At 45.2% G+C, this 288358-nt stretch overlaps 3 protein-coding genes and 3 pseudogenes across 8 annotated transcripts; 1 reads left to right on the top strand and 5 right to left on the bottom strand.

The window, feature by feature from the left end:
• The first annotated feature begins 54723 nt into the window (after positions 1-54723).
• On the top strand, positions 54724-119130 carry UNC5A (unc-5 netrin receptor A). 2 transcript variants are annotated; one of them, XM_027546900.1, is made up of 16 exons: positions 54724-55001; positions 103209-103442; positions 109133-109276; positions 109526-109629; positions 109808-109988; positions 110638-110805; positions 111387-111551; positions 112623-112811; positions 112933-113235; positions 115534-115621; positions 115860-116028; positions 116210-116443; positions 116553-116702; positions 116788-116952; positions 117544-117722; positions 117962-119130. In XM_027546900.1, exons 1-16 carry the CDS (start codon positions 54932-54934, stop codon positions 118125-118127), a joined length of 2709 nt encoding a protein of 902 aa, XP_027402701.1. In that variant the 5' UTR covers positions 54724-54931; the 3' UTR covers positions 118128-119130. The 2 variants fall into 2 exon arrangements, with proteins under 2 accessions (XP_027402701.1, XP_027402702.1); XM_027546901.1 differs by lacking the exon at positions 110638-110805 and having other exon boundaries at positions 54726-55001.
• HK3 (hexokinase 3) lies at positions 119101-140557 on the bottom strand. The gene is made up of 19 exons (XM_027546899.1): positions 138195-140557; positions 134858-134982; positions 131101-131263; positions 130733-130887; positions 130527-130646; positions 130344-130439; positions 129030-129129; positions 128764-128947; positions 128142-128297; positions 127753-127986; positions 127105-127400; positions 126854-126993; positions 126655-126774; positions 122594-122689; positions 122326-122425; positions 120177-120360; positions 119901-120056; positions 119514-119747; positions 119101-119425 (listed from the first exon to the last, which is right to left on the bottom strand). Exons 2-19 carry the CDS (start codon positions 134951-134953, stop codon positions 119281-119283), a joined length of 2775 nt encoding a protein of 924 aa, XP_027402700.1. The 5' UTR covers positions 134954-134982; positions 138195-140557; the 3' UTR covers positions 119101-119280.
• A 3995-nt stretch (positions 140558-144552) lies between these two features.
• UIMC1 (ubiquitin interaction motif containing 1) lies at positions 144553-282419 on the bottom strand. 5 transcript variants are annotated; one of them, XM_027546893.1, is made up of 15 exons: positions 282287-282419; positions 254123-254277; positions 246496-246580; positions 215496-215620; positions 214666-214771; positions 213618-214354; positions 207462-207526; positions 203374-203450; positions 195144-195244; positions 186574-186736; positions 151344-151422; positions 149074-149245; positions 146599-146662; positions 145544-145586; positions 144553-145026 (listed from the first exon to the last, which is right to left on the bottom strand). In XM_027546893.1, the coding sequence occupies exons 2-15, from the start codon at positions 254267-254269 to the stop codon at positions 144816-144818; spliced, it is 2175 nt and encodes a 724-aa protein (XP_027402694.1). In that variant the 5' UTR covers positions 254270-254277; positions 282287-282419; the 3' UTR covers positions 144553-144815. The 5 variants fall into 5 exon arrangements, with proteins under 5 accessions (XP_027402694.1, XP_027402695.1, XP_027402696.1 ...); XM_027546894.1 differs by lacking the exon at positions 282287-282419 and adding an exon at positions 282133-282277; XM_027546895.1 differs by lacking the exon at positions 282287-282419 and adding an exon at positions 254474-254494.
• On the bottom strand, positions 191298-195137 carry LOC113895552 (annotated as a pseudogene).
• LOC113895554 lies at positions 234450-238607 on the bottom strand (annotated as a pseudogene).
• Positions 259207-260896, bottom strand: LOC113895553 (annotated as a pseudogene).
• Positions 282420-288358: the final 5939 nt, after the last annotated feature.

Genomic DNA, 288358 nt, shown 5'->3' with positions numbered 1-288358 from the left:
TGGTGGTCCAATGGTTAAGAATCCGCCTGTCAATGCAGGGGACACGGGTTCAATCCCTAGTCCGGGAAGATTCCACCTGCCACGAGGCAACTTAGCCTGTGTACCACACCTACTGAGCCTGCACACACTAGAGCTGTGTTCTGCAACAAGAGAAGCCACCTCAATGAGATGCCTGTGCGCTGCAACTAGAGAGAGCCCTCATGCAGCAACAAGGGCCTAGTGCGGCCAAAAATAACAATAAATAAACTAAAAAACAGGTGAATCGATTTACTGGAAACATATATGCAAATAATAGTGCATATAGTACATGGATATAGCAAAAATGAGAATGACTAGATAGGAATGGAGAAGGCAATTGCACCCCATTCCAGTACTCTTGCCTGGAAAATCCCATGGATGGAGGAGCCTGGTAGGCTACAGTCTGTGGGGGCGCGAAGAGTCAGACACAACTGAGTGACTTCACTTTCACGTTTCACTTTCATGCATTGGAGAAGGAAATGGAAACCCACTCCAGTGTTCTTGCCTGGAGAATCCCAGGGACAGGGGAACCTGGTGGGCTGCCGTCTATGGGGTCGCAAAGAGTCGGACATGACTGAAGTGACTTAGCAGCAGCAGCAGCAGCAGAGTTAGGAAAGTGTGGCTTTGTGCTTCATTTCCGTGGTCTTAGGTATAAAAGCATGAACATTCCCACCTCTTGTTACAGTAATGGGTGTTTCTGAAACCACAGAGTAGCATACCATACACACTTACAGTAGAATGAGGAGTTAGGATGCAGGAAGGACTTTTTTGTCTTAATACCTACCCCTCCCACTCAGTTTTTGTCTCATCTACACAGAAGGAGGTAATCAAGCCAGGGATGCTGGATCAAAAGGAAACAGAGACCATATGGTGGAAGTCCAGCCTTCTCACCCATTTCACATATGAAGAAGCTAAACACCAGAGGAGAAAGTGACTTGATGACACATAAGTTAGAACTGGCCTTAGAAAACTCTGGCTCAAAGGCATAAGCCCAAATTCTCTGACACGTAACAAATGCCTATAAATCAACGAGGAGAAACACCAGTAGGAAGATGTGAAAGGATTTCAAGGAAAACATGAACAACATTTAAATATTAGAGAAGATGCTCAACCTCATGCATAATAAGAGAGATGTAAATTAAAAGTATATTGACACATCTGCTTCTGGCTATGATGGACTAGCTTGTACTGGGAATAATTAGGAAAACTGGATGGAATTTTACAAAAACAACTGTTTGAAGATACTGGAGAGCTACCAAGGCTCCAAGATTTCAGAGAGAAGGGAGGTTCAGAGTGGAGCCTGACATCTCTCTGTCTGTGCCCTACCTCTGGAAGCATATTCTAGTTCTAAAACAGGGACAGAGAGGCTGAGAAGAGTGTTTGGCAATTTCATGAGGCTGAGGAGGAAAAAAATTGGAGTTCAGGGTCTCTTGAAAACTATGGATCCTATTTGCACACCCATGTTCAGAGCAGCATTATTCACAGTAGCTCAAAGGTGGAACCAACCCAAGTGTCCATCAACAGATGAATGGATAAAGGAAATGTGGTGTAGACATACAATGGAATATCACTCAGACTTAAAAAGAAAGGATGTTTTGACACATGGCTGAACCTTGAGGACTTTATGCTAAGTGAAATAAGTCAGTCACAAAAGATGAATACTCTATGATTCCACTTACACGAGGTACCTGTTGCTGTTCAGTGGCCAAGTCGTGTCCAACTCCTCGCCACCCCATGGACTGCAGTACGCCAGGCTTCCTCGTCCCTCACCATCTCCTGGAGTTTGTCCAATTTCATGTTCACTGAATCAGTGATGCCATCTCATCCTCTGTCATCGTCTTCTTCTGCCCTCAATCTTTCCCAGGATCAGGGTCGTTTTCAATGAGTCAGTTCTTCGCATTAGGCCAATGTTTGCCAAAGTATCGGAGCTTCAGGTTCAACATCAGTCCTTCCAATGAATATTCAGAGTTGATTTCCTTTAAGATCGACTGGTTTAATCTCCTTGCTATCCAATGGACTCTCAAGAGTCTTCTCCAGCACCACAGTTCGAAAGCATCAATTCTTCAGTGCTCTGCCTAGGTGCCCAGAGTAAGCAAATTCATAGAGACAGAAAGTGGAATGGTGGTTGCCACAGGCTGGGAGTGGGGGAAATGGGGGAGTTATTGTTTAATAGGGACAGAGTTTCAGTTTTGCAAATTGGAAATTCTGGAGATGGATGGAGGATATGACTATATAACAAAGTGAATGAGCTTAATGCCACTGAACTGTACATGTAAAAATAATTAAGATGGTAAGATGGTAATTAAGATGGTAAATTATGTTATGTGTATTTCGCCACAATTTTTTTTTTAAAGGAGTAAGGTTGCTGGTAAGCAACCTAGACTTTCACTTGAGACCCCAGAGGGCTATACGATAGGAGTAAGTGACCCAGAACTAAATTCTCTTGGGGGTGGCAGGTCTGTTTCAAATCTGATTGGATAAATGCAAACTGAGATGGCTGGTGCTCCTAGCTTAGATAGAAGTAAAAGCAAATTCTCCTTGGAGGAAGATAATAACATCCAGATCTTCAAATTATGTTTTCCATGTTCCTCTGCTACATCTGATATTCAGTGAAAAACAGAAATGGAGAAATACAAGAAGGAGATAAAAATCAAGAAAAAATAACATGTTTAGAAACATATCCACAGAGACCCAGGTATTTGAGGTATCAAAGATGGAATATTTTAAAAGTGTAATATAGTCCAGAAATTAGATGATAGGAAGGAAAATTTCAGTAAAGAACTGGAAACTATCCAAAGTAATCAAATAAAAATTCTAAAAATGAAAAAAGAGGATAATAAATTTGACAAAAGATGCACAAGATCAGCACATGTAAAACTCAAGACATTGCTGAGAGACATAAACAAACAGAGAAATACATTGTGTTCATGGATCAGAAGACACAGTGTAGTTAAGATGTCAGTTCTTCCCAAAGTGATCTATAAATTTAATGCAAGGGTTTGGGGATTGTTTTTTTTTTTTTTTTTTGGTAGAACTTGAAAAGTTGATTCTAAAATTCGTATGGAAACACAAGGAATCTAGAACAGCCAAACATTTGAGAAAGAAAAGTAAGTTGGACAATCTATACGTCCTTATTTTAAGACTTATTAGAGGACTTGCCTCGTGGTACAGTGGATAAGAATCCACCTGCCAATGCAGGAGACTTGAGTTGGATCCCTGGTCTGGGAAGATTCCACATGCTACGGAGCAACTAAGCCAGCGAGCCAGAGCTCCTGAGCCCGTGTGCTGCAACTACCGAAGCCTGTGCCCCTGGAGCCCGCGCTCAGAGAAGCCACCGCAAGAAGAAGCCCATGCGCTGCAACAAAGAGTAGCCCCCACTCGCCGCAACCAGAGAAAGCCTGTGCGCAGCAACAGAGACCCAGTGCAATCAAAAACAAATTAGTAAATACAAGACATTATAAAGCCACAGTAGTTAAAACAGCTTGCCACAATAGTACTGGTGTAAAGATAGACCAATGGTGCAAAATGTGAGTCCAGAGGTAGAACATTCCAGTTAATTTTGACAAAGATACCAACTCAGTTAATGAAGAAAGAATATTATTTTCAACAAATGGTGCTGGAGCACTTATCATATGCAAAAAAAAAAAAAAGAACCTTGACCCTTACCTCATACCATATTTTAAAATTAACTTGAAATGGATCATAGGTGTAAATGTAAAATCTAAAACTATAAAGATTCTAGAGAAAAATATTAGTGATCTGGGTTTGGTGATGATTTCTTAAATATGTCCCCCAAATCATGAACTATTAAAAAAAATCAATAAATTGGATTTCTTAAGATTAAATATGTTTAGTCTTCAAAAGACACTATTCTTTTGGCAACATCTCAAAAAGTTAAATATACACTTGCCACACGACACAGCAACTCTACTCTTAAAGAAGAAGACATATGTCTGCATGAAGATTTTCATTTTGAACAATCATAGCAACATTATTCATAATAGCAAAAAGCTGGAAACAACCCAAGTGTCCGTCAAAGGATGAATTCATATAATGGAATACTACTCAGCAATAAAAAGAAATGAGCTACTAATAAATGCAATAGAATAGATGAATCTCAAAAACATTTTACCAAGTAAAAGAAGCCTGACAGAGAAGACTATATATTGGGTGATTTTATTTATATGAAATTTATAGAAAAGTCAAAACTGTGGATGTAGTAAACATTTCAGGGACTGACAGAGGCCCATGTTGGGAGTGAGGAAAGACCACAAACAGGCACAAGGGAACTTGCAGGGCTGATGGAAGTGTTCTAAAACTGGATTGTGGTGATAGCGTAGCAACTGTACTACTTACCAAAAAGCATTGGCCTGTGCACCTTTAATGGGTGAATTGTATGATATGTAGTTTACATTTTAATAAAGTTGTTAAAAGTGGAAGGAAAGGCTTCTGTTAAGAATATTAAAGGGCAATCCACAGATCAGGAGAAAATATTTCCAAAATACTTATCTCTCAAAAGACTTGTAGCTAGAGTATATTAAAATCTATTACCACTCAATAATAACAACCCAATTTGTAAAATAAGCAAAATATTTATTCAGACAGTTCATCATAGAAGATACATGGTTGTCCAATAAGCACATGAAAAGATGCTCAACAATATTAGTCATTAGGGAAATGCAAATTAAAACCACAATGAAATTCCACCTCAGACCCACTAGAATGACTAAAATTAAAAACACTGACCATACCAAGTGTTGGTGAGGATTAGAATAACTGGGACTTTGAGACACTGTTGGTGGATATATTGTATATATAAGTGTATATATTGGTACACTTATTTTTGGATAATTATCTGTCAGTTTCTTCTTAAAAACTTTAAACACATGACTACCATAAAATTCAGCCATTCTACTACAAAGTATTTCTTGAGAAAAATGAAAACAAGCATCTGCCCAAAGACATGTATTGTGAATTTTCATAATAAATTTATTTGTATAAATAAATATTTATTATAGCCAGAAACTGTAAAAATCAAAGCCCCATAAGGAGTCAATGGACTAATATACTATAGCAAATCCATACGATAGGATATTTCTCAGTTTTAAAAAAGAATGAACTATTGATACAATGTGGTTGATACATGTTGATGCAACAATATGGATGAATCTCAAAATAATTGTGTTGAGTTAAAAACAACCTGTACCAAAAATAAATTCACACTGTATGATTCTACTTATATAAAATTCTACAAAATACAAATAAATCCATAGTGATGGGGAGCAGATCATCTAATGCTTAGGGAAAAAGGCTGTAGAAGAACAGATTTGGGGCATGAGGAAACTTTTGGGATGATGGATATGCTCGCTATATCCATTATGGTGATGGTTTCACAGGTGCATACATATGTCAAACTTGATCAGGTACATACTTTAAACATGTGCAATTCTTTATACATCAATTGGGATACAGTAAAGCTCTAAAAATTGAAAAAAGAATTTTTAAAAAACAATAAGTAAAAGTAAGAACTAAATAATTGAATTTAGATACTGCTGAAGGAAGATTGTGGGACTGTAAGATAGATTATTGTTGTTCAGTCACTCACTTGTGTCTGACTCTTTGTGACTCCACAGACTACGGCACGCCAGGCTTCCCTGTCCTTCACCATCTTCCGGAGCTTGCTCAAACTCATGTCTGTTGAGTTGGTGGTGCCATCCAGTCATCTCATTCTCTATCGCCTGAACAACAACAAAGATAGATTAGAATGAAATATCCCAAACTGAAGCATGAAAAAAAAAACACCACAGAATTGAAAATACATAAAAGAACATAGGAGACATATAGATCATGGTGAAAGAGCCAATGTAATAAGTATTTGAAATCCAAGAAGAAGAATCCAGGAAGAAGAAAGAAAAGAAAAGAAGGAGAGGCAGAAGCAATTTTTGAAAGGCATTTTTTGAAAAAAACATTGAAAGACAATATGTCATAGGTTCAAGCAGAGCTAGGAAAATCACACCTAGGTACATCACTGTAAAACTGAAAATCAAAGGCAAAGAGAAAATCCCAAAAGCAGCCAGAGATAAAAGCCAATTACTCTCAAGGGACAGCAATAAGACTGATACCTGACTTCTCAACCGAAATAACGAAATCCAGAAGACATTGGACTGATAACTTAAAAGTGCTGGGAGCAAATAACTGCCAACCTCAATCCCCACTGAAAATATTCTTTAAATAATAAAAAGACATTTTCAGCAGACAAAACCTGAGATAATTCAATACCAGCAGGTGCACGCTAAAGCAAAACTTGAAGGAGTTTTTTAGGTAGAAGAAAACAATCCCAGGTGAAAGCATTGAGATACCATAAGGAGAGAAGAATAACAGAAGATGGAAATATGAAGGCAAATTCATTTATTATTGACTACATTAAAAAAAATGTATTTTTAGGATTTAACATAGAAAATTAAAAGAGGAACATGACAACCTAAAAGATGAGAGAGGAGTAAATTGAATGAAGTGTTCTGTTGTTCATAATTCTGAGAAATGATACAATTATTTATTTATACTAGATTTTAATAAGTAAGGGTCCCTGGTGGCTCAGATGGTTTCCTGCACTGCAGGAGACCCAAGTTCGATCCCTGGGTCATAAAGATTCCCTGGAGAAGTAAATGACAACCCACTCTAGTATTCTGGCCTGGGAAATCCCATGGACAGAGGGGACTGGCAGGCTACAGTCCATGGGGCCACAAAGAGTCAGACACGACTTAATAACTAAACCACCACCAAATAAGGAATTGCATTAAAAACAAATGAACTAAATATTTCAATTAAAACATGACAAATATTGTTGGATTCAATTTTTTATGTGTTATTTACGAGAGATAAACTTTAAATATAAAAACATTAAAAGGTGAAGAGTGGAAGTATATACCAGGAAAGTTCTGACAGCAACAAAATGTTCAGGTGGTTACATTAGTGTCAGAAAAAATAGACTTTGAAGAAGGTACTTAACTATAAGGAGAGATATTTCTTTATGATAAATGTTAAATCCAATAGAGAAATACAGTAACTCCCTATATTTTCATGCACATTATTATATAGCCTTCAAATATATAAAACAAAAATGAGTAGAACTAAATAGGGAAATAGCTGAATCCACAGTCATCATTAAGCCATTTCAGCGTTTTGATATACCCCTTCTTAAGGTTTAAAACAAGCAGACCAAAAAAATCAGTGAGGACATAGAGTATTTGAATAATGCATTTAACATATTTGACTTAACTAACATATACAACATACTGAACCTTACAACTTCAGAATACATGTTTTTTATGTGCACATGGAACATTCATCAAAATGAACCATATGTCGTGCCTTAAAGCAAATCTCAACAAATTTCATAAGACTGAAATTTCGACCATATTGGAATTAAGCTGAAAACCAATAAAAAAAAAACTAGAAAATTCCCAAGTGTTTGAAAGAAGTATTATTACAACATAAAATATTCTTCTAAACAGCCTCAGCTTAAAATTTTAAAAATGATGAAAATTTAAAACATCTACATAGAATGATAAAGAAGACACAATATATCAAAACTTTTGTGGGTACAGCTATAGCCATAATTAGAGGAAACAGTCTTAACTGAGGAAAAGTTAAGAAGCAAGAAAGATTGAATATATTAATTGAAGATTAAAAAGAACAGCATCATCATATTTTAAAAGATATTTAAAAGTAAATAAATAGCAGAATCAATGAAAATGGAAAAGAATTTAGAAACAACCAATAAAGTCAATTTTTTAAAGGACTAATAAAAATGATGTGAATGGGTGAATTTAACTCAGATGACCATTATATCTACTACTGTGGGCAGGAACCCCTAAGAAGAAATGGAGTAGCCATTATAGTCAACAAAAGAGTCGAAAATGCAGTACTTGGATGCAATCTCAAAAACGACAGAATGATCCCTGTTCATTTCCAAAGGCAAACCATTCAATTTCATGGTAATTCAAGTCCATGCCCAGACCAGTAACGCTGAAGAAGCTGAAGTTGAACAGCTCTATGAAGAACTATAAGACCTTCTAGAACTAACACCCCAAAAAATGTCCTTTTCATTATAGGGAACTGGAATGCAAAAGTAGGAAGTCAAGAAACACCTGGAGTAACAGGCAAATGTGGCCTTGGAGTACAGAATGAAGCAGAGCAAAGGCTAACAGAGTTCTGCCAAGAGAACACACTGGTCATAGCAAACACCATCATCCAACAACAAGAGAAGACTCTGCACATGGACATCACCAGATGGTCAACACCGAAATCAGACTGATTATATTCTTTGCAGCCAAAGATGGAGAAGCTCTATACAGTCAGCAAAAACAAGACTGGGAGCTGACTGTGGCTTGGATCATGAACTCCTTATTGCCAAATTCAGACTGAAATTGAAGAAAGTGGAGAAAACCACTATACCATTCAGGTATGACCCAAATCAAATCCCTTATGACTATACAGTGAAAGTAAAAAATAGATTTAAGGGACTAGATCTGATAGACAGAGTGCCTGATGAACTATGGAATGAGGTTCATGACATTGTACAGGAGACAGGAATCAAGACCATCCCCAAGAAAAAGAAATGCAGAAAAGCAAAATGGCTGTCTGAGGATGCCTTACAAATAGCTATGAAAAGAAGGGAAGCGAAAAGTAAAGGAAAAAAGGAAAGATATACCCATTTGAATGCAGAGTCCCAAAGAATAGCAAGGAGAGATAAGAAAGTCTTCCTCAGTGATCAATACAAAGAAATAGAGGAAAACAATAGAATGGGAAAGACTAGAGTTCTTTTCAAGAAAATTAGAGATACCAAGGGAACATTTCATGCAAAGATGGGCTCGATAAAGGACAGAAATGGTATGAACCTAACAGAAGCAGAAGATATTAAGAAGAGGTGGCAAGTGTACACAGAAGAACTGTACAAAAAAGATCTTCACGACCCAGATAATCATGATGGTGTGATCACTGACCTAGAGCCAGACATCCTGGAATGGGAAGTCAAGTGGGCCTTAGGAAGCATCACTACGAACAAAGCTAGTGGAGGTGATGGAATTCCAGCTGAGCTATTTCAAATCCTGAAAGATGATGCTGTGAAAGTGCTGCACTCAACATGGCAGCAAATATGGAAAAGTCAGCAGTGGCCACAGGACTGGAAAAGGTCAGTTTTCATCCCAATCCCAAAGAAAGCCAATGCCAAAGAACGCTCAAACCTACCGCACAATTGCACTCATCTCACATGCTAGTAAAGTAATGCTTAAAATTCTCCAAGCCAGGCTTCAGCAATACGTGAACCGTGAACTTCCAGATGTTCAAGCTGGTTTTAGAAAAGGCAGAGGAACCAGAGGTCAAGTTGACAACATCTGCTAGATCATCAAAAAAGCAAGAGAGTTCCAGAAAAACATGTATTTCTGCTTTATTGACTATGCCAAAGCCTTTGACTATGTGGATCACAATAAACTGTGGAAAATTCTGAAAGAGATGGGCATACCAGACCACCTGACCTGCCTCTTGAGAAATCTGTTTGCAGGTCAGGAAGCAACAGTTAGAACTGGACATGGAACAACAGACTGGTTCCAAATAGGAAAAGAAGTACGTCAAGGCTGTATATTGTCACCCTGCTTATTTAACTTATACGCAGAGTACATCATGAGAAACGCTGGGCTGGAAGAAGCACAAGCTGGAATCAAGATTGCCGGGAGAAATATCAATAACCTCAGATGTGCAGATGACACCACCCTTATGGCAGAATGAAGAGTAACTAAGGGGCCTCTTGATGAAAGTGAAAGAGGAGAGTGAAAAAAGTTGGCTTAAAGCTCAACATTCAGAAAACTAAGATCATGGCATTCAGTCCCATCACTTCAGGGCAGATAGATGGGGAAACAGTGGAAACAGTGGCTGACTTTATTTTTCTGGGCTCCAAAATCACTGCAGATGGTGACTGCAGCCATGATATTAAAAGATGCTTACTCCTTGGAAGAAAAGTTATGACCAACCTAGACAGCATATTCAAAAGCAGAGACATTACTTTGCCAAAAAAGGTCCGTCTAGTCAAGGCTATGGTTTTTCTAGTAGTCATGTATGGATGTGAGAGTTGGACTATAAAGAAAGCTGAGTGCCGAAGAATTGATGCTTTTGAACTGTGGTGTTGGAGAAGACTCTTGAGAGTCCCTTGGACTGCAAGGAGATCCAACCAGTCCATCCTAAGGGAGATCCTAAGGGAGTCCTGGGCGTTCATTGGAAGGACTGATGTTGAAGCTGAAACTCCAATACTTTGGCCACCTGATGCGAAGAGCTGACTCATTTGAAAAGACCCTGATGCTGGGAAAGATTGAGGGCAGGAGGAGAAGGGGAAGACAGAGGATGAGATGGTTGGATGGCATCATCAACTTAATGGACATGGGTTTGGGTGGACTCCAGGAGTTGGTGATGGACAGGGAGGCCTGGCGTGCTGCAGTTCATGGGGTCACAAAGAGTCAGAGACGACTGAGCAGCTGAACTGAACTGAACTGAACTAACATCAGAAGTGAAAAGGGGAGTCATCATTACAGATTCTATAGATGTTAAAAGATAAGAGGATATTATATACAACTAAATATGATAGATTTGAAAATTTAGATGAATTGGAATAGTTACTAGATAAAACAACTTATTCAATAGTGTGGCTTACATGACACCCCACTCCAGTATTCTTGCCTGGAAAATCCCATGGACAGTGGAACCTGGTAGGCTACAGTCCATGGGGTCGCAAAGAGTCGGACACAACTGAGCAACTTCACTTTCACTAAGACACAAGAAGAGATAGAAAATCTAAAACTTCCCATATTCAATAAAGAAACTGCATCCATAACTAATACATTTCCCACAAAGAAAACTCCTGGCCAGTATGTCTTCACTGAAAAATTCTTCTTCCCAAAGGATTCTTATATTGACCCATGTAATAAGACAGAAGTATCACCAATCTTGCATAAAGGCTATTAGAGAATAAAAGAAAGGAAAACAATCCTCAATTTGTTTTTATAAAGCCAACATAAACTTCATACAAAAACCTGATTAGGAAAGCATAAGAAAGGAAAATGTTTCTTATGAACATGTCAGACTCTTTCATGGACATATACCTCCAAGTAAATTATTAACTGATCAAATCCAGAAATACAGAATGATTTATCACCACCAAGTTGGATTTATTCAAGGAAGGAAAGGTTGGCTTAAAAAAAAAAAAGAAACCAATGCAATTTCCTCCACTAATAGAAAAGAGGACAAAAATCATATGATTATTTCAAGAAATGCTGAAGAAACAACTGATGAAACAACTATTTATAATTTTAAAAAGCTCTTAGAAAACCAGGAATAGACGGAAATGTCCTTGATGTGATAAAAGGCATATGCAATAAACACTGAAAACATCATGCTGCTGCTGCTGCTAAGTTGCTTCAGTCGTGTCCGACTCTGTGCAACCCCACAGACGGCAGCCCACCAGGCTCTGCTATCCCTGGGATTCTCCAGGCAAGAACACCGGAGTGGGTTGCCATTTCCTTCTCCAACGTATGAAAGTGAAAAGTGAAAGTGAAGGCGCTCAGTCGTGTCTGACTCTTAGCAACCTCATGGACTGCAGCCTACCAGGCTCCTCCATTATACTTGATCAATATTTTTAAAGTTTTTTGCCTTAGATTATAGATGAGACAAGGATATCCATCATCTCTATTTCTTTTCAACATTATCCTGGAGGTCTACTTAGTACAGCAAGGGCGGAAATGAAATAAAAAGTATAAAGATTGGAAAGGATGAAATAAATCTGTCATTATTCATGGCTAACATGATTGTGTATGTAGAAAATCCACAAGAATCTACAGATAAACCATAGAAATGAATAATTGAATTTAGCAAGGCATTTGATGCAAGGTCAACATTTTCATATACCACTAAGAATTTTTAAATAAATCAAAGTTTAAAAAATGACATTTATAAAACCATAAATAGTAAGTGTCTAAGGATAAATTTAACAATAGGTGAATAAAACTTCTATGATGAAATCTATTAATATTATTGAAATTAAAGACCTAAGTAAATGGAGAGATACCATGCTTACAGAGCTAAAGACTCAGTATTATAAAGGTATCAATTTCCCCAGAGTTGACCTATAGATTCATTGAAATCTCTATTAAATCTCAGTAGGTTTTTTTGTGGAAATTGATAAGCTAGATCTACATATAGGAATACAAAGGTGAAAAACAGTCAATACAATCTTGCAGAAGAAAAACAAAGTGGAAAGACTTACACTGTCAGATGTTAAAACTGAATATAAAGCTACAGCCATTAAGAAAATGTAACACAGGCACACAGGTATACAAATAGGACAGTGGGACAGAATAAAGCCAAGAAACAGATATACACATGTGCATTGGGATTTGATTTTTTTTTTAAGTTGACATTACAGAGCAGTGAGATATAGCGTTTTCTGTAAATGGTGCAGTAGCAATCAGATACCTATATGGAAAAAATTGATCTTACTTTTTACCTCACACCATATGAAAAGTAAAATAAAGCTTCCAGAAGACAACATTAGAGAATATCTTTGTGCCTTTGAGTGAGTGAGTGAGTGAGTGAACATTGCTCAGTCGTGTCCAATTCTTTATGACCCTATGGACTACACAGTCCATGGAATTCTCCAGGCAGAATACTGGAGTGGGTAGCCTTTCCCTTCTCCAGGGGACTTTCCAAACCCAGGGATTGAACCCAGGTCTCCCACATTGCAGGTGGATTCTTTACCAGCTGAACCACAAGGGAAGCCCTTGTGCTTTGGGGAAGGCAAATTTTGCTGAACAGGACATGGCACTAACATTAAGGAAAATATTGAAAATCAGAGTATACTAAAGTCAAGTACTTCTTTGAATGAAAAGACACTGGTAAAACTGTGGAAAGTCAAGTTACAGAGGGGAAGAAGATATTTTCTGACATATTACTGCAAAAGACTTCTGCCTAGTACATAGGAAGAATTCCAAAAAATCCAAAATGTATTGTCTAAAGAAGACAATACAAGAATGGGCAGAAGACTTGAACAGGCATGTCACAAAAGGGGCCATCTGACTGGTCTACAAACACATGAAAGCATGTTCACCTTCTTTAGTCATCTTGGAAATACAAATTAAAACCATGAGATAACTATTACAAGAATTTAAAGGACTGACATTACCAAGGGTTCATAAGAATAAGGATCTGCTGGAATCCAGAGTGTAAATTAGAAAATTCACTTTGGAAGACTGTATGGTGTTATCTACTAAAACTGAAATATTCATATCCTATGACCCAGAAATTCCACTTCTAGGCATATGCCCAACAGTCATGAATGCATTTTGGACCAAGTGATGTGTAAAAGAATGTTCACTGCATCACTATTTATCAGTTCAGTTCAGTCGCTCTGCTGCTGCTGCTAAGTCACTTCAGTCGTGTCCGATTCTGTGTGACCCCATAGATGGCAACCCACCAGGCTCCCCCGTCCCTGGGATTCTCCAGGCAAGAACACTGGAGTGGGTTGCCATTTCCTTCTCCAATGCATGAAAGTGAAAAGTGAGAGGGAAGTCGCTCAGTCCTGTCCCACTCTCTGCGACCCCATGGACTGCAGCCTACCAGGCTCCTCCATCCATGGGATTTTCCAGGCAAGAGTACTGGAGTGGAGTGCCATTGCCTTCTCTGTTCAGTCGCTCAGTCATGTCCAACTCTTTGTGACCCCATGGACTGTATCACACCAGGCTCCCCTGTCCATCACCAACTCCTGTAGCTTGCTCAAACTCATGTCCATCGAGTCAGTGATGCCATCCAACCCTCTCATCCTCTGTCGTCCCCTTCTCCTCCTGCCTTCAATCTATTCATAATAGCTCCAAATAGGAAACAGTGCAAATGACCTTCAATAGTAGAATGGAGAAGTAAGTTGCAGTAGAGCCATTAAGTGGAATGTTACACAGGAATGAAAATGATTGAACTACAGCTCCACACAGCATGGATGAATCTCAGAGATGCTGAGTGAAAGAAGCCTGACATAGGAGTATATTCTGTAAGATTTTCTTCATATAAATGGCAATAATAGGCAAACTAATCTATGGTGACAGCAGTCAAGTCAAGTGTTACCATGGTGAAGGGGAGACAGTGGCTGGGACAGGACACGGAGGAGGGCTTCTGGACTGATAATGTCTATATCTTGATCTTGAGTTGTTAGTACTATGTTTCACTTTCTGAAAACTCATCAGACTTTAGACTTATGATATGTGCTTTTTTCTGTAGGTATGTCAGACTAAAACAAAAAAATTCATTCCTAAAAAATTATACCTAGACACCAAAAACTGGCAGAGTCCCAAGAGTCTGATGGTACACTCTGCTGGTGAATGTAAACAGGCACTCTCCTACACGGCAGGTGTGTATAACTCCTATGGAGGATGATCTGACAATGTATCTAGTTTACATTTGCACATATATTTTTAAAAATAGACTTTAATTTTCAGAGCAGTTTTAGGTTTACAGCAATATGTAGCAGAAAGTACAAAGGGTTCCTACATACCCCGCCCCTCACACTCCCCCACCAGCAACAGTCCTCGTTAGTGGGTACATTGGTCAATGAATCCAGCATCACCATCATCCAAAGTCCATAGTTTACCTGAGAGTCCACTCTCGTCTTGTTCATTCAGTGGATTTTGACAAATGTGTAATGATACATATCCACCATTATAGTATCATACAGAATAGTTTCCCAGCTCTAAAAACTGTGTGCACTCCATCTATTCATCCCTCCCTGGCCCTGGGAACTCTGGCAACCACTGATCTTTTTTTTTTAAGTTGTGGCAAAATACACAAACAACATAAAATTTACCATCTTAACCATTTGTAAATGTACAGGTCAGTGGCATTAAGTACATTCATATTGTTGTGCAACCACCATCATCACCATTCTCCAGAATCCATTTCATCTTGCAAAACCGACGGTCTAGCCAATGAAGAATAACTCCCCATTCCCCACTCTCTAGCCCCTGGCATCCACCACTCTACTTTCTGTCTCTGTGAATCTGGCTATTCTAGGGACCTCTTTTAAATGGAATCATACAGTATTTAACCTTTTGTGATTGGCTTATTTCACTTAACATTATGTCCTCAAGGTTCATCCGCGTTGTATCATGTGTCAAATTTTCCTTCCCTTTTAAGACTGAATAATATGGCATCACCAGTAAATTCTACATTTTGTGTCTATCAAGGAACATTTTGGTTGCTTTTATTTTTGGGCTATTGTGAATAATGCTGCTATGAACATCGGTGTACAAATATCTCTTTGAGTCCCCGATTTTCAATTTTATTGAGAATATATCTACATACTGTTCTGAAAGTGAAAGTCACTCAGTCGTGCCCGACTCTTTGTGACTCCATGGACTCTACAGGCCAGAATACTGTAGTGGGTAGCCTTTCCCTTCTCCAGGGGATCTTCCCAACCCAGGGATTGAACATATTGCTCTGTCATATGATAATTCTATTTTTAATTGTTTGAGGAACTACCATTCTGTTTTCTATTTTATGTTTCCACCAACAGTGCACAAGGGTTCCGATTTCTCCACATCCTCACCAAGAATTGTTATTTTCTGTTTCTTTTTTTAATAGTAGTCATCTTTATGGATATAAGGTGATATCTCATTGTGGCTTTGATTTGCATTTCATTAATGGTAAGTAATGTTGAGCATGTATTTATGGATATTTTTATATCTTCTTTGGAGAAATGTCTATTCAAGTCCAAATGAAAACTGTTTCTCTGTTCACAATATTTCTGACACCAAATGTGTGGGTGTTTTTCCCCCACATCAACCAATTTCTCAGTTCTCAGGACACAGACTGGGTGTCACGTCAAAAAATCATTTAACTATATATGTGATGGTTTATTTCTGGTCTCTCTTTTCATTTCATTGGTCCATATGCCTGTCTTTATGCCATGACTACACTATTTTGGTTATTGTAGCTTTGTAGTAATTTTTGAAATCAGAAAGTTTGAGTTCCAATTTGTTTCTCTGCTCTCTTAGCATATCAATTAGCATTTCTCTATTTTCTCTCCACTCTTAGCATATCAATTATACTTTTTGGCTTTATTTTTTAACTTTTTTTTTTTTTTTACTTTTTTCAGTAGTTGCCCTAGAGTTTGCAATACACATTTACAACTAATCCAAGTCTGCTTTCAAATAACATTATACCATTTGACAGGTAGTGCAAATACCAAATTCTTTTTTCCCATCCTTCCTCACGTTTCTGTCCTTCATTTCATTTATCCACAAGCAATAATCATCAAATACATTGTCACTATTATTATTTTGAAAAACTTATCTGTTAGATCAATTATAAATTTCAAAAATATTTTTCATTTTACCTCCATTTATCCCTTCTCTAAAACAGTTCCCCCCACCCCCCCTTTTTTTTTTTTGATGTAGTTTTAAGTTTCTGACCTATATCATTTTCCTGCTCTCTGAAGAGCTCTTTTAACATTTCTTACTAAGGTATTGTAGGTTTAATGATGGCAATTTTCTTCAATTTTTGTTTGTCTCAAAAATCCTTATTTCCCCTTCACTTCTGAAGGATAATTTCACATGATACATAATTTTAAGTTGGTGTTTGTTTTTTTTTTTTCTCTCTCTCTCATCACTGGAATTATTTCACTCTCTTCTTGCTTGAAAGATTTCTGAGAAGTTAGATGTACTTCATATCTTTGCCCCGATATAGGTAAGATGCTTTTTACCTCTGGCTTCCTTCAATATTTATCTTTAATGTAATATGTCTACTTGTCATTTTAGGGATATTTTGGTTTATTTGTTTTTGGCATTTATCCTGCTTGTTGTTCTCTGGATCTGTGGCTTGGTGTCTGACATTAATTTGAGGACATTCTCAGTCATTATTGCTTCAAATATTTCTTCTGCTCCTCTCTCTCTCGTTCTCCTCCTTCTGGAATTCACATTACATATTACATCTTTTATCCCCAAATTCTTAGTTATTCTGTTCTGGGTTTTTTGGTCTTTTTTTCTCTTTTCATTTCAGTTTTTCTAAGTTTCTGTAGATAAATCTTCACTGATAAGTAGTTCACTGATTCTTTCCTTAGCTGTGTCCAGTCTGGTGAAAAACCCATCATCAAAGGCATCCTTCATTTTTGTTATAGAATTTTACATTTCTTTTTGATTATTTCTTAGAATTTCCATCTCTCTGCTTACATTACTGACTCGTTCTTGAATGTTGTCTACTTTTCCCGCTAGAGCCTTTAGCCAATTAATCATAGTTATTTTATATTCTCAGTGTGATTATTCCAACAACTCTGCTCCATCTGAGTCTGGTCTGATGCTTGCTCTGTCTCTTCAGATGTGTTCTTCGACTTTTAATATGCCTCGCATGATGTACCGAATAAAAGGAACCATATCCCTAGGCTTTTAGTGATCTGGTGGTGAGGTATGGGGTGAGGGGAAGTGTTTTAGTTCTACAATTAGTTCTCTCTTTTTGTGAGCCTTTGCTCCTGGCCTGAGACCCTCATGAGTTTTTCTTAGTCCTCTGCTACCCTTTCCATCCCACTTTAGATGGGACAAAAAAGGCTAGATGGGATTGCAATTGAATATTTCTCTCCCCCAACACGGAAAGCTAAATGCAACTGGAGTTGGATATTTCTCTTCTACCAGATCAGTTAAGAAACTGGTTAAACAGTTTCTCCTGAAGGCAGACAGGTCCTTGTTAGGAGGAACAGAATGCTCTGATCTATTTCAAAATGCCTTCTTCCCCACTCCTTCTGCTGGAGACAAGAGGGAAATTTCTTCTGATGTTCTCTCTGAGATTCTAGTGAAGCTCATGGAGGTAATATGTCATCCCTTGGTATACCCAGGGGTTAAAGGACCCCCTGCAGAAACCAAAATCCACAGATGCTCAAGTCCCAGAGTTGGTTCTGCATCCCTGGACTCAACCAACCTTGGATCCCAAACATAGTACACATGGTATTGAAAAAAATCCGCATATGTAAGTGGACCTGTGTTCTTGCCTGGAGAATCCCAGGGACGGGGGGAGCCTGGTGGGCTGCCATCTATGAGGTCACACAGAGTCGGACACAACTGAAGCGACTTAGCAGCAGCAGCAGTGGGCTTCCCTTGTGGCTCAGCTGGTAAAGAATCTGCCTGCAATGAGGGAGACCTGGATTCAATCCCTGGGTTGGGAAGATCCCTGGAGAAGGGAAAGGCTACCTACTCCAGTATTCTGGCCTGGAGAATTCCATGGACTCTATAGTCCTTGGGGTCGCAAAGAGTCAGATACGACTGAGTGACTTTCACACACACACAAGTGGACCTGCACAATTCAGAAATGCACTCACAACTGTGGAGAGCTCGCTGACACTGCGCCCTCCCTGGAGCTTTGTTTTATTTGTATTTTATTTATTTATTTTTGCCTGTGCTGGGCTTTTCTCTAGTTGCAGTGAGTGGGGACTACTCTAGTTGCGGTGCACCAGCTTCTTATTGCGGCGGCTTCCCTTGTTGTGGAGCACGGGCTCTAGGGTGCATGGACTTCAGCAGCTGTGGTTCCTGGGCTCTAAAGCACAGGCTCAGTACTTGTGGCACACAAGCTTAGTTGCTCTGCAGCATCTAGAATCTTCCTGGACCAGGGATCGAACCTATGTCTCCTGCATTGGCAGGTGGATTTTTTACTGCTGAGACACCAGGGAAACCCCCTGGAGTTCTTAACTCTGAAATTTGTCTGCAGTCAGCAATTCATCAATTACAGTCTGGGTTTCCCTACCTCAGGCTGGTTCTCCCAGCAGTTTCTTCCCATAGGTTTCTGCTCTGGTAAGTTGCAATCCTCTGTATATGCCTGTTTGTCTCTCGTTTGGGGAACAGAAATTTGCCCTGTGACCTCAGTTAAGAAGAGTTGTTATTTTCAGTTCGTTCAGCTCTTTTATTGTGTGAATGGGAGACATGACTTCCAAGCTCCTTACTTGAAGCTATGGGGCTTCAGTCCATATCTACAGTCTATTTATTTACAGAGTTTTATTATGGACATATTCAAGCGTGCATAAGAGTAGAAAGAACCGCATGATGAACTCCTATGCACTCATAAGCTTCAACTTTTACATTCTGCAGTTTCTGTTTCATCCATTCCATCTTCCAAATGTTTTTTTTTTTTCCTCTAACAAAAATAGTTTGTTTCCTCTGACCAGCAATATCACTTCTAGAAATTTGTTTTAGAGATATATTGTGGGTCAGCTGGTAAAGAATCTGCCTGCAATGAGGGAGACCTGGTTCAATCCCTAGGTTGGGAAAATTCCCTGGAGAAAGGAAAGGCTACCCACTCTAGTATTCTGGCCTGGAGAATTCCATGGACTCTATAGTCCTTGGGGTTGCAAAGAGTTGGACACAACTGAGCAACTTTCACTTTCACTTCATTTTCATGCATTTGGGCAAAATTTGACTTATCCAAAGTTATTTATTACAGACTTGTTTGGACAGGAAGAGGCAGAAACAATGCAAATGTCCATCAAAAGGGGACTGGTTAAATCCACCATGGAACATCACACAATGGAGGGCTAGCCAGATGTAGAAATAGGCCTTGGAACCATAATATGCATCAATACAGAATATTCTCCAAAGTATATTGCTAAGTGAGGAAAAAAAATAAAACGTAACAATTGGCAAAATGATGCATCTAGTATACTGCCACCGTGTAACGAAAAGGGGCGGAGTGATGTGACCATATTTTCTTGTGTGGTGCATAAAATATCTCTAGAAGGTTAATTAAGACGCAGACGACACTGGTTGCCCTTGCAGAGAGGAGCTGGTACCCTGGGAACAGTGGGAACAGTGATATGAGGGGGATTTTCACTGTATACCCTTTTCTACCTTCTGATTTGTAAATCATGGGCATGTATTGAAGGCAGGAGGAGAAGGGGATGACAGAGGATGAGATGGTTGGGTGGCATCACTGACTCAATGGACATGAGTTTAAGCAAGCTCTGGGAGATGGTGAAGGACAGGGAAGACTGGCGTGCTGCTGTCCGTGGGATCACAAAAAGTCAGACACGACTGAGCAGCAGCAGCATCCTGGTGAATGAATGAATGAACAAAATTTAAAAGAAAGGAAGGAAACTCCTTCTCCTGTACTCTAGAGGATGGGGAGGTGATGGACGGGGAGACCGACACATTTATTGAATATTTAGGCCATGGGGCTGTGCTCCTTATCCTATAAAGCTCCCTACACCCTGGGAGGCAGGTGGTTTATACCCATTTCTCAGATGAGGAAGCTGGACTCAGCTCTCTGAAGGAGCTTACCCAAGATGAATCATGACCTAAGTTAACCAGCAGAGCCAGCCGGGAGCCCAGGTCTAACTCTGTCTAATCCAGCTCACTCCCCCATGGGGAGTGTACAAGGAGCTTGACTTCCTGCGCTACTGGCACAAGAGCAGATCAGAATCTCTGGGTCTCCAGCATGGACTCAAATTCTCCCCAGGGAGCAGCTGCACTTTCAAATTCATCCACTCCCAAGGCAGAATTACCTGATTCCTTCCCCAGGGATTCTTTTCAGCTGCTGGATTAATCACAGCATCTCACTTCCCCCACCTCTGAAAACAAGATCCAATTTAATTTAGGGAGAAAAAGCACAAAAGCCATAAGACTCAGTTTATCCCTTGAAATACAGTCAGACTGAAGGAAAGAATTAATTTTTAATTCCATCTTAATTACTCAGAGAAATAATCTATTGGCACAGCCTGGCCCTGGGGTGCCCCTGGCTGATCTCTGCCTGCCACAGCCAGCACCTGAGGCTCACTCCAGGCACTGACCAGAATGGGGAGAGGAGGGGCCTGGGCTCTCACACAGGTACCCTTGCTGAGGAGAATCAGAAACTGTAGAAAGTAATCCCTAATCTTTCCTTTAGCCCAATCTCAGATTTCTTTAATAAAGTGAGATTTATTCCTCGGTGATGCATAGTGTGTGTGTGTGTGTGTGTGTGTGTGTGTGCTGTGGGTGTGGGTGTGTGTGTATAGTGGTGGGGGGGGTGTTGGTCCACAGGACATGCCAGATCACTTGTGACCCTAGGCTGAGGGGACAGGGACCATGTCTTCCTCATCATTTACCACTTGTTAAGCAACCCTCACTGAGCACCTACTATGTGCCAGGCATCTTGTGGGAACCAGGGACCCAGCAGAGCCTGTCCTCCCCCACAACACAGATGACATTCTAGGAGGAGGTGGGGGACATAGACAATAAACCGTCAGCAAATAAATATAAGTTCATGTCGTGATAAGTGCTATGTGGTAAATAAAATAGGGCAATGGGCTGGAGAGTGATGGGCGAAGGTTTTCAAGAGTAAATAGGGAGGCTCTCTCCAGAAAAGGGTGATGTGGGGCTGAGGTTTGGGAAGAGTACATCAAGCAGGGGGCAAGGCAGGTGAAAAGGCCCTGAGGCAGGGACTGGACAACTTGTCTGCAGAGGAGAAAGGTGGGTGTAGCTGGAGTGGCTAAGCCAGGCACAGGGTGGGAGTTGATGACTTTGCATTGCATTTGGTGCCGAGGAAGGCACTGTGTGTACGTGAGGACACACAGTAGGTGCTCAATAAGGGCTGGCTGCACAAACTGCACCCTCTGAACTGCTAGCATCTGGGAATCTGTTTGCTGCCATTTTGTCCCTTCCCTGCTGCCAGGGAAATTCAGACAACTGCTAATGTCCAGGAAACCGCCCTCTGCCAGCCCTCACCAACACTGTTTTGATGTGCTAACAACTCTTAATGAGGATCCTAATGAGTCACTAAAAATGGCATCATTAGGTTGAGAACAGAACAGTCTACACAAGCGAATGTCCAAAACAACCAGGCGATTAGCCAGGGAGCAGACACTGCCCCTCCTTCCAGCCTCTGCCGGGCAGACCGCTCCTTTCACCCAAATGCAGGGGCCAGTGTGTCTGCCTGTATCTCCTTGGGCTGTGATTCCCCATCCCAGCACACTATCAGACTGGGTTCTTACTACCACATAAAGCTGTTAGTCTAAGAACTGAGAAAAATGAAATGTATATGCTGTGCTTAGTTGCTCCGTCATGTACGACTCTGTGACCCCCTGGACTGTAGCCCACCAGGCTCCTCTGTCCATTGAATTCTCCAGGCAAGAATACTGGAGTGGCTTGCCATGCCCTCCTCCAGGGGATCTTCCTAACCCAGGATCAAACCCAGGTCTCCCACATTACAGGTAGATTCTTTACCATTTGCGCCACCAGGGAAGCTCAAGAGTGCTAGAGTGGGTAGCCTATCCATTCTCCAGGGGATCTTCTGGACCCAGGAATCGAACCAAGGTCTCCCGCATTGTAGGTAGATTCTTTACCAGCTGAGCTACCAGTGAAGCTCAAATATATCTATATATATATGAATTTGCTTAAATGTAAAAGTGGAAGTGAAGACATAGCTCGAGGCTGGTCAGAACTTAAAGTGAGAATGCATTAGGACAGAGTTCTGAAGGGAGGATGTTTTATTCGGCCTATTCAGAAGTTACAAAAAACAAATGTTTCCCGCATTAAATAACAGCAAGACTTTACGTAAAAACGTGGGTGAAAAGCCAGAAGCCTGGCCTCCCTGGCCCCGCACCCCACTCTGTCCTCTTTGTTACAGCCCCCACCACGCCCCAAGTTCTCCCCCACCCCCGAGACCAGTGTTAGTTGCCATTTATCATCCTGTTTGCCCAGTTGATTTTCTCTTTGGGGATTTAAAGGAAAAAGGCACATATTTCTCAAAGTCCCTTGATCAAAAGTACACAAACAAAACACAGATCAAGAGAGAGGAATGGTGGGGGAGAGACTAATTTCTTGAGGACGTGGAGACAATTCCTACATGTTCAATGTGCAAGTAAAGTGTGTATGCTTCCAGAGAATCCACTAAAATGCCATGGAAAGCAATCCCCTTCTCATCCCACTGTCGCACAGCCTGGGCCCCACGGCGTTGAAGCGGCCTTTGCCCCTGCTTGAGGGACTGTCATTTCTGCACTGGGATTATTGCTATGGCAGGGGCAGCCCTGGAAGCGAAGTGTTCACTGTTGGGAATCTGAGTGTGTGACTTGCTTTGAGCATGCTGCAATATTATGAGTATCTTGAGTTATATTCTTGGTGAACCTGAGCATTACCGTGTTTTCATTTCAAATCCCATAAGCTGATCTCACCTGATTGACTTCTGTGAGTCCAGCCATGGAACCCAGCAAAGATGAGTAGGGCCAACCCCTGCCCTGGGGAGCTGGCTACTCTGGGCACGGGCATGCATAAGGGCAGTCAGCATCCTGATGATGGTGTGTGAAAAAGACCATTTTAAAGTGCTGAAAATGTTGACTAACTGTATTACTCCTTACTGTTTGAAGTTTGTAAAAATATGGTCATGGGAAAGAAGTCAAACCCTTCAAGAAGTTGTCATGAAAAGCAAGTCTCTGCTCACCCAGACCCCCGGTCTATGGGTTTCCCTTCTTCCACTTTCCCATAGAGCTGAATCAGATGGTGGTCCCCAGAGAGGTATGCCCATGCCTAATCCCTAGTATCTATGAGTATGACCTTATTTAGGAGAAAAGGGACCTTTGTAGATGTAATAAAGTAAGAATCTGGAGGTAAAAAAGTTATCCAGGATTGTCTACTTGGCCTTAAATCCAATGAAAGTGTCCTTAAAAATAGACACAGCACAGAGGAGGAGCCAGTGCCAACTCAGAGGCAGAAACTGAAGGGATGCAGCCATGAGCCGAGGGATACAACAGCTGCTGGAGCACGGCGGGGAGGCCTTGGGAGGGAGCACGGCCCTGCTGACACGTAGATTTCAGACACATGGTGACTGAATTAATTTCTTTTGTTTTAAGCCACAGTGTTTGTGATAATTTGTCATGGCGGCCACAGGGAACTAGAATTCCTCTCTTTCTTTCTCTAGCCTTCCTCCCCCTCATTTTCTAAATACAAGGAGAATATCATAATCAGTGTATTTCTTGCCTTTTTCATTTAAGCATTGCTTGAAAATCTCTCTCACAGACAGCTGCCAATGGTCTTATTTATGCTTGTATGGTATTCCATCGTATGGATGGATACACTGTTGATTGGCCTACCCCATCTCTTACTAATGAACTGAGATTGTTCCTCATCTTTTACTCACACACACAACACTGCAAAGATGGCTTTTCCTGCACAGGTGGGTATGCGAGGGAAACACCTGCAAGATCAATTCCCACAAGTAGAATTGCCATATCCAAGAGTGTGAGCGTTTCCCATTTTCCTCGGTATTGCCAAATTGCCCTCCAAGGAGGTTATACAACAGATTCCTTTTTAAAAGTACATTTTTTTCTCATTACAAAAGTAATCTTTTAGTAGAATTCTTAAGGGTGATTTGATTACACCTTGTAACCAAAATCTTTTCTAGCAGAACATAGTCAATAGGAAAAATAACATCAATTACCTGAAATTTTCTTGCCAGCCTGGCTCGATTGGCCCTCATCTGCTAAACAGGAGTTCCCGTGTTACATGTCTGTTTTTCCTCCAAGTGGCCTCTGTTGGGGGCTCTGAGGCAGAGCGCCAGGATGAGGCTCTTTGAGCCTGGAAGGCCATCAGAAAGGCCCCCTCTTCTGCCATCAGTGAATAATTCCAAACTTCCCTATCTCCCAACCCAGGTTCCTTTTATGAGACAAGGAGAAAGGGAAACAAGAGAGTCACGCTCCCATCTGGACAGTCCTGTACAAAGCTAAATGTCCAGTTTGTCCTTGTTCTTCATGTTCCTGGACCAGACTTTGGCTCAGAGGAAATTCCCCTGCTCCTCACCAAGGTGGAGAAGGAGGTACTGGTTCCCTGAGGTGTTACCCAAGCTCCATTCTGCAGGCAAAGGGAGCCTTCTCTCCTCTACTTCTGGCCTGGATCAGCTGCCAGGATGGGTGGTCTCTGCTGTAGCGTGCCCACTCCCCATCAGTCCCCCACAATGGTTTTGGATTTAAAGAGATCCCCAAAGACCATCTTGCCATGTTCTTCATTTTAGGGATGGACAAACCCAGGCCAAGGGAATGAGTCAATTGATCCAAGACCACACCCGCAGGGGCCCCCCATCACCTGCTCGTGAAGGTTTGAGCTCCTTCCATGGGATACAGGGCCTGGCTGGATGTGGACCCTACCTTCATTTCCAAACCCATCTCCTGCCACTCTCTGCCTCACCTGAAGTGGTTTGAATAGCCAAAGGAATTTGCAGTTCACCTGCTGCAGCCGTCTACCACCACCCCTACCTGCCAGCCCCAGTCTATATCTCACCTCCAGCCCACGCTCATCCAAACCCTTTCTTTCATCGTCTTTGCCTCATCAATTCCTTCTAATTTTTATGACTCAGCTCAGACACACCCCTTTCTCCAGGAAGCCTGCCCTGATTGTTTCCTAGTCAGGTTGGGTACCTCTTCCTGTCTCCTGAGCACATTTCTATGACCCCACTCACTCTGGTTATCATGATCTGTCTGGGGTCTTTCTCCTTACTGCCACCACATAGAGCTCTTGGAGGACTAAGAAAAAACCCAAGTCATCTATGTTGGCTCACATCACCCAAGTAAACATGTTTATTGAATGAGCAAATGAACAAACCAGAAGATAGGTGACAGTCACTGCAATAGATTAGAAAGAAGGAATCTTGGGCAAGGTATCAGGAGACCTTTGCTATTTATTATTTGCACACCACTGGGCAAGTTTCTAACCTTCTCGAGGCCTCAGTTTCTTCCCCTGTAAAATGGTGTGATCTGACTATACACCAGTCAGCTGCTGCTACATAACAAACAGCCATAGGCTGTGAGTGACTTAACGGCAATAAGCACCATGCAGTTCATGCAGTCATGGTTGTCCAGGTGTTGGCTGATTCAGCCTGGGCCCCCTGAGGTGGCTTGCCAGGTCTGGCCCTGCTCAGCGAATCTCTTGTCTTCTGTGGGACGGTGGGGTAGCTGGATCATATCCTCAAATGGTGATGACAGAGGCACAAGAGAACCCATGCAAGTGTGGAGAGGCTCAGAATGGATACTCTGTCCATTCCATTGACCAAAGCTTGTCATATGGCTGAACCCAAAGGTAATGAGGGAGGGGACACACTCAACTCTGGGGGCGGAGAGAGGAACTGCTAACTCACATGGGAAAAGGATACAGAGAGGGTGAACAAAACCAGGGCCCACAAACCAGCCTGCTGCAAGTTATGCCGTGAGTGCAGATCCCGCGGGGCTGTCAGGCTTCCACCCTCTGAGATCATCCACCCGATTCCTCCTCTGCTCTGGGTCCCTTCTTGTCCTCCCATTTGGTGAACTCCCCCTGTTTCTTTCTGCCAACTGGGCCCAGGTCGCTTCTGGTGGAAATGCTGTGTGAACAATTCTTTCTTCTCCCCATTTCTCACCCTGTACAGAACCTCAGCCCAAATCATCTGCTCCCTCCTTCAGCAAGAGCACAACTGATCATGTGGTCTCTTGAACCTGGAACCTGACATTGGCCTCCCTCTCTGCCCCTCCAGGGTCTCACCAAGCCCATGAATTTCACCTCTCAGCTCCCTACTGACCCTGCCACCTGCTCCTAGGACCACCTGCTCAACCCTGTCCCAGGTGGCCTCATATTCCCTAAACTGAGTCCACGCCTCCTCCAAAAACATGCTCCATGCTGTCACCTATGAGATCTTTGTAACAGGCAGATCTGCTTGGGTCTTCACTGCTAACAGCAGGGGCAGCCAGGCAGAATACATAATTAAGGCCATGAGGGGACAGGGTGGACGCTACGGGTAGAGTTGTGTCTCCTCCCCACAAATATGTTGGGGTCCTAATCCCCAGTGCCTCGTGATGTTAGCTTATTTGAAAGCAGGGTTATTACAGAGGTAATCATGTTGCGATGAGGTCATTAGGGTGGGCCCCAATCCGACTGTGTCCTTATGAAAAGCAGAAATTTGGACACAGACACCCATGCAGGGCAGACAATGTGAAGACACAGGTAGAACACCATCTACAAGAATACCGGAGGCCTCCAGAAGCCAGGGGAGGGGCGTGAAACAGAGGGTCTCCATAGCCCTCAGAAGGAACCAGCCGTGCTACACCTTGATCTTGGACGTGCAGCCTCTGGACTGTGAGACCATAAATTCCTGTTGTTTAAGTCACCTGGTTTGACATACTTTGCTACTGAGCAGCCCTAGGAAACTAACACAGTGCGGGGGAGTAGGGACAAATATATTAGCACACTTGAAAGGAAATGGTAACTGAGAAGCACACTGGGTTCCTGTGGGGGAGAGACAGGCAGAGAGTCAGCCAGAGAGATGGCCACGTGAAGCTGGACAGGCTGTTTCCGGCTCTGAAAATGCAGGAAGGGACCACTAGCCAAAGAGTGCAGACAGCTTCCGGAAGCTGGAAAAAGCAGAGAAAGAGATTTTCCCTTACAGCCCAGAAAGGAATGCAATGCTGCTGACATCGAGATTTTAGCAGGTGAGACTTATCTTCACCTCTGACCTTCAGAACTGTAAGGGAGAAAGGTGTGTTGCTCTGAGACACAAAGTTGGTGGTGATTTCTTAACAGCAGCAATCAGAAACCAATACGGGACCCTCCCACCCATCCCCCAGCCCTCTGCTCCTCCCCGTACCCATCTCTCTCAGCTTTGAGCCTGGGAGGCTGACCCACGAATGACCACACAGTCAGGCTCCCTAGTTCTCTGGCTAACAGGTGGGTGCAGCCAATGAGCCGCCCCCATGGCAGACAGGAGGGTGGGCAGAGAGAGAGGCCAGGGTATTTCTTCCTTCTCCCTGCCTGCCTGGGAGGTGGTCCTGTCAGTGGCTGCATCCTGGGCTCCTGTGGACGGCCCTTCCAGCTCTGGTCACACTGTTCTCTCCCGTGTCTGGCGCTGCCACTCCCACTGTGGCTTCTCTCATCACCCCACCTGCATAGACCCTCACTAAAGTCTCCTCAGAGTTCCAGCCTTTAGTCCTATATGACTGAAGTGGCCTTCTGTCTCCTGCCAGAAACCTGCCCAAAGTCAAGGGGTGTGACCCTCAAAGATGATCCCGCCCATTTCCTCAGGACGCTCGGAGGGGCACTTCCCGAAGGAGAGTATTTAGTGTGACCCTTACAGTGATTCCACAAGTGGGATCAGGAACAGGGATCCCAGAACTGGGAAAGGGGTCCAGGATTGGATTCTCCACCCTTTTCCCATAAATCTGTGGGCTTAGACGGATCTTCTGGACTCTCAGAAAGCTTGTTTGCTGTTGCAGAACAGATGGAGGTGTGTCCACTTCCCAGGCTGACCAGGGAGTGAAGTGGCCTCATGTGTAGGAGCACAGTCAAGCCGATGGGGGCATTCCAGGAGCAGAGCAGCGTGAGCTCAACAAGCAATCATGGCCATGCCTGGTGGGCAGCGAGCAGCCAGAGTGCCTGGAAGAGTAAGACCTATTTCTGAAAAGGTGTGTGGGGAGCAGGGCCCAGAAGGCATTTAGAATCAGCGCAAAAACCTGGATTCAATTCAGTTGGCAGTGGGCTGCTGGGTGGGTTTTTGAGTAGGGGAGTGACACATGGTCCGAATGATTCAGGACCGAGAGAGAGAGAATGGGAACTTAGGAGGTTAAAGATCTTTGGCAACTTCCTTCAGAGAATTTTGCAAAGCCATCTGTGTCTTGTTTTCTTTGTGTGAAAAGGGGAAATAGAGGTAAATAGAATTCCAGAAGCAACTTATTGACAGTGAGTCCCTGAGAGCAATTCTTTTCCTGGGTAACATGTCTTCCGGCTTGAAGTGTTTGCCAAGCTTGTGTTCAGGAGCCGCCAGGAACAGGAGGGCCTCCACGTGAAGGGCTCTTGTGGGGTGGAGGGTGGGAGTACACTCTCATCATGGTCTACGGGCTGGTTGTACGTTCCTGGTCATACGTAGGAAAGGGAGGAAAAACTGAGTCACTGAACAAAGTTATACAGAGCCACCAGGTAAATGAGGTTGGTGGAAGCCATCCCGTCCCTGAAGAGTCACACGTATACCAAAAGGCACAAGATAAAAGCACTCACCTGGCTACACAGAGCCTGGTTGGCACAGAGGGGCCAATCTGCTCTCATAGTGCATCACTCCTGTTGTTAATAGTCTCTACTGTAACAGTCATATACGACTTTGGCATCTTGTAAAATGTCATTGTTATTTCCTTAAAATGACTTGTTTGGAACACTTCTCTGTATTAGTCAGTACTTTTTGGCTTGCAAAAGTCAGAAACCCAGCTCAAACTGGCTCAAGAAAATAAGCCAACTGAGAAGTCCAAGGGTATGAGCTGCAGCACCAGGCATGGCTGGATCCAGGTATAAAAACACTGTCGTCAGGACTCTGCTCCCTCTTCCCCACCCAGGTCTGCTTCTTCTGCACTGGCTTCATTCTTTGGCAGCTTCTTTCTCCACGGTGGTCCCAGCAGCTCCAGACTTTTATTCTACAGGCCAAGTACCCCAGAGGAAAGAGAGGACTTTATTCTTCATGGAATGGAACCCTCTTGGCTTGTGCAGGGTGGTGTGTTCACTCTGACATTGCTGTGTCAGGGATGGCAGGCTCTGGGTGTCTGTCCTAAGTGTCCACTCCCTGAGAGGGGTGGGTGGTTCCAGAGGGCACGTATCTGGGCGCAGAGAGTGAGGTGAGGGGTGGATGCTGGACTCATCAGTAGAGCAGGGGCCACCATGTGTTCATTCCTTATTTTCTCCTTCACTCTCAATAACCCAGTGTACATTCTAATCCAAAAATGTGTTTGCTAACAAATCTACATGTATGATAATCCATCACAGAAAATATAAAACTCTAGACCTGGCTTGATTCTTGCTCACCTTCTTGGGAGCCAGGTTCCGGGAAGAAGTGATGTCATGGGCCTTCAGAAGTCTGGATGGGAACAGCTGGACCCCTCTGCTTAATGCAGATATCCCCAGAGTGATGAACAGCAGAGACTTTCCCTGAAGAAGGAGTAAAATAATGCAGCCTAGAGCTCAGGCTCAGGCAGGTCCTGAGGTTACTCTATGGGAAGGACCTGAGAAGAGACCATTAACACTGTTAGCTGGGTCCCTAAACAGGGGTCTTTCCACATTACTTAGAATTTTTGGGTTGCAAGTAACAGAAACTAAATTCAGACTGACTAAGGCAAAATAGTAATTATAAAATTATTATTCACAATATAAAAATCATCACAATAAGCATTATTAACATATATTTATGTGATTAATCACATAAATGTAAAATTGGATATAATAGAATAATTATGAGTATTATAATAAATATTATTTCCTGACTCATATAACTTCAAGCATGGCTGGATCCAGGTGCTCAACAAGTCATCAGGAAGCTGTAAGTCCTTATCTCGGGTGTCTCTTCTCTGCATTGGCTTTATTCTCAAGTCCTCTGCAGCATTGGGCTTATACTCTCAGCTCAGAAGTCCCAGCAGAAAGAGAGAACCCCTTCCCACCATCCCAGGATTCACCTGGATTAGATTTCAGATTCCCTGTCCATCTCCAAACTACCCTCAGTAACCAGGGTGATGAGATACGATGATGGGCCAGGCCTGTGGAATGCACCACCCTAACTCCCACCCCTCCCGAGTGATCAGATCCTTTCAAACTGAATGAGGGGGAGGGGTGGTCCCACAGAGGGGGGCCGCTGCCTGCAGGAAAAAAACAACAGCTGTCCCTCACTCGGGGAGGGGGCTGGTGGGGGAGTGCTAAAGTACAGAAGGCAGCCACATGCCAAGCAGGAGAGAAAGGCTGTTCCTGGCGGAGAAGTCTGAGTGAGGACTGGGCAATGAGGTGGGGGAGGGGAGTGCTGGGGAGCAGGTGTAGGGTCACATATGGCGGGAGTCTTCCGCAGCATGGCCGATGGGCAGCCCTGAAGGCAGAGCAGAGGAGAGAGAAGCTGGGGTCAAAGGCCCACGGAGCAGTTTGGTGCAGCTGGGAAGTAAAGCCTGTCCTCTTGTCTCAGTTATGAGTCTGATGCCTGCCGCCCCCCACACCCCCACTGTTGGCAGTCGTGCCCTGGCTCCAGGGCTCTTTGCTGCTGAAAAGCTTCTAGCTGGCTGCCCGTCTTCCTGGAGTTGCCCAGATGGCCAGGGCACGAGGAAGATGCTTGTCTTCCTGCAGGGGCTCAGGGCTGCCGCTCTGAAGTCCCACTAGAGGGATTCCTGTGAGTCTGGCCTTGCTCTGGGGGGCCGGGACACATGCGAAGGGACCAGACGTAGCCCTGGTGTGCAGAGCTCACTTTCTGATTGGAGCCAGGACAGCCCCTGGGCTTTTCCCTGGGCTCTAGCACAGAGTATGGCTCACCAATGGGCTTCGGGAAATGTTTGTAGAATGAAGGGCAGTGATTGGTGGAAATGGCTTACTGCCCATCGGGGAGAGGAACTGCTTTTAGTCTGTTCCACCTTTAACTGGCTGGGTGACCTTCACTTAGTCACAAAACCTCTCTGGGTGTCCAGGTTCCTCGTCTGTCAAATGTGGGGGTTGGAATAGCCGGTCCCAGGGCACTGGGTCAGCTCTAACACTCGCTAGCTCTCTGGCTGATCCTCCTGCTGTGGGGCCCCTGGCCCTGGCAGCCACGCTGGCTTCCAGCCTTTTCCCCTTGGTACCCTGCGCAGAGCCGGCCCGGGCCAGCCGGGGCAGGGGAAAGAGGCATTCAAGGCGCTGTAATTATTGTAAAGAGGAGAGTTTAAGTGTTTAGTTTTATGAGGTAGCCGGCCCTCTCTGTCAGCAGAAAGCCGCGTGGTTCCCTGGGTGCGAGTTAATTTCCTCCGTGGCTCGTTTCCTCGCCCGCTGTCATTTTTTCTCAGCTGCTTTATGGCTTTCGGAGCCGTTCGGAGCAGTGTGTGGTGGTGGCGGTGGCTTTGCGCACTGGAGCAGAAAGCCCCAAACCCCCCACCCGCGTGCCGGAGCCCACCGTGGCCGGGTCCTGTGGAGGGCAGCAGGGCCGGTGACCTCTGTGCTGGATGAGACAGGTAGGCTGGAAGGGCGGGAGGAGAAATAAGGCTGGGCCAGGCTGTCTCCAACCAGGCCATGGCCCCTGGCACCTCCCTGACAACTTGTAAGGAGCAAATCTAAATTAAGTGATGGTCAGGCCAGCCTTGCAGCTGTCCCAAGTCCCTCAGTGAAACAGTGGAAGTTTTTGCTCTCTTGTTTACAGTGAACAAGGCGGGAGAGAAGGCACCAGTTAGCTCTAGCTTCAGACAGACCTGGGTTCAATTCCCAGCCCCATCACCGCTGTGTCACTTGGGCCAAGAGACCTCACCCCCTGGGCTACCATTTCCTTGCCTGTGGAGTGGGAAGGTCAGTGGTGCCTGCCAAGTGGCGCTAAAGGGACAGAGAGTAGGGACAGAGTCTGTAGGAAAAGCACCTAGAAGAGAGACTCTGCTCCCCAAATGTTAGCTTGGTTCCTCTGCTTCCTCTGTGGGGAAGTCATTGCCACCCAGGGGAGAGCAGGAGTCCTGGGAGCCAGCAGATGACCTCTAAAAGACACTGCAGGTCCACCAAGCCCGCACGCCTCAGGCCTGGCCGTGCATGTAGCATTGTCACGAGGGGGACCTGTGGGGATTTGATGAACCCACTTGAACCTACTATGTGTAACTGTGAGCACATCATGGGTTCTCTTACTCACACGATGTGACAGCAACTACTTCTAAGGACACATATAGAGGATTACATTAAATGAGATGAGGCATGTGGACCGACACAGTGAAAATTTCACAGTGATACCCAACCCAGGCATGTGGAGGCAGGGAGCTGGGGGACGCAGATTCTCTTCTGGATTGTGCCTCCAGCTCTTGTTCAAACTTGAACATAGCCGCCCCTCTTAGGGAAGCTCGTTCAGGCTACAGGCCCCTCTGAGACTCATTAAGTTGTGACTCCTCTGCCCAGAAAAGTGAACACACAGGGCCCCACGGATCGGGCAAGTGACTTCAGAAGTTTCTGAACCTCCTGAAATCTGGCTGCAGATACCATGTTAAGGACTCTGAGCCAGGCTTCCTTAGTGGTCTTGCGGTTAAGAATCCACCTTACAATACAAGCAACACCGGTTTGACCCCTGGTTTGGGAAGATTCCCCATGCCACAGAGCAACTAAGCCCATGCTCCACGGCCACTGAGCCCACACTCTAGAGCCTGTGCTCTGCAGCAAGGGAAGCCACAGCAATGAGAAGCCTTTGCCCTGCAAGGAAGAATGTCTGCACTGGCCACAACTAGAGAAAGCCTGTGTGTAGCAACAAAGATCCAGTGTAGCTAAAAATAAATATTAAAAAAAAAAAAAAGAACTCTGAGCCAGTGGTTGCTCCGTGTGCTCACTGTCTGTGTCTTTGTGAGGGGACTGGAGGTAGGTTCCACATGGTTTATTTGTGTCCTTCTCAGACCCAACAGCACCTGGATTCAGGGATTGGTCCCAGCCAACAGTCCCCTGTCCTGCAGAGGAAGAAGCCCTACAGTGGCTGGCTCCCTCGGCTCACCTCCCCTACAGCTCAGTACATCCATGGTTTAACCCAAGTATCCATCCCTTCCTCCTTCAAGAATCAGTCCTCCAATATTCCCCTTGGGAGTATGTAGGCCATGTCTCAGCCTGTGATTGGTGAGCTGACTCCACACCCACCTTCAGGAACAGACCCTGATTGGCTGCTCAGCATATCCCTTCTTCCTGGCTATGTCTATTGATTCAGAGATGGTCAGGTCACCCAATCAGAGCCAATGAGACATGAGAATAGACCTAGACCTTCTGGGAAAGAAAGGTCTGCCTTGTTTTACATGGAAGCCTGGGAGAGGTCTTCATTGTTCCCCTGAAGGATGTGGTATAAGACTGGGATGACTGCAGCTATTTTGCTACTAGGAAGGGATAGCCAGGAGCTGCCCAAGATAGGGTGTGGGGAGGAGCTCCATGCAGAGCCTCAGGGTGAAACAAGGAAGTCAGACAAGAGAGATGGAGAGGAATGAGGTCTCTGTGAACATCTTTGGAGCTGCTGGACCAAGCCTCACCTGATACTAACCCTACCTCCAGACTTTAAAACTCTCTAGTTCAATAAACTCCTCCCTGATACAACCATTAATGTGAGTTTTTCCTGTCACTTGCAACATAAAGCATCTTAGCTGAACCTCCCTGCCAGCTGGGCCAGGCAGATCAGGAAGAAGAGCTCAGGGATCAGGAAAACAAATTTCTTCCAAAGGATACAGGAGATCGGAATCTCCATCTACCCACCTGGTCCTGGGGAAACTTCAGAAAAAAAGCCAGGGCTGAGAGCGTAGATGAATCTTTGATACTATCTGACTGGACAGGAAGAAATATTGGCTCTTTGGCGTTTGATTAATCACCAATTCCATTCAAGTCCACAAATGTTTCCGGAAAGCCAGTCATATGCAGGACACTCTGCCAAGTGATGGAAGAGGCGCACACGAACCGGGCAGTCCCCGCGGCGGGGAGCTCCCAGTCAGGTGAGGAAGACAGGCTCAGACAAAGCTCATCTGATACAAGCAGGACTGGGATAAGTGCTAAGATAGAGATACGGACTGACTGGCCCTGGGAATCCAGTAGAACAAGGCTGCGGGGAAGGCAGAGCCAGGGAATAGGGTGATGTTCCCTGCCCACCGGGTTTCCCAGGTGGTGCTAGTGGTAAAGAACCCGCCTGTCAATGTAGGAGACTCAAGAGACACGGGTTCGATCCCTGGGTCGGGTAGATCCCCTGGAGGAGGTAATAGCAACCCACTCAGTATTATTGCCTGGAAAATCCCACAGACAGAAGAGCCTGGAGGGCTACAGACCATGGGGTCACAAAGAGTCGGACACGACTGAAACATCTTAGCATGCACGCACACACCCTGCCCACCAGGACATGCCATCCCCTCTACCCCAAGAGAACGCCTCTCCCCACCCCCATGGAGACACTTCAGGGGCTAGAATGGGCCCAAATGCCAGGTGCATTTGTGGAGCAGTCCCTCGATCCCTAACCTTACCGAGGGGTCCAGATTCTGTGCTCCCCAAAGTGTGGGATGAGGACCATGGCCAGGGTTGGCTTTTAGGAGGTACTGAGAGTGAAATCAAGTCACACTGTCTTGCTCAGATGGTGAGAAAGCTGCTCCCTGTGTAGTTCTCTCTAAAACCTTCCATCAAGGACAAAATCGGGTTGGCGCTAGCCCATCTCTAACACCTCTCCAGCACTCCCTGAGTCCTCCCTCTAGCAGAGAGAGGGAGAGAGAAAGAGAGAGCAGACCTCTGCCTATTGCCTTCTGCAGGCAACAGGCTTTTGCTCAAATTTCTTCACACTATTTTGTTTTTGTGGCATTTATTTTAACAGTTGTCTTCTATTTATGGCAAGTGATATTGGCTTTCCATTTATGGCAGTGATAAAAAAGTTTCCTTACATTTCATTTCTTTAAGTTTTTTTTTTTTTTTACGGGGGGCTTTTGGAAGGAAAAATATGAGATAATACAAGGGGGACACAGATACGATCAAAAGTGTGAAGGTGGGGTGTGAGTGACGAAAGTTGGGGGAATATTCATTACACAAACACGGGCTACCTGCCTACTGTGTGCCAGGTGCTGGGAACACAGAAGGGAACCAAGGCAGCAAAACCCTGTCCTCACTGAGCTTATAGTCTCATAGGGGAGAAGTAGGTAAAATGCAGCCGTGTTAGATGATGCTGGGTGATCTGGCATGAATCCTAAGCAGGGAACAGGGTGGCCGTGCCTGCAAACCCACCAGGTCCAGCTTCACTGAAAACCTGGCCATGGGGGCAGACTTGGAGGAGGTAAGTGGAACCTTCGCAGATGCCCTGGGAAAGGGACACAGCAGGAAGGAGAAACAGAAGCACCAATCGTGTTGCTGTCCCCTCCTCACTGAGGCTAGGCTTGGAGACTCCCGCTGGTTGCTATGACACCCTGAAGAAAAGTCCACATCAGTGCACTGTTCTCTTCCTTTTGTATAAACAAGCAAAGGGTGACCTGCAGACCTGAGACAGTGTAGCCTGCAAAGCAGCCCCCGGGGTCCCTGCAGCTGTACCTGGCCCACACTGCGCACAGGTGCGGCGCCACATGTGAGATGGGGACCCTGCAGGACAGGGCGCCCCTGGGGCTTTGAAATCATCCCCTTCTGAGCCATCCAAGTGCCATTGACTTACGATCGATAATTGTAGGGGTACTGAGTGCACTTTACTACTCCCTTTATTGAAAATTTGCCATCTATCTGTGGTCCATCTGCAGCATGGTAGGTAGGAAAGCTGAGATTCCCAGCTGTGGCTCCCCTGCTTATGAGCGGATTCTTTCATTCCTTTGATCTTTCATTTTCTTGTGTATAGGAGAGGGTAACATATTGAATAAGGTCACTTGCACTGGTCTTGGTATGTGTGACCAGTCAGTCATGTTGTCCTGTCCTCCATATACCTAAGTCCATGTTGTCTGGGACACCCCATCTTTCTTCCACAAATGGGAGCTGGCAGAAGCAGGAGATGGCAGGAAACCCATTCATTCATTCAATAAGTACTTGTGACTCCACTCCAGGCACTGCTCCAGTCACTAGAGGCACAGCAGCAAACCAAAGATGGATAAAATCTTGCTCCCATGGGATCATGTCATCAAAACAACACATGAGATTTCAGCATGAGTCTCAAGGACTGTTCACAGGCACCAACTCAGATGGAGTGTCCAGAGGAGGCTTTGCCAGAAGATGGGACATTGGTGTAAGAAGGGGTGAGTTTTGCAAAGGTTTGGGGGGACAGCAGTCCAAGCAGACAGAAAAGCAAAGTCCCTGGGAGCTGTCTGAGCCATAAAAAAGCCCAAGTGCTGGAGGAAGTGAGCAATGGGGAATTTAGTATAAGAGGAAGGGAGATGTCACTCCCTGTGGCCTTGGGAAAGGGAGAAGCCTTGGGGGAAGACTGTGTGGATTGGGCAGTATGAAGAAGGCTGCAGTTCTCATCCCCTGCCAGGATCCCTTTGACAGCTTCTCTAGAAACTCCCAGCATGAGGGAGACCCTGGATTCCTACCCACCTGGCCAGCCCCACACACACAGCCTCTGGGGTCAGTTCCATCTTTGACCAGACGCATGGGGCATCCACATGCTGGCTAAATTTCCCTTCCTGAAGCCTCTGCAGGTTGGAAGAAATCTCTGTGGTTTGGATGAAGGCAGGGATGAGGTGGAGGGGGAGAGAGCAAAGTGTGTTTGTTGGCGCCAGAATTATAGCAGAAGCCAATGCTGGAAACCGTCCCAAGTATTTAGAAATTAAAATAATAAAAGAAAACTGAGCATATGGAGTTTGTAAAGTGCCGTCCATCTTTAAGAAGGGACACGACTTGCTCAGGATGCACGAGAGATCTGGGGTCCGGGGGACCTATCCGTGGGGTAAGGACAGACACTCGCCTGGTAGGTGGGGACCAGCGACAGGGGCACGTACTGCCCCAGGCCATGCAGAGCGCGGGAATCCCCTTTGGGTTCCACTTTTAGAAGAGGAGAAAGAATTCCCCTATGTCCCCTCCCTAATCCTGTAGGAGTCCCCAGTCCTCCCCTACCCTGGGAATGTCCCCTTCCCCTAACTCAACTCCAAACCTGTCTTTAATTCTTCTATATCCAACTCCAGAGTGGTCCTATAGGCTCAGCTTCAAAAACACACCCCAATCCAGCTGCTTCTTTCCTCCTCCCCACCTCCACTCCAGTTTGTCCGCCCCACTCCCCATCTCTACAGCAACTGCCTCTGCCTGCTCTCCCAGTGCCTTTCTCCTCACCTCAACCTGGTCCAATCTGTCCTCCCCACAGCAAATAGGTGGATCTTTTCTGCATCAGCTCACTTAGGACAAAAGCTGAGTTCCTGCCCATGGCCTTCAGGTCCTGTATGATCCAGGTCCTAACTGTTCCCTCCATCACTGGTCTTCCTTCTATTCCTCAACTTGTCAAGGTTGTTTTGCCTCAGGGCCTTTGCACACAGAGCTCCCTCTGCCAGGAACACTTCCTCAGCCCCTTCTATGATTGACTCCTCATTCAGGTCTCAGCTCAAATGCCACCCCCTCAGAGAAGCCCTTCCTGGCTACCCCGTCTAGAAGGCCACTTCTCCAGTTCCTTTTGACACTGATATATTGCTACATATACCTGACACTATCTGAAATTGCCATGTTTGCTGGTTTGACTTATCCCTCCATCATGCAAGTGCCATGAGCCCTGGACTTTGTCTGCCTTGTTCCCTGCTGTGTCCAGCACACCTGGAATAGCACTTGACCCAGAGGAGAGCCTTCACAGCCATCTCCTGAATGGGGCCAACTGAATGCAGGACCACCTGGTTTATTTGGGCATCAGTCAAGTGTGTCGGTAGCAGCACACACAGTCTTGCAACTGCTGAGAGGCAAGCATGGCCTTGCTAAGGCAGAGTTCATGAGATGTTGGTGGAGCTCTGGGGTCAGGAGTTAGGGCACCACAGGGCAGAGCGCATTCCCAGCCAACTCACCAGATGCTTCTGCATATGTTGGGCCGCCCACCCCATCCTGACAGAGCAGAAACCAAGCAAAAAAGCTTGACTTGCAGCTCCTGGAGTTGGGAGCCCACCTGGGAGGCCCAGGTGCCTCTTTCCTCAGCAGGTGCTCAGGTGTCCCCAGTGCCAGACAACCCAACTGGCAAACATCTACTCCCACAGCTGCCTGGGAGGTGTGGGCAGTGGCGTGAAAGGGGAAGGTAGATGCCCTATGTGAGCCTTTGAGGAGGAGACCTGGTCAGCCTGTGAGCCCTCAGGGTCCGTGAGGGCTCTTGAGTGCCTTGGCCTGGGTGTGCAGAGGTGGCTGCATGGGGACATGTGGACACCTGGGGGGCAGGGGGGCAGAGAGGATCTGCCCCCCGGGGGGGGGGGGGCTTGTGGAAGGGAGTAGAGGGTCTCCTCCCCACAGCCCCTCCCCCCCCTCCCCCGCGTCTGGCTGCTCCTCTCCCGCTCTGCTGCACGCTGGCCTCCGCAAGATGGATTTTCCTGGCTCTGCCAATCTTGCTGCCACCTGTTCGCGCTGTGCTGGAGCCAGCAAAGTGGCTCAGCTTCAAACCCAGAGCAGCTGGGGGAGCGGTTGCCAAGGCTCATCGTCCCCCCTCGCGCCCCTCCTTTGATGCAGCGGCAGCAGCTTGGGCTCTGAGTCATCCTGTCACCTGCTGTCATCCGGGCAGCCCCTTCTTCCCCTGTGCCCCTGCCAGACCCCTCCAGACCCCTCCAGCCCTCCCCAGGCCTCAGGCCCTCTTGACCAGGCTGCAGAGTCGGGAGAGGCAGGGGCGTTCACCACCCCTTGCTGCCCCCACCCTCAGCCCAGAGTCTCAATCTCCATCTCCCTTTCCATGGGATTTCCCACTTTACTGCTCCCCAGGGCTCCAGACAGAAGGACTGAGGCTTGTACTAGGGCCCGGACAAGCCAGGAGCACCTGGCTTTACCCACTGAACCTGTGACAGAGCAGGTGGCCAGTAACACCCCTGGGCAGTGCAAGCTCCAAACCTCCAGGAAAAGGAGGCCTCTGGAAACTTCCTGCAAGAGCAATCCAACCCAAGCTCTAGGCTCAGGTCCCCACTCTGGCCTGAGCGCTCGCTCCATGACCTTGACGAAACTTGACAAGCCCCTCTGAACCTCTGTGTCCTTGCCTACCTCGCCCATGCCACTGCGAAGAACAGAGGACTATCGCCTTGAACTCCTTTGGGAACAAGGCAAGGATATAATTAAACATACGCGTGGGACAGAGACATGCAAACTGTAAAGTACTGCGCAGCCTGAGGAGCTGTTTTTACTCTTTCTCACGGGGCGTGGACCAGCTCCCCGTGGCCAGAACGCGTGCGTGCCCGGCCCCCAGGGGGAAAGGCGCGGGCTGTGCCTGACTTCAGAAACACTGACTCCAGCTGAGGGGCCTCTGAAGACTGAGAGACAGACACATCAGAAGATAGAGCAAGACACAGGCAGACAGACAAATAAACACAGATGAAATAGCCGGCAAGGCTGATGGCTCTCCTGATGGGAACAGACAAGCGATGGTGGCTGGGTTCCCATAGCCTGGGGCCTTGCTCCTCTCCACCAGGATCCTTGCCTGCCTCCTGCCCTCAGTCATCAGCTCTCACACACGTGGTCCCGAGGGCACACCCTGCTGCTCACGTGGCTGCCTCCTGCAGCCACAGATGCCAGGGTGAGGGGTGGGGATGGGGAAGGGGGTTGGCCCCTCCAAATCCTGAGATGCTAGTGAGAAGGGAAATAGTCTCTGGCATTAGAAGGAAGGGATCTTCCTTTGGCACAAATTACCTGGGAGGAAGTGTGTCTTTATCAGTGATGCTGCTGCTGCTTAGTCGCTTCAGTTGTGTCCAACTCTGTAGGCTGCCAGGCTCCTCTGTCCATGGAGATTCTGCAGGCAAGAATACTGGAGTGGGTTGCCATGCCCTGCTCCAGGGGATCTTCCCAATCCAGGGTTCAAACCCAGGTCTCCAACATTACAAGAGGCTTCTTTAGTAATAGGAAACTCCTGACCATTTCCCACATGAGGGCAGGTGGAGGTGGGGCTGGGGTGGTGGTGCTAATCCCTGGGGATGAGTCATCAAAGAGAAGCTGAGGACATTAGTGGAGAAACCATAGTGTCTGCTTGAGTTTATCAAAGTGCATCTTTCTCTGGGTGCCCAGCACTAGCCACAAGGATCTGCAGGTGAGCAGAGAGCACTAGGGGCTCCCAACACCATCTGCTTGGTGGGGGTGGGCTGGACATGTGGGCTGAGCTCCAAAAGGGTCTGGATGAGACAGGGGCTCAAGACAGGGCTCAGCCCTGCTTGCTCTTTGCCCCTGCCAAGCAACCCCTTAGACCTGCCATATCACTCCACCTAGAATGAGTGTAGGATCCGTCCCTCACCTGCCTATATCCCCTACATGGCTTCCCATCGCACATGTAATAAAGCTCCAATCCTGTTCATAGTTTACAAAGGCCCCAGAGTCTACCCTATCTACCTCTCCAACTTCATGGGCCACCTTTTCCTCACTCAGTTCTCCATCCACGCCAGCCTACTGTTCCTCCAATTGGGCCTACCTCAGGGCCTTTGCACTTGCTGTGCTCTCTGCCTGGGATGCTCAAACCATCAGTTCTTGTTTTCTTTATTTTTTTTATTTTTATTATTATTTTTATTTTTTTGTTGTTGTTGTATATTTTCAAACTATCGGTTCTTGCCTTGGTTGCTTTCTTCTCATCATTTAGGTCTCAGTGGCCAAGTCTCCTCACCCCGCTTAGTGCCCACCTCCTTCCTCTGAGCATGGTAGCATCTCCTTGGGTTTTGCTTATTTGTTTTCTGTGGAGCACCTATATGAAGCTATTTCCCTTATGTGGTTGTAGTCAGTCCCTGTTCTATAGAATACAAGCTCTTGTCTTGTTCCCTGCTGTTTCCCACCTTTGGGAGCAGAGCCTGGAATGCAATAGGCATTGAATAAATAAATAGGCCCTCAGTGAAGGAGTGGATCCTGGAGGAGGAGACCAAGTGTCCCCAGAAAGGGAAGCCCACATCCCGGAAACTGCACAGGGCAGAGGGGAATGCAGCTGAAGAAATGGGCGTGACTTTGTTTATCACCTGAAACTGGTATATTACTAGGTCCACTCACAGACGAGGCAGTTGAGAGCTTAAATCACATGTGTAAAGTCACACTGCTTATGAGAAGAGTAGGACTGGGACTCTACATCCCACTTCTCCTCTGTGGCTTGTGGCTTCCCAGCAGGTTGGAGAAAGGTCTTAGAGGCCTTGTCTGTCTCCCTAGAGTCACTCACATTCCTAAAAGGGCTTTGCTTGCTTAAAATGTCAGTGGAGGTGAGCCACAGGCACCAGGCTTACAAGGACTGCAGGCTGGTGGGGACAGTGACCAGGAAAGAGAAGCCAGGAAAGTGGGGCCTACTACTGGGTAGGCAAAGGGTGAACAGAGGGCTTACTTGTGATCAAACAGGGATGCTTGGAGGAGAGCTGTACAAAGAGATTGCACTCATCCTCCAAGATGAGAATAACTAAAGTCTTGGATCTGAGCCCCAGCCCTGCGCCTGGAAACACATCTTAACTTTTGGCCGAGCTGGCCTCCTCTGTGGAATGGAGATAATAATGCCTACCTCCCAGAGCTGCTGTAAGAATGAACCCAGCTTTGTGTATGACTGTGCTTTTATAAATCTTCAAGGGTTGTGCAAGTGTGCATTGGTGAGGACCCATTTGGCTTGAAGGGTCAGAAATCATATCTCAAAGTTGCTCAAGCACAAAAGGGAATTCATGGGTTCTTGTAATTGAAAAATTAGGAAGAGGATGTTGCCTTCAGGTATGGCTGGATCAGGGCACTTTAATAGAATGAGTCTCTCTCCTTGTCTCTTTGTTAGCTCTCTGTGGGAGCAGGATCTTGCCAATAAATGGCCATCACCCACTCATGTCAGGTATGCTGACAGATGAACAACCCCATCTGAAAGGAAACATCTCCCATTAAGCTTAAGTCCTGGTTTAAGTCCCAGGATTGATTCTCACTGGCACAAACTGGGAGCCTAACCTGAACCAACCACCAGGATAATGGGAAGCCAGGATAGTAGGATCTCTGACTGATCACTCCTGGAGCCAGGGAGAGGTAGTGGCTCTACCTGAACCACAAAGACTGTGAGTGGTGGTGGAGGAGGTTCTCCAAAAGGACAAGGTACTGCTGCTACCAGAAGAGAGTGTTTGGGGGCCCAGCCATAAATAACAGACGTTCACAGCAAGACCAACAGCGGCATTCCCATCCTTCCAGCAGGCATTGTAGAGCAGCGCTCTTTAGGGCTTCAGGTTGGGAGGCTCCAATCTGGGGCTGCACTGCAGGCACTCGGAGGAGGTCACTTCCTTGATACTGAACGGAGCTACTGTGAGAGTTACACAGAATCGTTCCACAAATGTGAATTGTAAATGGTGACAACACCCTTCAGATGTTAGAGATCATCTTTCACGTTGTTTTAGAATTGAAGAGAAGTGAGGAACTGCAGGATTTTGAGATGGAAAGGGACTTAGGAATCACTGGCCACCACCCTCCTCCCCGCCTTGTTTTATAGCCATCACTTTAAGGCATCAAGAAGATTGAGTTTCAGAAGCAGATCACATCATATCACCCCTCTTTCTAAACTCTCCACCGGCTTCCCTTTGTTCTTGGATGAGTCCAGTTCCTCTTCCTTCCCCCTCAAGTGTCCTTGGGATCTGGGTCCCTGCCACCTCTCAGACCCAACCCCCTGTCTGCCAGCCCCTTGCGCCCCAGGCACACCGCTTTTCCTGTGGTGGCACAAGTACGCCAAGTTAATTTCCTTCTCAGATGTTTTGTGCTTGCTGTTCCCTCTGCTGGAAACACTCTTCCCCCAGATCTTCAAGCAGCTGTCACTTTCTCCTCACTCAGGTCTCAGCTGAAACATCACCTTCTCAGAGTTTCCTTGCCTTCCATGCCTTCTCCCCTCCACTCTCTCTCACTTTACCATTTTATATTTTTTCATCTTGTTGGTTTATTTATTGCCAGTCTCTGTCCTGCCTGACAGCCCCCTCTGGAATAATGAGATCCAAGAAAACAAGATCCATACGCAGTGCAGGGCTTGGCATAAAGTTAGGGGTCAAAAAATGCTTGCTAAATGAATGAGTTCATGGTTGGAGAGATGGTTCGTGGATGGTGGATGGGTAGTGGGAAGATGAGTGAGTAGGTGGGTGAGTAGATGGAATGGGTGGGTTTGTGGATGGGTGGGTGTATGGGTTTGTGGGTAGATGAGTGGATGGGTGGATAGGTCACTGAGGAAATGGGTAAGTACGTAGCTGGATAGATGGGTGGATGGGTGAGTAGATGAGTTTGTGGATGAGTAGATAGATGGGTAGGTTGGTAAATGGGTGAGTAGATGAGTTAGTGGATGAGTAGACAGGTGGGTAGGTTGGTAGATGGGTGGATGGGTAGATCAGTGAGTGGATGGGTGGGTGGATGAGTAGATGCGTGGCTGGATGGTGGATGAATGGGTAGGCTGAGCCCATGCCCTGTCTAGCCCTACCTTCACTCTCTAACCTGTTTCTTGCCCTTTAAAAAGTGTCCTGTTAACCCCTTTAGATTAGAAGCTGACTTGGGGCTCTAGTAGCTAAAGCCCCTTCAGACCCCCTACTTTACATCAGCTCAGGCACTACAGCCTCAGTGCCACCTGCTCCAGTTGTTGAATTCACCTGACTTCAACAACTATTAAACCGATCACTAGGAGGTTAATAAAGCCCCTTACCCTGCAGTAAGTACACTGCAGGGACCCACTTCCTCCCTTGCCTGCTGCCTTCTGCCGATCAGTTGGGCCTGCCTATCACTGTTGCCAGGAGCTGGCAGAGAGCTCAGCGGCTCCTCTCCCTGGCAATACATACAGGTGAGCTGAGCTCTTTTGTCCTCAAGGAAACCCCCAGGGAGGGCATCACTCAGTCCCCCAGGGTGGTTCTTGGAGGTGGGAAGCAGGAGGCAGCCGGTTGCTTTGAGAACCCCCCGCCTGAGCTAGGGGGCCTGTGAGGTTGATGGGGGTGGCTGCTGCAGTGGGGCCATGGCAGCCTCATACACACACAGCCTAGTGTGAGCAGCCCCGGTGTCTCAGTGACAGAGGCTGGAGGAGGGAGGGGGCACTGTTGTGACCCCAATTCACTCAAATCACTGAAGAGTAACAGGGTCCAGGGGAGCACTCAGGCAGATGGGATTGGGCTAGGAGTCTGGGGAGCACGGGGTTGGACCCACTGGGCTGAGAGTCCATAGTCAGAGAATGCCCTGATGCAGGTCCCAGACCATTCTTAGCATGAGGTCCTGAGGGTGAGGAAGACTCCTCTCCTTACCTGGAAACTTCCATCTTTGTGAAATCTGGTTGAAGAAAACATCAATTCTGCACATTGAATGGGAAAAACACACACACAGCTGGATGAGAGATACAGTAAGACGCTATGTTACCAAAAAAATCTAACATCAAGCAAAACTTCACCTCCTTATCTCAACATGTTATACCCGCGTACAAGCAGAGAAAGGCCCCGAAGGTGACCCACCAGACTTTCATCAGTGGTCCCTTCCCTGGCAAAACCTGAGATTTGGGAGGAGGGATGGCATTTGTAGTCTTTTTTTTTTTTTTTAAGAAAAATAAGGTATTCATGTTTTATACATGAAATTACAATTTAATTGTTATAGATATTCACCAAGGATGTTATTTAGAGTAGAATGGTCAGACTTATCCCCAGAAGGGAGTGACATGAAGAGTCACAGGAAGGCACGAGGGTCCCAGTTGGCACTGGAGCCTCCCCCCAACCCATGACAGGCTGGGCTGGTGGCTGGCAAATGCGTGAGTGCTGCCTTTCCACCTTGGGGCAGCCCCAGGACAGGGTACCCTGGCTGCCTCCCTACACCTGACCTTCCTCACAGCTCCCTCCAAGATCCCACCCCAAGGTGACAGAGGCAGACCCAGGAGTTGGTTCTAGGACTCGGGGAGCAGAGAGGGCGGGAGGACAGTGCCCAGGGGAGCAGGGAGCATTCCACTCCACTGATCCCATAACACCAGGGCTGCAGCCTCTCCGCTTCCGCCCAGCCAAGCAACTGCATGCACGTGCTTGTACAAGGGGGTTATTTTATTAACCGGGTAGATTAAGCATCTCTCCTTCTAATTACCAGTTTAATTAACCTTGGCACACAGTATGTACCAACCCCCGAGGGACTGAGTCAGAATTGCCTCGCTGGGTGAGCATCGCCCATCTGCTCTGCCTAGTTTCAGCTGGCCCTCCAGGGACTGGGACCGCAGGCTGTGAGGGCCAGGGGTCTGGTGGTACCAGGGAGGAGCAGAGGGAAAAGTGGAGGGGGGTTGTCAGGAACCTCTCAGGAAGATGTTGGGTTCCAACACGGCCACCTCTTCAGCAGCCCTTTTGGAAGTGATTCTGGGCCAGCCTACTTGGATGTCCCTAGGGCCTGTAGGGTAGCAATGGGCACTGAGTAAAGCCTGGGAAGCAGAAGACTTGTAATAAACTACCACTTACTTAACAGTGATGGTGCAGCATGCTGCCTTCAATGCCCCGGCCTCAGTTTTCTCATCTGTAAAATGGGCATGGTGAGACCGAGGACATGGGGCAACTTATGAAGTTTAATTCAGAGGCCAGAGCTCAAGATGCTTTGTAATTACATTCATTTATTCACTCACTTATTCAGCACATGGTTATGGAGCGCACACTGTGCATTGACAAAAGTAAGCAAAACAATGATGAACAGAGAGAATTTGGAGCCCAGGCTCCAAGAAAATTGGCCAGTGTCTGGCTAAGAACCCCAGAGTCACCCCCAAGTGTACACACACACACTCCTTTCTAACCTGTTGCTCACAACACTCTGCCCCAGCACACACCTCACAAACACCTGTACACAACACCCAGTCACAGGCAAGCTCCTTCACAGCCATGCGCAGAACACACAGCACCTCAGAAACACGCCCACACATGGAGACAACTCTGTTCTCAAGAAGCGTGAGGCCAAGGATGTCACATTAATAAGAAGCACAGAGGCCCCGGTAAAGGGGGTTTATATATTTATTTATTTAAGGGCTTATTAAAATCCTAACCTAGTCTCCTCTTCACTAATGCAGTGTTATTGGAGCTCCTGGTGTCTGTGTGGGAGGGTGAGGATGCGAGCGTGTGTATCTGCATATGTGTGAGCAGAAGCCTCTGGATGCGTTCTGTGCAGAGTGTGCTGACGTACGCAAATCTGAGTGTGTGTGTGTATGTGCAACCAGCTGTGTGTATGCTTGTGTCCCCGTATGGAGGGTCAGTTTTGTGTCATGCTCTCATGCTTCTTAGGACCTTTCAGTAGTAAACAGTGTTTCTCAACCTATTTTTCACTCTCACCCCCATAAGGAGCCTCTACATTTTTTTTCCTAATCGCCCCCTCTCTGAAATTGTAATACCATGATACCCTGTCTATCTGTTGATGTACTGTATATAGATCTGTGCTTTATATAGAGAAAGAGTCAGATTTTTTCACCCACCTCCACCCCCAAAGAACCAATTCTTTGAGTATCACCCCTGGAGTGATACTGCCCCTGATGAGAATCCATGATCTAGAGCGAGAGTTTCTGGCTCCAGAGGCCTACAACCCCTGACATCACGTGCCATGGTTCTCAGTCTAGTGGGCCCAGATGGAAATCTCTTAAAATGCAGATCCCTGGCCCCTCCCCCTCACTGAGAACCCATAGTAAGCCACGGAGGGAGTCCAGAAATCTGGGTTTTAGCAAGCTCCCAGGGTGCCTCCCGATGCCCTGACAAAGGGAGGGCTCTGAGGTGGAAGGGAAATAGAACTACCAGAGATCACCTGAGCTGAGAGGACAGGATCTGTCTGGAGCCCCTACCTAGTCCTAGAGAACTTGGAATCTTAACTCACAAAGGCCGGGCCCTGGCTGGCAGGGCCTCACTATGGCAGAGCTGCCCCAAGGAACTTCAAAGAGACTCAGGGGAGTCTGGTCACTGAACCAGGACCCCTCCAACTGACCAGGACTTGGAGAAGTCACAATGAGGAGTGTGATCCCAACACAAGAAGTGTGTAATTGGAGGCTGAAACAAACACTAACCTAAGTGTCTGGAGCCCCCTTTTCCATCTGTGCACTAGAGCCACACTGACCTGGGTCTCTCTCCAAGGACCCCCCAACCTCCTCCCAGTCCCAAGGAGGAGGCAGAAAGTTACTCCAGCCCTGCACACCCATCAGCCCCGGGATTGTAATGGGAGCTCCAAGTTGTCATTGATGTAACCTCCTCTGGGGATTGCCAAAGAGCTGGTAGCAAAATCAGTAGGAAAAAAAAAAAACAAAGACTTTCTACCTGACCCTGCCTTTTGTGGGTGCCAAAGGAAAGCTCTTTGCAAGACTGGAAAAGTGCCAAGCATCAGCCCTCGGTGTCTGAGTGATCAGAACACAGGGGACCAATTGATGCTCTGTGGGCAGTGGTCCAACGTGGGGCTGCCAAGGGGCAGATGGGAGCCTAGAAGAGGGAGGGAAGGGCCATCGTGGTGGCTGAGGAGCAGGGAGGGGTGGTGGGGAGTATAAGTGATTCCGTGATGGCAGGAGAGGGGAAGGTGGAGTGAGAGTGGATGGGAGATGAAGATGGAGATGGAGGGAGCCACAGAGAAAATATGGGGAGGGAGGGACACTGCGGTCAGATGGGGAAGCCAGAAAGGCATCCTTCTCCCTCTCTTAAGCTTTTAAAGGCATCAGAGCATCTTGCTAATTGTTCATCTCCCAGAGACGCTAATGAAATTAACTCTGCAAAATGCTCATCAGGTCATCTGCAGAGGGCATGGTGCCAGGTTTCCACTTGGTCCAATCCCGTCCTCCTCCTCCTCAGCTCCCCCTGCCCCTTCCTGATGATTCCCCCATCCCCTCCTTTTCACCCTGGCCCCTCATCAGGGAACACCTCACCTTCAAACCTGCCTGAGAGCGCCCAGTGGGGAACATTAGAGATGGGGGCCATGTAGCCAGGGAAATGTCTGAGTTGCAGATGCCATAGAGTTCGTGGAGCTGGAAAGGTTATCTCTGGTTGTGTGTTTCTGATTGTGGGTGTGTGTGTGTGTGTGTGTGTGGTAGCACATATATCATAGGAGCATGTGTCTAATAAAACCGTTTGTTAGACTGAACATTCTTTCAGTCACTCAACAAACATTTTTAGAGCAGAGTCTGAGTTTAAATCATTGTCCCATCCCTTACAAGCTGAGTGGCTTTAGGCAAGTACATCCCTTCTCTGTGCCTTAGTTTTTGTGTCCACACAGTGGGGGTTATAACACCATCTGTGTCCTAAGGGGCTGTGAGAATCCATAAGGTTAATCAGGTAAGGAGCTTAGTCCTGTGCTGGGCAAAGGGTATCTCAAGAAATGTCAGGCGCTGGCCTTGGTCCTGAAGACTTCATGGTGATAAGGCCTCACTTCTTGAGCAGAGGCATAGGAGGGGCCCAGGCACAAAATTCTTAGTAGCATGGGACTGCATGGAGCCTGGACACAAAAAATAGTCTGTGCATGAAAGAAGTGGAGATATCTGGCAGTATTTTTACATATGTAAATACACAGAGATAATATGTGTTTTTTATTGATTGTTCTCAATATTGATTCAGTATTGATTGATTATATTATTGATTGTGTGCATCTGTGTGGGTAGCATGTGGAAAGTCCATTTGTGTTAGAAGCAGAGATTGAGTGGATATTGTATGGTGTTTTGTTATATGCTGTGCTGTGCTAAGTCACTTCAGTCATGTCTGACTCTGTGCGACCCTATGGATGCAGCCCACCAGGCTCCTCTGTCCATGGGATTCTCCAGGTAAGAATACTGGGGTGGGTTGCCATGCCCTCCTCCAGGGGATCTTCCCAACCCAGGGATCAAACTCAGGTCTCCTGAATTGCAGGCAGATTCTTTACTATCTGAGCCACCAAGGATAATGATGTTATAATGACCTGAGAGAATTAAGACAGAATTCTAAAAGAAAATCTGCTTAGTGAAGAACCAGGAAGATACCTTTGTTAAATTGCACAGTGCTCTGTACCAATGAGCAGGAAAGTGCAGGGATGAATTGGTTTACTTGAGCAGATATAAACTGAAACACTCTAAAAGGGTATGCTGTGTGTGTGTGTGTGTGTGTGTGTGTGTGTGTTCTGGGCTCAGGGAATGGGTGGATGTTGGGATTCTATGTGCAGAAGGGACTGGTCCAGTTATTGCTGGGGGTCCTGTGAAGAGGTTTGTTTCTAGTCTCTCTACACTCTTAACCCCAACACATTCATTTGTCTTATAGCTGAGCTCTCACTACAGCCTAATGCTATGTCTTCTCCCACAGGCTGCAGTTTCCCCCAATGGGTAACACTGAGCCATGCAAACACTAGGCACTAATAAATACTTTCCCTATCCTAGGCAAGGCTCTAGAACAGATTTTTATAAAGGATGATTCTGTGTCATTCTTCCAAATAAAAAAATGATAGAAACCCAAGTGGGCTTTAGCAACAACAACAACAACAACAAAACCCGGAAAAACAAGTGTGTGTCTGGTAGCTTCAGGAGCAGCTGGGTCTGGGGGATTTGAATGAAGAACCAGGCTTCAGCCCTTCTCTCTTCTCCAGGTTCTGCTCTTCTTTGCCCAAGCTTTAGTCTCGGGCACGTGCTCCTCACAGGATGGAAGCCCTAAGATCACCTCTTTCCTTCTTCAAGTCCAGCAAGAAGAAATTCTTTCTCTCCTTAGTCCCAACAAAAGTCCTAGAAATGAGCCTTAGAGGCTTGACTTGGGTCACATGTTCATCCTCGAATGAATCACATAGTTTAGGGAATAGTGGATGCTGTGCATCCTGAAACATGTGCCATCCTCTGGAAATGGGGTAGGGTACCCCCACATGAATCTCATGCACTGACGGTAGGGAGGCGTGCTCCCTCAAAGGAAAGAGAGGAAGATACTGCTTCCAGAAGACAGAAACTAAATGCTGAGCAGTGGGCAGATATGAATGCTGGAATCATGGCAGGGACCATCAAGAGCCAATCTGGGGCCACCAAGAACAAGTCCTTCCTGCCAAACTAATTTCCTGTTTGATTGGGTTATTGGCCTAGTAGATCAGAGCAAAGCAGGGGGCTCACGAGTCTTTGGCTATGCAGGGTATTTCCATTTATTCTGTGGCTGTGGCAGTTATATGTGAGCTAAAGGATGCAGTGATCAGAAGTTTCCCAAGTGGATGAAAAAGAAGCTAACTTATTGTCCCACTGCAACTTGTAGGCAGCATATAGAGAGCCACTGAGCTGTCCTTGGTCCTGCTCTGAGCCACCTGTTTAGTTACAACTTGATTGAAAGCATATACAACTTCCCAGACTCATCTGGTGATGACAGGAAGCTGAAGAAAACAGCAGGCCCCCTGCCCTACATCCTCCATATCCTGAGAGGGCTCCATGTGGGAGAGAGGGATTAGATGTAATACAGTGGAATAGGACTGGGATGAATTGAAGTTTCTGAATTTAAATTCAGAAAACCAGCAACCCAGGGTAGATGGGTAACAACCTGTTGTTGGCAGCACCCATGGCAAAGACCTAGGGCAGTGTTCCTCAAAGACAGGTTTTCAGACCACTGGCACCAGTAAGAAAAAAAAAAACTGGTAGGGGATGGTGGGGGCTTGGTAAAAGTGTGGATTCCTAGACATCTCCCCTGAGTCAGGATGGGGAAGGAGCAGGGATTGGAGATTTCCATTTTAATCCCCATCACAGGAGCTTCTGGCACATCTTCAAGTCAGCAATGGTCTCGCCATGAACTCTGAGGTCCCTCAGTCTGGTGGGCATTAACAGTAGGATGTCACTGATCAAAGCTGACTGGGACCCTACTCATGCATGCACAAGGCCATGTGGCCAGGAGATATGCCATCTCACTTCAGGAGATGGCTTCAGAGAAGTGTTCCCACTGGAGAACTCCAGCAAGGGGCGGGGTAGGGGGGCAATGTGTTAAGGGTGCCTGTAACAGCAGAACTGGAGAGAGAGAATCCAGGGTAGACCCAGACTTTGTGCTCCAAAGTCAAAGAAGTAAGTCTTCTGAAGAAAAGAAGTGGCAGACATGCTTGACATGGCCCCAGAAGATGAACCCAATGAGGGGCAGATTCCTGCTCCCTTGAGAAGAGACATTTCTGTCTAGCAGAGCAGTTGCCCTGTCAGTGGGATATTGCAAGGGGCTACAGACACTTGCAGGAGGGTCCCCCCAGGAAGGATCTAGCTCCTCCTTCTCTTGGAGTCTGATGCTCAAGAGTAAATCAGGTTGGAGGTATCAGGTGCCCTCTTATCTGGCCATCAAGCTTTGGGTCTGAGATGAGCCCTTCCTGGCAGCCCTCCAAACTAGATTCTTACATAGAATTCAGGTGAGATGTCTACTCGCCCGTCTCCACAAGGGTATTCCTACTCCTTTTCCTGACATGGCCCTGAGTACCACTTGGAAGAGGACAGCTGACCTGAGTGACTAAAAGGAACTATGCATGTGAAGATCTGGGCACAGGAAAGCAAACAGGAAGGGATGGAGGTGGTATGAGCCTGGATGCTGGAGAAACAGAAGGGAGGCCACCATGGCCAGGGCCCACACAGAGTTGCAGAGTAGGCAAGGGGAGGGTTATGCTGGGGCTGGAGGCTGTGGCCATCGCCACTGCTGCTGTGCATGTATTTCAGTAACTGCCTTCCAGGCGTGTGGTAGGTATGCACTTTCTTATCCTCTTGAGTGGGGCCATAGTTCTGGCCATTGAATATTGAGTGGAAGTGACGTCCTTTCTAGACTGAGCCACTGATTGGGAGAAGGGTGTACCTCCAGAGCTCTCATTTCCTCTTCCTCATGGGAGAGTGGCTGCTTTTTCAGCCCCAGTCCTTGAGTGAAGAAGATCTGGAGCAATGGACCCATGAGAAATAAATCTTTGTTGACTTAAGCCACAGAAACTTGGGGATGGTTACTACAACACAACCTAGTCTACACAGTCTACCTAGACTGCTACACACACCATCTTATTCCAGCTGAAGAGAGGGGGCCAGAGAAATGACCAGAACAACTAAACTGAATAGAGAAAGAGACCCTTTCCTAAGTTCTCATCCCAAAGCAAAAACTGCAGGATGAAATTTAAGGGGCATGGACATTGAAATCAAACCTTGCACAGAGTCATCTCAGCTAACCTCACAATCATTGAATAAGATTGGCCCTGGGCATAGGGTTCTTTCCTCCCCCAAGCCTCAATGGCCTCATCTATAAAATAGGTATAATAATGTTTATTTAATAGGATTCCTTGTGAGGATCAAACCAAATGTAATAGACATAGCAGTCTAGCACACACCATTAGAACATCATCTTAAAAAAAAAAAAAAAAAAAGAACATCATCTTATACCCTAGCCCCAATCCCAGTCTTTCATCCTCAACTACTTCCCTCCAGTACCCAAATCCTAGTCCCCAATTATCTTCCCATAATGGGGGCTGAAAATGAAGATTCTGCTATTGTTTCACCTCTCTCACCCATTTCTTCCCTGAAAGTGGGATGAGGTATAGTGTCAGAGGGAGCAGCCTGGGCACACTGCTCCCCACAACTCACACACACAGTCCTGTTGGGTAGATCAGGGCCACCTGACACAGTCTATGCACAAGCAAACCCCAAAGCAGAGTTCAAAACCCAGAGCTGGTGGATATTTGTGGACATTTTCATCTGGGGTCACATGAAATCAAATTTTTTTAATTTTTAGTTAAAATTTTTTAATAAAAAAAACTTCATATACAATGGCTTGTACTGAAAATTTGGAAGATGTGGCCCCTTTGGGCCCCACCCTCTCAACCTGGCACCTGGAAAAGAACCAGCTGTGCCTGGAGATGGGACCCTGTGCCCAGTCCCCAGCGCTGCCCTGGCCTCCTTGGCACTGAAGCCCAGCATCTACAGATACCTAACTGGACACTGTCTGTGTTTTTCACAGCAGAGGTAAGAGGAAAGCAAAACATTTCTCACAACCCTTCTCTCTCAAAAGTGGGAAACAAAAGACAGACCGAGAGAGGGCCTCGTGTTTCAAGAAATATAGGAGAGCTCGTATCTCTTTGTGGAAGCGAAGACCATTCTTATGTCGCCCAGCGTGCAGCATCAATCGAGTATGTATCATCGACTAGCCTTTTAGAATGCCCATCGACTATAGGCATTTTAGTTTGCGACCCTGCCCTTACCCTTCTCATTCTCCTCCCGACACAGAGTAGGATCTTCTTTTTCTAACCACTCTCCTTGTGCACATGGTGCGCGTCCGTCATTTCCTTTCTCCTTCAAGGCAACCCTCTGTTTATTTAAACCCGATTAGGGTATGGGGGTGGGGAACAGGAGGCTCCAGCGGCGGTCGTTGCTGGAGGCTCCGGGAGACACCGTGACTTGCCCAAGGTCACAGAGCTAGAAGACGGAGGCCCCTAGACTCTACCCCAGATCTCTCTAGCTCCCAAAACCCAGTGGTTCCTTCACGCCCACGTCTCCTGCGAGGTGCGCGCTGCGGGCGCAAACACTGCACGTCTTGTTGATTGCGCTGCGTCCTAGCGTTGTTTTCTTTAGGTAAACGGTGCCGTGGGGTTAGAGAAACCTAGGATCACTCTGAGGCCCACCTGGTTCTGTGGCTGGGACTGCGGGTGGCCCCTAGTCTGTCCTACCCGTGTACCTCTGCGCACGGGCCAGGGTCCGGGAGCTTCCCGCAGTTCCCTGTCCGAGCCGCGGGCTGGGTGGCGTACAGCAACACGCTGAAAGCCTCGGAGCGCGACCGGGAGGTGCGGAGTAGGGTGAGGTGGGGGTAGAGGGCTGCGCGGAACCGCCGCCGGGCACCGCTGTCCCTGGCCGCTGTCTGCAGCCTGGCGCCGCGCCGGGATCGCTGCAGCCTTGGGCCCCTCCCGGGCCACCTGTGCGCTGGCTGGTGGGCCCGGGAGAACCCGGATCCGGAGAATCGATCCACTCCGGGTTTCAGACTTTTGGCCGGTCCCTGGAGATCGCACAGGGAGGTGGGAGGCCTCCCGCCCACCACCCCAGCCCCTCCCTGGGGGAGCCTCGGGCAACGCCGAGAGGGATCCCCAGAGCTGGGGGTGGCCCGTTCGCGCGGCGCGGGGCTTCTGGGCCCCTCCTTCCTTCCCCCGCCCCGCCCTGACGCCGCCCAGTTCCGTTGCTCCAGTCCGGGTTTTGCGGCGCCCGCCGGCCCGCTCCCCGGCTGCGGGCTCCGCGCGGCGGCTGGCTCTGTGCGCGGCGCGGCTGGCGCTGCGCTCCGCCCCGGCTGCATTGCTGCGCTCCCGGTGCCCAAGGGAGGCACGCGCCGCGTGCGCCCCGCAGCCGGCCGCCGGGAGGCAGCGCAGTCCGCTGGCATGGGCCCCGGGGGTGCCCGGGGCCGGGGCTCTGGGCTGAGGCGCTGAAAGGCGTCCTCCTGTCCGCGGGGCCCCGCGCCCGGCCCGCCCGCCTGACCGCGGCCATGGCCGTCCTGTCCGGCCTGTGGCCAGCGCTCCTGGGCATAGTCCTCGCCGCCTGGCTCCGCGGTTCGGGTGAGTCACGCGCGCGCTCTGGGGAGGTTTGCGGGGGACCGTGCGCGCGAATGCTCATTGCTCTAGGGGTCCCTAACCCGCGCTGCCGGACCGGTTTGGGAGCCCCCCGAGGCCAAACTTTGCGAGGCGGGACGCGGGGGCCGCCTGTCGCTGCTGCGCAGCTTCCCCGCGCGCTTCCCCGGAAGCCTGGGTTCTGCCAAGTCCAGGAGCAGCTGTCAGCGCGTGGGGCTGGCGAGTGTAGACGCCCCACGCCTCTAGGCGGGGGAAGTTTGCTGGTTGCCCGGCCCCAGCGCAGGGCTGGGGGTTTAGGTCAAAGCCCCGGGGAGTCTGGCTTGGCCGGTTAGCCGGTGAGAGGGTTTTGACCACATCCCAAGTGCCCAGGAAATTGAGGACGGGGTTTAAGATACCGTTTCCCGGCAGCGTCTGCCCCAAACAGCTACTCACAATTCCCAGCTTGGCACCTGGCCGCTGCCCACGTCCGGAACACAGTGTCCTCCTCTGTCCCCGCCACACACTCTCGCACACGCGCACACTCAGGCGTGGAGGCGCATACACCAGCCCCCGAGCCCTTGCAGTCCCGCACAGTGGAAGCACCAGGGCCCCGGGCCCCGGGCCCCGGCACTGTGGCTCCTGGCCCTCCTGGTGCATAGGGTCCAGAGTTGTGTGCGTGGAAGCTCTACCGCTCTCCCCACTCTGTTTCTCTGGCACAAGCCTTCTCCCTCCCCTCGTGTCCCTTTGGCCACCCTCACCTGCCCCATAACTCAGCCCTCAGCCCACTCCTGAGGGTGGGAGGAGTTCCCCTGCATCCTTTGTCTGCTCTCCCCAAGCTTCCTTCCACCTAGGCTGAGTTGTTGGGGCCTCCTGATGGCTGCCTGCCCCCCTGCACTTAGCAGAGCTGAGCACCTATGTGGACGGGAGGGGGTCATTTGTGTGATCAGGGGGGCATGGAGCTTGCCATAGCAAATCTTGATTCTTGCAGCCCTGAGACCCTGGGGGCTGCCTCTGAGCCTGGCCAGGCCATTGTCAATCCCAGGGGTGTCAGAAGGGAACACTGGGGTTCCTGAGAAAGGAAGCCAGACTGACTGAAGAGGAATGAGTGAAAGCTCGGAAAGCAGCCTGATGATTGAGGCCGATGTCCGTTTCCTTCAAGGGTCTCTGTGTAGTGCATCCTGCATCCACTGGCTAGCCGCCCTCCCCACCCTGCCCCCACAGTCTTCCCTCCCTCACCCATCCACTCTCCTTTTCCATCCCCCCAGCATCCCCCCACTGAATCCTCACTTTAACAAACCCCTCTGCCCATGACCTCCCCTCCGCATCTGGGAGATTGCACTGCCACTGGGTGTGTGTTCCTGTTGCACACACGTGCGTGTTAGGCGTATGTGTGCATCGCTCAGGGGGCACGGGTTGAGCCACTGACCGTGGTGAGCTGGGGGGTGTTCATGCCCCGCGCATGGGGGAGGTGTTGCTAGATACCCAGTAGGGGCCCAGGGCTTGTTTACTGAGTCTGATGCATGCGGGAAGGTTGCGTGGTCATATCTGCATGTCGCCCCCGTGAGCACGTGTGAGGGCTCTGGGCTGGCATGTGTGGCCTGGCGATGACGGGGGCTGGCGATGTGTGCAGCCCGGGTATGTGTGTGGCCAGATGAGCGTGTGTGGTGGCAGGCCCGCTGCACGTGTGTGACGGTTGTGAGCAGTGGCACAGGTGAGCATATGTAGACGAGAGGGTGATGGGTACTGGTGAGTCCGGGTGCCGCAGCCCCAGGGGGTGCTGCGTGGATCCCTCAGGACACAGAGTCCAGGTACCGCATCCCAGGGCCGTGGGGCACCTGTTGGGACCTCATGCAAGGTTGCCCAGGGCGCTGGCGGGTGGGCACCAGTGCCGCAGGGCTGCCCTGGAGCAGAGCCTGCCTCCGGCATCAGCCCTCAGGCCTGTGTGAGGGGCTGCTGAAGGGCATGGGGTCCTTCTTGTCATTTGGGGCCCCTTTACTGCTGGCCCCCGCAGGTTCTGGGCACATGTGCCCAGCAGGCTGGCCCTGCGCTGACCCTGGCTCCTCCCGCATCGCCCATTCAGCTCCTTGGCAACAGCAGCCAGTGAAAAATGGGTCTGAGGGAGGGACAGCCAGCCAGGCTGCAGGGGGCGCCGGGGGGCCAGCAGGATCGGAGCCTCCTGCTCCCCAGGCCAGGTGCCCACCCTCTGTCTAAAGCCTGTCCCTTGGCACTCACCCAGGCAGGTCCTCTCTGTGCCCCCACATGCAGAAACCACCTGTCTCACAGGCTTTTCCCATTCATACCCGCTCACACAGCTGGTACCTGCCTCCCCGCCCCTGTGGGCTGCACACACCTGCCGGCCTTCTGGTCTCAGATCTCTGAACTCCTGAGGGGAGGGGCCCACAGGGAACTGGACCTCCTGAAAGGGGGGGCTGGGGGCATCCCAGAGCCGTGGTCACCTCCTCAGCCCCTCTCCCACCTACAGGGTTGATCCGGACCCACTTTCCACCCCCCATCAGCTGGGGTCATTGGTTGCTGGGAGGGGGTCTTCATTCTTCAGGGCTAAGAGATACCCTGCTGTCACTCACCATGCCTTGGGAGGGGGGGGTCTGCTCTTTGGCAGCCCACCAGGCACCCATAGGAGAGGGCTGGTCCTCTGGCCCTCCTGCTTTTCCTGCCCTGTGCTGGGAGGAACTTCCTTTAGGAGCCTGGGGACTGGCACTGATACAGGTACCAGACCCCCAACCTAGAGGCACTGACGGACCTGGTTCCTAGGAGCAGCCAACTTTGGCCTCAGCCAGGGGCCAGGGGACTTCCCAGGTAGCGCTAGTGGTAAAGAACTCACCTGCCAGTGCAGGAGATATGAGAAACACAGGTTTGATTCCTGGGTGGGGAAGATCCCCTGGAGAAGGGCATGGCAACCCACTCCAGTATTCTTGCCTGGAGAATACCCATGGACAGAGGAGCCTGGTGGGCTACAGTCCATGGGATCACAAAGAGTTGGATGTGACTGAAGTGACTTAGCATGCATGCACAGGGGCCCGGACTCCCCTGTCTTACAACCCTTTCTCTTGTCTTGCGCTGCTCTGGGCCCCAGACCTGCAGACTGAAGCCATGAAGTCTGAGGCAGAAGCTGCCCTGAGCCAGGTATGAGGGATTTCTCCAGGCAAGGGCCCTAGTGCTGGGCTTGGCTGCCTCCTGAGAACAAGTGTACAGGCACACACACACACACGTGCACACGCACACGCATGCATGCACACACATGCACATGCATGTGCGCACACATGCGCACGCGCGCACACACACACACACACACACATATTGTTTCGTGCACATGCCAGACCTGCTCTTTCCAGGCCAGCCCTCTCCTGCAGTCCGTCCTCCCAGGCCCCCTCCCCCTTTCCCCCAGCCTGGGGCAGGAAACCTTCGAGTCTCTCTTGGCTCTAACCTTCTCCTTCATGCTTCATGTCTAATCTATCACCAGGTCCTCCAGCTCAGCCCTACTTGTGACTTTGCTCATGTCCCTCTCCTCCTTTGTCCCTCCCCACCCAGCCCTTCCCCCTCACCTTTCTCACCTGGGCTGGTGCCGTGGCCACCCCTCACTCCCTCCCTCTTCTGCATCCTCCACCTAGACTGATGCGGCTGGTGCCCAGGCTCGAATGCACGAGAACGCCTTCTGTGGCACCCCAGTGGCAGCAGGGAAAGTCTGAACCCCGAGCCCAGGAGCCCTTAGGGAAACACCTGCAGCACACACATCCCTGGGCGGACATGTTGGCAGGTTAGGTGTCCTCCCTGACTCTGGCCATCCACACTCCCAGACAAGCTCTGGCTTCCACCCACTGTACTTCCCATGCCTTGCAAAACGTGGTGCCCCCTCCCCCAGCCAGCCAGCCATGATCCCCATCCTATACCCCAACATCCTCAAATTCTGGTCAGGGCCAGGCCAAGCCTTCGCTGCTGCTGCCAGTCCCCACTGTGCTGTGATCATCTCAGCCTCCAGGTTCAATCCAGCCCTGCCTCCTCATACCCATGAGGGGGCCACGGCCCACTGGTAAGCTCCAAGTGGGCTCCAGGACAGAGGTTCTGACTCTTCAGCCCTGGAGTGGCCTGGGGCAGCATCTGGGGCAGGGGGGCACCTCCTCACTCGTGCCAGGGCTTCCCACAAGTATTGCCGTTGCCAATGGCGCTATGACCCTGTTCTCAGCCCCCAACATGCTCCGAGTCACAGCCAGTCAAATGCTTATTTCTCTTTTTATTTCCTCTGCTTGAGTTTGAGTTCTCTGGCTAGACAAGGGGACGGTGGGGTGGGCGCTGTGGCTGGGGAGTGGGGAGAAGTTTGCTCTGTCCCTTCGCAGCTCTCCTCATCCGCCCCGCCCCCCACATCAATCCTTGTGCCTAAACACAGACTGCCCTGCTCCAGGGAGGCCGGCAATGGCTCCTGTCCAGGGCCAGGACCAGCTAGCTGACGCCCCCACACAGATGGCAAACCAGCTCCCTGGAGCCTCTGTGTTGTGGGTCCCTCACACAGGTGCACCAGTGTCTGTGGAACAGGAACCTTGCCTGCCCCAGCCCTCCCAGGCACAGATGTTCCCAGGTGGGTGTCTTCTCTTGCGAATAATGTAATTCTGGACCCCAGACCTGCAGACTCTAGCCCCTGGAAGGTGGGGCTGAGGGGCACCCCCCTCTGATAGTACCCATCCTGACCCTGACCATCTGTCTGAGTGGCCTCTTCCTCAGGCCCCACTCCGATGCTCAGGGCTGGCGTTGACACCAAGACTGGAGGTTCATTGAGCACCAAGCAGGGCTCCCAATTCCCAGACCCAGCAGAGCCCAACCCCTGGGCCCCAACCCTCCTCACCACCCAGATGGGCACCCAGCTTCCTGCAGTCAATTCTGCTGACCCAGCTCTCCATTCCCTTTGTCTGCTCCCAAGAGAGTGGCATTGAAGGGTCCTCCTGTGATTCCATGGTGGCTCAGATGGTAAAGAGTCTGCCTGCAATGTGGGAGACCCGAGTTCCATCCCTGGGTCAGGAAGATCCCCTGGAGAAGGAAATGGCAACCCACTCAGTATTCTTGCCTGGAAAATCCCATGGATGGAGGAGCCTGACATGCTACAGTCCATAGGTTTGCAAAGAGTCACACACGGCTGAACGACTTTACTTTTACTTCCTTTCCTGCCTCTGGGGAGCCTGTAAGGTAGAATGGAAAAGGCAGGGCTTTGGAGGCAGACAGGACAGGCCAGGTTTCAGTCTAAGCCACCTGACCTTGGATGAGAAAAAAATTTTTCCCCAGCCTGTTCCCACCTTTGGAGAATAGGGTCACCTCTGCTCTCTGGGGTTAGAGTAACGAGTTGATGGGCGACACTGAGTGCCCAGGTGGACCCCAACATGGAGCAGGTACCTGTGTGCCTCCTTCCTCCATTTTCCCTGGCATTTGAAGGGAAGTGAGTTAGGACAGGGTGGGGTCTTAAGCTGTGTCAGGCTCCAACATCATATATAAGGGAGAAGACCATCTCTATAAACTGTTTCACTTCTTGCTGCCCCTAGGAGAAGTCATTGCTTCTAGTTGGAAGAAGCCTCCTACCCACCCCACCTCATCTATACTCATACCACCCCTCGCAGGGCACCTGCTTCAGACACTTGATTCAAACACCAGTCCCCCCAGGGTGAAAAGAACTTTGGAGATTCTGTGAAGATGATCATTTGGGCCCAGTTTGTCCTGGATCTGTGGTGACCAGCTCTGACACACAGAACATGGCAGCAAAGCAGGGGTGGGCACCCGAGATGCAATTCAATTCTGGTTCAGACTCTGCCATTGGATTACTGTGTGACCCTGAACAAACCACTTAACCTCTCTGGGCTGTCTTCCTCTGTATGCTAATGGGCTGGGCTGGATAACTACTGGGGGCTATGCCCAGAGAGGCTGCCTCGTGAGCCTGAGATAGACTGTACACTCAGCAGCAGGTTCCCCCAGGAACTGTTCACATCTGCCCAGCACCTGCCAAAGCCACCAACCACGCTGGCAGCAGCTGCCTCTGTTGCCTTGGAACCAGGTGGCTGTTGCAGCAGGGCCGAAGGTGACTGTGACATAGAGGTGGGAGCTGGGAGTTCCAGTGCCCTGGCAAGGAAGCCAGGTCCTGTTTGGCTGGTTGAACACCCCCCAGTGGCAAAAACAGGCCTTCGCAGGATCCCCAGAAGGTCAGCGTGCCAGCGCCTGAGGCCTACCCACTTCCTGGGGACTGATAGAAGATGCTGCAGACAGCCTTTGACCCCCTGGGAGCCAGAACCCCAGGCATGCGTAGGAGGTGGTAGGGTGGTTGAGTTGGCAGGCTCTGGGGTCTGGGTTTGGACCAGGGCTCCAACGAGGGTGAGGCAAGGGAGGGGCCTAGGGTGCAAGATTTATGTCATGCAAGTGCAGGGCTGATCCTGAGAGCAAAGACTTCCTTACATCTGTTCTCTCGACACCCTCTGCCTCACCCTAGTCCTGGCCGTGGATGTAGCTCCTCCCTGTACTCCTTCATTTCATGTCTCTAAAATATCATGTGTGCATGCGTGCTAAGCTGCTTCAGTCGTGGTCCAACTCTGTGTGACCTCGAGGACTGCAGCCCGCCAGGCTCCTCTGTCCATGAGATTCTCCAGGCTGAGTGGGCTGCCATTTCCTCCTCCAGGGGATCTTCCCCATCCAGGGATCGAACCCGCGTCTCTTATGTCTCTTGCATTAGCAGGCGGGTTCTTCACCACTAGCGCCACCTGGGAATCAGCCAAAATATTATAAAAGGACCTAATTCACAGGGTCCTTGTGTGGATTAGGCAGATCGATGCATGTCCATCCTGGCATACAGGAGGTGCTCAAAAAATGTGAGCAATCGAGGTGACGGATATGGCAAAGGGCACTGTTCCTTCCTCTCCTCTCCTACAGAGTGGGGGAGCCCTCCCACTTTGTGGGAGAGGATGCAGCTAGGGGTCCAGAAAGAGGTCAAAGGCCTGGGGATGGGGGGCTGGCCTGGTGTCTTTTCTCTGCCCCCTTTGAGGGATGACAGGGGTAGGTCGGTGATCAGAAGTCCCCTGCCTCTCCCTCTCTCCAGAGGGAGACTGGTCATTGGCTGGGCCATCCCAGCCCTGTTTGAGATGGAGGAGACAGGGAGATTCATGGCCATCAGGAGAGGCCTAAGTGGCAGCTGCTCCCCAGAGTAGGCCACAAAGGGCATATTTGAGGTCCCACTTAGATGGGGGAGGGGACTCAACTCCCTGCCTGTCCACAGTGAGAGCACCAAGGGCCAGTGTCCTGATGGGTGAGTCCCCCAGATTCAGGCCCCTCCCCACGCCAAGATGTCAGAGCTGTGTCCCTCTGGAAGGCTCGGGGTCACCTTGAGCTCCAGGCGAATGCCTGGCTGAGGTCTGGGGAGGGGCAGTCATTCTAGACTGATCCTTGGAGAGGGAGCTCTGGCCCCTGTAACCCACCCCTACCGTAGACCTCTCCAGCCAGGATGGCAGATGTGACTCTCCGTGCCCCACCCCAGCAGATCCAGCCCAGAGCCTGCAGGGAGATACACCCCGATTTAGACCCTACCCCCTCCTTACTGGAGCACAGACCAGATGGAGTTGAGGGGCTGTTGGTTTTTCCCATATCCGCATCTTTCCAGCCCTTCTCTCCCCTTCCCCCACCAAAATAAAAAAGGGAGATGACGGGCACTGTCAGGTAGGAATGATTCCGTATCGTCCCAGCGTGACCGGAGCCTTCCCCTCTTTCCAAACAACCCCCACCACGTTGTCCGGGATAGCTCGGCGGGCGGGGGTCCGGGACTAGCGGCAAGCCTCCGGCTGGGCGGGCGAGCTGCGGGGCACGTGAGCGGCCGGGGGCGGCAGGTGCCCGAGCCAATGGGAACCCGAGCCCAGGGATTAGCAATTAGCCGCGGCGCCGGCCCGGGCCCTGGGGAGGGGCGCGCCCCCGGGCCATTCTGGGAGAAGGGGCACCACGCGTTCAGCTCCACCGCCTGGACCCCGGTCGCCGCCTCCGCCCGGCGCGGGGTAATGAGTGCGCGGTAAACTCGGCGGCCGCGCGGGGAAGGGGCGGGATCCCTCCGCCCGCCAGCCCGCCCGCGGCCGCCCGCTGGATTAGCGGCTCTTTGTTCGGGGCCTGTTAACAAGTTCCTGGCTGAGCGCTCGGCTGCCGCCCGGGGAGCAGGCGTCCAGCCTCCGGGCACGGCAGCAAGGCGGCCTCTGCGGCTCCTCGGTTCACGCGCTCGCCCGGCTGTAGCTCTCACCCCCGCCGCCTGCCCCCGGATCCCCGGAGACGTGGCCGGGCGGTGGGCCCCTCTGACGGTCTGGTGCGGGTAGCGCTTCCAGAGCCCCCTCGGCTGACCTCGCGGCGGAGAGGAGGAGATTGTTGGAGCACCTCCCGTAGGCGTGCGCCGCTGGGGTTCGTCTCATTTTCCAGATGTGGGAGGGCACGGCTTCCCGAGGTCCCGCGTTGCCTTACTAGACAGGCCTGGGGTTTCAGGATGGGGTTGGGATACCTCCTCCTTCTGCTAAGAGGATTTGAAGCCTGGGGCGGGAATAGGAGGAGGCTTCGGTACCTGAAACTGTCACATCTATGGTCATAATTACCTTGGTGATGGTGGGAACCGTGTCCAGTGTTGGACTCTACCGGCATCTTGTGATCAGAACCGCAGGACAACCCAGGAGGTAGGTGAGGTTAGTCCCATTTGTTAGATGAGAACATTGAGCCTTAGAGAAATGGCAGAGCTGGGACTTTGTTACTGCTTGGCCGCACCTCCCCCACCCACACCAGCAGGGAACAGAACAGAATCCCATATGTCCATTTACTGTCAGGGCCTTGTCTGGTGTCCCATGGACTTAAAAGCCCACTGGAGAGTCACAGGACCTTGCTTCTTTGCATGATCTTGGGCTAATCTGAAGTCTGCGTGTGTGCTATGTCTCTTCAGTCCTGTCTGACTTTTTGTGATCCTATAAACTGTAGCCAGCCAGGCTCCTCTGTCCATGGTATTCTCCAGGCCAAGAATACTTACGTGGATAGCCACGCCCTCCTCCAGGGGATCTTCCCAGCCCAAGGATCAAACCTGCCTCTCTTAGGTCTCCTGTATTGGCAGGCAGGTTCTTTACCACTTGCTCCACCTGGGAAGCCCTAATCCCCTGTCTCCCAGAGCCCATTTTCCCCCTACATCCTGCCTCTTCATACCACCCTGCCACCAGGGTACAGGCTCTTTCTAAACCTGGGCTGGGATGTCCAGGCCACAGGATTTTAATTATAAAAATCCCTGAGGGTCAGCTTTCCAACTTAGCCGGGGCCACACACACACAGGGTGGCTGGGACTGTTCAAAACAACTTTCTTACATAAGATGGAATCTTTTGTGGGAAGCTCCCCCACATAGTTCTTGACTTTTTCTTCTGGGGCCACAGTGGGTGGATTCTCCCTTTTCATTTACTTAATACAAGGCCCCATCTGCCCTTTCTCAGGTCAGGCACCTCCTTTCCACTCAGCTGTTCCTCATGTAGCAGGTTCCAAGTCCCCTTCTCTATCCCCAACGTCTTTGTTAGCTTCTCTGGATATCAGTCCCAGGAGGGCATCGCACTGTGACACAATGCCCTAGCACAGACTGTCATAGGATACTAAGTGTGTCTGTTGCAAATACTGGAAAATCCAACCGAAATGGCTTAAGAAAAAAAGGGAGCAGGGAAGGATTTTTTTGCCACGTGTAACTGAAAGGCCAGGGGTAGTTCTGGCTTCAGGCATGGTTGGATCCAGGGAAAATGTGTGACCAGGATTCACCCCTCATCTCTGCTCTGGCAGGAGAGGGAAGTGTTGCTGCCACTCTCCAAAAACCTTTCCTCTCACAGTCCCAAGGTAGCTGCCAGGAATTACCAGAGCTACATCCTTGCAGGCCTAATCCAGGAAAAAATAGGGAATCTCTCTTCCCTTAGCCATCCAACAAACGTCCTGGTCTCTCATTGTTCCAACTCAAATGCTCTCAGAATGAGCCAGTCCCCACAGCCAGTGGTTATGGTCGTGCAGGTTAGCTTGGGCCCAAGCCACCTATGTCGCTGTCCTCTTACCAAGGCTGTTTGCCACCACTCGCAGCTTCTTGTTCAGGGAGAAGGGATGGGCACACAATCCTCAGATATGCTATCAGTGCCTTTTATCCAAGTATTTAATAGAAATCCTGACTAGCTCAAAGGGCACAGCCTGAGGCTCAAAGGTAAAGACCCAACTGTGGAGCAACATTAGTCATTTAATCGGCTGTGTTAGAAAACAATGCTGGCCATTCCAAAGATTCTGCGTTCCCTTTAATGTGTGGCTCAGATGGTAAAGCATCTGCCTGCAATGCAGGAGACCCAGGTTTGATTCCTGGGTCGGGAAGATCCCCTGGAGAAGGAAATGGCAATCTGCTCCAACACTCTTGCCTGGAAAATCCCATGGACGGAGGAGCCTGATAGGCTACAGTCCATGGGGTCGCAAAGAGTTGGACACGACTGAGCGATGTCACTTTCACTTAATGTGTTATTACCTGGTTTGTGCATCTACATTTGCTGATCTTGAGATATTTTATCAGGTACCTGACTGAAGTCCGGGCACACTGTCTCCAGTCTGAGCCTAACCTATCAGAGTAGTAACTCTATGATAAGGGAAGCTGGTCTGGTGTGACAGGTCTTTGGGGGTCCCACCTTGTTTCCCAGTGTCCTTGGTCATGTGAAGCTGGCTCAGATGCACTACCAGAACCGTGCCTGGGGTCTGCATCGGGTCCACCAGGATGGGGCCATTGCAGTGGACAATTGTTGTTGGGTTTGTATCTGTCCAGCTTCCATTCCTAGCCCCATCGGGACCCTCTGACCTCTCCCTTGGTACACGCATGGTCAGTATTCAACAGGCCCCTTCATCTTGAAAGCAGGGCCCAGGTAAGGCAGGTTGGTAATTTCCCTATCCTGGTTCCTTTCCTGCTTCAGAGCCTTCTTTTTTAAGCCTCTTTCCCCTTCTCTCAGCAACCTAGTTTTTCACTAGAACTTCCCCCTTTTTGCTTAAATTTGTAAGAAGCGATTTCTGTTGCTTGCAGTCAAAGAACATAACTGACGGATCCACCAAATACAGCTTTCTTGTTTCTTCGGCCACAGTCAACTCATCTGCCCCATGACTGCCCCAGGCCTGTGCCTGGACCTGGGGTGTGGTTTATTAGGACCTAGAGACCTGAGCTCCTTCACAGCAGTCACTAAGCCTGTCCTGATCTCACCTCTTGCCTTCAGTGCTTTCTTACTAGTGTTTATCCTGCCTCTCCACTTCAGTGTCCTCAGATGGGGTGGAGAGGCAGGCCTTCCAGCACCTCCCAACCAGTCAGAAGGCCCACCCTTTCTTGGGCCTCCTCCTCCAAGCCCCTCCTGCCCCAAGTTGTGTTGGCACTTCCCACAAACCTCTGAGGGACCTGAGCTTAGGCTTCCCAGCTTGGTTCTCCATTCCATGCCTCTCATCCGAGTGGCACTGTCCTTAGTTGGTGGCCAGCTTTCCATGTTGGGCATGTTTGGTTAGAATATACCACTTTCTGAGAGTGCTTTCCTTCAGATCTTTTGGGATAACACAGCCAGAGGCCCATCTTTGAGACCCACCCAGTCCTCTCAAGACCCCATGCTTTTAAGACTCCTGGCTCCACTGAGGGGGCTTGTCTTTGGGGTGAGTTGCCTGAAGCCTGGCACCCATAGGCTAGGATGCCCTTCGGAGGGTGGTCAGCCTCCCCTCCCCAGCAGTAATGTGCCGATGAATGTTTAACAGTTGGCTCTCTGGGAAAGTGCAGGACAGAGCTGCCAATTTCTATGGTGTAAATACTCCCACGATGGCCTATTTCAAGCTACCAATGTGATGTTGACCAGCTTGCAAAATTCCAGAAATTTTAACAACAGGCTCTCCTAAGCCAGGATGAGCTGGCTTCAGCACAGTGCTTTCCCCTGGTCACCCCAGCCCTCTGAAGAAGTGGTCACAAAAAGAGAGTGACAGTGGCTCTTTGGGCCCCTCCCTGCTGGATCCATTGACCTCCCCAGCTCTTCAGTGGACTGTGGGATGGGATGTCAGGCACTAGACGGTTAAGAGTCAGGGCTCTGAAACAGAATCCTAAACTGGGTGACCTTAGATAGGTGATTTCAGCTCTCTGTGCCTCGATTTTCTCATCTAGAAACTCTGGATAATGAAAGGCTTCTACTTCGTAAGGTTGTGAGGATTAAATGAGTTATTCTGTTTGAAACACTTAGCCCAATGCCAGACCCAGGCTAAATGCTCTACAAATGGGAGCTGCTGCCGATGCTCTGTGGACAGCGATGGGGATACTCACTCTTGGCCCCCTCTGTGACACCCACTTAAGTGGTGGGGGGAGCAGGTTCTTGGTTGACAACAGTGACAGGGAGCATCAGGGCAGGACCCTGCAGATCTAGAATCTTGGAAAGGTGCTCATTGAGGGGTGATGGGCATTCATGAGGGGGCCTGAGAAGGAAGGTTGATGTAGTGAGAGATGTCTCATCCAGAGGGCTTGACCAGGTATGACTCCTGAACAGCCTGGAAGCCAGGGTGGGTTCCCAGGACATGCAGAGCAGAGAGGTGGTGGGGGTTACAGCAACATTCAAGAGCCCAGCCAGGCCAGGCAAGGACAACCCATCTGCTGACCTGCAGACTAGATTGTGGCTTCAGGGCTGGCCCTGGCCACACCACTTCCTCTGTTCCCAACTGTGGGTGTCCCAAGGCCAGAGGAGGAGAGGGACTCTGCCTGAGACCTTAGTGTTGGTAGCGCTGGCCAGACAGGGAAGGGAGGGGAAAGAGCACACAGGCGTTCCCTGGTGACAGCGTGTGTACAGGGGAGCCAGGAGGCGCAGCCTGGCTGAAGCAGACGGTGCCTGTGGGGGACCAGTGAGCGACAGGGCCGGCTACATCGTTGAGCTGGGGAGTGACAGGCAGTGAGCAGTGTTTAAGGAAGATTAATCTGGCAGCACATGGAGGATGGATGAGAGCAGAGAGAGGCTGGAGGCAAGGAGACCAGCCAGGAGGCTGCAGCGGTCATCCAGGCAAGAAATGACGAGGCCTCCCTTCTCAGGGATCAGGCAGTGGGGATGGAGTCAGAGAGATGGATGTGGGAGACATTTGAAGGGAGGAGCCTCTGGATGTTGCATGTAGGGGGTGAGGGATGGGAATGAGGCAAACATGATTCAGAGCTTTCAAGCCTGGGAAAGTGATGTCAGAAGCAGAACCAGGACGGGGAGCCTCAACAGGGGAGAAGCTGCAAGAGGCTTTACAGAGCTATGAGCTTCACCCTGCCAGGCCCTGCCTAGAGCGTGGACATCACTCAGGGACTTTGGCCACAAGTAACAGAAACTGGTTCTAGTCAGGTGAAGCAAAGAAAGTGTAACCGGGGTGGTCAGGGCTGGCAGATCCAATGGATAACCGAGGGACAGACAAAATCATGTCCTGGGAGAGAGGTCTTCAAAAGGTCAGGGCAATGATGGGGCGGTCCTGTGTAATTCAAGGCACTGAAGGCAGGAGGGGAAAGTGGATTTGCTTTGTTCTGTATAGCCTTAGAGGGTAGGGTCAAGACCCGCAGGTCAGACATGAGAGGCTGAGAAAGACCTTCCTAATGAGCAGTGACAACTGTGGCCTTGGCAGGCAGGGGGCTCCCCATTGGTGGGGCTATTGAAACAGACTCTGTTGGAACTGTCAGGGAGACTGTGGAATGGTTGCAGGTGGCCCTGGTGAGGTCCCATGGTAAAGGGGAAAGGGTGGACTTTGGAACTGACTTGGCCTCCACCCTCAGCCCCACTCTTACTGGTTGGCCTTGAGAAGTGCCTTACCTTTGGGAACTGGGCTCTCTGGAGGGATGACCTCACCTCGTGGAATTTTGTTGTTTCTTTGGTGCTCATTGTTTTGACTATTCAACACACGTCACTGGCATAGCACTCTTCTCTAGGTGACCTCCAACACCTTGGAGGGGTCCTGGTGGGACTGTCAATCAGGGGGGCCCACCCTCCTCCTAGAAAACACCTGACCAGGCTGGCAAATCCTAGTGGAGATCTTAGGCACGGTGATTGGTCCATAGCGGCCCTGGGACCTGGCCTAAGCCAATCAGGTTCTTTCCCGTGGTTTTTCCTACCTGGCAGTGGAGGAGCCCTCCTTTTTCCCTCTGGGATCAGCAGCTGTGAAGATGCAGACAGAGATGTTGGACCAGTGGCAGCCATTTCCCCCTTATAGGGAGAGAGTCTGGCTGCAGAGGGAACTATGGCCAACACAGAGAGACAGGCAGGAGAGGGAGCTGTCTGGTGGCCCCAGAGACTCAGGAGCCCACACCTTTTCCCTCAGTCCTGTAAGCTCCCCACCTCAGCCTTCCCAGCACTTGAGCCAAAAGCTTCCTGCTTTAGGCTTATGCCAGCTTGGCTGGATTTCAATGCCCTGTACCTGAAAGGGACCCTAGCACCAGGTCTCGGGAGGAAGATATGACAATTGGGGACAAAGTACCCACCCAAAGATGGCTGGGTGGCAGTGTGCAGGGCATGGCAACCTCACATGGCAGACAGAACATTCTAGACAATAGTAAGTTCATATACAAGTCCAGATTTGGGGATCCCCTTGAAAAGTTGGATCTGGGCACTGAGCCCATTTTCCTGGGTGGGCAGGGGCTGGGACCTGGCTACCTCCTTGACTGGTGTACACCCCTGTCTTATGCAGCCCCACTTGCAGGCACCCTGAGACTGCATTCTCACCCCAGCACAACACCAAGAAGATGTGCGGAAGCCTTCCTCCTCTCCCTTCCGACTCTAGAGCCTGTTTTGGGGGCTTAGATTTCACCTGTTCAATAGAGGTGGCAGCAGCTAGTCAGGTGGAAGAGGCTAAAAGCTTATGGAAAACCTGGGATGGGCGCTTTGAGGGGCATGGATGGCAGGAAGTGGAGATGCAAGGCCCATTCAGAAGGAGCTGGTCACTATGAGCTTGAGTCCTGTTGTAAGGGGTGATTGGGGAATGGCTGCAGCTGAGATGGAAATGGAGGATTGGCAGAGTGATTCTGAGAAAGCCGAAGGAGGCCACTAAGAGAGCCCAGGAGTCCAGGGAGGAGTTTTGAGGACAGGGTGGCAGCCGCGAGGAGGGCTGCAGGGAAAGCCCCTGTAGACGAGGCCTGGAAGGCGTGCATGCGCATGCTCATGAGCAAGTGGCACCAGAAATTGGTGCCTGAGTTCCTGTGCCCAGAAGCATGAACCAGCCTTAGAGAAAGGGACAAGTCTGGTGGGCAGGGAATAATGGCCACTTGGAATCTGAAGAGCTTCAAGAGAAGGACATTAGAAGCCAGAAAGGGATCCTTGAGGGCTTCAGTGCAGGAGCCTGGGCACAGGGAGCAGGGGCTGGCTGGATGGTTGAGATTGCTCAATGCTTGCAAGGTTCTTGCACACAGCTTTCTGCAGGCAGCCTCAGAGGGGAAGTGACTGCCTGAGTCACACGCAGCCACCGCAGGCCAGGTCCCAGCACCAGCCCCTCTGAGCACAGATCTGTGCCAGGGGTTGGGCAGAAGGCTGAGGGCCCCAGGGAGCTTTTGAGGAAAGCTGAGAGGATGGACTGGGGACAGGGCTGAGTGAAGATGCGAACACATCAGTCCTTAAGGAAGCAGTGATGTGGACCTACTGCGGACCTACAGATACCGACTGAGCAAGGCGAGTTCCATCACCACGCTCATAAAAAGTAGACAGACTCAGATAATGCGGAATGCTTTCCAGGATTCGGAAGGCAGGCAGAGAGGGCCATGTGACCCATGACCCTGGGTGAGCTAGATGCAGGTGTGTTGGCTGGCATATTAGCCTGGATGGTCAGGCCTCTCCAAGGAGGTGATCTGTGAGCTGAGACCCTAATGACAAGAAAGAGCCAGCCATGTGGGCAGCGCCCCAAAGCTGGGAAGAGCATGATTTGTGGAGGTGCACTGTGGTCCAGGCACAGGGAAGTGTGGAGCTGGGTGGAGAGGAAGTGGGACTTGTCTCTGTGCTCATTTATGCCATGTGCCCCCTCAGCTTCCCAAAAGGTGCAGTCAGAGGAACTGAGTGATTAAAGTCCCTCTGAAGGCAGATCAAGAGAGCCCAGGCCTGGGCTGATTGCACATCACCCTGGACTGGGAGTCAGGAGACCTGAGTCCCAGGCTGCTCTTAGTTCAGAGGGCCCACCCTCTGCCTCATTTGAGAAATAGGGAAGATGACCTGGGCCTGGGCTGCATTGGTGCTAGACCCAAGGCCTTAGAATAGAGAGCAGGAGCCGGGTGAGGGTGGGGAGGACGGAGGATGTGGGGAGAAAGTAGGACAGGTCCCTTCACAGCGCCTTGCTGTCTCAAGGCCTGCAGTCCCCACTGCCGCCCAGTATCAGATATGACTCTCTAAAATGAGCTAGGGAAGTCCAATGCGGTCGAGAATCACACCCTTCTTGAGTACTTTATTATATAGAGAATCGAGGTAAAATTCATATAACGTAAAATTAGGCATTTTAAAGTGCACAATTTAGTACGTTCACAATGTTATGCAGCCGTCACTTCTATCTAATTCCAAAACATTTGTGTCAGCCCCAGGGGAGACCCCATTAGCTGTCACTCCCCGTTCCCCCCCTCCCCAGCCCCTAGCGAACCCCAGCTTGCTTTCTGTCACTACAGATTAGTCTATTCTGGGTATTTCATGAGAATGGAATCATACGACATGTGTCCTTTACTATCTGGCTTCTCTGACTTAGCATGATTTTGAGGTTCATGCAGGTTGTAGCATGTATTAGTGCTTCATTTCTTTTTATGACTAATTGATGTTCCATTGTATGGAGAGATGGCATTTCGTTTATCCATTATCATTGGCTGATGGACATTTGGGTTGTTTCCAGTGTTGGGGCTCTTGTGAATAATGCTGCTCTGAACATTTGTGTGCAAGTATTTGTTTAAACACCCGCTTTTAGTTCTCTTGGGTATATACCCAGGAGTGGAATTTGCTGGGTCATATGGTAATTCTAAGTCTAATTTCTTGAGGAATCACCAGACTGTTTTCTCAGCAACTGCACCATTTTGTGTTTCTACCAGCAGTGCATGAGGGTTCCAGTTTTCCACATACTTATGCTTATTTTTGAAATCATTAAATTCTTGCAAAAATTGTTTTTCTCCTCTCCTGGTGCCCAGCTTTGCCAGTAGCCTGAATTCATGTTTATGTTCATCAGGCTGCCTCCAGGCCAGCCAACCCTGCCTGGTGTGGGTTACATGGCCCAGGACTGGCCTCAAAGGGCAAGGCGGGGGTTGGGACAGCTGGGGGGGGGGGGGGCACTTGGCCCTGCAGCGGGTCAGGCGGGCTGCCGGGGAAGGGCCAGGCCTCTCACTGCCCTCCCGTGCTCCATCTCCCCCCACCCCTCCCTTCTTCCTCTACACACGCCCCCAGTGGGGAGCTGCCCTTGCCGCCCTGTGCTCCGTTTTGTGTGTGTGTCTCGTCACGGGGATAAATGTAGCTACAAACAATGCGGCGGGCTGGGTGCTAATTTGTCAGACGCAGTGCGTGGCTGTGATTCCGAATACATTAACATTTTCACATGAAATCATTTCAATTTTTAGTGATTAAGAAGTATTTGTTTTAAAGCATTAGGGTGTTGACTGCAGGCCTAGGGGGCTGTTGTGGGGGGAGGGTGGGGGAGCCCCCAGGTGTGATGTCATTCATAGATACAAGCAGAGATCACACCAGTCATGTCCCACACCCACCCACACCCACCTTGGGTTTCCTGGGTATGAGGCTGGTGGTGGCAAGGAAGGGGCAAGTCTCAGGACCTAACCTCAAGTAGCAGCCTGCCACCGGCTTAGCTTTTTGCGGCACTTATCCGCATTGGAGGACCCTCTTTATTGGCTTGTGTACTTCTTTTCTACTTCCACCCTTATGTTAGGACATAAGATTTTCCAGGGACTGTGGCCCGCCTGCTGCTCACTGTGTCCCGTAAGCCTGGAGTGATGCTGGCACTAAGTAGAAGGTCAGTATGTGTCAGATGGACAGACAGACAGGCAGGAGAGAGGACAGATGGGTGGACAAATGAAGGGCTGGGTAAATGGGTGGGTGGACGGATGGAAGGATGGGAAGGTGGAGGATAGAGAGTTCAGGGGGCACAAAAGACCCCTCACTGTACTGTGCATCCTGTTACCCTTGAGTCAAGCTCTCTATGGGACTTGAAAGACACCAGCCCTCTCAGGCAAGTCACCTCTGCTGTGCCGGGCTTCCAGGCAACTGGGAGGTACAAGTTCATCAGCACTAGGGCTGGTACCCATGAGCCTCTGACCCCCGACTTCCTCATCATCCCCACTCTTGAGAGCCTGTCCGTGCCTCCCTCTCTGAGGGAATGGGAGCCACTGAGGGTTCCCTAGGGCTATGGACAGACCAGCTCCTCCAGGGACCCAGCTTCTGCCTGTCTTCTTGACCAGGGATGCTTTCCTTCCCTCCCAGGGGCTTCCAAGCAGGGTGGCATTCTCCAGAGCAACTCCCGGGGCAGCTGGGTCTGGGCATGAACACTGGCCTGTGTGTGTGACAGGACATGCTCAGAGCCTGGCCAAGTGGAAATCAGACTCCTGCAGGCTTCACTCCGGGGGTCACACAGGGGACCCTTCATCCCCCTTGTGCACCTCCCAAACTTCTGTGGCCCTGCACCCCACCTCCATACCCCTAGATCAGCAGACCCCTCCCCCACCCACCCCAGTGAAAGGAAAATAACTGGAAGCTTTTATCGTTCAGCAGAAGCAACATCAGAAAACAATTATTGTTTTAATTACCTGCTGTCGCCGTACAAGACAGGGAGGTTGTAAAATGCGATAAAATCTTTCATGTTAATGGACTGCCAGCCTGGGCCAGGGTGCGATTTATGGGACTGCAGCTGGCAACTCCAGTCAGCTGGTATGGAGTCCCCCTGAGGCCCCTTCTCCCCATCCCTGGGGCTGGGTCTCCAATGCCAGGGTGTTGTCCATCACCTTCTACTGAGACACAGCAGGGGTCCTTGCATCAAAGCCCAGGAGTGCTCAAGAGTGTCCTGGGGGCTGCATCCCCTGGAGGGCGAACCTTGGGTCGGCCTCTCTTTCCACTTCCTGGAAGCCATGCCAGTGATGGGCCAGGGTGGGCACATGGGCCTGTCTCCCTAAAATATCTTCCAGCCACGTGAGATCAGTGCCCTGGGTACCATCTTGGACTCCTGTGCTGCCCAGAACTAGCCCTCCCCACAACCCTGAAATCTTGCACCTTTTCCTCCTCCGCCCCCCAAGACCCCCAGAGGCTGACTGCCACCGCCTGGCAGAGGTCCTCCCCGATCCTGCCCTCACCCAGCCCAGCCCCACTGCTGTGCCTGCATCTTCCCAAAGCACGCTGTGGCACAGCACTGCTCAGAAACCAGCCTGTTTTGTGCTAAACATCTTCACATATTGTCTCATCGAAGCTTCACAACAGACCTCTGAGGGGGTACTGTCATGATGCTCCCCATTTCACAGCCGTGGAAACCGAGGCATGGACAAGTCAAGTGTTGGCTGGCAGTCTGATTTCAGAGGGCTGGTCTGAAAACTATGTGGAGTAGCAGTTGTGGAATGCTTGGAACAGCGCCAGGAATAGAGTTCAGGCTCCAGACATTTTAGCTCTAATAATAATTCTTGTTGTAACATTGCCATTCAACCTGGAGCAAGTCACTTGGCTGCTTTCGTTACACCTCACTTTCCCATCTGTACAATGGGGACAGCAATCGCCTATCCTATATGATGCTATCGTGAGAGGGTCAAATGCCATGTGTGCAGCTCAGGGCAGAGTGTGTGATGAGAGCTTGGACCTGTTAGCTGCTGGCCTTGCTGTTGCCATGGTGATAGTGGCAGAAGTTGAGGTTGTGAAGAGGAGTTGAGTCCACATTATGCAAGGCCCCCCATGCTACACTGAGGAGTCTCCTCCAGCCATCCCAGAGATAGTGGGGAAGCTGCTGGAGACTTTAAATCCAGGAAACCACGTGATCAGGCTTTAGAAGGATCATGGTGGCCCGGTGGCAGATCAGTGGGTGAGGGAGCAAAGCCCAGTACCAAGACAGTCCAGATGAGGGCTGACCAGCCCTGCACCCCAGACTCAGCAGAGAGTTCCAGCCACAGTGAAGGTAGACGGGCAGGGCTTGTCACTGCCTGGACAGAGGAGGGGTGAGAGGAGCAGTAAGGAGCAGCAAAGTCTCTCTGCGGAGACTCATGCTTCTGTAGATCTTCTCTTCTCTGCCTGGCGCCAAGCACGGGATGGCACAAGCGGTGACCACTCCCGCCTGGAGGACACGTAGTTGGTTAAGGCCCAGGGAGCAGCAGGGACAGCTGAGTAGGAGGGAGCCCAACTCGAGAGAGTTTTCAGGTCTTTCCCGTGGACTTGAGTGGGGCTTACTCTGGGCAATCAGGGGCCTGGCTTCGTCTCCAGATAGGTTCAGGTGCAGGCTGAGTGCAAATCTGCCCTGGGTGAATTTGCTCATTGATTCGTCCACTCACCCACTCATTTGTTCATTTCTCAACTCATGTCTTCAATGAATGATTGTTGAGCATCACCTCCACTAGGGGGTGGGGGCAGGTCTGATCCAGACCCCGGAGATGCTGGGAAGTAGGGTGGAGCCGTACCCACACCCTCCCAGAGCCGATGTTCTGGTGGAGGGGATGGGCCACGAGCCAGTGAACAAATGAAGAAATGAAATAATTGCACGTTGTTGGGAGTGCAGAGGAGAACAAAGAAGGAGCTGGGATAATGGGTACCCCCCCTCCTTCTCTCAGGCCCTGTCCTGACTGCCTGTGAGAAGTGACCCACAGCTCCCCAGCCCTGCCGAGATGCATGGCTGGCACTAGCAGGCCATCCTGCCCGATATGTCTCCCTGTCTTCCCTGGATTACTTCCCCCGTTTTGGCCATCTCTTCAGAACTCTAATATATTCCCCAGAGCCCAGGAGGGGCCATTCATTTAAAGATCTTTCTATGGAGCCTTCTCCTCAGAGGACCCTGAGGGGAAGAAAAATGCCAGGAAAGGACGAAAAAGAGAGCAAGAGGGATTTGACTTCAGAACTCCCAAGCAGCAGCATAGAGGCAGAGGGGAACAGGGCTCTGCCCACTTAGAGACATATCTATCCCGGCATGTGAGTGCCTCCCAGCCTCTTGCCCTCTGCCTACACCCCTGCAGGAGTCTGAGCTCCCGCACCCTCCCCTCCGCAGGAGAAGCTGTCCCCAGGTGCTGGGAGATGGTTCTCTAAATATAATTCAATTTGCCAGTGTCCCTCCCAGTTCTCTGAGGAGCCACATGGGCACTATGAGGGCCCCAGCGGGGACCACCTCGGTGTGCTCCATTCCTGTAGTGGGGCCAGAGTGGCTGGCAGGCTGGGCCCACCCTGTGACAGGCTACAGTTCCAAGACAGTGCAGTGTGGGAGGTCGATGGAGGTGCTCTGGGCCCTGGTTGGTGCTCACATGACTCTCTAGGCTGGGAATTATCACCCGTTGGGGATTTCAAGTGGCAGCCACTTCTCATGGAAACATTGAGTAGTTCCAAGTCCCCGCCTGGTACTGTGGGCTACGCTTGCACTCTTCAGGCACTGTGACCAGGGAGAGAGGTGATCTCAGGGTGGCTTGGTTAGAGTGACAGATGTTCTTGTGCCTCATGTGAGCCTGGGAATGGTGCCTGTGGCCAGGGTTGGTTTGCATACCTGGACATCAGCATTGATGTGATTGAACAAGTGTGTACCCATGGGTGAAGGTGCCTTCATGCATGCTTGGAATGCAGGGAGGCCTGTTCCACAAGGCCAATTCAGGGGCTGCCTGCTCTTCTCAGTGTGAACGGTGGCTGCCTGCCTGGTCCACTGCATGCTCAGTGTATGAGACTCACAAGACCGCTCCCAGGTGGAGGCAGCTGGGTGCCCTGCCTGTGGCTGAAAGAGGTCTTCATCCAGGATTCTCTAAGCACCCTGGTCCAAATTTCAGGAAATTCCCTGATCCCCTCCCAACATTTCCAGATGCTCCAGGGCCTCTGATCCATTTCTCTTCTGTGCTGGCATTTCCCTGCCTGGCTCCATCCCCTTCCCTCCTGTCAAACATATGAAATCACTGGGTTTCTCAAAGAGCAGCGCCAAGTTCCTCCTCAATGTGCAGGTGTGCTCGTGAGTGTGCAGGGAAGTATGTGGGGGCAGGGTAGATACTTTTGAGCCTGAGCCTAGGTGTAGAGGCACCAGCATCAGTGTAAATAGGTGCCATGATAAACAGTGTGTGTGTGTGTGTGTGTGTGTTCTCCAGTTGCATGTATCCTAAGTGTTCTGGAGTGTGAGATCCACAATAAGTGTGTCTAAAAACCGGATTCATCTGGAATTTGAAGCAACTGTTTTATCACTGATAAAAAGCTGACAAAGAAGGGAAACAAAAGGTCCGAATGAAAAAACAGTCTTCTGGATAGAAAAGTGTAACATGCAGCTCGGCCAAGAATTGGAGCTAATCCTTTTTTTTAACATTTAAATAAAAGATCTGGAAGAGAATGTGTACAGTGAAATCACCAAGTTTGCAGTTAAATCTAAACTCTCCTGGGTAGAAGTAACATGCCAGGCTGATGAGGGATAAGCTTTAGGAAACTCATCTTGACAGGCAACAGGCTGGGCAGAGAATGGCCAGCAAATTTCTGTTTGGGGAAAATGATGTGGATGGTGTCTAGTGGAGGGTATTTGAAGCATCTTTCCTAAAGAGGGACCCAAAAGGGCAATAGAAGCCTGGATATGGTTGGGAAGGGAATTTGAAGTGAGCCAAAAATATTCTCTACTCCCAACACATGAGTGAGGTATATGTGCATCCAGCACTCTGTGTACTTGTGGTCCTGTCTTCTTAGGGGAGCACCAGCCCAAGACTGAGGTTTTAGTACAGACTCACATAGTCTGGGAAATTTATTTCTTTCCTTGACCCTCAGTTTGTACACCTGTGAAATGCAGGTAATGACCCCTGGGGGCCTCCTTCACAGAGTGGGAGAGACTGAGATCTCACCCAGTTGATGATGTGTAGGTAACTGTAAGTTCAGTGCAACTGTGAGTGGTTGTTATTGAGAGAGTTGTGATGAGAAGGAAACTGTCATATAAAATCATTCTAGCCCACCCGGGACACCTTCAGTGTACAGAGAGAGGCTAAGAGGGAATATGGTCGAAATCTATAAAATCAGAAAGGGCATAGAGGAGGGAATACAGCTCCTTCAGTAAATCCCAGCCTGAAAGAATGAACCCCTCTCCATTCCTCACCCCCCACCAAAACGCAAGAGAGGGAAGTTTAAAACTGATAACAGGAAATCCTGCTGCACTCAGCAGGGAATAAACTTTGAAAATCATTTTCCCTAGAGGTGATACAGGCTGGAAATACAAATTGCTTCCAGAAGGGTTTAGATAGGTTCATGGATAGCAGAATCAGTGTAGTTCTTGGGCAAAATTAGAATGTTAGGAGGTCTCTGCACTGTGGGGATGATGTCAGAGAGAAAGTCCCCAGCAGAGCCAAATGCCTGGGCCAGATCTAACAATACTGTCCCTGTATGTATGAGAGAGAAGGAGGGAGAGAGTCTGTGTTTAGGACTAGCTTGTTCCTCTCTCACCAGTCCACCTCTGTTCTGAAACTCCCTTTACTTCCTCCTCAGTCCAACACCCCCATTACTGTTCCACACCCCCTATAAACTCCATCCCATGAGTTCCTTAGCCCCACTCTCAGAATTTCATTCTCAGTGCTGACCTGTGTCTCTAGCTTGTCCCTGCCATCTCACCTGTCATCACACAGTACCCACCATCCTCCTCTGTGTACTGTCTCCTAGCACAGGTGCCTTGCCTGGCAGTGCCCATGAGCCAGTGAGGACTAGAGCCTCCTGCCAGACCTTCCAGTTAATGCTGTTGGCATTGCAGCTTCTCTCCCCGGCTGCCTTCCCAGAGTCCGTCTCTGCCTGGCTTCCTCTCCCTGGGTCCCCAGCAGAGGCTGGCTGAATAGAGGCTGATGTTCAAACCCTTCAGGGACCCACATCCCTGGAGAGCTTGGGCACATTAGGATGGACTGATATCTGCACTGTGGACAGGGTCACCATCAAGGAACAGGCCTTCTTGGGTCTGTGCCAGGTTATCTATCTTGTGCAGAAGGTCTTGGGGGACTATGATTAGCATGGGGAGGCAAGATTATGGAGTCTTCTTCCTCACTGTGGTTCCTAAGATTCTTTGAGCTCTTTCCAAGTCACTATGGATGGACCAAGTAAGCTAGCTGTGAGCTCTGTTTTAGCACCACGGATAGCGGTCCTGGGTGCAGCAAGGATTTCAGCACCATGGACAGTCCCGTGCGGTTTCTTGGCTGGCTTTCGGAGCCTGCCTCTCCAGCCTCTGCTACCCTCCTCTGCCATCTCCAAAGAAATCATTGATCCATTTGCCAAGATTCATTGGGCACCTACCTACTGTGTGCCAGTTTTATATGCTGGCAACACATTAGAGGATGAAGCAAACATTTTCCCTGTGGATCCTCCATTCTCCCAGGTGAGGACTCCCCACACCATAGGCTTCCACTGACGTCCCCAGAGCTTGTTCCAGGAAAGGTGGCTGTGGAGGATGGACAGATTATGCTTCTTACAAACCTGATTCTGCGGCTTAACTATGGTGGAAGGGGGCTGGAGAGGTAGGAAATAGGGATTTGTGAGGCCAATTCAGAGGGTACTTTAGGATCTGGGAACCCAGTGTGATCTACTTGGGCCCCATGAGTCTCCAGTGCCTATGGAAATAAACCTGTCATTCAATCCATTGGTAAAATGTTCCTGATCCATCTTGCCAGTTCTATCGTTTACTCTCTTTTTATGCTTCCTATACTCCAACCAAACTGGAGTCTCAGTTAAGAATCTTTTGATTATAACATGACAGAAAACTCAACTCAAGACCTAAACAGTCAGTGGATGTTACTGACTCTTGTAACTGGAAAACCCAGAAGTATGGCTGACCTCTGGCAAGGTTTGGTCCGTTGACTCAAGCAATGTCACTTTGGAACTACTCTCTCTGTTTCTCTGCTCTGCCTTCTCTGGTGTTGGCGACATCCTTGGCCTCCTCAGGGCAGTCCCCAACAACTCCATACTCTCCCTATCTGGTAACAGAATGGGTGCAGCAGCCCAGCCCCTGCATCCTTGCCCCACACCATTTAGGAAAAAACTTCATTGACCAGCTCCCATGCCTCTCCCAAATCATTCCCCAGCCAGGGAAGAAAAGACAATCGGTTTAAGCCAATCAAGGCCTACTTCCACAACTGTGAAGGGGGAGTCATCTCCCCAAAAACCACATGACTGAATATGGGTCAGCAGGAGATCCTCAAAGAAATGGAGCTGCTATTGGGGAAACGGGGAAGATGGAAGCTGGAAGGGCAGGTAATAGGTGTCCAGTTATTGAGCATGCTATTTTTTCTGCTTTTGTGATTTTGCACCTATTTAATCCATCTACCGATAGATACTCTGTGCCACCTTCAAGGACCTTCTCAAGTGCCCCTGCCTTCCCAACACCACTCCTGTCTCTTCCTTTGGGGAGTCACGTCTACCTCTTCTGATCCCTCCCAGCACTGTGCTTACCTCTCCCTTCTATCTGCTCACCATTCCCTGATCTGCAGGTACTGAGGGGAATGGACATGCTTCCTAGGGCACGTCTGCTGGAGCTGGGTGATGGATGGCTGCTGTCACATTGGCTCAGTGGGGTGAGATAACAGCATTGCTGAGCTTCCAGCTGGCTGGGGAGGGCCGGCTGGTTGGACAGCATGGGCTGTCCCAGGTGCCACAGCTTGGGCTGTCCCATGTCTTCACCCCCAGCAAAAATTTGGACTTGCCCAGTCTGCAAGTAGTCTACTCTTAGCCCCTGAACTGCCCTGGCAGGGCCAGTCCAAATGTGACAAGAAAGCAGGGGACATGCATGAGGAAGGCAGACTTGCCTGAGAGTAGTGGCACTTGGGGGATGGCCAGTGGGGTCCCAAGAGAGCAGACACTAGGAGGCAGGCAGCACCCTGGGTTCCTTTTCCCATGATGGCTTCACTGCCTCCTCTTTGAAGTGTTAACCTTCTTTAGGTGTCTCTGGCCTTGCGGGGGTGAGAGAGTTGTTGAGGGAGAGGAAGCGCTTGTAAAGAGCTTGCTGGTTTAAAACAGAGGAGACCAGAGCTGAGTGTCAGAGAGGGAAGACACTCAGAGGCATAGGGTGGGATGGGTAAGTGTGAGCGGGTGTAGTGACAAGGGCTGGGCTGTGAGTCTGGAGAGGGGACAGAGCCATTATTCATTCACCACTGAGCCTTGCAGCTTCCCTCAGTGGGGTAACACATCAGCAGTTTTCCCTTCCGTGTTCCTGTTTTAATGAAAAGTTGGGCTCAGCAGGGGGGTAGCCACATCTCCTGATCTCTTTCTCTGTTTGACAGGGATCCTCACCCTGCCCAGAAGCTGATGGTCTGGAGCAGAGCTCAGGGTGGCTGAGGGCTCATGTGAGGGACTAGTGGGGATTCTCTGTCCCCTGTGAGCATTCCCTAGAGACAGCTAGTGGGCAGAACAAGAGGGAGGCTTCGTGTCCCAGGCCTGCCTGATGATCATCTTCTAAATCACTGACCCTGGGAATATACTAGGGCTTTCTTGGTGTCTCCGATGGTAAAGAATCTACCTGCAATGCAGGAGACCCCAGTTTGATCCCCTGGGTCGGGAAGATCCCCTGGAGAAGGAAAGGGCAGCCCACTCCAGTATTCTTGCCTGGAGAATCCCATGGACAGAAGAGCCTAGTGGGCTACCATCTTTGGGATTGCAAAGAGACACAACTGAGTGACTAATGCTTTCAGGGGATGCATTACATCCAAGCCAACTTCAGAGAAATCTCATTCTTCAGTGAGACAAATGGAACCAGATGATGGAGAGACCTGCCCAGGTGACCCCACAGTGACAACTTTGCAAGGCAGGTGGGGGTGGGACTGGGGAGAGCTTCCTGTGTCTCCATTTTTGCCCTCTTCTTGGGTGCCCCCACTGCCCTTGAGGACTGAGGAAGGGATAGCTGCTGCCCTCTGGTTTCCTCACTCTGGCTTTGGTTTCCTCACTGGAAATCTCTGTCCGCCAGACAGAGGGCATCTCAGTCCGTTTGGGCTGCTGTAACAAAATACCAAACCATGGATGGCTTGTCAACAGAAGTTTATTTCTCACAGTTCTGGAGGCTGGGCCGTCCAAGATCAAGGCACTGGCAGATTTGGTGCCTGGTAGCTTCCCTGGTGGCTCGGCTGGTAAAGAATCTGCCTGCAATGCAGGAGACCTGGCTTCGATCCCTGGGCTGGGAAGATTCCCTGAAGGAAGGCGTGGCAACCCACTCCAGTATTCTTGCCTGGAGAATCCCCATGGATGGAGGAGCCTGGCGAGCTACATTCCATGGGGTCACAAAGAGTCAGACACGACTGAGTGAGCACAGCACAACACAAGAGCTTGTTTCCTGGTTCACAGACAGCATCTTCTTTCTGTGTCCTCACATGGTGGAAGGGGCTAGGGAATAATATTCTGAAGTCTCTTTTATAAGGACATTAATCCCATTCATGAGGCCTCCACCCTCATGACCTAATCACCTCAAAAGGCCCACCTACTAATATCATCACACTGGGGGTTAGGATTTCAACACATAAATTTTGAGAGATCACTTTCAGTCTATAGCAGAGGAAGATGAACAACTAGGCATTGGATGGACGCAGTGTGACTTGGTCACGTGTTGAAGTCATGGCAGGCAGTGGGTATATCAGGAACCATTCTTGTCCCTTCTGCTAAACTTGGAATGTTCTGGGGTCAGGACAGCATGGTCATTATCACAGACCTGGAGCTGTAGGGGGCGCCAAATGTCTGCTCCAGCTTATTTCCTTCGAACCACAGAGCTCTCAGTGACGCAGGCAACCGTGGGTGCCATTTGTAGACATGGATCAGCCAGGGTCAGAGCGACTTGTGTGGGCACTCTACTAGCCAGAGAGGGAGCTGGGACTCAGATTCTGGCCTTCAGTTCCCAGGTCAGAGATCTGCCCACCATCCCAGACCTTGCCCAGGGCTGAGCCCAGGAAAGCTCTGAGCGGCAGTATAGCCAGTGCCTTAGGGCACAGACTCTAGAGCCAGACTTCTGGTTCTGCCATCAACGTTGTCATCTGAATCGGTGGTTGGTTCCCTTTGATTGCCGAGCACTATTCCATGGTACAGATGGACTGCAACTTGTTTATCCGTTCACCAGAGCTGTTTCTAGATTTCGGGAATGACAAAGCTGCCTTTGATGGACACATCTTCACTTCTCATGGGAGTGGGACTGCAAAGGCAAATGGAAAGCATGCCCTTGGCAAGTTACTTCACCTCTCTGAGCTTCAGGTTTTCACCTCTGAAATGAGTATAATGATAATACCTAACTCAAAAGTTGTTGAGAAAATTGAGATGTTATATCTAAACATGTAGAATGTATGTAACAAAAAGAATTTCTTATCAAGTTAAACACACACTTTCCATTTGCCTTTGTAATCCCACTCCTGTGAGAAGTGAAGACGTGTCTGCCAAAGGCAGCTTTGTCATCCCTGAAATCTAGAAACAGCTCCAGTGAATGGATAAACAAGCCACAGTCCATTCATACAATGGAATACTGCTCAGCAATCAAAAGGAACCAACCCGTGATTCAGATAACAATGTCGATGAACCTCAAAGGCATTATTCTAAGGGAAAGAAACCGACACAAAAGCCTACATACTGTATGATTCCATTTCTATGAGATTCTAGAAAAGGCAGAACTCTTGCGACAGAAAGCAGATCAGTGGTTACTGAGGTTGGTAGAGGGATTGATAGCAGAGGGGCTCGGGGGACGTTTGGGGGATGACGCTGTTCTCTCTTGATTGTGGTGTTGGATACATTTGTCAGAAGCCACCAGACTGTAGATTTAAAGGGGGTGCATTTTACTTTGTGTGTCAAAATAAAAAGACATCACTGCTCTTTAAAAGCAGAGCCGGGGGCATAATAAACACTATACAACTGTGAGCTGCTATTATTATGATTACTGTTACAATTAGGATCACCCAGGGGAGAGTGTCCGGATCGGTCATCCATGTTCCGGATCCACCCTGGCCGTGCCCCGGCACCCACCTGCCTGCTTAGGTTGGCAGAGGATGAGCCAGGTCTTTCCTGCAGACCTGGCTCCTGTGGGTGTGGACAGCCAAGCGGGGAGCTCGGAGCCGGCACTCAGCTGTTTCCTGAGTCTGGTTTCCCTCCTGCTGATCCTGCGAGGTACTCAGTGACACGTTAGCAAGAAAGATGCCACAAGAAATAAAGTTTGTTATGAATTATTCTACTTGGGGCTAATTATAGGCACAGAGGAGAGGATTATTTACAGAGGCAGGAGACAGCGGGGAGGGAGAGGGGCCCGGAGGCGTGGAAACAAGGTGGAGAGCTGGAGAGCGAAGCCAGTGGGGAGGTGTTTGGGGGAGTAAAAGCACCTTTTAAATAAAGGTGTAACTAAATGAAGGTCCAAGCTGAAGGCAGTGTCTCAGCAGAGAGATCAGAGCCCTCAGGCCTTATTATGTCCTGGAGACACATTGGGGTCCCTCAGGCCACCGGGCTTTGCTGGGTGAGGTGTGTGTGAGGGGTAGCAGTGTCCAGACTGAGCTAGGCGGGAGGCTGGGGATGACCTGAGCCAAACGTGGACACCCCCTAGTTCTAGCAGGCCAGGGTAGTGCGTGGATGGGCCCACAGGGGGCTGTGGTGAGCTGTGCCATGCTTGAAGAGTGTTGCCAGTGGTGGCTCCTGGACACGAAGGCCTTGTGTGGCCCTGGCTTCCGATCAATGGGGATAGATACCTGTGTTGGTGTGAAAATCCCTAATCTCCAAAAGTTGATTTCAACCTATAGGACACACCTAGCGGCCCGCGGACCTGCGGTCTGCAGCCTCAGAAAGCCAGCCTGGCCTCCTGTTGTTCCATTTGGGAGACAGAGGCCCAGCAGCCCAGCCCCAGGCGGCCCTGCTCACGGGGAGTCACAGGGCCAGCTCAGTCCAGCCATGGACCCCCACCCCAGGGCCCCAGCAGCCAGCCGTCATCACACACTTGTGTCTGCACAGGGTGGGCCTGTGGCTCTCTCAGCTTGTGGGAGGAGCCCCACCTTTCCAGAGGGCACCGATCTTGCCTCCCCCCCAACCCCACCCCCAAGTGTGAGTAGCAGGCCAAGGCTTCTCTAGTTGTGTATGCCTGGCTGCATCACCATCTACCCACTCAACCAGGCAGGAAATGACAGACTCGTCTCTGCTTCCCACCCGCCTCCCTCCCAGCCAGGATGGTGACTCTTCTTACCCTGGTCCCCCACCCCCCAGAGGCTTTTCACATCCACTGCTGCGCTCCAGCAACCTGTTCCAAGGCAGACAGCTCCCTGCCCCCTGGTGACGGCCTTCACTCCCCTCCCTCTCCCCAACAGAGCCATCTCTCTCCTCGTCTCTGATCCCATCAGCCCTGCTCCAGAACCTTCCTGGCTTTCCCAAGTTCAGGGTCCTGGTGTAGATTCACACCCTTTCTCATCCCATCCATGCTGTCACCAGATACGTCCTGCCTCAAACTCCTTACTCCTGTTGCTCCCCCAGCCAGGTGCCCAGCCAGGGCAGTGACAGTGCTGTTTGTGAGGGGAGCGGGCCGTTGGTGAGGCCACACAGGATGGCTGGGAGGAAGCATCCTGCAGAGACAAGCCTGAAGGTCCTGCCATGGGATTTCAGAGTCTTCTGCTCCGACATCCTTGTTGAAGCCTGCTGTTCTCCAGGAACAAGGAGCACACAGATGAGAGGAACAGGAGGGAGGGAGGAGCCTGGGCCGAGCCCTCAAGGTGGAGGCCAAGAGGAGCTCTTGACTCAGAGGGGTTCCTTGGCAGAGGGGAGAAGTGAGGTGAGAGCCCGACTGTAGGGCTGAGTTAGGAATAAGCAGGAGGGAGAGCAGAATGAGGGCCCCAAGGAGGGGGAAAGTGAAGGGACCTAGGCTGCAAGGGGGCAGAAGAGTTAAACAAATGGTTTTCTTGGCTTTGATAGAGAGGAGCAAGCATCCTTGGCCACCCTCGGGTCTTCAAGGCATTTTACATAGCTCAGTGACACCACCTCTGGGAAGTCCTCTTGGACACCTCGGATCAGCACTCCCCCACCAAGTTATGTGCTCTCTTGCCACCAGTGTTTCTCTGACTACTGGTTGTAACCTTGGACTTGTGCCCCTGATATCAGGCCAGCGCCTGTCTCCCATGGGTAAGCTTATGAGAGAGGGACCTGGGTTTTGCCCTTCGTGGAAAATTCAGGTTGCTACTCAGGGCCTGGCAGGAGAGGCTGAGGATGGGCAGCGAGAGCAGCACAGCCCTGGAGGGAAGTCCTGGAGGGAGCCAAGGCTGCTGGGTGGTGAACTGGCCCAGAAAGAGGTTGCACTGACCTTGAAGTGAGCTGGCGTATCAAAAGGGGGCGGATGTGTTCCGGAGCAGGGTGGACACAGATGCTACCCAAATGCCCTGCCTGCCGAGCTTCCACGAGGCACCCGCAGCCCCACCCAGACTCGCATTCCCTCTTGGCCTCCCAGCCCCTCACCATCCGTTTGTGGTGCTCTGACGGCGATGCCTGCCTTCTGGTTTGGGCGGAGATGAAGGTCGGCCTCATCCACGGCTCGCTGAAGTCAGGCCCCATCTGAATCTCCACATCCAACAGCCAGGATCAGGCCCTGGAGGGGTCTTGTTGGAAGAAAGGCTGCCCGGGTGAAACTACCCCATCGCCAGCCTCAGAGACTGACCGGCTGTCCCCGCTGGTCCCGGCAGGAAAGCAAGTGTCTGTGACCTGGCCTGCTAACCCAAGAGCCCTCCCTCCAGGGCTTCCCTTGTGGGGAGGACCCCCTGCCCAAAAACAGGCCAGTGGGGGTCCCAGAGAGAGCACTGCGTGGGGGCGGAAATGTGGGGGCCCTTGGCACCCACTCGTTTCCTTCAATTCATTAAGACCTGTAAATTTTCTCATTAATATACTTAAAGTTCGTTTTAAGGGGAACGAGCGCAGAGATAATTGATAATAAACCCTCAGTTAATGCCCTCGGTTTACTGTATGTAATTTATATCCGCTGATAGCGTCTCTCACTCCCAATTACCCGTTTAGCTGTGGCGATAACAGCAGTTCAGTCAGACCAATACCAACTTTTATATATTCCAGGCTGATAGCAATAAATACCCACACAGGGAAACTCACTGGGCCTACTGTATTTTTTTTTTAAGATTTAAATATTCATGCAATTATTAGTGATTTATTAAGAGCTAATGACCCCTTCAAGAGGCTCTAAATATTCACCCAAAGAAGCCCTGGCCCTCCTCTCCCCCTTCACCCTCATCTCTCCTTGCTGTCCGCCCCCCACATCAGAGAAATGAGTGGTTCTTTCACAGCCCGGATGACATCAGAGCATCACCCATGTTGCCATGACAGTGGCAGGTAGGTGAGGCAGAGGCCAAGGATGGAGGTTAGGGCCCGGAGGGGCTGGATTTCTTGAAGGTAGACGCCCCTGTTCCCCCCGCCATCAGAGCTGGGGGACGCAGGGGTAAGGAGGCCACACACCAGCCCCTCTGCTCCCCCACCGGCCAGTGGCCCTCCACACGGCAGCCTCCTCCAGGCTGGTCTCCAGGAGTACCCACTGCCCACTTCGTTCTGTCTGTAGTGTCCCCTCACTGCCCCCTCCCTTGTCCGTGCCCCTCCAAGCCTCCGGCTTGTCTGAGTCTCTGCCCATCCTGTAGGGCTCCCTTGGGAGGAAGTACACTTGCTTCTCTCCTGCTGCCCTCTCCCTCCTTTCTTTCATTTTCAAATGTTCCACCCTGGTTACATCAAGGAGAGGAGGGCGTGCAGGGGTCTGTGATTCTGGGACTCAAGGCCCAGAGAGGGCAGTAGCTCACGTCAGGCTGCACAGCAAGGCCCAGGGCACCTCTTCTTCCTCCACCCCACTTCCTCCAGCCCCCTCTCCTCCAGTGGCAAGACTTCCAAGCCCATTAAAGGGGCAGGAAAGATAATGAACAAACCAGGAAAACATGAAATCAATATCAGGAGAAAAAAAGTCCGGCTGCCATTAAGTGAAATAAACAAGCTGGTAATTATTTGGACAGCGGGTAATTAAAATGGGGTGAGGGCTCATTACTGTCTTGTTGGGGTTTGATGGGTGCGATCTAAACCCTCTTCCTAGTTCTAAGGCCATAACCGGGCCTGAGTTCCTGCCAGCCTAGATCTGGGGGATCGTAGCAGAGATTTTCTCTATGGAGTGCCCACCCCTGACCTGCCTGTGACCTCATCTCCAGCAAACTTCTCTCAGTTCCTCTCTCAGGATCTGAGGCCCAGAGCAAAGGCAGGCAAGGTGGGGTAGCCCCTAACCCACCATCATCCCTACCAGGAAGCAGCTTCCTGCTGGTTCTCAGACCCCCAGGCTCTGGGAGAGAGCAGAGCCTTCAGGCCTTAGCTGAGGGTGACCCTTGTGATAACCCTAGGGTGATAAATGAATGACCCCTCCAGCCTCTACCAGGCCCCAGAGAAACCTCCTTCGGGAGACCTTGATGAAGAGGGGTCCCAAGGCGAAGACAGAATGATAGGATGGGTGCTGGCAAAGGTGGGAAGAGCAGGAGAGGGAAGGAAGCCAGGCAGGCAGAGTGGGGACAGAGAGGGGGCTCCCCCTGACCCTGCTGTGACCCCAGTTCTTAGCTCTGTACAGTCAAAGGAGACCTTGGGCATTGTCCAATCTGGCTTTGGCCTGCCAACTTGTTTGGCCCACACAGTGTCTAAATGTTTAAATTAGTTGTCAACATTTTAAAACAGGAAATTTCACATAAAAATGATTTCTAGCTTCTCTTGAAAGAAAAAAAAAAAAACCTGCAGCACCTCCTGGGCTGGTCTACCATGTGGCAGCGGTTGGCTGAGCTGAGCTGGCCCCTGGGACAGGCATCTTCACTTTCCACTTCTCCTGGGCTTCATCAGCCCCTGAAGCACTGAGTTTGCCACCCCTGATGCCGTCCCATTCCTTCTGAGGCCCAGAGAGGGCAGTGACTTACCCAGCGCCACACAGCCAGGTAAAGGCAGAGTGGGGACTGGCCCTGCTCCTGCCCTCAGGGAGCCCATACCCTGGGCCCATCGCTGGTAGATACACTCCTGAGCTTGCAAGTGACAAGGGAGGTAGGCTGTGGGTTGGTGCCAGAGTTGAGGCTGCTACACTGGGTGTGCAGGGGGAATGGGGGGCTGTTTGGGGAACCCACCTTTACCCTGTGATCAGTGGGAGCTGTTGCAGGGGCTTGAAGGGCAGGATCAGATTTTCTTTCTAGAAATAGCGCTGTGTTGGCATTGTTGACAAAGCCAGGAGATGGTCACCTAAAGACAGGTTTCAGGGGCTGGGGGTGGGGGTAGCCCCAAAGTGCAAGAAAGGAGGGAGTGGGTAGTAGAGAGGTTGGGGGAAGCTAGAATGGTGGACTGTGAAGGCACAAGAAGGCCTGGCAGCCCCGCTGTGTCCCTGCCAGCTGAGCACAGTCTCTGCGAGCAGGTTTGGGGGACCCACCAAACCCAGCTAGGGACATGCCCAGTGTGAGGTTGAGGGGGCATCCAGAGGCAGGGGAGATGTCAGCATGCAGCTCGGCTGTGAGGGGGAGTGAGGGGCCCCATTGGAGAGCAGGAGGTTGTGGGGGTGGGGAGCTATGGAGAAAGGGGGCCCCGGGAGAGGGCAGAGCACAGCCAAGCGGCTGCATGGACAAGGGTCAAAGGAGGAGCTGGGCTTGCGTCCACCTACCACCCCTGCCAATAGGAGCTGGATCTGGCACGGGTTTTCGGGTCCCTGCTGAGAATGGGGTCACAGGATGGCCTGGCCACTGGGTCACCATCCTAGCGAGGGCATCAGCCACCTGGCTAGATTTAGGCCAGAGGACAGTGGGCAGTGCTGGTGTGCTCTATGCCCAGGACTTCCCAGGCGGGGCTGTGGCTGCTGGCTGCCCCACAGGGCAGGAGCAGGAGTCTGCCTGGGGCACTGCTGTGAGGCTCGAGTCCGATGCACTTGCTGAATCAGTGTGGCCTGGTCGAAGGCGTGGGGCACTGTATGGGAATCCATCACTCAGCGTGTGCTTCCCTTGTCCCTGCCTCAGTTTTCTCGCCTGGAAATTAGAGCTTTAGAATAGTTTGGCTCCTAGAATTGTCATGAGAACTAAATAAGAAAATCCATGTGAAGTTCACCACTGCTACTACGGTGTGACCATGTAAGGTGTGTGTGAGAGTGAACGTGTGTGCACGTGTGTGTGTATGTGTAAGAGCCTGCGTGCATGTGCTGGTGCTGGCTGTGGTTGTGGGCGGTGTGTCCCACCAGCCTAGGGCAGATCACTGGGTGGTGCCCTGTCTCATCTCTGAGCTCCATCTGGGGGTGCACTGTCCCACCCTGGGCACCCTGAGCTGAGCCCTGGATGCCCTCCTGGCCCCCGCTCAGGCGGGGCTCGCATTAAACCAGTGAGATATGAAACCCCACCATATCCAGGACAGGGTCTTTAATTAAATTAATTGCCGGCAACATTGTAAAAATGCTGATAGGGTCATAAACGGAGGCTCGGCGATGCCGTTCATCATCTCCTCGGATTTGAGGGGGCTATTCCTGGGCTGGGGGCAGAGGTAGCAGTGTCCCACTGAGTACCCGGGGAGCTCGGGTGGGCAGGCCAGCCACAGGAGAGGGAAATGGGAGCAGGGGGCACAGTTTGTCTTAAGGGTGCACTTGAGACGCAGTCACATCCTCTTTACTTAGCCCGTGTGTTTCCTTGGTGAAGGACACGGATGGAGGTGGGGTGCCTAGGGAGCCGGTAGGGGCTGCAGGGAGAGGGGAGCACCTTCCAGCCTCCTGGCCAGTCGGAATCACTCTTGATCCAACCTGAGAATCTGGTCCAGCTCAGCTGCTGATGGCTGTGTGACCTTGAGCAAGTTCTTGCCCTATCTGAGCCCCAGTTTTCTCACTAGGAAGACAGGCAGACCCTCTCCCCACCTGCCTGCCTCCCTCATGTTCCCTGTGCCCTCCTGGCCACCCTCCCATGGCCTCCCACCTCGCAGGAAACACTTGCCAGGGAGCCTTTTATGTCTCTTCCAGCTGGAGCTGCAACAGGCCCTGACGGGGCTCAGATGACTATCTCCCGCCGCCAAGCACTGGTGAGGGCCTGGGCATGCACCCACCTGCCCACCTCTGCCAGGTGAAAGGTAGAGGAGGCCTGCCTTGCACACTTACACCCCGCCACAATCACCATCGCCAGAAGCACACCCACAGCCACACACATGGCACTGGCAGAAGATTCCAAAGCAGAGAAAAGCCTTCCTTCCCTGGTTCTCTCTGGGCTGTGCGACCACATAATTACCCTGGATTCCATTCTATTTAATTGCAGCTTATTAAATTCTAACCAGCCAATTATCAGCCACAATTACAGCTTAATTCAGGGACACAATAGCTATTTTATCGTTTGTTAATCAAATGCTTATTTAGGCCTCAGCTTTATTAACTATTTCTCTGGTCCAAAGCAAGACCCTGCGGCCAGAAGGGGCCCTGGGAGGGGCTCCCTGGAGGTCTATCCCCCCTTCAAGCACTCTCTCCCCAGGCACCTGATAGTTTCTAAGTCCCCTCATGGGTGGGTTTAGGGGCTCTTAGCAATGCTCTGGACCAAAGTTGGAAGACAGAGTTTTTTCATTCGTGCATTCAGCATGTGTTTATCAAACGCCACCTGTGTGCCAGGCCTGGGACCGTAGCTGTGAACAAGACAAGTGTGGTCTCCGTTGTCATGACACCTTTCAGGGGAAGGAGACCTAGACAAAAAGCAGCAAGCAAGTACACTATTTCAGATAGTGGTGGGTGCTATGAGGAAAATAGACCGGGGAAGGGCCGAGGGGCTGGTCTAGAGGGCCTACCTGAAGGACTTCCCTGGCGATCCAGTGGTTAATACGCCACACTTCCATTACAGGAGGTGTGGGTTCAATCCCTGATCAGGGAACTAAGAGTCTTCAAGCTGCATGGTGCAGCCAAAAATAACAAAGGGCCTACCACAGACATGAAATTAAAAGACGCTTGTCCCTTGGAAGGAAAGCTGTGACAAACCTATACAGCATATTTAAAAGCAGAAACATCACTTTGCCGACAAAGGTCTGTCTAGTCAAAGCTCTGTTTTTCCAGCAGTCATGTTTGGATGTGAAAGTTGGACCATAAAGAAGGCTTAATGCCAAAGGAATTGATGCTTTTGAGTTGTGGTGCTGGATAAGACTCTTGAGAGTCCCTTGGACTACAAGGAGATCAAACTAGTGAATCCTAAAAGAAACCAACCCTGAATATTCATTGGAAGGATTGATGCTGAAGCTGAAGCTCCAATACTTTGGCCACCTGATGCAAAGAGCCAACTCATTAGAAAAGACCCAGATGCTGGGAAAGATTGAAGGCAGAAAGAGAAGGGAATGACAGAGGATGAAATAGTTGGATAGCATCACCAACTCAATGGACATCAGTTTGAGTAAATTCTGGATGTTGGTGATGGACGGGGAAGCCTGGTATGCTGCAGTCCATGGGGTTGCAAAGAGTCGGACGCGACTGAGTGGCTGAAAAACAACCACCTCAGATGCAGCAGTCAAGGATGGCCTCCTAGAGGAAGTAAAGTTGAAGATGAGACCTGAGGGATTAGAGGAGGCCCTGTGGTAGAGCAGGGGGCAGCGTGTTGCAGGCAGAGGAAAGAGCTATGCAAAGGCCCTGGGGAGGGGTGAGCTTGGAGGGTTTAGGAAGCAGAGAAGGGTCAGTGTGTCAGCCAACTGAGCAAGGGGTGGTGTGATGGGGGGGCCAGGTCTGGCTCCAAGAAAGGTCCATAACTCTTTCCCTAGGCCTGGCCTGGGTCAGTGGGTGTGAAGAGCAGGCCCTCCTTCTGTGGCTATGTGACCTTAGACAAGTCCTGAGCTTCACGTTTCTTGTCTATGAAACAAGGAGGGGCTGGAAGGCACCTGAGGGCAGCTGCCAGAGGTTCAAGCCTGGTCCGCGACAGCTGGTGGGCAGAATGATCCAGTCACCCACCCCACGTGGGGTGACTGTCCTCTGAGCCATGACATGGCACCATGCCTAGCCCCAACTGCCTTGTTCTTTGCAGTTCAGCCTGTCTGCCTGTCCTCCCCATGATGCTTGTGTCAGTCCTTGTGACCAGGCCCCTGGAGCCCGCTGGGAAGCTGAGTGACTTTCCTCCAGTCTTGGCAAGGTGGCTGCTGTCTCTGTGACACTTTCACACATGCATTACCATAGAAACCACAGTGCCACTCACACATATGTGAGAGCAAGGGTTAGGGGATCAGCCCTTCCTTCTGAGGGACACGGCGAGGGGCTGTCGCTCCAGTCTGCCACCTCCGGCATGCTCTCTGACAAGAGGGCCTGCAGTCGTGCGTCCCCTCGTTCACTGACCACACGCCGGGGCAGAAGAGCCTGAGCTCAGGACCGTCCCTGCCATCCGGGAAGTCCTGTGATGTTTGGAGCCACAGCCAGGGAGACAGAAGATTGAAGGAAAGACCACAGGGCCGGGAAGGGAAAGAAGAACAGCCCTGGGGCACGCCCGGAGGCCCCAGGGGTGGTGTTCCTGACCCACCTTGTCCTGGGGCCAGGTCAGCACTATTTGCCCCAAATGAGGAAACCGAAGCTCAAGAAGCAGGGGACGGCACAGGGGTCTGCAGCAGGCAGTGAGCCCTGGAAGCAGCTGGTGTACAGAGCAAGGTTTTTGCATGTTGGATTTAAAAAAATACCAGGGCGTGGCCCCACCTTGCTTGGCCTCATGGCACTCCATCGTCACCTCCAGGCAGGTCCAAGGCTCTGAGTTGCCACCTGGAAGCTCAGAGTCCTTCATGAAGCCCCCAGATCTGTCTCTTCATGGCCTCCCACCCACCATCCCTCCACCCCGCCGCTGTGTGTGTTTCTTCAACAGCAAATGCTAACTTCACCCCTGCTTATCAGAGCCTCTGAGTGAAGCTCCCTCATCATAAAATTGCCCACATTTAAAAAAATAATAACTCGCCAGGGCGTCCCTGGCTGCAGGGGTGCAGATGGGCAGGAGAGCACAAATCCCTGTTCCCGTGTGTGTCTGCACCCCCTCCGCACGCTCCCCACCACTGTGGCCATGGCTCCCGCCCCTCTGTCTCCTCTGGACCCTGAACTACAGCTTCTCCGCTGTCCCCTGGCCCACCTCCCCACAGTTCACCACAGGGGGGTTCTAGAATTGACTGTTTGGAAAGTAAGCAGAGCTAGCTTCCAGACAAAGCTGAGTGCGTGTCCCCCTCTTTCAGCCCTCCTTTCTGGGCTGTGCTCCCTGTCAAGGGAATCATAGTCAACATTCATTTAACAAGCGCTCACTGGACACTTGGTGTGTGCCGGTCCCTGGCCAGGCTCTGGGGGATGCTTAAGGGTTAGGGCAATGTCACCATTCAGTCCCTGCCCTCAAGGCACCTACAGTCTGAGTAGGGAGACAGATTCATAAAGGGTGACCACATGGTGTGGGAGGTACCAAGGTGAGTTCAACCAGGGCCTGTGGGAGCCCGGGGGAGGTGCGGCCAGCTCTGTCTAGGGGTCAGGGAAGGCTTCCTGGAGGAGGGGGTATTTGAGCAGATCTAGAAGGACAAGTAGAAGTCACCCAGGCAGAGAGCAGGTGGGGACTGGATCAAAGCAATGAAAGGATCCTCACTCCAACTGGCCTCAGGCAGAGAAAGGAATCCAGGCTCTGCCTTCCGGCTTCTTGAGACCCCAGGCTTCCCACAGAGTGAGGAGTCGATCTCCTTTCTTCCCTCCATTCTCCAAGCCTCTGCTTCAGACCCATGGACGGCCTCCCATTCACTTGGCCTCCTATGGCCGGCAGGACAAGCGGGACTGGTCCAGCAGAGAGATTCTCTCTTCCCAGCATCCCAAACCAAATCCCAAAGTCCCAGCTTTTGCAGTGGGGTGACCTGCCCATCTGGGCACCAGTTGGTGCCACATACCTACCTCTGGGACCAGAGGTGATGTCAGCCCACCCAGACCGAATGGCCATATGGATGGAGTTGGGGGAGAGCCAGGCATTCCCTGCAGAAAATCAGACACTATCAGCCGGACAGGGGAGGGAGACAAGGCCCCAGCCAGGATATGCGCCTGCATTGGGAAGATTCCCCTGGAGATGGGAACAGCTCCCCACTCTAGTATTCTTGCCTGGAGAATTCCATGGACAGAGAAGCCTGGCAGGCTACAGTCCATGCGGTTCCAAAGAGTCAGACATGACTGAGCAACTAACACTTTGCACAACTGCAAAGGGTCAAGATGCCAACCTACACACTTGAAGAGAGGCCCTGGAGGCGAGGCCAGGTGGCAGCTCAGGCCCTGGGCCAGTAGAGCCTTGAATGCCAGGCAAAGTGTGTGGCGCACCATCCTGTGGACTCTCCTCTCCCCACCCGGGCCTGTGGAGCAGGACAGCCAGGCCCCCAGCGGACCTACCAAATGCATATCTCCAGGCTAGAGAGACTGGGAGCACAGTTGGGGTGGGGGAGGCGGGTACAGTGCTGGGTGGACAGCCAGGAAGAGAAAGACAGAGGCTGCCAGGCCCCTAGCCCCCTCTCCTTCCTCCACCCATCTCCACACCCAGGACATTTCTCAGGGAAGTGGCAAAAGCAGGGGCTTGCTGCCCCTCCCCCTCACCATTGACGCAGGCCTGGCTGTTGGGAGGTTAAACAGGAGCAAGTTGTGGACCAAGACTGGACCATCCACAGCTCCCAGCTGAGTGAGGCCAGATGACACCCTGCCCCCAGCCCTCCCACCCTGCTCCGTGGGACTGAGTCCTTGCTCAGTAAATACGAGTTCATTAATAGCTTGATTAATCACACCTCATAGTTTCGTGGTGCTTTTAAAAATAAAACACTTGAAAGCACTTTCACACACACCCTGGGCCTCAGAGTTACACGAGTAGGTCTTATCATCCCAGGCTGCTGGTGAGAAAAGGGAGGCTCAGCGTCAGAGCAGCAGGATGTTGGGGTGTGGCGGGGGCAGGTTGGAGTGCAGAGCCATCTCCCTACCCACATCTCTGCCTGTGGGCCACTCTGAGCTCTCTCTGGGTCTCCCTGCAGAACAAGAGTTAAGGGGGCCATCCTTAGGCAAATCTGAAGTTCAAGGGGGAAAAGGGGGGCAGTCATTCAGTCACTCAACAAACACTCCAGAAATAAAGGATTCTGTAAGTTGCTGAGGGTTCTGAAGCAGGTAATTGTTCAATCTCTTAAGTCAATGTCTGACTCTGCAACCCCATGGACTACAGCATGCAAGGCTCCTCTGTCCTTCACTATCTCCAAGTTTGCTCAAGTTTATGTCCACTGAGTCAGTTCAGTCACTCAGTCGTGTCTGACTCTTTGCGACCCCATGGTCTGCAGCACACCAGGCCTCCCTGTCCATCACCAACTCCTGGAGTTCACTCAAACTCATGTCCATTGAGTCGGTGATGCCATCCAGCCATCTCATCCTCTGTCGTCCCCTTCTCCTTCTGCTTTCAATCTTTCCTGGCATCAGGGTCTTTTTCAATGAGTCGGCTCTTTGTATCAGGTAGCCAAAGTACTGGAGCTTCAACTTCAGCATCAGTCCTTCCAATGAATATTCAGGGTTGATTTCTTTTAGGATTCACTAGTTTGATCTCCTTGCAGTCCAAGGGACTCTCAAGAGTCTTCTCCAGAACCACATTTCGAAAGCGTCAATTCCTTGGCAGTCAGCCTTCTTTATGGTCCAACTCTCACATTCATACATGACTACTGAAAAACCATAGCTTTGACTAGATGGCTCTTTGTCAGCAAAGTGTTGTCTCTTATTAATACACTATTTAGGTTTGTCACAGCATTCCAAGGAGCAAGCATCTTTTAATTTCATGGCTGCAGTCACCATCCCCAGTGATTTTGGAGCCCAAGAAAATAAAGTCTGTCACTGTTTCCATTCTTTCCCCATCTATCTGTCATAAAGTGATGGGACCAGATGCCATGATCTTAGTTTTTTGAATGTTGAGTTTCAAGCCACCTTTTTCACTCTCCTCTTTCACCCTCATCAACAGACTTTAGTTCCTCTTCTCTTTCTGCCATTAGGTGGTGTGATCTACATATCTGAGGTTATTCATATTTCTCCCAGCAATCTTGATTTCAGCTTGTGATTCATCCAGCCTGGCATTTTGCATGATGTACCATGCACGAACTCTGCATATAAGTTAAATAATCAGGGTGACAGTACACAGCCTTGTCATACTCCTTTCCCAATTTGGAACCAGTCCCTTGTTCTATGTCCAGTTCTAACAGTTACTTCTTGACCTGCATACAGGTTTCTTGGGAGACAGGTAAGGTGGTCTGGTCCTCCCATCTGTTTCAGAATTTTCCACAGTTTGTTGGGATTCACATAGTCAAAGGCTCTAACATAGTCAATGAAGCAGAAATAGATGTTTTTCTGGAATTTCCATCCTTTCTCCATGATCCAATGAATGTTGACAATTTGATCTCTGGTTCCTCTGCCTTTTCTAAGTCCGAGAACATCTGGAAGTTCTCGGTTCATATACTGTTGAAGCCTAAATTGAAGGATTTTGAGCATAACCTTGTTAGTATGTGAAATGAGCATAACCGTGTGGTAGTTCGAACAGTTTTGGGATTGCCCTTCTTTGGGATTGTCATGAAAACTGACCTCAGTCCTGTGGCCACTGCTGAGTTTTCCAAATTTACTGACATATGTAGTGCAGCACTTTAACAGCATCATCTTTTAGGAGCTTAAGTAGCTCAACTGGAGTTCCATCAGCTCCACTAGCTTTGTTCATAGTGATGCTTCCTAAGGCCTACTTGACTTCACACTCCAGGATGTCTGGCTCTGGGTGAATGACCACACCACTGTGGTTATGAGGTCTTTAAGACCTTTTCCTGATATAGTTCTTCTGTGTATTCTTGTCACCTCTTGTTAATCTCTTCTGCTTTTTTTAGGTCTTCACTGTTTTTGTCCTTTATCATGCCCATCTTTGCGTGAAATGTTCCCTTGATATCTCCAATTTTCTTAAAGAGATCTCTAGTCTTTCCCATTCTATTGTTTTCCTCTATTTCTTTGCATTGTTCATGTGAAAGGCCTTCTTATCTCTCCTTGCTATTCTTTGCAACTCTGCATTCAGATGGGTACATCTTTGCCTTTCTCCCTTGCCTTTCACTTCTCTTCTTTCCTCACCTATTTATAAAACTTCCTGAGACACCACTTTACCTTCTTGCATTTTGTTTTCTTTGGGATGTTTTTGGTCACTGCCTCCTATACAACGTTAAAAGAACACATTGGTCATAGCAAACACTCTTTTCCAAAACCCAAGAAATGGCTCTACACATGGACATCACCAGATGGTCAGTACCAAAATCAGACTGACTATGTTCTTTGCAGCCAAAGATGGAGAAATTCTATACAGTCAACAAAAACAAGACCTGGGGCTGACTGTGGCTCAGATCATGAGCATCTTTTTGTAAAATTCAGACTTAAATTGAAGAAAGTAGAGATATCCACTTGGCCATTCAGGTACAACTTAAATCCCTTATGATTATGCAGTGGAGGTGATGAATAGATTAACGGGATTAGATCTGGTAGACAGAGCGCCTGAAAAACTATGGATGGAAGTTTGTAACACTGTACAGGAGGCAGTGATCAAGACAATCCCAAAGAAGCAGGTTATAGGGGTGCTAATTCAGAAAGTGTGGGTGTAAGGGCACCGAGGGAAGAGCACTTGGGGCAGTTCCTCTGTGAAGGTCTGAGCAGAGCCCAGAGTGCCCGGGCCAGGAGGAGAAGGATTTTAGGAGAAGGAGACAGCAGAAACTGTCAGGCAAGACACAGCTGGGCTTGTGTGAGGACCGGGAGCCCGGCAGCATGGCCAGAGCAGAGGGAGTGCAGGGAAGACTAGTAGGAGGTGAGTCAGAGAGGGGACAGGCGTATGTCCTTGGAGTTTGTTGGGAGGGCAGTGGGAAGCCTCTGGGGTGCTGTGTGCAGGGCAATGCAGAGATCTCCCCCCTGAGGAATGTGTGGTGGGAGGCAGGATGGCTGTAGAGGGTTGGATGGGGAGGCCTTCAGTGGAATGGGCCATAGTGGGCCGGCCCTATGAGGTCCATCTGGGAACTCCCCCACCCAGACATCAAGTCACAGCCAAAAAGCCACCTCCTCCAGGATGCCTTCTTGGCTCCATACTCTTCATCGACTTGCTCCTGTGACCACACTGTCCCCTGAGCCTCACACCAGGGTATGTGCCACATTCAGGACTGGGCATGCTGCCTCCTCCACTGGACCGTGAACCCGCTCAGACAGGAGCCCAGGTCTTGCCTGGGCCAATGACAGGTAGCCCTCCTGAGGTGCGTGGGGGCCAGCCGGCCAGCCCCAGGGCTCACTGGAAGCCGGGTTCCTACTTCAAGGCCTGATCATCGGTAAAGCCCCATTTGCAGTTCTCAGCAACCAAGAGCCCATCAGGAATCCACTAGTAAAAGAAGTCTTCCAACTGAACTCTGAGAGGGTGGTTGGGCAAATAGGAGAGGCCTGGCCAGGGTGTGGCAGGTGGAGTTCCTGGAGAGCTGCAGGGTGAGGCTGGCGGGCCCTGCCCCTGCCTGCTGTCCCACAGCCCCAGCATCTGCATTGGGAAAGCCTTCCTCCCATGCTCACAGCCAGAAGGGAGCAGGAGTGGGTACCCAAATCCTAATCCCCACTCGCCCTCCCTGGCAGTAGGCAGGCTGAGCTGGGCGGCAGGGACCAGAGAAGGACAGGCTGGGAGTGGGGACAGAGGCCTCGGCCACACACTTGCTTCTCCTGGGATAACAGCTCCAGTGAGGATGGGTCCTAGAGGCGAAGCAGGGAAGTCGGCCAGGTCGGGGAGTCCTCTTTCAGAAGAAGTGAATTGAATTGGCCCTGAGGAAAAGGTAGGAGAGTGCCAGCAAAGGAGGAAGGCTGCAGTAGGGAGTGGAGTCATGTCTTTTTTTGTTTATTTTTTAACACCAAAACATACATTTTATTCTGGGGTATAGCCGGTTAACAATGTTGTGATGGTTTCAGGTGAACAGTGAAGGGACTCAGCCGCACATATACATGTAGCCATTCTCCCCCAAACTCTGCTCCCATCCAGGCTGGCACGTGAAGCCATGCCCTTTTGAAGGCATCATATAGCATATGACCCTGAGCAAATACAGGGTTTCATGTCAAAGGCAAAGATCACTCATGCTGGTGGCCTGCAATGTGGAGAGGGAGAGACCCAAGGCTCTTACCCGGCTTTAGTCCAGGAGAGAGACCTAACTGGGACGGTGAGGGGGGAAGGCAGATCACAAGTGCTGACCACAAGGGTGGAGGTCACGTAGTGCACTCTGGGGCCACACAGAGGGGAAACCAGCTCTGACCACCCAGGAAGCTTCCAGCAGCCCCAAGAGGGCTGAATTTAACCCCACCCATGGCCTTACAGTGTCCTTGCCAGAGGGCATAATGCAGCCTAGAGGGGGCCCCTGGGTCCACCTAATAAATGCCCCACCAGGGGGTGGGGAGGGGAGACCGTGCCCACATGGCGTGGCAGAGGCCCGGGAGAAGTGAGCTATGTCCCTTATTGGTCACAGTACATTTATTTTTCATTAGCAGTTAAATGCAGACATGAGGGATTGTGCTGGGTTCAGCGGGCGGCTGACGTGAGTAGTGCTTGGTGCAGTGATCGATAGGGAAGCTGGGGGGCCATGCGCCTTCCCCAGCCAGGACCCTTGCCCACCCAGCTCTGAGCCAGTAGGCAGACCTGGGCCATCACATCGAGCCTGTGCAAGGCGGGGCATGGGCAGGCCCAGAAGCTGCTGCTCAGGTCTCTTCTGGAGCCTGTGGTTCCTGCCCCCCACCTCCATGGGCTCTGCTCTGTGTGGCCTGGGGGTCTGCAGAGATACTCTGGCTTCCCCAGTAGGCATCTAGAGAGGCTCCTGACCCACAGCACCCCTCCTCGGGGTCCCTCGTCCTATTCACCCTCCAGACCTTGGGAAACCAGAGCGCAACTCAGCCTCACCCTGGCTGAGCCTGCCGCCTGGGTCAGGGCTGCTGAGTGACAAATGAATGTTACATCAAAGGGTCAGGATGTGGCCCCCCAGAGCCCAAGGCTGAACCTGGGGGACAGGGTAAGTGACTTCTCCCTCAGGCCTCAGACTCCACATCTGTAAAGTATCTGGAGGGCTCCTCCCATTTGCCAGCATCCCCCACCTCCCTCACCCTAAAACACACCTGCAGACTGGCCAAGCCCCATGGAGGTTTTTCAGGAGTGGGTGGGGGCAGGACCAAAGGAGCGTGTCTTCCCAGCTGCAACTGTGGTTTCAGGCGGCTTAGCCTTCACTGCAGTGTAGCACAAAGTGCACGAAGGCATGGGGACAGGCTGGGGATAGAGGTGGATGAGCCCACTGCTGCAGACACTGGGGGCAAGCTCTGTGCCTCAGTTTCCTCGTCAGCCCTCATCCCTGAAGAGATTGCTGGGAGGGAGCTGGAGCCCTTTGCCACTGTCGTGTAAAAGCTCTGGGTGCGGATAGCAACTGACATCGACCAAGCACTGTGCCTTTGTCCTTTTCCCCCTCACGAGCCCAAAGAACTGGGTACCGTACCCTGCTTTGCTGGTGGCTCCGACAGTAAACAATCAGTCTGCAGTGCAGGAGATCCAGGTTCGATCCCTGGGTCAGGAAGATCCCCCAGAGGAAGGTATGGCAACCCACTCTAGTGTTCTTGCCTGAAGAATCCCATGGACAAAGGAGTCTGGTAGGCTATAGTCCATGGGGTTGCAGAGTCGGACATGACTGAGTGACTAACACACACACAAACCCCAGTTTGCAGGCAGAGAAACAGCCTGGGGTTGGGGGAGTGGGGGTTACCTGCAGTCACAGCAGGTTTCTCAGCCTCTGCAGACTTTCCCAGCTCACCCCCTTGACGCCTACAGACCAGGCACAGATCCCCTCCCCAAAATCACAGTCTTGAGTGGAGGGGATCCCTCCTCGGAAAGAGAGGGTCCCTGTTCCAGCAAGAAAGAAAAAGCAGTGTGGATGCCCCCTGGGCCCAAAGAGCCAGGCCACCCATTAGAAGCCCTCCACGGGTTTTGGGCTGCAGGTGAGGAGGGTAGTGGAGCTGGGAAGCCACTGCAGGAGGCACCTCCCGACCTGCGTTGGGCAGTCAGGACCTCCACAGAAGGGGTAACTCACCCAAGGTCACCCTAGCAGGGTCTCTGAAGCATTTCCTTCCATATGCCCAGAGGCCCCTGTTGGTTGGGAGTGTATGTTGGGGGAAGTGACTGCAACCCCGAGAGAGAGGCCCGGCCGTCAGGGGGCTTGTCTGGTGGGTGTGGAGGCCGAGGCTACTCTGCCCCCGACCCCTCCCCACCCTCCCCGGGTCCTGTTGTGGGAGCAGACTGCTGAGGGTTTTACTTCCACCAAAGCCTCAGAGCCAATTACCTGTGTAATTAGCAACAAATGACTTGTGGGATAGCTGTGGTTTTCAGTTAAAATTAGAAGGAAACCCATGTTCAGTTCTCCTTAAAGAGTGAGACTTTAGGCTCAGGCTCCCAGACACGCCTTCCTGGCTCCCACCCTGCCTGAGACCCACCCACCCAGCAGCCCAGGCTCACCCAGATTCGCCCCTCCCCACTACAGGGGCCTCACCTGTCGCACAGCCACCAGCGCCCCTTCACATCCAAACCTGCCACAGCCTCTCCCCGCTTCATTCACGTGCTATTTTCTCAGCTCCTACTAAGTGCAGGGGCCAGGAATGGGGAGCAAGCCAGAAGCAGCCCCCCAGGCAGCCCGGCACCAGAGGAAGGGACTCCTGACCCCTAAGCCCTGGCTGCCGGGGCCCTCTGCCTCCTCCAGCTCTACCCTGGCACCTCCCCAGATCCCTGAACTTCTACCAGAGGAGTAATGAGCCCTGACAATCGCCACAGGCTGGCATTTTTGCCTTTGTCTCGTTTCAGGTCTCCACAGGTCTTCATAAGTCGGGGGTGGGTGTGGGTTGGAGAGGTGGGGAGGGCTGCTGCTCCTCCCGTTTTACACTGAGGGTTGGTGAGGGGCCCATTTAAGCAGCCCAGGTCACTGGACTGGAAGCGGCAGAGCCTGGCCCCACAGGTGTCTCCTCGTGGCCTGGCCCTGGCCCCTGAGCAGGCAGGTGGCACCAGGAGGGCCCCCAAGTCCAGCAGACCCCACCCCCCGACTCACCGGCCCTGTTTGCTCCTACCACAGGTGCCCAGCAGAGTGCCACGGTGGCCAACCCGGTGCCCAACCCGGTGCCCGGCTCCAACCCAGACCTGCTTCCCCACTTCCTGGTGGAGCCTGAGGATGTGTACATAGTCAAGAACAAGCCGGTGCTGCTGGTGTGCAAGGCCACGCCCGCCACGCAGATCTTCTTCAAGTGCAACGGGGAGTGGGTACGCCAGGTGGACCACGTGATTGAGCGCAGCACGGATGGGAGCAGCGGTAAGGCCAGGAAGGGGCAAGGGAAGAGGGACGTGGTGGGGGAGGGGGCTTGCGGGGGGCATCTCAGCCCCCGAGGCAGTGGAGGCTCAGAGATGGGGCCCTGCTGCCCACCAAAGAGCAGAGGCCAGGGTGAAACTAACCAGCTCTGTGTGGGCAGGACCCCTGTGTACACACCAAGGCCTTCTCTGGGAGGCCTACCTTCACCAGACTTCATCACTTGGTGGGTAAAAGGGAGGCCTCACCACCAAAATATCCCAGGGAGCTGTGGATGGTAGGGCAGGTCCTGGCCGCTCCACCTGAGGGGTTGGTTGCCTGGTGAGTGGTGCCAGCAGAGAAAGGCTTGGAAAGAGTGGGTCCCAGATGACAGAAGAGCTCACAGACCTCAATTCCATGATGGTTTGTTGGTGCACTCATTCCCTAAGCAACCACTCCCCAGCTGGAGATACAACCCCGCAGAGAGGGTGGGTGGCACAGTGACCTCTCTATGAGTCCTGGGAGCTAGGGCTGCCCGGGGTGGGCTCTTCGGGGCAGAGACGTGTAACCCTGGTCAGGGCAAGAAGAGGGAAAGGGTGTCCCAGGCGACCTAGGAAAGGATACAGCGCCAACAAAGGCCTGGAGGCAGATAGGCATGTCAGGGCTCAGCGGGAAGGGGATGGAGTGGGCGCCGGGGGCACTGGGGCCACCCAGGAGCCTCCCCCATTCAGCTCTGAAGTGAGGTCACAGTGCTGTGGGATTTCAAGCTACCGAGTGACATGACCAGTGCTGTGGGTGACGCTCGGGGCCCATGTGGAAGGCTGACAGGAGAGGCAGACCCAAGAAGTGCTCCTTCTGTGGGCCCCTTCATTTCCCTCCTCCAGCCCTGGGGATGGGGCCAGAAAGCCATTGTTTGGGAACCTGTGCTCCGAGAACAGGCCCAGTGAAGCTGACAACAGCCTCTCCTCCTCACTAACTGGACTCCAGTTAAGCTCATTTCTGGCCCCCTTCCCTGGTGGCTCAGACAGTAAAGAATCTGTCTGCAATGCGGGAGACCTGGGTTCGATCTCTGGGTCCGGAAGATCCCCTGGAGAAGGGAACAGCTACCCACTCCAGTATTCTTGCCTGGAGAATTCCATGGACAGAGGAGCCTGGCGGGCTATAGTCCATGGAGTTGCAAAGAGTTGGACACAACTGAGTGACTTCACTTCGCCTTGATGCTCCATGGAGCCGCCCACACATGCTGAGTCCTCAGGTTAAGCCCGGAGCCCCTTCCCACCTAGGCTCAGCCAGCCTGAGACACACAGCACACGGACCCTGTGCTGGATTTGGCTACTTGAGTGAGGTCTGAGTCATAGGGCCAGCAGAGGGCACCCAGAACAACTCACAGTGATGCCAAGAGTAGGCAGGAGACCAAGGCCCAGGGCGGTGGCCCATGCTCCAGGCAGAAGAAACCAGGCAGCCCAGGACGGACTTCTGGAGTGAGGGCTGCCATCCATCCCCAGTCTTAAAACCACCTGGAATGCCTAGCAGGTCAAAGGACAAATGCAGGGCACAGCAGGCTGGCCAGAAGCCCAGGCCTGGGGCAGCAGAAGTGGGGGTGGAGGGGGTGGTCAGCGGGACAAGGAAGCTGCAGCCACATTGCACTGTGGGAGGTAGGGTTGGGCAGAGGGAGGCCAGGGGATGGGGCCCTGCCCTGGTGAACACGGAAGCTTGCACAAGAATGCAGGTGTGAGCAGACAAGCCCTGAGTCTAGGCAGCGTGTGATTTAGTCCTCAGAGCCAGTCTGTCGTGTTACAGATGCTCTGACTCATCCAGGACTCCAAACAGGTCTTTTGGTCCATAGAGGTCACATGCCATCCTACCCTAGCAGGGTCAGCGGGGCTGGTCTTCAGCATGAGCCCCTAGCCAAGTCCCTGAGCCTACCTTGTCCTGGCCTTACACACACCTGCTGCTGGCAGCAGCCTTCTTGCAGTCCTCAGGTGTCAACGGAGTACCTGCCATGTGCCAGGTCTGGGTGAGGGGCTAAGAATTTAGCCCGCAAGTCTCTTGGTGCCAGTGATCCAGATCTGCTTCCCACCCTCGGGAAGGGAATGGATAGGGTACATGGCCTCTTTGGCAGGTCGGTCCCCTTCCCCCATGGGCCTCAGTTTCCGTTGCTGGGGGCAGCTGTGAGATTTCTCATACCCAATTAGAGCCCAGCTCCAGGTCTTCCCTATCTTCCTGCCCCATGCCCAGGGCCCAGCCTCACTTTGCAGCATCAAGAGTCCTCCTGCTGCTGAGGTAGGTCCCCCAGGGAAGGAACAGGCGAGGAAGAGGAAATCACCATAGCCTGTCTCCCTGCAGCCTTGAGGGCCTGTCCTGGAACCTCTTGGGATGTCTCCAGGCCAGCCCCCAACTGCTCACAACCTGCCCTTCCAGGCTTCCCACATATACCCCTCCTTGTCTCCTGCCATCATGAGGTCTGGTATCCACAGCTTGGGCGAGACCCAGGCTCTTGCCTGCAAAGCAGTGAGGCTCTGCTGGCCTTGCTCCCTTCAAGCCAGGCGGAGAGCAGAGCTCACAGAGATACATCCCATCCATGGCCACCAGGGTCCCCTCCTGCTCTGAGCCTCCAACCTCAGGCCTCCCATGGCCAGCCCACTTGAATTTTCTTTGATCTTATTGACTTCTTAACCCAAAGCCGCTGAGTGCTCTGAGGCAAAGAGATAGGTTTCCCTCACCCACAAATGGATGCCCAGGCAGTGGGTGGCACCCATGGTACACACAAACCCAATACCCTGACCCAGGCATGCTGTGGTCAGGCAGACATGACAGAGGCAGAGATCAGCCCAAATCTGGAGCCCTGCATGGGGGTGGGGATGGCTGAGTGGACACCCCAGGAGAGAGTATCTGGTCTCCCCTTTGCTTGCCCCATTCCCCATCCAGGGACCAGGGAGAAGGGACCAAAGCCTGAAAACTCTTAAACCCAAACCCACTGATAGTGTAAAAGTTGGAAATTTACCCAGTACTGGACTCTGGTCTGGGAGTATAATATAATTTATTGTGTGTTAAACAAACCAACTGATTATGAAAAGCAGTTTGGTAAGAAGGTATCCTACGCACTCGCTTGGCCTCAGAGGCCCCCACCCCCACCCCTCCACCTTCCAGAAACACTCAGCATGCACATACCAGGGCCTCCCCACATACCCAAGCCCTCACATGCCTGCACGTACCCGACATGATCCCGGGCCTGAGCCAGCAGGGACCCCCACCTTCCTGCTGCCCTCCCCCAGGCTGGCATCTGTTCCCATTTACCAGGCAGGTGCAGACACAGCCGTGCCCAGAAACTGCTCCTGGGAGCCCGGCTGCTCGGCAACCTGCAGCTGGGAGGGCACAGCCCCTCACTTCAAGGCCCAGCCAGCTCGGGTCTCCCCCACCCCCAGAGCTTGTGGGGCTCAAGGGCGCTGCCTGGATCTAGAGCTCGTGGACAAACTTGGCCCTCATTTGTGGCAGCAAGAAGGAGAGGAGGAGGTGGCAGGACAGAAGAGGGAGGAGACAGGGAGGAAGAAATAGGAGCACTTTAAATTTAGTGCTGTTCTCCCTGAGCTAAGCTGCCTGGGTGGCGCGTGAGCTCCCCCCACCTCCCTGGGAGACTGAGCAGTGCTTCCATAGACCTGTCCACCCAAGAGAGGAAAAGCACCCGGTTCAGAATGTTCTGCAAGTCTCCCACCACTAACCCGAGGCTGAGAGGGAGGACCCTGTCTCTGCCCCCAAGTAGGTGCACAGCTCCTTCTCAGATGCTTGACAGATAGCTGGTGCCCAGGGCCCCTGTCCTATACACAGACCCTGTGAGGGACCCTTTCTCAGTTCAGCCCTCACCCCACCCCTAAGGACGTTCACATCCATCGCCTTAGTGTGGGGCAGGCGGTGCCCAGAATGGAGGGATCTCCAATGATAGTGACCTCAGCCAGAGGTGACCCACCCATCTCCTGTGAGAATTCACGGTGTAAGGGGACAAAGGTGACTGATAGAAAAATCTGGGACCTGTATGGGAGCTGGAGAGACTCATGAGGAGGGGTCTGGGCAAGGGTCAGGGAAAGACACGTTAGAGAAATTAAGACAGAAAACAGCCTCCTGGCTTGCCTGCTCAGCTGGGCTGCTGCTCCTCCTGCAAGGCAGCCCTAATTGAATTTCTCTGTTAACAATGGAAGCACCAGCCTCTCTCCCTCTTTCTGGTAAGCCAGTGACCCGAGGGAAATTGGGGTCAGGAGGAGGAGGAATTGGAAACAAACAGTCTTTTCTCACTCCTGGGGACACTAGTTTCAGCTAAGGGCCAGGGGACTGGAGGAAGGCTGGGGTCCCCCCTCCCTTCTGGGTCCTCAGAGGCCTGGACACTCCCAAGACATCCCACAGCTGGTTCTGGGTGTGGCAGGTGTGTGGAGGCTGGGTACTGTGTCCACCCTTGAGAAGGGATCCTTCGGGCCCAGTCCATACAGGATAAAGAAGGTCCCAGACACCCATCACAGGCCAGCTTCCCCTCTGTGGGCTGTCTCTCCCCATCACCAGCGTTTGTCCCGGTACGAGGGGCACCCCTAGCACCCCACCCCCCCACTCCCATGAACCCTGAACACATTCTGGACTCACACAGCAGGCAGCCCTGGGCACCTCTGGCAAGTCACTGCCTCTATGAGCCTCTGTTTCCTCATCCACAGAATGGGAGCAAATACCTCCAAGGGAGCAGACTGGAGAAGATAAGCCAGCACTCTGGAAACAGTCTAAGCCCCAGGGGTCTATTATCATACTACATAATCACTGTCATTATCTTGTTAATAGCTGTTATTATATCATCACACATCAGAATCTACCTACTAACCCCAGGAGGCCAGCCAGATAACTCCGTGAAAGTGAAAGTGTTAGTCACTCAGTCGTGTCCGACTCTCTGTGACTCCATGAATTGGAGAAGGCAATGGCACCCCACTCCAGTACTCTTGCCTAGAATATCCCTTGGACGGAGGAGCCTGGTAGGCTGCAGTCCATGGGGTCTCGAAGAGTCGGACACGACTGAGCGACTTCTTTTACTTTTCACTTTCATGCATTGGAGAAGGAAATGGCAACCTACTCCTGGACAGGGAAGCCTAGTGGGCTGCCGTCTATGGGGTCACCCAGAGTCGCACGACTGAAGAGACTTAGCAGCAGCAGGCTCCTCTGCCCATTCTCCAGGCAAGAAAACTGGAGTGGGTAGCCATTTCCTTCTCCAGAGGATCTTCCTGACCCAGGAATCGAACCCAGATCTCCAGCATTGCTTGCAGATCCTTTACCATCTGAGTCACCAGAGAAACCCTAGATCCCTCCTTACCTTTTGTTTTTACCCACAAAGGCCCCCAGGGCTGGACTGTGTGCCTCACCCCTTCTGCCTGGTGTCCTTTAGAGGTCACCCTCCATTGCCCCAGGTTCCTCTGTGACTTTGTCTCTGAAATAGCAGGAAACCCCCTTCCTGACTTTTTTGACTCCAGGGAGATAGGCCTTGGGTGACCAAGTACCCACTCCTGACTTTCAGGAGATACAAAGGGACTTCCCCGGGAGCCCCTTCTTCAGGCAGAGGACTGCCCGCAGTGTCTGCCAGCTCCCCTGCTCAGCAGAGGGAGTGTCTGTGGTGGCGCTGGGACCCTGCAGGGGACTGGACCATGAGGACGATGCGCGAGACACGCCCTTGCTCCCCACCCCTCCCCTCTCAGGACTGCCCTCCATGGAGGTCCGCATCAATGTGTCGAGGCAGCAGGTGGAGAAGGTGTTCGGGCTGGAGGAGTTCTGGTGCCAGTGCGTGGCGTGGAGCTCCTCGGGCACCACCAAGAGTCAGAAGGCCTATATCCGCATTGCCTGTGAGTCCGGGGCGGAGGGGCCTCAGGGTGTCACCCGGGAGGAGGTCCCATAAGAAATCCTCAGGTCCTGCCTTGACAGCTGGAGGGAGTGCTTACAGATGCCGCCCAGCCACCCACTACGTTCCCCTCGGGCACTGGACGCTTCTTCCTGGCCTGTGCCATGGTCTCTGCAGGACCAGCGGATAGGGTCAGCCAGGCTGACCCAGTGTGAGGCACTCAGCCAGGGAGACGCTTCTGTTCTGCCCCCAGATTTGCGGAAGAACTTTGAGCAGGAACCATTGGCCAAGGAGGTGTCGCTGGAGCAGGGCATCGTGCTGCCCTGCCGCCCACCAGAGGGCATCCCCCCAGCCGAGGTGAGCGGGGCTGCAGTGCCACTCCAGGTGGGCAGTACCACTCCAGGTGGGCAGTGCTCCCAGGTCTCAGCCTGCCCTGCCCAGCCCTCCAGGCTGATCCCCCCCACCCAGGGGCCACGCTCGCTCCAGGCAGGGCCAGCACAGTCAGGCGGTGCAGTGGCATGGCTCCCTCCCCCAGGTGGAGTGGCTCCGGAACGAGGACCTTGTGGACCCATCCATGGACCCCAATGTGTACATCACGCGGGAGCACAGTCTGGTGGTGCGACAGGCCCGCCTGGCTGACACGGCCAACTACACCTGCGTGGCCAAGAACATCGTGGCTCGTCGCCGCAGCGCCTCCGCTGCTGTCATCGTCTATGGTGGGCCCCGGTGCTGGCAGGGTGGAAGGGCTCCGGGCATAGGCAAGGCGCTGGGGTGCCTTTGTGGCAACCACACGTGGCTGGCTCCCTGAAGAGCCAGGACCGGGCCGACCGAGCTGTGGCCTGATGGGGAAGGATGGGGAAAGGGCTGGCTGTGGCTGTTCAGGAGTGGAAGGGCCTGTCTGGACAGAGGTGTTATTGGTGGCCGGACCATCCCTTGGCTTACCTGTGGTCAGGGGACATGGTGCAGGAGGAGATGAAGGGACAAGATGGAAGTCTAAAAATGCGACAGACCCCAGGGTGGAAGCAGAGTGACCCGGGCACCCCCAGGAGGAGACAGAAGGAAGGGTGCGGGAGTCAGCCCATAAAAGGCTGGGGTTTGGGTTGGAGGAGCATGTGGGAGCTGCAGCTAGGGTTGGCTCTCCTGAGTGCCTGCAGTGCCCACCGGGAAAGGGGCTGTGGAGCAAGCGCTGCCAGGCCCCAGGGGGCAGAAGGGCAGAAGCGTGGCCTCCCCTCCAGGGCTTTTCTCTCAGCCCAGCTGCAGCCTGCCCACTTCCAGCTCACAGCCCCTCTGTCCTGCTCTGGCCCCTGGGCCAGCATGTCCAAGGAAGCCCCCGCTCCCTGACCCAGTCCTTCTCTGTCCGGCCAGTGAACGGTGGGTGGTCGACGTGGACTGAGTGGTCTGTCTGCAGCGCCAGCTGTGGGCGCGGCTGGCAGAAAAGGAGCCGGAGCTGCACCAACCCGGCGCCTCTCAACGGGGGTGCCTTCTGTGAGGGGCAGAATGTCCAGAAAACAGCCTGCGCCACCCTGTGCCCAGGTACCAGCGGCCGCCACCTCCCGCATCGCTCTTCACCACGCCATCTCCGTGCCCTGGCTCCATCGTGCCCACCAGCCTGCTCCCCATTGGCTCCATCCCACCCACCCACACGCAGGGCCAGGTTCAGTCCAAGGCCAGGATGGGGTTCAGTGTGATCAGAGGCAGGGCTCAGTCTGTGTGCAGACTCAGCCTCAGTGGAGGGGCTGAGTCACAGAGTCCGAGGTACTGTCGGGACAGGGACAGTCCATGTGGGGCAGGGCCCAGCCTGGTACTGTAGAGCCACCCGCGCCTGGGATCAAGGGGTCATCGTGCGACCGAGGGCCCTCACTGCCCCAGGGCCAGGACGGCCCCTGGTGTGGGAGAGCCAAGCAGGCCCAGCGTCATTGTGCCTCCTGTCATTAGCATGCGTCATCCAGGCCCGCTGGACACCAGAGGGCTTGCAGACTGGCAGGCTTGGCCCTGGCCCTGGCGTTGCACCAGGTCTGGCTGCCCAGCAGGGCCACGCTGGCAGACAGCCTGGGCTATAGCTCCCTGGGCTGACCGTGCCATCTCCTCTCTGTCCGTGTCTGTCTCATATCTAGTGGATGGCAGCTGGAGCCCATGGAGCAAATGGTCGGCCTGTGGGCTCGACTGTACCCACTGGCGGAGCCGTGAGTGCTCAGACCCCGCGCCCCGCAATGGAGGCGAGGAGTGCCAAGGCACTGACCTGGATACCCGCAATTGTACCAGCGACCTCTGTGTGCACAGTGAGTCCTTTCCACCCAGGAGCCCTCTTGAGTTTGCCAGGATTGGCCCTGCCCGCCCTGGGGCAGTGATGGCTCAGGGAGTCAGTCCCCTGCCACAGGCTGCACCTCCTATTCAAAGCTCAGGACCTCTGGGGGACACCCCCATCCCTAACACACCCAACATGTGCCCACATACACCCCAATACTTCCCACACCTGCCCTGAAACTTGCATACGTCGGTGGTTTTACCATGCACACCGAGCCTCTGGGATTGTCTCCCAAACCCCTTCCCATCCTCTCCTACAGTTTTACCTCTGCCCCGTCCCCCAAGTGCACATACAAGTCCTGTGGGGACACAAGGCTTGTGAGGCCTGTTAATTACAAGGCCATAACTAACAATTAAAGATCTCTGTTGGATTTTTTTTCTCTAGAACACACCCTCCCCCATTCTTTCAATTAAAAACCTAATTATCTGTGTCAATTCCTTTCTGATGGACATTTCTTTCATTATGCAAAACCCTTCTAAAATCAATATCGCCTCCTCCGGGCAGTCAATCACTCTCTCCTTAGCCCTGCCCCAGGCCGGGGTGGCGGGGTGGAGGGTGGGGAGGGGATGGGGGAGGTGGGGAGCAGGCAGAAGAGAAGAGCCCAGCATCCCTGCTCCAGGTCCAGGGGTTGGCCAGGAATCAGATTGGCAGAATCCCCCACCCCCACCCCCTGCCCCAGAAAGCAGATTCCCTGCTTGAGGGATCCTAGGCGCTCACCCTCAGTCTCAGCTGCCCCTGGCCCCATGGCCCCAGAAGAACCGGTTTAGCCGGGAAAGTGGCTCTTCCCCACCTCCATTCTCTGTCAGCAGCAGCTTCACTATGAATTGAGCCGGTGAGGCATGCCGCCTGCCCAGAGTGACACAGTGAGGTGGTGGCAGATGCAGGACTGGAATGCATGCGCGCTGATATTTCATGCCGCTTGCTGCCACCCCCGGCGCTGATGCCCAAGGAGCGGAGGCCCCATCCCCCTGCAGTGTAGACTGCTCGCCTCTCCTTTCTGGCCTCCTGCCCTCTACCCCTCTCAAGGCTGCACTCTCTCCCACAGCTGCTTCCGGCCCAGAGGACGTGGCCCTCTATGTGGGCCTCATAGCTGTGGCGGTATGCCTCCTCTTGCTGCTGCTCGTCCTCATTCTTGTGTACTGCCGCAAGAAGGAGGGATTGGACTCGGACGTGGCCGACTCGTCCATCCTCACCTCAGGCTTCCAGCCCGTCAGCATCAAGCCCAGCAAAGCAGGTGGGGTGCCCCCGCCCCCCGCACTCATGCCGGGGCCTCCACGCCAAGAGTCGCCCACACTGGGCTGCCCCCACCACCCCCCAGCCCCTGTGCCACTCTGAGTCCACCTTGATCCTTGCAGACAGTCCCCATCTGCTCACCATCCAGCCAGACCTCAGCACCACCACCACCACCTACCAGGGCAGTCTGTGTCCCCGGCAAGATGGGCCCAGCCCCAAGTTCCAGCTCACCAACGGGCACCTGCTCAGCCCACTGGGCAGCGGCCGCCACACGCTGCACCACAGCTCGCCCACCTCGGAGGCGGAGGACTTCGTCTCCCGCCTCTCCACCCAGAACTACTTCCGCTCCCTGCCCCGCGGCACCAGCAACATGGCCTATGGGACCTTCAACTTCCTCGGGGGCCGGCTGATGATCCCTAATACAGGTGGGTAACACCCCTGGGTTGCCCCCAGGGAGCTCTAGGAGGCAAGACTAACATGAGTCCCTCCTGGAGGAGGGTGGGACAGCCTTGACGTTCCTCCAGTGCCTCTCAGCCTCACCGTGAGAGCTGGGCCAGCCCAGCAAGGAAAGAGGACAGAGTACTGGTAAGGATCCAGTCTCTGGGATTGGCACTGAGACGGAGGCCAGGGCTGTCTCCCGTCTGTTGCCCAAGGACACAGTATTACTGTCCATTCATCTGCATAGCCAGCCAGCCTGTGTGTGCTGGGCCCTAGGCCCCAGGGAGCTGGGGGAACTAGTGGAGAGAGAGCAGAGGAAAAACATCCGGACAGGGGCTTTTCCACCCAGCACCTCACAGAAACCCCTAGGACATCTGAGAAAGAGCCACGGTGCCTGGTGTGACTGCCCGCTCCCACCCTGACATCTTTTATTTCCTCAGTTTCAGTGACCCTGCATGGCCCAGACCTCCTCGTCCCCCTGCAGCTGCTTCTGGAGCCTGCTCCCTAAATGCAGGTGTTTCCCAGCGCCCCCTCCCGGGGCCCTCTCCGCAGATCTCACCCTCTCCACGGCCTCAGTCGCCGTGTCTGTGTAGATCACTCCCACTCCCCCATCCCCAGCCGCGGTTCTCCTGGGTGACGGAACCGCACACCCAGCTGCCTCCTGGGCAGCTCCATCTGTATGTCTCACAGCACCTCAGGTTCCTCGTGCCTAAAACAGCACCGTCTCCCACCCTCCCCCAGAACCTCCTCCCTCCCCGTGTTCCCTACCTCAGGGACAGCGCAGTCGAGTTGCTCAAGACAGAAACTGGGAGTCACCTTGACCTCCTGCTCTTCCTCACTTTTCCCCCTTCATCTCCACCCCAGCTTCATTCATGTACTGATCGCATCCTTCTTTCTTCTCCACTGTGCCTGCCTCCTTCTGCCTGTCTTTCCTGCGGCCTCTCCTGGCCTAGGCCACCACACCTGCCTCTCGTCTGGTTCACAGCTGCAAGCATTTACTCATAGGAGCCAGACTTGATCATGTCCCTTTCTGGAGTTTCCACTCAAAGCCCGAATGACAGAAGCACAAGGACTCGTCCCTTGGGGCCTCCCCTCCCCTACACGCTTCTCCTGCACTTGGTAGCCTCGTTGTCCTTTCATGAACCCAAATACACTGGGCTGCCCTTCGCACACACGGCCTCTCTGCCCCCATCCACTGGCCTAACTGCTACTTCCCCTTCTGGTCTGGCAGCTCTCCCTCTCTCTCTCTGCTTCATGGTCTCCTTCAGCGGGGCTGCTAGGGGATGGTCCTTGTCAAGATCTTAGAAAAGGGCAGGCACCCAGTGGGTGCTCAGTGACCATCTGCCCCTCACTTCCCAGCAGGGTGGTGGCCGGGGGGCTCTGCGCCTCTCTGCTCTCACCCAATACCCAGCACCCTTTGCTGCCATCCACTTACCTGTTTCCCTGTGGGCTGAGTGCTCCGTGAGAGCAGGGCTCATGGTTTTCCCTCAGCGTTTGCATTCGCTGAATAAGTACCTGCCTGAGCATACCCTGCCACAGAGCACTCACACGTGGGTCACTCAGACTGTCTGTCACCACCCTGGCAGCTGCACCAGGAGGCAGCACAGGAGCATGAAGTGGGCAGGAGCCACAAATCCACCACTTCTGGCTTCACTCTCCCTCCTGGGCCCCAGCAGATGCTTTCAGATGCTGCCCCTTTAGACACTGGGACAAAGGTGAATCAGCCAGACAGGACGCATGTGCAATGGGATCCAAACTAGGGAGGGCTGCCAAAGCAGGCAGGGTTGTTAAAGGGCCCAGCCCCACCCACAGGGGGCCACTGCCCAGCACAGACCAACAGAGCTGAGGTACCTGCCCAGAAGTGGTCGAGCTGAGGGGGAGGAGAGGAGCTCGGGGAGACCAGGAGGATGGAGCGCCCAGAGGCACAGCTATGGGGGTGGCTTCAGAACAGCAAGTGTGCAGGGCAGGCTAGGCCCAGGGCCAAGGGCCTTAACTATCAGGAGCTGGGCTTATCCTGGAGGCAGGGCAGGTTTTAAGTGGGTGATGAGGGTGGGAGGTACAGCATCCAGAAGTTTCTGTACCCAGGCTAACTAGGCATGCATTGCCCACATGAGTTCCCTCAGCTTTGTGCCCACTGGCCAGCCTGGCAGTCCCAGTGGCACCTCTGTTCCCAGGCCAGGCTGGCACCAGTCAGTCCTCAGAGGGAGGCTTAGGGCGGGGCTGGCAGAGTGGGGCGTTTGGTGGCTCTGCAGCCCTAATAAGCTCTGGCCCCTCCTCTGTCACAGGCATCAGCCTCCTCATCCCCCCGGACGCCATACCCCGAGGAAAGATCTACGAGATCTACCTCACACTGCACAAGCCAGAAGACGTGAGGTGTGGGCATGGGCCCTGCTGATGGGGCTGGGTGGGTCCAAGCCCTGCCTGCTGTCACCCTGGTGCCCCTGCCCTCTCCCCCACCTAAGGTGGGGTCTGCTCTGGCCTGGCCCAAGGGAGGGCAGGGTAAGGGGTGGGGGCGTCCCTAAGTGCCACTCAATTCCACAGCCCTCTCCTCAGGCTCCCAAGATTGTCCCCCTGACGCCTTTCCCTTCCCACCCATATTTCCCCACTTGAGGTTGCCCCTAGCTGGCTGTCAGACCCTGCTGAGTCCCATCGTTAGCTGTGGGCCCCCTGGAGTCCTGCTCACGCGGCCCGTCATCCTCACCATGGACCACTGTGGGGAGCCCAGCCCCGAGAGCTGGAGCCTGCGCCTCAAAAAGCAGTCCTGCGAAGGCAGCTGGGAGGTGAGCCGGAAGCCTCCCCCATCCCCCCAGGCTCGGTGGAGTCCACCTTCCTGCCTGGCCCCTGGGCCCTGCGCCCTCCCCAGTCTCTGGCCACTCCTTAGAGGCAGCTGGCCGGGAGGTTACCCACCGGGTCCTCAGGCTGCAGCTGGCCACGACCTGACCCGTCGGGCCCTGCCCACAGGACGTGCTGCACCTGGGTGAGGAGGCACCCTGTCACCTCTACTACTGCCAGCTAGAGGCCGGCGCCTGCTACGTCTTCACGGAGCAGCTGGGCCGCTTCGCCCTGGTGGGAGAGGCCCTCAGCGTGGCTGCCGCCAAGCGCCTCAAGCTGCTTCTGTTCGCCCCAGTGGCCTGCACCTCACTCGAGTACAACATCCGAGTCTACTGCCTACACGACACCCACGACGCACTCAAGGTACCTGCCACACAGAGGCTGGGCCGGAGGGCTGACCGCCCCTGGCCCTGGGAGGGGGGCAGTAGAGAGGGTGCCCCTGTGGGCTTGGCTGACACCTGGGGCACTGCAGGAGGTGGTACAGCTGGAGAAACAACTGGGAGGACAGCTGATCCAGGAGCCCCGCGTCCTGCACTTCAAGGATAGCTACCACAACCTGCGCTTGTCCATCCACGATGTGCCCAGCTCCCTGTGGAAGAGCAAGCTCCTCGTCAGCTACCAGGTGAGGACGCTCGGGGTGCTGGGAGCCGGGCTTAGGCAAGCCCGGCTCCCCTGACACCACCTCTCTGTAACCCCCCTGCCCCCAGGAGATCCCCTTTTATCACATCTGGAATGGCACACAGCAGTACCTGCACTGCACTTTCACCCTGGAGCGTGTCAGCCCCAGCACCAGCGACCTGGCCTGCAAGGTGTGGGTGTGGCAGGTGGAGGGCGATGGGCAGAGCTTCAATGTCAACTTCAACATCACCAAGGTGGGCTGCACTGCATAATCTGCTCCCCACTCTGGGCCTACCCGGCCCCCCAAGCCCACCTCCTAGAAACCACGTGGCACTTCCTCCAAGTGTCCCGAGGAGGGAGGTGTAGATGCACATGTAGTCAGAGGTAGACAGAGACTGTGGGGCTTGGGGAGGGGGTGGAAGAGGGTAGGGAGCCACAGGACGGGAGGGGGAGGCAGAGCTGGTCTGGGGGCCCTGGAGGACTTCCGTGAGAGGAGGGGCTTGTTTGGGGCTCAGAAGGATGAGTGCGAGGTGGATGAGGCAACAGTGAGGAAGCAGAGTGGTGGGTAGAGACAAAGCGAGGAGAGCAGAGTTCAGTGGTCAGCAGAGGCTGGCAGGGGTGACTAGGGAGGGGTGGAGGGGGAAGGAGAATGGGGTCAGAGGCTCCTCCCCTCACTGGCTGTGTGACTGTGAGCAGATCGCTGCACCTCCACACTCCAGGGAGCAGGAACCTGGCCCATGGTAGGTACCCATGTGTGCCCTGGGATGGTCCAAGCGTCTCCCACCCAGCACGTGGGCTGGGCTGGGCAAGTTCTAACAGGTACCTCCATCCTTCCCCATCTCCAGGACACGAGATTCTCTGAGCTGCTGGTCCTGGAGAGTGAAGGGGGGGTCCCAGCCCTAGTGGGCCCCAGTGCCTTCAAGATCCCCTTCCTCATTCGGCAGAAGATCATTACCAGCCTGGACCCGCCCTGCAGTCGGGGTGCCGACTGGCGGACTCTGGCCCAGAAACTCCACCTGGACAGGTGGGTGGGAGGTGGGCAGGGAGGGGATATGAAGGCCACCTGCAGCCCAGCTTGGGCGGGGATGAGGAGCAGCGGGGTGGGTGGACAAGACACATGGTGGGGCCTGTGGTCCAGCCCCAGCAGCTGGGGCTTCCCCTTGGCTGACCGAAGGGAGGCCCTGTCCTCAGGTGGTCTAGGAGGGTGGAGGCGGCAGCCCCTGGTGAGGCCAGGCTGCTGAAGCACTCCCCTCCCTTCTGCAGCCATCTCAGCTTCTTTGCCTCCAAGCCCAGCCCCACAGCCATGATCCTCAACCTGTGGGAGGCACGGCACTTCCCCAACGGCAACCTCAGCCAGCTGGCAGCAGCAGTGGCCGGACTGGGCCAGCCAGATGCCGGTCTCTTCACAGTGTCAGAGGCCGAGTGCTGAGGCCGGCGAGGCCCACAATGCCTACACTCTCACCAGCTTTGGCGCCCGCCAGGAACAGGCAGAAGCCAAGACAAGGCCCTTCCCCACCACCGGGGAGAGCTGCGCGGACAGGCCCCCTCCTGGCGGACGCTGTCCCCTATCACTGGCCCTTTCAGACCCTGCCCGCACTCCCTCCCCTCCATGGCCTGCCCGGCCAGGCTGGCACTGCCACCTGCTCTCACTCTGCCCAGGCCCCCAGGTCCCAGGGTGGATGGCGCCTGGAGCCCAGGCTGGGCCCAGCCCACTGGTGTGTGTGTCTGTGCGTGTGATGTTACCTCTCCTCCTGCCCCGGCCAGGGGGCCGCATACACACGGGCAGGCACGCATGCCATGGGCTCGGGACGTGGTCCCAGAGCTCCTGCCTGAGCTGGATCTTATGCAAACATTTCCGTGCCTGCTGGGTAGGGGCACATCTGAGGGGCTCGGCTCCAAGCCTTCGGGACTGAAGGCCACAGCTGAACAGGGGGCGGCCCCTGCATTCAGGCACACAACCACCACACGGCCATGTGCCCACGCATGTCCTGTGTGCTATCACCTGTGTCCCCCTGACACGCATCTCATGCCGTACACCCAGAGGCTGCTCACGTCTCTCATGCCCGGTGTCAATCCACACCTGCCTCTCACATGCTGCCCTTCTCCCACCTACCCAGGGACACCCAACGGCTCCTCCCTGTTCTCCCTCTCCTGCCCCCAGCCACGAGGAGCCCTGCCCAACAGGGCATGTGAATATGCAATGGGAGTCCCGGGCTGGACAATGGCAAGTGTGTGTGCCGTGGCGTGCCCTTTCCTGGGGCTGGCAGGTGCCCCATGTGGGGCCTGTGGTGTGAAGTTTGTGCCCTGACTCTGTTTTAAGTGCATTCGTGCACTTACACTTGGCCTTATGTACACAGCCTTGCCCGGCCGCCAGGGCACGTAGGGATTTTAGCGGACGTGAATGTAAATAAATTATATATATATATTGCTAACCCAAGTGCTACTTCTCTCGGGGAAAGCTAAGGGTCTCCCCAGCAGGGGTCACACATGACTATTCCGGAAAGTCCTGGGTGTCTGGGCCTGGCTTGGGGACAGACAGGGTCCCAGCCCTGGACCAACAGAGCTGGTTGCTGGAGACTTCTTCAGATACGGGTCCTCTGGGCAAGGCGGCAGGCAACAGCAGTGACCAGGGCTGCACCTTTGCCAGACCCATCCTCTGACTGCAGGAAGGTGACCACACAGCGAGGGGCCAGCTCCCGCACCGTGGCTGCCACCAGGCTGGAGAAGCTGTGAGGGGGAGAGGCCAACGTGAGCCTAGGTCAGTCCAGTCCCACTTGGCCGTGGCTCCCGTGCCCAGCCCACCACCCAGACTCACTGAGGGTGCAGCTTGTAGAGGGTCCCATCCACCCCCACGGATATGGTCAGCTCTTCCAGGCCCCGGTTCTCACGAATCTTCTCCACCACGGCAGCCACGCCTGCCCCACAAAGCTGGGCAGCCCTCTGGGACACAGCCTGGCACACCTCCAGGACCATCAGAGCATCGTCTGAGGTCAGAGGCAGCCCCAGATCCTCCAGGATGGCTCGGACCTGCCTCAGGGCCAGGCTATCACTGGGAACAGGAGAGAACAGAGGGGCAGGGTCCTGCATGAGTACCCCCTCTCATGACTTTTCCGTCCTCTGGGATGGACCTCCCTCCAACCAGCATTCCACCTCAGGAAAGAGTCCTTTGGGAGGTGGAGGGACATAATATAGGCCTCAGCACCTTTCAATCTCAGAGAGAAACTTGGTCTTGAAGATGTCCCTGGTCTGAAGGCGCTGGGTCTGCTGGCCCCGGAAGAGAACTCCAAGGCTAGTCAGATGCAAGAGGATGTGGCGGACGATCTCTCCCAGGTACATGCCACTGATCATCTTCTCAAACCTGCATGAACATGTGTGTGTGCCCACAGGGCTAAGGCCCCAGCCCCAGCCACCACCAGCCACCAGCCATATCAACCAGTGCCGGCCACCACCAGTCACACCTGCCTGGCCCAACCCATACCTCTGCTTGCCGGGATTGATGGATGCCTGGTCCACACTGGCATCAAAACGGGTGCTGAGCATGCTGAGAGAGCCGTCATCCCCAAAGGCGCCCCACTCCGTGTTGATGCACATCTGGCCTGAGTCCCCATCCACACTTGCCACATTCCGGAGCTCCTCCATGTAGCAGACATTGGTTCCTGTTCCTGCAGAGGAGCCAGATGGGGTGTCTGCATTGACTGATGCCCACAGGATCCCTCTGAGCCCCTCCCACTGAGATGGCAACATTTGCACTCATTTCCTACCTCTCCATCTCCACATGCTCATTGGCCTGTTCCAGGGCCAGGTCAGTCCTCTTTCCTCCCTTTCTCACATCCCTTCTGCAGACCCTGCCACCACCAAGCCCCCTGGGCCTCCACTACTTCCCCTACCAGCACCACCATCAGTCCATCTCCCATGCTGCCTCAGGGTGCTCCCCAAATGCCTGTCATGTCATCTCCTGGGAGATGTGTGACAGCCCCGCAGTCACACAGGTGAGAGGCCCACACCGTCTTGGACTGGCCTTCCAGGTCTTTAGTCAAATAGCAGGTGCTGGGCCAGGAGCCAGGGACATAAAAATGAGATATGAGGAGGAGCCCCATAGTGGCCAGAGCCTGGGCAATGAGCAGCCAGCTGTGATGCTGCCCAAACAGAGGTGCAAAGAACAGCATCGTGGGATGCCCAAGCACAGGTGAGTCTTCCTGTCTCAAAAGTTAGGAAAAACCACAGAGGGAACATGACATTTAGATGTGAACTTGACGCCAAGAAGCTTACAGAGAGAGGGCATACGCTGGGTAAAGGTATTTCCTTCCTCTCCCCAACACACGGTCAACTCTAAGCAGGTATGTTGGCCCCTGGAACTCCTCCATCCAGTTACTTATCCACACAGCAATCTGGGCCACCTCTCTCTGGCACCTCCCAGTGCCAGGCACTATGATCAAGAAGCTCCCAGTCTCCTGCGAGGCTGCCACATACCCCCCGCGCTAAGACGGATGTCCAAGGAACTATGAGAGCCCTCCTCCTCCATCTAGTCAATCCCTTTTTTCAAGGCTTTCTTTTCAAGTCTCGCTCATGTTGGGACCGCTTCTTTTCTGATCTTGGCTTCATTGCCCTGGCACTTAGAGTTGGGTTCAGCTCTCTCTGATGTCCAGGTGCTCTTCTGGACTCAATCTCCACTAAACAGTCAGTTCTGAGAAAGCAGATATTTTCCCCTTCTTAATGTCTTTCTGTCCCTATATCCAGCTTCCAACTGGCCAGAGGAGAGGAGCTTAATAAAGATTTAGAATCTTGGACTTCTCAAAGGACCATCTCAACTCATTCTCTGTACACCCCCACCCCTGGGGTCCACTGCATTCCAAATACCGTGTGTGTCTTGCTACACTTTGTCCCCTCTCATTTCATCCTCATCATGCCTTCAGACAGGCATTGTTACGTTATCATCTCCACCTTAGAGATCCAACTGAGGCTTTGGCGATTTGCCCAAAGTCATACAGGGGTAAGTGACAGAGCTAGTATGCTGTGCTGTGCTTAGTCGCTCAGTCATGTCTGACTTTGTGACACCATGGACTATAGTCAGCCAGGCTCCTCTGCCCATGGGGATTCTCCAGGCAAGAATACTGGAGTAGGTTGCCATGCCCTCCTCCAGGGGATCTTCCCAACCCAGGGATCGAACCCTTGTCTCCTGTATTGCAGGTGGATTCTTTACCGTCTGAGCCACCAGGGAAGCCCAAGAATACTGGAGTGGGTAGCCTATCCCTTCTCCAGGGGAACTTCCTGACCTAGGAATCAAACTGGGGTCTCCTGCATTGCAGAAGGATTCTTTACCAGCTGAGCTACCCAGGAAGCCTGACAGAGCTAGTGTTTCTACTCAAATCTGTAACATTCCAAAGCTCACATTCATTTAACAGATAAACAAACTGAGATTCAGAGAGCTTAAATGACTATGAGTCAGCAGTTGAGCTGGACTAGACACCCAAGCTCCAGTCTCTCAACCCAATAGTGTTCCAGGGTCCCATGGGCTCAGGTCCCATGCCACATCCCCAAGGTGAGGGGAACGTCCGACCTGAGGAATCAACAGGAGGCAGTAAATTAGCATCAGGCAGTAGAGGCACAAAAGGCAGGGCCCTCCTCACCGACGATGAGGCCGACCTCGCAGTGGGGGTCCTCGTAGCCACAGGACATCATGGTCCCCACCGTGTCATTGACAATGGCAACCACATTCAGCTCCACTGCCTGCACAAAAAAAGGATGCCTCTAGTTGCTGGGCAACGCGGTTGTCACAGCAACCAGCACCAGACCCAGAGGTCTCTACTGCAGAGGGCCCCCCAGCAGGCAGACGGAGACCCCTCGCTCCCTTCAAGGCCTGTTGCACCAAAGCAGCCCTGGAGACAGACTCCTTACCTGTCGGCGCCTGATGGCTTCCCGCAGCAGACACACAACGTCTTGGCCCTCGCAGTCAGATGCATTGAAACCCTTTGTCCAGTTCAGGAGGATGCCCTGGGATGGAACCAAGGGGAGGCAGGAAGCTGGAGGCCCCTTGGAATCTCACTTTGCCTCCCCAAAGCCTGTATCCCATCAGAATACAGTGTATAGCATTCCCTCCCCAGTGGGAGGCTGTCCTACTCTACCCATATGGCTAAGGGCCTTGCCCTCTGCCCCCTCTCAACTCTCCAGTGTGAAGAAGCCTATTAATAACCATCCAACCTACACCTTCTATTTTTAGTGCCAGAATGCTGAGATGGTCTGAAGGTCTGGCCATTTTAAGACATCTGCTCAGAAGGAATGGTCCTTTGTAATCGGGTTAGGAATGAACAGAATGAGTGCTATGTGTTGAGAAAGGGAAGGACAGAGAGAGGTCTAAATGACAGCAGAGTCTGCTCCTACAGAAACAACTAGCAAGAGCCACCTGAGAGGGAGAAATTCTGAGCTGGGACAGAGCTGAGTCAATGGGAGGTTCACACGCATGTTTCAGCTACAAATGAGGGGTGAATGGAAGAGCCAGAAACAGACACCTGAGCAGGACAGGAGGGGACACAGCAATTCCCCGTGAGAAACTGGCCTTAAACTGTGGACTTAGTAATGGTGGCCTGGCTGTACTTGGAACTGTTCTTTTCCTATTGTGCTTCCTCTGGGTGGGATGGGGACGGGGGAACTATTCTAACACCATTAGGAGAAATGACTGCTCTGCCCAAGTAGAAGCATGAAGAGCAGATCTGGGAATCTTTGGGGCAGGAGATTTTAGAAATATTAACTGACATTTCTCCCAGTAGTTTCCTTTTATTCCTTTTCCTATAGAACCACAGCTAGAGTGGTCTGGGCTCATTGTCTCAAAAACAGAAACCAGAAAGAAAGAGTAGGTGAGAGGGAGAGCCAGCTGGTGAGTAACAGCAAAGTTTCCCTGCTCCCAGATATAAGGAAGACCCCCTGGTCTGGGGAAGGTGAGGTGGGCAGGAGTCAGAGCCAGGTTCCGGATGGCTTTCTGAGAAAGATGTCCTAAGCCCTCCACCCTGGGCCTGCCGCTGTAGGGGAGGGGAGGAAACAGAAGGGATTTGGATAATGGCCTCTGACCTCCTTCCATGGAGAGGAAGGTAAGGTGTCAAGGGAGATGTCAAGACCCAAGACAGCAAGAGGGGGAGTCCAAATAGCTGGCACCTAGATGTCTCCCCAAACTCCCAGCTTGTTTTCACATTCTATACAGCAAAGGAGGGGCCCCTGCCTGGATAAGGGGGTCCCTGAATTGATTAAGTTTTCACTCCTGAAAAGAATGTTGGCTTAACATAGAAATTGAGTTCTGTTATAGAAAACTAATAGGACCGCGTTTCCTGCATGCCTGACTTTGCACACAGAGTCCACCTGCTTCTCACACCTTTTGTTATTGTTGTTGTTAAGTTGTGTCCGACTGTTTTGAGACCCCATGGACTATAGCCCAGGCTCCTCTCCAGGCAAGAATGGGATTCTCTAGGCAAGAATACTGGAGTGGCTGCTATTTCCTTCTCCAGGGGATCTTCCCAACCCAGGGATCAAACCCTTGTCTCTGGCATTGTAGGCAGATTGTTTACCACTAGGCCACCTGGAAAGCCGTTCTCTCTCACCTTACAAGGAATAATAAAAAGGTGCCAGGATGCTCAGACTGGAGGGAGACACTGCAGAGAGACAGACAGACCAGTAGAGAGACACTGCCTGCTGCACGATCCAAAGGAAATTGGAGTACAGAGGTCCATGTCTGAGAGGTCAGAGCAGGAGCAGAGAGCAAGTGAAAACCACAGGAAGGCTGGTTGGAGTAGAGGAGGCAGAACTTTCCAGAGAGCACAGGTGTGGAAGAACCTGGTGGGCACCTTCAGGGCCAGCAAGCTCCTCATCAGAGGAGCTTTTTCGCAGAAGTTGGGGGTGTTGAGAAGAAGACTCCTAGGAACTTGGATCAGAGGTCTGGGAGGAGCTGTCTCCATGGCAGCCCTTAGGGTATGCATGAGAAGCCTAGCATTCCTGATGAAGGATGTGGAGGTATTGCGTCTAAACCTGTGCCTGCCCCTCTGCCAACCCCAACCAGGCACCTCACCCTGAGCCAGGCTAACATCAGCAAGGCTGGGAATGGGATCAGTTCAGTTTAGTCACTCAGTCATGTCCGACTCTTTGTGACCCCATGAGTCACAGCACGCCAGGCCTCCCTGTCTATCACCAACTCCAGGAGTTTGCTCAAACTCATGTCCATCGAGTCGGTGATGCCATCCAGCCATCTCATCTCCTGTCGTCCCCTTCTCCTCCTGCCCCCAATCCCTCCCAGCGTCAGGGTCTTTTCCAATGAGTCAACTCTTCGCATGAGGTAGCCAAAGTACTGGAGTTTCAGCTTTAGCATCAGTCCTTCCAATGAACACCCAGGACTGATTTCCTTTAGAATGGTCTGGTTGGATCTCCTTGCAGTCCAAGGGACTCTCAAGAGTCTTCTCCAACACCACAGTTCAAAACCATCAATTCTTCAGAGCTCAGCTTTCTTTATAGTCCAACTCTCACATCCATACATGACCACTGGAAAAACCATAGCCTTGACTAGATGGACCTTGTTGGCAAAGTAATGTCTCTGCTTTTCAATATGCTCTCTAGGTTGGTCATAACTTTCCTTTCAAGGAGTAAGCGTCTTTTAATTTCATGGCTGCAATCACCATCTGCAGTGATTTTGGAGCCCAAAAAAATAAAGTCTGACACTGTTTCCCCATCTATTTCCCATGAAGTGATGGGACCAGATACCATGATCTTCGTTTTCTGAATGTTGAGCTTTAAGTCAACTTTTTCACTCTCCTCTTTCACTTTCATCAAGAGGCTCTTTAGTTCCTCTTCACTTTCTGCCATAAGGGTGGTGTCATCTGCATATCTGAGGTTATTGATATTCCTCCCGGCAATCTTGATTCCAGCTTGTGCTTCTTCCAGCCCAGCGTTTCTCATGATGTACTCTGCATAGAAGTTAAATAAGCAGGGTGACAATATACAGCCTTGACATACTCCTTTTCCTATTTGGAACCAGTCTGTTATTCCATGTCCAGTTCTAACTATTGCTTCCTGACCTGCATACAGGTTTCTCAAGAGGCAGGTCAGGTGGCCTGGTATTCCCATCTCTTTCAGAATTTTCCACAGTTTATTGTGATCCACACAGTCAAAGGCTTTGGCATAGTCAATAAAGCAGAAATAGATGTTTTTCTGGAACTCTCTTGCTTTTTCCATGATCCAGTGGATGTTGGAAATTTTATCTCTGGTTCCTCTGCCTTTTCTAAAACCAGCTTGAACATCTGGAAGTTCACAGTTCATGTATTGCTGAAGCCTGGCTTGGAGAATTTTGAGCATTACTTTACTAGTATGTGAGATGAGTGCAATTATGCAGTAGTTTGAGCATTCTTTGGCATTGGCTTTCTTTGGGATTGGGATGAAAACTGACCTTTTCCAGTCCTGTGGCCACTGCTGAGTTTTCCAAATTTGCTGGCATATTGAGTGCAGCACTTTCACAGCATCATTTTTCAGGATTTGAAATAGCTCATTTTTCAGGATTTGAAATAGCTCAACTGGAATTCCATCACCTCCACTAGCTTTGTTTGTATAAACCATGCAACCACAAGCCACTTTGAGAGACAGAACAAACTCTGCCTTCAGCCTGGGGGCCTACACTGCTCCCAGGTGCCCAGACCTAACACTGACTCCACTCTCCTGCCCACTAGCAGCCTCTAGGATAACTATGTCCTTCTCCATCCCATGTCTTTCCATGGCCCTGTATTCCAGGCCATTTTACCATATCCCTTCCACCTGAGCATGCCACATCTGGGAAAACTGAGGCTAGGTTCAAGGCACAGCCCTGCAGTGCCTCCAGCTGGTCCTCTCCCCAGCCCAGAAAGCCCCCTCTGGACCTCCTGCCCACTCCATGAAAAGCATGTTAGCGGAAAGCCCCTGAGGATGGCTTCCTCAGACCCCACCTTTCTCACCTGGTCCAGGCCCATCTGCCTGCACGGGAAGGAGAAGGTGAAACCCAGGGGGAGACTCTGCCCACTCAGGCCCTGCTTCTGCTGGAAGTCCACAATGCAGTCCACAATATGGTCAAAGAGCTGCGGGGTAGGAGCAAGTCAGGGAGCAGGCCACTAGGCCCATCCCTGGCCCCTGACATCAGCTCCAGGCTGTAGGTACCTGCTGTCCAGAGCCCTGGGCCACGCACTCCGGGATGGAATAGATCTGGCTGGAGATCTGCACACCTCCCGTGGTCACACGCACCAGGAGGACTCGAAAGTTGGTGCCCCCCAGGTCCAGGGCCAGGAAGTCCCCACGCTCTGTGAGGCAGAGACCCTCAGCACTAGGATGGAGCTGGAGGCTCCAGCCCCACACATGTTGTGACCCCCGGGAGCCCGTGTCCCTGCTCCACATTCAGGCTGGGTCCTTACCGCTGCCATCAGGCGTGGCCCGCACATAAGTGGGCAGCATGCGGAGGGAGGAGGCTTCCCCTTGGAGCCCCTTGGCCATGGCCTCTCGCATCTGTGCCTGCACTTCTGCCAGCTGCTCCCGGGTCAACCGGAATGGTGCCAAGGTCTCCTCCAACAGGCGCCGGTGGGCAGCCAGGCGGGCAGCCACAGCAGTCACCATTGCCACGCCCCGGCCACCCCCGTCCACAGAGGGGATGAAGGAGACATCGCAGTTGGGGGCCAGAAGCATCACTGTCTCCCGTAGGACACTGAGAAACCTACAGAGACACACAGCAGGTGCGCCCTGGCTTGGCACCTGGCCCTGACCCCCACAGCATGCTGAAGCCCTGGGCTCCCTCATTTCAAATCAGTTCAGTTCTAAACCCATCTATGCACCAGCCATGCACCCAGTGCACCTGCGATCCCCTCCCTTGCACACCCAAGAGAACCCTCTTTCTCTCCTTTGACCTCTTCTGGCCTCCCTTAACCCTCCGTCCATCTTTATTCTGCTAGGGAGCCATTCACACCCACTGCCTTGCACCTGTGGTACCAGAGTGCCCTCTGGTATCACACACACACACGCATGCTCTGGTGACCTGTTCACACAGGTTCATGCTGTATTCCAAGTACCTGGGGTGTCGCTCAAACACTCGGCCTCCGGTGGCCACAGCAATCTGAAGAGCCTGCTGCTCCCGGCTGTACTGGAGGCGGGAGAGGACAGCGGCCAGAGCAGCAGCGCAGAGCTGGGCGGCCCGCATGCACACAGCCATGCACACACACTGCACCCACTCAGCATCTGAGGCCTTCGGGTTCAGGCCCAAGTCCTGCAGGACAGCGTGCACACGGGCTGCCCCAGCAGAGGGACTAGCGGGGACAGGGTGTTGCTTTGGGGCTCAAGGAGGCCAGAAACTCCCTGCCCCCACCAAAGCTCCATGCACGGCTCCCTCAGGGGAAAACCACCCCCGCAACTCCCAAGCCAGGAGTCCCTTTGTCACAGCCCCCTTGCCTGCTGCACTTACTCCTCCATCTCAGCCACGTGTTCCAGGAGGATGCTGCCTTGGCTTCGCAGGACGGGGGAGGTGTGGCCACCAAAGAGGACCCCACGCTGGGCCAGGTGAACCAGCACCAGCCGCACCAGCTCACCCAGGTACAGCCCCCCAATCATCTTCTCAAACCTATAGGCAGGAAGGATGGCTGGCCAGAGCCTTTCCTAAGCCCTCAGCCCTCCTACCCCCACCTCCAAGAACTCCCAAAGAGAGCTCATTTTCTTTGGGGTCCTTGACTGAAGGGTCCAGAAGCAAATGGCCTCCTCAGAGATAGTTGGGTGTTTACCCAGACCACACTACCCCGTCTGGCTTAGATGAAGTTCAAGGGGGCTCCTGGAAGGACCCAAGGAAGGTAGGAGTCCCTTTGCTTGACTACTCCCAACCCCTAACCCCTGTCGGAGCTGGCCAGAGTCAGGAATAAGAGTTGAAAACTCTGCATTGTAGAACCTTGAGCCATTCCTTCGTTGAGACTGGCCAAGGCCCCCTAGGATGCAAGTGGGGAATGGGAGGCGCGGGCCTAAAGACTAGAGTACAGGAACAGCAGAGCGGGAGTGGAGCAAAGCAGTTGTAGGACCGAGAGAGAAGGTTAGGCCACCTCTGGGCACCCGGGTTCAGTGACTCATGGTCCAGGGTGTGGTCGAAGATGGTCTGCACTGGCCCCAGGGCCCCCTCGTCACTGAAGGAGCCCCACTCGATGCTGATGCAGACGCGGCCCCGGTCTTCGTCCAGCACTGCCACGTGCCTTGCCTCCTCCATGTAACACGCATTGGTGCCGGTGTCTGGCAGGGACAGCCCCATCAGGACCTGCCCACCAGGCATCCAGGCCCTCCATCCACTATCACAAACGCCCGCGTGACTTACCTACGACTAGCCCAACTTCACACGGCCCGACCCCTGGCTCACAGCCCATCATGGTGCCCACGGTGTCATTCACCACAGCAACAACATCAATGCTGTAGGCCTGGGCAACACAGAGGACAGAGGTTGGGGAGCCCGGGGGATGTGTGGGGCTGGGGCCCCGGATTTGATGGAGACATGCAGGGTCCCCCAAAGGTGTGTCTACCTGCCCCACCCGTTTGTGCCATGTATGCTGGAGACCCTCCCACCCTATAAAGGATTTTCTTCCCTCTTACCCCTGCTGCTTGGCTCCTCTGCCCCTGTCTCAGGCCCTGGAGGCCCCAGAGGCTATCAGCCTCAGCCACTACTTCTGGAACCCCAGTGCTCCTCACAAGACCAGGACAAGGGTAAGCAAGTATGTCACCTTGAAGGCTGTGCTGTACACACCTCACTTGCTCGCCCTGGTCCCAGCCTATCTTCCCAAGCCTGCTCCTCTCAGTCCTGACTAGCTACTTACATAGCACCCATGGTGGCGAGTCCAGTGGATCCAGAACAGCCTTTCTTAGCCACTCAGACTTCTGAAAATGCCCTTCACTGAAATTAGAGCTTCCTCCCCAGCCACAGCTTATGCACCTGGCAAACTTCTCCTTCAGGCCTCTGCTCAGGCCACAGTGCGCCCTTCCCCATGCTCCCAAAGTCATCAGAACCACCTTCTCAACAGGGACAATTGTTTATTGGGATGCTGTCCCCACTAGGCTTGCAAGGTCCTTGAGGACAGGGTCAAGTCTTTTCATCTGTTTCTCCTATAGTCCTCAATGTTTATTTGACCCTTCTTAGTCTCAGTCTCCTCACCTATAAAATGAGAATGTGTTGTGTGCTTAGTCACTCAGTTGTGTCGACTCTTTGCAACCCCATGGACTGTAGCTCACCAGCCAGCTTCCTCTGTCCATGGGGATTCTCCAGGCAAGAATACTGGAGTGGGTTATTGTACCCTCCTTCAGGGGATCTTCCCAACCCAGGGATCGAACCCTGGTCTCCCACATTGCAGCAGATTCTTTACCATCTGAGCCATCAGAGAAGCCCAAGAATACTGGAGTAGGTAGCCTATCCCTTCTCCAGCAGATCTTCCCCACCCAGGAATCGAACTGGGGTCTCCTGGATTCTCCTGGGTTTAGAATCCCAGCTGAGCTACCAGGGAAGCCCATAAAATAAGAATGGTAGCAGTATTTACCCCAGGGTTAAGTGGATAAAGGATACCAACAGGATATCCTTTTAACAGAAAGCAGGCCCCCCCAGAACCCAAGACACAGCCCTATTTGCTCCCCTGCCTCTACTCACTCCCTGCCTCTGGATGGCGTCTCGTAGTAACTGGACCACATCCTGGCCTTCCACATCACTGCACTTAAAACCTTTGGTCCAGGAAATGAGGGTGCTCTGGAGGCAGGAAAGTCAGGTCAATCCAATGACCTTCACGGCCCTGCAGCCCCTCCACCCACTGTCCCTGTAGCCACTCTGCCTCACCTTGTCCAGGCCTGTCTGGTGACAAGGGAAGGAGAAGCTGAACCCAAGCTGCAGACCCTGATTGTCCACGGGCAGCACATCCAGGAACTCAGACAGGCAGCGGGCGGCAAAGTCAAAGAGCTGTGGGATGGGGTTGGGGGCTTAACTCTGCCCACTAGAGCCCCAGCTGCCCAGCCAGGCCCGGAGCCTATGCACTGAGTGCTCACCTGCTGACCAGGACCCAGCATCACTTCCTGGGGGATCACAAACTCCTGGCTCCGGGGCTCCACCTTGTGCCCCTCGATGCCCGTTAGGGTCACCCATAGAACACGCAGTGAGGCCCCTGTGGCCCCCAGCTCCAGCACCACGAAGTCCCCTTTCTCTGTGGGCAAGCAGGTCACAGAAAGGCATGCAGCTGGTGAGACCAAGCCCTCCACCTCCCAGAAACATTCCTAAGGCCTGTGTAGGCTCATCAAGGGACCTTAGAGATGGAGCAAGGGGTAAGGAAAACACCCCACCTCCCTCCACCCACCTCTCTCCCAGATCAGAACCCTCTCTGCAGTCCTGGCCACCCATCTTAGTCTGTGCCACCCACCAGTGCCATGTGGGGTAGACCCCACATATGTGGGCAGCATCCGGACAGCAGGGGCAGGGCCTACTTGCCCCCTCAGTGCCTGCTCCATGGAGCCCAGGAGGCTGGTTTGAATCTGTCGCAGCTGCGCCCCTGTCACCTTGAACTGCTGTAGGCACTCCTGTACCTGAGGAGAAACATGCAGACATCTGGACAGGTGGCCTGTTGGCCTAGCCATATCCCCCAACTCCAACCAAGACAGAGGCCAGCCTGGCCCAGCTCACACCTCCCTTCCCTAACTCAGACCAGCTTTCCTAGGGGCTGACCTGAGCCCTGCTTGAGCCCCGTGAGCCTTGCTGCTCTCCCAGCAACTGTCCAGTCCCCCTCCTCACCTCTTCACACACCTGTGGCTTTCCCACTGTTCACAGCCTGCACCAGCTCCTACACTCTCGGCTCCTCTCTGGAGGGAAGACCCACACACTTCCTCCTGCTCTATTCCCACATGGCTCCTTGTCAGCTCTCTCTCCACTTCTTTGAATTCAGGGATGGTGAGGCTTCTCCCCTATCACCCCACTACTGATTGGCTCTGGTTCCCCAGTACCCAGAGCCAAGCTGCTCAGTGCATTGTTGTTGGATGAACAAATGTGTGAGTGCACTTCAGGTTCAGGGGCTTCCCTCTTCTGATACACTCCATTGTGGCACCTGGGCAAGACCGGCCCAGGAGAGTTTGGGGGCCACACCGTGGAGGACAGTCCGCCCACAGTTTGGCCATCCTTCCCACAGACATTGACTGAGCCCCTAATACGTACCCAGCACTATTCTAAGCACCATATATTGCACAACCGGCTGAGCCTGCTCTTGTGGAACTCAGATTCGTGTAGGGGGCAGAAAATAAGCACAGAAACACATAACACAGTTCTGGTAGTAATGGTAGAAAAGAAAGGCAGAAACAGAAGTTCAGGGGGTGACCAGGGGAGGAAGAGGTATTTTTGGATATTGGTCAGGAAAGGTTTCCCTGTGGAAGTGACCTAAATGAAGGAAAGGAATGAGCCATTTGAAGATTTGGAGGAAGAACACAAAGGGATTTTCTTTAGAGTAAAGGGGATGGATGTGGGGGAAGCCTGGGCCAGGAGTAGATCAGAGTGAAGGGAGGGGCAGGCAGGCAGGGAAAGCAGAGGATGGGACACCAGGTTCTTCTCCACAGAAGCTCAGTGGAGCTTAAGAAAAGCTCCAGTACCTCAAGTCTGTGTGGGAACCTCCCCTGGATAACCCTCTGGACTGTCATTCCAAGAGGCCTCAGCAGTCTCCTTGAGTTTTTCGGAGGGCCCCAGGCCCTGATTCCACTCTCCTAGACCCCCACCACCCATCTCATAGGAATAGAATTCTTATGACCTGCTGCCCCACACTGGGCCTATATCTGAAAAGTACCACTCAGGCACCTGGATAAGAAGGCAGGGAGAGCCAGGGAGGGGGAGGCTGCCCAATGAGGGAGATAGAAGCAACTCAGTCCCACCCCTGCTTTAGGAAGAGAATGGGAAACAGACCCCTACAGAAGCAAAGGATTCTAACTGGAGTGCCAGATGTTCAGTTTCGTATTCATGTTATTGCTTCCAGCAGCCAGGCGTGCTAGGAGAGTCTATTACTATGTCACAAATGAGGAAACTGAGGTTCAGAGAAGGCCAGTCATCTGCCTAATCCAAGTAGTAAGGGAAAGAGTGGGACTTGAATCCAGACCTCTCTGACTACAGAGATGTTTCCAAATAAATGTGAAGCCTTGTAAAAAACACTGAAAAGAACCCAAAGCTGATGAAGAAACTCCATCATCAAGAACTTGGGGTGAGAAAGCTTACATCTGAGTCCTTGCCCTGCCACTTCCTAGCAATGTGAAAGTGTTAGTCACTCAGTCATGTCCAACTCTTTGAGACCCCATGGGGTTGCAGTGTAGCACACCAGGCTGCTCTGCCCATGGAATTCTCCAAGCAAGGATAATAGAGTGGGTAGCTATTTCCTTCTCTAGGGGATCTTCCCAACCCAGGGATCAAACCCGGTTCTCCCGCAATGCAGGCAGATTCTTTAACTTCTGAGCTACCAGGCAAGTCCTGGCAATGTGGCCCTGGGGAAGTCAAACTTCTCTCTGACATAATTAGACTTACCTCTTATGCAACATCAGGAGAATAATAATACTCCCTGGCCAGTGCTGGTGGGCATGCAGCAGCCAGGAGAAGCTACTGGAGTCTCCCCCCTCAACCTCCCCCAAGAAGAGTGGGGAGAGCCTCAGCCAGAAGAGTGAAGGTGGATTTTATGTGACTTCAATGCTGGACTCTTTGACCAACTTGCTGTGTTGGTCAGTCTGGGTCCATCACCTCACCTCTCCTCTGTCAAGCAGGAATAAAAATAGCACCCCCTTCTCAGTAATGTGAGAGAACTGAGAAGACAGTAGATGTGAAGAGGTGAGACAGTAGCTGGTCTACAGGACATGCTCAACGTGGTTCCCTTTTCTCAGAGTACAAGTTACAACCAGCCTGAGGAGCCTGACTCCATGTCCCTTCTGGAGACAGAGTCCTGAGGGAACGGACACGGAAGGGACACAGGTGGCGCTGGGCTCCAACACCATATGGTTCTTAGATCACTATGGGAAGGGGAGCTGAGACTGAGGCCTATGGTGCTGAGTGGGGACCCAAGGCCACAGGATGTTTGGCTGCATGTGAAGTTCCCCCAAAGCCAAAGAGAACTGTCTTTAAACTGCAGGTGTGCTCAGTTGAGCAGGATTGGTGTAGGACCAGTGTACAAGTCTCAAGAGAGTGGTGTGAAGTAAGAGAGGAAGCGGTGGTAGGCCCTAGAGCAAGCCCAGCAGGGCAGACTCTGCAGCAGAGTCCCTGCTCCCTTCTAGGGTCCAGTTACGGGCTGTGCATAGAGGAACTGTTAACAGCAGGGTCTGGGGCAGAGGTTGGACAAGGGTGAAGTGGGGGCATGAAATGCAGTGTGTTACCCTCACAGTGTGGGCAATAAGCCAAATCCAGCAGATGTCAGAATGGGCTGGGAAACTAAAGGAACTGCAGGGAACAATTCAAGAACCCCTTCATGAATGTCTCCTCTGTGCAGTTCCTTTATCTCCAACAGCTCACTGAATCCACCAGGGTTGGGGGATTAGACTTTATTTTCCTCCATTGCACTGATGAAGAAACAAAGATGAAGAGATATGAAATGACTTACCCAAGTGTTTCCTGCTCAAGGGTGTGGTAGGGAAGGGCTTCTAAATCTTGGTCAAGATAACAGGAAAAAGAGAAACTCACTCTGAGCTAACCTAAGGTATATGGACCACAATAACCTCCAAATTGAGTTCAGCACTGAAATCATCTCTGTGTGCCTGACTGCAGTGGCCATGTTGAGGGGAAAGAGATGTACAGAAATGACTAGAGAAGTGAGGAAAGAAAGGGCCTTAAGCTTTCTACCAGAAAAACCCTGGAGGGTCCTTTCTAGACTGAGACAACCCAAGGTGCCAAAAGTGATATATTTGGAGCTGAAACACCTCAGCTCAAGCTCCTGTCATGCCTTAAACTCAAAAGCACGTCACCTCTCTAAGCCCCTTCATCCTTATCTGTTAGAGGAAAAGATAACCCCCACCTCTCAATGGTGAGGGGTCTTGAAAGAGGAAGTTACTAGATCAGATATGAAAGGCTCAGTACACTGGAAAGGGCTGCATGGGTGTGAGCGCATGGCTCCGTGGTGGGGCCGCTCCTGTTTGAAGAGGCATGAGACAGGGACCTAGTGTTGAACTTACCATCTCAGAGCTGTTTGAGGGGCAAGGCAAGCCTTCTTGGGGGCAGCTGGGGGCTCCTTCCCCTTGCTGCAACCCTAGAGACCCAATGGAGTCCATGTGGTTCCACAATGGTGAGGGGTGGCCTCCTATGGGAGAAAAGGGATAGCCCAGATGAACCACATACTCCACCGTCTGTGATGAGCCTCAGAGGCTGTGATGAAGACCCTTAACTTTCTTCCTTTTGAAAGGGACCAGGAAGGAAGATGTGGGCAGAGCTCAGAATCTCTGACCATCAAAGATCCTTTAGTAAATCAACCAGAAGGCCCTCATTTTCCAGAGCATGTACAGCGAGAGAGCACTGGCAAGGCTGATTCTCATCCCAATGCCATTAATTCATTCTGTCATTTATTCACATTTACCAGTCCCTAATGTCTACCGTGGCTTCCCTGGTGGCTTAGTGGTGAAGAATCTGCCTGCAAATGCAGGAGACACAAGTTTGATCCCTGGGTTGGAAAGATCCCCTGGAGAAGGAAAAGGCAACCCATTCTAGTATTCTTGCCTGGGAAATCCCATGGACACAGGAGCCTGGTGGGCTACAGTCCATGGAGCACAGAGTCAGATACAACTTAGTGACTAAACAACAACAATGTCTACTGTGCCACATGCTGATGTACAGATGAAGCAGACCTAGGCCACACCCTCAGGGACTTCACAGCTTTACCAATAATCACAGTATGATCGACACAGGCAGTGACAGAGGTGGACTTGCTGCTGCATTGGGGAGTTCAGGGATGTGCTAGAGGTTTGGAACAAAGGGTGTGAGTTAAGTGGGGAGCGGGTTAAGATCTGCTGCAGAAGCAAGCAGGCTGGCTTGGCATCTTCATGCCAAGTTGAGTGAATTTCATGCCGTAGAGAGATGGGGACAGGGACGGATCTACACTTCAGAAAAGGGTTCCACTAGTGCTATGACTTTGGGCATGTATGACTTTGCATTTCAGTTTCTTTATGTGTAAAAACAGGAGACGATAGTATCACCTTTGCAAGGTTGTCACCAGAGTTAAATAGAGTGACAACAGGGAAAATGCTTTGGGAACTGTGATGTACAACACAAACAACATGGTGGGCTTCAGAAGGTGGGATGATGCTGACCTGAAAGAGCCCTGTGCTCAAAGTTGAGGACACAGCTCTCCACAGAGCAGCCGCACCAGGTCTCTCCATCTCATGCGTGCATGCTAAGTTGCCTCAGTCGTGTCTGACTCTAGCCTGCCAGGCTCCTCTGTCCATGGGATTCTCCTGGCAAGAAAACTGGAGTGGGTTGCCACACCCTCCTCCAGGGGATCTTCTTGACCCAGGGATTAATATCTCTTGCACTGACAGGGGTGTTCTTTACCACTAGCGCCACCTGGGAAGACCCTCTCCATCTCAAGGCCCTTTTTTTTTTCATCTGGATATGAATTAAAAGGGGACCAGGAAGTTTCCAAAGAAGACTTCAATGATTCAAGTGCCATTTGGGGTGGTGCAGTGGAGGGCCCGAGATGGGCAGAAGGCATCTGGCCCTCTCCTATAACAGGTAAACTTTGGGAAAGTTGCCTTCCCACCATCGCAACCTCTACCCACCTGCCACTCCCAACACATCCATGAATTTGCCCTTCCTATTGTCACCCATGATCTCCTGACTGCCCAATTCCAGCCTTTTCCTCAGTTCCCACCCTTTTGTCCTCTCAGGCACGCAAAGCCATGAGAATTCTCTTCACTGCAAAGTTCTCTTCTCCCTTGGCTGTGCCCATCAGTCTTTCCTGGCCTCCTTCCTGAGTCTCTCAAAGTCTTCATCAGTAACTCCTCTTAAACAATGGAGCTCTCAAGTTTTTGGCCATAGCCTGCTTCTCCAATGCTTCCTCTTTTTCTCACTCATCCCCAAGGTTTGATTAAAACCTCTGTGTGAAGGTTCTCACATCTACCCCTGTTCTGAGCCAAATTCCAATGGTCTGTTAGCATCTCTGGATGCTGGAGAAGGCTCCTCAAACTCAATGGTCAAAGTCACATTAATTTTCTTCTTCACTTTTCCCCATGAAATTCTTCTCCTGTCCTTCACCTTGGCTAGAGGCATGCATGTTGCCTCTATACATCCCTGACCTTCAATTCCTCCATGCAATCATTTCTCAGGCTGAAAAAGCTGAGAGTGGAAAGAGCTCTCTTGTGTGTCCCCATCTCCCAGTTCCCACACTGTCCTAGACCTACTCATCTGACTATTCCAAGTCTCCTAATTGATAACTCTTGCTCCTGTGTGTCTTCCTCCCCACCCTACCCACAACAAACATGTCACCCAGAGTGACTGCAAAAAGACTTTATCATGTGATCCCCCAGTTCCATCACCCCTAAGAAAGGAAGATGACCTTTACACTGTGGTTTCTACTGCAGAAAAAACAAGTCCCCAACGCTTTATTGTGGCATTGCAGGCCCCTGACATTGTCCTCAACCCAAGCTTCCTCTCTTGCTCCTCCCCTTCATATTCCAGACACACTATGAGCTTTGTCCTATCTCTGGCTGTTCAGCTTTTGTTCACAGCCTTCCCTGGAATTGCTGTGTCTGAGTCATTATTTCTTCAGTGCCCAGCACAGAGCTTGGCCTAAGCAGCTGCCAGTAAAACTTGCATGGCAGCTAGAAAAATTGAGAGATGGGGAGTTTTTTCTTATTCACAGAACCAAGAAATCAGTTTCCAACAAATCTCCCCAAAGTTACATATACCTATACTCTCTCAAATCTGTCAAACATATGTTCCACATATGTTAGAGGTCTCTTTTGAGGATAAAATGGGGTAAATAAGGCAATTATCTTTGGGAGAGGAAGGCCTAGGGATACAGACATGGTGAGATTTCACTCTCCTTTTGAGGCCCAGCTAGATCATTCATTCATTCATTCATTCACTCTCTTATTCATTCCTTCTTCTATTCAATATTTATTCAGCACTTCTACACGTCAGAGACTATAAAGCTTCCCTCAAGTAACCCGTGTTTACACTTCTGGTAAATGCATTCATTTGTGTCCCTTCTAGCTGAGAGTCCCTATGGTGAGGGACATGCCTCTCACATCACTAGATCCCTGAACCCAGCCTAGGGTCTCATGTTTGAATAACTAGGGGCCTGTTGGCATTATTCAGCTGAATCAGCTACATCAAACGGGCCTTCCTTCTGAAAGGTATGCCAAGGACCTCTACCGAGGATGGGAACCACCACTGGTTCCCATCAAAGAAGAGCCAACTTAGTCTTTCCAGCCTCCACTCATCCAGGATGGCCTAAGTAGGAGAGATGAGGGCAAGGGGCTGGAACTGAGGTTGGCAGTAATTACAGGAGAATCTTACCTGGGAGAAGCAGCAGTTGGTCACTCTCCTTAGATCTGAGCTCTTCTTTCTCATTGACATCCACTGGCCTGGTTTGCACTCCAAAGTGAAACTCACCAGTGATATGAGTTAGTTACCAAGCCCCACCCTCTCATTAAACACCAGCTAATTTAGGAAGGTGCACTTCCCTCTGAATCTGTCTTAAGCGGAGGCTGGGTTAGGCAGGACCATGGTGCAAATTTAAGCAAGATCACCACAGGAAGTTGAGAGTTCTGAACTGAGTCAAGAGCCCTAGGATATCCCCTCTGCAATGCTGGGAAGCTCCATCCATTTTACAGGCACTCCAAGTCTGAGTTCTGAGGTGGTGGCTCACCCCTGGAAAGGAACTAGAGGAAACTAGCCTGGGAAATACGCAATTCAATGGACAATTTTCCAAAACATGGAAGGACGTACTAAATGAACACGAGGCAATGTGGGAGTACAAGAGGAAGAGACTAACCCTGCCCCAGAGTGGGCAGAGGTTGAGGAAGCTGAGCCCTGAAGGAAGAGTGGGAGTGTGTCCTTGACAAAGAGAACATGTACAAAATCACGGAGCACAAGGCAACTTCATGGAATTGGGGTGCAGCTCCAAGGACCTCAAGATGACACATGTAGGTGAGGATATATGGTGGGATGAGAGGCAGCCAGACTGGAGTTTAGCCTTTAGTCTATAGGCCAAGAGGTTAACAGTAGGTTCACACTGTAGGGCTTCTCTACCAGAAGGGGAAGAGGAATCTCAAGCTGCAGTGGAGCTGTGGGCCAGCCAGCTGGTTTTCCCTGAACTAGTCTTCTGGAATGTGCAGAAAGCTGGGATATCACTGTGCCCAGTGTTGTGGTCTAAATAGTTTTGTCCCCCACCCCCACCAACCTAATGCTTATGTTGAAAGCCTCATGCTGAAGGTGATGGTATTAGGAAGTGGGGTCTTTGGGCAGTGATTAGGTCCTAAGGGTGAAACCCTAATGAATGGGACCAGTCTTCTCATCATAAGTCACTGAGAGCTCCCTTGCCTCTTCTGCCATGTGAGGATACAAGAAGTGGGTGGTCTGCAACCTGGAAGAGGGCCTTCATCTGACCATGTAGGCACATTGATCTTAGACGTCTAGCTGCCAGAACTGTGAGAAATACATTTCCATTGTTTATAAGCCACTCAGTCTGTGGTACTATTTAATAGCAAGCCAAATGGACTGAGATACCCACCATGGTTAACTAGACGTATTGCACCAATTTCCCTCAAAATTGGTGAGCAGATACTTTAAAACTTCCAGCTACCTCATCAGCAGTAACCTTAATATTAACCATAAACAGTACTCGGCCTACACATGACACCAGGATGGAGACCATGGATGATACCTGTTCTATCAGTCTGGGGCATGACTGGACCTGGAAACATGCCAGACATCAGCCCCTCTGCACAGTTCAGTGGGCAGCAATCAGGCAGATAAGCTCTAAAGGCAGGAAAATTGGGAATGGGGGTGGGGAGGACAGAGTGGTCATCATTCACAACATAGCAGCCTGCCTAGCCTGGGGCTCGTCTCTCTCAACTTTGTTTAGTTAGGAGAGAACATAGAACTGAATGCCAAAGGCCCAGCTGTGATTCATGCTGACAGTTTGCTGTCTCCTGAACCTGAGTGATACACCCCTGACAAGCAATGCCAGGGCTCTTTGTCTATGTTTCTGGAAGTCCCATGTCTATTTCCCCAGCAGCAGGGGTCCCAGTACCCTAGGCAGAGTGTCAAAGAAGGCCTATGTCAGAGCCTATGCAGGGAGGAAGCAGCCTGGGCTTGGGGTCTATGAACTACTATGACAGCCCTGACTGTAGCAGAGGCATAGCAGGGATCAGCAGTTCTCTTCAGACACCAGATGACCATTGAACAACGAGGGGAAGGACAAGTCCTGACAAGACTCCTCACAGACCCTAAGCGCCAATCTCCAGCTGTTCAGGAGGAACTAAGGAAAGAGGAGAGGCAGTTAGCTGGGGTAAAGGTGGGCTGTTGCCCAGGTACCATAGCTGGGATGAGAGCCAGGCCATCCCTGTTCTGAGCTGCTCCCAGGCTTGCTTCTCACAGCTGACAGTGCGCCATGGCCAGGCACACAGGCCCTCAGGCCCAAACAAGCTTCCTGCCTTTCCCCCCATGCCCTTTTACTCCAGCTCTCCTATACCCATCAAGCTGCTCTTTACTGTTAAGTGTTTTGTTCATGCTGATCTGTCTGGATTGACTCCCTCTTTGCCCCATCCAGCTTTCCCACTTAACTTTTCCTCATTCTTTAAATTACACCTTCAGTTCAGTTTAGATCAGTTCAGTCGCTCAGTCATGTCGAACTCTGCGACCCCATGAATCGCAGCATGCCAGGCCTCCCTGTCCATCACCAACTCCCAGGGTTCACTCAGACTCAACGTCCATTGAGTCAGTGATGCCATCCAGCCGTCTCATCCTCTGTCGTCCCCTTCTCCTCCTGCCCCCAATCCCTCCAGCATCAGTGTCTTTTCCAATGAGTCAACTCTCCGCATGAGGTGGCCAAAGTACTGGAGTTTCAGCTTTAGCATCATTCCTTCCAAAGAAATCCCAGGGCTGATCTCCTTTAGAATGGACTGGTTGGATCTCCTTGCAGTCCAAGGGACTCTCAAGAGTCTTCTCCAACACCATAGTTCAAAAGCATCAATTCTTCGGTGCTCAGCCTTCACAGTCCAACTCTCACATCCATACATGACAACAACAATGCTGGGAGCCTTCCTAGAAAAGCTCCTCCTGGCCCTGATCCCAGCTGAGTAGCAGCCTATTGATCCCATAGTGTCTTGATCTCCCTGTATCATTGCATTGACTACAATCTATCAATAGAATCTGTTTGCCTTCCCCCACTGCACTGTGGACTCACAAAGAATAATTCTTATCTTTGGAGCCCCTGTTCTAGATCTAACATGAGATGAAAACTGAAGGTGAAGTTGCCCAATTGTATCTGACTCTTTGCAACCTCATGGACTGTAGCCCACCAGGCTCCTCTGCCCATGGGATTTCCAAGGCAAGAACACTAGAGTGGGTTGCCATTTCCTTCTCCAGGGGATCTTCCCAACCCAGGGATTGAACCTGGGTCTCCTGCATTGCAGGTGAATTCTTTACCATCTGAGCCACCAGGGAAGAGGTATCAGTTAATTTTTCTTAAATTGAAGAACTCTCCCACAACCTCAATAGTACAGGGCTTTTGAAACTGAGAGGAAATAAGTAACCTCTTCTTGCCTTCCAGGTACAGATGGCTTCAGCAGCCTTCCCACTCAGGGTTTATACATTCTTCCATCTTCCCACTGGTACTACCATCTACTTACTACCTGCCTTTCCCTCACCCCAATTCCCATCTTCTAGATCAACTTAGGGCCAAAGCTGCTCTGCCTCACAGGTGAGAATGGGCCCATCCAAGCTTAAAATTCCCATTGGATTTTGTGACTCAAGTGGGGTTAGGAAGTAGTATGGAATAGTAGAGAGAATCAGCACTGGTGTCAGACAGACCTGGGTTTGAATCCCATCTCATTTACCAGTTGTATAACAAAGTGAGTTTTTGCACTTCGCTGAGCCTGTTTTCTATGTATAAAACATAAAGACTAATAATAATGCCTTAGGATAGGTTCCTCCAGAAGTGGACCTAATTTGAGTGTAGTTTAATTGGGAAGCAATCCAGGCCAGGGTTAGGATTAGGGCAATGCATGTGAAGTGCCTAGCTACAAAATGTGGAGAAACCCTTTCAAGTTCATACTAGTGTCAACTCTTCCTTTACATGAACTAAAGAGTGCAGGTCCCTCACCTTAGTCCCAGCCCTGATCCAGGAAGCACTGACAGGGGAGCTGGAAATGAGATAGGAAGGGAAGGAAGTCAACAGAGCATACATAATTAAGCTACTGCTGAGCTGAGAGCTCCTGAGGTTCAAGCCCTGAGGGAACTCTGGGAGACGTGTAGAATGAACCTAAGTGAGGTGAGGAAGCTGGGGAATTTATCCTCCAAATTCCATTTTCACTGGTTGAGGGCTGCCTCAGAGGCCCTCACTTTCTGGCACTCCCAGCTCTGCCGCACACTTGTCTAGAGAAGTGCTAAGGCAGAGAGTTGCAGGTCCTTGCAATAGGACCCTGTGGGTATGCAGTAGAACAATGAGTGCCCAGGGATAATGGGCAAGGCACAGCCTCGGCTAGAGGGCTGTTATAAGGATGAAGTGAAATAACACAACCACCGTGCCTAATAGAAAAGTTACCTTCTCCTTCCCCATTCATCACAATGCCTTGTGAAGTTCATGGAGTTTCCCAGCTCCTAGAGTTGGCAACACTAGCAGAACAGCTGCTTCCCATCTTTAAGAAGTAAAAGAAAAACAAGAAACAAAACCCCAAAACCTGATGGCCTGAGGCAAGCTCTAGACACCTGAGTTTGCTGTGGAAGGCTGGTACTTGATGGAACTAAGGTCATCAAACTGTATCCTCTCACATCTGCACATCACCTCTCTGGCTTTTCCACCTCTCACCATGACACTACTTAAGACATACAAAACTAGCATCACATTGAAATAACAACTACTGCCATTCACTCACCTTCTAAGAGATAGATACTGTGCTTTTATATACATTATCTTACTCTTTAGAACCCTGTAAGCTTTCCCCCAATTTATAGAAAAGGAAACTAGGTCTCATAGATGTTAACTTGTATCAGAAGCAGAGGTTCAGATTCAGTTCAGTTCAGTTGCTCAGTGGTGTTCGACTCTTTGTGACCCCATGAACTGCACCATGCCAGGCTTCCCTGTCTATCACCAACTCCCAGACTACTCAAACTCATGTCCATTGAGTCAGTGATGGCATCCACCCATCTCATCTTCTGTTGTCCCCTTCTCCTCCCACCTTCAATCTTTCCCAGCATCAGGGTCTTTTCAAATAAGTCAGTTCTTCGCATCAGGTGGCCAAAGTTTCAAGTTGATGTCATACTCTTTCCACTGACTTTGTCTCTTCACTAAGGTCCCTCACACAGGACCACCAGTATTGGGAGAATAAGACAAATGAGCAAGCAGCCTTTACCAAAGATAGAGGTGGGAGGGCCTAGGGAGATGGTTGTTTTCTCCTGATTCCACATTAGTTAACAAATAAGCCTATCAGTAGTAGTCCTGCTGATCTATACCCTCCTCCAACAATTTGCCACTGATCCATGTTCTAGGGAGACTGCTCAACTATAAGTTAAATAATTCCCTTTCCAGAATCAGCCCTTTCCCTATTCTTATCTCCAGGCAGAGAGATAAACATATTACCCCATTTATAGAACTTTACCTCCAATAAACTGCCATTTACTGAGAAAGAAAACTAGTGAAAGTTAAAGTGATGGGACGTAACTGATAAACTACTTCTCATTAGAAGGCAAATGGGAAAATAATCAATACTAGCATTTTTGTTAGGACTGAAGAGGCAGAGCACTGTAGTCTCACTGCCAAGGACAAAAAGTATTTTTTGATTTTTTAATATAAGCCTTTGTTTCCTCATCCAAAAATTGGGGGGGATAATACCTACCTTATAATGTTGCTGTGAGGATTAAACGAAGGCACACACGTTGCCTGAACCATAGCAAATGTCAAAAAATAACAGCAATTATGTGACGCTGGCCACAATGTCAGTGCCATCCAACACCACGGCATGGAAGAAACAGAGTGAGCCTGCCATCCTGCCTTCTTCTAACTCTAAGAGCTTATATGCAAACGCAGCTAGGCAGGAAACAGTGCATTAAAAGCCTGTGCACTGAGGACAGACCACAGCTCTGTTCTTCACTGGAAGATCCTGAGCAACGAGGTTGAGAACATGCATTCCTCTACTGATGTACTGAAATAGAAGTTACTTCCTGTTGCTGCTATGACCTCTGATGGCAACAGAAGCAATCTCAGCTTTAGCAGATGAATATGCACAGCATCCCCACGGGTTAATCCAGGAAAAAAAAATAATTGTATAGAAATTAATAACTTGAGAGTTCATTTACAAATTCCTGGAAAGAATGACTGGACATATTCCTTCAAAGGTGCTATGCTCTGGCTGAGAATTCTTAACTGGGTGAGGCAGCAAGATGAAGTGACAAGTCACTGAACAGTAAGGACAGCAGAACAAAAGTGCATTCAATCCCTTGGCATCTTCCAGAATGATGTCAGAGAAGGTCCAAACAGTAAAACTTTACACTACATATTCAGTGAATATAGGCAGTATGTCAGAGACCAGTAATGGAATTCCAAAACATGCAATTTATGAGTCTGAGAACTAGCTCCATAATTAAAACACCCCTCCCCAAGCCCTGCAACACAGAGACAAAAAGGAAACTCTCCATCTTATTGAAATAAGACTTCATACAAACATAGATAAATATATTTAAGTTTTCTTTTTAACTATACTTGAATTCAAACAGATTGTTATAAAACAAAACACTACACACACAGTTGTCTGTATAGCTCATAGAAAACATAAAAACCAGAATGCTGAGTAGATGCTGGTAGTAGAAACTGTAGGGGCAAAACTTCCTTAACAATGAACTGCAGGCCACTAAGGCTTAATAAACATGGCAGACTTCTATTGCTAATGATTTGATCAACCTTCAGACCCTAGAAATTCAGGATTTCCTCCTTCTTCCTCTACCTGCTTTGGTTTGTGTCTGGCTATGTGGCCGGACAGTAAGCTGCTTTTTAAAGTCCACTAAGCAATCTGTGGCTTCTGAAACAGAAACAAAAGACTTGATGGGAGACTCATTTGAATCGAGATGTGTAAGGGAACTCTGCATCTCTCTGCTGCAGCCTGCTTCTTCTAGCCCTGGTGAAGACACCCTAAAGAGGAGAAAAAAACGTCAGAATTCACGATACACCTACTAATAAGCAATAAGTATGTGTTTCAGGGGTATTTACATATACTACTAGCTCACATAATCTTTGGAATACTTCAATCAGATAAGTACTGTCATTTCGCTTTCACAGACAAGGACACTGGGTAAATCATACACCCAAAGCCACACAGTCGGGCAGTGAGGAAATCAGGATTCAGACCCAAATTCCCAAATTGTTTGACTTCTAAGTCAAAAGATGAGGGCTGGGTGGGGATAGACAGGCAAAAAAGAGTAAGACGGCTTTTGCTGTGCTTATATTAACACCATGAATGAACGGAGATAGTCATCCAATTCTTAGCCTAGACATATGAGGGTCACAGAGTTATATCAAGAATGGTCACACAGCTCCACAGCTCTCTACTTCAACTGTTTGAATACCACATTATACACAGAATACAGGACCAGGCCTATACTCTTCTAGAACTGCTGACAGCCACACTTCAATGCACACCCCAATTCACCTGAAGGCTCCTGTTTCTGAAAACTTGGTCTTTATCTCTGCATCTGTGATAGGAGAGAAAAAGTAATAATTTTTTTAGCAGTGTTACAATCATAATACTTTTCACTGTTCCTGTGCTTCATATGTTCTGGGCACTGTTCTTCATCAGGTTTATCCAGGTAGCTAGATCTCCAATACCCAGACCAATGGAATGTGAGCATTAGCATCCAATAGGCTTAGCTGCAGAAGTACAGAGGTGAACACTTTTGAATGAATAACCACTGACCAAACCTACTTCAAATCTGGACTTGAGGAACAACGAGTTGCCAATGAAAATATGCTACCTGCAGATCTATAATCTGCTAACCTAAAGGCAGTAGGCTATGGGGCTCAGAGAGGCAGTCTTTTTATAGTCATCAGAAGACACAACAGATTTACTTGGTAGGAATGAACTATCAGAACTAGATGGCAAGCAAATCTCATCAGACCTAAGCAAAAGTTCCTCTTTCATCTACGTCTAGTAAATTTTAACAAAAGCAACTATCAACAACAAGAACAATAATAATAATAGCAGCTAACATTTATCAAGAGCCTATTTACACCAGGGAATATATGTGGACCTTTACTAGATATAATCCTTTCAATCTATGAAGTTGGTATTACTAACTCTATGCAATGCTACAGACTCTCAGGAGGATAGGTTGAGACACTAGGCTAAGGGTAACATGAATAATGCACAAAACATTAGGAGAAGACAGTAATGTCTGGTTTTCAGTGTAAAAGGTGTTTAGGGCTTGTGCCATTGCCCTATGATTTGGAAATGTTTTTTCCCCAGTTCAACAGGCAGTAGGAAGCTCAAGCTTTATAAAAGCTGAAATAAAACACATGATAAATAAGACAGAGTATTTAATCTTCCTTAGGGAGAGATGATCTAGATCAAGTCTCAAAGGCCAGCTGATTAGGTCAAATGTGCACCCTCATAACTCTAGTAAAAACTGTAGTAAAAGAGTTGGTAGTGGCTATGTTTACTGGAAGGCCATAGGCAGAAGCTCACAAAACTGGTCCTGAGGGCCTCACCTGTAGTCTTGTACTCAGACTGTTCCAAGAGACGGAGGAGACGGCCTTCATTTTGGCCTTTATCCTGTGTCAGAGAAAAAGAGATGAAAAGGTTACACAGAGAGCCTAAAATACAACTTCCTTAGCCTAGATCATAGATATCTCCAGGAGAGAAGAGGTGTGGGGACACAGCTGAATGGAAGTCTTTTGCTTTCTAATAAAGGAGGGTACACAATTAAAAAAAAAAACAAAAGGGCTTCCCTGCTGGCTCAGGTGGTAAAGAATCTGCCTGAATGCAGGAGACCTGGGTTCGAACTCTGGGTCAGGAAGATCCCCTGGAGAAAGAAATGGCAACCCACGCCAGAATTCTTGCCTGGAGGATTTCATGGACAGAGCAGCCTGGCAGGCTACAGTCCATGCTGTCTCAAAGAGTCCAACACGACTGAGTGACTTATCACTTTTACACAGTAAAAAAGCAAACATGATTAATAGATGCATCTTTATGCCAAGAATATCCAGGAATGGATACCAGACTCAGGGCAAATTATTCTCAGTTCAGTTTAGTTCAGTCACTCAGTTGTGTTTGACTCTTTGTGACCCCATGGACTGTAGCCTGCCAGGCTTCCCTGTCCATCACCAACTCCTGGAGCTTGCTCAAACTCATGTCCATTGAATTGGTGATATCATCCAACCATCTCATCCTCTGTCAACCCCTTCTCCTGCCTTCAATCTTTCCCAGCATCAGGGTCTTTTCCAATGAGTCAGTTCTTCACATCAGGTAGCCAAAGTATTGAAGTTTCAGCTTCAGCATCAGTCGTTCCAATGAATATTCAGGACTGATTTCCTTTAGGATTGACTGGCTTGATCTCCTTGCAGTCAAGGGACTCTCAAGAGTCTTTTCCAACATCACAGTTCAAAAGTATCAATTCTTTGGCACTCAGCTTTCTTTATAGTCCAACTCTCACATCTATACATGACTACTGGAAAAACCACAGCTTTGACTAGATGGACTTTTGTTGGCAAAATGTCTCTGCTTTTTAATATGCTGTCTAAGTCGATCATGGCTTTTCTTCCAAGGAGAGTGCTCTTTACAGCATTGGACTTTACTTCCATCACCAGTAACATCCACAACTGAGCGTTTTCACTTTGGCTCCATCTCTTCACTCTTTCTGGAGTTATTTCTCCACTCTTCTCCAGTAGCATATGGGGTACCTACCAACCTGGGGAGTGCATATTTCAGTGTCATACCTTTTTGCCTTTTCATACTGTTCATGGCAAAAATACTGAAGTGGTTTGCCATTCCCCTCTCCAGTGGACCACATTTTCTCAGAACTCTCCACCATGACCCATCCATCTTGGGTGGCCCTACATGGCATGGCTCATAGTTTCATTGAGTTAGACATGGCTGTGGTCCATGTGATGAGTTTGATTAGTTTTCTGTGATTGTGGTTTATTCTATAGTAACCTTTGACCTATGATAGATTTGGAGAGATTTAAAACAGAAAATAACAAGTTTCAAGTTAGCTTTTAGAGACAGTGATGCCAGAGAAAACACATACCCATAAGCCTCAATTCCAAATTACAACCTCAAAAATCACCCCATTCATACAGGGGTCCCTTTTTCCCTTCATGACATATGGCTTCTCCATCTTGGTGTGCAATGATTGCTATGTCAGTAAGTCTAGAATATGGAGCTGCTGCTTTATCTTTAATTTCAAAGCCAAGACTTGTTCTTCCAGTTTTCTAATCAAAGGCCAGAAAGCACATCTTCCCAGTGACCAGGGCCAGATTCCACAACTTCCTAATAAGGCTAGGTACAATGAGGCGTTCAGCAGAGTTGATCGTGAATATGTTCCTGGCAGTGGGGGTATGACTAGAATATACTTTCTGGAAAGTCATTTGGCAATACGTTTCAACAGATTTTAAAATGTTTAGATTCATTGCCCTAAAAGCTCCACTTCAGGAAATCTATACTAAGGAAATAATGCAAAGACTAATTAATGCTTTAAACATAGCGTATAATACAAAAGAACTGGAAACAATTTGAATGTCCAATAATATGAGAATGGTTAACTGACTGTGTGATACAAACATTAAGAGTAATTTCAGAAACAGTTTAAAAATATACTTAGGAAGTTTGTTATGCTACAATAACTGTGTATGTACATATACAATTAATTAAAAATGCATAGGAAAAAAAAGACTGGAAAAAAAATAGGCCAAAATACTAAAAGATGTCATCTTTGAGTAACTAAATTATGGGTGATAATTCCCCCTGATTCTTCGTATTTTTTTAACTTCCTGTATTTTCTATATTAAGTGTATACTACTTGAGTATATATTACTTTTTAATTAAAAGAAAAAATAATTTTAAAAAGCACAAATCTAGTTTCAAGATAAACAGAAGAAAAGGAAAGAGGGAGGAAGGGGAGAAAGAAAGCCCCAAACAGTAATGTGAAGAACTAGGGAACCTTTCCTAAAACACTCTATACATACCTTTAGGTTCCTCAGCCACTGTGGACGCTTCCTCCCCACAGCTGTGCATACTCTCTCACTCTCTTCAGGCTCATCTCCTTGGTCACCTCTTGCAAGCTGGAGACAGGACTCTACATGACACTGGTACTCTCTGAGTGGAACAAGGGATTTACAGAGGTAACACTTCTCATCCCTAGCCAATCAGAAAAAAATGGAGAAAAAGTGGTTAAAAAAAAAAAAAAAAAGATTTGCTTTTGCCTCTATGCTCCTAGATACATCTTAAATTGTGTTTTTACATCTTAAAGTTATTCTATGGAGGAGAAATGTCAACCAAAGCAGAATCGCTGCTCTCAGCAGGATCATCAATAAAATGAACCCAATGCCAATCCAAAGGACTGAGTGATTAGTGGTTTTCCCTGGCTGTTTCTTTGTATCCTGCTGTTGCAGTAGTAGGATGATAATGAAATAAGCTCTTCTAACTAACTCAAACAATGCTGATTGCTCTCCAGACATAAAATATTCTGTCAAACTCTTCTCAAATTAAGTGTAATAGTTTTTTCAAAGGGAAGTTAAAAATTTAGACAGAAAAGGGAACACCAAGAGCATTAAATCAAAAATGACATTTCTACCAGGGAGGGTGAACTTGTCTGATTAGTAAATCAAGTCTGTCTATATGCTGCCTTCCTCAATTCTAGAGCTAGGAAGTTACTAAAACCATGTGGCTCTGCCAGAGGCTTTTGCATAACTTCATATATATAGCTATTTTTATCTTTTTATAACGACTTTGTGTAAAGAGAGGAAATTATGTCTTGAGGTAAAGTTTATTGGGCATCAGTGAAAATGGAATCACTGGAGACAAAGGAAGAAAATGAACATTCATGAAGTATTTTCTCTGTGGTGAGAACTGGTGCATGGTCCTTTAAACACAATTTCTCAATTAATTCCTTGGCCTGGTTAGGAAGGTACTAATCTCCCCAATGTCCTATAGCTAGTAATTGTCAGAAGCCAGGTCTGCCTGACTCATAAGATCATCTTAGTTTTACGAAGCTAAAGAAAACCTTCCAAAACTTCTTGCTGTTGCTACTCAGTTACTATAGAAAGATTTAGACTGCCTTTAAGAAAAGTTTCTCTGAGAGGTCTTTAAAATAAGAGGAATAAGTCTCTCAAGTAATTAATCATCAGAGAGACTACAAGTGAAACTCTGCTTTATGAGAAAAGTTAGACTAGTGTACCTTTCAAGGTTTATCCATTAATGTAAAAAGCATTATTAATACCCTACGTTCATGAGAGAAGCAGCACTGTAAAAGCAGCGTAAGTTTTTGAGTCAGGTAGACTTTGCCAGTTCTGGCCACATAATCTTAACCAGTTACCTATAATTTCCCTTCAGTTTCTATATCTATTTAAAAAAAATACTGCCATATCAACAACTGTGATAGTTATAAAGTAAATAAAGCACTCAGCACAGTGGCCGGCACATAATATTAAAAGCTCAACAAAGAGGTATTACTGTTATTGCTGTCTCACACACATTCTATTAGATGCTGGGGATATAAACATGAATGAAGGCAAGTATCTGTCTTCAAATATTATAACACACAGCCTAGCCAGGGAGACAGAAATGTCAAAAATCAAAGAAAAAAAATTAGTGCAATAGTGTGATGAATACAGTCCTAGAATATCTGCATGATGGTAGGATTCTAAAAAAAGGAAGTGGATCAGCTCTGCTCAATTGGATTAAGGAAGGCAGCTATGAAATTTACAGTCTAAGACAGGATCTGTGTTTCAAAGAAAAATGTTTCTAATTACTAACTGCTCTAATGTATTGTTGGTGATATTTTTACTTTTAGGAGGTAGCACTTATACCTGACCTCCCCTTGCCTCTGCCTCCACTGGGAACAAATGTGCATTCTTAGTCAAGCTGCAACCCACAACCCAAGGAAGTCTTCAATATTGCCCAACTTCTTGCAACTCAACTTCTGCACCATTACATTGCAAAATAGCTCACTGCTTCCCCAAAGCACCAAACACCAAAACGCAAATTCAAAGAAAACAGAAAGCTCAGAGCAATGTGGAAGTGGAGTGGGTGGCAGGGTCTTTTCAGAGTAACAAAAAGGGTCACAAGAGGCCACCAATACTGACACAAACTGAGAATACTAAGAAATTCAGGCGTTAGAGCAACGATTTGATTGCCTGGTCAAAGAAACCCAGGGTAAGAGAGGAACTGGTCTCTCATTTGGTCTAAGCAATGGTTTGTTAAGCAAGAGCTCTGTAAACACAATGCACCTACTTACTTGTCAATGTCTAGGGAAGTCTGAGCAGTTGTCACACTGTCACGTCTGTTCAAGGCCTCTCTTTGACTCCGAGTCAACACTTTCAACAAAAAAAGAAAGACAAGAAATAAAACAACAACAAAAAAAAGAAGAAAATCTGTTAGCTGGCAGTAGACTGTAAATATAAAATGTATTGGAAGTAGAAAAGTTTAAAATTCTGTTCCAAATGGGAGAGGTGACTAGGAAACCTCTGCCTTTCTTCTATAGAGAATATTACCTACATAACATGGACTGAAACTGCCAGCTGCAAGGTATTACCATCTTTGCAATGAGATCTATTTTCCCTCTATTTGCCATTAGAAAAGTTTCTGTGTACTACCCCAACTTGCAGCACTCAGGGGAAGGATTTATACTTTCCCAATGAAAATTCTGTCTGGTGTGATATATGCTCCAATAAGATGCTTTTTGATACATAGCAATGACAGCTACATCTGAGTACCCACATTAGCTCCAATCTTTATCAAACACTGGAAAGGGTTCCATTTACCAGTGAGAAAAGCAGAGCTCAGGACAGTTAACACAAGTCTTTTCCACTACACTAGGACCACCACATCCTCCTAATTCTAGTGAATATAAACAGCTTTAGCCCAGGTGGCATACAAATTCTTTTCTCATACCAAAAGGTATGTTTACAAAAGCACATTCTCTTAAAGGGTTTTGGAAGTTAATTAACCAACTGTTTTTCAGTCTTCATTCCTTGCAGTTAACAAGAATTATGAACATCTCACTCCAAACCTTGCCTTTGTCCCTCTTGACACCTGAAATTCCCATGACAGAAGATTTAGAAAGGTTATCAGTTCACAAAATAATTTAGGTTGTGGAAGCATTTACCTAAACCAGAGGTTAGCAAATTTTTTCTGTACAGGATCAGACAGTAAGTAGTTTAGGTTTGGAAGGCCATATGGTCTCTGTTACAACTACTCAACTGGGCATGAGCGTTCCTATAGTAGGAAGGCAGCCATAGACAACATTATAATGGGGTGTGGTGTGTGCTAAGTAACTGCAGTCATGTCCGACTCTTTTGGAACGCTATGGACTATAGGCTTCCCATCAGGCTTCTCTGTCCATGGGATTCTCCAGGCAAGAATACTGGACTGGGTTGCCATGTCCTTCTCCAGGGGATCTTCCCAACTCAGAATCAAACCCAGGTCTCTGGCATTGCAGTCAGATTCTTCACCATTTTAAAACTTCATTTACAAAAACAGATGTCTGACTGTATTTGGCTCGGGCTGGCCATAGTTTACCTACCCTTCTAGTCCAACCTACCACTCATAAAAATGCCTCTAAAAGTATCCCTGACAAGTGATTATACAGTCTCAACCTGACTATGTCCAATTACTGAGGAGAATTCACTTCCTCCTAGAGAAACCCATTCTACTGCTACACAACATTTCTAGCTCAATCTGCATTTACAGGCTGTATGGATACGTTTACCCCCTTTTCCACAAGTCAGTTCTTTGAACACGGAACAAGCTGCATTACTTGTAACCTTTAAAACAGGTACTATATCTAGTCATTAAGCCAATCTGTAATAAGACTTGGAATACAGATCCTTTTGAGGGCCTAGGGTAGCTCTAATCCTTTTAATGATCCTCCAGACGGGTATTATTATTCTGTCCTATTTTAAAGGTACAAAAATAAACTCAGAGGAATTGACTTTGCCAAGCTATCACAACTAGGAAGAACAACCCAGGACATAGTCTAGATCTGTCTGATTCTTATAGCCATGTTTTATCTTTCGAGTTAACCTCTACATATACCCCAATCTGTTAAGTCTTCCATATGTGTGGCACCCCAAAACAGATCCAATATTCCAACAAGCAATCTGACCAGTAAAGAGAACACAAGAACCACAAGCTACCTCATCCAGACTAATTCAGCCAAGGCTGTGACAATCCTGATATTCTACTGGCTTAAACTGAACATAAAGGCAATTAAGATATATCCCCCTTCCTCCCAAGTCATCTTCAAAATGCCATCAAGACAGGTCTCCTAATTCTATGTTTGGGTAACTAAACTGTTGGGTATTTTTCCCCTTCAACAGGGCTTTATATTTATCCCTGTTCTTTTCAGTTGCACATTGCAGTCTGTTGAGATCATCTGAAGTCTTGATTCTGTCATCTGATGTTATACTAGCTCTCTGTTCCAGCTCTGCTTCATCTGCATATATGACAAGCATGCTTTCTACATCTTCATCCAAGTCACTGGGGGAAAATGGTTGTAAATGATTAGGCCAAGGACACGGAAAACTGTGGCATGTTACCAGAGGAGCCTATCTTCTCCTAGTCCAAATTTCCTTTAAATACTTAATCAAGCAAATATTTATTGAGAATCTTTAATGTGTGAGTTACTTGGGGAGATAACAGGGAATTATGAGGCATGGTCCTTTCTCTTAAGGAGCTCACAATTTACTAAGGGAGACAGCACATACACTAAAATCACTGTAATACGTTAAAGAGATATGTATAATAAAACATGATCATATACAGAAGCAACTATTAATAATATCTTGTCTCTGGGGAGGATGACAGGGAGACCAGGGGACTAGAATAGGCAGTAGGCATATTTTTCACTATACAGTTTTCTATACTACTGAATTAAAAATTTTAAAAAGTATGCATTTACCTGAAAAAAATGAAAACTCTAATTCAAAAATATATGTATCCCTATGGTCACTGCAGCATTATTTACAATAACCAAGATATGGAAGCAACGTAAGTGTAACAGATGAATGGATAGAGAAGAGGTGATATGTGTGTCAACAGAATATTATTCAGACATTTAAAAAAAAAAAAAGCCCTTGCCATTTGCAACAACATGGATGGACCTAGAGTGTATTATGCTAAGTGACGTAAGTCAGACAGAGAAAGACAAGCACTACATGATTTCACCTATATGTAGAATCTAAAAAGTAAAACAAACAAATACAACAAAACAGAAACTGAGTCACGGAAACAAAGAACAAATAGGGAGTTGCCAGGGGTGGGCAGCAGGGGGCAGGGGGCATGGACGGGGGAATTAGGCGAGGGTGATTAAGAAGTACAAACTTCCAGTTAGAAAATTAAAAGAAATTTTTTTAAGTTTCTCCCTTTTCTCTTCAAAGGGAGAAAAAGAGACCATCTTATAGTGAGGACTTAGGCACAAATTAGACTAGATGATCTATTTCTAAGTTCCCTCCAACTCAGAGATTTTATAAGTAAAAATAAAGTACTGCAGGAGAAAAACATCCTAGACATAGTTGTATAACCACCTACAAAACCCACCTCCTATTCTATCAGCTAACCCACATTTCTCCAACTTATGTACAAGGACTTTGAGAGATTTTATCAAGTGCCTTGCTGAAATCAATTCTTAGAAGATTGGCATTTCAGACTACATAAACCTATAAGTGTTTGCCATCCCTTCTCTATTTGTTCCCCATCTTGACTGTCAAGTATTTTTCCAAAAGAAATACTTAGAAATCACTTCAAAAACATGGCTAGGAAAGAAACTAATTGTCTACAGAACTTTATATTAATATGAAGGTGAAGGTGTTAAGTCACTCAGTCATGTCCGACTCTTTGCAAACCCATGGACTGTAATCCGCCAGGCTCCTCTGTCCATGGAATTCTCCAAGGAAGAACACTGGAGTGGGTTGCAATTCCCTTCTCCAGGGGATTTTCCCAATGCAGGGATTGAACTCAGGTTTTATGCGTTGCAGGCATATTCTTTACTGCCTGAGCCACCAGAGAAGCTCTCTGTATATTAATTTATACCTCTGTAAATAGCATGTTTCTGTTATTTGTCAGTCGTTTTTCTATATCACAAGAACTTCTGAATCCAGAGATTCCAGATTTTGATTTGATCTCTTTACCATCTGCAACACAGTCTAGCAAAAATTACATGCTAATAAATATTAGTCAATTTAAGTCATAGCAAGGGATTCATGGGGAAAAAGGACTCTTATTTTATGAGAACCTTTTCTGTACCAGGGACTTAATAAACATAATTGTTAATCTTTACAACAGTCCTGCAAGGCACATATCACTATTTGTATTTTATATATGATGAAATAAACTGACCAAGATCACAAAGCTAAAAACAACAAAGAAACATGGCACCAAGAATAAAATATGAGTCTGACTTTAAAGAAATATATGTTTTTCTCTAAGAGCAGGCTGCCTCTCCTGGGAAATAAGATGGCAAAGGATGGGAAGACAAAAAATGATAAATGGGCAGGTGGAAAAGAGATTTGGCAGATGGCTGAGAATTATATGCTAATTCTATATTAAATGTTACGATCAGAGAAGACTTGGACCGGGCCTTGCAGCTACATTTTTCCTTTGAAAACTACCACCCCTACAAAGGAGCAGAAAGGTGGTAAGTTGCTCTAAAATAATCTCCTACTCTGGTTTATGAGTGCTGAGAGAGCCATTTCAACTAGCTGCAGGATGAGAATTCAATATGAAACTTAAATCCAAAAACTCAGTTGCTGGTGACAATAGCCAAAAATTTCAAAAGGGAACAATGGAGTCTGAGGACAACTCCAGGAGAACAACTACCTAGGCAAGGTAAGCAAAACAGAAAGGAGGAATATCACTGAGAGCTGAGAGAGCCACCCATAAACCTACAACCATTAACTCAGGTCTTTATAAACCACTGGATGGAAAACACCCTAGAAAACTGTACTTGGGACTTGACTTGGCACTGTCAAGGTACAAAGAAGCAGTGACACACAATGAAATAACATGCATCAACTTTATAGTTGGATAAATCCATCCCCAAGTTTGGATTCTACTAGTTGTGTTGCCTTCCGTAAGTTACCTAAGCTCTCCGAGTATCAGCTGACTTACCCACAAAGTGACATGATAATAAGCATCTATCCCCTTGGGTTTTGGTAAGGCTCACATCAAATAATCCAAATAAGTTTAAGAGTGTTTGCGCACAGAAAGCACTCAGGTGATGTTCAGTTCAGTTCAGTCACTCAGTTGTGTCCGACTCTTTGCGACCCCATGAATTGCAGCACACCAGGCCTCCCTGTCCATCACCAACTCCCGGAGTTCACTCAGACTCACGTCCATCAAGTCAGTGATGCCATCCAGCCATCTCATCCTCTGTCGTCCCCTTCTCCTCCTGCCCCCAATCCCTCCCAGCATCAGAGTCTTTTCCAATGAGTCAACTCTTTGCATGAGGTGGCCAAAGTACTGGAGTTTCAGCTTTAGAATCAGTCCTTCCAAAGAAATCCCAGGGCTGATCTCCTTCAGAATGGACTGGTTGGATCTCCTTGCAGTCCAAGGGACTCTTAAGAGTCTTCTCCAACACCACAGTTCAAAACCATCAATTCTTCAGCGCTCAGCTTTCTTCAGAGTCCAACTCTCACATCCATACATGACCACTGGAAAAACCATAGCTTTGACTAGACGAACCTTTGTTGGCAAAGTAATGTCTCTGCTTTTCAACATGCTATCTAGGTTGGTCATAACTTTCCTTCCAAGAAGTAAGCGTCTTTTAATTTTATGGCTGTAATCACCATCTGCAGTGACTTTGGAGCCCAAAAAAATAAAGTCTGACACTGTTTCCACTGTTTCCCCATCTATTTCCCATGAAGTGATGGGACCAGATGCCATGATCTTAGTTTTCTGAATGTTGAGCTTTAAGCCAACTTTTTCACTCTCCTCTTTCACTTTCATCAAGAGGCTTTTTAGTTCCTCTTTACTTTCTGCCAATGTGGTGTCATCTGCATATCTGAGGTTATTAATATTTCTCCCGGCAATCTTGATTCCAGCTTGTGCTTCTTCTAGCCCAGTGTTTCTCATGATCTACTCTGCATATAGTTGTTTATTACTATGTAATTCTTGTTATTAGTCTTCCATATTTATTTCTTAGTTGTATCCAAAGATGTAAGCCCATCTTTAAATCAACACCTACCAGCCTACTGGATTAGGTTTTACTCTTAAGTGTTTCCCATTCTAATTTGTACAAATAAAATGAAATAACCAAAGCATCACAGAACAATTACCAATACTATGTAAGCATCAGATCAGATCAGATCAGTCGCTCAGTCGTGTCCGACTCTTTGCGACCATGAATTGCAGCACGCCAGGCCTCCCTGTCCATCACCAATTCCCGGAGTTCACTCAGACTCACGTCCATCGAGTCAGTGATGCCATCCAGCCATCTCATCCTCTGTCGTCATCTTCTCCTCTTGCCCCCAATCCCTCCCAGCATCAGAGTCTTTTCCAATGAGTCAACTCTTCGCATGAGGTGGCCAAAGTACTGGAATTTCAGGTTTAGCATCAGTCCTTCCAAAGAAATCCCAGGACTGATCTCCTTCAGAATGGACTGGTTGGATCTCCTTGCAGTCCAAGGGACTCTAAGAGTCTTCTCCAACACCACAGTTCAAAACCATCAGTTCTTCGGCGCTCAGCCTTCTTCACAGTCCAACTCTCACATCCATACATGACCACAGGAAAAACCATAGCCTTGACTAGACGAACCTTTGTTGGCAAAGTAATGTCTCTGCTTTTCAATATGCTATCTAGGTTGGTCATAACTTTCCTTCCAAGGAGTAAGCGTCTTTTAATTTCATGGCTGCAGTCACCATCTGCAGTGATTTTGGAGCCCAAAAAAATAAAAACTATTTCCACTGTTTCCCCATCTATTTCCCATGAAGTGATGGGACCGGATGCCATGATCTTCGTTTTCTGAATGTTGAGCTTTAAGCCAACTTTTTCACTCTCCACTTTCACTTTCATCAAGAGGCTTTTGAGTTCCTCTTCACTTTCTGCCATAAGGGTGCTGTCATCTGCATATCTGAGGTTATTGATATATGTAAGCATCAGCACATTTATTTTCAAAATCCAAAGCAGACAAGCAATCAAAAATAAAAACATAAGACCTTGAACTGTAAACAATGAAGACAATGGCTCCTTGAGTTAAACGTATATACGTACAAAGAAGAGAGATTTGACAGAATGACAGAAGTTAGTCTCAGTTTATCTCCCTCAGCCTCAAAACCACATCAGCAGAAAATAATGGGAGGCCACAGAATTGTTTATGTTCCTGTTACGGCTAACTGTCCTCCAACTTAGCACTTTCTTAGTGAAATGTTAGAGGAAAAAGGAAAGGCCTGTTCCACTTGCATGTTGCCTGCTTCACTGCCGGCAGCCTTTCCTAAGAGACTAGACCCAACACAAAGGCTATCAAAAGAACTGACCATTATCTACCATTTTGAGACATGTGGCTATTTAAATTTAAATCTCAATTAGAATTAAATGTAATTTAAAATTTAGCTAATCAATCACATGAGTTAAATTTCAAGTGTTCAATAACCACATGCGACTTATGGCTACCGTGTTTGGTCCTACTGTTACAGAACATTTCTGTCACTATAGACAGTTCCACTGGCTAGCACTTCTCCTTTAAGAGATAACCAGGACTAACCCTTTATTGCCTCAAACTTGCTTACCTTGGACACCCTGAGAAATTCAAGCTTCCCGTGGCTTCTCTCATCACTTAGATTCTCATTCCCACATGACTCTAATCTGTCATCTGGGCACACTTTTCTAATATGACTCAGTCTCCCACTACTGCTCTCACAATAACTGCCCTCTGGAATTTGGGTCAGTAATCAAAAAAAAATTCCTTGATGTTCTTAACCTTCTTTGTGAAAGTACTCTTCATCTTCTTGCTGTAACTAAAAGATGGCTGTCCTCTGAAGGTACTGTTTCTCCCTGTACCCTCTAAAGTACTGGCTGTTTCTTCTTCCTTACAACTCAGTACCACTGACCCGGAGGTGGAGTAGATACCCTCTTACTCCTCACTGTTGCTTCCAGACTACTGGAAAAACCTCTTTTGAAGCACAAACCATTCTGCTGCCCTTGCTACTCCACCTTGAAGAAGTCATCTACTATCTCCCTCATCACCCACCCCACCCACTTTCCTGGCCATTCACTGAACATTTTAACAGATGACTTACTTTGTTTTTGCCCCTCTTGCCATCATTCTTGATGATTTTAATGCCTATATATTAGCTGAAGAATATGCAAGTTGCAGTTTTTTGTAGTTCAACCTTAGGTTAGCTATGGTTCAATTCAGTATCTGTCCTCTCACTTCCTTAACCTTTTTGCTATCAGCTCCCATGGATGAGATTTTAGCTTTGCTCAAGTGGGACTGGGAGAGAGAAGTAAGCATAATGCCTTCAGGCATCCATTGCATGTAATGCATTAACCTCTGTCCTCTGCATTTAGAATAGTACCAATCAGTTATGTACCATCCTTGGGAGAAGTAAGGAAAACATTCCATTCATTTTCTGTATTCTGTGGTTCCAGTGAGGAACTCTGATTGAGCCTGTCAATAATGATCACGCCAGTTTCAAGACCACCACCACCTATCTTTTCCAGCTCACTCCTTCTAATACTCTAATTCTAATAATCCTTCAGCCCCACTAGAACATCTAATTCCAGGCTATCACCTTTTCGTTGTCCATCATCCTGTCACATCCTCACTTTCCTTCTTACCTAACTTAGATCTCATGGTGATCATACCAACTATCCCTCTGAATATTTTCTCAACTTATTTCTACTGTACTGCCTCGCAAAACCCAATTCTGGTTAATTCTAATTCACCACCTATTATGTGTCCCTACCTAAGCAGCACAACTGTGCTGACTATGCTTATGTTATATTTAAGACCCAAAACCTCAAGCAGCACCTCATTGTGGCTAGCACCTCAGTGTGGTTCTACATATTCTACATGTTCTACTGTCAGAAATTATTTCACAACTTCTATGCTATCCTCAAACTTTCAATATTCATCCTGACTCTGCTGTCACTATTCTATTCTGTTTCAATGTTGTTGTCATTGTTGTTCAATAGATATGTTACGTCCAACTCTTTGCAACCCCATGGACTACAGTATGCCAGGCTTCCCTGTCCTTCACTATCTCCCAGAGTTTGCTCAACTTCATGTCCATTGAGTAGCTGATGCTAACCATCTCATCATCTGCTACCCTCTTCTCCTTTTGCCTTCAATCTTTCCCAGCATCAGGGTCTCTTCTAGTGGGTTGGTTCTTCACATCAGGTGGCCAAAGTATTAGAGTTTCAGCTTCAGCATCAGTCCTTCCAATGAATATTCAGGATTGATTTCTTTTAGGATTGACTGGTTGGATCTCCTTGCAGTCCAAGGGACTCTCAAGAGTCTTCTCCAGCAATTACATAAATATGAAACAATTATATTTGTTTCAACATAACACCTTTATTGGGATAAAATTACATAGTATATTCTGAGTATATTCACAGAGTTGTATAATTATCATCACTACCTATTTTAATATTTTCATTAACTAAAAAAGAAACTAGCTCCCATTAGCAGCCATTCTCCTTTCCCCCCAAACTCCCAGCCCTAGGCAACCATGAATTTGCTTTCTGTCTCTATGGATTTGCCTATTCTGGGCATGTCTGATAAACGGAATCATACAATATGTGGGCTTTTGTGACTGACTTCTTTCACTTAACATATGTTTTCAAGGTTTATCCATATTGTGGCATGTGACAGTACTTTATTCCTTTCTTTCCCCACAGCAGTTGCACCATTTTACACTCCCAACAGTGTACTGGGGTTCCAATTTCTCCATATTTTTACCAACATTTGCTATTTTCATTTTTTTAAATAGCCATTCTAGTGAGGATGAAGTGGTATCTCATGGTTTTGACTCACATTTTCTTAATGACTAATAAGGTTGATCATCTTTTCAAGTGTTTGCTAGCCATTTGTATATATTTTTAGGAGACAATGTCTTTTAATTGAGTCCTTTTTGATGTTGAGTGGTAAGAATGCTGTATATATTCTGAAATCTAGACTCTTTATCAGATATATGATTCACAAATATTTTCTCCCATTCTGTAAATTTCCTTTTCACTTTCTTGATAGTGTTCTTTGATGCAAAATAGTTTATATTTTGAAAATTTAATCTATTTTTTCTTTTGTTGCTTGTGCTTTTGGTGTCATATCTAAAAATCCACTGCCAAAATCTAAGATCATGAAATTTACCCTTAAGAGAGTTTTATAATTTCAACCCTTACATTTAGGTCTTCAATCCATATTTTATAGATGGTGTGAGGTTCAACTTCTTTTTTCACATGCAGATATTAAGTTGTCCCAGTGCCATTTCTTTTTTTAATTTTTTATTTTGTATTGAAGCATAGCTGATTAACAATGTTGTGACAGTTTCAGGTGGACACCAAAGGGATTCAGTCATACAGGTCCTTGCTGGTTATCCATTTTAAATATAGCAATGTGTACCCCTCTATCCCAAACTCCTTAACTATCCCATCCCCCTATTCTTACCTTCAGCAACTATAAGTTCTTTTTCTAAGTCCGTGAGTCTGCCTTCTAAATAAGTTTATTTGTATCATGTCTTTTTAGACTCTGCATATATAAGATGTCATATGATGTTTCCACTTCCTTGTCTGACTTCATTCAGAATAACAATCTTTAGGTCCATCCATGTTCCTGCAAATGACATTGTTTTTGACGGCTGAGTAATATTCCATTGTGTCTCTGTACTATATCTTCTTTATTCAAATATTCCTCTGTCAATGGACATTTAGGTTGTTTCTATGTCTTGGCTCACAGAACAGTGCTTCAAGGAACACTGCAGAGTGCATGTATCCTTTCAGACCATATAGACCCACAAGTGGGATTGCAGGGTCATATGGTAGCTCTATTTTCAGTTTTTTAAGGAATCTCCATATTGTTCTCCATAGTGGCTATGTCAATTTGCATTCCTACCAATAGTGCAGGGGGGACAGGATAGTTAGGGAGTTTAGGATGGATGGGTACACACTGCTGTATTTAAAATGGATAACCAGCAAGGACCTACTGTATAGTACAGGTAACTGCTCAATGTCATGTAGCAGCCTGGATAGGAGGGGAATTTGGGGGGAGAATGGATACATGTATATGTATGACTGAATCCCTTTGGTGTACACCTGAAACTGTCACTTCTCTCTACACCCTCTCTAGTATTTGTTTGTGGATTTTTTTATGATAGCCATTTTCACTGGTATAAGGTTGTATTTGATTGTAGTTTTGATATACATGTCTCTAATAATTAGTGATGCTAAATATCTTTTCATGTGTCTTTTGGCCATCCTGGTCTTCTTTGGAAAAATGTCTATTTAGGTCTTCTGCCTATTTTTTGATTGGGTTGTTTGTTTTGATGATGTTCAGCTTCACAAATTTTGTGTAGACTTGAGACTAACCCCTTGTCAGTCACATCATTTGCAAATATTTTCTCTCAGTCTGTGAGTTGGATTTTTGTTTTATCATTTCCTTTGCTGCACAAAAGCTTTTGAGTTTAAGGAGATCCCATTTGTTTATTTTTATTTCCACTATTCTGGGAGTTGGATCAAACAAGATACTGCTGTGATGTATGTCAGACAGTGTTTTGCCTATGTTTTCCTCTAGGACTTTCATAGTGTCCAGTTTCACATTTAGGTTTCTAATTCATTTGAGCTTACATTCATTTGACCTTAATTCGTTTTGTGTATGGCAGCACCATTTCTTGAAAAGACTTTTTCTCCCATTGAATTGGCTAAGTAGGCTTAGCCAAAAACCTAAGTCAAAGCTGCCTTCATTCATCCTGACCCTCAGTCACAAAGTTTGACTGATTATCTCACCAAGAGATTCTCAAATCTGTCCGTTCCCATGACACTGCTTCATTACTTGTCTCCTTATCTCTAATCTCAATTCCTCTAGTCTGTCTTCCAAAAATACTATTCCAAGAATAATTTAGGCCCTGGATTGCCAGTTGGCAGTACCCAGGAAGCCTTTCCCTAACCCAAGAATGCCACAATCTCCACACTTGAACAGAACTCTATGGGCATGTATCACAGCATTTTCCACACAACATTCTAATTATTGCTTTACCTATTTATTTCCCCCAGTCAACTCTCAATCACTTCAGTATTCCATATTCTTGGCATAAAATTGACACAAGATATAAATGTATATTTAATGAATCAATTAGTTTCTTATTCTCAAGTTCAGTGGAATCTTTTCTTGGCTTTAAAAACAACAGAATATTTCTGTAACTTAGATGAAAATGTCTCTAGAGTTTGATGTGAAATAAATACTCTTGAAATAAAAAGACCCTATCTGCCTCATTCCATTCAATACGCAAATTCATGTTCTCTCAGATACTAGGCTTAATAGTCTTATTCTACTAGTGATAGTTCATAACTAAAAAATCCTAATGACTATGTTGATACTTCCTAAATAAAGCAACACTAAAAAAAAAAAAGGCAGGCATCACTGGGTACAAGGAACAAATGAACAAATAAAGGCTCAGAGGCTTTAATTTGGCAAATACCTGGATACGATTCCAAGTCTGTTAAGAGTCCAAAGCCAGCACCACAATACCAAACTGCCCTCTTTGTTGTGGAGAAGGCACATAGGCATTCTGTCCCTACTCAAGTTGTAGCACTTTTCATTTAAGAGATAAGCTTGCCTTTCTCAAAAAAGTACACTTGAATGTTAAGCAAATGACCTTAATCTTCAGTGCTGCTGTAGCTGACCCCTGCATCGTTTCAACATTTTTCCATATAAGACAAAAATACTCATATAAAAATATGCTTGGCAGTGCCCCCACCACCCTGAGACTTAAAGGAAAGAATTAATTCTCAGAACAGAATTAATTCTGTGTCTTAAACCACACAATTCCTACTTAGAATATAGAAATAAAGGGTCTACACCATTATATTTTTATGAATAAAATTCTTCAATCTATGAGGTATTAAATAATTTGGAGGTCTTAGAAAAGCAATCACTTGTGTAATCCCTACTAGTATATGTGTATATTTATAGGACAATCTTTTTCTTTAATAGTTGGCATTTTTATTTAAGCAATTTAACAATATGTAAAGATTCTGCCTGCAATGCAGGAGAACCAGGTTCAATCTCTGGGTCAGGAAGAGACCCTGGAGAAAAGAATGGCTACCCACTCTAGGACTCCTGGCATACTATAGTCCATAGGGTCGCAAAGAATTAGACATGACTGAGCCACTAACACTTTCACTTTCATAAGGAATTTAATCATAATTCACATGTTCTGATCCATGAATTAAAATGTGGGAATCTACTCTGAGGAAATCACTTGAATTTAGACAAAATCATAAGACAAAGATGTTCTGTCAAAGCATTTCTATAACAATGAAAAATTTAAACAACCCAGTGTTCAAATACAGAATGAAATACTATGCAGAAATCTAAAAATAAAGGCTGAAAGGAAATAAGCCAAAATATTAACTGTAATTGCAGCAAAGAGATTAGGGGATGATTAGTTTTGGATGATTATCCTTCTATGTTGTCAATTTTTTTCAATGAGCATATATTCCTTTTATAATTTAAAAAATTATTTAAATATTGAGAGATACCCTTAATGAAATAATGGATCTGGGCAATGATCATCAGTGACTCTTAGTTGAATACGCTTTCAAATGGATGGATTAGGCTGATCCCACTGATCAATCTTAACATTATAAAAGAAAGATAACCAGACAGTACGTATCTCACAATGATATAATACACCACCTATGAAATACTCTTGTTAAAAAAAAAAATCTAGGAACTTTCCTGGTGGTCCAGTGGTTAAGAATCCACCTTGCAATGCAGCGGACACCTGCCGGATCCCTGGTCGAGGAACTAAGATTTGACATGTCCCACTCCAGTGTTCTTGCCTGGAGAATCCAAGGGACGGGGAAGCCTGGTGGGCTGCCGTCTATGGGGTCGCACAGAGTCGGACACGACTGAAGCAACTTAGCAGCAGCAGCAGAGCAAGTAAGCCCCAGGCCCAACTACTGGGCCTAAGCACCGCAACTAGAGAGTCTCAGAATTGCAATGAAAGACCCACATGACGAAATGTGCTGCAACTACTGTAGCCCATGTGCTTAGAGCCTGTGCTTCGCAACAAGAGAAGCCACCAACACTGCAAAAGAATGAAGCCCCTGCTCACAGCCAACTAGAGAAAGTCTGCACGTAGCAACGAAGAGCGAGGCTGACAACAACAAAAAAATTTTTTAAATCTAAATGGAATCTGATCAAGCCTCAAATCAAAATAGAAGCTTCCAGAAAATATAGTTCAGAACAGAAGACCATGTTAAAGGTGACAATAAGCATACAATCAGCAAAATTTAGGAGGGAAATTCTGAAAGACAAAAAGCCAATCTCTTTAACAAACTATAAAGAAAACAAAGAGAAGAGGATACAGAGACTAAAAGAAAATTGAAAGACACTGGGACTTCTCCAGTGGTTCAGCAGCTAGGACTCGGTGCTCCCAATGCAAGGCCCAGGTTGATCCCTGGTCAGGAATCCCACATGCTGCAGCTAAAGATCCCACATGCCATAACTAAGACCCAGCACAGCCAAATGAATTAATAATAATAAAAAGGAAAGAAAGAAACTTGCAAGACATCAACCAAATGTAATACATGAACCTTGTTTGGACCCTGATTTGAACAAACCATTAAAAAAAAATTATAAGACTGAGGAAAGGGAGATGTTGACTGGTATGAAAATGGTGCTGTGGCTGTATTTTCTTTAAAAATAGTCTTTATCTTTTAGTATTACAATATTTATAGATAATCTGTCTGAAAATTGCTTCAAAAAATCTAGTGGGAGGTGGATGGGAGGAATGTTATATATAAAAAAAGACTGGTCATATGTTGATAACTGTTGAAGCTAGAAAATGAGTTCATAGGGATTCATAATACTGCTAAACAATAAAAATTTTTAAATGGTCTCAAAATAAACCTGCTGTTCAAAGCTAATTACCGGCATACATCGGAGATATTGTAGGTTCAGTTCCAGACAAGTGCAAAGCAGCAAATACTGCAATAAAGCAAGTCGCATATATTTTCTGATTTCCCAATGCATATGAAAATTATATCTGTACTATACTATAATCTTTTTTAATTTTTAAAAATAATTTTATTTTTGGCTGTGCTGGGTCTTGGTTACTGTGCAGGCTTTTCTCTAGTTACAGAGAGTTTGATCAGGGATCGAACCCATGTCTCCTACATTGGCAGGTGAATTCTTTACCACTGAGCCACCAACAAAGCACTCTCTTTTTTTAAATTTTATTGGAATATAGTCGATTTACAATGTTGTGTTAGTTTCAGGTGTTGAGCAAAGTGAATCAGATATATATATATCTCCATTCTTTTTTTAGATTCTTTTCCCATATAGGCCATCACAGAGTACTGAGTAGAGTTCCCTGTGCTATACAGCAGATTCTTATATTGTAGCATTTTAAGCATATAATAGCATCATGTCTAAAAAAAATAATGTACATACCTTAATTAAAAATACTTTATTGCCGGGTATATATGTATACATATGGCTGATTCACTTCACTGTACAACAGAAACTGACACAGTAGTGTAAAGCAACTATACTATTAAAAAAAAAAAACTTTATTGCTGAAAAGTGCTAATCATTTTCTGAGCCTTCAGTGAGTTACAGTAGTAACATTAAATATCACTGATCACAGATCACCATAACAAACAGAAGAACGAAAAAATTTGAAATATTTTAAGAACTACCAATATGTGACACAGAGACATGAAGTGAGCAAAAGCTGTTGGAGAAATGGTGCTGACAGTCTTGGTTGGCAAAGGACTACCACAAATATTTTATTTGTAAACACACACACACACACACACACACACACACACACACACACACACTAAAAGACAGTGCAGTAAAACAAGGTATGCCTGTAAATAAAAACAAAAAAGGAAAAGATACACATCAAACTTAACAATGGCTTCGGTCAATTCAGTTCAGTTGCTCAGTCATGTCCGACTCTTTGCAACCCCACAGACTGCAGCACGCCAGGCTACCCTGTCCATAATCAGCTCCCAGAGCTTGCTCAGACGCATGTCCATCAAGTTGGTGATGCCATCCAACCATCTCATCCTCTGTCATCTTGGACTGGGCCAAATCATGGATGAGATTTATCTGAGTAAAATTTTCCAGTGTTATAAACCAACATCACTTCAATTAAAAAATTTTTTTTCCACTTAAATCTTCTATAATGAAGATGTATTGCTTAAAAAAAATTGTTAGGAGGCAAAATAGCATAATGACTAAGAGTGGAACTCCTGGATAAATGGCAAATTCCACAGCTGACATAGGAAAAGTCAAAACAACATTGTAACTTCTTTTAGTAGAAAGTAAAACTGATGGGCACATGACAAAAGGTTATACAAGGCACCTGAAAGGACTTTCACTGGTCAAATCTGGAACAATTTGAAAAGCTGCTAGAAAGAATTATGACACATTAAGTTTTAAAAAATGAATTCATATTTTTTAAAAATTAATGGGGCTTCCCTGCTGGCTCAGCTGGTAAAGAATCTGCCTGTGTGCAGGAGGCCCAGGTTTGATTCCTAGGTCAGGAGGATCCCCTGGAGAACGAGATGGCAACCCACTTCAGAATTCTTGCCTTGTCCATTCTTCCATGGACAGAGGAGCCTGGCAGGTTACAGTCCATAGAGTCAGAGTCAGACACAACTGAGCAACTAATACTTTCACTTTCAATGGGAAAGGGGAAAGTTTCTCTTATAGAAGAATGGCAGGAATACAAAAAAAAAAAAAAAAAACCACCACTTACTATTATAGCAACAATTAATTTAAGCAAGATTCACCATTGGATGCTAAAACCATGGGTGAATGTCTGTTTGGGAATAGGCTATTTATACAGCCTCAGAATATATTATCCCACAGATGACATACTGATTACAAAATAAAAAGATACTTTGTGGAAGGAGATCTGGCAGACACTACCTTAGAAAGAGGATCAAATTTAACAACTCCAGTAACAAAACTGATATCATTTGCTCCCTGATGTAATATGTTACAGAGTGAACATTTGTGTTCCCCTAGTACTCATGTCGGAGAAGGCAATGGCACCCCACTCCAGTACTCTTGCCTGGAAAATCCCATGGACGGAGGAGCCTGGTAGGCTGAAGTCCATGGGGTCACTGAAAGTTGGACAGAACTGAGCAACTTCACTTTCACTTTTCACTTTCAAGCATTGGAGAAGGAAATGGCAATCCACTCCAGTGTTCTTGCCTGGAGAATCCCAGGGACAGGGGAACCTGGTGGGCTGCCGTCCATGGGGTCGCACAGAGTCGGACAAGACTGAAGCAACTTAGCAGCAGCAGCAGCAATACTCATATATTGAAATCCTAATGCCCAATGTGATGGTATTAGAATATGGGACCTTCGGGTAGTGATTAGGTTGAGAGGGTGAGCCTGTGTGAATAGAATTAGTGCTACTATAAGGCACTGAAGAGACCAGAGCTCTCTCCTTCCGCCACCTGAGGACACAGCAAGACGCAGATGTCTGCAACCCATAAGAGGGCTCTCACCAGAACCCAAGCATTCTGGCACAATGATCACAGACTTCCAACCTCCAGAACTGTGAGAAATAAATTTTGGTTGTATCTGTCAGTTCAGTTCAGTCGCTCAGTCGTGTCTGACTCTTTGCAACCCCATGAATTGCAGCCCGCCAGGCTTCCCTGTCCATCACCAACTCCCAGAGCCGGCCCAAAATCATGTCCATTGAGTCAGTGATGCCATCCAACCATTGTTGTTGCCATCCAACAACCAGTTGTATATAAATCACTCAATCTATGGTACTTTGTTGGAGCAGTCCAAGCTGAAAAAGACATGATGCACTTAGAGGAATATAACATTCTCTTTGTTATCATTCCTGCCCAAAAGATTTTAACATAAATTTAATCATAAGAAAACATGAGACAAATCCAAAGTGAGTAATATCCTAGAAGGAAAAGCCAGAGAGGACAAATTCCGTATTCTGTGAAGAAGCTCTGCCCAGGTCTCTGGCTGACTCTAGAACCATTCATGAAATAAACAGACTGCAGTTAAGGATAAATAACCAAACTGAGATTTGAACTGCTTCTCCACACAAGAGTGTGTAGTTGATTCTAATCCAGTGAACTGTCTAATGAAACAAAATACTTTTCTGAGATATAAAACACATGCTAGAACACCCACAATGTAAATTCACAAGTTCCAGGATACAATCCCTATTTGACATACAAGGAGAACCAGGAAAATGTGACTTGTTTTCAATTTAGAGGGGTACAACCATTTGAATGACTTCTTATCAGACGCTATGGAAGCTAGAAGATAGTGGAACAAAACCTTTAGTTGCTAAAAGGGAAAAACCTATCAACCCCAAATTCTATATTCAGTGAAGACTTCCTTCATGAATGATGACAAGGCCCTCAAACATATTTGTTGGATTGAGTGTTTTGGAGTTAAATCATATAGAACTCAATTGATGATATTTGAACAGAACAGTGCCCTATGAACAGGATTTCAGAAATGCAGATGAATCCTAAATGGATGTCAGAGATGTAGTACTTGAAAAAAAAAATGGCAGCATTTGATAATTCAAAAGATATTGATCATAAGAAGTTGAACTCCAATGACTGAAAAAACTAATATAATATTAATAGAACTAAGAAAATCAGAAAGAAGAGCTAGATATGGAGTTAAAAGATGAATTCTGATCTGACTGGTTCTCTTTGAAAACCAAGCTCAACATTAACTTTTGGAAAAAAGTCACATTTTAAATTTCATACTAGTTATATTAATAAAATAGCATTTGCTTATTAATTTATCTTAACAATGCAATGGTTAAGGCAAAGATTAAAAAATAAGTAAAAGAGTTAAAAGTCAGACAAACAGAATTTTAAAATATATAAACTTAAAAAAAAAAGAATGATGGTGAAATCAATACATTTTCCAGATAAATAAATTATTAAGCAATTATTATGGAAGTTTGTTGCCAGCAGGCCCACACTGTAAGAAATACTAAAGGCAATTCTTCAGACTGAAAGGGATCATCAAGAACTGAAGAATATAAAAAATGGTAAATATCTAGAAAAGATCATTTTCCTCTTAATTTCTTTACAATCCACAGCAAAAAACTGTAACATTGTTTTACAGGATTTATAATATATGTAGATATATGACAACTACAGCATAAGAGAAAGGGTAAGGTAGTAAATGGACTTTTATAGTTATAAGATTTCTATACTCTTCATAAAGTGGTATTAACTCTAAGCAGACTGTGGAAGACTACCTTCCGCCAAGAGTAGCCACTAAAAATAGTTATAGCTTTAAAAAATAAAAGTGAAAAAAAGTAATTTTATAATTCCAATAATCAAAAGAAGATAGAAAATAAGAAAAAAAACAAAAGAGACAAAAATTTAAAAACAAAATGGTAGACCTAAATCTAATCACATAATTAAACAATTAATTTTCCAATTAAAAATTAGTGTCAGAATGGGTAAAAAGCATGACTCAACGATACAGTGTCTACAAGACACATACTTTAAAAATATATGTATATATATTTTTTCATGTTAAAAGTGAGCTTTCCTGGTGGCTCAACTGGTAAAGAATCCACTGCGATGTGGGAGACCTGGGTTTGATCCCTGGGTTGGGAAGATCCCTTGGAGAAGGGAATGGCTACCCACTCCAGTGGAGCTACCCACTCCATGGCTTGGAGAATTCCATGGACTATACATATACAGTTCACGGGGTAGCAAAGAGTTGGACACGACTGAGCAACTTTCACTTTCACATTAAAAGTAAACGTCCAGAAAAACATACACTAGGCAAGCAGCAGGCATAAAAGAGCTGAAATGGCTAGAATTGTCTAGTTGTTCTATCAGATAAAATACACTTCAAGAAACAGAACATTACCAGAAACAGTTGTTCTGTCAGATAAAATACACTTCAAGAAACAGAACATTACCAGAAACAAAGCTGGAAACTAAGTAACTTAGCGCCACTCAGCAGTGGCCACAGGACTGGAAAAGGTCCAGTCCAATCCCGAAGAAAGGCAATGCCAAAGAATGCTCAAACTACCACACAATTGCATTCATCTCACACACTAGCAAAGTAACGCTCAAAATTCTCCAAGTCAAGCTTCAACAGTACGTGAACCATGAAATTCCACATGTTCAAGCTGGTTTTAGAAAAGGTAGAGGAACCAGAGATCAAATTGCCAACATCCGCAAGATCATGGAAAAAGCAAGAGAGTTCCAGAAAAACATCTATTTCTGCTTTATTGACTATGCCAAAGCCTTTGACTGTGTGGATCATAATAAACTGTGGAAAATTCTGAAAGAGATGGGAATACCAGACCATCTGACCTGCCTCTTGAGAAACCTATATGAAGGTCAGGAAGCAACAGTTAGAACTGGACATGGAACAACAGACTGGTTCCAAATAGGAAAAGGAGTACATCAAGGCTGTAAATTGTCACCCTGCTTATTTAACTTCTATGCAGAGTACATCACGAGAAACGCTGGGCTGGATGAAGCACAAGCTGGAATCAAGACTGCTGGGAGAAATATCAGTAACCTCAGATATACAGATGACACCACCCTTATGGGAGAAAGTGAAGAAGAACTAAAGAGCCTCTTGATGAAGGTGAAAGAGGAGAGTGAAAAAGTTGGCTTAAAGCTCAACGTTCAGAAAACGAAGATCATGGCATCTGGTCCCATCACTTCATGGCAAATACATGGAGAAATGGTGAAAACGGTGTCAGACTTCATTTTCTTGGGCTCCAAAATCACTGCAGATGGTGACTGCAGCCATGAAATTAAAAGATGCTTACTCCTTGGAAGGAAAGTTACGACCAACCTAGACAGCATATTAAAAAGCAGAGACATTACTTTGCCAACAAAGGTCTGTCTAGTCAAGTGTTTTTCCAGTAGTTATGTATGGATGTGAGAGTTGGACTATAAGGAAAGCTGAGCGCCAAAGAATTGATGCTTTTGAACTGTGGTGTTGGAAAAGACTCTTGAGAGTCTCTGGGACCGCAAGGAGATCAAACCAGTCCATCCTAAAGGAAATCAGCCCTGAATGTTCACTAGAAGGACTGATGTTGAAGCTGAAACTCCAGTATTTTGGCCACCTGATGCAAAGAGCTGACTCATTTGAAAAGACCCTGATGCTGGGAAAGATTGAAGGCAGGAGGAGAGGGGGATAACAGAGGATGAGATGGTTGGATGGCATCACCGACTCAATGGACATGACTTTGAGTAAACTCCGGGAGTTGGTGGTGGACAGGGAGGCCTGGCGTACTGCAGTCCATGGGGTTGCAAAGAGTCAGACACAACTGAGCAATTGAACTTAACTGAACTAAAGTAATGTATAAATTGGCTTTTAAATCTCTATGGAAATGCAAAAGCCTAGAATGTCCACAGTAGTCTTTAAAAAGAACAAAGCAAACTTTTGCTAGCTGATGTCAAGACTTTCTATGAAACTATTATAATCAGGATATCTGGGGTACTACAAATATAACAGAACCCAAACACAAGCCTTACTTACTTAGTCATTTGATCATCTACAAAAGCACCAAGGTAATCCAATGAGAAAGGGAAGTCTTTTCAACAAAAAGGTCTGGAATAACTAGATATGCATATGTAATAAATAAACCTCAACCCTTACTGCAACCATACACAAAAATCAATTCAAGACATATCATAAGCCTGAACAGAATAACCATAAAAGAAAAAAAATTAATAAATTAGACTCCATCTTAAAAGTTCCACTCATCAAGACACCTATAAGAAAATGAATAGGCAAGTCAGACTAGAAGAAAATATCTGTACAACATACTATTTACAAATGACTGGAATTTAGGACATATAGAAAATCCCATCTGGATAATAAAAAGTCAAACAATCCAACTTACTAGTTCAGTAAATTTTGACAGTTACTTACTTCTCCCTGGGGGTGATACAATGTAATTTGCAAGGTTGCTGCAAAGATCAGGTGAGATAAAGATAAGCACGCAAGTTCACAGTGCCTAGCACAAAGCAGTAGTAATAGTAGGTGTCATTATAAAGACCAGGAATATGTTATATACCCATGAATTTCAACATTTTTTTCTAAACAAGAGAATCCTGTTTCCAAATAAAACCTCATTCCAGACCCTATAAATAAAATACATAAAAGTAGAGCTCTGGATGAATGGGTAGTGAAGGTGGACTATAACAACAATATTAGCGCTGGCCTACCCGCTGTTACCCCAAATCCCCAGAACTCTAATGATCTACAAAACACACTGAGAAAAGCCAATGCGGAAGAACAGGGACATTCCAATTATGGTCTGATTACCTATTTTTATAAATAAACTTTAATTGGAACAAAGCCATCTTGTGCGTGCATGCTAAGTTGCTTCAGTCATGTCCAACTCTGTGTGACCCTATGGACAATATCCCATCAGGCTCCTTTGTCCAAGGGATTTTTCCAGGCAAGAATACTGGAGTGGGTTGCCATGCCCCCCTCCAGGGGATTTTCCCAACCCAGGGATCAAACCCACATCTTTATGTCTCCTGCTCTGGTAGGTTGGTTCTTTACCACTACTGCTACCTGGGAAGCCCATTCACTTACATATTGTCTATGGTTGCTTTCATACTATAACGGCAGAGCTGAGAAGCTGTGACAGAGCCCATAAGGCGTGTGAGATCTAAAATATTTTCTACGTGTCTCTTTAAGAAAAGTCTGTCAGATGAAACAGTGACCATGAGTTGATGACTGGGCAGCGCATGGGGGTTTCAAGGCACTAATATTCCTTCCATTTTTATGTCTGAAATGTTCTTGTAATTAATATAAACATGCACACACAAAGTCCTTTTGCAAGACAATAATCAAAGTTAAACTGGCCATTGTCTTTTTAAGAAACTGGTATGAAAGACATGTGGCACCAATAAAAGAACCTGGAAAAAACCCAAAGAGGTGGTTAAAAACTATTAATGACAACCTAACCCAGTGGCTAAATTATAATTTAATTATAAATTATATATTTATATATACTTATATAAATTATAATTAATTATAATTAGATTATAAATCTAATCCAGAGCCTAAATTAAGATAATACTCAATGAGCTTCGTATGGAGAAAAACCTCCCTATGAAATAAATTTCTCTGAATTTTACTAGTGGCTAGCTTTATCAAGGTTCCTACAAAAGTGAAATGGATGACAATGGAGCATAATAAAAACATACAAGCTCTTTAAAATGTTTTCATAGTATGTACAAAAGAATATATATGCAAATTAATCACCCAACTTAAGAAATACACTGTTATCAACACTGATTAGCTAACTGTGCTTCTTCCTGATTCCATCGTCTGTCTCTACCCACTCCTAGTAGCAAGAAGACTTTAGTCTCAAAATTGTTATTATTACTTTGTTATTCTATAAAACCACAGTTTTACTATAAATTCTTAAAACAAAATGTTGACTATCATACTGTATTCAGTAATCTTAAATTTTTTAAAAAATCTGAATATTTCTGGATGATTCTCTGGAGTACAAGCTTTTGAATTAAAGCTGGTTGCATATCTGAGTTCTTGACACTTATCATGGATGTGACCTTGGGGAAATTATTTTCCCATCAAGCCTTCATTTCCTACTACAAAAGATTGTTGTGAGAATTAAAACAGAATATACGAAAAGGGCAGTTTCTGGTATATAGCAGATGCTCATAAATGGTAGCTGTACTGGGTATGATTTATAAAGACTTGACAAATTAAACCCTTTTACTTAATGGGAAAACAAATCTATCTTGCTATCAAGTGCTCCCTTTATATTAGGCCATTAGAAAATTCCTTAGTAACAAGTCTGTGAATGGTCAATCTCCATAGCCACCACCAGAAGTAATTCTGATAGTTCATCTGTTCCTTTGACTTTGCACACATGTTTTCAGAGATGACCTATGTCATATCAACTCTGTTCACCAGAAAATAGTCTGAATCCATCAAGCAGTTTCTTCTAGGTAACTGAAAAGCTGACAAGGTCAATTCTGATGAGATCAGATTTCATGCTTGCATTCAAGGGTGAAGGATTGCACTCTGCCTTCCTAAAACTGAGGCTTATACGCTCTCCTCGATACTTTCCCCGACTGTGTGTCTCCATCTCTACACACAGAAAGGCAGAGAGAAAATAGCAGTGCAGTGAAGGAAAATGCTAGCTCCGGAGTCAGGCAGACTTGGGTTTGGACTCTGACTCTGTTGCTTAACTATCTGATGCTGGACAAGAACTAAACCTCTCTAATACCAGATTCCTCATGGATAAAATAGAAATAACAAAAATAGTTAACCTCTAAGAGTCCCTTGGACTGCAAGGAGATCCAACCAGTCCATTCTAAAGGAGATTAGTCCTGGGTGTTCATTGGAAGGACTGATGCTAAAGCTGAAACTCCAATACTTTGGCCACCTCATGCGAAGAGCTGACTCATTGGAAAAGACTCTGATGCTGGGAGGGATTAGGGGCAGGAGGAGAAGGGGACGACAGAGGATGAGATGGCTTGATGGCATCACCGACTCAATGGACATGAGTCTGAGTGAACTCCGGGAGTTGGTGATGGACAGGGAGGCCTGGCGTGCTGCAGTTCATGGGGTCGCAAAGAGTCGGACACAACTGAGAGACTGAACTGAACTGAACTGAAGATAATTATAGTCCTGACTGTGGTTCTATGAAAATTATAATGGAGATAACTCACCTAATATTAATTTCTTGAACTTTCTTCTTTCTTAAAATGCTCTAGATGCCTGAATTAAAATGTGTGACTAAATCATGAAGTGAGAGAACTTCTCTCAAGTAGTTTTTAGCTGTTAATATTCCTTCAACACATAGTGCTTTGGGTATTATTCAGGTGTTAATAAGAGCTATTTTATTTTTTCAAGGAAGGAATAAGCACATCTAGAAGAAAAAAACATGCTAAAAGAAATCCTGATGTCTGGCTCTTTAGCAGCAAGTCACAATGAGTAGGGATAACTAAAACAAAGACAAAGTCAAGGTTTAGAGGAACAAAATGGGAAGAGTGAAGACACTGAAGACTAAAGCAGACATGGATTGCAGTGACACTGCCATTTCACATGCCACATCATACAAGGAAATGTTCTACAGAAAGGGGGAACAAAAATTATCAGAAGACAATTCAGATGACAAGCATGGAGGAATGCGACAGGACCACACAGTTTTGTTACATTATTCATACAAGAGGAGAGAGTTGCATAAGAGAGAGTTACAAGCAATGGAACATCACAAGTCTGGAATGGAGGTACTTGGTCTAAGGGTTCATCCAGTGGCTAAAAGTTATGATGTATTTCTATGTCAGTAGGTGTTCAAATAAGATGATGGCCTCTACAGAAACACTTAACAGTCTGGAGTCAAGTCTATCAAAGACAAATCTACTTTAGATGTATTACTTCCAGCTCGTACTGACCTCTGTACTAGACCACCATCTCTTCCTACCTCTCAGGTTCCTTCTCCCACTATCAGCAGCAATGCATTTTTTACAATTTCTCCTTGAAGCCCTCTCCCTAATTGCATGGATTCCAATACTCTTTTCTCCATACCAGTGCCAAAGATTAGGGATCTTTCTACAGGATCAGCCCTGCCTCTGCTGGGATGGTATGGGGAGGGAGGTGGGACGGGGATTCAGGATGGGGAACACATGTATACCTGTGGCAGATTCATGTTGATGTATGGCAAAACCAATACAATATTGTAAAGTAATTAACCTCCAATTTAAATAAATTTATATTAAAAAAAAAGAAATAAAAGCTCTGACTGTTTAAACACAAGAAGGGGGTGCTGTGCCAGGCTGCACAAATTTGTAAACTTGGTAAGAACTGATGGGTGGGTGGTAAAAACCTGGAAAGCACCTTTGAAGCAAAAGACAAATACCATTCTAAAGAACTTACATAAATTGATAAGAAAAATATTAAGAACCCAATAGATACTTGGGAAAGTTCAGATAACAATTTTTCAAAGAATATAAGTTGGCTTTTTAAAAAAAGAAACAAATTCAACAGTACTAATCAAAGAAATATAAAATATAATGAAATATCACTGATTATCTAATGAATATACCATGCTTTAAGAAATAAAAAAAGAAAACGTAACATTTCTCAGTATTTGTAATGGTGTGGTGAAAGGAAAATTGTTATTTGCTGCCAATAAGAATTTAAACTAGTAGAATCTTCTGAAAACAGTCTTAAAACTTTATACATATAATCCAGTAATTTTACTTTTTGTAGTGTGGTCTAAAGAAAAAATCAGAAACTCAGACAATTTACACCTAACAAGGCTTATTGCTATTTTAGATGCACATTTTCAATAAAGGGGGGGGGGGGGGGTGGTTAAAAACACACACCTGATATTAGTGCCTCTATTTTAGCACTTCAACTAATTTGTATCATATTTAGTCATGTCCAAGCCTGTCTGCCTCACTGGACTGTGAATTTCCTGAATACAAATTTAAGGTTCAATCAGCTCTGTGAGCACTTATCACCTTATCACCTGTGAACACTCCCAGCACCTAACACAAAACTTCATTAACAGCAAATTAATCAATGACTAACTTCAAAGACACATAAACACAGATAAAGGACATGAACAAACACTAAATTTATAACTGACCTAATTTTTCCACAATTTGGAATAAACTCAATTCCATGAGATTATTATAGGAATGAGTTAATAGACCGCAGTAATTACAACCTACAGTCATGCTCCTTTATCCTTTCTTCTTACCTGGAACATAGATTTAAGGTCTAGAGATAGAACAGCCATCTTGAAACCGTAAGTCAAGAACCTACAAGTCAAGGACTGTAGAGCTGAAACAGAAAAGCTTTGGTCCTCATTATGTCACTGGGCCACTACCTCACTCCAGATATCTTGTTATGTAAGAAAAAGAAAACTTACATGTTAAACTCACTTAATTACATTAATTAATATGGTGTTTTCTGTTATCAGAATTGATAAAATTTTCTGATGGATACTAACAGGGTTTTCCGTTACTTGTTCTGACATATTAATAAATGATACATAACCATTCACTTGATAATAGTAACTAAACCAGGGGTGGTTACTTAAATAAAGACCATCAGAGTCTTTCTTAGATTGATTTATGGCCTCAGGAGAAAGAACTCCTTTTTTCCCATTAAAGGCTAAAACTCTATGGCTACTGGCAGACACTTTGCCTGTCCCTTAACAACAACAAAGTCTATCTGTTGAATAGAGAAAAGTAGAGTCAAAAGACAGAGAAACATCATCTCAGCTCCCAGATCTGGCTCAGCCCGAAGCCTATCCCAGGTTTCCCAATTATTATGCAAACTAAATTCTCTTTTTTGCTTAAGATTACCAGGGCTTCCCTGGTGGCTCATATGCTAATGAATTTGTCTGCAATGAAGGAGACTTGGGTTTGATTCCTGCGTTGGGAAGATCCTCTGAAAGAAGGGAATGGCTACCGACTCAAGTATTCTTGCCTGGAGAATTCCATGGACAGAGGAGAGCCTAGCAGGCTACCGTTCATGGGGTTGCAAAGAGTCAGACATAACCGAGTGACCAACACTTTCACTTTTCACTTGAATTGTATTTCCAACACTCGCACCCAAAAGAGTCCTATATACTACACTGGAGTAAACACATTAATAATTTTTTACAGGTTGAAAAAAAACTCTTGTCCTATATTAACTCATATAATTCAAGTTACATTTGTCATTCTCCAACTGCTTACTATTTATTTTCATTATGTCCATATTACAACCACACTGAATTGTGTGCTCTTTTGTACACCTTTCATGTTTTCCTATTTATATGATTTGATTTTTGCCTGCTATTTTACATTAATGCCTTTCTTCTAAATCTCTAATCACATTTCTTCTGAAACACCACAGAATTTATCTTTATGCCCCTTAGTAGTTTTGATCTTGCATTACAGTTATTCATGTGTATGTCTTATCTACCCAACAGTACTATAATCTCACTTTGGATATGTATATCTCCCCACAGGTCAGTGTGTTTCCATAATTCATGCTATTTCTACTAAACTTAAGCTACTTCCTAACAATACACCTAACTACTGACATGTATTATTAACACCTCTATAGTTAGTTGTCAACTAACTATAGTCAACTAGTGATATACTTAATCCTCCTAGATACTACAAAAGCCACATTAATACAAGTGAGAAGACTGAATGGGAGTACAAATTACATTCAGGTAGGCAAATACACATATATAAAACTGAAAAAGTCAACTCTGTTCAATTTAAGAAATGTTTTACCTAGAGACGTTCAGGTCTTCTGATTTTTGCTGAGTCACCCACATCAAACCTATTCTGCTGCTGCTGCTGCTAAGTCGCTTCAGTCGTGTCCGACTCTGTGCGACCCCAGAGACGGCAGCCCACCAGGCTCTCCCGCCCCTGGGATTCTCCAGGCAAGAACACTGGAGTGGGCTGCCATCTCCTCCAATGCATGAAAGTGAAAGTGAAAGTGAAGTCGCTCAGTCGTGTCCGACTCGTAGCGACCCCATGGACTGCAGCCTACCAGGCTCCTCTGTCCATGGGATTTTCCAGGCAAGAGTACTGGAGTGGGGTGCCATTGCCTTCTCCGAAACCTATTCTAGGTCTCAGTATTTCTCTGATAGTTCTCAGGCAAATCTCCATTAAGGATTCTTACCTCCACCCGTATAGTCAAAGCTATGGTTTTTCTAGTACTCATGTATGGATGTGAGAGTTGGACTATAAAGAAAGCTGAGCACTGAAGAATTGCTTTTGAACTGTGGTGTTGGAGAAGATTCTTGAGAGTCCTCTGGACTGCAAGGAGATCAAACCAGTAGGAAATCAATCCTGAATATTCGATTGGAAGGACTGATGCTGAAGCTGAAGATCCAATACTTTGGCCACCTGATGCAAAGAGCTGATTCATTAGAAAAGACCCCGATGCTGGGAAAGACTGAAGGCAGGAGAAGGGGATGACCCAGGACAAGATGGCTGGATGGCATCACCAACTCAATGGACATGAGTTTGAGCAAGTTCTGGCAGACGGTGAAGGACAGAGAAGCCTGGCGTGCTGCAGTCCATGGGATCACAAAGAATCAGACATGACGGAGCAACTGAACAACAACCCATGCACTTACCCACCATTATGTTTCCATGAAATATCCATGAAGAGAAAATTCACTCCTAGCAGTATTCACACCTCTGTATCTAGGCCCAAAGAGTATAGTTAATGCCTTCAGCTTTCCTAACTCCACTAGGATCTATTTCTCACTAACTTATTCTTAGCACTTTGGCCCTAATGCATTTCCCTGTCTTTCATCCTTCTTTTAGCTCTAGCTGAAATATTGAACAATAATAGCAGCTACCATTTATTGAATATCTAAAACAATCCAGACACAGTGCTGGGTACTTTATAAGTATTTCTGATTCTCATGACAATACTAATGATGCTAGACTAATTTTACAAATAAGGAACCTGATCCTCAAAGAGTAAGGTAATTTGACAAATATTACCCAGCTGACCAGTATTACAGCTGCAATTTAAGTTCAGATCTACCTAGTTCCAAGCCTATGTTTCTCTCACTATATCATATTACCAAAAATAAAACACTGGCTGTTCTCATAGCTTCTACCCTTGTCAATCAACAATCTATTCATACAGCATCCAGAGTGAACCTTTGTTCAAATATTAATTCATTTTTTTTTTTTGCTCAAATCCCTCCAATGTTTCCTTATTTAAAAGTTCAAGTTCCTCACTAATGACCTACGAGTTCTACGTGATCTGTTCACTTGTCCCCTCCCCAGTTATCTCTCTGGTTTTGTTAATCTCTCCTTCACTCTACTCCAGCCACACTGGCTTCTCTGTCATTCCCCATACACACCAAGGCTGTTCACACCTCAGGGTCTCTGAACTTACTGTTCCCACTGCCTGTACTGTTCCCACTCTCTCCTCTCCACTTAAAATTCTCCTACCTCATTCCCTCACTCGGGCCTCTGTTCAAATGTCACCTTCCCAACATAAACTTCTACACCACCTATTTTAAACTGCCACCTCCTGTCCTCAGTACTCTCTATTCCTCTCTTCTTTTGATTTCTTTCTCTAAAATACTTATCAACATGACATATTATAGGGGGCTTCTTGGGTAGCTCAAACATTAAAGAATCTGCCTGCAATGCAGGAGACCTGAGTTCAATCTCTGGGTTGGGAAGATCCCCTGGAGAAGGTAATAGCAACCCACTCCAGTATTCTTGCCTGGAGAATTCCATGGATAGAGGAGCCTGGACAGCTACTCTCCAGGGGGTCACAGAGTCAGACACAACTGAATGACTAACACTTTCACTTTCTTTCTCTCAGACATATTATATGTTTGTTCACTGAAGTAGTCTACTACTAGAATACATCTCTGACAACATGGACTTTGTATATTCTGTTGACTATACCTGCCATGTATTAATAGTAGGCATTTAATAAGTATTTATTGGATGAGTAAATGAATACCTTTTTTTTCCTACATGTTTAATAAAACAAGCCAATGATGGCTCAGTGGTTAAAAAAAAAAAAAAAAAAAAAATCTGCCTGCCAATGCAGGAGACACAGGTTCAATCCCTGATTCAGGAAGATTCTACATGGTGGGGTGCAACTAAGTCCATATGCCACAACTACTGAGCCTGTGCTCTAGAGCCTTGGAGCCACAACTACTGAGCCCATGTACCACAACTACTGAACCCTGCATACCCTAAAGCTCATGCTCTGCAACAAGAAAAGCCACTGCAATGAAAAGCCTGCACACCGTAACTAGAGAGTAGCCCCCGCACTCTGTAGCTAGAGAAAAGCTTGCACAGCAACAAAGACCCAGCACAGCCAAAAATAAAATAAATAAAATTACAAAAAGGAAAAAATTATCTCAAAGACATTCTCCAGAAAGCAAATGTAAAGGCAACCTGCTTCTGTCACAGTTTAGACTGATTTAACAAATCGTCTCTCTTCAAACAATGCCTTTAAAGAACACTCTCTAATTTTTCCACAGTTGTGAATAGACAGCCATGTCATTGAGCAACAAACTGAGCAGACTGAGCCAACTCAACCAGAGTGTAGTATTATAATCAAATAAAACTTACAGCAAAGTTAATCAGACACATATTTAATGATATGCATAATTGTTATTGTGCTGCACGGTAACAGGCATAAATGGTAGATACTTCATGTAAATGACTCTAATTACTATTTCTTTTACACAGCCAAACCAAGCATGTCTAGGATCAGATTCAGGGAAAAACAGGAAGAAGAGGAAAGCTGGATCCTTAGCTCTGGAAAAAAAGTCCTCTCTTATTCTATACCCTTAGGCATTTGGCTAATGGTCTCTCATCCTGAGGTAATGTGTAAAACTCTTTCCCCTCCATTGTAGGAGAGGCTTCCGTTCACCAAAGATTAAAATATTAGGCTGAGGACAGCCCTCTCTCTTCAGTCATAAGGCTGAGAGGAACCAGAACAAACACTACAGTACATGGCAAGGAAGACAGGACAGGCAAGCTGGCAGAGAACCAAATGACAGCAAATTCACTTAAGACCTACTATATGCCAGTCACACTAGTACATGTTTCACATAATTCATCTAATGTACTTCCCGTACCCCACCTTAGAGCTGGCAAGCTCAGTCCCCAGGAAAGCAGAGGAATAAGCAGCGAGAGCGACATTTTTTGTGAGGACTCCTTGATCCAAATTTTCCTGTAAGGCCTAAATAATGTCACCAGAAAGGGTAATTTAGGTAAGCTAACATTACTAGGAAGATTAAGAGGAAGCTGCTATTTAGTGGCCGTTTCCCTTGCTTCCTACCTTATCTAACCCATAGGAGGATAAAGGGCCCCCTGCTCTCCTATGGGTTTGTCCAAACCTATCCAGCTGAGGCTAAGCCCACTATTCTCTGGCAATATCATCCTTGTTCATTGCAGCTCTCCTTTTTCCTGGTGCACTTACTGTCAGGGTACACATATTCACTTTGTGCCATCTTATAATTAATTTCTTAGGTTAATGCTTATCTCCCCAATGACACTGCTGCTGCTAAGTTGATTCAGTCATGTCTGACTCTGTGCAACCCCATAGATGGCAGCCTACCAGGCTCCCCCGTCCCTGGGATTGTCCAGGCAAGAATACTGGAGTGGGTTGCCATTTCCTTCTCCAATGCATGAAAGTGAAAAGTGAAAGGGAAGTCACTCAGTCGTGTCCGACTCTTATCGACCCCACGGACTGCAGCCCACCAGGCTCCTCCATCCATGGGATTTTCCAGGCAAGAAATGGAGTGGGGTGCCACTGCCTTCTCCACCCCAATGACACTATAAGCTCCTTACTGACAGAAACCTTGTCTTAAACTTCTTTAGTAACCCACACAAGGTCGAGCATCATTTTAAAAAAAGGTGTTTCTATTAAGTATTTGGATGAATTATAGTAGGTAGGCAATAGGTAGTATAATAAAAATAAATTTCTGGTTCTAGGTAAACAAGCTGGTGTTGAAAAGAAGTTTGCGGTATTCTAACATGTCTTCATCATACTTTTGGATTTTTCCTTTGGGGAGGCAGGGAGCCTGTGCAATGTGACATGCAGGATCCCTGACCCAGGATTGAGCCTGTGCCCCCTGCTGTGGAACCACAGTCTTTTAACCACTGGATCACCAAGGAAGTCCCTGAACTAATTTTTAAAATGAATTTCCTCAAAAAAAGTATGACTGTCATTTGAGATACTGCAGACATCTTTGGATGGAGGTCTGAGACATTTGGATTAGAGCTACAAGACATACAGTGTCAAGAGTATAAGAGCTTCCAAATATATTGGAAAATACACTTAAATCTATAATGTTTGAAAAAATCCTCAAGACCCAGAGTGTAAATCCAACTGAGCAGCAATACACAGGATCACTGGCCCAGTGGATTTGAGAACTTGAAAGACTTCCTGAACGGATAACAATCCAAGTCTCAGTCTACTTTGCCTACCTGATGGTGTCAGCTTCTCAACAAGTTCAATGAGAATAACCTGATTCTGGTGGTATACATCTGCATTAGGTTTGAGAAAACTCATAAACAAGCCTGAATCAAGTATCTGGTGTTATGAGTTGCCCCACCACACCCCATAAGGAAGAAAAAGATTAAAAGCAAGTATCATAAAGCTGAAAGATATCTGACAAAGATGAGTACCAAAGCTTCCTGTTTAAGCACAAACTATCAGTGTTCTGTCTAGGAGATGTCACTAAAGTCTACTCAATACTACTTTTTACCTTTTAATTATGACTGGAAGAAATTCATCTATTCGTAGAGCTCAACGGAGATTCAGTTTCTCAAACTCGTTTATTTCTGAACCTCAGTGCTGAGTGGGGTGTTGACTCAGTAACTAATACCAGTTGGGTAAGCATGTTCAGTGAGATAGACAAAACAGTCTCTCCCTTCTCTGGTCACCAAAGGTCCAGCCTTAGAACTCTTTCAGTCACTAAAACTCTCTACTAAAAATCAAACTAAAGAGTTATATCAAAGTAAAACTGCATCTAAAATCCTAATCCTACAGTGCTCTTCAATTAAAGGAGTTGACCAGATTTAGGTCTTCAACTTTCAGAGTATTTAAAAGACTACAGTGTTATTCATAAAGATCCTTAAAAATCATGACAAAATATCTGACCTAGTAATTCCACTACTGGGAACAATAATAGCAGCTCAAAGTTCTTAAGCACTTACTATGTGTTAGGCACTGTACTGAACACTTTACTTAAAATACCTCATTTAACCTCATAAAAACCAAGTAAGGTCATTTCTATTGGTTGACAGATGCATGAATAGAAACTAGCACAGGGTCACAGAGTAGTAAGTGACAGAGGTAGGACTCTGTTTCAGACTGACTGGACTGTGGAGCCCATCTTTTTCTCATTACCAATCAAACTAAAAATATATCCTTAAAAAATAACCCCAAAATATAGCAACAATTTTTGACATAAAAAGTTCAGTGTCATGTAAGTATAACATGGCAACATGAAGCTTTCTAAATATACGACAAGTAAATTAAGGCACTTTGCATTACAGAATATTATATTAAATATTTTAATATAATATTAAAAATATTTTTACACCTAACTTTTAGTGACATGGGAAAACTTTAATGCTATAAGTAGAAAAAACAAAATAGAATTTTACATACAGTCAGATCTCAACTATGTAAAAAATATATCTGTACACAGAAAGATCTAAATTTACTGCTAAATAAAAAAAAGCAAACTACAGAATTATATATGGCATGGTCCCATTTATGTAAATAGTGCTTGACTCATTTCAAGTACTCAATAAATGTATACTATTATTATTATTTGTACTAAAAATGAACAGGTACTACTTTATAATTAGAAAAATCAACAAATCTATTTAAATTATAAGTTTAGGTACTTCCTTATTTAATTAATGAGAAGTGTATAACATCAGAAAAGTTAAATAACATGTGTCTTTCTTTCCCATACCTCACAATTATACAATTTCAGATTAAACATCTCCAAGTGATGGGAACCAAGTAGAACTGAGAAAACTGTTGCAACATTTCTAATCTTCTAATGGATGGTAACATTCAACATGTTAGACCACAGAGAGGTATGCAGATTCTATTATACTTAGACCACAGAGAGCTGTGCAGATTCTATCATATTTAGAGTTTAGAAAGGCAAGATCAGGGGTGGTTATTTCAAGGGCTGTGATGAACAAACAGATTCTCTTGGCCAATATCTCATGCTGTACCCAAACCAAGGCCTCTGGTGTACTCTTTGAGAGATAACCAAAAGCTCCAGGGTGATGCATCAGAGACATATAGGAGAGGAATAGAATCTAGGGATATTTTTCAGCTGTTACTGTCTTTAGGTAAAATTTACACACACACACACACACACACACCCCCGACAAGAGACTTATTTTGAATGAAAAACAGGCAACTCTAGAACTTATTTCCTCAAGTTTCATAGGAGTTTCAGTATTTGTATACCACGTGAAATTCAAGGTCCATGAGATCACCTTGATCTTTGGCCTGCCTAATGTAAAATGGACGGCCTAAAACAAAGAGTAAGTTTGAAACATTAAAAGATGAAAGATTTTTTTCCATCCCCTTGTCCTGAGGTATGTGCAACAAAATAGCATGCCAGCCAACGTAGTAAAGAATGTCAAAAGCACTAGAGACTTAGCTAAATAGAAAAAATCAACAACTTAAATACTGAAGAAGAGTTGTCTGTTGCACTGTACTGTATAGGATTACAAAATTACCATGTAGTCAAAGAAAAGAGTGGCTTTACCTGTATCTTGCCCCATCAGCCCATTGCAATACATGGCATGTCGCTCAATCTTTGTGGGTGGGAAGCGTTGGTCACAGAGTGGGCAGGATACCTGGGCACTAGATGAGAAGATAGAAGTAGATATTTCTTTCTCAGCATCTTTCTTGTTATCAACTTGAAGAACCTAAAGAACATGACAAATAGCAATTGTATTAGCTTTACAAAGTATCTTTTCCCAAAAAGAACTTCAAGAGGCTCCATCCCGTTTTTTAAATTACTTTCAATGATACCAATCATTTTGCCAAATTCTGGACAGTAGATTGGGAGATACACTAACATAGTTAATACTCATTCAGTGTCTGCCTACTGTGTGCTAAGCATTCTGCATGTAATAATGCTCGTTTAAAACTCATGGTAATCTTGTAAAGATTACAACATTCTTTTTACACTTAAGAAAAGTATTATCTAAAACAGTAAAGCAACTTGCCCAAAGTTACAGAACAAAGTGGCAGAGCTGAAATTCAAACCAGAAATTACTGGGCTCCAAAATCTGACAGCATTCCTCTCTATCCCACTGCAAGGTGCTATCCTCATTAAGTCAGTATGCTATGTTTCAATTTGTATTAGCAACAGCATCTTAAAGATAGTTTTTCAATCTCACAAAAGAATTATGAAGGCAGTCAAAAGGTATAAACTCCTAATTGTAAGATTAAGTATTTAGGGTGTAATTTACAATGTAATAATATAATTAACATTGCTGTATGTTATATATTGGAAAGTTGCTAGAGTAAATCCTAAGAGTTCTCATCACAAGGAAAAAAATTTTCTATTTCTTTAATTTTATATCTATATGAGATTACAGGTGTTCACTAAACTTATTGTGATAATCATTTAACTATGCATGTAAGTTAAATCATTATACTGTACTCCTTAAACAGCGCTATGCTGCTGCTGCTAAGTCACTTCAGTCGTGTCCGACTCTGTGAGACCCCATAGACGGCAGCCCACCAGGCTCCTCTGTCCCTGGGATTCTCCAGGCAAGAATACTGGAGTGGGTTTCCATTTCCTTCTTCAATGCATGCATGCATGCTAAGTCGTTTCAGTCGTGTCTGACTCTGTGCAACCCTATGGACAGCAGCCCACCAGGCTCCTCTGTCCACAGATCCTCAAGGCAAGAATACTGGAGTGGGTTGCCATTTCCTTCTCCAAAACGGAGCTATATATTAATCATATCTCAATGAAACTGAAAGAAAAAAAAAAGAATTAATTCCACAAACACACAAAAAGAACTGTGATCATTGTAAGTAACTTCGGACATCAGGCATGAGGGAAAAAAAAAAAGAGCTCAAGCAACACAACTAAAATTTAAATTAAGAATCTAGGCCTCAGCTTATACCATTAAGACAAACCATCTCTTATGTTTTATTTGTTTCTTTTGCGTTGAAAGAGGAAACACAACTAACACCCAAACATTTAAGGCCTGAAGGCAATCATTAAAACAATTCTGACAAAGCCATTCTTACTCCCTTTTCAATGTTTTGTAGTCATCATTTTTCCTACAGTTCCCAGTATCTCTGAGACAGTTTTATTTTACCTTTACAGGTCAGAGCCAAGAACTCTGCAGTGATTAATTCAACAGTATGCGTGAGCACTGCAGCACTACTGCCTAACACTTGCTTCAAAGGACAGCATGTCCTATCCAATCAATGTGAAACTATCCTGCATAGACACTGCTTCCATTTAAAAGCAAGGAGCAACTAGGCCATCATTATGCTTTACTATAGGAAACAAAATAAACCCTTTTCTGATACAAGAACAAAATGAGATCAAAACTGCAGTGGATAGATAATTTGAGCTCTGAGAAAACTGGGTGTTTTTTTTTTTTTTTTTCCTTTTTAGTCTCTTAAGTTTAGGCCATCCCTAAAATTTACCACCCGTGAATGTAACCCAGCAGAGAGGGAAACAGGCCATCTAAATAAATACCAAGTAAAACAATTTCTACAACTTTCAGAAAATGTTATTTTCAACACATACCTGCTTTTTACTTAGAAAGTTGGCAGGGAGGGGGGGAAGGTGGGGGAGGGGGAGAAGAAAGATAAGAAAGGAACCAAGAGTGGTTGAGTTCCTGTACTATGCCAGGCTTGGCCAACCATTTTCCATATCCATACCTCACAACAACCTAATTGTCAGAAGTATCACTCACTCCAGTATTATACAAGAGGAAATTAAGGCTTGAAAAGGCAAAGTAATCTGCTGATCACAAAATGACTAAGTGGACAATGTGGACTCAAACCCAGGCCTATGGTAACATCCAAACTCTCAGTATTTCACCATAGTATGACAAAAACAAAAAGCACTCCCCACCCACTTTGTTTCTGGAAGCTGACTCTGCCAGGTATTGGGAGACACTCTGGTTCTAAAATTATTCTTCTCTAGGATGTGGGGTAAGTCAAGTGGGTCTAAAAGTGCTGCTGCTGCTGCTGCTGCTGCTGCTAAGTTGCTTCAGTCGTGTCCGACTCTGTGCGACCCCAGAGATGGCAGCCCACCAGGCTCCCCCGTCCCTGGGATTCTCCAGGCAAGAACACTGGAGTGGGTTGCCATTTCCTTTTCCAGTGCATGAAAGTGAAAAGTGAAAGTGAAGTTGCTCAGTTGTGTCCGACTCTTAGCGACCCCATGGACTCCAGCCTACCAGGCTCCTCCGCCCATGGGATTTTCCAGGCAAGAGTACTGGAGTAGGTTCCCACTGCCTTCTCTAAAAGTTCTAGGTGCTTTTTATTCCTATCTTAGTCACTGAGATTCTCACAAACACAGGTTCCTTTGTATAAGGAAAAGTTGTCCTGTAAGTGCAAAGCCATTTGAGCAGAAGGAAGAAAAATCAATATACCCTATAATTTGCAAATAGTCTTGAAAATTAAGTGGCAGTTGAGCAGTTACTTGGCATTCTAAAGTTCACTAAGCACAGAAACTGAAGAAGGAAATGGCAACCCACTCCAGTATTCTTGCCTGGAGAATTCCATGGATAGAAGACCCTGGAGGGCTGCAAAGTGTCGGACACAACTAAGCGACTAACACACATACGCATAGAAAAGTTATATGACATGAATGATACTTGTATTCACATCCAGTACTATACTCCTTTGTATTCTATCACCAGCTCTATAAACTGCAGAAAAGGTACCTTCAACTATTATTATAGTATTCAAGAGGGAGAAGCTGATCTATTATTGTTTTATTGTGAATACAAGACCACTTCCAATCACATTTATAGGCAATCCAGAAGGTTTCTAAACATTTTTATGTTTACCTAAGTTTTTTCCCAGCACCATTAGAAATGTCTATTTAAATATTAGCTACAATGGAGGAGCCTCAAAAGGAAAAAAAAATACAAGCCAAGAAGCTTTTGTGAGAACTATGCAATCAGGGACTGGGTCTCTGCAGAGCTGCTTCTGCTGCGTTTAAAATACTATATGTGTATTTTCTCAAAACAGGTACTTGTATACCAAATCATGATCTATTAAAGGCTGGCCTGAAAAGAAACTTCATCTCAAGAAATGGATCCAATGAAAATGAGAGTATGTCCTACAGTCACCAACTCCCTTATCCATTCCCCATAAGATTTATACATAGTTTAGGAAAGTGTTTATCGCCCCTTTTATCTTAGACACAGTCTATTTAACACAGTTTACTTAACCAACTGACTAAACTGACTACAGTTGTGCAGGTCCACTAATATACAAGTATTTTTCAACAGTAAATACTACAGTTCTAAGACTGCGGTTGGCTGTGTTAGGGAGAAAATTCAGACACCAAGGGCCCACTACAAGTTGTACACAGGTTTTCAACTGCACGAAAAGTCAGCACCCCTAACCCCCTTGTTGTTTAAGGGTCAACAGTATCTGAGTCTGAATAAAGCCTACAGTTAACAGACTTCTGAGTACAAATATCTGAGACCCCCACTCAAGCAAGATATTCCAAAAATATTATTTCCAAAACAACCTTACCACTGCAGGAAATCAAATCAAGAGGGACTACAGTTCTGGCAAGGGTATTCTAAATACCTCAAATACTGTCAAGCAATTCTCTGTCATTTGTAAGCTAATATCACTGAGCAGCCACAATGTATTACAAAGCAGTTCCACATGCATACTTCTACTTGTGCCAAATCCCTGCTATGTTTCATATTCTTTATCTAATTTCATCATCAGAGCAACCCAATAAAATAGGCTATTTCTGTCTACATTTTATAAATGAAAAACTGAAATTCAGAAAAGCATTCCTCTCCATTAGGGCATTCCTCTAATGCCCTCCCCTAATGCCCCAGGCATTTTCTAACATTACATTTGTCAGACATTATAATTATCTGTTTGTGTGTCCCTTTGAGGGCAGGAGTTGTTTTTTTTTATTTACCTATATTTCACGACTCCAAAACAGTGACTGGCACACAGTACACAAACTATAATATCTGCCAAATAAATGAACAAAGCAATTAATTTGACCAAGGTGATAGGGTTGGAATTCAAAGTCATGTCTTCTAGTTCCAATACTCAAGCTCCTTGCACAATAAACAAGAAATTTTGGGGTAAATGACCCTATACACAGATTCCAAGGGCAAGAGTCCACACCCTTTGTAATACTGTCATTGTACACACAAAATGCCCAGATTCTATCTTTCTAGTGACTTGCAGCTAGTGATTGTGCAATAACTTAAAAACTACAGCATCTCCAACTTTTTTTTTTTTTGAAAGTACACTTTTATCAGAATATTTTATTTCAAGAGTTAACACTTTTTTCAAAAAGTAAAAATATAGTTACTTCCCTGAGTATAAAGAACTCATCCTCCAATAAAAGACAATTACAAAAGTAAGCAATTAGAGGTACATAATTCTCTGCATTCAGTTATACTCTATTACAAATTTATTCTTTAAAATTGCATGTATTTTGGGACTTCAGTGTTTCAAAACAAAACAAAAACCAACAAACAAAAACAAAACCATAACAGCTTGTTTTGCACCTGTGATGTTAAGGTACGTCTGATCTGTCTTTATCAAATTCCAGAGCAATCTTTAAAACAGTGCTGTTGAGGCCAACAGACTGCATGTTACATATGATAGAAACAACTATTCCTCTTGGGGGGACCTTGTTATTTAGCGCTTCTGCGTCCAGTTCTTCAGGAAGGACCAGCAGGACACTACTGGCACCCACTGCGCCTCCAGTGTATGAGGCATAATGCCGCTGCTTCCTGCAAGAACCGTATGTCTGCTTCTTTTCCACCACGCCCCAGGCCATTGCATATTTACCCTCTTTATCCCAAGACATCTCTGTGTTAGGGACTGGTGTCCAAGTCATCAGCATTGTTTCCGGTTTAAGATATCCAGGTAAAAGATTTTCATTTGCGTTCTTAAACAGCCCGACTTGGTAACCATACAGCATCGCATTCCCAAATTTCAGAAGGTCACCCACTGTAGACAGAAATCCACCACCAGCCCATTTATAGGAGTTATCCACGTAAGGTGTGTTGACAAGGCGTTTCTTTTTATTGTAAACATAAAATCTTGCTCTATTGTAAATCACTGGCTCATTTTCCTCCTGCACAGTTGTCAGCATATCCAAGTCATGGAATATTTTCTGCATATAGTCCAAATATTTATATCCTGAAGCTCTTTCTACTATGGCTGCCAGTAGGGTATAGCCAAAAGTTGAATACAAAAACTGACTACCAGGTTTGAAGAACAAGGGTCATTTTTAAATAATCTTAGAGATTCAATTGAATTTTCAAATTTTTCTTTCAAATATAATTCACCTTATTCAAAATCATTCTTTTTCTTGCAAGGTTTTGAATTTCGGCCTTTGGTTTCATTATCTTGCTCTACCTTAGCTTTAGCAAAGTCATTCTTTTCGTTACTTTTGCCTCCTTTTTCTTTTAACTCTTTTTCTTGGTCAGATTCCATCATCCCTTTCATCATCTTTAAGGCTTTATAAGCTTTCTCTTCTTTCACCTTTTTCATGTCCTTTTCATAATGACGAATTCCTCTTAAATGGGAAATCAATAATCTTGTTGTGACAGACACCTTTTCACCTTCATATTCTTTTTCTGGGAATTCAGGAACATAATGTTGTACTGGAATATCAAGATCCAGTTTCCCTGCTTCCCACAGTTTGGCAATAGCAACCATGGTGAGGCTTTTGCTGATACTGGCAATTCTCATAACTGTCTCTGGCTTGCATGGTACACGGTTCTCAACGTCAGCATAACCTAAACCTTCTGACCAGACTTCTTTTCCATCTACAGAGACTCCAACTACGATGTCCGGTGCGCCCACCTCATCCTTGATCCTGTGCAGGAGGTCGCGGCTGCTGTCGATGGCTCTGGCGAAGTGCCTGGCTTGCGGCGGCGCCGGGGTCTGCGGAGACCACGGGGCGAGGGGCTGTTCCTGTGCCTGCAGCGGCTCGGCCTGAGGCAGCGCCTCAGGGTCGGGGGCCGCGGCAGGTGGCGCGGGGGATGCGCCCCTCAGCCCGCCGGCCAGCTTAACCCCAAGTGCCAGCCCCAGCCCCAGTCCGAGGCCCCCGACCCACCCGGGGCCGAGTGGCGGCAGCCCGGCGCGCTGATGAGCCGCACGCCACCCACAGCCCCAGGCGCAGCCCCCTGTGGTCGCAGCTCTGGCCATCATGGCTGACAGAAGCCGGTACATGGTGTCTCTGGTGAGCCGGCGGCTTCAGAGATCCCACAGGCCGGGCTGGCGGCTGAGGCTCTCCAACTTCTTTTAATGTTAACTTCTAAGACTATTTAGAACATCCACAGATATTAGCAAACAGCAACACCAAAAAGAGGACATTAGATGTGAAAAAGACCATACAATTCCATCCACTTGATGTGTAGTGCTGCAGACATACCTAACTTTTAAATAGGGTTCTTGGTCTTCGCCCAAAGACTTGTTTCCTCCACAGTCATGGATGCTTAAGAAATCAGCCTTGATTAGCTAAAGGCTTGCAGAGCTTCTTCTGCATGTTAAGATAACTATGTTAACAACACTCTGTTCCCCCATCCCTATTGAGAAGGTTATAGTTTCTCCCTAGGAAAAGAACCTGAGGCCATTTTGACACTATGTAGCAGGATCCAACTTCAGCAGCTCTTAGGCAGGGAGCTCCTCACCAAAAGGTGTTAGGAAACTAACACTACAGGCATGAGGGAATCTCAGTCTATCAGTTGTGACAGATCAGGTTCCAGGGAACCAAAAGTGTGCACAAGTCATGAAAGCAGGATTTCCAGTCAGTTACCTGCAGTACAGAAACTAGGAAGGGGATCTATTAATAACTTCTAAGGCAAAAATTGTTTTCCAAAAAATGTAGAGTATAAAAAGGAATAAGAGAATGAAGCTCAGAATAAGAGAATTGCTCACAATAAAACGTATGCACATGTGTAACCAAAAAATTTATTTTCATGAAAAACTAGTTTAAGTCTCAGGCTATTTTTCACAACAGATTTTAAAGGTCTGAATTTTTTAAAAGAGTTATTGATATTTAAATTTGTTTTGTCAGACTCAACATGAAAAAATATGCACTGAATCTTAATCAGGCGTATGAACTTGTATCAATAGCCTTATGGTTAATGTCAGATATGTGAACTTAAGAAAGGTACTAGTATAAATACAAATTGACTTATTTTATCATGCTGCTATCCAGATTTTGCATTTCTGATCACATCTCAAAATTAGAGCTGAAAGTTCAGTCAGTTCGGTCGCTCAGTTGTGTCCAACTCTTTGCAACCCCATGAATTGCAGCACGCCAGGCCTTCCTGGCTGAAAGTTAGGTCATAATATAAAGGTGGCAACTTTTTCCAAGACTGTTCATCTCTGTTACTTACATAATGGAAAATGCTCCAGGTCTTTGAAGACAAATCTATGTTCAAATTCTGGTACTATCATTATTAGCAGTTTGAATTTGAGCAAATTACTATGAAATGGAGTATTTCCTGTCACATCAATAAACAAGAATGTCATAGCCATCAGGGATTCTGGCCCTCCAAATGTGAATTTATGAGCCCAGGAAGAACAATGCCTGCTATCAGGAGCTCATCCCACGGTGAGCACTGGCCCCAGACAGCTAAGATGCATATGAAAGGAATGATTTCAGTAAGCCCAGACTCTTGCATCTTCCCACACTAAGAAAAGCATTATTAAATTCCTTAACTTGAGACTTTTGGTTTTCCTTAATTAACAATAATCTTTTGATGTTTAGATTACCTGCTCCTTGTTAAGAGCTTCTATATAACCTGACTCCTCCCCTCTAAAAATTCCCACCAAATAAAACATAACTCTCAGCTTCTAGGTTGTGACTATTTTTTAGGTCAACATTACTCAAACATCCTAAATCTCCATTTTCCCATCTGTACTAGACATAATAAAGCATATTAAAATACTGAAGAAATGGAACTACTGTTATATTTAGAAATAGTGCTGAACTCACTTTTAAGAATCTAAGATAAAAACCTAACCCACTGTCACTTAAATCTCTTCATCCAAGGTCAACACTGCATCAGAGAGAGGACGACCAGTAGAAAGAAAACACTGAGAAAAATTAAAAGTAATATTCACCTCCTTATCTGCCATTATTCTTACTTCATCCAGGGTCTCTCTGCCATCTGGAAAGCCTTCTTTTTCAAGGTCAAAAGTTTCAGGAGAACTTAGCTGTGTCTCTGCAATTTAAAAAATCAAAACTTCATTAATTTTCATTTTGTATTTTCATAGTTAAAAGAAAACACTTATTTCCTTAAGCTTAGAGTATGATAATACTGCAGTGGCAATATAAATCAAGCTTGTTTCTTCTTAAAACTTTACTGAGGGCTTCCCTGGTGGCTCAGTGGTAAAGAATCCAGATGCTAAAGCAGTAGACATGGGTTGGATCCCTGGTCTGGGAAGATTCCACACACCACGGAACAACTAAGTCCAGATGCCACAATTATAGAGCCTGTGCTCTAGACCCCGGGAGCTGCAACTACTGAGCCCACATGCCACAGCTGCTGAAGCCCTGCACTCTATAGATCCTGTGCTCCACAACAAGAGCAGCCAGAGCAATGAGAAACCCACACAACTAGAGAGTAGCCCCCACTCACCACAATACAGAAAAAGCCCACACAGCAACGAAAACTCAGCACAGTCAAAACTAAATAAATTTAAAAAAATTTTTAACAGTGGTCTCCATTTTTAAAAAAAGAACTTTACTGAGGCATAATTTATATACAACAGAATTCACCAATTTTCAGTATATAGTAAGTTTTGACAAATGCATACAATGTATACATGGTATCTTTATATCACATAACCACAATCAAGATATAAAATATTTCAAGCACCCTCAAAAGTTCTTATGTACCCCTTTGCAGTCAATCCCCCTCCCACTTGGCTCCTTGCAATGATCAATCTATTTTATGTTCCTACAGTTTTGCCTTTTCTAGAAAGTCATATAAATGAAATAACACGGTGTGTCATGTTCTGTGTCTGATTTCTTTCTTTTAGCATGTGTTTGAGAAGCATTCATGTTGTTACATATATCAGTAGTTCATTCCTTTTTACTGCCTAATAGTATTCCACTGTATGGCTATAACACAATTTGTTTATTCATTCATCTGTTAATCCATTTGTCTTCTTTTCCAGCACAGTTCTGGCTTTAAAGTATATTTACACATTTAAAAAAAAAATTGCCAATGCTAATTATGAGGCTAAAGGGATGATGAGAGAAGATATAAAAACTGGGAGCAGAAATACAAATACACTCTCAAAGATATGCCTTTCTTTAATTATTCTTTAAGCAGCATCTATTAATTCAACATTAATGCAATACATATTTATGAAAGAAGTTCCAGGCACTGTATAGGCTACTAGCAATAAGAAGTATTGGGTTGGCCAAAAGGTTTCTCTTTTTTTCCATACAATGGCTCTAATAGCACTTGGTTGTCTTTAACTTCATTTGAAACAATTTTATTAGATTGTATTGTGACAGCTGTTATATCAGCATGCATTTTTTTAAAAACCTATCAAAACTGGTGGATTTTGTGTAGCCATTTTAGTACTGTAGATGGAAAGAAAAAAACAACATTATCGGCATATCATGCTTTATCACTTCAAGAAAGGTAAAAATGCACCTGAAACAAAAAAAGATTTGTGCAGTATATGGTGAAGGTGCTGTGACTGATCGAATGTGTCAAAAGCGGTTTGCAAAATTTTGTGCAGAAGATTTCTCGCTGGACAATGCTCCACAGTCAGGTCAACCAGTTAAAGTTGACAGCAATCAAATCAAGACATTAACTGAGAATAATCAACATTAACCACACAGGAGAAAGCCGATATACTCAAAATATCCAAATCAAGTGTTGAAAAAAATTTGCACCAGTTTGGTTATGTTAATAGCTTTGATGTTTGGGTGCCACATAAATTAAGCAGAAAAAGCATTCTTGACCATACTTCCATATGCAATTCTCTACTTAAATGCAACAAAAACATTCTGTTTTTTAAAGCAAGTTGTGACAGGCAGTGAAAAGTGCATACTGTACAATGATGTGGAATGGAAGAGATCATAGGGCAAGTGAGAAGAACCATCAACAACCACACCAAAGGCTGATCATCCAATGAAGGTGATGCTGTATATATAATGGGATTGGAAGGGAGCCGTCTTTTATAAGGTCCTTCTGGAAAGCTAAATGATTAATTCCAACAAGTACTACTCCCAATTAGACCAACTGAAAGCAGCACTCAATGAAAAGGATCCAGAATTAGTCAAAAGAAAATACATAATCTTCCATCAAGATAATGCATGATGCATGTTTCTTTGATGACCAGGCAAAACCTGCTATATCCTGGCTAGGAAGTTCATTCTGCTGTATTTGCCAAAAGCTGTATCTTCAGATGTACGTTTATTTTGGTCTCTACAAAATTCTCTTAATGGAAAAAATTTCTTTTCTCTGGAAGACTGTAAAAGGCACCTGGAGCAGTTCTTTGCTAAAAAATAAAATAATAAGTTTTGGGAAAATGGAATTATGAAGTTGCCTGGAAAATGGCAGAAGGTAGTGGAACGAAACAATGAATACACTGTTCTATAAAGTTCTTGGTGAAAATAAAAAATGTGTCTTTTATTTTTACTTTTAAAACTGAAGGAACTTTTTGGCCAAGCCAGTAAGATGGGGACCCCTCACGCTCTGGTTCAAGGATCTGCAACTAGTTCATGGGTCAAGTAGAGCCAGTTGCCTGTTTTTGAAAATAAAGTTTTAATGGGACACAGCCACATTCATTCTTCTTTATACTGTTTGAATGCTTTCAAGTTAAAATAGCAGAGTAATTTCAAGTACTTTGTATGGCCCACAAAGCCTAAAATATTTATTATCTAGTCTTTTTATATTCGGTTGGTGCAAAAGTAATTTTGGTTTTGTACTGTTGAAATTTGCTGTTTGTTATTAGAATACATTCTTAAATAAATGCAGCTATGTTATACATCATGGTATTGGAGAAGACTCTTGAGAGTCCCTTGGACTGCAAGGAGATCCAACCAGTCCATTCTGAAGGAAATCAGTCCTGTTCATTGGAAGGACTGATGCTGAAGCTGAAACTCCAACACTTTGGCCACCTCATGCGAAGAGTTGACTCATCGGAAAAGACCCTGATACTGGGAGAGACTGGGGGCAGGAGGAGAAGGGGACGACAGAGGATGAGATGGCTGGATGGCATCACTGACTCGATGGACATTAGTTTGGTAAACTCTGGGAGTTGGTGATGGACAGGGAGGCCTGGCGTGCTGCAATTCATGGGGTCACAAAGACTTGGACACAACTGAGCGACTGAACTGAATGTGCATTTCTCATTTTATGTTTTTTTGCTAATGACTTATTACTTGCTGTTTATTTTGTATTTATTTTAGACTAGGGAAATGATGTTAGACAAAAAGCAAATTTGAGCAATTTTCTTATTCAAGTTCAAAATGGGTAGTAAAGCAGCAGAGACAACTTGCAACATCAGCAACACATTTGGCCCAGGAACTGCTAATGAACGTAGAGTGCAGTGGCTGTTCAAGAAGATTTGCAAAGAAGACAAGAGCCTTGAAGACAAGCATAGTGGCCAGCCAACAGAAGGTGACCATGACCAACTGAGAGCAATCACTGAAGCCCATCCTCTTTCAACTCCACGAGAAGTTGCCAAAGAAAATGTCGACTGTTCTATGATCAATTGGCATTTGAAGCAAATTGGAAAGGTGAAAAAGCTCAGAAAGTGGGTGCCTCTTGAGCTGACCACAAGTCAAAACAATCGTCATTTTGAAGTGTCATCTTCTCTTATTCTATGTAACAAAAATGAACCATTTTTTAGATCAGCTTGTGACATGTGACCAAAAGTGGATTTTATATGACAACTGGAGACAACCAGCTCAGAGGCTGGACCGAGAAGATCCAAAGCATTTCCCTAAGTCAAACCTGCACCAATAAAGGTCATGGTCACTGGTGGTCTGCTGCCTGTCTGATTCACTACAACTTTCTGAATCCCAGCCAAACCATTACATCTGAGAAGTATGCTCAGCATATCAATGAGATGCACCAAAAACAGCAATGCCCACAGCCAGCATTGGTCAAAAGAAAGGGCTTTTTTTCTGTACAACACCCAATTGCACATCGCACAACCAATGCTTCAAAAGTTGAACAAATTGGGGTACAAAGTTTTCCCTCATCTATATTCACCTGATTTTTTTTTTTCGCCAATGACTACAACTTCTTCAACCATCTCGATACCTTTTTACAGGGAAAGTGCTTTCACAACCAGCAGGAGGCAGAAAACGCTAAGAGTTCATCGAATCCCAAAACACAGATTTTTATGCTACAGGAATAAACAAACTTATTTCTAGTTGGCAAAATGTGTTGATTGTAACAGTTCCTATTTTGATTAATAAAGATGTGTTTGAGCCTAGTGATAATGATTTAAAATTCACAGTCTGAAACCACAATTACATTTGTACCAACTTAATAGAAAAAGTTTGTCAACCTCTGGTCTAGACATCTATCACTTGATATAAGAACAGAAACAATATTTCAAAAGATGACAGTAAGTCCAGAAAGGAAACTTATCAGAGGAACACAATCCAATAAGTTTTCTGTTATCTACACTACACACACTATACATCTAACTGGTATTTCTGTGCTTCACAAATACAGTAAGTGGCCAATGCTGGACTAATAGTATACTTAAAAGGTACTGAGGTAGTTTCTCAATCATCAAAGAATGATTATATACATTTCTAGCGTTAATCATATTTTAATACATCATAACTTTTTGGAAACTGGTTACACACACAGATTTCACCACCTTGTTGGAAAAAGACTTATAGTATATAAACTTCAAAATCTTCTCTATCAAGCTTTCCTGAGAGATATTTTCAAAAATGACATTTAATCTGTTAGAAAATAAAAGAGCTGCTCACTGCTTGCACTACTGTAACAATAAAAGTCCTTCATTAAGCTTTCTGTAAATGGTTGAAACATTTAACTATGTATTCAATGACAGTGACAAATTAAGAGGACATTAGCTTCATAGAAATAAATAATGTTAGCATCATGCACAATGTGGGCATGATGTTCTAATCCTGCTTCTTCACTAACATGACGTTATAATTTGAGTATCAGACCCCAGGAACTGTAAGCAATATGAGACAAAACAAAATAGGTAAGATGGACTACTATACTCAATCTGTGTTTCACTCATTTAGGACAAATTTTTATACATAGCTTCTAAATTATATATCTTATTTTTATTGAAGTATAGTTGATTTGTGCGACCCCATAGACGGCAGCCCACCAGGCTCCCATCCCTGGGATTCTCCAGGCAACAATACTGGAGTGGGTGCCATTTTCTTCTCCAGTGCATGAAAGTGAAAAGTGAAAGTGAAGTCGCTCAGTTGTGTCTGACTCTTTGCGACCCCATAGACTGCAGCCCACCAGGCTCCTCTGTCCATGGGATTTCCCAGGCAAGAGTACTGGAGTGGAGTGCCATTGCCTTCTCCTATACATAATATACATGTCTTTTTACATTCTTTTCCATTATGGTTTATCACAGGAAATGAAATATAGTTCTATGTGCTATACAGAAGAACCTTATTGTTTATCCATTCTGTATATAACAGTTTGCATTTGTTAACCCAAGACTCCTACTCTTCCTTCTCCCACTCCCTCTTGGCAACCAAAAGTTTGTTCTCTAGGTCTGTGAGTCTGTTTCTATTTCATAGGTAGGTTTATTTGTGTCATATTTTAGATCCACATATAAGTGATACCATACAGTATTTATCTTTCTATCTAACTCAGACATCACTTACTATGATAATCTCTACTTTCATCTATGTTGCTGCAAATGGCATTATGTCATTCTTTTTTTTGTGGCTGAGTAATATTCCATTGTGTGTATGTGTGTGCATGTATGTATACACATATACACCACATCTTCTTTCTCTATTCATCTGCTGATAGACATTTAGGGTGCTTCCATGTCTTGGCTATTGCAAACAGTGCTGCTATGAACAGTGCTGTGTTTTTTTTTAATTATATCAATAATTTTGTCTGAATATATGCCCAGGAATGGGACTGCTGAATCATATGGTAATTATTAGTTTTTTGAGGAAACTCCATACTGTTTTCCATTATGGTTGTACTAACTTACATTCCCACCAACAGTGTAGGAGGGTTCCCTTTTCTCTGAACCCTCTCCGGCATTTTGTTATTTGTAGACTTTTTAATGATGGCCATTCTGACCAGTGTGAGGTCAATGGTACCTCACTGCAGTTTTGATTTGCATTTCTCTAATAATTAGCAATGTTGAGTATGTTTTCATGTGCCTGTTGGCCATCTGTATTTCATCTTTGGAAAAATGTCTATTTAGGTCTCCTGCCCATTTTTTGATTAGGGTGTTTGTTTTTTGTTGTTGAGGTATATGAACTGTTTGTCTATTTTGGAAATTAAATCCTTGTCAGTTGTATCGTTTGCAAATATTTTCTCCCACTCAATTGGTTATCTTTTGCTTTGTTTATGGTTTTCTTTACTATGTAAGAGCTTGTAAGTTTTATTAGGTCCCATTTGTTTATTTTTGTTTTTATTTCTATTGCCTTGGAGGGCTGACCTAAGAAAGCATTAATATATTTTATATCAGAGAATACTTTGCCTATGATCTCTTCTAGGAGTTTTATGGTGTCTTACGTTTTAAGTCTTTAAGTCACTAAATTATAGAGACTCAGGAGTCTAGCTCCATGGAGAAGTAGTTATACTTTCTTAGCAAAAAGAACAATAATGTTAGGGAAACCTTTTACCTAACTCATTTAGAAGTGGCTTATATCAACAAACAGTTGGAGTTAATTAGCAGGTTAATGACAGCAAATCATGATCACAAAAGTTATATAACCACAGTGATGAAGGGCTTGCTTTTTCCTCATTAACTTTCCTCTCATTAGGGATTTCAATATTATTGTATTTGCAGGTTCCTCTTGCAAGATCCCAGGGTGATGTCACATGCCATCATCCTTAACTTACTGCGTCCCTCTGGATGACATAGGTCAACAGGCCTACATGGAGAGGGAGTAATGCTATTTTTTCACAAAAATGACACCATATTCCTGAGAGCTTCTGCCAAAATCATGGCACTTGGTAGTGCCATCATTAGACAATAATCCACATAAACTTCAAATAATAAAGAAACCACTTTCAACAAAAATGACCACAGTTAAACTTTAAAAATAAGTAAAGAAAGACTTTTACAATATGCTGCCAAATGTTTAAACTTTGGCAGGACTTTCCTAGACTAATGTGTAAATTAAGTATGAGTCTCTGTGGGAAAAAACTTGAAAGGAACCAAAAAGAAAACTACGAGTCTCTCTGACACTAACAGGTTATATGCAACCTCAGGAAAAACTAAATATGACTTAAGGTAACATTTGTCCAATTCTCGCTGTCCAAAGAGTTTAAACGTTAAGAGGAAGTTACTCACGTGAATGAGGCTACTGATAATGTATATATTAGCCCTCATTTTTAAGAAAAGCCAAATATACTATATATATATATATATATATTTAAGCTAAAACAAATTCCTTAGAAAGTAGTGATTCATATCACAAAATAATTCTTCACATAATACAATGATTCAACTGAAGAGTTCACTTAGATAATGGATATCTTAGTTCATTTTAAATTATTTTGTATATCAAAACCTTTTCATATGCAACTTTCAATTAACATCTTCTCAAACCTTAAACAAAGTACATGTGTATTTTCATCATTATTATTAACAAAAGCAAAGTATACTTAACCAGGTTAAGTATCTATTTGGAGATTAAAAATAAGTCAATGACAGAACTGTGCACAAAATTCAATTTCTGAACTCCCTATGCAATGGACTCCATGAATGGCAATGTAAAACTAACCAGTAAAAGCCTCAGTGAGAAAAACTGCTTAATGACATGCAAATTTGAGGACAACCCACTTTGAGAAGCCATAAACCAAACCAAAGTCCTCTTGGCTCTGAATGTAGAGTTAAACGCTCCGAAGGCTTTGCTGCCATCTCTGATGACACCAGTAAGTAAACAAGCAGACAAAAGAGCCATGTTAATTTCAAACTATCTCTAAGAAGAGAAAATGTGAGATGCAGAGCCAATGTCCATCAAAATAAGTGTATGTATATATATGTGTGTTGTATGAACACATACACACATCAATCACACATAAACCTCCTAAGAGTGGGTTGGAAAAGTCAGAAAAATTAATAGACACAAAAAGGTAGGGACCAGAAACTAGTAAAAACACAGTGGGGTACTTACCAGGACACACAGTGATTTCCTCCACAGAACTCTTTGGCATAAAGGCTGAACTTCTCTTACTGGTCAAAGCAGCAATGCTGAAAAAAGAATCAAACCCCAAGTGAATTCCCAGTAAAATAAATCAGAACACAGGACCAAAAGCAATGGTTAGTCTTTCACAAAGCCACAGGTAATCTGATACCTGCTGTCCAATACCACAAAAGCACAACAGGGAAGCAAGGAATCAGCAGTGAAAACTCCACATCCAAAATAGGGAAAATAAATATGCTTACAACTTTGGTTTCAGTGAAATCACTGAATGAAAAGAATCCCCTTTTGGAGTCTTCACAAAGGTTGAAGGGTAAGGACTCTCCATGGAACCACAGAAGACCAAAAAAAAAAGTCTACTCCAATATAAGGATGTCAAAAGTGTTTTACAGTCTCCATCTCAGCGTTCTGAAAGCTAGAGTTTTGTAAACTCATAAGAGAAGATATGAAGATTCTTCTGACACAATAGCTTTTCCCTCACCTTGCAGTTAAATTTCCTATTTATCTCAAGATGTGGCTCTACATGCAACAAAAACAAGATACAATTCCAAACTGCCTACAGCAAAAATCTGTCCAACCAAGTTGAGTATCTCTTCTGAGGAAAACATAATTATGAAAGTCTACCCTCTTCCAATATTTTGGTTTAGCCTGACTGCTCATGGAGTGCAATCTCTTCCTGACATAGGAGCACATGGCTAAGAGATCTGAGCATCTGAGCTAGCCCCCTTATGCTTCACAGAGCTTTACAATTAGTTTAATCAAGTATGCAAGAGAATGCTTAAAAAAACAAATCCTCACAACAACCAAGAACCACAGAGGAGAGAGAATAACCACCACTGATTCATGATAAATAACTAAATCCTGATAAGAAACCACAAGTGATTACTCCCTCTAAATAAAACATCTCAGAGCATTTGTTATAAACCTAAGCCAGATACAGTTTATTCTGTATGTAATATTAGAGCTCTATTCAAAGGGTCCATCACAAAACAATTTGCTGACATTTATTAAATGGGCTAATCAATTTGAAGTCAAACCACATTGCCTGTAATTCCAACTCTCTCCTGGTGACAAAGCGTATAATCATTTATTAAAACCTACATCTGCTCTGCAGAAGGCTCACCACAACAAAGCAGAGAGGCCTGCAGGAAGCAGAAGGCCTACTCCGGTTAAAACCACTTCCAAAACTGTCTTAACAGCAGGAGAATCAAACCAAAGCACATTCTTTAGCTCAGAAAGAAACACCCAGTACTATCAACTTAACCAAAAGCCTAAGAACATCAACTTAAGTAATAGCAAATGACAGCTGGGCCTCAACTATTGTTTGGGAGATGACAGTCAGTTAACACAAAATTAAATTCTTGAATAATCCCTAAAGGTCAACTAATGATAAAAGAGAAAAGTAACTGGATGTCTGACCTAATTAATGCAGTTTATAACCAATCAACCTTTCAGTTCAGTTCAGTTCAGTTGCTCAGTCGTGTCTGACTCTTTTGCGACCCCATGAACCACAGCACACCAGGCCTCCCTGTCCATCACCAACTCCCGGAGTCCACCCATGTGCATTGCGTCGGTGATGCCATCCAGCCATCTCATCCTCTGTCATCCCCTTCTCCTCCTGCCCACAATCTTTCCCAGCATCAGAGTCTTTTCAAATGAGTCAGCTCTCCGCATCAGGTGGCGGAAACTCCAAGTATTGGAGTTTCAGCTTCAACATCAGTCCCTCCAATGAACACCCAGGACTGATCTCCTTTAGGATGGACTGGTTGGATCTCCTTGCAGTCCAAGGGACTCTCAAGAGTCTTCTCCAACACCACAGTTCAAAAGCATCAATTCTTCAGAGCTCAGCTTTCTTTATAGTCCAACTCTCACATCCATACATGACCACTGGAAAAACCATAGCCTTGACTACTGCTTTTGCTAAGTCACTTCAGTTGTGTCCAACTCTGTGCGACCCCACAGACGGCAGCCCAACAGGCTCCTCTGTCCCTGGGATTCTCCAGGCAAGAATACTGAAGTGGGTTGCCATTTCCTTCTCCAATGCAGGAAAGTGAAAAGTGAAAGTGAATTCGCTCAGTCATGCCCAACTTAGCCACCCCATGGAATGCAGCCTACCAGGCTCCTCCATCCATGGGATTTTCCAGGCAAGAGTACTGGAGAGGGATGCCACTGCCTTCTCCGATAGCCTTGACTAGACGAACCTTTGTTGGCAAAGTAATGTCTCTGCTTTTTAATATGCTGTCTAGGTTGGTCATAACTTTCCTTCCAAAGAGCAAGTGTCTTTTAATTTCATGGCTCTAATCACCATCCGCAGTGATTTTGGAGCCCAGAAAAATAAAGTCAGCCGCTGTTTCCCCATCTATTTGCCATGAAGTGATGGGACCAGATGCCATGATCTTCATTTTCTGAATGTTGAGCTTTAAGCCAACTTTTTCACTCTCCTCTTTCACTTTTATCAAGAGGCTCTTTAGTTCTTCTTCACTTTCTGCCATAAGGGTGGTGTCATCTGCATATCTGAGGTTACTGATATTTCTCCCGGCAATCTTGATTCCAGCTTGTGCTTCCTCCAGCCCAGCATTTCTCATGATGTACTCTGCATGTAAGTTAAATAAGCAGGGTGACAATATACAGCCTTGACGTACTCCTTTCCAGATTTGGAACCAGTCTGTTGTTCCATGTCCAGTTCTAACTGTTGCCTCCTGACCTGCATATAGGTTTCTCAAAAGGCAGATCAGGTGGTCTGGTATTCCCATCTCTTTCAGAATTGTCCACAGTTTATTGTGATCCACACAGTCAAAGGCTTTGGCATAGTCAATAAAGCAGAAGTAGATGTTTTTCTGGAACTCTCTTGCTTTTTCCATGATCCAACTGATGTTGGCAATTTGATCTCTGGTTCCTCTGCCTTTTCTAAAACCAGCTTGAACATCTGGAAGTTCACGGTTCACATATTGCTGAAGCCTGGCTTGGAGAATTTTGAGCATTACTTTGCTAGCGTGTGAGATGAGTGCAACTGTGCAGTAGTTTGAGCATTCTTTGGCATTGCCTTTGTTTGGGATTGGAATAAAAACTGACCTTTTCCAGTCCTGTGGCCACTGCTGAGTTTTCAAAATTTGCTGACATATTGAGTGCAGCACTTTCACAGCATCATCTTTTAGGATTTGAAATAACTCAACCGGAATTCCATCACCTCCACCAGCTTTGTTCGTCATAGTGATGCTTCCTAAGGCCTACCTGACTTCACATTCCAGGATGTCCGGCTCTAGATGAGTGTGAGTGATCACACCTTCATGATTATCTGGGTTGTGAAGATCTTTTTTGTACAGTTCTTCTGTGTATTCTTGCCACCTCTTCTTAATATCTTCTGCTTCTGTTAGGTCCATACCATTTCTGTCCTTTATCGAGCCCATCTTTGCATGAAATAAACCTTTACATATTATTAAAGTAGGAAGATTTAAGAAGGTAACCCCATCAATCAATCCATCCATCAAGAATAACTGAGAAGGTAATACAAATACAGCCATTTAAGGAAAGATGAGATAAAATCATATTAAAAGTGACACTGGACATGGAGTGAGGGTGATACTGATTCTGGGTGGCCTGAATAATATAAAGGCTTCAAAGAGGATGTAAATCTTAAGTCTTTTTAAAAGATGTATATGGTTCAGATATGTGGATAAATAAGCATAAGCATAAGGAACAAAGGGAGAAAGGACAAGGACCGTAAAGAAATCATTACAGAGCCTTGTTACTGGCATAGGAAGCGAGTGTCGTTAAGACAGTAGCAGGATGTGACTGCTTTTCAGGAATAGTGTAGATGGAATTTGTGCCAAGATAGTCATGTTAGACAAGTAAACCTCTAAGATCTCTTCCACCCTAATTCACTAGGCTTCTATGAGATGCATATTTGAGAACTGGAAGATAACGATTTCTCTTTGGCTGTGTGTATAAAAGAGCTAAAAGGTCCCTGGGAAAGCTGTTCCTATACAGTCTCACTCATGTGGCTATCTTTTCTTCTGGTACTATCAGAGGAGAATTCAGATCCACAATAATATTTATCTTACCTTTGTGAGGCAGGTACAGAAGTTCCTTCTTCAGAAGTTTCTTCAACAAAGAGTCCTTGGGAAGACTGTAAAGAAAGATGTAAAATCCTAATTATATAGGCACAGATGAACTGGTTTTTCTTCCTTTAAAAAGAAATAGTAATTGTTCAACATTAACACTTAGCACATAGTAATAAGAATAAAACATTTTACAAAAGTCAGTGATTTTAAGTAAAAAGAACATATTCTGTGGAATCAGAACACTGTAGAATTTAAATCACAGGTGAATCACCTATTAACTTTTAATCCTGGATAAGTAACATTTCAACCTGTTTCCTCATCTTAAAATAGTATTAAAACCTGCTTCACACTTACTGTGAGAATTCAACAAGATAATATATACAATGCACTGTGTAAAACACAAGGCATATAAATATTAGCGAGTGAAATGAATTATGATTTCAGAAAAGCAATTATGAAGCTTTTGTTGTGGAAGGAAGAAATACAGAGAAAAGTTCAGCTCTCAGTGGAAAGAAGTATCTCTTGGTAGAACCAAGACATAACATAGGCTATCCAAAAGAAAAGGTTATAAAGATTCCTTTTGCTATGAATTTGCCACTATGGTTAATATTTAGCTACAAAAGATATCTTTTAAGAAACACAACAAATAGGGATCGGATAAGGAAAAACTTATTTTCTTTGACTATTAATAGAGTTGGTGCAAATGTTAACTCGTTAAATGTAGGTGCATGGAAAAGTGTGGGAAAAGCAGCTACTGCTGACTTAGGGGTACTTCTGAGGAAGTACCTGGACTGTGAAGCTTCTTCCAACAGATATAATGCTGAAATTTTCAGGGCCTTCTAACAGAATATAAATAACCTAAACAAGTTAGGCACCTCTCTATCTCTCAAGTAAATGATGAAATATACTAACAAACAAGAACAGCCTAGATGAGTCCTCAAAGAGAAGATAAAGCTGTACAATGATTGGGAATGTAGTCATCATGAAAAAGGAGGGTTGAACAAAACCGTCCAAAGGACTAAAATACAACAGTAATAAATACTTTATCTATTTGTTTGAACTCAGTGGTGACAAAACACTGTTTTGTTCCTGTTATCTAAAAAAAAAAACACCAAAAGGTAAATACTGACACCTGGTGTCCATTCAATAGAATTTTACTTTATTAGAATGACTAGCCAATCAAGACTCAGGCTTCAGAAACAAATAAGGCACTAACCAACAAGTTATGAGATACTGCCACCTCTACGTTAGGCTAAAGCACATCTCGACCTTTGCCAGTGTAATTTTTTTTTAATTATTGTTACACCTATTATGTGTCAGGCCTATGCTAATCACTTTACATGTGTTATCCTTTAATCCTCACAAGAACCTTCTGAAGTAGAAGCTATTAAATTATTTTTAAAATGAGGAACGTGAAACTTCAACAGGTTAAATTATCTTCCCAAAATCACGGAGTTGTTCAAAGTGTTCAAAGTTGTTCAAAGCTTGGACCTTTCTGACTCCAAATGATCTTCTTCCTAACCATGTCAATACAGAATCTCAAAACTGTCTTTATTTCAATAAATCATTTTTAATTTCTAAACTTATACCTCAAAGGCAGTGATATAAACACAGAGGCAAAGTAAGGTTCTTCCAGAATATGAAAATAAGACAGCAAAACAAGCAAACAAAATTTGATTAGACTATTCACGGCTAATCAAAATGAACAGAGAAACATGACAGGAATGTAACTTTCACTAAGGAAGCTGTGGCCTAATCAAGACATTGTACTCCGCATGAACAAATACGCTAATGGAAATGGATAGTTTGCAACAAATAAAAAAGAAAAATCCAAAGACCCAGAATCAAGCAGTGGCTTCAAAACCGTGATCTGCAAGTGAAAGCAAATAGACATACACATCATCTGATCACCATAGAAATGTCCTCTGCTGTCAGGCACCAGTAGCTTATTAGGTCTTTCCATAGCCTAGGTAAACTACACCTTAAAATTTCCATTTTCTGATGATTATTTCAGCCTTCCAGATCCTTCATCCTTGAAAAAGGTATGATGGTGTATTTGTATTCTGGTCAATGAAAATGTCTCTCTTCCACAATAAAGTAACAGAGATTTGGTATACATACCAACTTGATACTTGGTTAGTCAAAGTTAGTTCTCACATTCTCACACAACCTAGGAAAGAAATCCCAGTACCTGGACTAAAAATCAAAGATCAGACCCTGAAAAGTAGTGACCACATCAATATACTACCCTTCTCCCTGCTGTAAAGCCATTTAGATGACCCCTCCATCTTCATTAAAATCTTCTCTATAATTGCAGTGATGCCAGAAACCAGTTATCATCTGATTCAAATTGCTTAGTCTATACAAAGTTTTTGCAACCTTCGTATAGACTAAATAATTTGCCCCAAGATGAATGTTTCTCTGAGTCCTTATTTCTGGGACTCCTGCTATCTCTATTAACCAAGGAGTCTCAAATACGGGCAGTTCCAGCAAAGTCATGCTGTTGTTCAGTCACCAAGTCACATCCAACTCTTTGCAACATCATGGGCTGCAGCACACTAGGCTTCCCTGTCCTTCACTATCTCCCAGAGTTTGCTCAAACTCATGTGCGTTCAGTCGGTGATACAAAGCCATTGAAAATGTTTAACAGGCACATAAACTCTTTCTACCCAGTTCCTGAAAGCAAAAGACCAAGATGTGAAATTACAATTGCAAGATTTTCATTGTTTGCTGATAGAATTAGGATATTAATTTCTCTTTGTTTTTTAAAGATACTATTCTACATTGGCAAGACTGCAGTGAACTAGGCATTTTCTTTTTTTGTTTTGTTTTTTTCTTTTTTTTGAACTAGGCATTTTCATACACTGCTGGAAGGAAACAGTACAAATTTGAACAACCTTTCTTAAAAGCAATTTAGCAGTAAACAGTAGGTCTTCTTTTCTACATTCATAACTCTTTAACCCAGTATCTTTCTGGTTCCCTATCCCTAAAGACACAAATTAGTGTAATTAAATAAATAAAAGTTTTACTTAGATGTTTGCCACAACTGAAATATCCATCAATAGGAAAATAATTTAAATATTATGGTAAACTCATAAGCAGCCATTAAAAATGAGATCTTAAGTAATTTTAAGAAATTACATACATCAGAAAATGTTTGTATGTTAAGTTAATATATAAAAATATAGTAATATGATCTAAACTATAGAAAAAATAGGTATAGAAAAAAGATGAAGGAATACATCACTGGATCGTAAGACTGTGGATACTTTCAACTTTGTTCTTTACACTTCTGGTGGGCATTTTTCAAGTTCTAAGTGATTTCTAAAATTAATGTTAATGACTAAACTGAGTATTTACTAGGTTGTCTACCTGATCTCCTTTTACTGAGGACTGTTCCTCACCCCCCTTGAATGGTAGTATAGCAGTGGGCTCATAGCCATTTGTACAATTTGGATCACAGCCCCTTTGGGCCACAGACAACTGGGCTGGGGAGGATTACTAACTCCATATGGGCTGTAAGTCATTTCCTAGAAGTTTGAAGTTGAAATTTGGAGAGAATAAATCTCCTGTAACTTGTATTTACCTTTGGGAACTATGGGATCAATGTCTTCCATCTACCATGTATAGCAGAGAAGCAAAGGAAGCCAGTTTGCAGGGAGAAAAATGAAGCAGATATAACTATGAGCCAGGGATGAATTTTCTAAACCCAGTACCTTATCTAGGCTTGGTTTACCATTCTGTTTGAGAATTTATGAGAACCTATCTTTTTTATGATCGAGTCCTCTTTTTAATTAAGCTAGCTTGATTTGGTTTCTTGTAGCCAAATAGTACCAAATAATAATACTACGTGTAGTATTTGGTGGCCTGTTCATGAAGTTTGAGAACTTCAACTAAAAAGCCAGCTATTAGGTTCTAATCACTTCCAGCCTATTCTAAAGGCACTGGTTTAAAACCTCAGAACCTGACACAAGTCTATGTTCTAAAACTCCAGCCCCTGGGATCTTTCAAGCTAACAACTTGAATTACAGTAAAATATTAAATATTCACTCTGTGGACTTAATTATTCTTTTAAGAAGCATCTCTGAATCACAATGGATAAACAAAATGTTATCATAAGCATAACTTAACTTTCCTTTGGAAGAGAGGCAAATCACTGGAAGAACTGTTAAGAAAAATGCTTTATCTTTCCACACAGCTATCTTTCTAGAACATGGATGAAGAAGGCTGCTAGGTAAGAAAAATTCCCATATATATTTTCAATCAATAACCTTCTGATCCCTTAGAGAAAACTACCATTTATTGAGTGGCTATTATCTCCTAAGTATTATAACTAGACATTTTACATAATTCACTTTATTCATTAAAACTATTGAAAGATACGAATAACTAATTTCGTTTTATAGATATTTTAAAACTGAGATTCAGAAGTTAAATGGCCTTCTCAAAGGCAGTTACTAAAACACTAAAATAAAAATTCAAACTCCAAATCCATGCTCTCTACACAATGCAATTTCTTATCACTACCATTTCTTGAACCCTTAAAAGAGACCAAAAAAAAAAAAAAAAAAATAGCATAACTGTAAAACAAAACCAAAAACTCAGAGTCCAATAACAGCAACACAAAGTAGTACAGTAATAAAATATTCTATACCCTTGAAAATTATAGTTTATAAAGAATTTGTAATTATATGATTGTTAATACTCAGAGAAAAAACAGAATATAAGTTTAACCTACCATATATACAAATATATATCTATATAATATAATCTAGGTATCTCAGAAAAAGACTTAAAAGGCAAATGTGCCCAAATAGGGAATCATTTTCAGTAAATTACTGAAAATCTCAAGCAAAAATCAGAAACACATGATTATGTGAGGTAAAAAAGTCAACTGGAAAACTACCTGCACTTCCTATCACAGAGGACCACTTCCCCTAATACATAAAGGATGTCTATAAACCACTAAGAAAAAGACTGATACAAAAGAAAAATGCCCATAAGAGGTAAACAGACAAAAAAGGAAATACAAATGGGTCTCAAGCACACATGAGGAAAGTGAAAATTAAGACTGTACTGTGATACTAGTGTGTTTTATCCTCAGACTGGCAAAGATCAAGAAGTCCTGATAATACGGTACTGGTATGGGTATGGGGAACAGCTGCTACTCATACAACCTCTACAGAAGGCAATTTAGAAACAGCTATCAAAATTGTAAACACATATATACTTTGATCTACCAATTACATCAACAAGTTACCCTATAAAATCTCCCATGTAGATGAAACATCTTATGCACAAAAGTAATAATCCTCTTCCAATTAAAAAAAAAATAATAATCACTGCAGTAGTGTTTGTAATAGTAATATTTTGGAAACAACCTAAATGTCCACCAATAGGAACATTAGATACAATAAACTCATTCATACATAGTGTATTACACATTCTCCCTCCAAAAGAAAAGAAATTCTTTATGTACTGTTATGGAATGATCCCATAGAGACAGTAAATGAAAAAAGCAAGGTACAGAATAATGAAGAGTATGCTATCAGCTGTATAAAAGGTGGGGAAAAGTATCTATACACATTGTTTGCACCACATGAAATCCTCAGAAGGATGCACTAGCAAACAGCAATAAATGCTGACTCAAGGAAGGGGAACTGGTTGGCTGGGGATGGGGATAGAAGACAAACTTTATTTATATCTTTTTGAATTTTGAGTCAGTTGAACATTACTACCTATTCAAAAACTTAACTTTTTAGAAATACATATTTTAAAACAAAAAATAAACTGATACATACATCTGATACAATAATGTTTTCACGAATGCATAAGGAATAGGAAAAGATCTAAGATAAGCTATTAAGTAGGAGAAAGGAACAAAGTTTATACAGAAAAGTCTTCATTTTGTTGAAAAATTTAAAAGAAAAAATAACTATATGCATAAAAATAATAATGATTGCCTCTTGGTGCTGGTATTATGATCAATTTTTTTCTTCTTTACACTCTTCTGTACTTTCCTAACTTTTCAGAGTGAGCATATATGTGTTACTTTAAAAGTCAAGAGGAGAGGGCAACACACAAAAAAACAGCTAAAATAATCCTTGTTTAATCTGTGAATAAATCATCCTTAATCACAGCATCACTGACCCTTACCTGACCATGACTGGTTGTTGGTTCTTCCTCCAACAAAAGTTTCTCTTTCAAGCTTTTAATTGGACTTTCTTGGAAATCCTTGGTTTTTGAGTGCCAGACAGATGCCCTAGACTCCTGCCTCTCCTCTTTGTCTTCATCTCCCACATCTTCTGAGATGCCTTCATTTTTTTCACTAGCCTGATCTCCTTGGCCACATTCATTCTGGATCAGAGAAGGAGGTCTAGGTAACACTGGTTCCCCAAAACCTTTTTTTTTTAAGAGCTGCCTCTGAGTCATTTTCAGGCTCTTTTGATAAACCTCCAACTGGCAGAGAATGACCTTGGTATATTGGTTAGGGTCTACTCCATCAGGGCAGAATGGAATACCCCAGAAGTAGTACACAGTGCCCCCAATGTCCTGGAGACCTTTGGCATCTGCTGGGGTAGGCAGACAGTGCCTAGATGTGTCCCCCCTACCCTGGGCAGCTTTGTGAAAAGCACAACCCCTCCCAGTACTTTCCTGTGGCTTCCCACACTGTGTGTGCTCAGCCAAGTGGCCAGTACATCTGTCAAAACATTTAACGTTCTCATTCTCAAACACTGGCTGGCTTGATTGGTCCCAGCTTCCTGAGCTGCCAGAGACCGGCTCCTCTTCAGTGTTTTCAGTGTGGTCCCAAGGCTCCTCTCTTTCCTCAGACTCGTTTCCCTGACTGATATGTGAGCCTTTAAACAGTGATGGAGGTACCAGCTGCCATATGCCTGTAGGTATTTGAGAAAAAGTAGGGCTAAGGACAAACCATTTTTTATTAAGAGGGTTTGGTAAGTTATCACTTATCAAGAATTGCATAATGTGGGTAAAAAAGGCTCTTCTTTGGGTTTAACCAAAAGTTGGCTTCTCCTGGGAGATAAAAGTATGCTGGATATTAGTTAGATCTCAACTACTATCTGACTTAACCTCTCTAATACCACCAAAGGGATTCTGGACATTTCTGTATATCTACTCTCAGCATGATATCCCTCTGATATGGTTATGCTTGATGAGAAGAAGGAGCCAGAACAGGGAGACATGCCTTCAGTGGTCCCAGAGTCTGTGGTTTTCTGTTGGTGGGACTGTGAAGATGGTCCAGTGGCCAGAGGTCGAGATCTGGTAGCAGAAGCATCAGAAGGCCGGCAACTCTGAAACAAGTGATCCCACACCAGACCAGGTTTATTATTAAGATAGCTATACATGAAGGGTCATAGGAAGAACAAAAAAGAGGAGTCCACTGTCCCTAAGCGATTCTCCTCTCCAAAAAAGTAGATGCCCAATTCAAATAAATTCCACAATGTGTACTGCATGCCTACTATGTACAAAGCACTGTATTAGATCACTATACTAGACCTTTTTCTAATATAGAAAAGTGAATGGCATAAAGGATGGCTCAGGATCTGCCACTGGCAAATATCTTTCACATTTAAAATAACTTCAATTACACATATTCAAATCACAATGTAATATTATTTGAAAATTTTTAATACTGCTCATTCTGTCCCTTCATAACCCACCTCTAGTTCTCATTCCCTTTGTTCTCCCCACAATACAGGGAAAGTAACACCTTATCTTGCTCTCTTCTGGATTCTTGTTACTCAGTAACTCTTTTCAGAAGCTGCCAAATACTATGGTTCTCTTAAGACATGGACTGAAAATTTGTGATGTAGAAAACTCTTCCATATAGAATTAACAAAACACTAAATTGAGTTCACAATTTGACACAGATTTTAAAAATGATAATGGGAAATATTTGTCAACTGAAAACCCTATGAACTACTTACTACAGCTAGTTCCTAATTAGCCATGACACTGCAGAAATAAAATATTGCTGATCAATCCTCACAAATTTTTTCAACATAGCATATTTACATTCAGACTCTCCGCAATGGCTTTCCTCAAGAGCTCTTCTTCTTCCGCCTCCTGGCTGTTCACCTCCCTAGCTTCCTGTTCACTCATTTTGAGAGCCAGAGCAAACTGTTCTTCTTCTGTCATTTCTGTAAGAAGACAGGGAAAAGAGAGACAGTGACACTACAAACATTAAATAAGTGTGTACACAAGAAACAGAATTATTAAACTTTTCAAGAGAAGACACTAAAGACCACTTAGTACAATTTTGTGAATAAGGAAAGCTCCAAAAGGTAAGGTACAGGTAAAAATCAGTAGCAGCAGCTATAAGAGTCCAGGATTAACGAAACTGTGAGCTCCTATGAAGGCAGAGTTTCTGCCTACTTTTCTTCACTGTTGTATCTTCAGCACAAGAGAAGAGTACCTGGCTCCTGACAGGTAATATCTGGTGAATGAATAAGAGGAACTAACTCCCAATCCAGGGTTTTTCAATACCTATCACTTCATACTGACACATATTTGCTTTATGCTCAACATCAAGCCAGAGTAATTTTACTTTTCAGAATCTTCTGATTTATCCAATAGAAAAGAACATCTCTAAAGACCAGAGTGTCATCTGCAAACAGCATTTCCCATTAAAAGCAACTGGGGTACCCTGGAGAGGAATAGTTGACTGCAAGTCTGGAGAATGAAACATATTAATAGAAGATGAATTAGAATATCTGTCATATTTATGAGCAAAGAATCTACCAGATACTACTCGGGTCATATCAAAAGAACTTAAGACCCAACTTAAAAAGGTTCTCAATGGCCAAAAATGAGACCACTGAACATCAACAAGGATAATGAATACAATGAATTAAAACATACTAAATAAGTTTAACTGGAGAAGGGAATTGGCAACCCACTCCAGTATTCTTCCCTGGAGAAGTCCATGGACAGAGGAGCTTGGAAGGCTACAGTCTATGGGGTCACAAAGAGTTAGACACAACTGAGTGACTAACACACAAATAAGTTTAAATCTATAAGTTCATAATAGTACTTAAAAAAAACTAGTCACTGTTGAAGAATGTTAACAATATGTTATTCAATCAACAATGAATCAATTATTTTGAAAACTGGAAAAAAAAAAGGATAGAGAATCAAGCTTTTGTCCTATTCTTCCAATATAAGCTATACTACTAGATAACCAAATAGATGAAAAGAAGCTTTTCTTTAAAGAGTTGTAAGATGGTGTGGAGAAAAGGGAACCCTCTTGCACTGTTGGTGGGAATGTAAATTGATACAGCCACTACGAAGAACAGTATGGAGATTCCCCAATAAACTAGGAATAAAACTACCATACTACCCAGCAATCCCACAACTGGGCATATACCCTGAGAAAAATCATTCTAAAAGGCACATGTACCCCAATGTTCATTGCAACACTATTTGCAATAGCCAGGACACAAAAGCAACCTAGATGTCCATCAACAGATGAATGGATAAAGTTGTGGTATATATGTGTGTGTGGTATATATATATATAACGGGCTTCCCTTGTGACTCAGCTGGTAAAGAATCTGCCTGCAATGCGGGAGACATGGGTTTGATCCCTGGATTGGGAAGATCCCCTGGAGAAGGAAATGGTTAACCACTCCAGTTTTCTGGCCTGGAGAATCCCATGGACTTTATAGTCCATGGAGTCACAAAGAGTTGGACACAACTGAGTGACTTTCACTCTCACCTATATATAATTGAGTATTATTCAGCCATAAAAAGGAACAAAGTCAGTTGTAGTGAGGTGGATGAACCTAGAGCCTGTTATGCAGGATGAAGTATGTCAGCAAAATAAAAACAAATATTCTATATTAACACATACATATGGAATCTAGAAAAATGGTACTGATTAACCTATTTGTAGACCAGCAATAGAGATGCAGACATAGAGAAAAGACTTGTTAGACACAGTGAGGGAAGGAGAGGGTAGAATGAATTGAGAGTAGCATTGAAACATACACATTACCATATGTAAAACAGATAACCATTGGGAATATGCTATATGATGCAGGGAGCTCGACCCAGTGCTCTGTGACAACCTAGAGAGGTGGGATGCCGGGGGGTGTGGCGGGGTGGGTAGTGGGGGGAGATGGGAGGGAGGTTCCAAAGGGAGAGGACATATGCATACCTGTGGCTGATTCATGCTGATGTATGGCAAAACCAATACAACATTGTAAAGCAATTATCCTCCAATTAAAAATAAATAAATTAAAAAAAAATACTTCAAAAGAAAATTATTCTAGCCAATAAATATAAAAAAGAATATTGCCATTTTGTATAATGCTTATGGACAAGATTCTGGCAGTGACTAACAAACTACACATATGACCCAGCAATCCCAATTCGAGCAATGTACTCTAACGATGTATTTTCAATTAAAAAAAAAATAAATATACACAAGACAGCATATTTAAAAAACAAAGACATCACTGTGCTGACAAAGGTCTGCAGTCAAAGCTATGGTTTTTCCAGTAGTGAGAGGGTAACAGGCAGGAAGGCCAAGGGTCTCCAAATGGAGGAAATAGGCTGCAAGTCTTAGACATTTTTTATCTCTTTTTTAAGCAGCAGGAGGAAACAAACCACAAGTGTCAGATTTTTTACCCTTCTCTATACAAATTTAAAAGGTTTTCCTTAAAATTCTGTGTTGCCATGACGACACCTGGTTCCACTTGAACTTAACTTTTCTCAAACCTTAAGCTAACCAATGCGTTTTTCTTATGGAAATGGTTTTCTTAAGCTATGTTAATGAACTATGTATTTACACTAGACTCTGTCTCTCTTGAAGTCTGTTCTGCTTAAGACTCAGATCACACTAGGACCACAGCCTTGTCTAACTCAATGAAACTAAGCCATGCCCGTGGGGCCACCCAAGACAGGCGGGTCATGGTGGAGAGGTCTGACAGAATGTGGTCCACTGGAGAAGGGAATGGCAAACCACTTCAGTATTCTTGCCTTGAGAACCCCATGTTATATCTACTACTGCATGCAGGAATCCCTCAGAAGAAATGGAGTAGCCATCATGGTCAACAAAAGAGTACGAAATGCAGTACTTGGATGCAATCTCAAAAATGACAGAATGATCTCTGTTCGTTTCCAAGGCAAACCATTCAGTATCACAGTAATCCAAGTCTATGTCCCAACCAATAATGCTGAAGTTGAACAGTTCTATGAAGACCTACAAGACCTTTATGAAGACCTACAACACCCAAAAAAGATGTCAAATTTGGAAAACTCAGCAGTGGCCACAGGACTGGAAAAGGTCAGTTTTCATTCCAATCCCAAACAAAGGCAATGCCAAAGAATGCTCAAACTACCACACAATTGCACTCATCTCACACGGTAGTAAAGTAATGCTCAAAATTGTCCAGGTCAGGCTTCAGCAATACGTGAACCGTGAACTTCCTGATGTTCAAGCTGGTTTTAGAAAAGGCAGAGGAACCAGAGATCAAATTGCCAACATCCGCTGGATCATCAAAAAAGCAAGAGAGTTCCAGAAAAACATCTATTTCTGCTTTATTGACTATGCCAAAGCCTTTGACTGTGTGGATCACAATAAACTGTGGACAATTCTGAAAGAGATGGGAATACCAGACCACCTGACCTGCCTCTTGAGAAACCTATATGCAGGTCAGGAAGCAACAGTTAGTACTGGACATGGAACAACACACTGGTTCCAGATCTGGAAAGGAGTACGTCAAGGCTGTATATTGTCACCCTGCTTATTTAAGTTATATGCAGAGTACATCATGAGAAATGCTGGGCTGGAAGAAGCACAAGCTGGAATCAAGACTGCCGGGAGAAATATCAATAACCTCAGATATGCAGATGACACCACCCTTATGGCAGAAAGTGAAGAGGAACTAAAGAGCCTCTTGATGAAGGTGAAAGAGGAGAGTGAAAAAGTTGGCTTAAAACTCAACATTCAGAAAACGAAGATCATGGCATCTGGTCCCATCACTTCATGGCAAATAGATGGGGAAACAGTGGCAACAGTGTCAGACTTTATTTTGGGGGGCTCCAAAATCACTGCAGATGGTTGACTGCAGCCATGAAATTAAAAGACGCTTGCTCCTTGGAAGAAAAGTTATGACCAACCTAGACAGCATATTGAAAAGCAGAGACATTACTTTGCCAACAAGGTCCATCTAGTCAAGGCTATGGTTTTTCCAGTGGTCATGTATGGATGTGAGAGTTGGACTGTGAAGAAAGCTGAGCGCTGAAGAACTGATGCTTTTGAACTGTGGTGTTGGAGAAGACTCTTAGAGTCCCTTGGACTGCAAGGAGATCCAACCAGTCCATTCTGAAGGAGATCAGCCCTGGGATTTCTTTGGAAGGAATGATGCTAAACCTGAAATTCCAGTACTTTGGCCACCTCATGCGAAGAGTTGACTCATTGAAAAAGACTCTGATGCTGGGAGGGATTGGGGGCAGGAGGAGAAGGGGACGACAGAGGATGAGATGGCTGGATGGCATCACTGACTTGATGGACGTGAGTCTGAGTGAACTCCAGGAGTTGGTGATGGACAGGGAGGCCTGGCGTGCTGCGATTCATGGGGTCGCAAAGAGTTGGACACGACTGAGCAACTGAACTGAACTGAACTGAAGGGCTTAACAAACCTGTATGTTTTACTCATACACTATTTTCTTAATCTATGTTAATGAAACTATATATTTATGTGCAAACCTGCCTTTCTTCAAGATTCATGTCAATCGTTTTATGGCCCAGGATGACTCACCTGGTGCCAATATTATCTCAACATGCATGTTGTGGGTGAGAGGGCTAGTACCACTCTGAGACATCTCCTTTCTCTAATTAACAGCTGGCTGATAGGTATATAACATACTGCTAAAGCCTAGCAGGGGGGCACTCTTTCTGCCCCCTTCTGATGTCTATGTCAGAAGCTTTATCCATCTCTTTCATACTTTAATAAAACTTTATCACGCAAAAGTTCTGAGTGATCAAGCTTTGTCACTGGCCCCAGATTGAATTCCTCTCCTCTGGAGGCCAAGAATCCCGACGTCTTCCATGGCCTAGCAACAACCTTTCATCTTGGGGCTCGTCTGGAACCCCTCATGCCAGAGGCAAGAACCGTAACCTGTAGAGCAACCAGCCTGCTTCAGCAGTCATGTACAGATGTGAGAGTTGGACCATAAAGAAGGCTGAGCACCGAAGAACTGATGCTTTCAAATTTTGGTGCTGGAGAAGACTCTTGAGAGTCCTTTGAACTGCAAAGAGGCCAAACCAGTCAATCCTAAAGGAAATCAACCCTGAATATTCATGGAAGGACTGATGCTAAAGCTGAAGCTCCAATATTTTGGCCACCTGATGTGAAGAGCCAACTCATTGAAAAAGACTTTGATGCTGGGAAAGATTGAAGGCAAAAGCAGAAGAGGGTGACAGAGGATGAGACGGTTAGATAGCATCACCAGTTCAATGGACATGAATTTGAGCAAACTCCAGGAGACAGTGAAGGACACAGGAGCCTGGCATGCTGTAGTCTATAGGGCTACAAATAGTTGGACACAACTTAGCGACTGAACAATGACAACAAAACCAAATATGTACTACATTTTTCACTGCAGCATTGTTTGAATTTGCAAAACAATGGAATCCACGTAATGACCATCACAGGACACTGCTTGAATAAATTTTGGTATTCATACATAAAACTGTAAAAAGAATAAGGAAGGTATCTATGCTCTAGGAATAGAATGATTGTAAAGATACAGTATCAAGCTAAAAAAAAGAAGCAAAACACAAAAGATTATATAGTATGCTAATTTTTGCCAAGAGTGACACAAGAAAGATGAATTAGAAACTAATTCAAATGGTTATATACAGGTAGTTGGGTACAAAGTGGGAGGGATAAGGGAGGGAGTGACATTTCTTGGACTATACCTTTTGGTATATCTTTGACTTAATCGGGTAAATGTTAAACCTGTTTTTAAAGTGTAAAATAAAATCAGTAAGGATAAGGGACCCCTAAGATTAAATTCCCAAAATAAAAAAATGCACCCAAATAAATTTAAAGTGATCTTAATGAGAATGAAAACAGATCAGAATTAACCAGTGAATGAATGTCAGATGGCCTTAGATTTTCTTTATAGAGAGGTTTTTTAACTATAAATTCAAATTCTTTAATAGATATACGGCTATTCAGATGTTCTCTGTTTTCTGTGTCAGTTTTCATAAATTATGTTTTTCAGTGATTTTTTTAATTTGTTCAATTAAGTCAGTATTTCTCAGTCCTTTTTTCATTACTATTCCCTGAAGAATACTTTCCAGACTTTTTTTTCCTAATCAAAATCTATGGAAGTACATAATGCAATGTTTACAGGGATATGAATAGCTTTACATGATCATATAAAAAAGAAGAAAAATTTCAAGTCAGAGATCTAAGCTTTTCTTTAATAAGCTAAACAATGAAGAGCAAAATTAACCCAAAGTAAGAAGAAAGTAATATAAAGAGCAGATATCAATGAAATAGAAGATTGAATACAACACAGAAAATAAAAATTAATAACAAAACTTGGTTCCATGAAAAGGTCAATAAAATTTATAAATCTCTGATTAGACTGATCAAGAAGAAAAAGAAAACATGTAAGTTAACAATACAGGAATAAGAGGGGATATATCACTACAGATTCTACAATCATGAAAAGAACAACAGAATACCATGGACAATTTTATGCCAATAAATTTGACAAACAAACATGCATTCTCAACTGGCATGATATCATCTCCAAGTGGACAAAAATTGGTTCTTGGAAGTCCAAGAAATCTTAACTTTCTTTATATATAAAACACAGGTGTATAAGTTGGTACATAAATAGGATATATAGCATTATCTAAGACGCTTACTCCTTGGAAGGAAAGTTATGACCAACCTAGATAGCATATTCAAAAGCAGAGACATTACTTTGCCAACAAAGGTTCGTCTAGTCAAGGCTATGGTTTTTCCTGTGGTCATGTATGGATGTGAGAGTTGGACTGTGAAGAAGGCTGAGCGCTGAAGAACTGATGGTTTTGAACTGTGGTGTTGGAGAAGACTCTTAGAGTCCCTTGGACTGCAAGGAGATCCAACCAGTCCATTCTGAAGGAGATCAGCCCTGGGATTTCTTTGGAAGGAATGATGCTAAACCTGAAATTCCAGTACTTTGGCCACCTCATGCGAAGAGTTGACTCATTGGAAAAGACTCTGATGCTGGGAGGGATTGGGGGCAGGAGGAGAAGGGGACGACAGAGGATGAGATGGCTGGATGGCATCACTGACTCGATGGACGTGAGTCTGAGTGAACTCCAGGAGTTGGTGATGGACAGGGAGGCCTGGCATGCTGTGATTCATGGGGTCGCAAAGAGTCGGACACGACTGAGCAACTGAACTGAACTGAACTGATGGCATTAAAATTTCACGGGGACAGTGGTGGCTAGGAAAAAAAAAGCCTAAAAAGGATCCTTCAGGGAACAGTAATGAAAAAAGGACTGAGAAACACTGACTTAACTGAAACAAAACAAACAAAAAAAAATCACTGAAAAACATAAATTACGAAAACTGACACAGAAGAAAAAGAGTATCTGAACAGCCTTATACCTACTAAAGAATATGAATCTGTAACTAAAAACCTCTCCATAAAGAAAATCCAAAGCCATCTGACATTCATCACTGGTGAATTCTAACAAAAACTAAAGAAAAAATAATAGCAACATAATTCAGAAAATAAGATATCAAGTCTCCCCAAATTGATTCAACACAATCCCAACGAAAATCCAAACAAGTTCATTAAACGTAATGTAATAAAAAATTCAGAAATAGATGCACAAATTTTTTTCAATTGATTTCTACCAACAAGCCTTTTCAACAAATGGTACCAGAACAACAGGATATCCATAAGGAAAAAAAAATGAAACCTTAACCCTTATCTCACACTATAGACAAAAATTAACTCAAAATGGAATACATATCTAGATATAAAAGCTAAAACTATAAAAATCCTAGAAGAAAACACAGGTGAAAATCTTTGTAACTGAGGGATAGTCAAATTTTGTTTACATATGACACAGAAAGAAAAAAGTAAATATAAAACTTCTCTTTGTTACAAAAATAAAAAGTACAAAAATAGTTTTTAATTAAAAAAAATTTTAAGTAAAAAAGAAAGAAAAGAAAAAGGTAAGTCACAAAATGGGAGAACATATTCACAATATATATAATCTGACAAAAGACTTGTATCCAAAGTATATGAAATACCTATACTTCATAGTAAGAAAACAAGCCATCTAATTTTATCAATAATGAACAACAGATCTGAAAATTTTGGAATAATCATTAAGCATAAGAAAAGATCATTAATCATGAGGAAAAGGCAAGTTAAAATGAGCTACCACTATATATCAATAGAATGGATAAAATGGAAAAGACTGACATTCTTACAACATGATTATTCATTCTTAATGAAGTCACTAAGTCATCAAGAAAATATTGATGTTGATTATATCCTCTGTGTTCAATTTAAGAGAAGGAAAACCATGTAATAATGCAAAATGAGTTCTTTGTAATATTCAGTCTTTTAAAATATCTTGTATTCCCTAATTAAGAGTCCCTTGGACAGCAAGGAGATCAAACCAGTTAATCTTAAAGGAAATCAACCCTGAGTACTCATTAGAAGGACTAATGCTGAAGTTGAAGCTCCAGTATTTTGGTCACCTGATGCAAATAGAAGACTCATTGGAAAAGTCCCAGATGCTGGGAAAGACAGAGGGCAGAAGAAGAAGGAGTCAGATAATGAGATGGCTGGATGTCATCACTGATACAATGGACATGAACTTGGGCAAACTTCAGGAGATGGTGAGGGACAGGGAAGTATGGTGTGCTGCAGTCCATGAGGTCACAAAGAGTCAAACACGACTAAAGGACTGAACAACATATTTCCTAAAGATTCTGCAGAGATGCAGGCTTTGCTATTACATTAACATGAAAATAAGAACTTAGTAAGGATTCTGTTCTCAACTACATAGACAGGAAACTCCACAGCCAGACTGAGGAAGGAAATGAAAGTCCCTCAGTCACGTCTGACTCTTTGCGACCCCAAGGACTGTATGTAGCCTGCCAGGCTCCTCTATCCATGGAATTCTCCAGGCAATTCTATTGGAGTGGGTTGCCGTTCTCTTCTCCAGGGGATCTTCCCAACCCAGGGATCAAACCCAGGTCTCCCACATTGCAGGCACATTCCTTACCATCTGAGCCACCAGGGAAGCCCCCACAGCCAGACTACCTGGGTTTAATTCTTGATTTCATGCTTTTTTAATTGTAAAATTTCGAGCAGGTTATTTATCCTCTAAACCTGGATACTGGTGCTAGTCTGTGATAATCTCCCTCCCTTTTTTTTCTTTGTGTCTTTTAATCCGCATGACCATATATCTAGAGTAAATATAAACATACTCTTAACATTAGAATTCTCATATAAATACTATGATTTAATAATACTTGTTTTACTTCACACACAAGAAAAACAGAGGTAATAGTATTTAAGTCTGTTACGATGGTTAAATAATACATGAAAAATATTTAGAATAGTACCTGGCACATAACAAGTGTCTAATAACTGTTTATTATTACTCTCAATTAACAAATTATTTACTGTTATTACATTTTATTTAAAGAAATCCAAAACTTCAGATTATTGTTTTTCACTAACAATAACACCTGTCTTCCCAGGTGGCTCAGTGGTAAAGAATCCTCCTGCCAATGCAGGAAATGCAGGTTTGATTCCTGGGTCAAGAAGATGCCCTAGAGAGGAAATAGCAACCCACTCCAGGATTCTTGCCTGGAAGATCCCAAGGACACAGGAGCCTGTCGGGCTACAGTCCATGGGGTCACAAAAGAGTCAGATACAACTAGCAAGTGAACAACAAACAATAACATACAAGCACATAATCTGACAAAGCCACCACTACATATTTACTCTAACCACAATCAGAATTAAAAGGACATTCTTATTCACTAGTTACTGACTCTTAGTTTTTATATAACCATGATCTGAGACTAAAGTCTAATAAACATCACTACTGACTAGGACATATTTTACCTAACCTCTCTACAATATAAGAACCCAACCATTAGAAGAAAGGGAGAAACAAACTGGAATTCCAGCCAGGAGGAAATGTCAGCAAGTGTCAACATTAGAATCTCTAACTGAATTGGCTCAACTAGCTTATCAAATGATTCTGATTATGTTCTTCAAAATTTATGATCTCCCAACATTCAGGTTCAGAGAAGGCAACGGCACCTCACTCCAGTACTCTTGCCTGGAAAATCCCATGGGTGGAGGAGCCTGGAAGGCTGCAGTCCAGGGGTTGCTAAGAATTGGACACGACTGAGCGACTTCACTTTCACTTTTCACTTTCATGCATTGGAGAAGGAAATGGCAACCCACTCCAGTGTTCTTGCCTGGAGAATCCCAGGGACTGCGGAGCCTGGTGGGCTGCTGTCTATGGGGTCGCACAGAGTCAGACACAACTAAAACGACTTAGCAGCAGCAGCAGCAACATTGAGGTTGGCCCACTAAGATGTGTAAACAGGCTGTTAACAATCCAAACAATCCAGAACACAAAAACAGATATAACCTGTAAAAGTTGTGGTTATTTAAAAAGGTTGAGGGGCTTCCTGTGGTCCAATGGTTAAGAATTCACCTTCCAATGCAGGAAATGGGGGTTTGATCCCTGGTTGGGGAAGTAAGATCCCACACGCCACAGGGCAACAACTCCATGTGCCACAACCACTGAGCCTGCGTGCTCTAGAGTCCATACAACAAAATTACAGAAGCCCACGCACTGCAATGAAGACCCAGCACAGCCTAAATAAGTAAGTAAACCGAGAGAACAGAACAAATGTTCTGACATAGCACATTTCATGCAACAACAAAAGATAAATTATCTTCCTGCCCAAATCTTTTCCTAAGAACTTTTTTTTGCAAAACAGACATAGCTCTGCAACTGTGATAAACTTAATATATCTACATGTTGCCAGTTACAAGTTTATAAAACACTTTTGAAAGCATCAAGACACTGTGTAGGCACCTGTATACATGTACATTCTCAAACAAAGTGATACCACTTCTGGGAGTTTATCCTGAACAATCACTGAAAAGAAAAACTGTGTTATACACAAAAAGATGTTCATTACACTAGAACCTGGGCTTCCTTGGTGGCTCAGTGGTATAAGAATGCAATGCAGGAGATCTGGGTTCAATCCCTGGGTTGGGACGATCCTGTGGAGAAATAAATAGCAACCCACTCCAGTATTCTTGCCTAGAGAATCCCATGGACAGAGGAGCACAGCAGGCTACAGTCCACAGGGTCACAAAGAGTTGGACAGGACTGAGCGGGTAATACACAAACACAAACACACACACACACACACACACACACACACTATAACCTACAAGGTGACTGACTTAAGTTTCCCAAAAACAAAGCCACTGTTAAGTTATATAAGGCATGTTAACTCAAGAGACTCATATGTTATCAAAATACTAATCATGAAGATATATAAAAATGATAAAAGTCTATAAAAGCCATATGAAAATATAATGGAAATTATAGAACCAACTTCTGATTCCACATGTAAGAAACCTGGAAGTAAGTCACCGCTTTGTCCTAAAGAGTAAAAAGCTATTAATAAAGCAACTGAAAAAATCAACAACTCTTCCTGGATCTGTGAGAAAGGAGGGCACAAGGCACATTGCTGCCCCCAAGACAGAGAGAGAAACAAGGGAATACAGGGGGTCATGGCTTATCAGAGCAGAGATTCAAGAGTAAAAACAACACAGAAATCAGTGCCAAGAAAACCTGAACTGTAAGGGACAAATTGCTGGAGGCTTGGTGTGGACAAGTCTGGGAGTTAAAAATTCCAGGGAAAAGGGGGCCCACCAGGTTCTCACAATAAATATAAGAGAAACTTCCTCTTAAATGTCCCAAAGACAGTAGAGGGGAGGAGCTATTTTGAAATTTATCAGGGCACTCTGTTCTTTCCAGCAAGGCTTGCCCTAGGAGAAACTAAGTAATCAGTCTAGGCTAACAGTATAACTGATGTGTGAGAAGGGACATACCAAACTCCAAGGTACTCTAGCCATCCTCTCCCACCTAAAGAGGGAGGAAAAAATTAGAAACACTTGTGAAGTTCACAGACTGAAATACTGAGAACTAATTAGGGAACTTCCCTGGTAGCTCAGATAGTAAGGAATCTGCCTCCAAGACAGGAGACCCGGGATGGATCCCTGAATCAGGAAGATCCCCTGGAGAAGGAAATGGCAACCCACTCCAGTATTCTTGCCTGGGAAATCCCATGGACAGAGTCGGACACAACTGAGAGACTTTCACTTCACAATCAGGGAACTACAGATACTTCCCTTATTAGCCACACCTAATACCACATTACTAAAGGCCTATTTAGAGTAGTTTCTTTTACCTGATACATCGTGTCTAGCTATCAAAAAAACATTACAAGTCACACTAAAAGGCAAAAACTACGATTTGAAAAGATAGACTATGCATCAGAATCAGACATGGTACTAATGCTGGAATTATCAGGCTAGAATTTAAAACAATTATGATTAATATAAGGGCTTTAAAGGATAAATTAGAGCACAAACAAGGTCAGATGGGAAATGTAAATAGAGAGATGGAAATCCTAAGAAAGAAACAAAAAGAAATACTAAAGATTAAAAACACTGTAACAGAAATGAAGAATGCTTTGGATGGGTTTATCAGTAGACTGTACACACCTTTAAAAAAGAACCTGAGCTTGAAGACATGTTAATTGAAACCACCAAAACTAAAACATAAAGAGAACAAAGACTGAAAAGGATAAGACAATATTCAAGGACTGTGGAACAACTACAAAAAGAGTAATAAAAACATAATGCAACTGCCAGAAGGATGAGAAAAATAGAAGCGAAAGAATTATGTGAAATAATAATGACTCAGAATTTCCCCAAATTAAGGTCAGATACTAAACTACAGATCCAGGAAGCTTAAGGAACACTAAACCAGGAGATCCCGCAAGACAAAAGAGTAAAATAAGGAGGGCACCTTCCTCCCCACAAATACGTCAAAAACATATCTGTGTATGGAACAGCTCCTACAGAACACCTTCTGAAAGCTGGCAAGACCCCAGACTTCCAAAAAGGCAAACCAATCTCCACAGAATGAGGTAGGAGAAAAGTTGTAAGAGAAAAAAGAGACAAAGGATTTGGGATGGAGACCTACACCTTGGGGAGGGAGCCATGAAGAAGAAAAAGTTTCTGCACACTTGGAAACCCCCTCACTGCAGAGTTGGAGAAGAGCTTTGGAACCCCAGAGGGGAATGCAGCAACATGTGCTCAGAAGGCAAAATGGAAAGAAATCACCACAGAGATTGTTGCTGACCAGCACTTACCAGCCAAGATGCTGTTGGCATGCCCTGCTGCAGCCAGTATGGGCTGGGTAGAGGGCTTTGGGGGCTGGACCCTAGGGAGAGGACTGGGATTGACTGCTGTGAAGATACTCTGAAGTGGCTAGTATAACACAACTGATGGAGTCCAGGGAGTTAGGCCTGACAGAGAGACAGGAGATCATTGCTGTGGGGATCCCCAAAAACTGTGCACTCACTGACAACAGGACCCAGCCTTCAAGAGTGCCATAGGTGCGACAAGCCCCAGCTATGGACTGAGACCCCAGAGGCAGATACGCTGGCCAGCCACCACCAAAGCCGGCACAAGTGCCAGAGGTGGCACGAGCTGCAAATGCAACTTATGATCCCAGAGAGAGGCACTCAGGCCAACTGGCCACTGTCAAAGCCAGGGCAAGTGCAATAGGCAGGGAACAAACTGCGGCTGCGGTCCCAACCCCAAGGTAGCAGCTGCGACCAAGCTGTCAGCAGGCAGAGGTCACAGTCCACACTTTCCTGTGGGCTTATGTGGCTTGGCTCTAACAAGGGACACACAACCAGGGACCAACTATCCTTCAGTTCAGTTCAGTTAAGTTCAGTCACTCAGTCGTGTCCGATTCTTTGCAACCGCATGAACCGCAGCACACCAGGCCTCTCTGTCCATCACCAACTTCCAGATTCCACCCAAGCTCATGTCCATCAAGTCGGTGATGTCATCTAATCATTTCATCCTCTGTCGTCCCGTTCTCCTCCTGCCTTCAATCTTTCCCAGAATCAGGGTCTTTTCAAGTGAGTCAGCTCTTCGCATCAGGTGGCCGAAGTATTGGAGTTTCAGCTTCAACATCAGTCCTTCCAATGAACACCCAGGACTGATCTCCTTTAGGATAGACTGGTTGGATCTCCTTGCAGTCCAAGGGACTCTCAATAGTCTTCTCCAACACCACAATTCAAAAGCATCAATTCTTTGGCACTCAGCTTTCTTTATAGTCCAACTCCTACATCCATACATGACCACTGGAAAAACCATAGCCTTGACTAGACGGACCTTTGTTGACAAAGTAATGTCTCTGCCTTTCAACATGCTGTCTAGGTTGGTCATAACTTTCCTTCCAAGGAGTAAGCGTCTTTTAATTTCATGGCTGCAATCACCACCCACAGTGATTTTGGAGCCCAGAAAAATAAAGTCAGCCACTGTTTCCACTGTTTCCCCAATCTATTTCCCATGAAGTGATGGGACCAGATGCCATGATCTTTGTTTTCTGAATGTTGAGCTTTAAGCCAACTTTTTCACTCTCCTCTTTCACTTTCATCAAGAGGCTCTTTAGTTTCTCTTCACTTTCTGCCATGAGGGTGGTGTCATCTGCATATCTGAGGTTATTGATATTTCTCCCGGCAATCTTGATTCCAGCTTGTGCTTCTTCCAGCCCAGTGTTTCTCATGATGTACTCTGCATATAATTTAAATAAGCAGGGTGACAATATACAGCCTTGACGTACTCCTTTCCAGATCTGGAACCAGTCTGTTGTTCCATGTCCAGTTCTAACTGTTGCTTCCTGACCTGCATACAGGTTTCTCAACAGGCAGGTCAGGTGGTCTGGCATTCCCATCTCTTTCAGAATTGTCCACAGTTTATTGTGATCCACACAGTCAAAGGCTTTGGAATAGTCAATAAAGCAGAAATAGATGTTTTTCTGGAACTCTCTTGCTTTTTTGATGATCCAGCGGATGTTGGCAATTTGATCTCTGGTTCCTCTGCCTTTTCTAAAACCAGCTTGAACATCAGGAAGTTCACGGTTCACGTATTGCTGAAGCCTGGCTTGGAGAATTTTAAGCATTGCTTTACTAGTATGTGAGATGAGTGCAACTGTGCGGTAGTTTGAGCATTCTTTGGCATTACCTTTCTTTGGGACTGGAATGAAAACTGACCTTTTCCAGTCCTGTGGCCACTGCTGAGTTTTCCAAATTTGCTGGCATGTTGAGTGCAGCACTTTCACAGCATCATCTTTCAGGATTTGAAATAGCTCAACTGGAATTCCATCACCTCCACTAGCTTTGTTTGTAGTGATGCTTCCTAAGGCCCACTTGGCTTCACATTCTAGGATGTCTGGCCCTAGGGGAGTGTATGAACCACCTCAGACTATAGCAACTTCTCACAGGCCTCTGCTGAAGCAGGTACTCCCCACACACCCCAATAGTGTCTGCCATACCCCTCCATCTCCCCAGCCTGACTGAGAGATGAGCCATAATAAGATGCTATTTTCACCCCCTCTTGTCTTGGCAGGGAACAGACACCAGAGGGTTGCCTACAAGCAGCTGTTACTGGTATTCAGTCACTAAGTTGTGTCTGACTCTTTGTGAATCCATGGACTGTAGCATGCCAGGCTCCTCTGTCCTCCACTATATCCTGGAGTTTGCTCAAATTCATGTCCATTGAGTCAGTGATGTTATCTAACCATCTCATACTCTGTTGCCCCTTCTCCTCTTGCCTTCAATCTTTCCCAGCACCAAGTCTTTTCCAATGGATTGTTTCTTCTCATCAGGTGGCCAAAGTATTGAAGCTTCAACAGAGGTGGGACCAAAACCAAAGCTAAGCTCCAGAGACTATGTGAACAAAGAGGAAGGGAAGGCACTCTTGCAGCTACAGGTGCAGCAGATTAAATATCTGCTATCAGCCTGAGACTGTAGACTTTGGAGCAATGTATGTCAATAAAATGGACAATCTGGAAGAAATGGACAAATTCTTAGAAAAGTATAACCTTCCAAGACTGAACCAGGAAGAAACAGGAAATATGAACAGACCAATCGCAGGCACTGAAATCAAAACTACAATCAAAAATCTTCCAACAAACAAAAGCCCAGGACCAGACCAGATGGCTTCACAGGTGAATTCTACTGAACATTTAGAGAAGAGTTAACATCTATCCTCCTCAAATTCTTCCAGAACACTGTAGAGGAAGAGAAACTCCCAAACTCATTCTATAAGGCCACCATCACCCTGATACCAAAACCAGATGAAGACATTACAAAAAAAGACAATTACAGGCCAATATCACTGACGAACACAGATGAAAAAATTCAAAACAAAATTTTAGCAAACAGAACCCAACAACATATTAAAAGGATCATACACCATGATCAAGTGGGGTTTATCCCGGGGCTTCTCCAATATACACAAGTCAATGTGATACACCATATTAACAAACTGAAAGATAAAAAGTATACCATCATCTCAATAGATACAGAGAAAGCTTTTGACAAAATTCAACACTCATTTATAATTAAAAACTCTCCAGAAAGTAGGCACAGAAGGAACCTACCTAAACATAATAAAGGCCATATACAACAAACCCACAGAAAACATTCTCACTGTTCAAAAACTAAAAGTATTTTCACTAAAATCAGGAACAAGACAAGGGTAATCACTCTCACCATTATTATTCAATATAGTTTTGGAAGTCCCAGTAACAACAATCAGAAAAATAAATAAAAAACATCTAGATTGGAGAAGTTAAAGTAAAACTCTCACTATTTGCAGATGACATGATATTATACATAGAAAACCCTAAAGACGCCACCAGAAAATTACTAGAGCTAATCAATGAATATAGTAAAGTCACAAGATATCAAACACACAGAAATCCCTTGCATTCCTATACACTAACAATAAAAAATAAGAAAGAGAAATTAAACAATTCCATTAACTATTGCAACAAAAAGAATAAAATACCTAAGAGTAAACTTACCTAAAGAGACAAAAGACCTCTATGCATAAAACTATAAGACATGATGAAAGAAATCAAAGATGACACAAACAAATAGAGAGATATAACATGTTCTTGGATTGGAAGAATTAATATTACGATAACACTACCCAAAGCAATCTACAGATTCAATGCAATCCCTATCCAACTACCAATGACATTTTTCACAGAACTAGAACAGAAAATTTCACAATCTGTATGGAAACACAAAAGACCCCAAACAGCCAAAGCAGTCTTGAGAAAAACATACCTGGAGAAATCAACTTTCCTGCCTTCAGACTATACTACAAAGCTACAGTCATCAATACAGTATGCTATTGGCACAAAAGCAGAAATATAGACCAATGGAACAAGATAAAAAGCCCAGAGATAAACCCACACACCTATGGGCACCTTATCTTTAACAAAAGAAGCAGGAATATATACAATGGAGAAAAGACAGTCTCTTCAATAAGTGGTGCTGGGAAAACTGGACAGCTACATGTAAAAGAATGAAACTAGAACACTTCCTAATATCATACACAAAATAAACTCAAAATGGATCAAAGATTTAAATGTAAGGCCAGAAACTATAAAGTTCTCAGAGGAAAACATAGGCAGTATAGTCTTCAACACAAATTATAGCAAGATCCTATTTGACCTACCTCCTAGAGTAATGGAAATAAAAACAAAAATAACCAATGAGACCTAATTAAAATTAAAAGCTTTTGCACAAGAAAGGAAAGATTAAACAATTTTAAAAGACAACCCTCAGAATGGGAGAAAATAACTGCAAATGAAGCAACTGACAAAGGATTAATCTCCAAAATATATATGCAACTCATACAGCTCAATATCAAAAAATGAACAGCCCAATCAAAAAATGAGCAGCAGAAACAGATATTTCTTCAAAGAAGACATACAGATAGCTAATAAACACATGAAAAAATTGCTCAACATCACTTAGAGAAATGCAAATCAAAACTACAATGAGGTATCACTTCATACCAGTCAGAATGACCATCAACAAAAAAACTACAAAAATAAATGCTGGAGAGGATGTGGATAAAAGGGAACCCTACTGCCCTCTTGGTGGGAATGTAAATTGATACAGCCACTATGGAGAACAGTATGGAGATTCCTTAACAAACTAGTAATAAAACTACTATATGACCCAGCGATCCCACTACTGGGCAAATACTCTGAGAAAACCACAATTCAAAATGACACAAGCACCCCAGTCTTCACTGCAGCACTACTGACAATAGCCAGGACAGGGAAGCAACCTAGATGTCCATCAACAGATGAATGGATAAATAAGTTGTGGCATATATACAATGGCATAATACTCAGCCATAAGAAGTAATGAATTTGAGTCAGGTGTAATGAGGTGGACGAACCTAGAGCGTGTTACACAGAGTGAAGTAAGTCAGAAAGAGAAAAACTAATACTGTATATTATTAACACATATATAAGGAATCTAAAAAATAGTACTGATGAACCTTTTTATTTATTCTCTATGCAGACACAGAGAATAGTCTGGTAGACACAGAGGGGGACAGAGAGGGTAGGACAAATTGAGAAAGTATCACTGACATATATACACTATGCTTATTCACACAGTCCTGTCCAACTCTTTGCAACCCCATGGACTATAGACTGCCCAGCTCCTCTGTCCATGGGGATTCTCCAGGTGAGAATACTGGAGTGGGTTGCCATGCCCTCCTCCAAGGGATCTTCCCAACCCAGGAATGGAACCCTGGCCTCACACATTGCAGGCAGATTCTTTACCGTGTGAGCCACCAGGGAAGCCCATGAATACAGCAGTGGGTAGCCTACCCCTTTATACAATATCAAGTGTAAACAGGTACTAGCAGGAAGCAGCTCTATAACACAGGGAGCCCAGCCTAGTGCTCTGTGATAACCTATTGCGGTGGAATGGTAGGGAGAGACTCAAGACTTTTTATCAAGTCATAAAAATATGACCGATTCATGTTGATGTACGGTAGAGACCAGCACAACACTGTAAAGCCATTATCCTTCAATTAAAAAAAAAAAAAAAACCAACCAGCAAAAATGCACCCCCAAAACTATACCAAGGCATATAGTTTTCAAACTGCTGAAAATCTAAGATAAAGTGCTGACAAAAGCCATAGGGAAAAAACATCTTACCTATACAGCACCAAAGATAAGAGTTACATCCGACTTCTCAGAAACCATTCAAGCAATAGGAAAGTAGAGTAAAATATTGTTGAAAGATGTTCTTTAGACAGAAGGAATATTATCTAGGTCAGACTCAGATCTACATTAACAAAGGAAGAATACCAAAGAAGGACTAATTGAAGACAAAGTAAAAACTTTTATTTTTCTTATTCTTTCTTTGTTCATAGTCTTTAATTGAAATGACAATAAAAGAAATAGCTATTTAAAACAAAATCACATAGCTGCTTCAGCCTAGATTAAGAAGTGGCACCGGGTGTGGGGTTCACATTCTGGGTGGGCAACTGCAACGCAACCTCAATGATCTGGGGTTTGTCTATGATCCTGGCTGTGTGGTTGCCCTTCTCCATAATCTCAATGCATACCTGTTGGCCTTCACCGTATTTCAGATCAGATCAGATCAGATCAGTCACTCAGTCGTGTCAGACTCCTTGTGACCCCATGAATCGCAGCATGCCAGGCCTCCCTGTTCATCACCAACTCCGGGAGTTCACTGAGACTCATATCCATCGAGTCAGGGATGCCATCCAGCTGTCTCATCCTCTGCCATCCCCTTCTCCTCCTGCCCCCAATCCCTACCAGCATCAGAGTCTTTTCAATGAGTCAACTCTTCACCTGAGGTGGCCAAAGTACTGGAGTTGCAGCTTTAGCATCATTCCTTCCAAAGAAATCCCAGGGCTGATCTCCTTCAGAATGGACTGGTTGGATCTCCTTGCAGTCCAAGGGACTCTCAAGAGTCTTCTCCAACACCACAGTTCAAAAGCATCAATTCTTTGGCGTTCAGCCTTCTTCACAGTCCAACTCTCACATCCATACATGACCACAGGAAAAACCATAGCCTTGACTAGACGGACCTTTGTTGACAAAAGTAATGTCTCTGCTTTTAAATATGCTATCTAGGTTGGTCATAACTTTCCTTCCAAGGAGTAAGCGTCTTTTAATTTCATGGCTGCAGTCACCATCTGCAGCGATTCTGGAGCCCCCCAAAAATAAAGTCTGACACTGTTTCCACTGTTTCCCCATCTATTTCCCATGAAGTGATGGGACCAGATGCCATGATCTTCGTTTTCTGAATGTTGAGCTTTAAGCCAACTTTTTCACTCTCCACTTTCACTTTCATCAAGAGGTTTTTTAGTTCCTCTTCGCTTTCTGCCATAAGGGTGGTGTCATCTGCATATCTGAGGTTATTGATATTCCTCCCGGCAATCTTGATTCCAGCTTGTGTTTCTTCCAGTCCAGCATTTCTCATGATGTACTCTGCATATAAGTTAAATAAGCAGGGTGACAATATACAGCCTTGACGTACTCCTTTCCAGATCTGGAACCAGTCTGTTGTTCCATGTCCAGTTCTAACTGTTGCTTCCTGACCTGCATATAGGTTTCTCAAGAGGCAGGTCAGGTGGTCTGGCATTCCCATCTCTTTCAGAATTTTCCACAGTTTATTGTGATCCACACAGTCAAAGGCTTTGGCATAGTCAATAAGGCAGAAATAGATGTTTTTCTGGAACTCTCTTGCTTTTTTGATGATCCAGCGGATGTTGGCAATTTGATCTCTGGTTCCTCTGCCTTTTCTAAAACCAGCTTGAACATCTGGAAGTTCACAGTTCATGTATTGCTGAAGCCTGGCTTGGAGAATTTTGAGCATTACTTTACTACCATGTGAGATGAGTGCAATTGTGTGGTAGTTTGAGCATTCTTTGGCATTGCCTTTCTTTGGGACTGGAATGAAAACTGACCTTTTCCAGTCCTGTGGCCACTGCTGAGTTTTCCAAATTTGCTGGCATATTGAGTGCAGCACTTTCACAGCATTATCTTTCAGGATTTGAAATAGCTCAACTGGAATTCTATCACCTCCACTAGCTTTGTTCATAGTGATGCTTTCTAAGGCCCACTTGACTTCACATTCCAGGACGTCTGGCTCTAGGCCAGTGGTCACATCATCGTGATTATCTGGGTCGTGAAGATCTTTTTTGTACAGTTTTTCTGTGTATTCTTGCCACCTCTTCTTAATATCTTCTGCTTCTGTTAGATCCACACCATTTCTGTCCTTTATCGAGCCCATCTTTGCATGAAATATTCCTTTGGTATCTCTGATTTTCTTGAAGAGATCTCTAGTCTTTCCCATTCTGTTGTTTTCCTCTATTTCTTTGCATTGATTGCTGAAAAGGTTTTCTTATCTCTTCTTGCTATTCTTTGGAACTCTGCATTCAGATGTTTATATCTTTCCTTTTCTCCTTTGCTTTTCACTTCTCTTCTTTTCACAGCTATTTGTAAAGCCTCCCCAGACAGCCATTTTGCTTTTTTGCATTTCTTTTCCATTGGGATGGTCTTGATCTCTGTCTCCTGTAGAATGTCACAAACCTCATTCCATAGTTCATCAGGCACTCTATCTATCAGATCTAGTCCCTTAAATCTATTTCTCACTTCCACTGTATAATCATAAGGGATTTGATTCAGGTCATACCTGAATGGTCTAGTGGTGTTCCCTACTTTCTTCAATTTAAGTCTGAATTTGGCAATAAGGAATTCATGGTCTGAGCCACAGTCAGCTCCTGGTCTTGTTTTTGCTGACTGTATAGAGCTTCTCCGTATTTGGGGGACTTTATCTCTGCACAGAACTGAGCTACTTGCTCACAAAGTAAACAGATCAGGAGGCCTCTTGACATCTCCGGACAGGTCCCATGCATAAGGCCAAACACATTTCCACAGGCCTTGCTCACAGCTGCCATCTTGGCCAGGATAGGAAGCTTATGAATCACAAAGGACACCTTGTTTCTCTGCTGTTTGGCCAGGTTCTGTGCGTGGCCCAGAATCCCAAAGCCTGTGATGTTGGTGGCCGCATGGGCATTTAATGTACACATGAGTCCTGACACTGTCCTGTTGAGCCTGGCCATGTTCATCATTGCCTCCTGGTACTCCAGCTCCACATCCTCCTAGGGAATCACTAGCTTGATTTTATTCCATTTCTCAGGAATGTCCAGCCACTGGTGCATGGCCATGATCACTTGCATCCCCAAACGTTTTGTCAGCACAAGCACACCCAGCACTGCATTATCTGGCATGATAAATCCGTTGGGATGGCAGACAGTTGTATCCACAACAACCCATGGGTTTAGCAATCCAGAGGTTTAGCTCTGTTTGGCCACCCATTATAGACGTTCCCACCTCCTCTGCTGCATCTTTAAAACCCTGTATATTTAGGTGCATTACTTTATCCCTTTCCCTGTTGGTCATTTTATGACTGATTCCAAGAAGCATCAGCATGTTGTCACATTCTGTGCCCCACATGACACAGAGGTCACTAAGGACATTGGCACAGGCTATCCTGCCCATCATATAAGGGTCAGCGACCATGGGCTAAATGTAATCTGCAGTTTGAACCAAGGGAAGACTGCCATGCCTCAGAGGAAAGACACAAGTGTCCATCCCAATGCTAAGTCTTGGCATATCTGCTACAAGAAACTGTTCTTCTTGGAAATGGTTCTCCTGTGGACTCCAGCAATTTCTGCAGGACATCTTAGAGGCCTTTGAAGCCAGAGCCCTTCAGTTAAGTGAACCTAGTTAACCAGAAGCTGTTTTCCAATTCATAACTTTTCCGATTAAAGTACTCCCGCTCAGACATGCTTCTTGAGCCCACACACCTCACTGTTGGGCTCCTCCCGTCCCTCTCCTATGAGGCTGGTTTCTTTATAGATTCACCGGTTTGTTTTGCGTCCTCCGCCTCCTCCCACAAACAGGACTCTGTCACTCCCACAACGTACCAGGCATGGTACCTTAACAAATTTAAAGCAAGAGAAATCATGCAATGTCTGCTCTCAGACCACAATGAAGTTAAACTAGAAATCAATTAGAAAAATAACAGGAAAATCTCAAAATAAATGGAGATTAAGCAACATACCTTAAATAACTCATGGCTCAAGGAAGAAATCTCAAGAGAAATATAAAAATACTTTGAATCAAATGAAAATGAAAACACAACTTATCAAAATTTCTGGGATGCAGCAAAAGCAATGCTTAGAGGGGATTTATAGCATTGAGTGCATACACTGGGAAAAAAGATCTAAAATCAATCATCTAACCTTAGGGAACCAGAAAAAAAAAATAAAACGAGAGAGAGCAAATTAAATACACAGTAAGCAGAAGAAAAAATAATAAAAACTACAGCAGAAATCAATGAAATGGAAATTGAGAAGTGAATAGAGAAAATGAACCAAAACAAAAACTGATGTATTTTTTTTTAATCAATAACATTGATGAACCACTAGCTAGGCTGACTAAACAAAGAGAGGACATAAATTTCTAGTATCAGAAATGAAAGAGGGGACATCACTACAGACCTCTTGGAGATTAAAAGAATAATAAAGGAATACTATGAACAACTTTCAGAGAAGGCAATGGCAACCCACTCCAGTACTCTTGTCTGGCAAATCCCATGGATGGAGGAGCCTAGCAGGCTGCAGTCCATGGGGTCACTAGGAGTTGGACACAACTGAGCAACTTCACTTCCACTTTTCACTTTCATGCATTGGAGAAGGAAATGGCAACCCACTCCAGTGTTCTTCCCTGGAGAATCCCAGGAACAGGGGAGCCTCGTGGGCTGCCATCTCTGGGGTCACACAGAGTCGGACACAACTGAAGCGACCTAGCAGCAGCAGCAGCATGAACAACTTTATGTCCACAAATTGATAACCTCAACGGAACAGATCAATTTTCTTGAAAGACACAATCTGCCAACACTCACATTAAAAAAAAAAAAAAGACAGTCTGACTATACCTATTAAAGAAATAGAATTCATAATTAACCTTGCACAACAAAAAGCAACAGGCCCAGGTGGATTCACTAATAAATTCTACCAAACATTTAAGGAAGAAATTATACAAATTCTCTACAATCTGTTTCAGAGTATAGAAGCAGAGGGAATACTACGTAAGTTATTCCATGTGACCACATTAACCCTAACACTAAAACTAGACAAAAATGTTACAAGAAAAGTACAGACCAATATATCTCATGAACACAGATGCAAAACTTAACAAAATATTAGCAAATTGAACCTAACAATACATAAAAAGAATTATACACCATGACCAAATGGAATTTATCCCAGATGTGCACGCTAGTTCAACATTCAAAAATTAATCAACATAATGCAATGCATAAACAGAATGAAAAAGAAAAATCACATGATCATATTCAATAGATTCAGAAAAAGCAGCGAATAAAATCACTCATCCATGATAAAACCTCTCGATAAATTAGGAATAGAGAATTTTCTCAATTTGATGGAGAATAATGGTTTTAGACAAGGCAGAGGAACCAGAGATCAAATTAACAACATCTGCTGGATCATGGAAAAAGCAAGAGAGTTCCAGAAAAATATCTATTTCTGCTTTATTGACTATGCCAAAGCCTTTGACTGTGTGGATCACAATAAACTGTGGAAAATTCTGAAAGAGATGGGAATACCAGACCACCTGACCTGCCTCTTGAGAAACCTGTATGCAGGTCAGGAAGCAACAGTTAGAACTGGACATGGAACAACAGACTGGTTCCAAATAGGAAAAGGAGTACGTCAAGGCTGTATATTGTCACCCTGCTTATTTAACTTATATGCAGAGTACATCATGAGAAATGCTGGACTGGAAGAAACACAAGCTGGAATCAAGATTGCCGGGAGAAATATCAATAACCTCAGATATGCAGATGACACCACCCTTATGGCAGAAAGTGAAGAGGAACTAAAAAGCCTCTTGATGAAGGTGAAAGTGGAGAGTGAAAAAGTTGGCTTAAAGCTCAACGTTCAGAAAACGAAGATCAGGGCATCTGGTCGCATCACTTCATGGGAAATAGATGGGGAAACAGTGGCAACAGTGTCAGACTTTATTTTGGGGGGCTCCAAAATCACTGCAGATGGTGACTGCAGCCATGAAATTAAAAGACGCTTACTCCTTGGAAGGAAAGTTATGACCAACCTAGATAGCATATTCAAAAGCAGAGACATTACTTTGCCAACAAGGTCCATCTAGTCAAGGCTATGGTTTTTCCTGTGGTCATGTATGGATGTGAGAGCTGGACTGTGAAGAAGGCTGAACGCCAAAGAATTGATGCTTTTGAACTGTGGTGTTGGAAAAGACTCTTGAGAGTCCCTTGGACTGCAAGGAGATCCAACCAGTCCATTCTGAAGGAGATCAGCCTTGGGATTTCTTTGGAAGGAATGATGCTAAAGCTGCAACTCCAGTACTTTGGCCACCTCAGGTGAAGAGTTGACTCATTGGAAAAGACTCTGATGCTGGGAGGGATTGGGGGCAGTAGGACAAGGGGACGGCAGAAGATAAGACGGCTGGATGGCATCCCTGACTTGATGGATGTGAGTCTCAGTGAACTCCGGGAGTTGGTGATGGACAGAGAGGCCTGGCGTGCTGCAATTCATGGGGTTGCAAAGAGTCGGACACGACTGAGCAACTGAACTGAACTGAACTGAATCTATAAAGAAAAACATATAGCTAACATCATACTAAAAGGAAAAAACTCAAAGCATTCCCATTATAAATAGGAAAAAGGCTACGATGGCCCTCTCATCACTCCTTTTCAACATTGTACTGGACATACCAGCTAACGTGATAAGACAAGAAAAGGAAATAAAAGGCATACAGACAAGGAAGGGAAAAAGTAAAACTGTCTTTGTTCACAAATCACACTATCATCTAAGTAGAAAATCCAACAGAATCAACAAAATTCCTAGAAGTAATTATACTAAGGTTATGATATACAAGAATAGTAGTCAATCACATTCCGTATACCAGAAATGAACAAGTGTAATTTGAAATCTGATGCTTTCCAGGTGGTGCAATGGTAAAGAATACATCTGCCACTGCAGCAGATGCAATAGACACAGGTTCAATCTCTGAGTCAGAAAGATCCCCTGGAATAGGAAATGGCAACCCATTCTAATATTCTTGCCTAGAAAATTCCATTGACAGAGGAGCCTGGTGGGCTATAGTCCAGGGGTTGCAAAGAGTCAGGCACTACATGCACACATGAATTTGAAATTTAAAACAATACCATTTACACTGGTAATAAAATAACATACAAGATCTATATGAGGAAAGCTATAAAACTCTGATTAACAAAATCAAGTAAAAATTAACTAACTAAAGGGATTCCATGTCATGGAATAGAAAGACTTATATAATGTCAAGATACCAATTTTACAAACCTGATCTGTAGATTCAATATAATCGAAATAAAAATTCCAGTAATTTTGTAGATACAAAAAAACTCATTCTAAAGTTTATATGGAGAGAAAGAAATGGCAACCCACTCCAGTGCTCATGCCTGGGTAATCCATGGACAGAGAAGCCTGACGGGCTACAGTCCATGGGGTCACAAAAAGTCAGATACAACAGAACAACTAATCAACAACAACAAAAGCAAACCACCTACTCCAACCAGTGCAGCCCCACACCCCCAACCCACCAAACTAAACATTGGACTGAAATGAAAATACTGCTTTTGCTAAGACATCAATGAAACGATTGGATTAAGTTGAGCAATTACGTCAGAAGAAGGTATGGTCATCTGGAGAGCTGGCCGGTCCTGGTACATGCTCTCTGGAGTTTGTCTCCCAAGAGAAATGTGGTCTCAGACAAAGGCACTGACCACTGCTCTGCCTCCATCAGGTCCACACACACATACATGTCAGCTTGAGATAAACTCATATCAAATACTTACTTTCATTCACTGAACCTGAGTATGATGATTAATAGTCCTTGTTTGAATAAAGACTCACCCACTTAGTGGTTGGCTAATCTTACAAAAGTCACTTAATTGGTCTCAGCCTGTTTCTTCTTCTCTAAAATGGGGGATAATCTTAAATAGAGCTACCAGTTCTTAATGTTCAATAAATATTTATAAAGCCCCCACTATATGCCAAGTATATGGTTGAATTTTTTTTTTAAGATTTTGCATGTAAAAAGAAGCTGATTCCAGTCTGGCCCAGAGTAAACCTCATTTTCACTACTAAGAATGTGTCTCTTCCACATTCCATAGGCAATGTTCATTTGTCAGCCAACGGAAAACCATCAGCAGCAACTTTTGCCCCCAGAATTGTGATATTCTGTTTAAAAAGTGTGGTCTATTTTTTTTTCCCCTTCTATACTTAATAGAGCCTCATATAATATCAGAGCTGGAAAGAATCTTAAAAGTCATCCAGGCCAGCTTTCTGCCTACCTGGCCAAGTGGCCCACCCTATCTTTGGACAGCTCAGCTAGTAGACAATTCTTTCTTAAAACAAAATCATCTTCCTGTGGTCTGTGTCCTAGTTCTGCCCTCTAAATCATCTCAGGAAAAAAGCTGCATTTTCTGTCTCCCTTATCACAGTTCTTTTTGTGTATGTGGAGACCTCTCTCACTCCTTTGTCAGAAATAAATCTTTTATCCAGGCTCAGATAAAAAGTAATAACAACTATTTCAATCTAATTTCTTTTCCAAAGGAAACATCTTTATTAAGATGATGGGAATTGTCTGCCCACTTAAATCTTTACATATTTTATTGACTAATATAAATTAAGACATTCAAAATGAAAAAAACAAAAGTTTATATTGAAGGGCAAAAGATCTGGAATAGTCAACACAATATTGAAGGAAAGGAACAAAGCAGGAGGACTGATGCTACCTGACTTTAAAACCTACTACACATAAAGCTTCTTTACTGTCTGAGCTACTAGGTAACACCAGTGGTAAAGAACTCACCTGTCAAGGCAGATTTAAGAGACCTGCGTTCGACCCCTGGAGAAAGGCATGGCAATCCACTCCAGTATTCCTGCCTGGAGAATCCCATGGACAGAGGAGCCTGGTGGGCTACAGTCCATGAGATCACAAAGTGTCAGACACAACTGAGTGACTAATACACAATCATAGTTGAGGCAGGAGATAGATGAGCCCCAGGTCAGCAATCTACAACTGGCCTCCTGTTCATATCTCCTAGGGCCGGTCATTCATTACCAGCCCCTATTTACATTTCTTGAAGTAAGAGACAAATGGGCTCCAGGACTACGTATTTATGACTGGACTCCTATTTATATTTCAAGATCTATACCTCAATATAAAAACCAATAAGAACAGGGTAAATAACTGGACATTGGGCAGTTTTAGGGCAGGGACAGAGTGGGACTAAAACCTGTTAAAAGATTAAGAGGTCACACACTCCCCCATCTTTAGGGCAAAAATCCTTCATGAGGTCAAAAGGGCAGGGGACGCCAGACCAAAGTAAGCCTTGCCACCCCCTTCCATAAGCCTTTTCGGTGGGATCCATTTTAACTGAAAGGTCTGTACACACCCAGGGGAGGGTTAGGACAGGTCAGGTGTGGAAAAAGAAACTAGATAATTGGCTAAAGAAGACTAGGAAGAACTGTCCTATATAAATGACTTAACAGCCTATTTTCTGTGCTCCTCACTATGGGGGACACCCACACCCCTTCTCTCCAGATGCGTCTCTGCCTTGCTTCTATCTTAACAAACTGTTTCTCTGTGTGCTCCTCCCACTTGTTCTTATGCTATGTCTCTAATAATAAACTTTATACCTGGATTTAAAAAAACAGTCTTTGTCTCCATGATAAATGCATCTTTCACTGGGGACAAAGATCCAGGAAAAAAAATAGCCTCTAGCCTTTGCTGGTCTGGACTCCTGGTTTTTATCCATGTTGCCCAGGTTCAGTTCCTCGGCAGGGAATTAAGATCTTACTTCACGCCACTGCTCACTGCTGCCTCATGGAGATCACAGTGACAGCCACCTCTAGATATACCACAATGATTTAGCAACAACAACAATTATGGTTAATTTTATAAGGCTGAGAATTATACTTTAAATCACCTAAATTCAAATTAATAGTGAAAAAAATTCTGCTTTATCTTCAATGTTTTATAATAATCTCAGCTAGTTAACATACTTTTTAACAAGTTCACTGAAATACGTAAACATCTCACATGATATTAAAATGCAAAAATACAGTCATTATTAAATAACTTCACAATTGAGTAACAAAGTCAGAAGAGAAAAAACTTACAATAAATAATTTTTGTGATATTGTGATTTATAATAATATATACTGAATCTGGGCACCTGACACAGAGCTTCTAATAATCCTGGAATTTCCTAACAACTCCTAACAGCTCCTAACAACTGGAATTTCCTAAATGAAAATAAATTAATTGTTATTAATAACAATTCCCTTTTAGGCCCACCGGAGATTCTATTAATGAACTTACTTTTGGAAAGCCCCTAAGGATGGGGGCTGGTTGCCAGGGAAACCAACCAAGCTACTAGAGGATTAGAACTTTTATTCCAACTCCCCAACCTCCAGGGAAGGAAGAGCGACTGGCTGGAAGTTGGACCAATCACCAATGAACAATGATTTAATCAATCATACCTGTATAATGAAGCCTTCATAAAAAACCTGAACTATAATGTTTGGTGAGCCTCCAGGTTGGTGAACATGTACAGGGACCGAGAAGGTGACATACCTGGGTAGGTCAAGGAGGTCCCAGGTCTCCTATATCTTGCCCTATATCTTCAATCTTGCTGTTACTGAGTTACATCCTTTATAATAAAAGTGAAAGTGAAGTTGCTCAGTCATGTCCAACTCTTTGCAATCCCATGGATTGTAGACTACCAGGCTCTTTAGTCCATAGGATTCTCCAGGCAAGAATACTGGAGTGGGTTGCCATTTCCTTCTCCAGTGGATCTTCCCGACCCAGGGATTGAACCAGGGTCTCCTGCATTGTAGGCAGACACTTTACAGTCTGAGCCACAAAGGAAGTCAACCTGGCTGTTACTGAGTTATATCCTTTATAATAAACCAGTCATCTAATAAGTAAACTGTTTCCCTAAATTCTGAGAGCCATTTTGGCAAATTAATTGAACACAAAAAAGGGGTCACAAGAACCTCTGATTTATAGCCAGTGGATCAGAAGCACAGGTAACAACCTGGACTTGCAATTGTCATCTAAAAGAAGGGGAACTCACACAGAACTAAGCCTTTGGCTTGTGGGATCTGACGGTGTCATATTTCCATAAACTGTAGGGTACCCAGTGTCCAAAGAGTTGGAGAAGTACTTTGTAAAGGGGAGAAAAAAAAAACCTTACACATCTGATGACCAGAATAAAGTGCTGAGAGTAGAGCAGACACTTAGAATTTTAGTGATCAAAACAGTAACACCATTATTGGAGCCACTAAGTGATTTTCTTTTTTTTTTTTTTTTTCACTAAGTGATTTTCTACGTGTTATCTTCATTTTATTGATGAGGTAACAGCAGTAGGCTGTAGTGGCTTGCCTAAAGTCCACACAGTAAGTGGAAGGAAGGGTTCAAAACCAAGTGTGCCTAACTCTGAAATGGCACATTCTTAATTTCAACACGCTGCCTTTAATAATCAATTGTATACACTCTAGGTAACTGTGATCCCACAAATTTTAATGGAATCCTGAATTACCAAGAACCACACACATTCTTATTCAGAGAAACCTTTTCTTAATGAAGAAACTAGTGTCAATTCTATGACTGCTGAAACTTCCAAACCATTCTCAACACAAAAATGAAAACATACGTGCAATTTTTCTTTTAGCCAAACACTTTGCTCTATTTGACTGTTTTGCCTTCGTTTTCTGCAATCCATTTTCCTCCTTTGGCTCCTGTTGCAAAACAAGAAACATGAACAGGTTGATTGGCATTAAAAGTAGTACTCTTTCTACCTTCCTCTACAGCTAACAGAGGCCACTAAACCTCTAAAGAATCAGTGTTTTTGTAAATGTTTTGTAACATTCTTTGTAAATGTTCAAAGAAAACATCAGAAAAAGATCTTTACGGTAGAAAAAGAAAAATGTAGATTCAGAACCAATAAAAATAAAAAACTGTAATATACAGATATAATTATGTCATATTCAAGCTCATACAAAAACTGACCCATCTGTAAAATACCAGCAAGTATGCACCCAAGTTCAGAGAAAGCTCGATTCAATGTTTCAAAGTCAGTAATAAAGTTTAAGCCCAGTGCATACTCACTTCTTTTAAATCAGTACTTTAAAAAGCAACAGAACAATCAGGGAAAAGTATGTAACATATTTATTAGATAAAGGTCTAATTTTCCTTATATATAAAGAGCTCTTACAAATCAACACAAAGCACCTCCCACAGGCAAAAAATATGTTAAGACACTTCACAGAAAAACATACCACAAAGAGCTTGTATGTATATGGAAATGCAATTCACAACAATTATATAGGTATCTTTTTTTAATCTATACCAATGGTAAAAATGAAAACATTTCATAAAATATTTATTGTGAGGAAACAAGTACCATAGGTTGGATAAAATGGATGCAAATCACTATTCTGTGCATCTGGAACTAATATAGTGTTGTGGGTAAATTATACTTCAATTACAGTGTGTGTGGGGTGGGACGAGGAGAAAATGCATCAAAATGCTAATGGTGGTCATCTCTACAGGGTGGGGATTGTGGGTGGTTGTGATTTTTTAGTTTAGGCTTTTACGTGTTTCTAACTGTCCACAATCAACAGGTATTGCTTGTAAAATTAAGATAAAAACAATAAATGTCATTAAAAATGAAAAAAAAAAAGAATACAGGCAAAGATGATCCCATAAATATATAACTGGGATCTCTGAAGAAGAAAACAAACAATGAAACAAACTGACATTAAGATTATAATAAATAAAATTTACAAGGGAAAAAAGGCAGAGGATGAGATGGTTCGATGGCATCACTGACTCAATGGACATGAGTTTGAGCAAGCTCTGGGAGTTGGTGATGGAAAGGGAAGCTTGGCAAGCTACAGTCCATGGGGTTTCAAAGAGTCGGACATGACGGAGCAATTGAACTGAACTGACATATTGAAAGTTCACTCTGACCAATCAGTTTCCTAACACATACACATAAGATACCTATCTCACCTTGAAGAAAAATTTTTAGCATTCAGACTAACAAAAAGGACTAGTCACTTAACAAAAAAAGGAAAATAAATCAGACTTACCAAACATAACATACAAAGCAAAAATCAAGAAGGCAGCATTTTAAAGAAACTCAAGGGAAAAAAGAAAATTTTAAACCAAGGACGTTGGATCCTATTAAGCAGTCTTTCAGATATCAAGACTACAGAAAAACAGTATCAAAAACATAACTTAGGAAATAATATAGTCACAAGACCTACTTGACAAATCTAGTAAAAATCAAGCACTATTCAACTAAAAAATGATTAGAAAAAACCAAAAGAATTGATAGTAAATATTTAACATATTTAATTTTAGAACTAAGACTAAAACAAAAGTAGAGATAAGAATAGAAGAAAACATGTAAATGTTATATGCAGAAATGACACACCTAATAAATGAGAGAAATCAGAAATGGAAAGTAAAATAAGTTCATTTTCTACTGCATGCACTATAAGTGAAAGTCAAAGGATACTATTTACAACCGACAAACCAGACTACAGAAAGCTAAATTAAAAAAAAAAGGAAGGAACTATGAAAAGCATTTATATAAACTCTAAAAAAAGACATACCAAAATATATGCCAAAAGCAGAGTCAAAAATCAAAGAATATAGAAAAAGAAATAAAATTAATATAACAAAAAATTAAACTCAACGCTATGAGACTGGGTTATAACAAAGTGATCCAGAATGGCCGAAAATGAAAGATCTAGAAGATAACAGTAATTGTGTGTGCATGCTCAGTCACTTAGCTGTGTCTGACTCTTTGTGACCCTGTGGACTGTAGCCAGCCAGGCTCCTCTGTCTATGAGATTTTCCAGACAAGAATACCGGAGTGAGTTGCCATTTCCTCTTTCAGGAGATCTTCCCAACCCAGGAATCTACCCTGCATCTCCTGCACTGGATTCTTTACCACTGAGCCACCTACCTAAATTGACTCTCTCCATATATCTTCCCAGAAAAAAACACAAAACCAACAGGGCTTCCCAGGTGGCACTAGTGGTAAAGAACCTGCCTGCCAATGCAGGAGGCGCAGGAGACCTGGATTCCATCCCTGGGTCAGGAAGATTCCCTGGAAGAGGAAATGGCAACCCACTCCAGTATTCTTGCCTGGAAAATCCCATGGACGGAGAAGCCTGATGGACTACAATCCATGGGGTTACAAAGAGTTGGACACGACTGAAGCAACTTAGCATGCAATAAGGACCAGAAATAACACCACCTATGACCAATGCCTTCAACATTATTAGGAGACAAAACATACCACAGAATTCAAATAACCAGTGAGCAGAGAAACAGCAAATTCTAACAGTGCTATTGCAAGTCTATGAATAAACAGAACAAAGAAAGAGAAGGCTTAAGAGACTATATGAAAAATAAGAAAAAGAAATGAAAAACTTAAGAACACAGACAAAACCACCTTCAAAATTAGAATGTCTGACACTAAGACCAAACAATGGTCCAAGACCTGGTATTTCACATAATCAGCTATATCTTAAAGGGCTTGAAAGTGAGAGGAACAAAAGTGGCAACCTCAAAGACGTACTACCAATGGAAAAGAGGAAGATACACAAAAAAGAGATGGTACCCCCTCAGATTTCATAAAAGAAAAAGAAAGGAGGAAAAAAATGACAGGTCCTGAAGAAAAAAAATAAACATGCCAACCTCTCTTCTAATATCAACAATACCATCCATAAAAAAAACTAAAATGAAGTACACTAAAAAGACAAAAGGGAAGCTTTTGTCCAGTAAATATAAGAATAAAAAAAGAAATTTCAAACCAAGCAACTATAAAACAGAAAGAGAAAATGTAAATAAAACATTTAAGTTTATCCCAGAAAAGGAAATTAACACATCCCAAACAAATTTTAAAGAATCATCTACAGATTAAGAAAAGCCTAGAATCAGAAAACTCAAACCATAAACCAACAAGAAAAGGAACAAATAAATTGAAACTTGATAAAACCAAAACTGAAAATAGATAAAACCATCTCAAAAAAGAAAAATGGGGACTTCCCCAGTGGTCCAGGAGCTAGGACTCTGAGCTCCCAATGCAGGGGGCCCAGGTTTGATCCCTGGTGCATGCCTCAACTAAGACTCTGCATGCTGCTGCTGATCTGGAATGCTCCACACTGTTCTCCATAGTAGTTGTATCCATTTACATTCCCACCAACAATGCAAGAGGGTTCCCTTTAAAAAAAAGGTGGGGGAGGGGGTCTCCAAAGGAAAACAGATTCAAGTAAAAATCTGAAACAGCCACTAAAGAAATACAAGAAAACAATGAGAAAATGAAAGGAATAAGCTACAAGATACACTGTTCTGAGAAAAGAACAAGATGCAAATAGATATGCAACATTTCACATAAAAAGAAGCAGAATTAAGAAAACATGAATGGGGACTTCCCTGGAGTCCAGTGGCTAAGACTCTGTGCTCCCAGTACCGGGGGCCTGGGTTTGATCCCTGGTCAGGGAACTAGATCCCTCAAGTCACAACAAAGGTCGAAAATCCCATGTGCCACAACTAAGATGCAGTACAACATTCATAAAACTAAGATCAAGCCATCCGGTCCCATCACTTCATGGGAAATAGATGGGGAAACAGTGAAAACAGTGTCAGACTTTATTTTGGGGGGCTCCAAAATCACTGCAGATGGTGACTGCAGCCATGAAATTAAAAGACACTTACTCCTTGGAAGGAAAGTTATGACCAACGTAGAGAGCATATTCAAAAGCAGAGACATTACTTTGTCAACAAAGGTCCATCTAGTCAAGGCTATGGTTTTTCCAGTGGTCATGTATGGATGTGAGAGTTGGACTGTGAAGAAAGCTGAGCACCGAAGAATTGATTTGAACTGTGGTGTTGGAGAAGACTCTTTAGTCCCTTGGACTGCAAGGAGATCCAACCAGTCCATTCTAAAGGAGATCAGTCCTGGGTGTTCATTGGAAGGACTGATGCTAAAGCTGCAACTCCAATACTTTGGCCACCTCATGCAAAGAGTTGACTCACTGGAAAAGACCCTGATGCAGGGAGGGATTGAGGGCAGGAAGAGAAGGGGATGACAGAGGATGAGATGGCTGGATGGCATCACCGGCTCGACAGTCATGAGTCTAAGTGAACTCTGGGAATTGGTGATGGACAGGGAGGCCTGGTGTGCTGTGATTCATGGGGTCGCAAAGAGTCGGTCACGACTGAGCGACTGAACTGAACTGCCAAATAAATAAATATTTAAAGAGAGAGAGAAAAAACATGAATGGGCTTATTTTTGCTTTAAAGCAATGCTGTAAGAATAAAAAAAAAAAATTAATGAAATTGGTTATCAGTGGTGTAAAGGATGTGGAATAATAGGGTGTATAGAATGGAGAAGCAAGATAACTTGAGTGTATATCTTTCTCTATACATTTAATTTATTCAATAAAGCAATTTTCTATATAATGCAAAAATAAAATTAAATCAACAAGAATGGGAAGAAAACAAAGAACCAATGCAAAAACAATCAGTTGGATGGTACCTTTTAAAGTACCTCAGTAACTTTATTACAGATAAATAATCTAACCACATCTATTTAAAAAAGAGATTCTCAGACTGTATAAAATTAGAAACCTCAAACCGTGTGCTACCTACAAGAAATCCAAATAAAATATAAACAAATACCTAGGTTAAAAGTTAAAATACCAACAAATGGTGCTGGAAAAACTGGATATGCACAAGCAAAAAAGAAGTCAGATCCCTATTTTATACCATACACGAAAGCTAATAACGCAAAATCAATCAAAGACCTAAATATAACACTTAAAATTTTAAAACTCTTAGAAGAAAATATGGGGAAGGAAATGGGAACCCACTCCAGTATTCTTGCCTGAAAAATTCCATGGACAGCAGAGCCTGGCAGCCATAATGCATGGAATCACAAAGAGGTGGACATGACTGAGCACACACAGAAGAAAACATTGGGGAAAAGCTTCATGACATGGAAGATTTCACATGACTTTTTGGATGTGACGCCAAAGCACACGCAGTAATACAAAAACCAGATAAACTGGACTAAATTTAAAACTACTCTGCATAAAAAAACTATCAACAGAGTACAAAGGCAACCTATGGAATGGGAGAAAATATGTGCAAATCATATATCTGACAAGGCGCTAACTGTCCACAATACATAAAGAACCCCTACAATTCAACGGGCATTTCTGTAGTGTAGCGATTATCACATTCACCTTATACACAAAAGGTCCCCGGTTTGAAAACAGGCAGAAACATGTTTAGGGCTTCTCTGATAGCTCAGTTGGTAAAAAATCTGCTTGCAATGTGGGAGACCTGGGTTCGGAAGATCCCCAGGCTACCCACTCTGGTATTCTGGCCTGGTGAATTCCATGGACTGTAGAGTCAATGGGGTCGCAAAGAGTTGGACACGACTGAGCAACTTTCACCATTCAACAACAATATGTATGTGAATATATATAATCTAAAAATGGTTAAAATCCTAAATTATGTTATGTATATTTTACCACTACATATACACACACACACACGCCATCTCATACCATACACAAAAATTATTTCAAAATGGAACAAAGACCAAACTGTAAGAGCTAAAATTAGAAAACTCTTAGGGATCAACTTCATGACTTTAGATTTGGTAATAATTCTTTAGCTACAACACCAAAAGCATTAAATAACCAAAGGGAGAAAAAAAAGGTAACTTGGACTTTTTCAATATTTAAAACTGTTGTGCATCAAAGAACATTATCAAGAAAGTGAAAAGACATCTGCTAGCATGGAAGAATATATTTGCAAATAATGTATCTGATAAGAGGTTTAATATGCAAAATAGAAAAAGAAAACTTAACCACTCAACAACAAAAAGTGCAAGGTATAAATGGACAGAGAACTTGAACAGACATCTCTTCAAAGAAGCTATACAAATGGCTAATAAGTACAAAAAAGATGCACAAGTTCATTAGCCATTAGGGAAAGGCAAGTCAAAACCACAATGAGAAACCACTACACATTCACTAGGGTGATATAAAAATTAAACATTTAAAAATAACAAGTGTTACCAAGAATGTAGAGAAACTGGAATCCCAGGATATTGCTGATGGGAATGTAAAATGGTGCAGTCACTGTAGGGGGAAAAAGGCATGAAGAGGACTTCCCTGGTAGTCCAGAGGTTGAGAATCTGCCTGCTATCACAGAGGACACAGGTTCAATCCTTGATCTGGGAAGATTTCACATGCAGTAGGGCAACTAATCCCCTGCCCACAACTACTGAGCCTGCACGCCCTAAAGCCTGTGTGCTCTGCAACAAGAGAAGGTACAGCAATAAGAAGCCCTGCACTACAACTAGAAAGTAGCCCCTACTCACCTCAACTAGAGAAAGCCCGTGTGCAGCAAGACCCAGCTCAGCCAAAAATAAATACATAAAAATTTTGTAACAGGGATTAAGTACTGTTATATGCTACAATATGGATGAACCTTGAAAACATACATCAAGTGAAAGAAGGCAGCCACAAATGCAATTCAATTTAAAAGGAAGAGTCAGAGACAATTCTGAGCTTTATAACCTGAGGCAAATGAGTGGTTCTACCATCAAATGAGATAGAAGATAAGAAGAGTGAGAGGTAAACTTAGGTGAAAACACAGTGACTTACTACACTGCCTTACTGGATGTGACCTACAAACAGGCAGAAACTTCCAATAAAAAATGGAAACACAGATCAAAGGAAAGATTTAAAATCTATTACAGCTCTATCCAACAAAGCTTTCTATAATGAAGGGAAATGTTCTATACTTGCGCTAACACAGCAGACACTAGATGTGACTAGTCCAAGAGATGAACTGATTTTTCCTTTTATTTAATTTTAATTAATTTAAATTTAAATAGCTACAGGTGGCTAGCTGCTACCACACTGGACAGAGTATATCTAGAAACTTATAAAGCTGTCTTTCTCTCACTTTATAGACATATGAAAATTTTCCCATTTGATTTATTCAAATGGTTTTAAAATATCACTGTCAGTTAATACATTATAAAACTCAGGAGCTATGATCCATCCTCAGCCAAATTGTATGACTACTTTCTTCTAAGTAATTTTTAATTCCATTTACGAAGCTGAGTAAAAGCTGCATGGTCTGGCAAGATGTCATTAAAATTCAGTCTCACAAACAAACCAGTCACAGATAAGGAGGCCTAGTTTGAGACCTAGAGCTCTACTCTTTAGAATACTAACCTCTCCATCACTATCAGATATCACAATGTATGCATCCTCAAGTCTACGCTTCTTCTTCACATTGACAGAACCGGTAGTTTCTACATCTTTCTTCTCCAGGTTCTGAGCTTCAGAGGCTTCTTTAACTTTTTTCTTTCTCCGTGGCATCCTTTTGTCTGAAATAGAAGGAAAAAAAAAATTGGAGAAGGAAATGGCAACCCACTCCAGAATTCTTGCCTAGAGAATCCCATGGACAAAGGAGCCTGATGGGCTGCTGTCCATAGGGTCGCACAGAGTCGGACATGACTGAAGCGACTTAGCATGCATGCATGCATTGGAGAAGGAAATGGCAACCCACTCCAGTATTCTTACCTGGAGAATCCCAGGGACTGGGGAGCCTGGTGGGCTTCCGTCTATGGGGTCGCACAGAGTCAGACACGACTGAAGCAACTTAGCAGCAGCAGCAGCAAAAGGAAAAATAATTTGCTTAAAGTATAAGTTTTCTAGATGCTATTTATCTTTTGGTCATATAAAAGAAAAAGATATCTATCTAACAGAAGTAAAATTGGATTTCTGAACTCTTCTACTAATTAAAATTTGTATTTTTCCTATAAAGGAAAAAATATATATATAAATCTCATTTTTTAATGACTTTTCAATAGGAATAATATAATAATTTATCATAGTTCCTTAAACATTAACTTAAATAACTGGTTCTCTAACTGCATATTATTATTCATCTAAAAGCTTTTTTCTTTTTTAATATCAATGCCTCAACCCAATAAAGGACATCTTTTTTAAAAAATCCACTGCAAATAATCATCAGATCAGATCAGTCGCTCAGTCGTGTCCAACTCTTTGCGACCCCATGAATCGCAGCACGCCAGGCCTCCCTGTCCATCACCAACTCCCGGAGTTCACTCAGACTCACGTCCATCGAGTCAGTGATGCCATCCAGCCATCTCATCCTCTGCCGTCCCCTTCTCCTCCTGCCCCCAATCCCTCCCAGCATCAGAGTCTTTTCCAGTGAGTCAACTCTTAGCATGAGGTGGCCAAAGTACTGGAGTTGCAGCTTTAGCATCATTCCTTCCAAAGAAATCCCAGGGCTGATCTCCTTCAGAATGGACTGGTTGGATCTCCTTGCAGTCCAAGGGACTCTCAAGAGTCTTCTCCAACACCACAGTTCAAAAGCATCAATTCTTCAGCGCTCAGCTTTCTTCACAGTCCAACTCTCACATCCATACATGACCACAGGAAAAACCATAGCCTTGACTAGACGAACCTTTGTTGGCAAAGTAATGTCTCTGCTTTTGAATATGCTATCTAGGTTGGTCATAACTACTTAAAGGTAAAAGACTGAATACTTTCCTCTTAGGATAGGAATAAAACAAGCATGTCTGCATTCATCATTTCTACTGAACATTATACTACAGGTTCTAAACAGGTCGATTATGGAATAAGAAGAAATAAAAAATCCAAATGGGAAAAGAAGAAGTAAAACTACTGCCTTTTGTAGATGACATGATCTTGAATTTAAAAATAACCTAAGAAATCCACTAAAAAACCATTACAACTAATGAACAAGTTCAGTAAGATTGCTGGATACAAGGTTAATATACAGAAATCAACTGAACAGCTATCTATACGCAATAAATAATCCAAAAATTAAATTTTCAAATTCTATTTTAATAGCACCAAAAATAAAAAAAATTCTTAACAAAATTTAACAAAAGTGCAAGGTTTGCAACCAAAAACTACTGCTGGAAGATACAAAAGATAAATGCAAAGACATCCCATGTTCATGAATTAGAAGACTTGACACTGTTAAGACAGCAATATTTCCCAAACTGCTCTAGAGATACAACATAATTCCTAATAAAATTCCTACTGGCTTTTCTGTTGACATAGACAAGTTGATCCTAAAATTCACAGAGGAAATGCAAAACAGAGGAAAAACAGAGGTCCCAGAACAGCCAAAACAATCTTGAAAAAAAGAACAAAGCTGAAGGACTCACACATCTCAATTTCAAAACTTGCTACAAAGCTATATTATCAAGACGGTGTGGCACTGGCACAAGAATAAAAATAAAGATCAATGGAACAGAAGACCAGGCAGTTCAGAAAACATCCACACATTTACTGTCAATTGCTTTCAACAAAAGTACCAAGGTAATTCAATGAACAAAGTATAAGTCTTTCCAATAAACGGTACTCTAACAACTAGATATCCAAATGCAAAAAGAATGAAATTGGACCTCTACCTCACATAATAAAGGATTGCATGAAACAGATCAAAGACCTGAATGCAAGAGCAAAATCTATAAAATTCTAAGGCAGAACATAAGCATAAAGCTTTGTAATCTTGGATAGGTGAGTTTATTAAATATATTATCAAAAGCATAAGCAACGAAAGAAAAAATAAATAAACAGGGCTTCATCTTATTAAAAACCTTGTGCTCCAAACCACAATATTAAGGCAAGTTTAAAAAAAAATAATGAGAAAAGTAACTGTAAAGCATCTATGTAATAAAGAAATTGTATACAGAATAAAGAACTCTTGCAAGTCAATAGCAAAAGGGTTTCTTGGGTTTTTGTTAATAATGCTGTAATTAACACTGGTATGCATATATCTTTTCAAATCAGTGTTTTGTTTTCTTTGAGTAAATACTCAGAGGTAAAACTGCTGAATCATACAGCAGTTCTATTTCTTCATTTCAATTGTATGCTTTAAGTGGATGGATTATATGATAAGTGAATTATATCTCAATAAAGTTGCATTTTTTTCTTAGAGAAAACAGCAAACATTGGCAAGGATGCAAAGAAATTAAAACTTTCATTCATTCATAGTGTGAATATAAAATTCTGCAGCTGCTGTGGAAAACAGCTTGGCAATTCTTCAAGAAATTAAAATACATCTAGTAATTCTACTTCCAAGTAAACATCCAAGAAAGTTAAAAACAAGTATTCAAACAAAGACTTGCATTTAAATGTTCTTAACATCATTAATCATAATAGCCAAAAACAGAAATAATCCAAATGATGAATGGATACACAAAATGTGGTACATCCATCCATACAATGGAATGTTGGTCAGCCTTAAAAAGAAACCAAGTACTAATACATGCTACAAAATGGATAAACCTTGAAAACACATTAAGTGAAAGCAGCCAGACACAAAAGCCTACAAATTGTATGATTCTGTCTATATGAAACATCCTGAATGGACTAATCTACAGAGACAGAAAGCAGATTAAGATAACTAGAGGTTTGAGGAGACAGAAATACAGAGTAACTACTTAATGGCCTTGGGTTTCTTTTTGGGGTGATGAAAATGTCCAGAATTAGAAAGTGGAATTCCCTGGTGGTCCAGGGAATTCACCTGCTAATGCAGGGGACACAGTTTCAATCCCTGGCCTGGGAAGATTCCACAGGTTCTGGGGCAACTAAGCCTGTGCACCACAACTACTGAGCCAGTACTCTAGAGCCTGCAAACCACAACTACTGAGCCCACGCACCTAGAGCACGTGCTCTACTACAAAAGAAGCCACCACAATGAGAAGACCGCGCACCACAATGAAGAATAACCCCTGCTTGCCACAGCTAGAGAAAGCCTGCACACAGCAACAAAGACCTAGCAAAGCCAAAAATAATAAATAAAAAAAAAAAAAGAACATAGTGGTAGTTGCACAACATTTTGAATGTACAAAAAGCCATTATACACTTTAAACAGATGACTGCTGGATTTTACATTCTATGAAATCTACCTGCCTGGAAAATCCCATGGACAGAGGAGCCTGGTGGGCTGCAGTCCGTGGGGTCGCTGAGAGTCGGACATGACTGAGCGACTTCACTTTCACTTTTCACTTTCATGCACTGGAGAAGGAAATGGCAACCCACTCCAGTGTTCTTGCCTGGAGAATCCCAGGGACGGGGAGCCTGGTGGGCTGCCGTCTGGGGTCGCACAGTGTCGGACACGACTAAAGCGACTTAGCAGCAGCAGCAGCAGCAATCTACCTAAATTAAAAAAAAAAAAAACTTTCCAGATGATTTTCTATTATAACCAAAGCAGAGACTCACTGACTTAAATACTGATTTTAAAAGAACGTGTTACAAACTTCTCAAATTGTTTAATCATTCAATTACTCCTAAGAGAAGTGTCACATCTCATTGTCAAAAAACATCTGGACAACCTTAGTAAGGGAGGGTAGTAATAAAGGACACACTCAAACTCTTCCAATCTAGTCACTCATAATATCATTCCCTATCTTAAGAATAGAAGCTAAACACAAATTTCTTTTCTATTCTTAATGTTTATTTTTAAATGACTTAAGTCTTGAAGAAATAGAAGAAATCACACAGAATGATGAAAATATTAAACTACACATAAATTTTTTATTGTAGTATAGATGACCTACAATACTGTGTTGGTTCTAGGCATACAGCAAAGTGATTCAGTTATTTTTTCAGATTATTTTCCCTTACAGGTTATTACAAGATATCAAATATTGTTGTTCCCTGTGATATACAGTAAATCTTTGCTGCTTCTCTATTTTATGTATAGCAGTTCATATCTGTTAATCCCCTACCCCTAATTTATCCTTTCCCCTTTGGTAACCATAAGTTTGTTTACTATGTCTGTGAGTCTGTTTCTGTTTTATATATAGATTCACTTGTATTATTTTCTAGACTCCATATATGTGTTATTATATAATATTTTGTCTTTATCTGACTTCACTTAGCATGATAATCTCTAAGTCCATTCATGTTGCTGAAAATGGCATTATTTCATTTATTCTTATGGGTAATACTCCATTTTATTTATACACAGACACACACACATGCATGCATGCTCACCCCCTCCCCCAGCTCCCACTCCTCCACCAACACATCTTCTTCTTAAACCAACCAACCAGATTGGCACCTGGGTTGTTTCCACGTCTTGGCTACTGTAAATAGTGCTGTTATGAACACTAGGGTATCTGTATCTTCTCAAATTAAGAGTTTTCATCTTTTCTGGATATATGCCTAAGAGTGGGGTTACTGGATCATATGGCAGGCCTACTTTTATTTAAGGAACTTCCATACTGTTTTCCATAGTGGCTGCACCAATTTACACTCCCACTGACAGAGTAGAAGGGTTCCCTTTCCTCCACACCCTCTCCAGCATTTGTTATATGTAGACTTTTCGCTAGTCATTCTGACCGGTATGAAGTAATACCTCATCATGGTTCTGATTTACATTTCTCTAACAATTTAAGCTACATATACACTTTTTTTTTTCCACAAGGGAAACTAGAAAGTATTTTAATAAAATGAAAACAAAAACACAAAAGCAAAATCTGTGGGATGCAGCTAAGAAGTTCTTATAGAAAAGCTGAAGGCCTTAAATGCTTGTATTTTTTTCAAAAACTAAATATCTCAAATCAGTGACCTGACCTTATACTTTAAGGAAACTAGAAAAGAAAAGAAAAGCAAGCCCCTCAAAAGGAGAAGAATAAAAATAATAAAGAACATGAAGAAATTGAAAACAATAATGACAGAGAAAATCTATAAAGCCAAAAGCTGACCTTTAGAAGAGATTAATAAAACTGATAAGCCTCTAACCAATCTGCCCAAGTGAAAGAGAGAAGATATAAATTACCAATATAAGGTAACAGAAGGATTAAGCATAAGGATTTTAAAAAGTTTCATCATTACAGATTATATAGATATTAAAAGGATAATACAGGGATATAACAAATAATTTTTGTCCTTAAACTCGACAACTGAAATGGAACAATTCCTTGAAAGGCACAAACTCCCAAAGCTCCATCAAGACACATTTAACAGAAAGAGAAAGGACTGGGTAACTCTATGATACCTTTGATTTGTAGTAAGATACTACTTTCCAGGGTGATGTTCAAAGCACTTGTTAGGTACTGATTGAATTCCTCAAAGAACATTGCGTTCCCCTTCTTCATACTTCCCATAGTTCTCTGAGTACTCCTTTTGAATGCAGTGATTAGTCAAGTGGCTGGTTTTATCTTGGAAATAATCCACCTGATACGGTTCTGAAGCAGTCTGCAGGACACCCTCACTATAGAGGTAGATATTAAACTGACAGTCCACCAAGACCCAGCCTCGGATGTCAAACTTGCGATGACCAGGCTTCCAGGAACAACGGGAGCTCCAGGTATTTCTGGATCACGTGCATCTGGCCTTGGTTGTCTATGAAATCCAACAGTTCTGTAGCTTCTGAGAAGATGAGTATGCCTTCACCTTTGGCTCCGGCTGATGACTTTGCAATCCAAGCGTTGCCCTCTCCCTCCTCTTTCTTTCTGTTATATTAAGTCAGAAAAAATTCTCTGTCGTCTGTCCTTGAACTACGGAGCAGTGGATGGATTCCATTCTGAGCTGGAGCAACTAGGGTCTTAAGGTTGGTTGGATAAATCACATAGGACTCGCGGAACCATGTGCAGGACTCAGCCTGTTCTGGGCTGGTTTTGATGAGCTTCACTAAAGATGCTTTGCGACACAGTTTGTCGGCCCCTCTGTAGTAATTCACCAAGTGCATCAGCCAGGCTCACGATCCAGTCTCCTGAAGGGCAGCCGGTTTCTTTCTTCCAGCATCAGGCTGAACCTGGGGTTATCCCATTGCAGCCGCTTCCAGTGGCCTGTGGCGAGCAGCAGCCAGAACACCTCATTGGCATAGACGCTGCTGTTCCCATCGCGCACCACAAAGGTGTACATGGTGAAAGGCCGCACGCCTGGCACCCCCACCCCCCACCCCGCCAGCCGCCTCAGGGACCAGCAGCCGGGCGGTGGCTCAGCTAGGGACCAGTCCAGGCGCCCACCACCTAAACTTTTGAGTCTATATATATTTAAATACATATAGCAACAATAAAATTAGAGAAATATTTATAGCATACATGAAAAAAGCTATTGATTATATTTAAAAAGTACAAACTGACACAAAATATTAACATCCCATTAGATAACGAGACATGAACTGTCAATTTGCAAGGAAAAAAATTTAACAAACATGAATATGTGGAAGGATTTAACCTATAACACTATTTAGACAAATTTTTAGACACATTTTTACTTCCTAAAGTAAAATGAATTAATTTTAATGATAATCCTGCAGTTGGGGGAGCAATTCTTCAAACACCAAACTGTAACAGATATTTAAAAAAACACACACACAACAAAACTTTGTATAAATGGTGCCATATTCTAATATAAATTACTAAAATCACTAAAGTTTTCAGTTTTAACCACTCGCTCTATCCCTCCTTTTAGACTTAGGTCTGTTACCGCCATAATGAAAACTACCCAAAGAAAAACAAAACAAATATTTTTGGAGACCAAGAAAGAAACAGCTAAGACATCTGAGGGGAAAGTATAATGGAATCTGGCAAATTAAAGAGATAAATCTTAGATAAATACTTAAAGAAAAGAACTGCTCACTAAGGGTTCTTAACCAATCCACAAGCCCTTAAAGGACCTATGGTTAGGCTTCAAGAGATTGACAATCTCCTGAAACTGTGTGTAAAACTGTCTTGTTTTTGTCTGCTCCCTGGGAAAAATTCTTATAGCTTTCATCCAACTCTCAGAGGAGCTCAAAATCCAGAAGAGTTTAGAACTACCAATGATCTAGCTAAACCCCTTCATTTTCAGAAACAACCTGAAGATTTAAATTGATGTGCATAACCAGTCTCCTAGTATTTTTGTGTTTAAGAATTATGACTTGGTACGGGGAGGGAGGAGGGAGGAGGCTTCAGGATGGGGAACATGTGTATACCTGTGGCAGATTCATGTTGATATATGGCAAAACCAATACAATATTGTAAAGTTAAAAATAAAATAAAATATATATATAAAAAAAAGAATTATGACTATTTCACCTTTTTACATTTTGGGGTTTTTTTTATGTCTGCATGCCGTCTAATACTGAAAGGTAAAATTTTTGTGACCTGAGTAACAAAGATTTCTCAGGATACAAAGAGTAAAAGACACAGAATTTTTAAAAACTGACAAACTAGGCTTCAATGAAACTTAAAACTTATGTTCTTCAAAAGACACCAATAAGAAAACAAAAAGACAAGTCATAAAATGGGAGAAAATATTTGCAATGCATATATCTTGCAAAAGACTCATAGTCACAATATATAAAGAACTCTTATGGTGGTGATGGTTTAGTTGCTAAGTCGTGTCCAACCTTGCAACCCCATTAACTGTAGCTCACCAGGCCCCTCCGTACATGGGATTTCTCAGGCAAGAATACTGGAGTGGGTTGCCATTTCCTTCTCCAGGGTATTTTCCCAACCCAGGGATCAAACCCAGGTCTCCTGCATTACAGGGGGTCTCCTGCACTGCAGGCGGATTCTTTACCAACTGGAGCCACCAGGGAAGCCCAAATAACTCTCATAATGCAATAATAAAAAGACAAACCAATTTTTTAAATGAGCAAGATATGGACACAAAAGCAAATGCACTCATAGCCAATAAGCAAAACAAACAGAAAAAGATGCTCTGCATCATTAGTTATCAAAATAGAAATTAAAGCCACAATGACATAACACTACACATCCATTATAATGGTTACAATTAAAAATACTAAAAACACTAATGTGGGCAGAAATAAGGAATACATGGATCTCTCATACACTGCCAATGGAAATGTACAATGTTATAAGCCACTTTGGAAAACTATCTGGCAGTTTCTTAAAATTTAATGTATACGACTATACAGGCCAGTCATTCTGCTCACTACTATTTGCTCAACAGAAACAAAAACATATCACCACATAAAGACTTGTAATGTTCACAGAAGCTTTTCATACAGTGTCAAGCACTAAGAAGTGAAGTTGCTCAGTCGTGTGCGACTCTGCGATTCCATGGACTGAAGCTCCTCCGTCCATGGAATTTTCCAGGCAAGAGTACAGGAGTGGGTTGCCATTTCCTTCTCCAGGGGATCTTCCCAACCCAGGGATTGAACCTAGGTCTCCCACGTTGCAGGCAGGCACTTTACCCTCTGAGCTACCAGGGAAGCCCATGAGATGACCCAAATGTCCAACAACAGATGAATAAACAAATTGTGATTTATTCATACAACAGAACATTACTCAGCAATAAAAAGGACACAGGCAAAAATACAAGTGAACCTCAAAATCATTTTGCTGAATGAAAAATTTCCCTGGTGGTCCAGTGGTTAAGACTCCACGCTCCCAAAGGAGGGGACCCGGGTTCAATCCCTGGTCAGAGAACTAGGTCCCACATCCTGCAACTAAGTTCAAACACAGCAAGTAAGACCCAGCACAGCCAAAGAAATAAGCCAGTCACAAAGAGTAAAGGTTGTATTATTCCATTTATATAAAATGTAACCTAACCTATAGTGACAAAAAGTAAATCACTGGTTACTAAGGTTCAGGAATGTAAGAAGAGAAGGACAGAAGAGAGCATGAGGAAGCTTTTGAGGGTGATGGGAACCTACTGTATCATGATTTTGGCAGCAGTTTCACAAGTGTATACAACTTGAAAATTTCATCAAACTATACGCTTCAAATAGATGCAGTTTATTACACATAAATCATTTTGCAATAAAATTGATAAGGAAAAAATAAAATGAGACACCACTATACATCCACTAGCATGGCTAAAATTTAAAAGACTAAAAAGATCAGGCATTGATAAGAATACAGGAGCAGCTAGAACTCTAATACATTGCTGTTAGGAATATAAAGTGGTACAACCACTCTGAAAAGACAGTTTGGCACTTTCTTAAAAAGTAAAACATACACCTACTATATGACCTAGCCATTTCAAGTATTTACCCAAAAGAAATAGTCACGTTCATAGTAACCCTATTCATAATAGACGAAATCTCTGAACAGCCCAAATAGCCACCAATAGGGGAATGGATAAACAAATTGTGGTCTATCCATACCATAGAAAACTACTTCACCAATTAAACTACATAAAACATTATGGTGAGCAAAGGAAGCAAGACACAAATAAGTACATACTATATGATTCCATTTACAGGCATACCTCATTTTTTGCACTTTGCAGATACTGCATTTTTTTACAAACTGAATGTTTGTGGCAATCGTGTGTGGAGCAAGACTCCCAACAGCATTTTCCTCACTTTGTATCTCTGTGTCACATTTTGGTAATTCTTGCAACATTTCAAACTTTTTCTTTATATTTATCAAGGTGACCCACTTTCAATGATTTTTTTTCATTTTTCTTTTTCTTTTTTTTGATCAGTGATTTTTTTATGTTACTACTATAACTCAATGAAGATTCAGATGACAGCAATTTTTATCAAGTTTTCTTTTTCATTTTCATTATAGTCAATTTATAAATTTTGTTATTAATAGCTTCAAGTGTACAGCAAAATTAATCAGTTATACATATATCCACTCTTAAGATTCCTTTTCCATATAAGCCGTTACAGAGTATTGGGTAAAGTTCCCCGTTAATTAAATATATACATTATATCGATGTGAGAGTTGGACCATAAAGAAGGCTAAGAGCCAAAGAATTGATGCTTTTGAACTGTGGTGCTAGAGAAGACTCTTGAGAGTTCCTTGGACAGCAAGGAAATCAAACCAATCAATCCTAAAGGAAGTCAACCCATAATATTCACTGGAAGGACTGATACTGAAGCTGAAGCTCTAATACTCTGGCCACCTGATATAAAGAGCTCACTGGAAAAGACCCTGATGCTGGGAAAGATTGAGGGCAGAAAGAGAAGGGGACAACAGAGGATGAGATGGTTGAATGGCATCACCAATTGGTGATGGATCCAATGGACATGAGCTTGAGCAAACTCCAGATGATAGTGAAGGACAGAGAAGCCTGGTGTGCTGCAGTCCATGGGGTCGCAAAGAGTCAGACACGACTAAGCAATTGAACAACAACAAATTATTTTTTTAGACTCTGCAAGCTTAACAGACTACAGTAGAGTGTAAACATAACTTTTATATGCACTGGGAAACAAAAAAAATCACGTGACTCACTTTATTTTGATTTACTGCAGTGGTCTGGAACTGAACCACAGTATTTGAGGTATAACTGTGTTTGAAATTCTAGAAAAGACTAATAAATCAACAGTGAAAAAAAAAAAAAAACCCAGACAAGTAACTGCCTCAGGCCAGAATGGGGGAGGGAGAAAAATGGCTGGTAAAAGGCATAAAGGTACCTCTTGAAATAAGTGTGCTGTATCTTGATTAAGGAGGTGGTTATACAGGTAGATACTCTGACCAAAATTCAATCACAGACTTGATTCATCATCATCAAAATTCAATCATCATTCCCTCCAAAGAAATCCCATGACTACTTGTCATGACAATAAAGAGGTTAATAAATCTTTTCTCAAAAAGAAACTTAAAAAGCTGACAAATTTCAGCTTGGAAACTAACTGAATATAACAAAATTAAAAATATTTATTCATGAAAACTACTTAACTTTCAGTAAGAACACCATGAATCTCTGCAATTCATACCAAGAGCTTGATATGTCCCATATATCCCCCGCCCTTAGATTCACCAACCAAGGAAAGGAAGGACATGAATATCAACAATTTCACTTTCACAGCTGGTGGGGACTCACTAGGTAGGAACATTTTTAGTCTATCTTAGTGGCTAATACCCTGTGGTTGGGTCCTATATGAGGCAAGCAACAAACCAGAGAACGAATCAAAGATTTATCAGGAAATTCCAAGAAGACAGACAGCCATAAGAGGATTCATAAAGTCTCCAAATATCCCAGACTGATGAAAGGTTGTGTTCAGTTCAGTTCAGTTCAGTCGCTCAGTCGTGTCCGACTCTTTGCAACCCATGAATTGCAGCACGCCAGGCCTCCCTGTCCATCACCAACGCCCAGAATTCACTCAGACTCATGTCCATCAAGTCAGTGATGCCATCCAGCCATCTCATCCTCTGTCGTCCCCTTCTCCTCCTGCCCCCAATCCCTCCCAGCATCAGAGTCTTTTCCAATGAGTCAACTCTTCGCATGAGGTGGCCAAACTACTGGAGTTTCAGCTTCAGCATCATTCCCTCCAAAGAAATCCCAGGGCTGATCTCCTTCAGAATGGACTGGTTGTGTACATACACGCAAACACCACAGCAGACCCAAGTGTCCTCCATAAACCTGGCAGCAGGACGCTGTGCATACACAGCAGAATCTGAGAGCCCCTGAGGACAGTAAACGCTGGGGCAAGCTTGAAAGCCAGTACTCAGGTTCCATCCCATGCAGAACTAAGACATCATCTTTGATTCTCTTTCACTCATTTTTCACATCCAATTAATCCTCATGCCTTACTGATTTCATCTCCTATATTTCTCTTTAACTTATCCATGTCTGTCCATTTCCAATTCAGTCACTCAGTTGTGTCTGACTCTTTGCGACCCCATGGACTGCAGCACACCAGGCTTCCCTGTTCATCACCAACTCCTGGAGCTTGCTCAAATTCATGTCCACAAGTCAGTGATGCCATCCAACCATCTCATCTTCTGTCGTCTCATCCTCCCACCTTTAATCTTTCCCAGCATCAGGGTCTTTTCCAATGAGTCAGCTCTTCACATCAGGTAGCCAAAGTACAGAAGCTTCAGCTTCAGCATCAGTCCTTCCAATGAATATTCAGGACTGATCTCCTTTAGGATGGACTGGTTGGATCTCCTTGCAGTCCAAGGGACTCTCAAGAGTCTTCTCCAACACCACAGTTCAAAAGTATCATTCTTCGGTGCTCAGCTTTCTTTATAGTCCAACTCTCACATCCATATATGACTCCTGGAAAAACCATAGCTTTGACTAAGTGGACCTTTACGGGCAAAGTAATGTCTCTGCTTTTTAATATGCTGTCTAGGTTTGTCATAGCTTTTCTTCTGAGAAAAAAGCATCTTTTAATTTCATGGCTGTAATTACCATCTGCAGTGATTTTGGAGACCAAAAAGTACAGTCTCTCATTGTTTCCCCATCTATTTGCCATGAAGTGATGGAACCGGATACCATGGTCTTAGTTTTTTGAATGTTGAGTTTAAAGCCAACTTTTTCACTCTCCTCTTTCACTTTCATCAAGAGGTTCTTTAGTTCTTCTTTGCTTTCTGCCATAAGGGTGGTGTCACCTGCATATCTGAGGTTATTGATATTTCTCCCAGCAATCTTGATTCTAGCTTGTGCTTCATCCAGCCCAGCATTTTGCATTAAGTACTCTGCATGTAAGTTAATTAAGCAGGGTAACAATATACAGTCTTTCCCAATATACATACTCAATATACATAACATACATAACTCAATATACATACATACATAACATATACATACTCCTTTCCCAATTTGGAACCAGTCTGTTGTTCCACGTCCAGTTCTAACTGTTGCTTCTTGACCTGAATACAAATTTCTCTGGAGGCAGGGAAGATGGTCTGGTATTCTCATCTCTTTAAGGATTTTCCATAGTATGTTGTGATCCACACAGTCAAAGGCTTTGGTGTAGTCAATAAAGCAGAAGTAGATGTTTTTCTGGAACTCTCTTACTTTTTCAATGAGCCAATGGATGTTGGCAATTTGATCTCTGGTTCCTCTGCCTTTTCTAAATCCAACTTGAAAATCTGGAAGTTCATGGTCCATTTTCACTACAACCCTAGTTCCAAAGTACCAGCAACTTGCATGTGGACAATATCTTAACTAGGTCCCTTACTTTCACTCTTGCTCCACCCCCTGTCCAATTTGCTCTACACACTGAAGCTTTCACCTTTTAAAATTGCAAATACTAAATTATTCCACAATTTAGGAATTCCTTGGCAGTCTAGTAGGGTTAGGACTCCACACTTTCACTGCTGAAGGGGAAGGTTCAATCCCTGGACAGGGAAATAAGGTCCCACAATCCACATGGCAAGGTCAAAACAAACAAAATAAAAAATATTCCACTATTTAAAACTTCATTATCTCACTGTTTCATATTTAAGACATTTTTCTCTTAATATGGTCTACATGGTATTCCCTGTATTATCTGACCTCCTGCCAGATTTCTCTTGCTCTAACCACTCCCTCAGTTCTTAAGCTACATCCATACTACTTTTCTGCCACAAAGCCTTCCCACACACTTCTTCTGCATGAAAGATTCCCTCCAACACTAGGTTCACCCAGTTTACTCCTTCTCATCCTTGAGATCTCAGCTGAACTATGATCTCAGAGAAGTCTTCCTTGACCGCCAAACTTGATCAAATCTCTTACCACATATGCTCAACGCATCAGCTTTCCCTCAAAGTAATCACAGCTGTAACTATATATTTATGTTTGCGATTTTTTAAGGCAATACCTGTCTTTTCCAATAGATTTGTAGGTTTCAGACAGACAAGGATAGGTCTAGCTCTAGGACTTAGCACATTCTCTGTAAATAATAGATGATCATCAAATACTTATTAAATAAATCACTTATACAAAATTTAGAACAATTTAGTGGTGAAATTATACTTTTCTCTTTATCCAAACTTTCTAGTCTTAAAATTTTTAAATATTAAAAAAAAAAACTAGTTGTGTTTTATAGTTTTCAGCTTGTAAGTCCTGTACATATTTTGTTAGATTTATGCCTAAATATTTGAGATGACTGGATGGCATCACCAACTCAATGGACCTGAGTTTGAGTTAACTCTGCGAGTTGGTGATGGACGGGAGGCCTGGTGTGCTGCAGTCCATGGGGTTGCAAAGAGTCAGACACAACTGAGCGACTAAACTGAACTGAACTTCTCTTAGTAATTAATGAAACCAATCAAGATCTAAATCAGTGGAACATACATGCTCATTGATTGTAAGACTCAACATAATAATGCTGTCAATTCATCCCAAATTCATCTTAGTGCAGTCTCTCAGCCATGTCCAAGTCTTTGCAATCCCATTGACTACAGCCCACCAGGCTCCTCTGTCCGTGGAATTCTCCAGGCAAGAATACTGGAGTGGGTAGCCATTCCCTTCTCCAGGGGATCTTCCCAACCCAAGGATCGAACCCGGGTCTCCCACACTGCAGGCAGATTCTTCACCATCTAAGCCCCAATTCATCTTAGATTTAACATAATTCCTATAAAAATCCTTGCAGTATCTTTTTGTAGACTTAGACAAGTTTATTCTAAAATTTACATGGAAAAGCACAGGCCCTAGAAAGACTTAAACAATCCTGACAAAAAGGAATAAAGTGAGAGGAATCACACTATTCCATATTAAGGGTTATTATATGAATACAGTAATCAAAATAGTGTGGAATTGGTAGAATAACAGACATATATCAATGAAGAAAAAAGAACTCAGAAACCATCACAACATACTCAAACCTAATTTAGTAGGGAAAGTCTTTTCAATAAATGGTGTTACAGCAAGTAGAAATCCATTGGCAAAAAGAAAAAAGAAAACCTCAAGCTAACACTTTATACAAAATCAACTCAAAATGAATCCATTAAAACCACGAGATAATACTATTGAATACACACCCATCAAAATGAATAAAATTTAAAAAGTCACACCACCAAAGTCAGGCAAATATTCAGGGAAACTGGATCACTCATACAAAGCTGGTGGGAATGTAAAATGGTACAACTCTGAAAAGAGTTCTGCAGTTTCTTAACTATCACATAACCCAATAACTGTACTCCTGGGTATTTATCCCAGAGAAACAAAATTTTATATTCACATGAAAACCTTGTACACAAATGTCCACAGCAGCTTTATTTGTAATAGCAAATCGAGGAAACAGTTCAAAGTCCTTCAGTAGGTGAGTGGCTAAACAAACTAGTATATATATAGTATGGAACATATTCAGCAATGAAAAAGAAAAATGAATAACTTCCCTGGTGGTCCATGGAAGCTAAGACTCCATGCTTCCAATGGGAACTACTAGGTTGGTGCAAATGTAATTGCAGTTCTGCATTGCTGAATTTGCTGTTTGATATTGGAATACATTTTTAAATAAATGTAGTTATGTAAAACATCATTTTAATGCACATTTTTCACTTTAGTTTTTTTGCTAATGACATTATTACCTGCTGTTTATTTTAGACTGTTGAAATGATGTTAGACAAAAAGTAAATTTAAGCAACTTTCTTATTCGAGTTCAAAATGGGTCATAAAGCAGTGAAGACAACTCACAACATCAACAACACTTTTGGCCCAGGAAATGCTAACAAACATACAGTGCAGTGGTGGTTCAAGAAGTCTTGCAAAGGAAATAAGAGCCTTGAGGATAAGGAGCACGGTGGCTGGCCCTCAGAAGTTGACAACGACCAGTTAAGAGGATCATCAAAGTTGATCCTCTTATAATTCCACAATAAACTGCTAAACAATTCAACCTCACAAATTGGAAAGGTGAAAAAGCTCGATAAGTGGGTGTCTTGTGAATTGACCACACATCAAAAATATTATCATTTTAAAGTGTTGTCTTCTCTTATCCTGTGCAACAACAATGAATCATTTCTCGATCAGATTGCGACGAAAAGTGGATTTTATGCAACGACCAGCTCAGTGCCTGGATCAAGAAGCTCCAAAGCACCTCCCAAAGCCAAACTTGCACCAAAAAAGAGGTCATGGTCACTGTCTGGTGGTCTGCTGCCTGTCTAATCCACTACAGCTTTCTGAATCCTGGTGAAACCATTACATCTGAGAAGTATGCTCAGCAAATCGATGAGATGCACCGAAAACTTCAAGGCTTGCAGATGGCATTGGTCAACAGAATAGGCCCAATTCTTCTCCACAACAACGTCTCATCGCACTTCCCACAACCAACACTTCAAAAGTTGAACAAATTAGGCTACGAAATTTTGTGTCATCTGCCATATTCATCTGACCTCTCACCAACCAACGATCACTTCTTTAAGCTTCTCAACAACTTTTTGAAGGGAAAATGTTTCCATAACCAGCTGCTGCTGCCACTGCTAAATAACTTCAGTCGTGGCCGACTCTGTATGACCCCATAGACGGAAGCCCACCAGGCTCTCCTGTCCCTGGGATTCTCCAGGCAAGAATACTGGAGTGGGTTCCCATTTCCTTCTCCAATGCATGAAAGTGAAAAGTGAAAGTTAAGTCACTCAGTTGTGTCCCACTCCCAGTGATCCCATGGACTGCAGCCTACCAGGCTCCGCCGTCCATGGGATTTTCCAGGCAAGAGTACTGGAGTGGGGTGCCATTGCCTTCTCCGCCATAACCAGCAGGAGGCAGAAAATGCTTTCCAAGAGTTCATCAAATCCCAAAGCAAGGATTTTTATGCTAAAGGAATAAAAAACTTATTTCTCACTGGTAAAAATGTGTTGACGGTAATGGTTTCTATTTTGATTAATAAAGATGTGTTTGAGCCTAGTTATAATGACGTAAAATTCACGATCTAAAACTGCACCTATTTTATATAAATTTATTTATTTTTAATTGAAGGATAATTATTTCACAGTATTGTGTTAGTTTCTGTCAAACATCAACATGAATCAGTCATAGGTACATATATCCCCTCCCTCTTGGACCTCCCTGCCACCTCCCTTCCCATCCCACCCCTCTAGGTTGTTACAGAGCCCCAGTTTTTCTCTGAGTTATACAGCAAATTCCTACTGGCTACCATATCTATTTTACACATGGTAATGTATGTTTCCATGTTACTCTCTCCATACAACCCATCCTCTCCTTCCTTCCCCCCTGCTCCATGTCCATAAGTCTATTCTCTATGTCTGTTGTCTCCACTGCTGGAGAGTGGAGACTTATCTCCACTCCTTCAAATAATTTCATCAGTACCATCTTTCTAGATTCCATTTATATGTATTAGTATACGATATCTGTTTTCCTCTTTCTGACTTACCTCACTCTGTATAATAAACTCTATGTTCATCCATCTCATTAGAACTGACTCAAATGTGATCCTTTTTATCACTAATAGTCCATTGTATATATGTATCACAGCTGCTTTATCCATTCATCTATCAGTGGACATCTAGGTTGCCTCCACGTCCTAGCTATTGCAGGCAATGAACATTGGGGTACATGTGTCTTTTTCAACTTTGGTTTCCTCAGGGTATATGCCTAGTAGTGGGATTCCTGAGTCATATGCTAGTTTTATTCCTAGTTTTTTAAGGAATCTCCATACTGTCTTTCTTTGTGGCTGTATCAATTTACATTCCTACCAACAGTGCAAGAGAGTTCCCTTTTCTCCACACTCTCTCCAGAATTTATTGTTTGTAGACTTTTTGATGATAGCCATTCTGACCAGTGTGAAGTGATATCTCACTGTAGTTTTGACTTGCATCTCTCTAATAATGAGTGATATAGAGCATCTTTTATCTGTGTTTATTAGCCATCTGTATGTCTTTGGAGGGAGAAAGAAATAGCAACCCACTCCAGTATTCTTGCCTAGAGAATCCTGTGGACAGAGGAGCCTGGTGGGCTGCCGTCCACAGGGTTGCACAGAGTCGGACATGACTGAAGCGACTTCGCATGCATGCATGCGTAGGAGAAGGAAACGGCAACCCACTCCAGTATTCTTGCCTGGAGAATTCCAGGGACAGAGGAGCCTGGTGGGCTGCCGTCTATGGGGTAGCACAGAGTTGGACACAACTGAAGCGACTTAGCAGCAGCAGCATGTCTTTGGAGATATGTCTGCTTAGGTCTTTTTCCCACTTTTTGATTGGGTTGTGAAACCACAATTACTTTTTCACCATCTTAATAGATACTACATGCTGCAACTAAGAGTTCACATGTCACAATAAAGATCGAAGATCCCACATGCAACAACTAAGACCCAGCACAGCCAAAAAGGCAAACAAGTTAAAAAGAAAGAAAAAGAATGAACTACTGATACATGCAACAACTTGGTTGACTCTTAAGGGAATTGTGTTGAGCAAAAAAAGTCCATCCTAAAAGACTGAAGGCAAAAGGAGAAGGGGGTAACAGAGGATAAGATGGTTAGATAGCATCATTAACTCAATGGATGTAAATTTGAGCAAACTCCAGGAGATAGTGGAGGACAAGGAAGCTTGGCATGCTCCAGTTTATGGGGTCATAGTCAGACATGACTTACTGACTGAACAACAAAAATGTTATACAGGGCTTCCCTTGTGGTCCAGGAGTTAAGAATCCACCTTGCAATGTGAGGGACACCAGTTGGATTCTTGGTTCAGGAAGATCCCACATGCTGCACAGCAACTAAGCCTGTGTGCCACAACTACTGAGCCAGCCCTCTAGAACCCATATGCTGCAACTACTGAAGCCGAAGCACCTAGAGCCTGTGCTCCAGAATAAGAGAAGCCGCCTCAGTGAGAAGTCCACACACGACAATGAAGAGTAGCCCCTGCTCACCACAACTAGAGAAAGCCTGCATGCAACAACAAAGACCCTACCACAGCCAAAAAATGAAATAAATAAATATATAAATCTTTTTTATTTTCTATATTATTCCATTTATAAAAATGAGTGAAATGACAAAATTTTAGAAAACAAGCATATTGTTGTCAAGGGTTAGGGACAGGAGAGGGCAGGAAGGACATGGGTTTGGTTAGAAAAGGGGTTCCTGTGGTGTTGGAACTGTTTAATTTCTCGATTGTTATGGATAATACAGGAACTTACACACAAATGATAAAATTGTAGTAGTTAACACACATACACAGAAACGCATAAATGAATATAAGTAAAATGGGGGAAATCTATCAGTGGGTTATACCAATGTCAGTATCAAGGTTGTGTTATTAAAGGATAATTTGGAATTCCAGTTCAAGATGGTGATGTTGCAGAATCTTGAACTCGCTTCCTCCCACAAATCTACAGCTATATACAGAACAATTTCCTGCAGGGAAGAAATAAAAAATTATACATATACACACATAACCCCATAGCTGAGCAAATCCTACACATCAGACAAACAAGAGAAAATTTACTTCAAAGTAAATCCCACACCCTCATGTAGTGACCCACAATCAGGAAGGAACTCAAAATCCCAATCTTCTCCCTGAGGAGTGAAGGGTTTGAACCCTGTATCTGGCAGCCCAACTTTTAAGACGCACCTGAGAGATGACCCCCAATACATCCAACTTTAAACCTGATAGCACTTGCATTCATGAAACCCACAAGGCTACAGTAAACTGAGAAACAGTTCTCAAAGGGCTCACACACACAGAAAACCACCAAGAGCCCAGCACAGAAGCCAACTGAAAAACACCCAAACTTTCTGTGAAAAATGTTTATTTGCTTATCATAAAGAACTGGCCTGACGAGCAGGCATCTAACTTAACACACATCTAAGCACCTGCTGAAATATTATTCAGAGACAAAGGCTGGTAGGTGACATCTTTGCACTCTTCCTCCGATTTGCTCCAGCTTGTCAGTATCTCGCAGAATAGAGCTTGTACCCTCATCTGATGCCTTGATTTTTGCAGTTGCCACCAGAAGACACTTCTAGATTGCCAAATTCTAGTGGTCAACAAGGCTTACGTTCAGAATCCCACAGGACTGTAGCTATCTGCATATTTTTTTAACATTTATTTGGCTGTGTCAGTTCTTAGTTATGGCACATGGGATCTTCATTGCAACATATAGGATCTTTCGTTGTGGTGTGCAGGTTCTTCATTGAGACACATGGACTTCTCTCTAGTTGTAGCAGGGGCTTCTCTTGTTTTAATGCAGAGGCTCAGTAGTTGTGGTACACAGGCTTAGTTGTCCTGCAGCATATGAGATCTTGGTTCCCTGACCAAGGATCAAATCAATGTCCCCTACATTGGAAGTCAGATTCTTAACCACTGGACCACCAGGGAAGTCCCTATCTGCATAATTTAAAGGCAGCTGCCTAAGAGTCTGGCTTCCAATCAGCCTTTATCTAGAAGCAGAGTTCTTCCACTTTGGGATACTGACAGGTCTTGGCACATCTTAAACTACTGGGGGCCAGTGAAAATAAAGTAGGCTGCTTGGACATTCACAAAGGTTTGAGAGACAACCAAGAGCTAAGGCAAAGTTGAATGATAAGATTCATCCCCTACACAGGGTCACTCTTTAAAAACTAAACAGTGGCTATTTCATCTAATGCATAACCAACTAATGCATATCTAACCAACACAGAGTCAGGGAAAATGAAAAAACAGACAAATATGTTTCAGGTGAAAGAACAAGGTAACACCTCAAAAAAAGACCTTAATGAAACAGAGATAAGTGATTTAACCTGATGAAAGTACAAAAGAATGGTTATAAAGATATTCACCAAGCTCAAGAGAAAAATGGAGGGACAAAGTGAGAATCTCAAAACAGAGGCAGAAAATAAAAGGAAGCACCAAATAGAAGTCACAGAGCTGAAGAATACAATGACTGAAATGGAAAATATAACGTGAAGGTTCAACAGCAGACCAGATGAAGCAAGAAAAAAAAAGGATCACTGCACTTAACGACAGGGCACTGGAACTCACCCAATCACAACAGCAAACAGAAAGAAAAAGAGTGAAGACAGCCTAGGAAACAAATGTTGTTGTTCAGTCGTTGTGTTCAACTCTTTGAGAATCTATGGACTGCAACATGCCAGGCTTTCCTGTCCTTTACTATGTTCCAGAGTTTGCTCAAACTCACATCCATTGAGTCGATGATGCCACTCAACCATCTCATCCTGTCACCCTCTTCTCTTCCTGCCCTCAATCTTTCCCAGCATCAAAGTCTTTTCCAAAGAGTAGGCTCTTTGCATCAGGCAGCAAAAATACTGGAGCTTCAATTTCAGCCATCAGTCCTTCCAATGAATAACCAGGATTAATTTCCTTTAGGATTGACTGGTTTGATATCCTTGCTGTGGGTATCAAGAGTCTTCTCCAGCACCACAATTCAAAAGCATCAGTTCTTCAGTGTTCAGCCTTCTTTATGGTCCAACTCTCACATCCATATATGACTACTGGAAAAACCAATGCTTTGACTAGACGGACTTTTGTCAGCAAAGTGATATCTCTGCTTTTTAATACACTGTCTAGATTTGTCACAGCTTTTCTTCTATGGAGCAAGCGTCTTTTAATTTTGTGGCTGCAGTCACCGTCTGTAGTGTTTTGGGAGGCCAAGAAAATAAAATCTGTCATTGTTTCCACTTTTTCCCCATCTAATTGCTATGAAGTGATGGGACCAGATACCATGGTCTTAGTCTTTTGAATGTTGAGTCTTAAGCCAGCTTTTCACTCTCCTCTTTCACTCTCATCAAAAGGCTCTTTAGTTCCTCTCCACTTTCTGCCATTAGAGTAGTAGTATCTGCATATCTGAGGTTATTGATATTTCTCCCAGAAATCTTGATTCCAGCTTGTGATTCATCCAGCCCAACATTTCACATGGTGTACTCTGCATAGAAGTTAAATAAAAAGGGTGACAATATACAGTCTTGATGTACTCCTCTCTAAATTTTGAACCAGTCTGTTGTTCTATGTCCAGTTCTAACTGTTGCTTCTTGACCCGTATACAGGTTTCGCAGGAGGCAGGAAGGTAGTCTGGTATTCCCATCTCTTTAAGAATTTTCCACAGTTTGTTGCAATCCACATAAAGGCTTTAACATAGTCAACGAAGCAGAAGTAGATGTTTTTCTGGAATTCTCTTGCTCTCTCTATGATACAGCGGGTATCCCTGGAAGTTCTCAGCTCCCGTACTGTTAAAGCCTGGCTTGAAGAATTTTGAGCATTACCTTGCTAGCATGTGAAATAAGCACAACTCTACAGCAGTTTGAACATACTTTGGCATGGCTTTCTTTGGGATTGGAATGAAAACTTTTCCAGGACTGTGGCCATTGCTTAGTTTTCCAAATTTGCTGGTATAAGGAGTGTAGCATTTTAACAGCATCACTTTTTAGGATTTGAAACAGCTGAGCTGGAATTCCATCACCTCCACTAGCTCAGACAATCGGAGGAGGCACTGGCAACCCACTCCAGAACTCTTGCCTGGAAAATCCCATGGACGGAGGAGCCTGGTAGGCTGCAGTCCGTGGAGTTGCTGGGAGTCGGACACAACTGAGTGACTTCACTTTCGCGCATTGGAGAAGGAAATGGCAACCCACTCCAGTATTCTTACCTGGAGAATCCCAGGGACGGGGGAGCCTGGTGGTCTGCCGTCTATGGGGTCGCACAGTGTCAGACACGACTGAAGCAACTTAGCAGTGCTCACTTCGGCAGCACATATACTGAAGTGACTTAGCAGCAGCAGCAGCAGCTCAGACAATACTAACATGGCAATACTTCCCAAATTGACATACACAGTCAGTGCAATCCCTAATAAAATCCTAGTTGATTTTTTTGGTGAAAACTGACAAGTTGATCCTAAAATTGGCACGGAAATTCAAAATAATAATTGAAACAAAACTATCTTGGGAAAAAAAAAGTTGATGGACTAACACATTCTGATTTCAAAATCTAGTACAAAGGTACAGTAATCAAGACAGTGTGGCACTGGAGCTAAGAATGAATGCACAAATCAATGGAACAGAACTGACAGTCTGGAAATATATGGTCATGTTTACAGTCAACTTATTTTCAACAAGAGTGCCAAGACCATTCAATAGGGAAAAGAATCATCTTTCTAATATATGGTGCTGGAAAAACTGTACAGTCGGATGCAAAAGAATGAAATTGATCCCTACCCTCACACCATACAAAAATTAACTCAAAACAGATCAAATACTTAAATGTAGAAGCCAGAATTATAAAACTCATAGAAGAAAACAGACAAATTTTTACAAGCTTGAATTCAATAATGGTTTCTTATATATGACATCAAAAGCACAAGCAACAAAAGAAAAACTAGATAAACTGGACACCAAAAATCAAGAAATTCTGTGCTTCAAAGACACTATCAAGAAAGCAAAGGGACAGTCCACAGAACTGGAGACAATTCTTACAAATCACATATATGTTAAGGAGTTGTACTTAGAATATATATACATAGATAGTCTTATAACTCAAAAATAAAACAGCAAATAACCCAATAAAAATTAGTCACAGAATCTAAGTACACATTTCTTTAATGATTATTTACAGACAGCAAATAAATGGGTAAAAAGATGCTCAACATGATTAGCCATTAGGGAAATGCAAATCAAAATCACAATGAGATACCACTTTACACCCAGCAGAATGGGTGTATAATCAAAAAGATAAACAGTGACAAGTGTAGGCCAGGATGTGGAGAAATTAAACCTGCATACACTACTGATAGATATGTAAAACAGAGAAGACTCTCTGGAAAACAGTCTAGCAGCTCCTCAAAATGTTGAAAATAGAATTACCATGCAACCCAGCAATTCCACTCCTACATAAACAGCCGAAAGAAATTACAGTTTATGTCCACACAAAAACCTGTACGTAAATATTCACAAAGCAGCATTACTCATGACAGCCCCAAAATGGAAACCACCCAAATATCCATCAACAGATGAAGGAATAAATAAAATGTATATCAGATCCATACAATGGAAAATTATCCAGCAATAAAAAGAAATGAAGCACTGATACATGCAACAACACAGATGAAGTTTGAAAACATTATGATAAGTAAAAAGAAGTCAGAAGGACCACATACTGTCTGATTCCATTTACATGAAATACCCATACCGGTAAATCTAAACAGACAGACAGTAGATCAGTGATTGCTTACAGCTCAGGGGGATTGGTACTGATGAATTAGGGGTGTGGAATTTCTCTTTAGGGTGAAGAAATGTTCTAAAATTGATTGTTGTGATGGTTATACAACTGTGAAAATACTAAAAGCCACTGAATTGTACATTTTAGTGGGTAAATTTTATGGTATATGAATTATATCTCAATAAAGCTGTTTAAAAAAATTAAGTTATGGTGACCAAGTCAGAATACTAGTTACCTTTGGATTTAGTTACCTTTGGAGGGTACTAAATGAAAAGGGGCACAGGGGATCCTTTTGAGGTGTCAGAAATGTTTCATATCTTGATTTGGGTGGCAGTTACATGGATGTACATATGAGCTATACAATTAAGATTGGTTCACTTCACTATATGCAAACAATACTTTTTTAATAATAAATGTGACTGAATGACTATTTTACTTAATCCTTATAAAAACCTAAGAAGTAAATATAATTATTATGAGGAAACATAGGTTCAAAACACTAACCTACCCAAAGTCACAAGGCAGGCACTTGCATTTCTATCTCTCAACTCTAAATCCTAACTCCAATATTCCATGACTTAATCTTTGGATTTCTGATGTAAGGTATGACATATAAATATTAGATGAATTGGTGGCACTAGTGGTAAAGAACCCGCCTGCCAATGCAGGAGATTTAAGAGACACGAGTTCGATCCCTGGGTCAGGAAGATCCCCTGGAGGAGGAAATAGCAACCCACTCCAGTATTCTTACCTGGAGAATCCCATGGACAGAGGAGCCTGGTGAGTTCCAGTCCATAGGATCGCAAAGAGTCAGACACAAATGAAGTGACTTAGCATACTTTATGCTATATATTTAAATTATAAAATATAATTCAATAAAATGTTTAAATTATATATATTTAACTTATTGAATGCTATATAAGGGCACAAAAGGCTAAATTACAGGTCAAAGGAAACTATTGCTATATGGAGAATAGTAAGACTTGAGGTGATACTTGAATCTAAGAGAACAGCTTGAACAGGACTTGGAAGTAGGGATAAGTATGGGGTCAGACAGGAGGAATCATAGTGCCCTAGGAAAACATCTTGTTAGATTTGAACATATTGGTTTCAATAATTAAATGTACAGGAAACACATCTTTTCCTGTACATTTAATTATTGAAACCAATATGTTCAAATCTGATAGCAATGGTGCTACACCATCAAATACATCTAATTTCTTAAAGACATGTAAAGAAATAAAAACTGTTCTCCTTAGCACAGAACCATCTACAGGCTCAAAGTGTGTTTTCAAAGAATCATAGTAAATAAGGGATCAATAAGCATTAAGTTAGAGGCAGCCCACAGCCAGATTCCAAAATTCCAGTGCTTCATGACATTTAGCCACACTTTTTCCATGGAAATTCTAAGAGTAAAAAAGGTCATGTGCATGTGTGCTAAGTTGCTTCAGTTGTGTCTAACTCTTTACAACCCCATGGACTATAACCTGACAGACTCTTCTGTCCATGGGATTCTCCAGGCAAGAATACTGGAGTGGGTTGCCATTTCCTCCTCTAAGGGATCTTCCCCACCCAGGGATTGAACCTGTGTCTTCTGCGGCTCCTGAACTGCAGGCGGATTCTTTACCGCTGAGCCACCAGGGAAGTCCCTAAAGAAGTCACTGTTCAGCTAATTTAAACAAGCAATCTAACATAATTCAACTCCTATTTAAGTTGCCATCTTTCAAAATGAAGAAAAAAAAAAATCACTAAAATAATGGCTTATCTTCAATTACTTGAATAGAGGCTACAGAAGGAATTATCACTAAGTGTCTACAAAGAAGAAATAGAGTCTAGATACCAACACTCTCTTCTCAATCGTTAACAGAAACAAAACGTCTCTAAAAGAATGCAAAGGCAGGAAAGGTGACCCAAAAATGAGACTCGTTACATTACAGTTGGTAGTGTCCTTGAAAATCTCCAATTTGTAAGATATTATTTGTCATTTTTGTTCAACACATCCATCATCTTGATCTATGCAAAGAACAATCACTGACAAGAAAATTTAAAATCTTGACATTCTACCTACCAAACCTGTCAAAATTGCTCTGAAAGCCTGGAGGCACTGGGACCTTAACCGTACTCTCTGATTGATTGACTCTTACTTCTAAATAAGCTACTATTCAAGAAATCTGGTACCAAACTCTTCATCAACTGATCACATGAGCTTTACTGTTTCTCCAATTTAAAAAAAAGTAAATGCACACCTACACACACACACTGATGCTCTATATGCCTACACACACACACACCCCGATGCTCTATTTCCCAGTTTATACTCAGCCTCAGTTTAAGACAAGTGTGTAAAAACAGAATCCAAACACAATGAGTAACAGTTATTTACTGGGTCCCAGGGAGGCCTGGCGTGCTGCAATTCATGGGGTTGCAAAGAGTCGGACACGACTGAGCCACTGAACTGAACTGGATACTATTTTAGGTACCTCAAATGCATTATAGAGGTTATTCCTCCCCAAAACTCTATGTGCTAGGTTTCATGATTTTAGGACACTTTTATCATGATTTTTACACGTTAGGAAACTCAAAATCAAACATCTGGTAATTTCTTAAATTCAAAATGGGAATGCTGATAATTGAAGCATAATGTATCTGATTTCAAAAAGACATTTTTTACTTCAACTAAAAGGCACTATCTTTGACAGGAAAAAATAAAGACAGTAGACTTTCACTTATTCATATTCAGTGACTATATACAAGAACACTGGAGTCACGCTGGCTGGATTCAAAACCAGCTCAACCGCGTACACCATGTGTGTCTTTGATCCTCAGTTATCTAACACATAAGTTAAAGACGATAAGAGTACCTATGGCGTAAGACTGTCGTGAACGTTCAACAAATGTGTATGTGTACGAGGCTTGAAACACTGTCTATCATCCTACAGAACGGAAACATACTACTTCTGTGCCAGGGGGAAGTGGTACACGACGATCAGGATTCCCAAGGAAAATCTTAATTTCTGGGCAAAATAACCTAGACCACTAACCAACAGAAAACAGTAGCCTGGAGGAGATAGGGAGTGTGAAGAGAAAGTGGGTGGGGGACCCAGTCGACCTGACTCCGAGAGGTCCCGGCTGTGAGGCCCCACGAAAGAAGGCGGCATAGACGGAGCCCCCTCCCTGGGTGCTCAGCGTGAGGAAGACGCCTTCGGGGGTGGGCGGGGACCGGAGCCGGTGGCAGGAGACCCAGAAGGGCCGAAAAGGGACCCGAGGAGGATGAAGGCCGCACCCTCGGTTTGAGGGGAGCGGGCCCGGCAGTCGAGGGAGGAAGACCATCCGGGGTCCCCAGAGGCCCCACCGGCGTCCCGAGGCGCCCAGTATCCTGAGGGGCCATCCTCGGTGTCCTAACGGCCTACCCTGGCGTCCCGAAGGGCCGTCCTGTCAGCAGGCGCCCACCTTGGCGTCCGAAGAGACCCGCCGCAGCATCGAGAGGGTCCTAACCCCAAGTCAGAGGCTCCGCTCGGGAGAAGAGTGGGCCGCGCCCCCACTGAGGAAGAAGAGGAGGCTGGAAGAAGGCGGCTGGAGGTGTGCCGAAGCGGCTGGTACTCACCGACCGTCCGCGCCGCGCGGATGAGCCCCTCCTCTCAAGTCCTGTTGGTCGCGAGCGGCCGCAGCACGTCAGGAATCTGAGGCGGGCGAGCGCGCGCGAACCTGAAACACCGCGGGGTTGCGACGGGCTCTCGGGGCGGGCGCATGCGCGAGCGTCCAAGGGCGGAACCAACCCGTACTGAGCGGGGGAGGCTGCCACAGGACATACCAACTGTGTGAGGTGGGGGGTCGCCATCAACGGGAGGCAGATTTCATCTCCAAGAGTCGACTGGGCACCTCCCAGTGGTCTCGCAGTTTGTTCGTTTGCTTTACCATTTGCTAGTACTTTGAGGGAAACCAAAGAGCAGTAGTAACAGAGTCCGCGAAACCCTACTGTGGAACCTTAAAAGTCTTCTCTGCCACATCAAGCATCGTCTGGCCCTGTTTTTGCGTGTAACTTAAGTTACACTGAAATTATCTGTTCATAAGATAATGAAAACAATCTCCGGATGGTAAATGTTATTAAAGTCTGACCATTTCAGGAGAAGAACGGACTCTGGGAAGTGGAGACTCTTAAAGATGCAAGGTAGAAGCATAAAATAAGAACAGCCACCTGTGGTGAAATTTAAAATCTGCATTTTTATGACCCAGCAATTTCATGTCTACAAGTGTGCAGAAGATGTGTTCATGTTCAGGCCCGATTCCTTGTGAAAAATATAAACAAAGGAAATGTACAATAAGATGTGAATGAATAAAATGGTATGCTCTATAATAAAATATTACATATAAGACTCATAAATGAGTACTATATATATCGACATTTGACAGCTCGTAAGAGTTGTTGAATAGTAATGTGTCAATAAATATGTTACTGAAAATTTGGTCCTTGTCACCACACCAAATGAGAGTGATGGGGACAAGGTTTTGAGGATAAAGGAAGAAGAAATGTATTGTTCCTGCTGCTGCTAAGTCACGTCAGTCGTGTCCGACTCTGTATGACCCCATAGATGGCAGCCCACAGGCTCCCCCGTCCCTGGGATTCTCCAGGCAAGAACACTGGAGTGGGTTGCCATTTCCTTCTCCAATGCGTGAAAGTGAAAAGTGAAAGTGAAGTCGCTCAGTCGTGTCCGACTCTTAGCGACCCCATGGACTGCAGCCTACCAGGCTCCTCCCATGGGATTTTCCAGGCAAGAGTACTGGAGTGGGTTGCCATTGCCTTCTCCAGAAATGTATTGATTTGCCACCAAATGAGGAGGGTGGCAGACTAGAGACTGGGAAACTATGACCTGCCTTCTGGGGAGAAAGCAGGTGTATTTAAAGAAAAGTCTTGAAGCTGGGGTTAAGGTAAGAGGAACAAGCAGAGATGAATATGTATATACACACCATGACAATATGACTTGTGGACTTTCTGAAGATATGGTCCATATAACCCTAGCAAGTAGTAAAGAGCCTGGCCAAAAATAAACACCCAAAACTTGTTGATTGAATTGAATTGGGAAATGGGGAGATCAGAAAAGGTTTCAGCATAGGGCCAGAAATGCCCTTTTGAAGCATCTTACTTCAGAGAAAAATGTTTATCAATTGTTGTTAACAGCCATCTTGCAAGCCTAAAGAGAGCCAGCCTATGGCGTGCAGCCTCTAAAATGGCCCCCAAACATCCTGCCTCCTGGCAATCACATTCTTATGGAATTCCTCCTTCCCTTTGAGTGTGGGCTACACTTAATGACTCTCTTTCAAAAAACAGATAATATGAGAGAAATGCTGGGATGTCATTTCCAAAATTAGGTTATAAAAAGACTCGAGCGGGCTTCCCTTGTGGCTCAGTGGTAAAGAATCCACCTGCCAATGCAGCAGACACATTTTGATCCCTGATCGGGGAAGATCTCACATGCTGGGGAGCAGCTAAGCCCACAACTACTTAGCCTGTGCTCTAGAGCCCAGGAGCCACAACTATTGAGCCTGCATGCTGCAACTACTAAAGCCCATGCACCTAGAGCCTGTGCTCTGCAATAAAAGAAGCCACATCTATGAGAAGACTGCATACGACAAGAAGAGTAGCCCCCACTTGTTGCAACTAGAGAAAGTCAGAGCAAAGCCACAAAGACCTAGAGCAGCCAAAAATAACATAAATAAATAAATAATTTTTTAAAATATGTTCGTAGGCCTGGGAGGGTGGGTGGATACATAATAAGCCAAAAATAGAGACTACTTCTGGAAAGGGAGCTAGAAGTCCAAATATGTGTTCAGACAAAGAGAACCTTAATTTATCTGTAATGTTCTCATTTTATTTTTACAACTTCTATATAATTTTAAATAAATAAACCATATATTTATAAAACAAACAATCACTCAGTTCAGTTCAGTTCAGTCGCTCAGTCACGTCTGAATCTTTGCAAACCCATGGACTAGCACGCCAGCCTCTGCTGGGGCTGGACCCCGGCAGGATCCAGGGGTACCCTCAGGATGACGGCTTAGGCAATAAGGATAGCAAAGCGGAGAGCAGGGCTTGATCTTCCTTGATTAACATAGAAAACCAATAAAGCTCCTGTGTTCCAAGGAGTCATCCTGAAAGAACAACAGAGAGAGAAAAGAAGGGAAAAGGAAAAAAGAACGACACGGGGAGACCAAGCTTCGGTGAGCGAGGTCCATAACTTTATTTTCAAAAGGAACTTTTATACCTTGACTTGTACATAGAGGGAAATGAAAGATGCAAAGTCATACAGAGTCAGCCCGAACATTACATCTGTTTTGTCTTTATCAAAACCAGGATTTTTTCTGTACACCTTTCCCATAAAAAATGTTGTGTACATTATCTTCTGGCCTTGGAGGCCTGTGGACATTTTATGACCCTTTTTTGATAAAGGCTGATCAGCCAGAAAACTTATTTTCCCTTGAAGTGTTTTTTCTTTATTTCTCCCAGCCTCAGAAAATACTAAATAAAGTTACATTCTCACAGAGCAAAGGTGCAGTGGGTCACAACAAAGAAAGAACCAATTAGCTCAAAGGTCTGATGTGGTTAATTCCAAGGCTGCTACTTGTTTTTCTTACATTCCAACTATGTTAACCAATGCACTCCCGGGTACACAATGGATAAGGGATATGGGCACTTGGCAGCAAGCATTGGCCCAATAATGAAGCCCCTTACCAATACTATCTATTCTAATAATTTTTCATCCCTTAAAGGACTCTATGCTCATTAGGACTTTGAGTGTTTTGGCTTCCCGTGTCTTTCAAGGTGGGGGAGTTGTGAACAATCATGTGTGTTAATTGCAAGAGTATGGATAAACCTGTCAGGCAAACTAGAAAGCCAACAGAGGGGTTAAAATAGAAATATTCTTTTCATGTTCAGGAGACTTATTAACTAAAGCCCTAAGTTGATTTTTTCCAGAGAAAGGTGGTTGGGGATAGCCCCCTGTTAATGTCAGAAGAGTTGGTGAAAGGCACAAGATAGTAAGACAGACAGATTTTGGTTTTGGGGTAGATGCTCGAGCAGATTCAGGGGGTCCCTTGAGGCCTGATCCACCTTTTCCTGTCAGATCTCTTCCGCATGACCTTTGTCATGGGTGGGATCTCCCTTGGTGGCTCCCGGCACCTCCCTGTCCATCACCAACTCCCAGAGCCTACCCAAACTCATGTACATTGAGTTGGTGATGTCATCCAACCATCTCATCCTCTGTCATCCCTTTCTCCTCCTCCTGCTGCTGCTGCTGCTGCTGCTGCTGCTGCTGCTAAGTTGGTTCAGTCGTGTCTGATTCTGTGCGACCCCACAGACGGCAGCCCACCAGGCTCTGCCATCCCTGGGATTCTCCAGACAAGAACACTGGAGTGGACTGCCATTTCCTTCTCCAGAAATGTATTGATTTGCCACCAAATGAGGAGGGTGGCAGACTAGAGTCTGGGAAACTATGACCTGCCTTCTGGGGAGAAAGCAGGTGTATTTAAATCTTTCCCAGCATCCAGGTCTTTTCAAATGAGTAAGCTCTTCACATCAGATGGCCAAAGTACTGGAGTTTCAGCTTCAACATCAGTCCTTCCAATGAACACTCAGGACTGATCTCCTTTAGGATGGACAGGTTTGATCTCTTTGCAGTCCAAGGGACTCTCAAGAGTCTTCTCCAACACCACAGTTCAAAAGCATCAATTCTTCGGTGCTCAGCTTTCTTTATAAGCAATCACTAGAGACCGTTTAATGATTGCTGCATCAAGGGATCTAATCTTTCTGTGTTGATCTTTTTTTTCCCAAAGTTTTTCATGCCATTTCTTGTCATTTATAAAGTGGGTTATTTATTAACATTAGGAAAATCATTTGTTTACAACTCCTCACGTTCCACGTGGAAATACTACAGTTAGTGTAAAAAGCCTGGCCCCTCTCTATCTCCTTCCTCACACCTCCCAGAGTAGGACAGACTTATATGACTGATAGGTTTCAGAGAAGGAACCGCACTTGCTTTTCCCAGTCCTTTCCTCACTCTCTCTCAGATCTGCCCACCTGCATGAAGCACATTTTTTTTGCTCTTCTCTGCTATAACTTTTCAGCACATCACACCATCCCTCACCTCTACTGTATACACCAAGAAAAGCTGAGACTGTTTAGATGTACCATAACATGGCAAGGGCTTCCCAGGTGGCACTAGTGGTAAAGAATCTGCCTGCAAATGCAGAAGAGATGTAGGTTTGATCCTTGGGTCAGGAAGATCCCCTGGAGGAGGGCATGGCAACCCACTCCCGTATTCTTGCCTGGTGAATTCCATCAACAGGGGAGCCTGGTGGCTTGCAGTCCATAGGGTTGCACAAAGAGTCAGACATGACTGAAGCAACTTAGCACATACACACATATGACATGGCAAGCCCATCCATTTCAGGATTGAAATATAAGCAAGCTCACTTGGTTAACACACTAATCTTTCAATCCATTCCAATCTTGGCCAAAGAACAGAAATGTTATTTATTGACCTCCTCAAACCACAATAATTAGGAAGCTGATAATTCTTTACTTTTCTTTAAAAAAGAAAATTGTAGGGCTATATAATTATCTACTCCTGTAAAACTATAGCAAAAGAGAACAGTACCAAAGCACATGTGCACAGCATCCAAGAAAATGCTGGAAAAGTCTCAAGTATATGCATACAGCACTTGGTTAGTCATTATGTAATCTTCTCTTTTTTCTTTTCATTTCTCTTTTTTTCATTTTTTGGCCTCAGCATTTATTATACCATTGGGCTCTTTCAAATCTATATTTCTATTTATTTATAAATAGAAATATTTGTATTTATAGGGAATACACACCATTAGATAGTGTTCTTGATTCCATTTAGAAATAAAATTTTCCTTCTCTTTTTTAAAGCTTCCATTTCAGTTTAACTGAAGAACAGCTTGAAATTGCAAGCAAGCTATTTTTTTCGACAAATATATATAATTAACAAATACTCATCTATTTGAATCTTAATTTTTTTAGATATTATAAATCAGATTAAAGAAACATCTGCCTTCAGGCATACAAAAATACATATACATAAGTTTATCCATTGGTGATTTTGTTTTATTTTGGGGGGTTTTCTTTTGGCTGTGTCACATGGCTTGCAGCATCTTAATTCCCTGACCAGGGATTGAACCTGTGCCCCCTGCAATGGAAGCATTGAGTCCTAACCACTGGACTGCCAGGGAACTCCCTCATTGGTAATTTTAAAATACTGAAAATAAATGTTCAGTCATAGGAGAATGAAACATCCAGTTACAAGACTATTGGGACTTAGTATAGCCACTATGGAGAACAGTTTGAAAGTTCCTTAAAAAACTAAAATTAGACCTACTATATGATCCACCAATCCTGCTCCTAGGCATGTATCTAGAGAAAACCATAATTTGAAAAGATAAAGCACCCCAATGTTCGTTGCAGCACCATTTATAATAGCCAGGACATGGAAGCAACCTAAATGTCCATCAACAGAGGAGTGAATAAAAAAGATGTGGTACATATATACAATGGAATATTACTTGGCCATAAAAAGTGAAATAATGCTGTTTGCAGCAACATGGATGGACCTAGAGTGAAGTCAGACAGAGAAAGACATATCATATGATATTGCTTATATGT

This window comes from Bos indicus x Bos taurus, chromosome 7, assembly GCF_003369695.1.
Source record: "Bos indicus x Bos taurus breed Angus x Brahman F1 hybrid chromosome 7, Bos_hybrid_MaternalHap_v2.0, whole genome shotgun sequence".
NCBI lineage: Eukaryota > Metazoa > Chordata > Mammalia > Artiodactyla > Bovidae > Bos > Bos indicus x Bos taurus.
Note: the sequence above shows the minus strand (reverse complement) of the source record. Positions and strands in the feature narration are given on the sequence as shown.

Excerpts from the sequence above, each read along its gene's own strand:
- UNC5A (XM_027546900.1), top strand. The coding sequence starts at position 54,932 with ATGGCCGTCCTGTCCGGCCTGTGGCCAGCGCTCCTGGGCATAGTCCTC. Across the intron at positions 110,806-111,386 it reads CTGCGCCACCCTGTGCCCAG|TGGATGGCAGCTGGAGCCCA; the intron begins GTACCAGCGGCC and ends TCTCATATCTAG. Across the intron at positions 113,236-115,533 it reads GCTGATGATCCCTAATACAG|GCATCAGCCTCCTCATCCCC; the intron begins GTGGGTAACACC and ends CCTCTGTCACAG.
- HK3 (XM_027546899.1), bottom strand. The coding sequence starts at position 134,953 with ATGGACTCCATTGGGTCTCTAGGGTTGCAGCAAGGGGAAGGAGCCCCC. Across the intron at positions 130,647-130,732 it reads TGCTGGGTCCTGGTCAGCAG|CTCTTTGACTTTGCCGCCCG; the intron begins GTGAGCACTCAG and ends CCCATCCCACAG. Across the intron at positions 127,401-127,752 it reads GTGTTTGAGCGACACCCCAG|GTTTCTCAGTGTCCTACGGG; the intron begins GTACTTGGAATA and ends GTGTCTCTGTAG.
- UIMC1 (XM_027546893.1), bottom strand. The coding sequence starts at position 254,269 with ATGCCACGGAGAAAGAAAAAAGTTAAAGAAGCCTCTGAAGCTCAGAAC. Across the intron at positions 214,772-215,495 it reads CCATTGCGGAGAGTCTGAAT|AGTTGCCGGCCTTCTGATGC; the intron begins GTAAATATGCTA and ends CACTTGTTTCAG. Across the intron at positions 214,355-214,665 it reads AGACTCTGGGACCACTGAAG|GCATATGGCAGCTGGTACCT; the intron begins GCATGTCTCCCT and ends AAATACCTACAG.